Source organism: Xyrauchen texanus, chromosome 11 (assembly GCF_025860055.1).
Source record: "Xyrauchen texanus isolate HMW12.3.18 chromosome 11, RBS_HiC_50CHRs, whole genome shotgun sequence".
Lineage (NCBI taxonomy): Eukaryota > Metazoa > Chordata > Actinopteri > Cypriniformes > Catostomidae > Xyrauchen > Xyrauchen texanus.
In genome coordinates, this window is record NC_068286.1 from 28,688,140 (window position 1) to 28,953,081 (window position 264,942).

At 38.5% G+C, this 264,942-nt stretch overlaps 4 protein-coding genes across 10 annotated transcripts; 1 reads left to right on the plus strand and 3 right to left on the minus strand.

Moving 5' to 3' along the window:
* Positions 1-12,657: 12,657 nt before the first annotated feature.
* Positions 12,658-28,320, minus strand: LOC127651925 (ras-related protein Rap-2a-like). The gene is made up of 2 exons (XM_052137993.1): positions 27,479-28,320; positions 12,658-16,039 (listed from the first exon to the last, which is right to left on the minus strand). The coding sequence occupies exons 1-2, from the start codon at positions 27,790-27,792 to the stop codon at positions 15,802-15,804; spliced, it is 552 nt and encodes a 183-aa protein (XP_051993953.1). The 5' UTR covers positions 27,793-28,320; the 3' UTR covers positions 12,658-15,801.
* A 1,540-nt stretch (positions 28,321-29,860) lies between these two features.
* On the minus strand, positions 29,861-179,537 carry LOC127651421 (muscleblind-like protein 2a). Of its 7 annotated transcripts, none has more exons than XM_052137229.1 (10): positions 179,303-179,537; positions 141,906-142,626; positions 79,479-79,643; positions 73,310-73,510; positions 71,055-71,303; positions 63,437-63,484; positions 62,531-62,687; positions 60,119-60,154; positions 47,764-47,858; positions 29,861-33,833 (listed from the first exon to the last, which is right to left on the minus strand). In XM_052137229.1, exons 2-10 carry the CDS (start codon positions 142,077-142,079, stop codon positions 33,819-33,821), a joined length of 1,140 nt encoding a protein of 379 aa, XP_051993189.1. In that variant the 5' UTR covers positions 142,080-142,626; positions 179,303-179,537; the 3' UTR covers positions 29,861-33,818. The 7 variants fall into 7 exon arrangements, with proteins under 7 accessions (XP_051993189.1, XP_051993186.1, XP_051993187.1 ...); XM_052137226.1 differs by having other exon boundaries at positions 63,437-63,490; XM_052137227.1 differs by lacking the exon at positions 179,303-179,537 and adding an exon at positions 170,052-170,264 and having other exon boundaries at positions 63,437-63,490.
* Positions 174,506-176,897, minus strand: LOC127651420 (E3 SUMO-protein ligase ZBED1-like). Its single transcript, XM_052137225.1, has 2 exons — positions 175,681-176,897; positions 174,506-175,590 (listed from the first exon to the last, which is right to left on the minus strand). Exons 1-2 carry the CDS (start codon positions 176,650-176,652, stop codon positions 175,321-175,323), a joined length of 1,242 nt encoding a protein of 413 aa, XP_051993185.1. The 5' UTR covers positions 176,653-176,897; the 3' UTR covers positions 174,506-175,320.
* A 30,582-nt stretch (positions 179,538-210,119) lies between the features above and the next one.
* Positions 210,120-214,270, plus strand: LOC127651999 (2-oxoglutarate receptor 1-like). Its single transcript, XM_052138063.1, has 2 exons — positions 210,120-210,150; positions 211,790-214,270. The coding sequence occupies exon 2, from the start codon at positions 211,797-211,799 to the stop codon at positions 212,796-212,798; it is 1,002 nt and encodes a 333-aa protein (XP_051994023.1). The 5' UTR covers positions 210,120-210,150; positions 211,790-211,796; the 3' UTR covers positions 212,799-214,270.
* The last annotated feature ends 50,672 nt before the right edge of the window (positions 214,271-264,942 follow it).

Sequence of the window (264,942 nt, forward strand, 5' to 3'; positions counted from 1 at the left end):
TCTCGACAGACGCGTCCAACATGGGTTGGGGCGTGGTCTGCGAGGGCTCTCCGGTTTTCGGCCTATGGTCAGTTCAGGAAAAGCTCCTTCACATAAATTGTCTGGAAATGATAGCGGTCGAGTACGCGCTCGTGCGCTTTCTCCCGGTCATTCAGGGTCACCACGTCCTGGTCCGTTCTGACAACAGATCTGTGGTATCCTACCTAAACCGTCAGGGCGGTGTCAGATCCAGGAACCTCTTCCATCTGACGAAACGCATACTGAGTTGGTCCCAGTGCCACCTGCGCTCGCTGAGGGCGACGCACGTGCCAGGCCACCTGAACGACGGCCCGGACAGACTGTCCAGAGACAATATTCCCCCAGGGGAATGGTCCCTGCACGCTCAAACAGTCCAGACGTTATGGCACCTATTCGGCAGAGCAGAGATAGACCTCTTTGCGTCCAAAGAGAACTCTCACTGCCCAATCATTTTCTCGAAAAGCGAGGATGCGCTGGCCCAGGACTGGTCCAGACGCCCGCTTTACGCCTTCCCTCCCGTCTCGCTATTGCCACAGGTAATGCAGAGGATCAGGGAAACGCGTCACTCGGTGCTCCTCATAGCCCCGCGTTGGGAGAATCAGACATGGTTCCCGGAGCTTACGCAGCTGTCACTGACAGCGTCGTGGCCCATCCCAGTGAGAGCAGATCTCCTCTCTCAAGCTCGTGGCACAATCTGGCATCCCCACCCAGAGCGCTGGGCGCTGCATGCGTGGGTGATCAACGACTACCCGTCGCTCTGCCAGAAGGAGTAATAAACACCATCATACACACTAGAGCCCCTTCCACGAGAAGACTCTATGCATCAAAATGGTCTGTGTTCTCAAAATGGTGCACCGACAGAGACCTGGACCCGCGGACATGTGGGGTGTCGTCGCTGCTCGTATTCCTACAAGAGCTGCTGGATAAGGGCAGATCCCCATCCACGCTCAAAGTGTATGTGGCGGCCGTTGCGGCGTTTGCTGAACCCCTGCATGGCCAGTCATGGGGTAAAAATGAGCTGGTCATCCGCTTCCTCAGGGAAGCTAGAAGGATGAACCCCCCGCGCCCCCCATCGGTTCCTATCTGGGATCTTTCTATAGTTCTCGAAACTATGAAAGCCCCCCCTTTCGAACCACTTCAATCCGTGGATTTGAAATACCTTTCACTCAAAACCGTTTTTCTGACTGCCCTGTCATCAGTCAAACGTGTGGGAGACCTTCACGCGCTGTCTGTCAGCGCTGCGTGTCTTGAGTTTGGACCAAGTGACTCCAAGGTCATTTTAAAGCCTAGACACGGCTATGTTCCCAAGGTGATTGGTACTCTTTTCAGAGCACAGGTAATTTCCCTATCGGCGCTACCAACACCCGATAGCGAACGCGACGCCAATCTCCTTTGCCCGGTCAGAGCACTGAGATTGTATACTGCGCGCTCCGCCGCTTTCAGACGCTCTGAGCAGCTTTTTGTTTCGTTCGGAGGGCGCACCAAAGGTCTCGCCGCCTCGAAACAGACACTATCTAGATGGATAGTGGACACTATTGCTGCTGCATACACGTCAAAAGACCTGCCATGCCCGTTGGGCATTAGGGCTCACTCCACTAGAAGCATGGCATCCTCGTGGGCATGGTCCAGCGGGATTTCCATTCACGACATATGTGGCAGCGGGATGGACTTCCCCCTCCACCTTTGTCAGATTTTACAATATGGAAGTGCCCGCTCTGCAGGCAAAACTACTAGCGGTTTAATACGCTACAGCTCCCCTGGTGAGCTGCAATGATGGGTCACATTCCACACAGAACGGCACCGCCGCTCTGTCGTTCCCTTCCCACTATGTGCTTATGTATTACACAATCAATGACCCGCATTCTTGCCGGCCAAATATTATTTCCCCACTCATAAGGGCTCCCCGGGTCCCCCTTAATTCCCTGGGGCTCATACAGTGGATGCTTGGCGCGCACGGCGTTGACAATGGGTTCCCGTAGCGTAAGCTAGCTTACGCAATACGAGAGAACCTCTCGTAAGAGAACGTATCGGTTACCTAACGTAACCTCGGTTCTCTCTAGATGAGGGAACGAGTATTGCGTAGCCGGCCGTGCTTTCGCGCCACGGCGACTTTTCGCTTCAGTCAATGAAAACCAGGGTTCCAGCCTACGAACTACGCTTATATGCACTCTAGTCACGCCCATTTTGGCGGGCTTTGATGCAGTGAGCGCGCGGACGCCTCTCATTGGATGCGAGTTCGCCCAAGGTCGTCTATAGGCTGCAGCAGTTGCCGCAGAGCAACCTATGAGCTCGTTAGATAGCCCGCTCAAGGTCTGCAGCTGCCGCACTGCGTTGACAATGGATACAAAAATTAAGGATAATTTTTTGGCTTCAATATCTCAGAAAAGATGAATCTTTCCCGTAGCGTAAGCTAGCTTACGCAATACTCGTTCCCTCATCTAGAGAGAACCGAGGTTACGTTAGGTAACCGATACGTTTTCCCATAGCGTAAGCTACTTACGCAATACTCGTTCCCTCCTCTCAGGGAACCGAGGTTACGTTAGTAACCGAGTCGATCCTGATGTCTCTTATCTTGTTATGCATATTTGTTTAATGATTGTTTTTGCCACAACAGCCACCTTATCAGCAAAACACGAAATAGGAATTTTTTGTGAGAATTAGTTACAATTAGCAAGAGTGAGAGGTCATAACATTTCTGTCATTATCTTGAACAGACATATCAAGGTTTGTGAATTTAAGTTCCAAATTCTCTAAGATACCTTCATACCATCCGTCAAGCACACCCCTTTGTAGATGGCTCCGAACCCTCCTTCTCCCTCCTTGTCAATAATGTGGTTAACATGAAATTTCAACAATTCAGTGTCTTGCAGTGTGACATGCCATGCTTCGTTTACAACTATATTAAACAAACAGATTATTTATTAAGTCCTTGTTCCTTAATCTACTTTTTCATCAAGCCAGGAAAGACAATGACCAGAATGTTATGTAAAAACTGCTTTGGGAGTCGGTTGGGAGGGTTACTTTTGAAATGTATTCCACTACAGATTACAGAATACATGCTGTAAAATATAATTTGTAATGTATTCTGAATACTTTGGATTACTTCTTCAGCACTGGTAGATTTTTTCACTTGTTTTGACTATTAAAAACTCAAAACTAAAACTGGTACAGTAATACAAAATACACATGTTAAAAATACATTCTCTGAAAAAAACTAAATATGTTGTGTTGTTTCTAAATCAATATAAATCAAATTGATTTTGTTTTAAGGATTTTTAGATATTTTTACCTGAAAACAAAGCAAAAATTATATATATATAATTTTTTTTTTTACATATAAAACAAGTTCATTAAATGAAATTATAAACAGGTTTAGAAACAACGGCATTTTATCCCATCTAAAATAAACGAAGAGTTTCTTTTAATAAAATCATAAAACTGGAACTTTTGGACATTTAATTTATTCAAAGGAAGAGCGCAAACATTTTTAAACAAGAAAATCTGAAAAGCTGCAAGTGCAACAGGTAATTTCACAGTGTAGGGCTTTATTCAAATTTGTCCAATGGGATTGACTCGCCACGAGTGCTGTGCGAGAAGCTGCTCACTGCAGTGCAAATGCTTATACAGTTCAATTATTGTTTGTGTGTGTAAATCATGTTTGAATGTTATGAACCCTTTAGTTTTTTGCATGTTTTGGCCTCTCTCATTTCTCCCTAGAGTTTGAAAGTAAGAACATATAATTCCATTTAACATTTCCTTGCATTGTGAAACCGTTGGGAAGTCTGAATCCCAAAGTTTCACATACTTCTGCACACAAGGATACTTCATGTATTAAGTAAATAATTCAAATATATCCAAACTATTTGTGTTTTCTGTTAATCGTGCAATATTTGATCAGAAAATGTAGCGTAGATGAAGACATAATGAAATAAAATATGAAAAACAAACTTCCAAAGGGGTTCATAAACTCAGTTTAATTCAATCACTATATGTAATTTGCCAATATGTAGATTAATCAACAAATGATTAATATTCCCTAGCTCCACAGTTATAGGCTAATTTATTTTATTCTTGTGTATTGCTCTTTTTCCCCTTCTCTTTTTTGTCCTATTGTATAAATTGGCAAATTACATATATGGTAATTAAATTTTTTATGTAATTCATAAATTACATCGTTGTTAAATTCATAAACGAGTAAAACTATAGAAATTCTCTTTAGACCAGGGGGAGTAAAAACCTCTACAGGGGCACTGCACTGTATAAAACATTTTATCAAAGTTATTCTTTCTACATTTTAGATTTTGTCATCATAAAGTGCAGTCTAGACTGCAGACAAGCAGCACATTTTCACTGCTGCTAATGCACGTCAACATTAATCAGAAGGGATGCTCTGATAAAACATATGACAAGTTGCAAAAATACAGCATCTAGACAGCCTCTACCCATAGCAGCAGCACCATCTCCACCAGCAGCACCATCTCCAACACCAGCACCACCTCCTTCTCCAGCAGCACTGCCTTTATCACCAGCAGCACCACCTACATCCCCAGCAGCACCATCGTCGGTAGTAGGATTATGCATCCGGCAGCAAGTCAGGGTGACTTGCACACACTGTGGCATTCAAATAAATAAAAGGAACTTGCTGGCTCACATTAACAGAAAACACAGGCAAAGGGTAACTGAAATTTCCGTTAAACGGCACCTGTCATGCCAATGCCTTGATGCCAAAAATGGCATCTTTGCTGTTAATAAATCATTCTTTAAGCCTTGCTCTCCTATACTTGTTCAGAAAAAACATAGGGTGCAAGCCATAACCTAATCTGTGAACTGGATGAATGCAAGACAAATGCTGAATTTGCAGTCAGGAGTAGAATTCTTCCTTATGAGTGCATGCATCTAAAGTCTTTGCTCTTCTGCCCTCGAATGAACACCGCATTCATCATTTTGGAGGAGGAGGTTCTGTCAGAAATGGATACTGCGATGACTTTTGGGAACGCAAGGAAGCAAAGTATATTAAAATATATCACACCGCAGCAGCATAGCAGCATGTGATTCTAAAAAGAATTCCTAGCACTGCCCATGTGCCAAAGCAAGACAGACATGTCTCCATAAAACAATTGCTAAGTGTCTATCTATGCAAACTGACTGGAACTAACTATGCAGTAAACTGTTTTAATGCAAACCACCTTCCAGGCAATCAGAATCCAGTATTTAGACTGACCATGGTATAATAAAATATGATCAACTTTGTTTTCTGCTTACATGTGACTGCTCCAGAAGATATATTGTTGTATAAGAATTAAATGTGTTGTGTTATTGTTGTATCATAGAAAATTAGCAAATAAAATTTCACCTGGCCTTTGGACTATGTCCTTACTGAGAGACTGAGATACTGTGAGGTACAGCTTTTAACTTCTTTGCATGTAAACCATTATTATCAGCAGTGGAATGTCATCATATAATACATTCAGAGTACACTATATACTATGTACAATATGGTCTTATTCCACTCTTAATTAACAGGGTGCACCACTTCAGCTTGGAGGGACTAACTGTGGGATATTCATGTTGGTGGTAAGTGGTAATTGCTATACAATTGTCTCTGTGTGTGCTAAACCCTGCATTTGTTAATATAACATCAGAGTTTTGATTTTGTAATTCAGTATGCCCTGCATGTGACCCTTGGGAAGCCCTTTGATTTTTCAGCAGTGAGTTTTTATTTGTTCAGCAAAAATGTTTGAAACACAATTAACATTTTATGCTTAAGATTTTCAATTGCCATCTTTTATCAGTCTGACATGCGTGTAATCAGGAGGTGGTGGTGCCATCAGTTACTACAGGCATTTCCGCTGGCAAGGTATGATACTGATAACGTCTCAGTTACTGACGTAACCTCCGTTCCCTGATGGAGGGAACGAGACGTTGTGTCGGTGAGTTGACACTAGGGGTCGCTCCTGCGGAGCCCAGACATCTCTGATATTGAGAAAAGGCCAATGAAAATTGGCGTGTGGAATTTGCATGGCACTTCCCCGGACATACGGGATATAAAAGGAGTGATGCTGCAAACACACATCACTGAGGAGCTGAGCCAAAGACCCGGCCTTTTCAGCGGTTGGTTCAGTGTTGTGGCCGGAGGGACACATCGTCTCGTTCCCTCATCAGGAAATGGAGGTTACGTTAGTAACCGAGTCATTCCCTATCTGTCACTCACTCGACGTTGAGACACGGGGGGTGGGTTTAGGTGGAATGCAACACACGGTCTTACCGGTTAGGAGCGGAAGCACATCGTGCGGAGCGGCGTGGTGGTAGATCCTACCCAAGGGGGGAGGAGTTACTACAAGCCCTCTACCCAAGGAAGATGCGGTTTACCGGCAGGGAAACCATTTTGCAGAATATACATCAGACGGGGTTTCCTAGGGGGACAACCAGCACATGTGGAGCACTTACTTCAGTATGGGGGCTGTTGACGCCTGTACTGGGGCGGCAGCGAGTCTCTCTGAAGACTCGCCGGCCGCTAGGCTAGGGAGGAAGAACGTCCAGGGTTCACACTTCTTGCAAACGCAACTGGGGAAAGAACACATGTCTTCGCCTCAAAGGAGGGGAAAGGCGCTATGCACAAGCGATACACCTGACGTACCTGTTTGTGTCACCTGATAACACACGGGACAAAACTGGCTCAACCCTGAGGTTATAGAACCTTGCAAAGGTGTTAGGTGTTGCCCAGCCCGCGGCTCTACATATGTCTACTAGAGAGGGACAAGGCCCAAGAGGCTGCAACACCCCTAGTAGAGTGGGCTCGTAGGCCAGCAGGGGGTGGCACGTGCTGGCCGTGGTATGCCATAGTGATGGCATCGACGACCAAGTGGGCGATCCTCTGTTTGGAGACAGCGCTTCCCTTCCGCTGTCCACCGAAGCAGACAAAGAGCTGCTCGGAGCTTCTAAAGCTCTGTGTGCGATCCAAATAGATGCGAAGAGCATGCACCGGACACAGCAGCACCAAGGCTGGGTCTGCCTCCTCCTGGGGCAGCGCTTGCAGATTCACCACCTGATCCCTGAAAGGGGTCGTGGGAACCTTGGGCACGTAGCCCTGTCGGGGTCTCAGGATGACGTGAGAGTACGCCAAACCGAACTCTAGGCACAGTTCGCTGACAGAGAACGCCTTCATGTCCCCTACCCTCTTGATGGAGGTGAGCGCCGTCAGGAGGGCAGTCTTCAGAGAGAGTGCCTTTAGCTCTGCACTATCCAGCGGTCTGATATTTCTGAATATCCATATACACAGGGATAAATATTTTAATCGGTCAACCTGGGTATTGTCATCTGTCCTACATCTTGTATCACTCTGTGATCTCAGTAAAAAAGCTAATAAAATTATTTAACTCAATTCAATGTTTCATGTCCATTTACTGTCTAATTTGGCACATAGTGAAATAAGCGGGATAATGAGCAGTCAAGACAGCCATCTTCAGAATATAAACACCAACAGAACTGGGGCAAACACCATGCAAACCGGAGGTGGGATTCAGCTGTTTCTGGAGACTCAGTGATCTCTTTCTTCTCACATAATTCCAATGCAAATCATTATTTCATATCCATTTATTTGGTAGGTTGCCGTGTAATAAGCGGGATAATGTATAGGTAGTTGGCCATTGACACTAAATAAACCACTTCAGGATGATCATTTCACATCGAGATCCTGATCACCCTGGCAGGGTTTATTTTGCGATAACAAATGGCTAAATGTACGTTTAAATTTACACTTGAATTTTAGTTTGTTCCTCTAACTAATCTAACATATGACTGAAGAAGACTTGAAATATAGCACATAAGATGTATGGGCTACTTTAATGATGATTTTATGGTGCTCTATTGCCATTTCTGTTACTATCATTATGTGGTAAAAAATGGCCAGTGTTTCCTTAAAAATGTGGATTTGGAACGACATAAGGATCAGTAAATGGAGAAATATTTTTCATTTTTGGGTGAATGTTTTTTATTTTTAATTACTCTATTTTGTTGATTACCTTACCTGTAACAGGTGGTGGTAGATGTTTTCCCCCCTCTCACAGCCACACGAGGGCAGCAGGCATCTGTTGGCGTCTGTATTGGTTATCTCCTGTTTGCCTCCTTCTTCTGTTTGCCAGTTTTTAGTCTCAATAAAAAATACAGAAACTACACAAGCAGCGTGAGTTTAATACTTTATTTAATATAAGACAAGAATATGACAGGAAAATGTACATTTTAAAAGCATGAAAGCTCCAGTCCCCATTCAGTATAATTGCACTGAAAAAAGTGAGCAGTACACCATTCAGAATTTCTGCTTTTGTGTCTCACAGAAAACTGAGAGCACTCTATTACCTTTTCTTCTGTCACTTAAGGATATGGATTAACAGCCTCAGTCACCATTCACTTTCACTGCATCATTTTTACAATGAAAGTGAATGGTGACTGAGACTGAACATTCTGCTTTTGTGTTCCCCAGAATAAAGTCACATGGATTTGGAACAACATGAGGGTGAGTAAATGATGGCAGAAGTTTCATTTTTGGGTGAACTATTCCTTGAAGTATTGGTTTTATTTAAAGAAAGATATTAGATTACACAGAGGTTACCTGTTATGCCTAGATAACTGATATTAAGACACTATTTATTTATTAGACAAGTACAAACAAATATCATTCTTGCATCCTTGACTTCATCCCTCCACCGTGAGGCAGTTACCGTATCAACATCCCTGATTAACTGACCTAGGCTGTGTTTCACAAAAACATTGTAAGACTAAGTAGATCATAGAAACCACTGGTGCCAGTGGACCCTACAATCAACTTATGCTTGCAATGCTACTGGGAAACACAGCCCAGCTCTTTCATATACCATCCCAATCCAGTCTACAAACAATTACAGTGACCCAATAATGTCCTACAAATGACTAAAGTCCAAACAATTCTAATCAAATACATCCTTTGCCCTTTCAAAGCTCATGAGAATTCAAGACAACATCACATTCCTGGTCTCATTGGGAATGATTCTTCAATGCATGTTATTCCTTTTTTTGAAAAGGTTTTGGAACATTGAGTTGAACGGTTCTGTGCACGGTGAGTAAGAGTTACAGTAGCATTTCCACTTGAACACAGTTTGGGATGGCATGCAAGATTAAAAACCATTGGCTGCCCTGAATTATTTTTTTTTCTCCCAATTTGGAATGCCCAATTCCCACTGCTTAGTAGGTCCTCGTGGTGGCGCGGTTACTCACCTCAATCTGGGTGGCGGAGGACAGGCCTCAGTTGCCTCCACTTCTGAGACCGTCAATCTGCGCATCGTGCTACTCTCCGCGATCCACGCACAACTTACCACGCACCCCATTGAGAGTGAGAACCCCTAATCATGACCACGAGAAGGTTACCCCATGTGACTCTACCCTCCTTAGCAACCAGGCCAATTTGGTTGCTTAGGAGACCTGGCTGGAGTCACTCAGCACACCCTGGATTTGAACTCGCGACTCCAGGGGTGGGAGTCAGCATCAATACTCGCTGAGGTACCCAGGCCCCCTGCGGCCCTGAATTCTTGAAAGACACTAATTTATCGCCACCTACTGGCATGTAGGCATGGAGAGGCTGAGCTCCAAAAAGGGGAGGGAGCTCCAAACTGCTGGATTTGGATTCAAAAGATTCGAGTCACCAGGATGAAGCAAAATCTTTCAACTGTGCTGGTGGAATTCCTGTAGTGTGGCGACTCACGATTGGTCACTTGTTCAGTCAGCCCATTCAAATCCTGATTTCGCAGCACCACAGTGGAAAAAGTAACCGTAACTGGGTCAATGAGCCTGGATCAGTACAGAACGTCACTGTTCCGCAATGAGAACCGATCGGCCCAATGGTGGAAAAGAATAATTTTTGTGTTTTGCTGTTGTTGTTCCTATAGGAAAAACCTTGAGCACATGTAGCCAAATATGTGGATAAATCAAATCTTCCCCATAAAACCTCTGGGAACATCATATACCTTTCATTACAAATCCAAATTTACCATAAACAGAGATGCCAGTAACATGTTATGCAATCATCCTGTTTCCATGACACCGTGTGATGTACAGTATCCTCCGTAAATCTCTGTAGACCTGCTTTTCATATATTGTTCCATAATTCTTAAGTCTTGATGGTCTATGAAAGTGGTTGTAGTGGGCAGTGTGAATTTTACTGTCAAACGTCTCATGCATTTGACAAGTTAACACTGCATTCACTTTGCATTCCACAAATGTAACATTAAAGTGAAGGTATTTTATTCTGCAGAAATTCATCATCTATACTGTTAAAAGTCAAATATGTGAAATATATATGTATTTCCTTCCTACAATGCAGCAGATTTTCATGCACCCATCAAATATGTCTTAATAATTTATTGGCTAAAATAACAAGGTGAATTTTATATAATTTCAACATTTTGGTTTGAGTGCCATTTTACAATAATGCTATACTTCTAACATGTAAATCCGGCAAAATTAAAACATTTGTATTGATTCACCTATTGAACACAGAAAAACAAAACATATATACAAAGAATCAACAATTAACCCCCAGAATGGTCTTTAAGACCAAGCCTATACAATCTAGAGAGGGTCCATTTGAATCAATGTAAAATGTTGAATTGCATAAGTCGCACCCTTGCGTCTCTAGATGCAGACTTGATGTTTTTTTAGAATCCTAGTCCACACTCCCTCCTCCAATACCAAGTTTAAATCTTTCTCCCATAATCTCTTATGAGAATTTAAAGCTCCATCACCCAGACTCTGAATTAGCAGGGAGTGATACACTGATGCCTCATGACCTTTTCCAAAAGCAGTAATCACCACTCCCAGAGTATCTGCCGCTTTTTGGGGGTGTTTGCTACTAAAATAGTACAGAGCAGGTAACGGAGCTGTAAATATCTAAAGAACTAAGATCTGGGAATCCCAAAATGTTGAACCAAATTTTCTCAACAGGATCTCAACACTCCACTCTCATATAGGTCACCGAGTGTAGTAACCCCCCTCACAATACACTTTGACCAGCAGAAAGGGGACTTATTAATAATCAATTTGGGGTTCAGCCATAAGCTTGAGGCAACGTTTAAATAAATGTCTGAATTAAACACTCTGGACACTTTTGTCCATACCGAGTACAAATGCAAGATAACAGGGTTTAACTTAACTTCTCCGGTTAGTTTGATAGAAAGACTTTGCAATGGTGAAATAGGGGCAAGATCTTCCAGTTCAATACAAAACCAGGGAGGGGAGACAGTGGCAACCAATGAGCCAAATGTCTGAGACCGAACGCATAATAATAAAACAAAATCTTGGGTAGGCCTAGCCCACCTTTGCCAATCAACTTACAGCTTACTGAAATGTAAACTGGGACGTTTACCATTCCAAATGATGGACTTCGCTATGCTATCAAATTGCTTGAAATAAGGGAGGGAGAAATCTATAAGGAGAGATTGTAGCAGGTAATTCATTTTAATAATGTTAACCTTCCCAATCATAGATAAATGTAATGAAGCCCAACTGCATGCCCACATCGCTCGAAAACCTTTTTATTAATGGTCAAAATTAACTCACACAAATTGGCTGGGAATAAAATACCCAAATACTTAATGCCCTGTTTGGACCACTGAAAGGCACCTGGCTGAAAAGCCGTTATTGAGCAGTACGCTGTCAGAGCCAAAGCTTCGGATTTAGACCAATTGACATTGTATCCTGAGAACTTAGAAAAGGAATTCATAATTTTGTGGAAGCAAGGCATAGATCTAGAAGGGTCAGAGACGAATAAAATATATAATATATAATATATAAAACTTATGCACCACACCTCCTGCCATCACCCCTGGAAAATCATCCTCCTATTTCTTGCTAATGATTCCAGGGCAAGATAGAACAATAATGGGGAAAGAGGGCAACCGTGCCGGGTGCCCCTATCCAGAGTAAAATAATCTGAAATTAATCCATTTGTTTGTACTGCCACTACCGGGTAATTTCCCAATCCCATAAAAGTATTCATGAACCTGTATCTGAAACAGGCAATTTATTAAGGATTATTTAGTGTTTTTTAATTGACATCGATTGACAATGATTTTTGGAAGGAAAACTACAGCATAAAATCAATGGATTTGATTCATTTTGTGAGAAAAGTCAAAAGTTCCTATTTCCAAGCTCAGGCACTTACACTATATTAAATATAACTTGACTATATAAATAAATAAGATATATGCATTTTTATTTAATAAAATTCCATCAAACTGAATTAATCTTTTTAAACATTTTTGTTTAATGTGTGTATGAGTTGAATTTAGTTAAACAGTACACAATTCAATTTGATCTGACATTTGACTTTTTTTGAGTGCACACAAGAGATTTAAACAAGATATTTAACAGGAAGCTATATAGCTATAAGCTATATAGCCACTATATAGCAATAAGTTTAGGTATTTTTTAAACATCTTGTGCAATTTTTAAGTTATCAAATCATTTTTGCAAGCAGAACAAAATTGCTTAGCATGAGACAAACCAACTAATACCACAATACCTAAATTTGTTCTGTGCTTACCAAAATTTGAAACACTGTCCCCATGACAAATGTCTTGAAATAACAGTAAACATGTAGGTCTTTTATGTGGTAACCATTGTATTCAATAAGTTGAATTTTGTGATTTTAATTTTTTTCATTATTTATCATCAATACACATAGGACTGTGTAAAGAATGTAGGTGAGATCAATTCAAAACTTCATGTAAATCTGTGAATTAAATGTCTTTATTTAGTCGTGTCAAATGAAACCATATTCACAATACATGTACTGTGTGAAAGCGGGTAAATGTTCACTTAAAAAAATATAAGATCAATGATGAAAGTTAAAAAAGGCAATCCCGAAGTTTGCATGGTAAGGCAGATTCACCCAGAAATGATCATCCGGAGAAGTGTTTGTGTAATTCTTTGTGTCTATTCTGTTTAATCCATTTCGACTGCTGTAATATTCACAAACAATAATGTTCTAGCCATGCATATGATTGCTAAATTAACAAACAGTAGGTATGGCATCTGTTATAGAAACTACACACAACCATCTTGTATTGTTTTTCTATACAGGTTTTGTACAATTTTACATTTCTGGATTACCGGTAGTTATTGTGAACCACAGGATATTATGGATCACGTACAGTACAAGACGGTTTGAATAAGAATTGCTCTGTGATACCAACTGACTAAATCACCAAAAGACATTATAGATTAAGAAAACATCATCTTATAATATAATAAACAGAAAAATCTAACAAAAAAAGAAATCTTAATAAACTTTAACAACAGATTTGGTAGCCTGTAACTCCTGAGAAAGGTATGATAAAATAAATGTGCTTTTTGTTTTTATTTTTGTTATTTTGCCAAAAGCGGATGCATAAAAAGGGACCTTCCTAGTGTTAACAAGGTGCCCTGTACAAACCGATTATACTAACACTATATTTGTGTTTCTCATTGTGTGTCTGTACAACATTCATGAGACTAACTGAATTGAGAATATTTACGTTCCAAAACAAATCCTATCTTATATAGGCTTCAAAAGTTAATTGGCACTTTCCACAAACAGGGTACCAAAGAGGACTTGAAATATTACAAAATGAAGTTTTACAAACTTTTCCCAAAAATGTCAACTTATTTAATTTGTATAAATGAAAAAGTAAAACAAATTAAATAAAAAATGACTATAAAGGGTAATAAAAGTAGGGATTTTGGCATGTACTTATTGATTGATAGCTTTTTTGAAAAATTTGAAATAACTATGGAAACAAGGTTGAACGGTTGAGCTTGACAAATACATTGAACACTACAATTTGAAGGAATGGAATGACATTGTTTGCTTGTTTTCCCGCCTTGATGTAGAAAGAGTCCAAATGATGTTACTTCATGAAAAAAAATTGGTTAAAAGTATTGGATATCAAATCAACAGTTTGCCAGAAATATGACACTGTTGTGATTTTAAATCATTGTATAGAGTCGAGAAGGCCAAGACCTCTGAGGTGGGAAAGTGTAAATTCAACATTTTAAGACATTGGTGCAGACATTTAAGGATTCTTATGTTAATTTTATGTTAGATTATACTTTATCTAACATATTTAATTGCTCTGCCTCTATTGAACATGGAATTCATGTCTTTATTGCTTTAAAAACGTAATAGGACACCAATTTGTAGCATATTCGTGGAAAGTACCAAAACATGATTCATTATCTGTAACAATATATAAAGAGGTGCTAATTTAAAAATCACAATATAATCAGCTGAATATTCGCAGCAATTTCAGAAATCAGAACGGACACAACATTAAAAAGCAAAGTGCTTCCATCATTCTTTTTGGCTTCCCAAAGTTCCCAAAAAAACACAAATTTAAACCTCTGATGTCTGCAATGGACACTTGCACACAAATCGATCCACTCATGAACATTTTAAACATCACATCTGATAGTACCTGTGAGGAAACTTCACCTTTGGTGTGGATCCCATGACTGTGGATACTTGGAGATTCAAAGTGAATGGCAGTTTTAAGGAATATTTTGGGTTCAATAAAAGATGAGCACAATCGACAACATTTATCTTGTATTGAACCCGGAATATACTTTTAAGACATCAGGTTTTATATGTGCAAAAAAAAGTGACAAAATAAACGCAATCAAGTATGAATCTCCTGCGAAACATTTCAAACGATCTCATTGAGCGTGAAAACATGGGGAAAAAGAAAATATTATAGTATGGTGCATTTCAGTAACACTTTGACCTTTTTTAAAATCTTTGTGTTTAATTAGGGCACATACACACTGAAGAAAACAGAGCGTTTGATGGATAAGTATGTGCAAGATCCGTTTGAGCCGCATCTATTTTAAATCAAGGCAGAATACAATTATTGGATTTCCAAAAGCACAAATAGAGCCGCCTCTTTGAGACTCTCATTGATTTTGAGAAATGTCTCATTGGCTCGTTGATGCTTGCTTCCTATATTTGTCATTATATGCCAGTTTCTACAAAGTTACCAGTTAATTTGTGCCAAAATGATGTGGTGTTTGATTAGAAGCCCAGCCATGGATGTTAGCCTTCCAATCAAACTCACAGTATTTTGGTGCCTATTTATCTGTCAGTTGGTAGAAACTAACCAGATTAGGTAGATGCCAACATGGATAAGTTCTGTGACATACCCTCACCCTGGAAAACCAAGAACAAAACCTTGGCAGGTAAAAAGGTAAAAATTAGAGGGATATTTAGAAACATACAAATATTTTCTATATGTGATGTTAATAATTCTGTAGCATTTGCTGGGCCTACTAAGTGCATGGTAATTCTAATTAAATTAATATTTGTTTACTCTTGTACGATAAACAATTTTGATGTTGTGTTGGGTCGCCACTTAATGTCCACTGTACAAAAATTGGATCCTGAAGCAAAGCCAGTTGAAACTACAACTCTAACCTGTATAAGCCCTTAAGGCTAGGGTATATTTCATTTTTCCACGTGCTGTTCCACCTTGCACATGGTTATGCACTTCAATGCTTGCACAATCTGACTGCTTTACGGTAAAAAATGTGCGTCACGCAACCAGCACACGCAAAACCGAAGTATACCTTGGCCTTTATTGTTTGCAGCCCATGTGAACGGATGCTCCTCACCACTTATTTCTCCTTGGGAACAGAATTTATAAAGATCTTGAACAATGATCTTTATTCCCATGTTTTACTCCTTTGGAAACCCAGTAAAGCCATGTTTCTGATTGCTTTGAGTTATTGTATATTGCATGACGAGCAGCAAGGATCTTCTTTATCTGGCTGTGAGGCATAGTCCATCTGCCGGACAATCTCCGAGAAGAGTTCGTCCACCATAGTCTTACTCTTGGCTGACGTCTCCATAAAAGGACAGCCCCATTCTTCAGCTAAAGCTTGACCTTCACTTGATGAAACTTCACGCTCGTTGTCCAGGTCCACCTTGTTTCCCACGAGTATCACGGGCACACGTTCATACCTGTGAACAAATATGATACAAACGTTTTTTAATGAATATTATTCATAAATTATTCATTATGAACTTAAAAAAACAGAAATGAATTACACAGCGGCTTAAAGTTCTTATAATTTTTTTTTAAGTGGCTCCTGACACATATAGCGGCAGTTCCGAGGTTAAATGTCCACTGTGTGCCATTAAAAACAAGTTACATATTCTCAGAAATAGATTAGGTTTTTAAAGTTAATGGTCTGTTGAGGTTTACATCAACAAAAACGACCTCCCTACCCTAAACCTTAAACCTAAATGATAGTGTCATAAAAAGCTAATTTGAGGTTAAAAACACAATTGCTGAAAAACCACTTCATTTTGTATTGCTTCTATGACACATTCCACTCATGTGTCAACTCTCATACTCCTCAGGATTCATATCCCAGTCCTTTGCATCACAAGTGCAACACTCATTCAGTTGAGCTACAGCGTAATTTGATCACATTTAAACAAGCTTGTAAATGTAGTTGGTTGTGTAATGCAAAGATTAACCATCTCATCAAGTCATGTACTATATTTAAAGTGTTAAGATGTCATAAAATAGCATTGTGTGAGGAACAGGGTGAAAAGTATGTGTTTACGAACTGATAATAATCTGTTTTGCTCGTGATTTGAGTGAAAGGGAATAGTAGTTGTAGCACCTCTAGTGTTCATTAGCGATACGTACAATGAGCCATGTAAAAAATATTTAGCAAAAATGTACGTATAGTAACATGTATTTATTAGACAAGGCAGGGTTTTTCTAACTCCAAACAGGTTTGTAATTGAATCCATTAAATGATAACTAATGAATAATTAGTTCTAGATTAAACTGTTCAATGTGTTTTCTTTACCAAGCCATTTATCGAACCACCATCGTATACCTCTGGCTAAAATCGATAAAGCCTGCACATATTTATTAGTCACTTTCCCAATGGCGATAGAGGTCCTGGACATCTAATAAGAGGCAGAAGAATCATCTACTGGTGTGAATTATTCCCTGCACATATTCTGAGTCAGAGGTATTGATCTGTCAGCCACTCGTGAAAAACGAGCCACTTAAAGAGAATTCTCTGTCCAGGGTGGTGATATGGGCACTCGGCCCATCGGAGCACGCCCAGTCCAGACCAGCCAAGAGTCATGGGCTCTTAGTGATTGTAGCCGCTTTTAAAGAATAATTGAAAGAGGAATATTTTATTGCTCCGATGTTGCTCTTTCATGGCTCAAGAAAATGTATGGAGTTTTCAGTTATTTTTCTTTGAAGGATAAACTTTGTCTCAGATATTTCCCCTTAAAACCTTGGGAGAAATTAAAACAGACCCAAATGAGTCAATTGTTGACATATAGTAAGAGTAAAATGAATGTGGACAGAATGTGGTCAGATCATTTGCTCTTGAATGAATTTGATGATAAATGTTTAAGTTCATATTGAGATCTTTGACTTTTGATAGCAGAAATCTGCACCATGCCATCAGGGGCAAAAGGAGTCTATCTCCATTGACAGCCATACAGAAATAGCTGTGTAGTCTGTATGACAATACATACTTTTTGGAAGCAGCATATAAACTGTTTTGTCAGATTGAAAACAAATGTCTTATTTCTTTGTAAATAGTTAATATACTATACATATATTATCTTTTCTTATATTTGATGCACAGTCATGTTTTGTTTATGTGAAAAATAAAATGTTGAACTTTGAAGGTATGTTTGATGCATACTAAGTATTGAGATTAAAAACACAATTGCTGAAGCAACCACATCATGTATGACTCAGGCCAGCAATCCTGAGCCATACAACCCAACAATGAAGTCTCTATGACATTCTGATCAACAGATACCCATCTAAGCGATTTTGAATGGAAGTCAAAGGGATTTGGTTGCTAGGGTGCTCTAAATGGTTGCTAGGTCATGGCTAAGTAGTTTCCATGATGATACTTGTAAACTGATTGCTTAACCAAGTAAAACAAGCCAACTCTCATGTCTCTAGGACATTCTGATCCGAAGATATCACACTCAGCCATTTTGAATGGAAGTCAATGGGGCTTGTTGCTAGGGTGCTAAATGGTTTCTAGGTCATGGCTAGCCAGTGACCAGAGTGGTTCTCATTGGCTGCTTAATAACCTGTCTCAAAAGAGCCAATCCCCAACTGTCTACGACATTCTATTTTGAAAATATCCTTCTGAGCCATTTTTAATGGAAGTCAATGGGGGTGGTTGCTAGGGTGCCGTAAATGGTTGCTAGGGCGTGGCTACACCATTTCAAAGATGGTACTTAAAGACTGATTGGTAGCCTGAGTGAAATGAGCCTGCCCCATGTCTCTATGACATTCTGATTGGGCAATATGATCCCACAAATTTCAACCAATTGTTTTCATGGGCAAGACTCTTGCCATGGTATGGCTATGGGGCATTTTTTGGCCAGTTTTACCCTCCTGGGATACATCTTACCCATCAGTTCATGTAATTCCCCAAAACTGCTTGCTAGGCCATATGAAATGTCTCTTTGAAATTGAAATGAGATATGATCGCAATGCAAAGTACATTTTTTGCCCCGCAGGGGTGCACTGTACCCCCATCCCTTAGAAAAGTCATAGTACAGATGTTGTAAATAGGCACTTAAGGTATGTTTGCATACGGCACATAATGTACATACTGCATATTGCTATTGAAGTGTGATTGAGCTGACAAATGTAAATGTTAAAAGAAAACGTTTCTGAGATGATAATAGAGCGCAACAGTGACAACTGACCCTTTAGTTGTCTTGGTTCTAGAAGTATTTTTCCCATTGGGATTTTATCAAATCCTTCATAAAAGAGAACTAAGCCATGAACCAAACCAATCAATTCTGACGTGAATTACAAATAACATTATAACCTTTGATTTGAAGCAAAAAACATTTTAAAAATCATACAAAAAAGACAAATGTATAAGACTGTGTACTAAACGTCTTTAATGAGGGAATGAACAACAATCCCATGAAGCATTGCACATTAAGTAAACTAATAAAAAAAAAATGGAAATATAAAAAAATTATAGATTTTAAGTTTATTGCAAAATATTCAGATATCTACAAATATCTAAGTAGTTTAAGAGTGTAGAGTGCCTTTATTGCTTCATTCGCAGTGCGTCATGGGAGTTGGTGGACTTGCTTTGTTTGCTGCAATTCTCTGATTGGTGGATCTCTCTTTAGGATCATGGGTAGTGTAATTCTTCACCAGAAATTCTGAAATAACATCGACTGATGGCTACAACAGAAGCAAATACCATTGATTAATAACCTCAAAGCTCACAGTAGGTCTGTAAATAGGTACTAATGCCAATCTGAACACAGCCGTTGCCATTATTTATGACACAACACAGACAATAACATATATTGATGTATTATCATCAACTGTAGCTTCAGTAACAGAATATCACCAGCCTCATCTAATATCCTATGTCACATAAACGAAAGAGATGTTATCGCAGTGTGTGTGCTCAGCGTGGGGAGAGAGAGGTGTGAATGGTGAGTGGGAGGTAAACGGCACACAGATGAAATGTCCTCTACTGGTGTTGAGGGGGAGACAAGCTATTTATAGCCAGACTGACAAGAAGGAATTCTGAGACTCATGAGCCCAACAGAGTCTAAGGAGAGCAGCCTCTTTGTGGCAGTCTGGGACCAATTTTGTTTTATATCTACAAACATAGGAAAGTCAAATCACACATGCAATCTCTTTAATATTTCAAATGCTGTTCCTAGAGTGCAATAAGATTAAATGGAGAGCAAACTGAAGAAGTCTCTTGCTTCTCAGATTCAGTATGGTTACATACACAGTTATACTCGAGCTACAGCAGTGTTTTGCGTAGTCAAACTACAGTCTTAAAAGAATACCTGACACATTGCATAATCGAATACATGTAGGAAGGACGTCAAATACGCATCAAATACCTCTTTCAGAGCATCCACAAATGCAGAGGCCTGCGGTGGTATACATGCAGGATGAAGACAAGCTACAATAACATAATCTAGCACTGTTTGTCTGATTTTGCAAAAATGTAAGACTTCAGTCCGACTAAAGGGTTTACGTGACATTTAAAAAAAAATAATGACTCTTTTAAGTCCAACTGAAATTAAAGTTTAAAAGTGCATGTTAACGTACTGATGGTGAACCGTTGGGTAAAACGACAGACACAAGCCAATTTTTTGACATTTTCCAAAACATCCTCCCATGCATTATCATCTTAATGCCTTATTAAAATAATTTAGAATGACGACAAGATACAGCAGTATTGTATAAGTGAAAGCAATTTCCCAAGTAATTGTCAAATGAAGCGCAAGCCTTTTGTCTCAAAACACCTATTAGAAATGATTCAAGCATGAATGTTTGCTTTAAATGTAGAGACTGCATGTTATGCTGAAATTCTTCTGATGTACCGTTGAGCTACACACAAACGAAACACTATGAACCTGACAAGCTGCATTTACCAATTTAAGCTGTGTGCATTATGTGATAACAGATCAATAGCTAATTTTTCTATTATGCTTTTTAGTGCATGTATTGCTTATTGCATGTCACGTTCAAACCTGCTGTGTTGGCCTAAAAACATTTGCTAGAGAATATTATATCAATACACTTTTGAAAGGTAAAGTTTTCCACCAGTTTCTCAGGGGCAGCTATAGTGCAATGTTAATTGCCTAAATTGCCTTCATTAGGAACTATCTTAATTAGTGGAGCATTAATGGACAAAATAACTGGCCATATTGTGTCAATAATCTACATTACTCTGTGCGAACCTCTTGTTTGTATAACAGCACTCTTGCTGTTGTGATATTAAACATCATTTGATTAATTAAACGCTGCCATTATCACTAGAAAATGTGCACAAACATTTTAATTAGGGCTGTCAATTGATTCAAATTTTTAATCAAATTAATTACATGGTGTCCCGATTAATTAATCACGATTAATCACATTTACAAATATTTGCTGAGAAAGCCCCTCATATAACAATAACTCAATATATAATGATTATACATATTTATATCAATATATAATTATACATAGTTATCTTTAAATGTTTAAAATATATATATATATATATATATATATATATATATATATATATATATATATATATACAAATATTCAGATAATTCAAATGTTTTACATTCCTGTAGCAGAAGAGTTAATCATTGATAAGACAATACAAAAAGCGGCTTTAGAATACAATGTATTGTTTACTACCATATTATTGGTCATATGTCAATCAATGGCATACAGTTCACAGCAATCCATTTCACAAGTGAATTTGTCAATCAGTTGGAGATTTATTATGAGGGCTTGTTTAAGGGCCCGTCAAATTACAGCTACGTCAGACATCTCGGGTACGTGTTGTGTCATAAACATAAAATGTTTAGGTCACTGTGTCAAGTTAAATATAGTTTAATTCTCAATCTTTAAACACATCTTGAGATCCCTTAGATCACATTTGCGCTCCTTCGAGTGTTTTGAACGCAATAACATAACGCATGTTTGTGTTGTTCAGTCTACTGAAGTGTTGTTTTCTTCACTGTATAAACCGCGTGTTGCTCATACAGCTGAAATTTCACTTACTGCCCTCTGGAGTAAACAGGTGGTACTACAAGCTTGCATTTCTCGGGAATATTCCTTATTATGATCCGTGGACATGCGATTAATTGCGTAATTTTTTTTAACACATTATTTTTTGTAAAATTAATTGCACTGAGTCAGACTTACAACCCCCGACGGTCAGAACGCCCCTCCACAATCTCGGCGACTCATGGGGACACTCCTCCGCCCCTGGCAGCGGCCCTACCGCTCCAAGCGGTCGGGGAGACACTTCCCTCCTCCCCTCGTGGACGCCGGTCTTCCTTCGACCCCTCCGCATTTCTGGGGGATGGCAGGGCTCTCCTCCGCCCCTGGCAGCATCTCCATCGTTCCAGGCGGTCGGGGAGTCCAGTTCCCACTCGCCTCGCGGACTGAGGCCATTCACCTCGTCCGGGCGGTCGGTCTACTCCCTCCCCCGGTGGATGGCAGCAGCGCTCCCCTGGGTGGACGGCAGTGTCGAGGACTCTGCGACGGGCATCCCTCCTCCTTACCGGGCTTTGGCACCAGTGTAACGTAGTTAAATGGAAAGGAGGAGGCAAGAACTGGCTTGTCAATATAAATAATATTTTAATAATAAACTTAAACAAAAGACAAAACACACACATGACGGACATGTCCGTAAACTATCTCTCTCTCGTCGCACCACCATCTGCCATCAGCCTTAATCCCTCTCAGAGGCTTAATTAGCCTGATAAGGGACCAGGTGTGTATAATCACAAACCGGCCCCGCCCTCCGCCCTGCCACATGCTCCCTCAAGTGTTTTGAACGCAAGAACGTAACGCATGCTTGTGTTGTTCAGCCTACTGAAGTGTTGTTTTCTTCACTGTATAAACTGCACATTGCTCATACAGCTGAAGTTTCACTTACTGCCCTCTGGAGTAAACAGGTGGTACTACAAGCTTGCATTTCTCAGGAATCTTCCTTATTACGGTCATTTTAACGCGTTATTTTTTTGTAAAATGAATCACACTGAATTAACACGTTAAATCGACAGACCTAATAAATACATATCCATATAGTGCTACTGAGTGCGTTTCACAAACATCCACAGAACATGGGTTCTGGTCCAGTGGGAACCAGGAAGTAATCGTGTTCATGTAAACAATGATGGGCGTGATTTAGAGTTTAGGTTTAGGGTTGGGATTTGGATTAAGAGGTAGAGTTAATGAAATATGCATTCCTGTTGAATGTATTCATATTTTAAAACTACTTTTTAAAAATACTTTTGGCGCCACCTTGTGGAAATTTGACCCAGAAACTGGAGCTCACACATACTCATATGTTCCACAATACTTTCTGCCAAGGGGCTGTGCTTTGAATTTCAGTGAGCACAAGCCAATTTCAAAACTTTCAAACTACTGTTGCCGAATTGACAGTGTGATCAGTCTGGTTGGATTGCAGGTGTTTTCGCTCTGGTCGATTAAATCGATTCAGGTTTTTGCGCTGGAATACAGTGCACAAAAGTGCCACAACTGTTTAGTGAAGTCGCCCCAGGATGTAATTTGTAAGAAATGCAATCAGTCACATTCTTTGGGACGTACATCCCATTGATTTAACTGTTTGTCTGTCAAAAAGTGACGGTTGTACTGCCTTGTCCAATGCTTTGAAAGGCCTCATCGACGCAGTTGCCCAGTAACGATTCAACCCCCCCGAGCTATTGAAAACAAAAACAGATGTGAGGTCTCCAGAGACCCAGCTGACAGCAAGGCATGCTGGGAGGCTTTTGGCTGTAAATGCTGGTAGGGACTGCACATTGATTCAGAATGCAACAAAGAATCCTTGTTGTTCGTGAAATGGAAGATAAAGGGACATTTTGCAAACTTTCCCAAAATAAAAGACCAGTCAGAAATTAAAGGAAGTTTCTGGGATCAATACGAGTTACGCATTGACAGCATTTGTGGCATAATGTTGATTGGAACAAAATTATTTATTATAACATTATTTAGACTCGTTCCAGCTTTTCTTTAAAATGAGCAAGAGATTACAGTGAGGCAATTCTGTTCTCCACACAACACTATAGTATGGCTTTAGAAGAAAATTAAGTGTATGTCTCATATGAACAACTATAATGCTACTTTTATTTATTTATTTATTTTTTTTGCTATCTATGTATGAAAAAGTCCTGCTTGAACATTCAGCTAGACATTTCTTGTTGTGTTGCATGGAAGAAAGGAAGTCATTCAGGTTACGAATGACATTAAAGTGGATGATGCCAAAAATTCTACTTCAAAAAGACAAAAATGTGCAAAACTTTATGCAACTGAAGTTTGACAATAGTTCCTGACTTGAAAATACAGGAGTTACATCAAAGGTTAGGTAAAGTAAAAAGTCATCAACTTCGTAATCAGCCTCAGTGTATGGAAAAAGTGGAAATAATCCCTTCAATGTGAAACACAAATGAAGACAGATGATTTCATGTTAATAAGCCACAACTTTACTCCTGGCCATGGCAGTGCAGTGGAGCATACACCAAATTGGACGAGGTTAAAAAGCATGTGTGCAGAGCTAGGATATGAGAATATTTGATACAACTCTAGACCCCATTTTATGCACCCATTTACGTCTCTAAAGGTCCAACCTGATCTCATGAAAATGATGTGACTGTGGTGACATTTTTGCAATATGATATTAAGTGGGTCATCATTGCACAATCATGGCAGTTCTGAAGTTAAATGTCCTCTGTGTAATGCTAAAAGCCAGTTAAATGTTCTCTCAAACAGAGGAGGTTTTTAAGGTTAATGCTGTATCAACTTTTAAATCAACAAAAACCTACACTAAACTTAAACCTAAACCTTACCAATAGTTTCAGAAAAAAAGCAAATGTGACATGAAAGATGCATTTTTTTTTATTGGAAAACAAGACAAAACTTTAAATAAGAAAATCATTTTTTGCAGTGTTGGCTATTTTAAACACCTAGCTAAACTAAATACAACAGTCATTTGCCCAGTGGTTTTTACCATAATTCATTAAAGTGAATTTAACATTAGATATAAAGCAGATGACTGCACTCTTGGCTCCACCCTCATTTCCTCTTTCCCAGGGTCTTACTGCCAAAAGTCAAATGTGCCTTAGGGTTACTGTGAGCTAATGCAGTTTTGATGTTTCCTTGGCTTACAACATCCCAATCTCATTTATATTTCCGTGAGTTAGCAAATCTCAACATTTTTACTGCCGTTACTGTATGCTGTCTCAGCGTGTATTTGCCCCCTCAACAGATTAACAACCCCTACCAGAGGATATATTTTTGCAAGTTCTGGCATAAAACATTGTCAATTTCTGCAGCATTTTGGTTCACTGGAGCCAGTAAAAAAGGGTAGCTGAACAAATTAGAATGTTTTCCTGAGCAAGTTTAGTTAAGCAAGTTTTTATTGGAATTTATCACTCCCTCCTTTGGGGGACTATATTGGAATCGATTTTTTGCTCTATTATTATTTCCAACAATAAGAATATCATGTTTACATTCAGCTCAGATTTATGAAGCACTATATTTGCTGGAAAATTGTTAAATAATAATTACAAGAGTGATTCAGAGGAATCAATTTAAAGAACAAATCTTCTAGTAGTTACATTTATAACACTGTATGATGTACAAGTACAAAAATAGCTAATACTATATAAACTAATCTGAACCAAATCAAAAGCAGCCCAAATGCAGGTTATTTACAAAATATGAATGTTACATTTCTGCTTAGCATGAAAGAGTTTTAAACTATGGACAATTAAACTGTGTCTTTCAATTGGACATTTTTAGGGAATTATGAATTGGAATATCATGATGTGATAAACTGTTTTTCATTACTGTGGCAAGTTGGCCGATTATTCAATGTTTACCCGAGCACTCCAAAAAAATGTGTAACCCATTTTTAAGATTTACACATTTCAATTTCATAACAAAATTCAATGTGTAATGTTTAACTAAATGTAGTTAATAAAACTGAAATATTTATTTTTTAAATATTTTATTTTAATAAATATTACTCAATTACACTGATGGAATTTTCTTATGAAACTGAAATGCATAAATCTTAAAATTATAATTTTTTGAATACATAGTATTAGCTTATGTGACAAAAAGGCAAACCACTTTAAATGGTATTAATGGCAAAAGATAATGTGGGGCAAACAAAAACAAAAGGAAGACCTTCAAATAAGCTTTTCGTAATAATTCAAGCATATAATTTTTTTATGCTATAGAGGAACTTTGTTTGGTTTACCTCTATATTCCATTAGTAATGTGGGTTACATTTATAAAAGCAACATGTTCAAACCCTTTTTTAAGTTGATATGCAGAAGACACAATGTCAGGATTTTGTGAAGGGAAGAGAGAGTGAGTAAGGATCCAAATGCAGAACTTTAATTATAAACAAATTAAGGGGATACAACAATGAAGGAATAATACAAAAAAGGAGGTAACAAAACTCTACGGCATCATGCTGGCAACTAACACACTACATACAAACAAGAACCGAAACAGGAACAAAGAACAAGAGGGTATATGTACACATGGGCTAACAAGATGAGGAACACCTGGGAGTCAATTAGGGCAATGGACAGGAACACAGACATAACAGAAAAAGATACAAAACTTCAAAATAATAGTCCGTGGGGGAAAACATAAGAATGACGTGACACACAAACAATGCACCATCTGTTTCAAGGCCTAAGGTTAAATTACGGAAAGATTATAATAGAAGCTACTTGCATTTGAGAAATTAATAACAACACACTAAAGATGGTGCATTATATTATTCTATACCCTCATTTATATATTACACTCAGTAACAGTTCAAGGTCAGGCAAGGAGGAGGCAGGAACCGGCTGAACGGTAAACACAGTTTTAATGTCAACCTTATTTTAAAACAAACATAAACAAACACAGACACACATGCAATGTGGCCACGTGCATCTCTCTCTCTCGAACTGGCGTCTCCGGCTCCTCTTTATCTTGCTCTCCCGCTGATCAGCTAATTCAGCACCACACGGTCCGGTCACGCCCTCCTCCTCGACACAGTGTTTAAATTGTGCTCCAAAGAATACCATGGTATTGTTATAATAGTGTACTCCCATGGTAAAATGATGGTCACAGATGGTTTTATCATGGTACTAAATGATTACCATATAATATACCCTGATATTTCCATAGTAAAGTCCATAGTAGTTTCCATTTCAAAATTATTTCAAGGTATACCATGATGGTAGAGTCACACCATGCTAAAATGATGGTACCAGATGGTATTGGCAAAGTACTTTGACATATACAATGTTACTGAGTTATTACTATATTAATATACCATGGTTTTTAAATGGTGCTCCAAATTTTCCCACGGTACTTTGTTGTATTCCACGGTACTGAATGATTACCATAAAATATACCCTGGTATTTCTAGTAACTCAAAAGTATTTCAAGGTATACCATGATGGTACAGTTAAAACAATGAAAAATGATGGTAACAGATGGTTTCAGTGGTCCTTTGATGTATTCCATGGCATTGAATTATTGGCATATAATATACCCCGGTATTTCCAACTAAACTCAAAAGTATTTCAAAGTATACCATGGGTTTACCATGATGGTAGAGTCATACAATGGTATTAGATGGTATTGCCAAGGTACTTGATATATATACAATGTCACTGAATGATTACCATATGAATGTACCATGGTATTTAAATGGTAATCCAAAGAATACCATTGTATTGTCATAATAGCGTCCTCCCATGGTAAAATGATGGTCTCAGATGCGTTTACCATGATACTTTGATGTATACCATATGCCATAGTATTACCATCACGGTAGAGGATAATTCTGGTCTCCTTACCTCTTCACCCTGATGATCTGATCTCTCATGGGCTTAATATCTTGGAAGCTCTGCTGGTTTACCAGACTGTACACCAGGATGAAACCCTGGCCATTCTTGATGTAGAGATCTCGCATGGACGCGAACTGCTCTGTACCGGCCGTGTCCAAGATCTCCAGCACCGACGGAGACGAATCCACCTCGATCTCCTTGCGGTAGAAGTCCTCTATGGTCGGGTCGTACTTCTCGATGAAGGTGCCGGTCACGAATTGCACCGTGATCGCGGACTTTCCGACCCCTCCGCTGCCGAGCACCACCACCTTGTATTCGCGCATCGCGCACCGAGCCGCAACCGACGTGACGCGCGTCTGACTGAGCCAGCAACTACCAGCGTCCGATCCGAGCAAATGCAACGGGGAACTTGCATTGAATATCGCAGGAGTCGAGCAGACACTGAGCCATAGCTGGCTGTACTACTGCAACGCTCACCATAGAGACAATTAACAAAGGAGCACAAACAGCCACAGCATGGACTTCATGGCAAAACATCCTCCGAGGCATCTCATATGTCCAAATCACATCTATAACCCAACATCAACATGTAAAATGTTGACTCTGCATGCATTTTAGGTTACAATAAATCATTGGCTCCCATAAAACAAAACATACATTGCATGTTGCATCCACTCCAAACGTTATTCAGGTGATATTTTGAGATTTAAAAATGTAGGAGCATCTCAGAATAGAAGATTTTGCGCATTATTTGCTCAATTCTGCATTTACTATCGCCGCATACACATCTTTCAGTATCCCCGAACGCCATTCTCTCGGGTGGAGACATACTGAACACTCATCAACTAACTCCTCACTCTAACGTAAGTGTTTTCCTTGATAAATGACGCTCGAAACGTCCAATAGGCTTTGGGGATCGCGTTACGCCACGCCCATGTCTCAATGAGGCAGTCGTGACTGTGGTGGGCGAGACTTCCGCGTTTCACTTCGTTGTGATTGGCTACATAGCGAGGAGCTCGATCAATCAAAGCAGGAGCTAAGAAGAAGCGTGTCAATAAATAATGGCTGGGGATGCTGTTCCTATGGCAACAGCGCGTCGCCTGCATCAGAACCTGAAATAGAAAGCAACAGGGATGTGGCCATTGTGTTGCACTGATGGAGATACAGATTGCAAGTCTAAGTCAACCACGAGGCCCTAAAATGTATATTAACACCCAAGTCACGCTTAAAAATGTCAGAACAGTATAGCAATAGATGACAAAATATCAAAAGCTGGTGCATTTGGTCTTTTTGCTCAATTACTTTTAATCAGCTGGTGTCAAGGTGATTTTAGTGGATATTATATGTCAAAGTGGAGTTCAGCATATTAAATACGGACCTGCTCCATTAACGTTTGACCACCAGTGTCCAAATCCTTCCTTTTTAAAAGTATATCTATCACTTTGTTGTTTAAGCTTGCTTAAAAATTGTGCTTGTGCTATCTTTCTTTAAAATAAATGACATTTGGCTTGATATTTTGTTATATTGTTTTATATACATTTCAAGGTTGGTGCAGTCACATATAATGGAATATGGTTTGTCCAATTCATACCTCTAGAAAAATAATCCATCTTCACTTGTCATAATAAGGGCCTACAGCTTTCATTAGAAAGCAACAGTAGACGTAGACTTGGCTCAAAGAACATTTATATCAGTAGTTCATCACTATGACTATTATGCATCAGCAGTTCATTTGTTATAAATAAAAGGTTTGTATAAGATATCCAAATTAGTATAATACATCAAAATTAATGTCAACATATTGAAAGTAATGTTACAAAAAACATCATGCTTAAGTGCTTCCTCTATGGCTTGCTAAGAACTAGTAGGGTAAAATGGTGCTAAAGGCCCTTCTTAAGGAAAATTTGCTTCAAAAGTGACTTACTTTTTACTACTTTTACTTAATACACAGCTTCATGGTTGGAATCAATACTGCATATTTATCAAACTGTTTGAATATGATCTGTACAATTGATAATATTGAAAATATTATATAGACACAGCGAGTGCGGAGGCTTCATGCTCTTCTCTGCGGCATCCATGCACAACTCACTATGCGCCCCGCCGAGAGTGAACCACATTATAGCGACCATGAGGAGGTTACCCCATGTGATTCTACCCTCCCTAGCAACCGGGCCAATTTGGTTGCTTAGGAGACCTGGCTGGAGTCACTCAGCACGCCCTGGATTCGAACTCGAGACTCCAGGGGTGGTAGTCAGCATCATTACTCGCAGAGCTACACAGGCCCCCATAAATAATGATGATTAAATTACATTAAAATCAAGATAGTTGCAATATGTAAAAATAAATTAAATACAATACAAAAAAATAATGGACACACGCATATCCTTTTTATTATTTATTTGTTTGTCTCAATAGATTTTAGATTTACACTAATTTTCTGGAACAAAAAACATTTGACTATATGACATAAAATAGCACATAATATATATGCACAAAAAAAAAAAAAAAAAACAAACATTTAAAATGGTTACATGAAAACTAATATTATCCAAAGAGGGCTTGGTTTATAATTGTCTTATCATATTGTCTTTGTGACTGTGTGCCTCGTGTATATGTTGATGGACTACTGCATTACTGATGGGAGTCTATAGCAGCACAACGTAAATATCCAGAATCTTGAGAACGCTTCGGTATGGCATGAAAGAACCACAGTGTTGCATCTCAACCAGTAAAGGGCGTTGAAAAGCATTCAACTTCATCAAGCCTTTTGGCCACTCTGTGAAAATGCTTAGAAATAATAAAACTCTTTAATTCCTTTGTTACAGGTATAGAATATTCATATACAAATGGATGCGAGAAGTAAATTCAGTAGACCCGCTGACACTCTAGTACATATTAAGAGCTCTGAAACATAAAAGCATAATAACAATGGACTAAAGGTAAGGCAAAGTGTTTGGATACGCTGTCTGCTCAGTATATGAACTGATTAGAAAGTGCTTTGTCACCATCAGTCAACGTTTTTACCTGCATTTTGATTCTTTTGCGGTATACAAAATCCCAAAATAAGGACAAACGTTACTTCCATCAAATGTGCAGTTTTTTTTTTTCTCTATAGTGTAGATAGAAACATTCAATATATTTATTTTTGTTTGTTTTATATTAAATGGAAAACAACTTCTTAACTTGATATAAAATACCATGCAAGATGCTTACTGAATATTCAGATCTCCGGTTTAACTAAAACGATAAAAGAACCGTTATTGATTTGTTGTTAAACATACCATACCATATTCATTGTGTATCAAGTTTAAAATGAACATCCTTGAGTCACATTAAATAAAAAGTGCAACTGTTAACTTGATTAAATTGTTGAACAAACCAAGACAACATTTATAAATAATATAAAAATGATCATCACAAGTTGAGATCCTTTACATCAATCTATAATGGGGAGGGGGATGGGTTTACTGAATTATAATAATATTGGTGGACTGTTTCTTAAGTTACATCACACTACTTTTTTTTTTTCTTCTTCTTTTTTACTGGTGAGTAATTACTACTATATCATAAATGTTACACCTATAAAGAGGCCTTAAAATGCTACTGAAAAGTTATTTGTGAAATAATCTCGACATAAAATAGGAAATGTTCTGATATCTGTTTTACAATCTAATGTTGTACAGTGCTTTAGGGGAAAAAATTTACAAAAGAAAAAAAATCAACTTAACAATTACATCATTTACAAAAATACCAAAATTTAGTATTAGCAACTTTTGATTGCAACAGCAACAACTTAATATTATTATGAAATAACTATCATTCTATGTTTTAATTATTATTCTTTAAACATTTTTTTTTTGTTCATTTTCTTTTTTGTGTGGCAAAACATTACCTATACGATAAACATTTTTACATAACACAAGCAATTCTATAGCCTCGCTTTCACTACAATGCAATATCCTGTCGTGTTGAAACATGAAATGGCTCAATCTGATTGGCTGACTTTATGGTGGAGTCCGTCATAGTTAAGGACAACTGCATGTAGCATAGGCTTGGCTTAATAAATTACATTCATTTTTAAAATAGGTTACACCATTGTTCGTGACTAGTATTTAACAAAACAATAAAATTAATGACAATAAAATATAAATTTAAATCACTTTGCACATCAAAAATTACATTAAAACTGTAACTTTTGCACAAAAAAAAAAAAAACGTACAAAGAAAACAATGGAGAAAAAATATATAACGCTAATTAATAATAATAATAAAAAAAGAAAAATGCTAAGACCAGTGCCATATTCCTGCAAAACAAAATATGTCTCTTTGTGGATTGTCTGTGTTAATCGAACACCATGAAAATACATGATGGTTCTGATTGGATTGGAAAAACACTCATACTGAACGTGGCCATGCGGGCTCACGCCAATGCTTAAAGACACTCACCCGTGAAATATGAGTGAGGATAAGAAAGTGGTGTGTGATTTATTCATACAGATGCGATTCCAGATAATAAAAAAAAAACTCAAAATAATCCAAATAAAACACATCAAATTAAAACAATGGATTTGGTTATGGTACGAAAATGACAAACTACTTTGTTAATGGATAGTCCTGACTTATCATTATAAATCAAAGTAGGTTTGTTAAGAAACAACCACATTGACAATAATTTGCCAAACATAAAACGTCACGTTACAGACATTTAGCTTGTCTTGACAAAATTCCTTTACTCAGTTACATTTCCAATGTAAACTACTTCGAAAAACCATGGTAAAACTAACATAGTACAACAAAATAAACATTCTACCTACACCATTTTGATCCAATTTCTAGCAAGATCAATTGATATCAATATTTTGATACCATATAATGAAACAGACCATGATGCGCATTGAAATGCGTTTAAGTTTTTTGTTTTCTTTTCAAATTGGCCAAGATATTTTTGGGAGCTTTGCTTTTTTTCACTAAAGAGTACTCTTATAACCCCACCCCACATAAAGTCTTTTCAAGATGTTTGCTGTGTAAAATATATATTTTAGGCACTTCTACTGTTTATCAAATAAAACAGGATTATCAGTTAGAGTGTACTGCCGTCACAGTCAGCCCTCCATTCAGAACGCGTAGAGTCTAAGATCGTCTACTGCAACATCTTATTTTGTGCGCCCCCTCGTCCTCTAATTATCTCAAACCACAGCTTTAGAATGAAACTATGAACAGGCCCAGACAGAAGTCCATTCTCCATCCCATTTCGGACTCAACCAAATGAGGCTAGTCCGTGCATGTGTATGAGTGTGTACGAGTTTGTTTACAGCAACTCTCCAGTTTATTTTAAGCCCTTGGCACGGAACAGAAGCCACAGTCGACTTCCTGATGGACGCATCAAAATCATTCAATGCAAAATCATCGAATGGAATTAGTAAAACAAAGTCCTTCACAGACAGGTGGGCACATGGTTTGCCAAATTCACACTTCTGACAATTATTTTTTGAGATCGTTTGGCATTTTGCGCTTCGTCTTTGTTGTAAACCTTTCTTTACAACAACCTTTCTTGACTGAAGAGTCACAATTAATTTCTTCTCGATTCATTGTTGTTTTCACTCAGTGAGCCATTCCAAACACAAAAAGTCCAGGAAGTAGAATCCGTGATGCATTCGAGGTCCGAGGGAGCGCATTTGGACCAGTAGACAATCAATAAATCAATCAATCAACTTGCAGACATTATTTTGTCTGCCCCATGACATTCGTTTTTGTTTTGTTTTCAAATGAAAGCAATCCCTCTTTCCCACGTCTTGCGTGGGTGGGGATATTTAAGACATACATTGCAGGAGAATTCCTCCAATTTCAAGACAATCAAGCACTTATAATCAAGCTCTATTTCCAATAGTGCAAACAAAATGTGTTTTCTTATTTCGTCTTTTTCCCAGCTGAGGGTATACATTGTGCATTTGTTTTCATTCAAAACAAATATGGGAGAAAAATACACATTATCTTACGTGTGACCGATCATTTGATAAATTCTCAGATATACCTCTATGAAACGTGCTGTACATTAATATATATACAGTATATATATTTTTTCATCTTGTATTTTTATATCTTTTGTTTGTAATCTATTCAGAAAGCAGTTGTGTCATTTACAAGTCACTTTTCTGGGCATAACAGGTATATCGTGTGTATATAGTAGCACACCAGCACTCCACGTGTACTGTAGTTGATTGGTAATTGTATACTCATTAGCATGCAGGTTGGTGTAGTTCTATAGGGGAGGGCAGGTTGTATTTACACTGGGATCTTTTTGGGTTTCTCAAAGCAGCTTCCTGGCACCCCATTCCTCTTCTGTGATTTACTTCAAGATAATCTGTGGAAAAAAAACAGAACGAAATATGGCAATTAGTAATGACCCATTTAGAGGTCACGTTTGCTTCTTAAGTACTGATTTTTATAAGCTATGTGATGTTTAAATGGTGTAACACTGTGTCTTTGTTGAGATATGGATGCAAGTGATGCTAGTACAACATGAGAGAGAAATCTGCATGCCAATTACTGAAATATGAATGTTAATGCAGTGATTATTTATGAGGATCAAACTCATAGTCTGTAACTGGTAGCACAGCAACTATTATGCAGTGTAGTAGTTCCAGAGAAAAATGTTTTGCAGGCAATCAGAAAGGAGGTGCAATGATGGATTGAAAGTAGATGTCTTGTTTGCATGTTTCAGTAAATAAATAAATATTCATGTTTTACGAGTTCACTGGTTCATATATTCATATAATGGAGTGGCTTGAGCACAAGACTGCACTTGAGCTCTGAACACCCCCCAACTATCTGATTAAAGCAATAATTAGAAAGACAATATTCAAAATAATAATTGGTATAAGTTTTACGAATTATAAATGTGGGGAAGCAGCCATTTATATGTACATATCTTTAGAATATGATAGGCATGCCTAGATGAACAAGCTGTTCATGAAGTGAAGTTTGAAACTTCATTAAATAATCAAATAATTTGTGTAAATTAGGGCTACTGATTTAACTGTTAATTTAGTGTGACTATTTCTATAAAAATAATGCACTATGCCATTTAACACAATTAATAACGCCTCCTTACCCGTATGTAAATTACATAATAAAATATGTCTACACTACGTCACACGTGATGCATTCATGGTGTTCTGAAAGAAGCACAACAGAATGCAGGGATCTCGAGATACGATTTTTAAACTTTCAACTACTTAGTGTCCTAAAACTGCAGAGTTTATGCTAAAAACTAGCTAGACACTCAAAAAGTATTTCCATAGAAAAATAGAGCATATCTTGAAAACAGGAAAGATTGACAAACTGAATTGAAAAATGGATTGCTGTCCATTGTAGGCTTAAGTTCAAGTTATACTGTATATATATATATATATATATATATATATATATATATATATATATATATATATATATATATATATATATCTGTATACAAAATATAAAACATTTTATATTGTCTAATCAATGCCTTACTTGTCTGCCACAGTAGTGGAATATATTAAATCTAAAATCTGAATTATATATACTGTCTATATTCTTTCTCATCAAATATTGAATTTGATGTTGATATTAATAAACTGCCATGTCATACAATTTGATTACAAAATTTCTATTGACAGCTATAATATAAATCAAACTTAATAATAATTTAGGAATGGAATACTAGCGTACTGTTTGCTGCATACTTTGTAATACATACTGCACAGTACCTTCTTTTTTGTTGTTGTTGAACAGTACTCAGTATGCAACAATATACATATTAAAAATTGTCTTTTGAAATCCATAACTCACAGCTAATGTTACTTCTGGTTTATTCATTACACTGGAAACGGAAGGTCAAGGTGCTTACTGTGTGTTTTGTATGTTTACGATTGGCAAATGCAATAGGTCTTGATCATTTATTATTTTTGCTCAGTTATGTTACAGTACTTTTCAGGGGTGGAAATTGGCAAGGCCTTGGGTCACAAAACAATATTTTGATTCCTTGTAGAGATACGTTCTCTGCAGATCTGTGCAACCTCGCATCGTTGACATTTACGATACAGAACCATTTAATTATTCTGCACTTTGAAAATACTAGAAAACATAAAGCCCCTTGAAATACATAGAATAACGATTGAAATATCAGAGTATGATATCATGAAGAATTTTGTTATGTTACAATGGTAGCTAGCCTTGTTTTCCATTTCACACTAAACAACGGAACATTTAACAAAACTTTTAAGATTTACATGGACTCAAAACATATATGAATTATTTAAGTAGCCCAAGCCAAAAACAATATAAAATCTTAGTGTAAGGTTCTTCAACACAGGGTCCTTGACCCCCAGGGAGTCCACAATGGTATTTGCAAGGGGTCTGCAAATTATTGTTTGATCCACCATTTGCATTTGTAATAGTCACGCACTCACACTTGAGTGACAGTGAGAGAGGAGTATGAATTTTAGTCTATCGACATGTTGAAGTCTTTGCAGCTGCATGCCAAACCTTAAAGTGTGACTAAACAGCACGCAGCCCGGACAAAACCTTCACGTGCCCATGCTCATCACAAGCTGCTCAATGCATGATATACATCAGGTTTAGCAGTGCTGCAGTTGAGGGTCGCGTGAGTTAACGCGTCTGCTTTGCGTTGGTCACACTGTGCGGTTGAGCAGATGACAGATTACAATTTATTTTCTTATTAGTTGCATTTTGCTTTCAGAACAATGGTTTACTTGCCTGATGTCAATGAATAGTTACCGCTGAGATTATCAAGCTGGCATACGTAGTCCTTAATGTTCCACACACACAAGACAGTGACTCTCAAATCAACATAATTCAAGGTGCAATCAGTCATTGTTATCCTCATTACAAATTTTTACTCAATGAAATGAACAGTCATTTTGAAATATATGTATATATGTGGTCACTCACAAGAGATGAAGACTCCATTTTAGTACCCTTATAAAAGTTGTTTTAATCTGCTTGGACAGGGTATGTCTGTATGTCTTTCTGATTCTTTCTAATTTTTTTTGGAGGAGGTCTGGCACAGGGATTAACAAGGAAAATTTTAATTGTCACTTCATGCCAAAAATGTTGCAGACACAAGCTGGTTGGCTGGTTTTAGCTTGTCGGTTAGCAGGTTTCAGAGGGGGTTTTAACACTTTTTAGCTGGTCAGTCTGGGAGACTAGCTAAGACCATCCTGACCACCCAAGACCACGCTGACCAGATAAGACTACACTGACCAGCTAAGACCAGCCTGACCAACTAATAGCACCCTGACCAGCCTCAGCCTGACCAGCTAAAAAAGTGTTAAATGACTTTGCACATCAAAAATTACATTAAAACTGTAAAAAAAAAAAAAACTTACAAGGAAAACAATGGAGAAAAAATATATAACGCTAATTAATAATAATAAAAAAAAAATTTAAAATGCTAAGACCAGTGCCATATTCCTGCAAAAAAAGTGTTCAAAGACCAACTATGACCAAGCTGGGCAACCAGCTAAAACCAGCCAAACAGCTTATGCTGGGTTTAGCTGGTCTTTTCAATAGGGCAGCAATTAATGATTATTTCAATGGTTTTGCAATGTAAACATCATGAAGTATGTACATACAATAATATGGTAGCCTACCATACACATTTTTATAGGCATAACATTTTATCCTGGCTCCGTCTCTCTACCCACCAAGGGGTACTTGGCCTGAAAATGGTTGAAGACCCCTGGCTTAGTGTAATCAAGGAACAAGCAGTCTGGCACCCAAGCTTTACTTTCGTCACCAAAACTTCTTGGAAAAAGTGTCAAATCAGTATGAAACAATGTCAGCATTGAGAGCACAGCTCTGAGGCGTGGAGACAGGGAGGCGATTGAAAGTTTGATAGCGGTGTAACAGAGTGCTGCACCATGGCATGATGGGAAAGCAATGCCAGAGAGGGAACACATGCAGGTTACACAGAGCCCAATGAGAGTTTGGACAATGACTGTAATTTAATGGCAAAGTAAAGGGCAGTAAATCTACTGTAATATCTTGTTAAAACATGATACTTTATGTGATGTAAATCAGGTTTAGTTACAATAAATAAGAAATATGTGCATGTTATGAGAAGTATGGTATAATACAATGTATGTCTGACTACTGTGCTTAAAGACCCAATGAAACGGCTTGACGAATGCAGCTTTCATTCCTGTGTTGCCGTATTAAAAAATGCAAAAATCAAGGTGACATAAAAGCACTTACATTAGTTCTTCTGATAAAACTTGTGTATTATTTGAGCTGTGAAGTTGTTTAAATCATTGTTTTTGTGGTCATTTTATGGTTTGACTGCGTATGGTGTTACATCTTTATGGCAACTATATTGTAAAATTGGATATAACTTGACACAGAAAAAGTTAGTGATTTTATCACACTAAAATCATGTTAACCTGGAGTTTGTTTGTCTTGTGGCTATACCTTTGAAAAAATGTGTTCTTTAACATTCAAAAATTAGCCCCATTCACTTCCATTGTAAGCGCCTCACGTCACCTAAATTTTAGCTTTTTTTTTTTTTTAAGAAATGGAGATGCTGGGGCCTGGGTAGCTCAGCGAATATTGACGATGAATACTACCCCTGGAGTCACTAGTTTGAATCCAGGGTGTGCTGAGTACAGCCAGGTCTCCTAAGCAACCAAATTGGCCCAGTTGCTAGGGAGGGTATAGTCACATGGGGTAACCTCCTCGTGGTCACATTAGTGGTTCTCACTCTTAATGGGGCACATGGAAAGTTGTGCGTGGAATGCGAAGTGTAGCATGAGCCTCCACATGCTGGGAGTGACAGTGGTGTCATGCACAATGCGCCACATGATAAGATGCGCGGATTGACGATCTCAGAAGTGGAGGCAACTGAGAATTGTCCTCCGCCACCTGGATTGAGGTGAGTAACCGTGCCACCACGAGGGCCTACTACATAATGGGAATTGTGCATTCCAAATTGGGCAGAAAATGGGATACAAAAACAAAAAAAAAAGAAAGAAATGGGGGGGCAATTCAAAATACATTTTGTGGTAATCAATATTATGCCACAAATGCTGTCGATTGAGCTTAACTTGTATTGAACACAGAATATTCCTTTCATTCCTAGGTGCATTATATTGGATGAATGGTACATGTATGCCAGTGAGCACAAGTTTTAAGTTTAATTTTCATGGAGGAGAGAGATTATACATTTATATATTTCAACCTGAAAGCTACAAACCTGTGATTTCATGTGGTCTTTAATAATTTTTTTAAAGAGTTATTGAAAAAAGCTATTTGAAATAAAAAGTAATTGTGCAAATAAACATTATAAATGCACATAAGTAAAAAGAGGCCTAAAATATTTTCCTACTCTTTCTATATTGTTTGCTGCAGCCACACCATTTCTGTCCAGAAGGGGGTGCTCCTGCCCTACATTTAGGCACAGATACAAACATCCTGCAACCATGATAAGCTTGTCTCAACATATGAACTATTCACCCTCTGGCTTGTCAGACCCAATAGGTAAGAGAGCACAGGTTAGGGACTAAGAGCACTGAGTACTGTCATAAACATTTGAAATAGTTAAAGTTCAGTTGATATCACTGTGAACTGCGTGAATATGCTTATGGCAAGAGTCGCCACCTCAAAGCTGCATTTATTGTGCCAGTCAAGGGTTTGTTTATGCCTCCTGCGGCCTGAATTTCACTCTCTCTCACTGCATAATTAAACCTTTGTGTGTGAGATTACACAAGCAGTGATGACTCAGTGGCCAGCGGTGGCTCTTGTCTGTCTGGCTCTGAGAATGACGAAAGCACACACGCCAACAGCTCTGAAAACATATATTACAGTGTGTCGAAGGCAGAACAAACATAATGAGTCTAAAGAGTGCAAGTTGATTTGGAGAGATCTGCTCAATCAATGTAAATGTAAATATTGATGTATTTTGTCAACAAAAATTCACTGATGACAAATATTTGCAATTTTTCATAAAAAAAATAAAAATAAATCCTTTTCAGTTGATGTCACCAAAGTCACTAAATTTCATGTCCACACCAATATATTTAGTTTGAAAATGCCTTAATTTAGCTGATTATGCTCAAAATAGAGCATTTCAAAAACGCTCTCCATTACTGCATACCAGGGTTATTATAGTTTTGGATTTATATTTAGGTTTTAATCTCTATTTTATATTCAATTTGTCATTTCAATTTAGTTTAGTTTTCACACTTTGTCTGTTAGTTTTAGTTTAGTTTTTGTTGTCTCACTGTTTTCTAGTTTCAATTTAGTTTTTTTGTCTGCAAAAGCTCAAGCATTTACTGGTATCCTTTAAAATGTCTAGCATCATTCAGTTTCTCAGGACAGTCTTGGGTTGCCTCTATCTAGTGGCACTTTCTTGTTTAATTAAGGTAGATTGTGAATGCTTGATGGGTAAAGTAGGACAGTTAAGCTTTGTTTGTTTTCCCATTGTATCCACATGTACTGTTTCCTTAAATGGTTAAAAATTCTTACTAAACTAATCTTTCGGAAGTAAACAATTGACTTTTGAGGTTTAAAATAGATGATTTACATCAGTATTTGTGGTAGAGCTCATTTCATGACAACCGTTGGGAAAAGCAATGGTAAATAAATTTGAGGTGAATACAGTATTTTTAAGGTTATAAAATAGCCAAGTTTGAGTTAATGTTGTAAATGTTACATATAATGATTTAAAATTTATATAAAGATAATATAAAAATGCATTTCAAATAATTTGTAGATATTTTCTATTGAATAATTTTTTCCTCTGTCCCACTTTACCAACAATGCCTGAAAAAAACTGGGATTTTGTCAAAAGAGGGTCTCCAAAGGTTCTTCTTGCCATAATTGAGTATTTCTTTATTTTTGCTTTTGACTGATGTCAAAAACTTCCTAAACTTTCTATAAAGGTATAATGTCAGGTTATGTGGCATTTGTAATATAATTAGAAAATCATTTTCAAAAGTGTCCAACTTTGCCCATATTCACCCTACGGTGTATAAAAAACTAAAACAAAAATTTATTTAAGATTGTTTTTATTTGTTTTGTAGTTATGAAAATGTATTTTAGTTTAGTTTCAGAAATTGTTTCAGTTTATATTTTTAAGTAAACAAAAATGTTTTCATTTAGTTAGGGCCCAAGCACTGAAAGTACAGAGACCCTTTTGTTCCTCTAAGGATTATTATTATTATTATTATTAGGGCCCAAGCACTGAAAGTGCGGAGGCACTTTTGTTCTTCTAAGGATTAGGATTATTATTATAATTATTTTTCAAAACCATGTCCTTGTTTAAGCACAATTCACCACTGTAACCCTACAATAATCATTTTATTTAGAGCTGTTGGGTCAGATTTGGTGTGAAATCACATGCTTGAGTCATTCATCCTCACGTGTTGATGTCATGTCCGTAAACTCAGAATAAAAGGTCCAAATGTGTTGTGTGAGTGTCGCCTGAGGGAAAGCTATGGCAGTAGCAGTGGCAGGACATCAATCTCCTAATGGATGTTTGGCGTTATTTGTATGTTGTAGCTTATATTGGTTGTCATGCTTTAATGAATCGGACAACACTAATGTTTTTATCAATCGTGACATGTTTTGAAGTTTAGTTTTGTTACTGTAACATATTTACTAATTTCCATGACTTCTGAGTATTTTATATCAACGAGGTTCCCTAAGTGTGTATCTCTAAGTGTGCACAAACTGTTGTCACTTTTCATTGCCATTTTATCAGATAGTCTGTTTAAACAGAATGGACATTGGACAAATTGCATATAAAAGCCACTATGAATGTATGAACATCTCAAGTACCGATTTCATAGCACAGTTATGTACATTCTTTTTTTTTTTAGCATGTAACCATCTCTCTATTATATCTTTACTTTCAAAGAATCGATTAAAGAAACAGTTTATAGTTGTAACTGTTATATTGTATGATATAATTATGTTTAATAAAGTTTATTTCATCCCCATTATTATTGAATCCTCATTTTGTGATTTTATATTACGGTCTTATTTTGTGCAGTGCATAGCCCTACTGTTGTAGTATTATGGTTCAATAGAACTGTCCAGTGAGGCTGAAGATTGTAATATAAAATGAAAGCTGCAAGCATTGATGAATGGGCCCTCGTACCCTGGTGCACGTTGGGGCTGCTGTGCCAGGGGAACAGCATAATTTTTTTTTAGCACTTTTTATGTTATAATGTATTTTATTCTTCAGGTCATGTATTTGTATGTAATTTTGAGAGGACAGGAGAGTTAAGAAGGTAAAGGATTTTATTTCACAACAAAGTTTTATCAAAGATACGGAAATAACATCAGAATAATGATACTGACATATAGCCTGACAGAATCTTATATCACAGCAGATATTTAAACAAGACAACGCATTTTTCTCAGGCAGTTTAGTAGGCCTACTTCAGCTGCGTTAATATTTCTTGAGGTAAGACACTTATTACTTCACAACATATACGACTTTTATAACTATACATCAGCAGGTGGCGTTATGACTATAACTTAATATTGGCATGTAGGTGTATTCAGGCCAGGACTGTTATGAAACATGTAAAATTTGGGGCAGATTGGACATTTTATGTATGAGTTATAACAACTTCCTTTCATGGTGAAACATCTAAAATTGTCGGACCGCCATGACCACACCGTGCAGTGAAAACTCAAAAGCTTTACAATTTAGCATTGCCAAGGCCTTTAGGGTAGACTGACCAAATATGATGTCGATCTGATAAAATCTCTAGGAAGAGTTTGTTAAAGTACGAGGCCTGGAAAAGGCAAAAACTGAGCAAAAATTTGAGAAAAATAAAAATGTCTGAATTCTTGTTGAGTTTAGAGCATGGGTCCAAGACACTTATTTGTATAAGTCATGTTACACATGTGTACAGCGTTTCGTACATGTAGATGAAACGTAGCGTGAGGCGCACAATGTTGAAATTTTGTAGGTGGCGCTATTGAGCAATTTTGCTACATCTCATTATGAAAACCATATCGGATGTAAATTTTCCCCACTTATGCCACGTGTCCAAAGTTTTGTGAGTTTTCGAGTATGTTTAAAGTATGTTTTCGAGATCCGTTTAAAAATGCAGTTAACTTTGGAAAAAATTATACGGAATAATAATAATCGGAGCAGATACAATAGGGTCCTTGCACCTCTGTGCTCGGGCCCTAAACAAGTGTTTTTAATTGAACCCATATCATCAATACCACAAGTTTTACATATGAAATTGATATGTGTCGTACAATACAACCATTAATGTGTAGTGGCCAAAACACTTGAATAATCATCTTAAAATATTTATTAAAGAGTTTTGTTTATCTTCCTCAAAGCATGTAATATCTCGGTTATAAATGTTTAAACAAATAACATATCAAGATGAAAATAGCACATCATGACTCCAGCTCTGCAGTTGAAAATCTCAGAGGTATCAAAGGCTAAGGAGGTAACCTCAAACCATGAGATTAATTTGCCAGAAGAGCATTGCCGAATCACAACTCACATAACATGTTCCTACACAAATTGCTTGCAGTATTAGGTTTCAACCACAGATGCTGCTAGAGTGCCCAAAGATCCATAGTGCAGCTATAAACCTCTCATTCACTCTAGAACAGTGTTTTGTTTTCCTCCACCATGGAGTGTTTCTAATAAGCTGTCCATTACGACATTCTTTAGAAAACGATTAAATTAAGAAACTGAAAACAGATTAGTGTAAATGTGGCCTCAATGCATTACTTTTGATACTTTTAAGCATCTTTTTCACACTAGAATGCCATTTTCCTTCTTAGATATTGGAATTGGCATTACCACTAAGTTCGAAAAACAATTACGTTAAAGGGATAGTTCACCCAATATTCTCTCATGATTTACTCACCCTCCTGGCAACCAAGATGTATATGAGTTTCTTTCTTCTGCAGAAAACAAATTAAGATTTTTAGGAGAATATTTCAGCTCTGTAGGTGGCAAAAGTTTGAAGCACCAAAATCCATATAAAGGGAGCATAAAAATAACCCATAAGACTCCAGTGGTTAAATTCATGTGTTCAGACATGATATGACAGGTGTGGGTGAGAAACAGATCAATATTTAAGTCATTTGCTTATCAAACATTCTCCTCCCTGCCCAGTAGGGGGAGATATTCATGAAGAATGTGAATCACCAAAAACAGGAGGAGAACATGAAGGTGAAGGAAAAAGGACTTAAATAGTATAACATATTTTTTCAGAAGATATGGATTTAACCACCAGAGTCAACTGGAGTACTTTTATTTTGCCCTTATGTGGATTTTGTAGCTTCAAAATTTTGGCACCCATTCACTTGCATTTTATGGACCGAGGGTCCAAAATGAACAGTTCCAATTGCGAGAAATAATCGCCATTGCCGAGTATATTAAATTGTGTTACCCACCAGATGGCCGGTAACTTTTTTATAAATTGACACAATGCATGGATGTGATAACGAATTTTCTGTTTTATAAGAGAGATTAGCTTTTTCTCAAGGTGCGTTCTTTTGTGTTCTTATGTTCTTGTGGACTTGTTCTATGTCATCATCCACTGCCGAAGTTTGATTCCAATCCTCAAGAACGAAAGTACCAAGGATGCAGGAAATTACCAGGATGTGTCCTTAATTTCGAAGATGCATCGGATGGTGACTTGTGGGAAAGAACTCAGTACTACTGTAGAAGACGAAGTACATTTATCGTTTTGTTTTTTCCCCTCAAGATTTTTCCGCTGTAAGCTTGCAAAAGTCTGACGGCTTGTGAGAGTCGTTATACTCCGTCAACATTTGTTGTTTTTTTTGGCCATAATTTTAATGTAGTAATAAATACTTGGAGAAAACAAGTACATACACTTTATTCTTTTAACGTGTCACTAGTCCTGCAAAACCTCACCGGTGTGATGATATTAATGGTGTAACTGGTACAATAATGCAAGTAGTTATCCCACTGGATTCAAATGTGCCGTGACGGTTAATTGCGCAACAGAAAGATTGCAGCACATCTCAAAGCTCACAAAAGAAGTGTTCTGCGTCCTCCTGTCCTTCCGAGTTTATTCTTCCAAGGTAGCTTGACAAGACTGGTCTTCATAAGAATGCAAGTACGTTTTCTGCATTCTTAGAATTGTGAAACACCCATAGTCAGACCTTTGCTGTTTCTATTTATCTGATGTAAGTGAATCAAATTATAGTATACAGTACAAGTCATCTACTGAAGAAGAGATCTGTGATTGGTTAACTGTTCTGTCATTATAAGCAGTCAGCGCAGTGATTGGTAAGATGTTCTGTATCACGGTTCTAATAACATTTACCTGAGAAGTTTGCTTTGCTTCGAGGGGTGTATTACAGAAAAATTCCTGTCTTAAGTCTTAACTTAAGATCTGATCATTTAAGTTAGGATTTCTCCAAAATTCATAGTACAGAAGCAAATCCTAACTGTAGTTAAGATTAGATAATGCACTTTTATTTATCTGTTATAGATTCTTCATAAATGAGATCCTAACTGAAATTAACATGGTAACAAAGCGAATAAGATAGGATTCCATAGTTAGAATGTTTCGGCAATATGCCCCCTGAAGAATAAGTTTTGCTTGGGAAGTCAAAACTTTCCCCTTCTTTTTTTGTTTATCGCTGTTTATGCGAGAGGTGGCGTTTCACTGACAATGGATCACAGAGAGACTTGCTTTTATTTTACACTGCGACTGACACAATGGCCTGCTCTATATGCCGAAAATACGCAAAGGAGAAATCTAATTTGTTTGTTTGAGGGACAAATAAATTAAACTCGCAAGCATTAAAGAACACCTCATTTGGGGCCTCATTTATAAGACGTACAATAGCGGCCACAAGTTTGGAATAACAACAAGGAAATTGGTACTTTAATTCAACAAAGTGGCATTCAACTGATAACAAAATATAGTCAGCACCATCACTATTTGAAAAAAATAATTTTTTATAAAATCTAGACAGGCCCCATTTCTAGTAGCCATCACTCCAACACTTTTTCCTTGAGTAATCATGCTAAATTGCTAATTTGGTATGTTATATTTTAAATTTGGGATGGTAAAAAAAATTGCCAAACTTTCACCTTTTTAACCTTTAGTTTTAATTTTGTATTTTCTTATATTTCCATATATACTTATTTTTTCTGAACAATTATAGGCAGACCCCATGAACTGCTGTGGACCGCCTGTGAACAGCCCTGATATAGAATGTTCAATAAATCTGCTTTTGTTTTCTATTTGGAGGCTGCTTTCCTTCAGGATGTGCTGTACTTCATACTCCTGATGGGGCTGCTAAAGAGTCTTCTGTATGGCCAGAAACCCTTAGGAAACAGGTTAAATTTCATGTGATTAGACTGCAAATAACCCTAAATGTCCCAGTTCCTTCATCCAGAGTGTATGCAGGCCCTCTAAAACAACAGGAAAAGGCAGATCAGTAACAGGAAGGCTGCATTTAAGAACGACGGATGCAGGAGAGCCCTTGAAGTCGCATTATTTGACCCCTACTGAACAATACTAAAGACAGGGAGTGGCCCGAATGAGCATGATAGGAAGTGATAAGATTTTGGGATTTTTTTTTTTGTATATCAAAACATGATTTTTAAACTAGCTTTTGTTCATGATCTTGAAGCAGTAATAATAAAAACAAACGTGGTTTCAAGATAAAAATGTAATGTTTTTACTTGTGGATTTATATTGAGGTCTTAAAGTAATAGTTCGCTGAAAACCGAAAATTATCGAAGTTATTTATTCACCATCATCTTGTTCCCAACCTGTGTGACTGATGACGAAATCTGCGCTGCGAACTACACGTTAAACTGTTGTTAATCATGTAAACTAAACTATGGACAAAAATGTTAGTTGATGAAGAGTTTTTCGAGGAGAAAGAAATCAATCATTAAGATAATCATTACGGAAAAAATAATACTGCATTAATCAGAATGCATACCTTGCTGTTTCCTTAAAAAAGTGCTAAATGTAACGCAATTTCCGAAACTGTCTAAATGTGAGGAATTTACAACAGAGTAACTTTAAAATGTAGCTAATACTTCAATGCATTATATGTTATTATTTTAGGAGCTCAAGTTTTCAGTACAGTTTTCATTTTGTTTTAAATTAAAAATATGAATGTTTCACGTTTGATACATGTTTAAATAATTTTAAGTATTTTAAATATTCGGTCTGTTACAGTTTGATACAAGTTTTTGTCATTTTGCACATTATCGTCAACTAAAATATGTTATTTTCATCAATTAAAATGACTTTTTCAGTCAAAAATGCACGTGGAAAATGTACATTTGCGTATTGGCCATTAGACTATAGCAAATGAGTCATACAAACTACTTTAAACATTTTAGAGCTTGATATTCTCAGTTCAATTAAATTTTATCATATGGAAAAGAGCAGCCAGGATATTCTTCATAATTGTTCTTTTAGCATAACACTAAAGAAAGTAATACAGGTTAGGAACAACATTTTTGCATCAACAATTCTTTTAATTTGCCCCAAAAATTTAAATCAGTATGAAGGTGTTGAAATGTGAACTGAATCTCCACAACAGATGTTAATGTGTGTCTGTGACTGGCACATTGGTCCGCTATTGTGAATCGGACATATAAATTGTCGGCTCTCAGAGGGTCGAGTACATCACACAGATTCCAGCTGCAGCCTTCCACCACAGAATGAACCGTACTGAGGCACAGGGTGACATTTTTAGACCCTTTCTAGAAAGGCCACAACACAATGTACTTTTTGGTTCTGCCCTGCGCTAACTGCCACGCTGACATATTGACAGTTTCCTTGATCGGGACTCACCTTTGTCCTGCTTTCCTAAGCCAATCCAAAGATGGAAAAAAAGGACATTTTATTATATGTGCAAGGTCTAAAATGAGAGTGTGAACTGTGTGAGGAGTTTGTCTATTTTTAGCTGACACCGGATGTGTTTTTTATAAACATATGTAGATGAGGAAGGATATATTGACATCAAAATAAAGCAATGACATGCAGAACAAAACAAGAAAATAATGCAACACAACACAACTACTATTTGCCAATGTGCAAGCTCTGAATAAGCACCAGTCGCTCCGATAAATGCTGGAAATTGCTTTGATCTGATACATAAGTGGCAAAGAACAATTTACGCCACTGCTTACACCACCACGTGAAATGAGGGATCACAATGAAGACTGCTGATTAATTTGTGAAAAAGTGCTTGTTCAGAGCTTAGGGATTCATGAAAGAAAGCTTTTAAAAGGAGCAAACCTGATTTGCTGGTGCTGTTGTTGCGTAGGGGACACTTGTGGCAGGAGTTGTTGCTGCAGAGACAGTAGCAGGCGTAGCACTGTACATCATGGGTACTTTTTCAGGAAGGGAACCATGGAAGCAATGAACAGGTAGGTGGAGCATTATGGCAACAGGTGTTTGGTTGGTTGGTAGGGTTTTTGTTGTTGTTTGTTTGATTTTCGGTTTGTTTTTACATTGTGTATATAATAGAGCAGCGAGCCATCATTAGACCAGCAGATGGCATGCAATCACGATGCAAAGCAAGAGAAGCATGGGGGGGAAAAAACAGAGGAAAAAAGCTCATTACAGACACCTTAAGAAAAAATATCACCATAATCAATTGTACCCAGAGAAGTCTGGCACGAGTGGTTAGAGGCAAACGCGTGATTGATTACACGATGCGTTAGTCAATCTCGCCCAGATTGTGCAAGACTTGAAATATTGATTTTACGATCTACATCAAACTACAAACAATGAAAGCAGGACATAGGGACTTTTGTGTGGTCAAGACACCGATAATTTTTTTGTAAAGAACAGTATTTCTCTAGGAAACTGATAAAATTTCCCAATCAACAGTACAAAACACAAGACAATTCCAATACTTAAAATCTTGTATGCTTGGATCTGGAAATGACTTTAAAAAACAACAACAATAGCAATAATTCATGCTATTGTAAATAATTGATAATGAACAATAGATATGTATAAAAGTACACTTTAAAAACACTGAATGGAATAATAATAATAATAAGGCACGCTGCTATAAATGACTTAATAAAATAAAACATATGTACTTGTATGCTTTTGTAAATAATTACAAAATAATACAATATATATTGAATTTTATTAATGTCAATAAAATACTACTACTAATAATAGTGTATCTAGAAGTAACAAATTAATAAATTGAATATACTGTAAATAATCTATAAATTTATTATTATTATTTTTACACTTTTAAAAAAATGTATAAAATTGAAAAAAAAAATTAAATAAAAATTATATATATATATATATATATATATATATATATATATATATATATATATATATATATATATATTATTTTTTAGGCAGCCAAAAGTTTGGAATAATGTACAGATTTTGCTGTTTCAGAAGGAAATTGGTACTTTAATTCACCAAAGTGACATTTGGCTGATCACAAACTGTATTCAGGCACCATCACAGCACCATCACTATTTGAAAAAAGTAATTTCTGAACACCTCATCCTTGAGTAATCATGCTAAATTGCTAATTTGGTACTAGGAAATCACTTGCCAATATATTAAACACAGCTGAAAGCTATTTGGTTCATTAAATGAAGCTTAACATTGTCTTTGTGTTTGTTTTTGAGTTGTGTTTTTTTTATTAAAAAAAACAACAAAAAAAAAAACAGCATTATCTAGAATCTCGTCAGTCAATCATTGTTTTGAGGAATGAAAGGCATACAATGATTGAAATTGACAAAAACTGAAGATTTCATACAAAGGACAACTGGCTCTAACAAGGACAGAAAGAGATGTGGAAGGCCAAATGCACAATTAAACAAGAGGATAAGTACATCAGAGTCTCTAGTTTGAGAAATAGATACCTCACATGACCTCAACTGACAGCTTCATTGAATTCTACTTGCTCAACACCAGTTTCATGTACAACAGTAAAGAGAAGACTCAGGGGTGCAGGTCTTATTGGAAGAATTGCAAAGAAAAAGCCACTTTTGAAACAGAAATCAAAAAGAAAAGGTTACAGTGGGCAAAGAAACAAACATTGGACAACAGATAATTGGAAAAGCGTGTTATGGATTTTAACCCCATCGAGATTTTGTGGGATCAGCTAGACTGTAAGGTGTGTGAGAAATGCCCGACAAGACAGCCACATCTATGGAAAGTGCAACAGGAAATGTGAGGTGAAATGCCACCTGAGTATCTGGACAAACTGACAGCTTGAATGCCAAGGATCTGCAAAGTTGCCATTGCTGCATGCGGAAGATTTTTTTATGAGAACTCTTTGAAGTAGTTCTCTATTTTTCAAATGTATTAATGCCCTGACTATACATTGTGATCAGTTGAATGCCACTTTAGTGAATAAAACTACCAATTTCTTTCCATAAGAGCAAAATCTGTTTTTGGCCACCAGTGTATATATATTTCAAATTTCAATTTGATACATTATTTATACAAATTATTTTGTAATTAATTTTATTTATTGTTTATTATAAGTGTAATAATAATAATAATAATAATAATAATGTACTGTTAAGGGTATAACAGTTCAGGGGAATTTTTTTACTGCCAAATCCAAAGTAAAAATATTCTGTTTGATAACAGACACTTCAAGAGATTTGCCATCACTACAAATAACCATGGTTGTACTACAGTAACAATAGTTTAAACATTATATTTGTAGTAAAATCATAGTAACCACAAAATGAACATGGTTACTGTCATAGTTACAATAATATAATACAGGGGTCAGCAACCTTTTTGACATGCAGTGTAATTTATGATTTTCCTGGCCAATGGCTGTACCGATGCCTGTTTTGAAAACTTTAATTTTTTTACCATCGCTGTTGTAATTGACTGCATTAAGACAGGATACTTAAATGACGCAGGGGCTTCTCTCTTTTGTTGCTTGTTTTCTCCACATGCCATTTTGTGAACAAACGCATACAGAACAGTGATGTGATCAACTGATTTAACATACTAACAGTTAACAGGACTTCTCTCTGTAGAAAGTTGACCCACGTGAAACACAGGCAGAGTGAGTCCATCTACAGAGCCATACAGGTGCATTAGCGGAGGTTACAACTAGGGATGCACCGAAATTTCGGCCGGCGCAAATTTTCGGCCGAAAATGGCACTTTCGGTTTTTGGCCGAAAGAGAAAAAAGGCTGAAAATATGCGCTGAAAATATATACCTCCTCGCCCCGCCCCGCCCCTCAGTGCTCAGATTTCACTCTGGATCGATCTAGCCCTTATCACGGCGCTACCAAATAAAGGCCGATCATGTCAGCGGTGTGGAAATTCTTCAAAGTTTCTGATAAGGACATCAAATTTGCGATCTGGAATGTTTGTTCAGCAGAAATGTCAAGAGATATATATACAGAGTATAGCTAGAGATTCTTCAGGAAAGCGCCCGGATCCACAGCAGTGCCACAACTAGCGCAGCTACACCACAACTTGAGACGTATCTTGCTGAACTACCCATTGCCAGAAGCGACAATCCCCTTGACTACTGGCGCATAAACAGCTTTCCATTGCTTGCGCGGATTGCACGCAGGTATTTATCTGCCCAAGCACCAGCACAGAGAGTGAGAGACTGTTCAGTGCAGCATCTCATGTTCTTGATGAGCTTTCTGACAGGAGAGACTGTCAGAAAGTTTAGCAACTTTTGTTCTTGAAGAGAAACCTGTCACTTGTACTTAAATAGAAAGCGGTCCAATTTGATGTGTATAGCAATTACATTACACTTGTTCTTCACTTGAGGATACATCTGTCGTTGACAGTTGAGGTTGGATTTAGTTCAATTACTGCTGTTTTGCACTGTCGTTTTGCACAATAATTTTCACTTAAAGTGTACATACGTTTACATAAACAGAATAGAGCACTGATCTATATATATAATTATATATTATAGTTATATATAGATCAGTGGAATAGAGGCCCTCTGCCATTCGGTGTTTTGCCTTTTTGTTTTAATTAAAATTACTGTTGCATATTTTAAAACGTTTTGAAAGATGCTAGCTAAGTTCATTACTTGACTGTTGTTTTGCATATAATAGTTTTCTAAAACTTTACATTATTTGGATAATTGTTAATAAAATCTGTAAAATTAGATATTTACTGAACTGAATGAAGAGTTATATTTAATATAGTTTTTGTCCAATTTTGGTGTGTTACTTCGTGTGATTTATTTTATTGGTTTGTAGTTTTTCAATTCCGATTCATTAAATTCATGAAATTAATGAAAAAGTATAATATTAATACAATTATACACAAAAAAAATAGGTAAAAAAAAAGTACATTTCGGTTTTCGGCCAAGTGCATCCTGGATTTTCGGTTTCGGCCCAGAATTTTAATTTCGGTGCATCCCTAGTTACAACTGCGCATGTCTATTAGGCGCTGTTTCTTCGCCAAACTGTATGATCCAGATGCGTTTTCACTTTTTCACTTAGGGGTGTACTCACTTTTATTGCCAGCGGATTAGACATTAATGGCTGTGTGTTGAGTAATTTTGAGGGGACAGCAAATTTACACTGTTATACAAGCTGTACACTCATTAATTTACATTGCAGCAAAGTAACATTTCTTTAGTGTTGTCACATGAAAAGATATAATCAAATATTTACAAAAATGTGAGGGGTGTACTCACTTTTGTGAGATATATATATATATATATATATATATATATATATATATATATATATATATATATATATATATATATAAATACATACACTGGCGGTCAAAAGTTTGGAATAATGTACAGATTTTGCTCTTATGGAAATAAATTGGCACTTTTAGTCACCAAAGTGGTATTCAACTGATCACAATATATAGTCAGGACATTAATAACATGAAAAAGTATAATTACAATTTGATTTTTTCTTTTCAGAACTTCTTAAACTACTTCAAAGAGATCTCATCAAAAAATACTCCACATGCAGCAAAGACAGCTTTGCAAATCCTTGGCACTAGCTGTTAGTTTGTCCAGATATTCAGGTGACATTTCACCCCACATTTCCTGTAGCACTTGCCATAGATGTCTTGTCGGGACTCAATGGGGTTAAGATACATAACACTCTTTTTCAATTATCTGTTGTCCAATGTCTGTGTTTCTTTGCCCTCAAAAGTGGCTTTTTCTTTGCAATTCTTCCCATAATGCCTAAAACCCTGAGTCTTCTCTTTACTGTTGTACGTGAAACTGGTGTTAAGCGGGTAGAATTCAATGAAGCTGTCAGTTGAGGACATGTGAGGCATCTATTTATCAAACGTCTAAGTTATGTATGTAACCTCCGTTCCCCGATGGAAGGAACGAGACGTTGTGTCAGAGAAGCGACACTAGGGGTCTCTCTTGAGCGCCGATATCCACCTCTGATCTATGAAAAAAGGCCAATGAGAGTTGGCAGCCGGTATTTGCATGTCCCGCCCCCGGACATACGGGTATTTAAGCGGCGCAAATACGGGAGTTCATTCAGGATTTTTCTGAGGAGCCGGAAATGGTCCGGCCACAACAGTGGCTCGGCTCAGCGACGTGGCGGGGAAGACACAACGTCTCGTTCCCTCCATCGGGGAACGGAGGTTACATACGTAACCTAGACGTTCCCCTTCTGTCGCTCTCTCCACGTTGTGTCAGAGAAGCGACACTAGGGGTCCACTTATAAAAGTGCCATGCGCTGAGCCATGTACGTGAACTGCTGATACAGGAGCGAGCAGCTATTCTTACGTGCAGGACGACCATCTGTATCAGACTGCACGTACCCTTCCCCAATGCCCCATTCAAGCCATCAGAATCCTTTTCGTTACCCTGAAGGGGGGAACAAGGTGATGGCCGCCAACCTGGGAACGGGCCAAGCCTGGCTGGGCCTCTTATCTCTCTATGTTTCTCGCATAGAGCAACTACGGCCGGGGCCCTTACACGCATTGAGGGAAGGGGGTCTTAGCCCTTCTTTCAGGGGGAGAAGACCCGGCAGGGGAGGCAAAGAGTGGCGAATGCAACACATGGCCTGTTAGGACCTATGTGGAAAAAGTTGGTGCCTAAGGGAGACACGGGGGTCCTGTCCCCTCGTCAGGGCTAGGCAGGAGTCAACCAGCGACCCGAAGATGGGGTCTCCTGGGAACAGAGGCGCACTATTTTACCTCGGCTGAGGGAAAGGGCGCTAGGCGCAAGCGAGTAGAATTAAGCGGGTAGAATTCAATGAAGCTGTCAGTTGAGGACATGTGAGGCGTCTATTTATCAAACGTCTAGGTTATGTATGTAACCTCCGTTCCCCGATGGAAGGAACGAGACGTTGTGTCAGAGAAGCGACACTAGGGGTCTCTCTTGAGCGCCGATATCCACCTCTGATCTATGAAAAAAGGCCAATGAGAGTTGGCAGCCGGTATTTGCATGTCCCGCCCCCGGACATACGGGTATTTAAGTGGCGCAAATACGGGAGTTCATTCAGGATTTTTCTGAGGAGCCGGAAATGGTCCGGCCACAACAGTGGCTCGGCTCAGCGACGTGGCGGGGAAGACACAACGTCTCGTTCCCTCCATCGGGGAATGGAGGTTACATACGTAACCTAGACGTTCCCCTTCTGTCGCTCTCTCCACGTTGTGTCAGAGAAGCGACACTAGGGGTCCACTTATAAAAGTGCCATGCGCTGAGCCGTGTACGTGAACTGCTGATACAGGAGCGAGCAGCTATTCTTACGTGCAGGACGAACAACTGTATCAGACTGCACGTACCCTTCCCCAATGCCCCATTCAAGCCATCAGAATCCTTTTCGTTACCCTGGAGGGGGGAACAAGGTGATGGCCGCCAACCTGGGAATGGGCCAAGCCTGGCTGGGCCTCTTATCTCTCTATGTTTCTCGCATAGAGCAACTACGGCCGGGGCCCTTACACGCATTGAGGGAAGGGGGTCTTAGCCCTTCTTTCAGGGGGAGAAGACCCGGCAGGGGAGGCAAAGAGTGGCGAATGCAACACATGGCCTGTTAGGACCTATGTGGAAAAAGTTGGTGCCTAAGGGAGACACGGGGGTCCTGTCCCCTCGTCAGGGCTAGGCAGGAGTCAACCAGCGACCCGAAGATGGGGTCTCCTGGGAACGGAGGCACACTATTTTACCTCGGCTGAGGGAAAGGGCGCTAGGTGCAAGCGATTCACCCGGTCAGAACGTCAGCGTGTTACCGAGTTCTACGGGCTCGGACCTGAGAAAACACGGGACGATACTGACTCAACACGGAGATTGTAAAACCTCGAGAATGTGTTAGGTGTTGCCCACCCTGCTGCTCTGCAGATGTCTGCTAGGGAGGTGCCCCTGGCCAGTGCCCATGAGGACGCAACACCCCTAGTGGAGTGAGCTCGGACCCGCAAGGGGGGGGCACGGCCTGGGTGTGATAAGCCAATGAAATGGCGTCGACAACCCAGTGGGTAAGCCTCTGTTTGGAGACAGCGTTCCCTTTCCGCTGTCCCCCGAAGCAGACAAAGAGCTGCTCAGAGCGTCTAGTGCTCTGCGTGCGGTCAAGATAGATACGCAAAGCATGTACTGGACACAGCAACGCAAGGGTTGGGTCTGCCTCCTCCCGGGGCAGCGCTTGCAGGTTCACTACCTGATCTCTGAAGGGTGTGGTAGGAACCTTGGGCACATAGCCCGGTCGCGGTCTTAGGATCACGTATGTGTCTGCCAGACCGAACTCCAGGCAAGTGTCGCTAACAGAGAACGCTTGCAGGTCCCTGACCCTCTTGATGGAGGTGAGCGTGATCAGCAGGGCGGTCTTGAGAGAGAGGGCCCTGAGTCCAGCTGAGTCTAGCAGCTCGAAGGGGGGTCTCTGGAGGCCCGAGAGGATGACCGAGAGATCCCAGGAGGGAAACAGGTTAGGCAGGGTGGGAGTCAGCCTCCGGGCACCTTTTAGGAACCTGACAATTAAATCGTGCTTACCAAGAAACTTGCCGTCTACCGTGTCGTGGTGAGCCACGATGGCGGCGACATACACCTTGAGGGTGGAGGGGGACATCCTCCTCTCCAGCCTCTCCTGTAGAAACACAAGCACTGACCTAACCGCACACTTCTGTGGGTCTTCGGCTCGGGAAGAACACCAGTCTGCGAACAGATGCCACTTTAGGGTGTAAAGATGCCTGGTAGAGGGGGCTCTGGCTTGGTTGATCGTATCTATGACGGTCCATGGTAGGCCGGCTAGATCTTCCGCATTCCGTCCAGGGGCCAGACATGGGGATTCCAGAGGTCTGGGTGCGGGTGCCAGAGCGTGCCCCGTCCCTGAGAAAGAAGGTCCTTCCTCAGGGGAATTCGCCAGGGAGGGGCTGTCGTGAGGAGCGTGAGGTCCGAGAACCAAGTCCGGGTGGGCCAGTAGGGGCCCACCAGAATGACTTGCTCTTCGTCCTCCCTGACCTTGCTGGGGAAATGCGTACTTGCGCAGCCCCACGGGCCAGCTGTGTGCCAACGCATCTGCCCCGAGGGTAGCCTCTGTCCGGGCATACCAGAGCGGGCAGTAGGAGGTTTCTTGGGAGGCAAACAGGTCTACCTGAGCCTTGCCGAACCGGTCCCAAATCAGCTGGACTGACTGGGGGTGGAGCCTCCACTCTCCGCCAGGCAAACTTTGTCTTGACAGCGCGTCCGCAATCACATTGAGGTTGCCGGGGATGTGAGTGGCGCGCAGTGACTTGAGTCGCTGCTGACTCCAAAGGAGGAGACGACGGGCAAGCTGTGACATGTGGAGGGAGCGTACTCCGCCTTGGCGATTTATGTAGGCTACGACCATGGTGCTGTCTGTCCTGACTAGGACGTGCTTGCCCCGAATTAACGGAAGAAACTTCCTCAGGGCAAGGAAAACAGCCAGCAGCACTAGGCAGTTGATGTGCCAACGCAGCGGGCCTCGGTTCCACCAGCCTGTGGCTGCGCGCTCGTTGCACACGGCGCCCCAACCCAATTTGGAGGCGTCGGTTGTAACCAGAACGCGTCGGGACACCTGCTGCAAGGTTACTTCTGCCCGTAGAAAGCAGAGGTCTGTCCAGGGTTTGAAGGTTTGGCGGCAGGCAGTAACTTTCACGTTGTGAGTGCCGCGGCGTCATGCTCGTCTCAGGACTCGAGTCTGGAGCCCAAGCTGAAGTGGTCTCATATGCATCAACCCCAGCGGCGCGGCCGCCGCGGAGGATGCCATATGCCCCAGGAGCTGTTGGAATCGTTTTAGAGGGACCACGGCACCTGGCTTGAAGGAAGCGAGGCATTTCAGCACTGACTGAGCACGCTCGTTGGAGAGACGTGCTTTCATTGAGACTGAGTCTAACTCCAAACCGAAAAAAGAGATGCTCTGGACCGGGGTGAGCTTGCTCTTTTCCCAGTTGACCTGAAGCCCCAAACGGCTGAGGTGGCCGAGCACCTGGTCTCTGTGCGTGCATAGTAACTATCGGGAGTGGGCCAGTATGAGCCAGTCGTCGAGGTAATTGAGTATGTGTATGCCGGCTTCTCGGAGCAGGGCAAGAGCTGCCTCTGCGACTTTCGTGAAGACGTGAGGGGACAGAGACAGGCCGAAGGGGAGGACTTTGTACTGATACGCCTGGCCGTCGAACGCGAACCGTAGGAAGGGTCGATGTTGAGGGCGAATTGAGACGTGGAAGTACGCGTCCTTCAGGTCTACCGCTGCAAACCAATCTAGATGTCGGACGCCAGATAGAATTTGTTTCTGGGTGAGCATTTTGAACGGGAGTTTGGACAAGGTCCGACTGAAAACTCGCAGGCCCAAGATCGGTCGTAAGCCGCCACCTTTCTTGGGTACAACAAAGTAAGGGCTGTAGAAACCCTTCTTCGTTTCTGTTGGAGGGACAGGCTCTATCGCGTCCTTGATTAGAAGGGAGGCGATTTCTTCGCGCAGGGAGTGGGCATGTTCGCCGTGTACTGCGGAAAAATGAACGCCCACGAAGGGGGGCGGAGACCTGGCAAACTGAATTGCGTAACCGAGTCGAATGGTCCGGTGCAGCCAGCGTGACGGGCTGGGCAGTGAAAGCCACGCCTCTAAGCTCCGTGCTAGGGGCACCAAGGGGACGAGTATTTTGGACGTACCCGGCGGGGCTTTGCAGCGGTGCGGAACAGGTAATGTGCCGTCGGGAGGCACTGTAGCGTCCCGAGACTCTGGTGCTGAGAATAAACTCAAAGCACTTACCTTGCTCCGCGCACCCGGCGGGGGGCGGGTTCGTGACTGAGGAGGAGGTCTGATGCTGGCGTCCTCTGGACTCGTCTGAACCGGCCGAGCGCCTGCGCTGCGCAGTGACCTTCATCGCTCTCAGGGCGAGGTCAGTCGCTGAGCGCAGTTCCTGCAGCGTGTCAGGATCAGGGCCACCCCCGTGCATGTTGCGTAGTGCCTTGGCTTGGTGGACCTGCAGGAGAGCCATGGCATGCAGGGCGGAAGCGGCGCATCCGGTGGCGCTGTAGGCCTTCGCGGTCAGCGAGGATGTTGCTCTACAGGTCCGGGAAGGGAGTACAGGGCAGCCCCGCCAGGTGGTAGGGCTTCCGGGGCATAGATGGAGCGCAACTGCCCAATCCACCTGGGGAATCGCCGTGTACCCGTGGTGCGCTCTCCACGAAGACGTCAACTCATCATGCACCTCCGGGAAAAACGGGACCGGGGGGGGGGGGTGCGAGGCTGTGAGCGGCGCCCAGACCCCCAGGAACCAGTCGTCTAGCCGTGATGGCTGTGGGGAGGATGGAAGGTTCCAGTCCAAGCCCACGCTGTTGGCTGCCCGGGAAAGCATGTCGGTCATCTGTGCGTACCTGGCGAAGCTGCACCCGCTGCCATCCCCAAATCGCCTCCATCGCCAGCCGCATCGTCCTCAATCCCGTGGGAAGGAGCAACGCGGGGGGCGGCTGGAGTGGCTTGCTTACAACCGTAACGTCGCGACCGCAACGTTGTCATGGTCATGTTCTCGCAGTGAACGTGAACATGAACCATCCACAAACGCAGCCTCGGTGTGATCGCTACCCAGACACACGAGACAACGCCTGTGGCCGTCTGAAGCGGAGAGCACTCTACCGCATCCAGAAACAATACAGGGGCGGAAAGGCATCTTTATAAATACGCGTCCTTAAAAGGACGTTCAACGCTGCTGTGTTTTGCTCTTTTAGAGGAAATTACTCTTTTAAATAAAATCACTCTTTTATGAAAAAAGGACTCGTGAGAGTTCTTTTTTATGATCTGCACTGTCGAAGCGCCCAGGGGCAGGAATGCACAGCCGTGCAAACAGGAGAAAGCCGCTGTTGTGCGCCGTGGAATCCAACGGCATGCAGCAGAGGAATGACAGGAACTCGGTGTGTAACATTGCAGACACGACCCTCGGCTCCGAAGAAATTTTCTGAATGAACTCCCGTATTTGCGCCGCTTAAATACCCGTGTGTCCGGGGGCGAGACATGCAAATACCGGCTGCCTAGATCAGAGGTGGATATCGGCGCACAAGAGAGACCCCTAGTGTCGCTTCTCTGACACAACGTGGAGAGAGCGACAGAAGGGGAACTAGAGACTCTGATGTACTTATCCTCTTGTTTAGTTGTACATCTGGCCTTCCACATCACTTTCTGTCCTTGTTAGAGCCAGTTGTCCTTTGTCTTTGAAGACAGTTTTGTATGAAATCTTCAGTTTTTTGACAATTTCTAGCATTGTATAACCTTCATTCCTCAAAACAATGATTGACTGATAAGTTTCTAGAGAAAGCTGTTTCTTTTTTGGTAATTTTTGACCTAATAGTGACCTTAAGCCAGCCTATTGCATACTGTGGCAACTCAAAAACAAACACAAAGACAATGTTAAGCTTCATATAAAGAACCAAATAGCTTTCAGCAGTGTTTGATATAATGGCAAGTGATTTTCTAGTACCAAATTAGCAATTTAGCATGATTACTCAAGGATAAGGTGTTGGAGTGATGGCTGCTGGAAATGGAGCCTTTCTAGATTTGATCAAAAATGACTTTTTTAAAATAATGATGCTGCTGTTTTTTACATCAGTAATGTCCTGAAAATACTTTGTGATCAGTTGAATGCCACTTGGATTTAAGTACCAATTTTCTTCAGAAACAGCTAAATCAGTACATTATTCCAAACTTTTGGCTGCCAGTGTGTGTGTGTGTGTGTGTGTGTGTGTGTGTGTGTGTGTGTGTGTGTGTGTGTGTGTGTGTGTGTGTATATATATATATATATATATATATATACAAATACATACATATATGCATACGCTCACACAAATAAATAAAATTACACTTTAAAACACTGGTGAAATAATAATAATAAGAATAATGTGTCACTGTAAATAATTCACAAGTAATACATTTATTGTAAATTGCAAAATCCCAAAGAAATAATGTAATACATTTTTAATATTCCAAACAAACAGAACACTCTTGCAGGTGAACAGAAGTAAAATTAAGGGTTTGGGTCGGGTGCATGATGATGTAAACTAAAGGATTCCAGGTGTGATTGAGTAATTTATCTGAGATGACATTCAAAACTCAGCTTCAAATCACCTGTAAGAGTGGCTAGATCTCTATGTGATGAGGGCAGAACACACAGTGAGATGTAGAGACAGACTGACAGACTGACAGTAAGACAGACAGAATAAGGAGGAACCTACCAATGCTGCTAGCAGGTGCCATGCAAAAAACTGACCCTGTGAGCATGCAGTGAAGAGTGGAGAGGTTAATCGGGAGAAAAAACATATTAGATATAGAGGCAGAAATACAGTATTAAGCATGCCATAAAATATAAATTAGGCTTGACATTATAGATCGCTCACACCACCATGTCGTCATTTCCATAAAAAACTTGGTGTATTCCAGGAAGTTAAACTGGATCAATATTCGCAAGGAAGGACAGGAGCTTAGTGTTGTGATATTAGAGCACAGCGGAAAGAGAGTAGAAGAGCAACAAAGGCAGGAGGAAGACAGATCAGCCACACAGATATAGTCATGCGGTGAGAGAACCAACACTCCTACAGTTAAAATAGACCAAGCACTGTTGTAAACAATTGAAAGCCGTGTAAGAGGACGAAACGGGGGCATAAGAGCACAGCTAAAAGGAAATACAACCGTGTGGGTGTGTGATGACAGAATACACCTACGAAGGATTAGACAACCGGACATGCTGTGCAACCCTACATATAGAGATGTTTCATAGAATTAAAAAAAAAATTATTATCATTGTTATAAAAATAATGCAGCGTGTGCACCTGCAGGCAAAGAATAATTTTGTGGAATACTATTATTATATTATTAAACTTTTGTCCAACTGTATTGGACAGTGTTTAATGTAAATGTTGCAAATAGTGGTAGACTGTTATATCAGCCAACCCAATTGAACACCTGATTTAGTAATTTTAAGATTATTGGTATTGGCAAAATCAGCCTTTGTGATTATGGATTATAAATATTTTTTTGTTTTAAAATAACGAATTTCAAGTAAATATTGCATTAACTTTTCCTGTAGTTTCTGCAAAATGTTTTCTGCTAGACCGATATGTCAATCCAATAAGACTTGGAATAATTGACCAACAACTGGCCATTTAAAATGTATATATGAAAAATAGAGTAACTTTAAACTTTCTGTTTTTAATCATTTCAAAGTTAAATTTAAGCAGATTAATCTGTCCATAGATAGAGTCGGCAAGGAGGCCCCACCCACTCATGGGGGAAAGCAAAGTGCTGTTTCCATAGTTACTCATACATTCCTATGAGGATATCTGTGAGAAAAATCTGATAGATTTGGCTATTTTAACAAAAAAGCTGTTGTGTACTTAAAACAATGTCAAATAACCGGGAATTTTTTTTTTATTGCCCGCCAACTGACACTGCGGCTGCTGTTGTGCCATAAAGTAGATTCTTAGCAGCGCCAGGTCACCCCAACACAGAAGTCACGTTAATATTTTGTCATTTGATTGGCTTCTTAAAACATTTTAATTTTTACATTGTAATATAATTGATGATTAATGAAAAGACTGTACACATAAAATAGCTCATATTTCAGATTTCACAACAACTTGTGTACTAAACCCCATGTACTAAACACTTCGCCAAACCAAATTTACTGAAAAATCCATCTCCTTAGAAAAAGCATGATAAACAATAAGCAGCGCTATATTCCGATCATGTCCAGTTTTCTCATGTATCTTGCTTTCTGGTGTTAACTCATCATTATGTCTCTGCTGGAACTGCTGTTGTGATGATCTGATAATCGATTTAGTCTTGAATCCGCTCTGATGTTTCCCAAATACATTAAACTGCAAATCCAGCAAATCTATGGTCGACTGAAGCCACAGTGATCTTCTTAAGGCTTATATTTCTGTTAGTTGACGGGAAATAAAAAGTTTTTTGGCAAATGTTGTTTAAAGTGCAAAAAACTACACAAAAGCTATTCTTCATACTTTTTTTTTAGTTAAAATAGCCAAATATGGATAATAAAGATTCTCTGTTTTCAAAGATTTAAAAGTAAATTATGAGTACATACTTTTTGTGGTTGATCAATCGAACAGCCAAGACAATAATTAATCGATCAACAAGCCATTTAGAAGCCTTTTGCAGGCCAAGATTATATATGAATGATGAACATTTACAGTTTTCAAACATTTTAGAGGTAAATTTTAGCAAATTATCTGCCATTTTAAGACTATGGGCATCAGAAAATTCTAAATTTTCAAAAGGTAAAACATCCTTTATGTATTCAAATATTGTAAATTACATTTGAAATAAAAATTGCATAAATTAAGTGTTCCAGTAACTTCAGTAATTAAAAAAAAAAACAATATCAAGATTCACTGTAGCAAAAATCACTTAAATAATGCGTTCATGTTTTTCAAACAAACAAACTATCAAAGCTATGCATTAGTATTCAGTGCTGACTTGTTGCATGCAAGAGGAACAAATGGCTTTTTAGAAGCCTTGGTTATGGCGATACACTGGGTTTACAGGAGGGAAACAGGGTGTGACGTTTAGAGGGGGACCCAGAGATTAATATAAAGCTGTGTTGGCACTGTTTTTAGGTGTGTTTTTACCTGTGGGAAAGAATGCGGTGGTGGGCTGCTGTAGTTGTGCGTTGGCCAGAGCCTGCTGGTAATGCAAGACACTGGGATTGAAGAACGTACTGGCCCCGTTACTCTTCTCTAGTGCTGGTCTCTTTGGTAGAGGCTGCAGGACTCCATGTGGAAACGCCTGAGGGTGACAATATATGACAAGATAGATTTGCGAGTTAAGCAATACTCAAGGATTTTAGCACACGTATGCATTCAACTAACAATACACTTAAACTAAACAAATATCAATGCACCCACTGCAAAAAATATATATATTTAATCTGTATCTTTGTCTTGTTTTACAGTAAAAATATCTTAACATCCTTAAAACAATATCAATTTATGTGACAAACAAAATTGTGTTAGATAAAAAGACCTGTTTTCAGTGAAAATATCTTGAATTAAGCTTATTTCTCTCACCCCTTTGGCAAAATTATTTCCCAAAAAAACATAATTCAAGATATATTCTCATGTATTGCATCCTGTTGTACGGATATTGTGATATTTTGACTGAAAAACAATATCAAAAGCTTGATTAAGAAAACACATTTTAGCAGTGCATCAGTGACTCAAGAGTGATGAAAAGCTACATCGCTCTGATTTAACACAAGAACGATGACATCAATAAAATAGTTAGCAAGACGCTTACATCACAGTTCAAAATGCAACTTCATAGTTTAAGCCACACTCGGCTTCGATAAAGCTACCTTACTTGGAATAATGACACAGAAATTGCTCATTATTGACTGATGGTAATTTACATACTTTTACTTGTGACTTCAACTGTTTTACTACAACACAAAGAAGCCAAATTAAATTGAGAGTTAAGAGTCGCTACAGTACACTAAAAAGCTACATGCAAAGCAAAAAGGTGAAAGGTTATAGTACCAGATCTACAGTTGCCTCGAGGGGTCGCTTCATTGCTTTGGCAGTCGACTGATTCTTTTAATAGCAGGCAGCGAGCACATGATGGCAGTGGGCCAATGGGATTCAAGCGTATTAACATACAGGTAACAGCAAGCAGAGGTGCATCATGGGGACAGCATTGCATAGTGGATAGGTGAGAAGGAAAAAAAAACAAAAACAAAAATAATCTGAATGCAGTATACCACATACAAAACAATAGACATGCACATACACAAAAAAATTTGTTTCAAGGAAACATATCGCTACTTTCTGAATTAGTACAAAAGCAAAAAGCATCTTTTTGTAAAGATTTCCACCATTTACGAATTAAAGTACTACTAATAAGTACACACCAATGGGATTGTAGATATTAGTTATGAAAGCTCTTTGGATTGTCTTTAGCATTAAATCAATTGTGAACAAATACTGCATAGGGTATTAGATAAAACACACTGACCACCAAAATATCCACACTCTTGAAATTCGGTTTTGCCAGCGTGCGAAAGATTTGTGTGTGTGTGTGTGTGTGTGTGCGTGGCAAATTAAAATTTAACGATGGCGTGGCCAATTCTTTTTGCAGAGCAAAATGTAAGGTAGGTTTACATTTTGCCTGACAGACAGCAAATGTCCTTGATGTACTCGTTTAACAGTTCTGCTGTCAACATCGATTGCCGTCCAGGCCACGGGAAACAGAAAAAAAGCTTTAATAGCATAGTTCAGTCAGACTCCTCATTGCTGATGCAACATTAGCTTCGATGTCCGAGTAGGGCTGACATCACACTGTCTATCCAGTGGTGGCTTGATTACTAATTAAGACATGGGGGGATGCTGACTTTGAATAGGGTGCCAAACACAGAAGTCACAATTTTCAACACACATTGGGAAATTTTAACACGCAGAGCCAAAATGCTATGACATTAACCACCACTTACCGAAAAAGAAAATAGGCGAAAGAAGCTAAACGAGGTGAGATTGTCTATGACAAATGCCTTCCATAAAATGTCTTTCTGTCACAATGTGTTGCATTTATTTTACTTGCTCAAAGCAGACCTGACTTAATAGATATAAATTGTAAAGGTCATTAAAGAAAAAGAAAATAATTGATTTATCACAGATTGTGGAGCTCTGTATATTTTTGGGAACCTTCCATATATGCTTCATTAGGTTTAAGTTTTTGTCTCCATGACTTATAGTTATACTTTGGTATCGGTTGTTGCCCAAATGAAAACTACATGCTAATTACTTTATCTAATATCTAAGAAATTTATTTTGGGTATCATTATGTAAAATAAGATACAAAAATATTATAATTATTATTATTATATTCATTGTTAGTTTACGGGCATATCAGAATGTTAATAAATTTCAATATTTTTTTTTACATATAAATATATGTAAAATGCCATGCAAATGTATGGTTGTAAGATATGGATTTGATGAAATATTATATATTTTGTTAAGTAAACATGATGCTTGAAATGACAAAGACACAGAGGGCCATGCAGAAATGCTTTAAATCAGAATATTTATACAAAAAGTGAAATGTTGCATAAGAAGGTAAAAATGTATATATATTTTCATTGTCACAGATGACAGCAAATGAGGTTGTAATGGGAAAGATAATGCAAAGCATCGAGAAAAATCGCAAACATTTTTGACTAAACATCTATGCCTAGACTATAACTCTGTTCGAAAACCTAGTGAGCTACCTTGCTAACGTCTCCATAGGCATCCTACCTTAAATGGAACCTCACAAGCGACTGATTTGGAATGCTGTACATATACAGAAATTCCACACGAATAGCGCATCTTGCGTGAAATGCACAGGAAACATGACTCGTAATCAATTTCCATCGAGTTTGGTGTTGGAATGTTGCTAAGCTAATGAAAACAAGTATAAGAAAACAACAAAAATTTGGGGTAAAAGAGAATCACATTTTATTTAATTTATTTTATCAATACTTTAAAAAAATTGAAATATGAGTATATTTATAATCAACATTTACATTTTATCCACTATCTTGGATAATTGTTTTACTATTATTATTTTTTATAAAGCTTGTCAAAATGCATTCTGGGTTAAGAATTTGGCCAAAACAAGGTATCTTACAAGGTATCATATTTCATAATAATGCTGCCAAACTTTCGTAACAACCTTCATGTTAGAGGTGCCGCTATGATGCCTTAAAATGCAGTCTAGTTAGGCAGTTTATACGTTTTGTAACAGAGCTTATTTAGGTGTACTTTTAATAATAGGATGGCAAAAAACAGGATGCATTTTAATTTTGTCTTCTGAAAGCATTCCTGTAAGCAAGAGTTTCATGTTTTGCTCCCCACCACAAACAAAGAGAAGCATTCAAATAAAAATACAGAGTTATGAGTGTTGAATGGTCCTTCGGGGACAAGTCGACTGCCCAAAGAAAGAATAGGGGCAGGCTAGCCCAGTTGGGGGTTACAATTATGTATACAGAATTACATAAATGTCCACTGAAAAATATATAAAAAAATAACCATAAGGAAACAGACACTATGTATCTATAGCATGTCTTCTCTTTCTGTCTTTAAAACTCTTTATCTGAGGTCACATTTGGGTCAAGCTTAGGGTTTGATTGCTTCAGCATTCCTAAGTTTTTTTTTTTTTCATATATACTGTATACAGTATATATATATATATATATATAGTTGGTGAGCCAATACTGTCCTAGAGTCAACTCTGACCCAGATGCCACAGTGGAAAAAACAGCAAAATAAAGGCCAAGCAGGTGAGTACCATGACAGCAAATGTAGCAAACTTAAATTCACACCTTGGCCGTTCAAAAGCACAAGAGTTACGAGAAGTGGTAAATTGGGGTAAAGCTTGCTGCAAATATCATGTTTACAATGCGAGTTAGTGCTGTGACAAAAGCAGAACGCTTCTGCTAACTTGCACGACAAAACTGTCATCACAGCAAGCGAGCGACACAATTTAACTAGATTCAATTAACGAAGACACTGCAAGCTTCCGATGTAAAGTTTGTTGCATTGCATTACAGTTAGAATTAACCTAGTGGTCTACACTGCAATTGTTACCACACAACGAATATTGAGAGCTTGCAGTGTTAACAGTTGTGATTACAACAGGAGCAAACTAGTTTAATTTTGTCGCGTAACTTGCAGTACACACAAAATTAAATTGTTCTCATAATAATAAACAAAGCTTTGTACACCGTGTGTACATGTGTGCAATGTAAAGTTTTGTCGCATTGCTTATTTGCTGTGTAGACGACATTGCTGATTATAACAGGAGCGATCTAGTTAACTTGTGATACAGAACTTGCAGTGTACACAAAATTAGATGGCCACAACTTTAATAAACAAAGCTACACTATATGTCCGAAATATAGAGTTTTGATCACTTGCATCGTCAGCTTTGTTGATTATAAAAGAAGTGTTCAATTTTTATAATAATTAAATATTTAATAATAATAATTATAAGTAATGCAAGAAATCTAGTTTTCTTACGTCACCTCACTCTCAGTGTAATTTTATTTGCGATGTGTCACATTGCTTGCTTGCAGTCTACACAACTTTATTGATTAAATTGGAATCAACCTAGTTCCCTATCTGTCTCTCACTCGCCTTTGTGTCGATGTAGTGACACTAGGGGTCACACTTGGGAGCCCGAGACCCCTCTGATCTTTGATAAAAGGCCAATGGGAATTGGCGAGTGATATTTGCATGCCACTCACCAGAACATATAAAGGAGCTGGCGTTCAAACCGCTCATTCAGATTTTCTCTTCGGAGCCGAGCGGTAGACGTTCACTGAGCTGAATTCCCACGGCTTTCCATTCACCTCTGCTGGATCTGACGATGCATTTCAGCGGCTTATCCCCCATCTGCACTGGTGCACTGTAGAGATCGTCCCTGGGTGCTTCGGCAGAACTCTAAAAGAGTATATTCTTAAAGAGTATAATCCTAAAAGAGTACATTCTAAAAGAGCAGCACACAAGGAAATGTCTTTTTAAAGACGAATCCTTTTAAAGATGCCTTTCTGTTTGTGTGTTATTCCTGGTTGCGGTCATTATCTCTCGACTTCTGGCAGCCACGATCGTTGTCTTTAGTGTCTGGGCACTGCCCACGCGGAGACATCATTCGTGGATGGGTCATTTTCTCACTGCGAGAGCATGACCCTGGCAACATTTCAGCTGCGGCTTGCCTTCGTAAGAAAGCAAGCCACCCCAGCAGCTCCCCGCCTGCACAGCTAGCACTGACGCCGATATGGGGACCTCAATGGGACCACATCAGCTGGGCATTCCCCCACAGACCTCCACTTCACCCTCAGGTGGTCCAGCTGATCTTGAGTTGATTCAGGCAGGTATAGGTAGACCTGTTCATCTCCCTAGATTCCTCCCACTGCCCGCTTTGGTACACCTTGACCGAGGCACCGCTTGGTATAGATGCGCTGGCACACAGCTGGCCCCCTGGACAGCGCAAAACCTGTGCAAGGTCAGGGAGGATGAGGAGCAGGCCGTCCTAGCAGCACCCAACCGGCCCACCCAGACTTGGTTCTCGGACCTCACCCTCCTCGCGTCAGCCCCTCGGAAAGCACAACCTGATCATCAGGTTCCTAAGGAGGCGCCAGGAGGTTGAATCCCTCCAAACCGCACCCCGTTCCCTCAGGGGACCTCTCTGTAGTCCTGCAAGGCCTACGAGGGGCCCTCTTCGAGCCCTTGGATTCAGCTGAGCTTAAGTTGTTTCCAAGCAGAGGATCGCCCTCTGGATCATTGACGCCATAGCTATGGCATACCACACTCAGCACGTGCCGCCTCCTGCAGAGCTACGAGCCCATTCTACCAGGAGTGTGGCGGCCACCTGGGCCCTGACCAGTGGCGCCTCTCTAACAGACATTTGCAGAGCAGCGGGCTGGGCAACACCTTTGTGAGGTTCTACAATCTCCGGGATGAGCCAGTTTCATCCCGTGTCTTAGCAGGAACAAACAGGTAAGTCCGGGACAGTCTGCTGGGTGTATCACTTGCGTATAGCGCCTTTCACCTCCACTGAGCTGAAGACATGCACTCTTGACTCCCAGTAGTGTTCACAAAATGTGTTCCCTGGACGACTTCCTCCTAGCCCTGTGGCAGACGAGTTTATGGAGAAACTTGCTGCCGGCTCAGTACATGTGCTATCTAAGCCCTGTACTGGGGTAGGTGCTCCGCATGTGCTGGTTTCTTGTAGGTAACCCCTTGCGATGTATATCTTTCACTGAAACGTTTCCCTGTTGGTAAACTGTGTCTTCCTTGGGCAGAGGCCCCTCTGTCCCGGTCACCCTGTTTGTAGAGTTTCCTCCCCATTGGGTAGGACCTACCATGGGACTTCTCAACATGACATACTTCAAACTATGCTCGGCAAGACCATGTGATGTATCTCCACTCAAAATGCCCCCCCCCCCCCTTTGGGTGGGGTGTGGTCTCCGCAGTGTCTTCCCCTTGGGAGTGACACCTCCCTGACATGGTTACTGGTGGTCCCAGTCGGTTGAAAATTTGTCACTCTTTTTGGGGAGAAAAAGAAAACAAGAGGAAAAAGGCCCAGCCTGCCCCTATTCTTTCTTTGGGCAGTCGACTTGTCCCCGAAGGACCATTCGACACACATAACAGTGTCAGGGGAGGTTATGTGTCAGCCTGGTAAGCTGGCTACGAGGCACACAGTAGTCGGCCCGTCTCGCAACGCCAGTTCACGTAACACAGTCCAGCTAGTTGTGGCGTTTTTGTAGGGCACATCTTGTGTCAATTCATCGACACATTGTCGAGTGAGTGACAGATAGGGAATGTCCTGGTTACTTCCATAACCTTCGTTCCCTGATGGAGGGAACGAGACATTGTGTCCCTCCTGCCACAATGCTGGACAACCCGCTGAAATGGCCGGGACCTTCTCTCTCGGCTCCTCAGCACAAAACCTGAATGAGCAGTCCGCACGCCAGCTCCTTTATACCCATATGTGCGGGGGAGTGGCATGCAAATACCACTCGCCAATTCCAATTGGCCATTTATCAAAGATCAGAAGGTGTCTCGGGCTCCCAAGAGTGACCCCTAGTGTCACTTCATCGACACACGTCTCGTTCCCTCCATCAGGGAATGGAGGTTACGGAAGTAACCAGGACGTTTTCCTGCGTCACATCACTTTTAGTGTAGTTTTGTTTGCATAGTGTTGCTCACTTGTAGTTTGGACAGCTCCATTGATTATTACACAAGCAATCAAGTTTTCTCACGTTGCACCACACTCAGTGTATTTTTTCATTTGTTTTTTTGCAATTAATTTCATGATTCAAGTTGATTATAATGGAAACTATTATTCACTTATTGGGTAAACAGCTTTATTTGTTATAAATAAGGAGTTTTCTTGCGTAGTGACATTTCTTTATGTTGCGTTAGATTGCTCACTTACAGTGTAGAAACGGCATTAGAACTGACAAACAACAGCAGCTTGGCATGCCGCCAAAAATACAGTCGCACTTGGGTAATAGCTGAACCTGTGCGTTCACATGAGTTTGGTATGAAAATGTGATCCATCTCCTTAATTTAATCTCGATTGATTTGAGGAGAATAGGCCTCCCATTGGGCAGGGTAATAGGGGAGAAAGCCACCCTGTGACCTTGTGCATTCAAGGGTGTGAGCAATAAGCTTTTAAGCCCTTATGCTTATTATATTAATATCCTTTTTCTAATAACGATAGCATCAATATAACACTACATGGATGAAAAAGGGGAAAATGTTTATCACATTGCTGTCTTCTCAAACAGCCCATCTCTTTGTCTCCCTTCTCACCCTGTTTATTAGGACTAAAATCCTCTGGGGACGAGATAAGGGAGCTGACACAGATTTGGCATGCAGCTCCGCCCAGATTCGTGAGATGGGTCATGGCTATATAAAAATAAAGCAGTGCTCCACATTTAATGTGCTAACATCAACAGATATCTCAAATAAAAAATGTGTTGTCAATTGATTTTTATCATTTAGAAAGCTGGAAAATGTTTCACAATTATAAGCACTGCCTCAGTAAAGATAAAATATGTTGTGACAATGTGGTAAATTACATTTTGTTGTCAATGGAATACTGCCAGTAAGGCAAAGTGTTGTAGATTAGAATAGACCTTAATGTTTTGAGCAACATACGTTTATTTTCTGCTTCGTAGAGTCAGCCCCTACGTTCCATCTAACGTTCCATTGTACGTACATAACACTTAAACATAAGTCAACATGAAATGACATTCGCAAGCCACTTTATTTTGCATAATGTGACACTTTCCAAGTGAAACTAATATTGAATGAGATGAGAACCAGGATGTGGAGGATGAACCTCCAAAGCCTTTCCACATAACCCAATAATAACGCTTCTTTTTCAAATCTATCTTTATTATCGATGCTATTAAAGCAATACCTAAGTAACTTATTTGACTATTGTTAGACAAATCTAGACTAGTTTACTAATTAATCGTTCACAATCAGAGCTCAATTTCATGTTGACTTTAATGTTGGTTTTCTGAATCAACCGCATGTCTATACAGATAATATATGCAGTTTGAAAGTGCCTTATTTGTTATTGTACATGTTGCTATTGACTCACCATGGCTGCCGCTTGCACTGCGACGGCCGTCTGATTGGCCTGATGCTGCGCCACTTTGATCTTTGCCTGCAGGTGCGCGGGAGGGTGGAAGTACTTGCACTTCTCGCGTGAGCAGCGGCTCTTGATGTAGTCCATGCACACGGTGACTGTATTGTCGCTTGTGTCGATCATGGGGCTGTCGCTGGGGTGGGCGAAGCGACAGTCGGTCTCGCCGCGTGCGCAGTTACCTCGCTGAAACTCGCGACACACCTGGTCATGGATGTTTGCACGTGTGTGGATTCAAACAAACACAGAGAAAACAGAACAGAAATACGCAAACAGAGAGGTGAGTAATTGAGTTTCAAAGCTTTCCAAAACATACACGCACACGTTTGGTAAATAAACATATACAGAGCAGAATATTAACAAAGGCAGCAACAGAGATGACACAGTCTCTCACGGTGTAGGAGGGCCTCTGAGGAATTGAACCTCTCATTATCACAGAGATCACTCAGTTGCTAAGTGATAGCACATTTAGTGATACACACTCATACAACCTACAAGCTGTTATTGTTTAAACTGCACTGATTATTTTCTTGCAAAGCAGCATAGACATCCATCATGATTCTTGTTCTCACACTTTCAGCTCCACCTGGTCTCTGGTGGTTAGCTGGTCTCCCAGCCTGACCCTTGCTGGTTTTATAATAGTTTTGTCTGGTTTAGCTGGCAGATCAGACTGGGCGGCCAGCTAAACCAGCACACCACCTTTTAAAGATTTAAAATATTTTTGGAGCACAGACTCCCTTAAAATTTGTTTAGTTCTTTTTGTGCTAATTTTGGCTTTTGTGTATTTTTGAAGAAAGTGAAAGTTAAAATTTTAAAATCTCCCATTGACGTTGACATCATTATAATGTTTGGCATTTAAAATGTAAACCACTGATCAGGGTCCGAAATTAATGGGGGCTCAGGGCAGAAATGCCACCAAAATTGACAAACATATCCCAGAAATTCAAAATGTGCAGGCAGACAATGCCCCCCTGATATATATATATATTTTTAATTTGTATAATATGATATAGTTCTTATTGTTCTAATCTAGGTATAGCTATCAGATCAATATAAATTATATATTCATATTACAATATAATAATATTTATCATGCTACTTTTTAATAGAATTTATTCAAGGCTGTCAATTTAAAGTGTTAATTAAGACCAATTAATTATATAAAAAATAACTAGTTAAAAAAAACTAACACAATTAATCAAGCCCACTGACATGTTTGTAAATTCTGTAATAAAAGTATGGATTTTCCTACAATACGATCAATTAAAGCTTGAAGTACATCTGTTATTTTAATCGATTGACAAGTCTAAATGTAATATAAGTTATTACAGACACACTGTGTCTACATCATATATTTAATTAAAAAATGCCCTCTCAAAGGTAAAACATGCCATTGGAAATCAAATTCAGGGGTAAATGTCGCCCTTCAATAGAAAGGTACATTTCTGACAATTTACAAAATTGTGTTCACAATTTCTTTCTTACATCTATTTGTATTCTGATTTGTGATTGTTTTTTCCTTTCATTTATCCAACAAATTATATTGGATCTTATGATCAACCATCTCTTCTTCACTCTTTAGTTGAGTTTGGAATTTTTCTAACTCACATTTTACTTTTTTACATTTATTTTTCGCTGCCTTGCAAGTACAAACTGTACACTGAGACATCTCTGTTTCAGAAAGCATTTAATTTGTTGACACCTAAGGCCAAAAAAAAAAAGTACTTTACACAAGCGCTTGGCCAATGTGCTGTCTGGTTAAACATGCTTAATGTGCATTCTTGCGTTACTGTGATGGTAGTTAACCTCAAGGGGGTGATAAAGTTACCTTCAAAAGCTTGTGCCAATAAACTGGATGTGTTGCAATAAATATATTGACTTTAATTTACTTGCTCAGCAATATTCTCTTCAAACTCTTGCTCCGCCATTACTGTGGTTGACTTGAAAGAAAAAACTCAGAGCAGAAATGGGCAGTTCTCACTAATATCCGCTATAGCACCACTTGTGGCAACGCTGAGAATGGAACTCGTACTTATGTTGTGTTATGAACTGCGGTCTGAAACATTCTGTAATGCAACTATGCTGGAAATTATGCCTGTGTCGCTAGAATCGTCATTGTTCACATTCTTGCATAGTGTCTCTTTTGGCCTTAAAGCTGCATGATATTTTTTCAGACACAAACGTTAATTTGTAGCGGCGTATCACATTACCTCAAGCTTGTCTGTGCGCAGTAGTTTCTGTGTTGAGGAGGAGCTCTGAATGCTGATCGGTGGGCTGCTGGGCATGATGACGGGGGTGCTGGGGAGCATTTCTGTTGGGACCAGACCCATGCTGTGACTCATGGGAGTCAGATATGGCGCATAACTCATACCATGGTTCGAGCACAGACCTTGACTGATGGAAAATGTAGGCTGTGAAAGATAATAAGGAATAATTAATATGGTTTTATTTAATCAGTATAATTTCTTATACAAACACAATAGATTCACACACACACACACACACACACACACACACACACACACACACACACACACACACACACATGTTGGTCTACCTATCATTATGAGGACTTTCCATAGACATAATGACTTTTATACTGTACAAACTATAGATTCTATCCTCTAAACCTAACACAACCCCTAAACCTAACCCTCACAGAAAACCTTCTGCATTTTTACATTTTCAATAAAACATTGTTTAGTATGATTTTTAAGCGATTTGAATTATGGGGACACTAGAAATGTCCTCATAAATCACATTTATAGCATAATACCCTTGTAATTACTAATTTGTAACTTACAAAATTGTCCTCGTAAATCACAAAAACGCACACACACACACACACTTTCCATAGACATAAAGGTTTTTATACTGTACAAACTTTATATTCTATCCCATAACTTTCAGCATTTTTACATTTTCCAAAAACATAATTTAGTATGATTTATAAGCTGTTTTCCTCATGGGGACCGACAAATTGTCCCCACAACGTCAACTTATGGCATTTTTAGAATGCTGGACTTCTGGAAAGTAAAACATTTTTCATTCTCTCACTAGTTTTTTAAATGTATCTACTGACAATGTCCAACAGTGTGTGTACATGCATCACAGAAGATTTATGGCATTTCTGTAACTTTCTCTGAAAGTCATAGTTTCCAGCATATCTCAAAAAACAGAATTCTATGGTGGAAATGAAGCTGACAGAAATAAAAATGTTCTCCACAATTTGGCATGTCCAATTCCCATTGCGCTCCAAGTCCTTGTGGTGGCATAGTGACTCGCCTCAATCTGGGCGGCAGAGGACAAATCTCAGTTGCCTCCGCGTCTGACACCGTCAATCTGCGCATCTTATCACGTGGCTTGTTGTTGTGTGTGTGGAGGCCCACACTATTCTCTGCTGTATCCACGTACAACTCACCCCACCGAGAGTGAGAACCACACATTATAGCGACAACGTGGAGGTTTCCCCATGTGACTCTACCCTCCCTAGCAATCAGGCCAATTTGGTTGCTTAGGAGACCTGGCTGGAGTCACTCAGCGTGCCCTGGATTCGAACTCGTGACTCCAGGGGTGGTTGTCAGCATCTTTACTTCTTGAGCTACCCAGGCCCACATATTATTATCTATCCTAAATACACAATTAAATAATATTTTCACACTTTTTGAATAATTTGGTAAAATTACAGACTGATCGGAAATGACGCCCAATAAAATTATTCTGCTCACAATTGATAATTACCTTGATTTTTCTTTGTTTTCTTTAAACATCATCATATTTCATATTTCATATTTCGTTTAAATGCACCTAAGAAAACTGTTTATTCCAGGGTGTTTGTTGAAAGCAGCATTCTGAAACGTCATGTAAACAAGAACACGGATTTCCTTACGCCGTTTAAGGGATTAAGAGAAAGCCGTTTAACACACCTAGGTTTCTCACAAAGAACGCGGCTTATTTTGGTCGTGTAAACGCATAAGCAGTGTTCTAACCATTTTTAAAATAAGCACATGTTTGTAAACATAGGATGGAGCCCAACAATATGTCAAAACAGTGGAAAGAATAAAACATTTCTGAAAGCACATTGGGAAAATCACATAAACTGTAAACTACACCAATTTATACACACCAATGTAAAATATTGACCCCGCACGTTCGTGAATATGCCCTCATACATTGGAGGAATCCCGGAGTTTTACATAAGAGGGTAACCCCACTATTGCAATATTACAACTACACAAACTTTTGAAAACACATTTTTTTTCAATTATTAGGGGCAACATTTTTGATATAGCAAAAATGACACAACGCTGAATTTGTTTACAAATAATAATTTTCACAGTAAATGGTTTGTTTATTTCACGTTTAGTATAGATTTGAACAATTTCAAACATTTAATAATTTGCATAGTTTAATATTGAAAGTCTGGGAAAAGACTAAAACAGTCAAATCTGCTATATTCAAAAAAGGCATTTGAAAAGTTCTAAAAATAAATAATGAAGGCCTGGTACCAGGTCAGTTTTAATGAGACCTTCATATAACAAAAGGGGGAAAAAGTTTAAATCTGTAAATAAGTTATGAATTAAAAGTTAAATAAATACCTATTCACATGAAGGGTTTGATTTTAGATCCCCACACCGGTCTAAAAATTAGGGAGTGAAGGGGTTACTATTTGAATATCATTTTAATCTTACAAGTTATATATCATCTTTTATCATCCTCATTTATTTTTATAATATTTTTTTATTTTATTTATAATTTTTTTTATCCCCTTTTCTCCCAATTTGGAATGCCCAATTCCCACTACTTAGTAGGTCCTCATGATGGCATAGTGACTCACCTCAATCCAAGTGATGGAGGACCAGTCTCAGTTGCCTCCGCTTCTGAAACAGTCAATCCGTGCATCTTATCACGTGGCTTGCTGTGCAAGATACCGCGGAGGCTCACAGCACAGGAGACTAATGCTACTCTCCGCGATCCATAGACAACTTACCATGTGCCACATTGAGAGCGAGAACCCCTAATCAGGACCACGAGGAGGTTACCCCATGGAACTCTACCCTCCCTAGCAACCAGGCCAATTTGGTTGCTTAGGAGCAGGGGCGGATCTACCGGGGTGGCATAATGCCACCCTAAAAGAATACCTTGCCACCCCTGCTGCCACCCCAGTTGGCAACAAAGAATTAAAAGTTATGGCCAATTTGACAATTTACGAGCGCGAATCTCCAATGTCCGACTGCACTGAATGCAGCACGAGATGGCGCCTGTTTATTTCCACAGTGTATTTATGCTCACTTTAGTACAGCTCAGTCCATAGATCTTCATGTGTAAGTTTTTCTTTGTATTGTTTCTTCTTGTACAAATGCTGCGTGCGTTTGCTTCCCCTCTCACACATCTCCCTGTCATCACCTGTGTCTTACCTTAATGCCTTTCCGGTAATAATGCCCTTACTTAAATCATACTTCTATCTCCTATTAAGTGAGATCACATTGTATGGTCACTTATTCCTAATATGAACTGTTTCACATGAAACCTCAAATGCAAGACATTGATTGCATGAGATTAAGTTTGTAAATGGCAGCCTGTGCCCTTTTTTAGTGTGAACATACTATTTCTCATCAAACTGTGATAAACGTGATTAAATTAAGTATAAGTCTGCCATATGTTGCCACCACTCAAAAATTCCTGCCCCCCTCTCGCCACCCCATAAATATTTTTCTAGATCCGCCCCGGCTTAGGAGACCTGGCTGGAGTCACTCAACACAGCCTGGATTTGAACTCGCAACTCCAGGGGTGGTAGTCAGTGTCAATACTCGCTGAGCTAACCAGGCCCCCTATTTTTATAATATTATTTGATCATTATAATATATTATTTGTGTCATCTGAGAGGGTGACTGAGATTCTGGCCCCATGCCAGGAATACAATAACAGTGATTATTTATTATTTATCCTAGAGGATATGCATTTATATTGTACTGCATTTATTCACAAAAATACGTATCCATTATAATTATTACATAATTAATCAACTATTCTATAACCATTTGATTCTATGTTAATCCAATCATTATTAATTGAATGGGAACGAGAGAGATTTTAGTTATGATTTTATTATTATCATTCATGTTTTTATATCGTTTGTAAAAGTAACCATTGTATACAACATATCGATCTCATATAATCATCGAGTTGAAACTTTGAGTTTCTTTATGATTTTATTGTCACATTGTGTGACTATGTGCTGCATCTGGCCTTGTATGCTTTGTGTTTCTTTCTTCTTATTTTGTCTTGCTTTTCACAGATATAGAGGCGCCACATTCCATCGAGATTAACGAGAAAGCCTTCTGTACAAAGTACCCAGACCTATAGACAGGAAGAGACCATCTGAACAATACATATAATGCACCAAACTTTCCGTAAATAAAGTCGCTCATGAATATAAGTTGCACTGGGTCAAAATAACATTGTTGGCAGGCACTAGGACCTGGGAGAAGCCGCCCGACTTCCCTTCACCAGTTCAGATGTCAAATGCGCTCCGTGAAGATTCCAGTACCTCAGAATTTATACATCGCATCATAGTGTTTTTGGGCTTGTTTCAACCAGGAGAATTTGCTAAGTAATCACATCTACCAGTTTCTCATATTCTTTTTATGTTTCATGAAATAAACGCGACAAGTAAGCCACATCTGTTTATAACATCTGTAAATTTATGCTGTGCACAAATAAACAGCTTTCAGTCTGTGAGTTAAACAATATGCCTGTTGTTTTTTATTCATTCATTAACGTCAGTGACTGTGGATATTTATGATATTTACAACCCTATTTGCTATGTATTAAGTAACCAATTCACTCAATAATGTTATAAATGACCACATTTAAACTGGTCACATAAAGTACTTTGCAAAGGCAAAATATTCTGAATTGGCTTTAAAATACTTTAAAATACTTCTGCCTTCTTTATGACTGATGTTTTCATCTGTTTTGGTGTGCTTGTGACTGACCAGCCGACATTAGTTATGTATAAATTATGTATATAAGTCGCTTCGGAATAAAAGTCGCAGGGCCTTTCAGATGATGAATTTTTTTTTGAAAATGCAGCAAACATGTAAACATTACTTTTTTCATATGAAAACCACTGCACTGCAGTTTACGATAACTATCACTGTTTAATCACAAATAAAATATAGGTCTATATTTCTTACATGTATAAAAACATGTTACTAATAAAAAAACTATATGCCTGACAGACCCAGCAGAAATAAATCAACAACTTATTTTTGCATTTAGATTTATTTTAACTTGCAAAATGAAAAAGTAAATGACAACAACAACAAGATAAGTGAGTACGACTGTTCTACAAAGCAAACTTGATTTGCTGAAAAACAATCAGTGAGCAATTGTTAATTGCAGGGGTCGACAACATTTTTGACATGGAGTGCCATTTTTGATTTTCCTGGTCAATGGCTGTGCTGACGCAGAGGGGTAATCACTAGGATGCAAGCAAAAGCGAGAGAGGAGCAGGCTATTTTATGTTTTTCGCACCTGCATTCCAATCTACATCTTCATGTAATCCTTCTGTATGATCACACAGTGTGTTTCCATCAAATGAAACACTATTAATGTATGACAAGACTCACGCTGCACTTGCAAGCCATTCGTGCATCACAAGCCGATTCACTATTTAGCCCTTTTCGGTGAATCGCATCTGCAAAATCCTAAAACTTTATTTCCAGATTTAATTTCTATTTTGAATAATTTATATTTTGCCAAGTGTGTTTTTTTGAATCTCACAATGTGGGTTTATGTTTTCTCTTTTAATCGTTTAATGTAGAATTTTGAGTGTGAATATTGTTTAAGGAGGGTGTACCTGTATGCTTGGTTGGAAATCTCAAGGGATAATGGTGTTTTCCTTATTACATGACGTGTAGTTCTGAAAGCAAAAAGAAACAAATGAAACATGGAATGTAGGCCATCATCCACGCAGACAGACCGGAGTAAAGTGGGCGGGTTTACTCACGCGATTAACCGAACATGAAGCGCTGCCGGCTTGTGATGCGCTAATGGCTTGCACGCGCAGCATGAGTCTCATCACATTTGTACTTTTTGTTTAGCCTCCCATTCAGCTCATGAAAACACACTGTGTGATCACGAGGAAGATTACATCAAGATGTAGACTGGAATGCAGGTGCGGAATTATATAAAATAAAATAGTCTACTTCTCTATCACCATTGCTGGCATGCCAGTGATTACCTCTCTGTGTGCACGCGTGCCATAGGTTGCCAACCCCAGGTTTATTGCATTTGGTTGCTAACTGCAAGGATAGTGGGCCAAGCCACATTTAATACTAAACACAACAAAAACGATCAGTCCAAGACTCTCACCACTGGTTGCATGGTGGTGCCGGGGATCATGAACTGCATCTGTTGCGCCAGCATCGCCGCTGCGGTTTTCTGCTGGATCAGGTTGTTGCGTCCATTGATTTCCAGCTGTGTCTTCAGATGTGCTGGTGGATGAAGATACTTACAGTTTTCTCTTGTACACCGACCCTACAGCAAGAAAACAAACAAACAAGATCTCATTAATATCTCAATCGTTTCTCCAAGACCGCTCCTAAGATCAATATTCCAAAAGTTATGAACTTTTGGAATCAATATTATGAACTCACAGAATTCTTCAAAGAGAAAATCCCCATTTATTTCATTTGACAGATGACAGTCCAACCTACACGGACCACGCAATGTCATGTCAGTGAAGAGAACTGCTTCTTCTGATACTGCAATATTAATTAAGCAGGCCAACGTTAGAAGTCGCCCATATTCTGCTCATGGTCAAGTGTGTGTTTGCATTGAAGCTTCACTGCAGGATATCAGTAACACATGGAGTCTAAACTGATACTGAGATGTGAGAATTAATGGAGGAGGGGTTAAAAATGCAGTGGTTGCACATACTGCAGACATGTAGAGACACAGAGAGAGAATCACTGCCTTTTCAGATGCTGCGGCACTCAACATGTGCTCTACGGCATCAGCTGCTACCTGGAGGTGTGAGATTGTCACGGTAACCTTGTCCAGAACTATCACACTTAATGGAATAACGTGGCTAATAGCAGGAAAATGTATTCTAAATGGCACAAATGTCCTCAATGTCTACGCAAAAAGTTCACATTAAAATGGTCAAATAAATAAACCTTCTGGTACATTACATTAGACGTTTGGGACAACAGCTGTTACTTTAAAGGTCAGCTGCCAATTACTTTTATTGCATATTTTTCTATTTAATAACAGTGAAAGGTCACTGAAACTAACTTTCTGACTAAAATTTTCTCATTCATACAGGTCTGGAATGCAGAATTGTCATTTTTGGGTGAACTATCCCATTAACCTTTCTGGTATTTAGCCTATTAAAAGCATATAACAGATCCTTTGTTTAAAATAAAATTATATTCAAAATATTATAAAATAATATTAAAATAAATGTGTGTGTGTGTGTGTGTGTGTGTGTGTGTGTGTATATATATATATATATATATATATATATATATATATATATATATATATATACACACACACATACACACAAATATAAAGAATCATTATATTACAATATTAATAATTTAATATGTTTTTATTATAGGCCTTCATTATAAAAAATATTAATTTTGATATATAAACTTAAACAAATAATAATGTTTTCTTTACAAATAATAATACAAAATAATATACTGTAGGGCTGCATGTTAATAAAGTAGTTGTTTCTGAATATCTGTTTTTCTTGTGTTTGTTTATTTATTTTAAGTTTATGCATTTTACAAATAGCAAAATGTATGTGGATTTAACCCAGATTTGTGTCTTTGTTGGACCCAAATTTGTGCCCCATTCAGTGAATCAAACAGCAGATATGTAACCTATATGTTTCAAGAAAGTCACAGTTCCCTTGAAAATATCTTTGGAGACATTAAATGGAATTTGCGTGGTTAGCTTGCTTGTTTGCAGTGGTTTATGAATACAGTGATAAGAGAGCAAGTTGTCCAGGTAGTGGGAGCAGGTCCCCTACTAAGATTACAACAGAGAACAATCTTATGATGCACTATAAATAATGTGAAACAATCACCTCAAAGCAGTAGAACGTTAAAGACTGCTGAATAAGCTCAATGCACTCTATGCTCTCCACATGAGCGTTGCATCACCAAACAAATGCATAAGCCAGAATATCTGACTTTTGGCATTTTTTGCGTTCATTACTGTGGTTGACTATTGTTTTTTGATCAAACAACAATACAGATACAAAATAAATGTTTTCTAATCATTTAATAGCTTTGTGTTTTTGACAGAGTGAAGGATGGTATGGCAGAAATGACTGTGACAGTAAAAATGCATCAGCCAGGAGAGATTCTATTATACAGATTCTATTGTGTTTCTTTGCCGTTATACATCGATCAGCCACAACATTAAAACCACCAACCTATTATTGTGTAGGTCCCCTCATATTGCCAAAACAGTGCCAACCAGCATCTCAGAATAGCATTCTGAGATGCTATTCTTCTGACCACAAATGTACAGATCAGCTGTCTGAGTTACCACAGACTTAATAATAATAATATGTTTATTTTATATAGCACCTTTCTTAAACCCAAGGTCGCTTTACATGACAGCAAACATAAAATACAACAAATGGGCAGATAACATATACACCCCCCCCCAAAAAGACAAAAATTCTTAACAAGAAGCTGAGAGATAACACTGAGATAAGAGATGAGTTTTTAGATGTAATTTAAAGGAGAAGGTGGTGAGTTCCAGAAGGGGATGTGAGAGAGCATTCCAAAGCCGAGGAACAATAGTCATAAATTAACTGCCTCCCATTGAAGTCAACCTGAACTGTGGGACAAACAGGAAATGCCATACCACGTTACCCATCCAACCAATGTCTTAAATCATGGAGGCATTAAGATAATGAGGGTGGTGGGAATGGTGCTGATGAGCTATAACTACCATAAATCTGAATGTCATCCACATAACAGTGGAATCTAAGGCATGGTTCCTTATAATTTCAACAAGTGGAAATATAAATTACAAAAAGAAGGGGGCACAGCACTGACCATTGTGGGACTCCTCTTAAAACAGAAGCAATTTATGATTTGTAATTCTGTATTGAGACAAACTGCTGCCTACCTTGTAAATAGGATACCAGGGTTTCCCGCAGCACTTTGAAACTAAGGTGGCCGCCTAAGCAACACACGCCTGCCGCCTTAACTACGTCGTCAAAAAAATATATATGAGCGATATTCGCCGTGTTATTCTGTCCTGTTTTCTCCCTTTCCATCTTTAAATATGTGATAAGCCTTCGTGTTCGCTTCAGTCTTGTTATCAGCGCGTTCTTCCGCAGCGGCGCCGAGCGTGTGTGTGTGTGTGTTCATCTGAACCTCATTGGTCTGTCACTGCTCGTCAATGTCAGAATATTTGAGATGACCAATCAAATCAACGTAGGCGGGCTTTATGTTCACAGCGCGAATTTTAGTAGAGCGACTCGACAGTAAAGGAGCGACTCGACGCTAATCTAAACTTCATTCACTTTCCATGTATAGATCAAGACAGACTTGCGGAACAGACTGCAGGGGAACAGTCTGACAGCCTGCATGAAAATATGCATAAATGGTCCACCAAGGAGGATAGCCTGTAGCGAGCTAGGTGTCAGCTCTGCCATAAGCAGTGATTGTAATAAGCTTTGCACATTTTGACGGACTATTAGATGTAATGTTATTACCTTGACAAACTAATACATCATTAAAAAGATATGACTCAAGTTTCAGTATTTGTCTTAATTTGTGTCAGGAGTTATGCAATTCCAAATACAACCCCCCCCACCACCTTAACTAACACATTTTCTGCTGGAAACCCTGGGATACTGACCAACGATAAGCAGTGCCGGGAATGCCTTTTGCAAAAAAACAAGTAAGAAGGTTTTTATGGGAGACAGCGTCAAAAGCTGAGCTAAGATCAAGTAGAAGAAGAATGTTGAGTGAACCTGTGTCTGCAGTAATGTAAAGGTAATTTACTACCCTTAATAGAGCTGTTTCCGTGCTGTGTAGTGTGCGAAATCCTGACTGAAAGGGCTAGAAAAAATTGTTAGACTTCAGGTGTTCCTGAATTTGAGAAGCAACTACTCTCTCAAGAATCTTGGACACAAATGGAAGGTTGGAAATAGGCCTATAATTCTCCAATAGACATGGGTCAGCACCAGGTTTCTTGAGCATAGGGGAGACAGCAGTTATTTTTAAAGCTAATGAAACAATCCCAGAAGCAAGTGATGTATTAATCAGGTGAGAGATAGGAGTAGTGATAGCATGAAGAGAACATTTAAGGAGAGAAGTTGGTGCAGGGTCAAGTTGGCACGTTGACGATTGTGATTTATTAATCAACTCAGCAACATAAGATGGGATGGTATGGGAAAATGTAGTCAGTCTGGTGACCGGGTGGATATGGAAAAATTCTAAATACTTAAAATGGATGCAGATTGTGTCAGTTTTGTTTTTCAAAAACTAGTTAAATTATTCACATAGCTCAACAGATGCAGGTGGAGACAGTGATGGACAGTGATAGAAAACGTTTTTGATAACAGTTTTACTGATAATGGAAGAAAATAGCTGCCCATGCTGTGTTAAGAGAAGCATTGTATTGGACAAGATGATCAGAGAGAGCCACAGAATAAACAGTCAAACCAGTTTTCTTGACAAGCTGTTCCAGATGTCACCCCATTGCTTTCATTGCCTGCAATTCAGGAGTATACCAAGAATAAGAGGAAGGAACTCTTGACAGGTGCATAGCCATCTAAGATGGAGGAAATTGTTGCATTGTATTGAGAAAGTATTTGATCAGGGCAGGAAAGGTTTATAGTAGAGATGCACCGATTGCAATTTTCTTGGCCGATTTCGATTTCCGATTTTTTGCAAGTATGACCTGCCGATACCGATTTTTTCCTCTTCCGATTTTCTTTCTAAGAAATATTATTGACCACATATACAAACAAAATCTACCTTTCTTCAATGCTAAATGTTATTTTCATAATAAAATAAATTATTAAACATTACAATTTCCCCCAAACTGCACTAAGTTACAGGATCTTCTCTCACTTAAACAACTCTCAAAATAAAGTGCTCTGTGACTAGAAAGAGGTAGAAATAACAATTAACTGCAAATGAATTGCTTTATATAACAGATGTAATTTTCCACTATTTTTTTTATCTTTATTACTCGTCTAACAAAACAATTCCAAAGATCTGAAAAACTGAAGTATCCAATACGCTCAACTTACATTAGATGTCCAAATATCAGTTGTAAAACTGAGCACTGCTTCGGGAACGAACGGCTTGCATACCTGTCAACACTCACGTTTTTCCCGGGAGTCTCCCGTTTTGTTATTTCTCCCAAAAAAACTCTTATATTCAAATTATTCCAAGGTGGTCCAGTTGCCAGATCTTGAATGAAATGCATCCTACTCACACAGTCGACACATCATACACATTACAAATCATTTATGACCACAATCTGGCAACCTACAACCCATTTGCGCTGTTGATATCTGCGCAGGTAGTAGACGCAGGATGTTAAATCAAGCATCACTGGTAGAGGGGTGGAGAAGACTCAGCTGGTGCTCCGGTGAAAAAAACTAAATATACATGTACATTTAACAACAGCTGGATGGAAGAATTGAATTTCATATCCCGAAGCCATATCGACAATGCCCACGCCTTTTGCAATGTGTGTCGCACTGATTTTAATATCGGACATGGTGGGAAAAATTACGTTAAATCACAACGGCACAATTTCTATAGTATTTAGCCTGCCTCTGCCATCCAGCACCCCACTTCCCCTCTCCCGGATTTGTGTACCCAAATGTTGACAGATAACAGGCTGCGTGTGTTACATGACACGAGATTAAACAACTCGGGCAACGCGACGTCGGAAAGTACCTCCTACTCTGTATCGAGGAAATTTATCAGATTTCTGAACCCTCTGTCCTCAACTATGGAGAACAGCTGGTCATCCAGGGCCATGAATTCCATCATTTTCCTCGTAATTGCTTTGGTATTTTCGCTGCTCATACCAAGGAATGATAGGAGAGGCTACTGACTTGTGACTGGCTCTGAGCTCTGGCTAACTTTAGCCGCTTTCACTTTTTAGCTTCTTTTTTAAAATGGGCATTTTCAGCTGGGTGATGGTGTTTTAAATGTCTAATTAGGTTTGTTGTTCCGAAAGTTATTGTGGTGGTTTCCCCCACATTTCGAACTTTATGTATTGTTCACTCACACAGTGAAGATCTCCCACCCCAATGACATGTTTACATGCAGCTGTGACGTTATTGCCTGTGCCGCTGGCAACAAAACGGAGCGGCTTGGAATCGGTAAGACGTGAGACTGACCGGCCGGTTACCGGTCCGGGCCGAGCATGCGGAAAATCGTCTAATTCCGGTCCCTGGCCGGTCGATCGGTGCATCTCTATTTTTATAGAAGATGTGAGTACAGAATTACAGATAGAAAGATGACTGTAATTTCTCTGTTTTTGCTTCAAGACTTAAAAAGACAACAGTTGAAACTACATTCAATGAGCTTATAATCAATAAAAACATCCAAAGTTTCGAACACAGAAAGATTGTTAATCCCAGAGGAACATACCAAATCCAAAGTGTGGCCATGACAGTGAGTAAGAAAATGTACATGCTCCCAACATTATCAATGTTTTAGGTGATGCACAGTCTAGAGTAAGCAATTCACTGAGGTCAGAAAGAAATCTTGGGTGTCTATTGGGTGGTCTATAGATTAGAATTAAAAGCAAAGAGGAAGAGTTAACATTTTCCTCAGAAGAAGAACAGGACTCTGATGAAAGTTTGCATTTTGTAGTGACATGATCTAGCCGAGGATACAATTTCAGATGAGTAAGTCATTTAGTTTTACTTACATTTGTTGATATGCTATTTTATATAAACATGTACATATTTTACTAGTGGGACTGTTTCCAGACTTGCCAGCAAGGATTCAGAGTATTGAAATTTGAAATATGTCCCAATAGGCAAGTTTTAGTTACATTTAATTGTTTCGGCTAAAGTAGGTATTTTTATTGTATGCTGTATGATATAAATATGATAAAAATGACATCAAAATAATATGAATGTTTAGATTATATTTTAACTAGTGTTTATGCTGCCTCATTATCATCAACAAAGCTTGTGCTTGCAAATATCTGTTCAGGTGTAAATGAGCAAAATGCACTTTAAATATGCCCATATTAGAAAGTAAGCATATTATAATGATTTCTGAAGAATCATGAGACACTGAAGGCTGCAGTAATGATGCTGAAAATTCAGCTTTGATCACAAATGCATTTTACAATATATTCAAATAGAAAACTGTTCTTTCTTTTAAATTGTAAGAATGGTTCACAATATCATGTTTTTACTGTATTTTGGATCAAATAAATGCAGTCTTTGTGAGCAGAAGAAACTTCTTTTAAACGGTAGTGTAGGTCTAAACTTAAGTAAAGTCTTTATGTAAAGAATGTGTATAGTCAGATTACTTCTTTTAACTTAAAACTTGATTTTGATCATTAAGTCTCCTCACATTCATTCTCTTTCTGTCACATTCCTCATTGATAGACCCAGGGGAGGGATCTTTTGTCTCCTCAGGTGTGAATCACATTATTATTCATTATAGTTCACACCTCCTCGCATATGAACATTCTAACACTAAAAGTGTCTTACAAAAGTTCAATTACTATAGTGTTTTGTATGAATGAGTGATCAGGATGATTTTCACATCATTTTGTAGCAAAAACTCTAGGCTACAGATCCAGCTCTAGATCCAGTTCTCAAAAGTCTTGTGGACAAGTGTTTAGTATGTGTTATATGGCCTTATTTCAATGACTTAAAAACCATGCATAAATGTTATTTTCTCAAAAATACAAACATGTACATACATGTTGCTCACATATTATTGTAGCCAGTTTGTGCTGAATACAGTGTTATCAGACTTTAGCCATTAATATGTTTTTAAGCAACTGAAAAAAGCACAAATGTCAAGACATGTCAAAACTTCTTCAGGGTCCAAAACACCCTCAGACCCCAGAGGGTTAACAGAAGCTCCTGACCTCCATGATTTTATAAACTGCACTGCTGCGACATGATTGGCTGATTAGATAATCTCATGGATGATTGTTAGTGCCAGGCGGGCTGGTTTGAGACTGGTTCCTGGGATTTTCACACAAAACAGTCACTAGAATTAACTCATAATGGTGCCAAAAAAAACTAAGTACTTCCAGTGAGTGGTAGTTCTGCGGACGGAAATGGCGTGTTGATGAGAGAGGTCGACAGAGAATGTTTAGACTGGTTCGAACTGACGAAGTCTATGGTAACTCAGATAACTGCTATGTATAACTGTGGTGAGCAGCTGGCACTGTTTTGGCAGCACGAGGGGGACCTACACAATATTAGGCAGGTGGCTTTAATGTTGTGGCTAATCGGTTAATAAAAATCTAGCAATTAAAACGAACCAAATTCAACTCTGCAAACTGCTGGCACTTTCACTGTACACAGCTTCACTACTAGTGATTTATTTTGTATGTGCTGTACCGATTGTTTCCGAAGTTGTTACAGAGTAACAGTAGGTTGTCTATTGTTCACGTCCATCAAGTTCCAAATAAAAAGACAATATAGGCTAATCAAATGAGATGGATGGTTATCCAATAATAAGCATTACCCGAAGGTTATTTAATATTAGTGGCTGACCGATTTATCACAGATATATTGGCGTATATGTTTTCCAAAATGCGCAGATGTGAAACCTTTTTAGTTTTTCCAGAACATATAATGCTGAAAACAATGCTTGGGGTGACTTAGAATTGGTGTCATATTATAGTTTGCCCAGCAAAGAGCACTCTGACTGCATTCAGAACTGAGCTGATGGTAGTTCTGCAGACAGTGCGTAGTTAAGCGGTGTCTTCATGCTAACTAGTTTGTGAAATACATACCTTGTCAATATAACTAATATAACGTTAACCCTGTCCCTGACAACCATGTCACTCATGTTTATCTCATCTGTTTGCTATGTTAGCCAGCTATAGTTTGTCAGTGCAATCAGTTACGTAGTGGATTGAAAGGTAAGCATCAGAGCATCTTTTTGTAGCTCAGCAGATAATGGTTGAGTGTTGATTTCATGCTACATTGTTAACAGTTGGTGAGACGCAATGTTGGAAAATAAACAACGTCCATCTTTTACTCTCTATGACAATGAGCTTATAGCTAAATAGCTAACCACGTAGCTACTTTCATACCTTGCCAGCTGAGTGGAAACTAATGTGTGAACATGTATTCGCCCTACTATTTTGTAAAGGAATTTTACAAAGTTTGATAAAAATTACAGTCATTGCATTTACAAAATGTAATATTTAAAAGTCTGGTTTTCCACCGTTGAAAGTTTCCCCTGAACTTGTTTAGCAGAAAACGGTGTAACACCACTGCCGCTGTTAATCTCTTGACTCGGCAGGTGTAAATTCTTCTTGTTTTATAACCTGCCCCTAATTGTCTGGCTGTATCAAAAACAGTACTTAACAGTACCCCTGATATTTATTTAGCTATTTATTTTATTTGTATTTATTCTTTATTTAAATGGTCATCCAGGACAGCCTTTAGCAGATGTTGGAATTAACAATTTTGCAAAAGGGATACAATAAAGGGCCAACTATTTGATTTATTTTTCTCCATATGGGGCAACACCTTGAAACTCACCAGGGGTAATCCGAAAAGTTTCCAATTGAGCAATCCACAACAGATGAAATGAGGGACTTAGATATATATATAAAAATATATATTTTCTAGACTAAAGCTTGTATAGTCCCTACCAGATGGTAAGAAAACATATCCACCCCATATCTTCCCAGATTTTTCAGCTTTATCTGGGGAAAGATGCATTTCTTGAAGAAACAATATATCATGTTTCTTACATTTAAGAAGAGAAATAACTTTCCTTCTTTTTATGGGGTGCCCCAACCCATTCGCATTCTACGTGGACAATCGAGACCACTCATATTAACATTTGACATTTTGAAAAAATGGATTGTGTGTCAAAAACAAGATTATAAAAAACACATTTCAGCATTAGTGCGAACTTCCCCCCAATCCAAACAAACAGAAAAAAGAAAAACATGCACATTAACCCCATGTACGACAGTGCAAACTGGCGTCCATCCCTCTAAACCCAAACAGTCCATGTACGCCTACGAGACCCCCACCAAAACTCGGATTGCTCAAGTCCGGGGCTTCTATACAAATTTTGTGAGACAGAAATACATAGAAGAAAATCTATAGAACAAACGCCAGCCAATAGGCAGAATAAACACAAAGAATGTGTAGATTCATCCATGTACTGTCCCGAAGGTGTGTTCCTCCCCAAAACAAGCTCCAGCCTCTAGCAGAACCAACACACACACACACACACACACACACACACACACACACACACACACACACACACACACACACACACACACACACAATAAATAAAAAACAATCAGTTTCCTCAGGCAGTCAAATGAATGTTCAGTGAGCCGGCTGTTTCATAAGTGCAGCAGATGACCTAATCCTTCCAATGTCCTGCAAAAAATTATTCAACAAAACAAACTCCATCCAGTAGGAGGCATAATCACAAAGAACGAGCATATTCATCCCCAGCTGTCCCAAAGGAGTGTTATTTAACAAAACTCCAGCCGCTGTAACGCTTGGTGCCCAAGGGATCAAGAGGAGACGCAGGAGTAGAAACTTTAAATCCTTTAATCATAATAACAGGAGTGGAACATACGCTGGAGTGGAACATACGCTGGAGTGGAACATACGCTGGAGTGGAACATACGCTGGAGTGGAACATACGCTGGAGTGGAACATACGCTGGAGTGGAACATACGCTGGAGTGGAACATACGCTGGAGTGACATCAAGCATAACAATTCATGGACTGACAACTACTGACAAAACTAGAGGGTATATATACACTTGGAACTTAATGAGGGAATGACATACAGGTGGGGATAACGAGGGAGTGATCAGGGCAGTGACTTCTGGGAAACGTAGTGCAAGAGAGAACTTCAAAATAAGAGCCCTTGAATGTGGTGAAGACAGAGTGTGAAGGTCGCTAGGCGGAACCAGCTCAAAAAGAAACAAAAAAGGTTCCCAGCTTCTTCTGACAGTTAAGTGAATGTTCAGTGAGTCAAGCTCACTTGGGAGTAATGTGAGATTCACACCAAGGCTTCCTCATTCCCTTGACTTTATAAAGGACAATGATTGTTGGGGACAAGTAAATACTTTGCGGCATCCTTAGCATCTATTCACAATCTATCTGGGAACTTCAGTGTAAAAGCTTTCCTCCATCGATGCAAAAGTTTCTTGAAGGAGTGTTATTCCACAAAACAAACTCCAGACATTAGGCGGAACCGTCACAAAAAGAAGCTTCCTCGGACAGTCAAGTGAATGATCAGTGACTCAAGTTCACTTGGGAACTTATTAATATCCCTGATGAAAACAGCGGTTTTTGCCTTCAAACCAAAAGCTTAGATGTGTCAAATCCAATCAGTCTGGGCCAAAGGAAGATCTCTCGCCTCCTATGATGAATTGATGGATGGCAAGGATTTGCAGGGCTATGCAGACCGTTCTATTGAAATGTGACCGATCACGGAAAGTAGGGACACAAGTCGGTTTTGGGGCATTTTGAGTTATTCACAGATTCTGAAAGTGTAGTCTCCAAGCTTTCCAACGATTTGTAACACATGGAAATCTGACAATATTTGGAGAAGTTGTGGCCATTTGAAGGTAGGCACTCAAAAAAGCTAAAAGGGGAGAAAACGGCCTCAAAAGATTGTGCAGTTCTCACCTCTCTCTGCTGCTGGGAGTGACAATAGGGCTCATTTACATCTCATTTAGATAAGCCATACCCCTGTAAAGCTCCCCCTGTAAACATGGACTAAACATGAGATAACGTGATGCGTGTTCTTAGAATGAACAAAAAGCGACAAACTTTGATGTTTATGGAAACTCACCCCATAAGAAACAGAAAAGTATTCTTGCAGATCTCGTTGCCTCCAATGAAATAAGTCGTTCGGGCACACTTTCTCTTTGTCGGGGTCTTCTTTGTGGATGTAACCATCTCCGAAGTTTGCACTGTGCCTCTGTTTGCCTCTAAATGTCCAATAATTCGCATGACGCCAGTCCGATACATTCTTCCTCGTCTTCATCTTCGGCTCAGTTGTAGATTAGGGATATTATTCAGTCTTATCATGCCACTTTCATCGTCGCTCAGATCGTCTTCAGAATCAGTGAACGCTTGTTCATAAGCATCCGGCTTGTCGAAGAAGTACTTCAAAACATTTTCAGTTGTAACGGCCACGGTTCAGCTCGTCTGCGACATTCTTTGCGGCGTCCATCTTCATTGAATTTTGATATCAGATAGAGCCGGCTAGAGCTGCATAATAAGTAGCCACGCTGTTAGGGGCGAGGGCAAAAGCGCCGCGGCTATTCAGTACGGAAATACACACAGACAATGACACGCCCCTACTGCATGCTAGAATCTCCGAAAAACAAGCCGATTTCAACCTCAAAATGTACGCTTTTAAATATACCAATACTGTTATCTCAAACATGGAGAGGCTTCTTCATGATCTCAACTAACAGATTCTGCAAAAAAGCGGAAATCACCAATTTTGGAAAAAAACACTTGTTTCTCATTTTGCTCACAAGTTGTGCTGCCGACTTGTGTCACTGGTTTCCGTGACGGGTCACAAATATGTACGAGACGTTCTGATTCAATAATGAGGGTGGGAGTCTATTTTTACAGCCACATGCCACAGGAAGCTCTGCCTATAGGCTGTATCAAATGACCAATGCTTGTCATGCTACACAATACTGCTTCACTGCAATTACAGAAGGCACCAGATTTAGATATCTGAGATGCGATAATCAGCTCAAACATTACAGAAGGAAGAAAAGATTTGAGCCACACTCAATAAGAGGTGCTAGGTTCATTGCAGGCTTCCACATTGTCTGCTTGTTGAGTGCTGCTCACGAGAAGCAGATCAAAGCATGCTGATATACACCAGGCTATTGTTTCAGTCTTGGTTGATGATCCGTCAAGTTTAATTTTCTGCATTTGCACATCTTAAAAGAAAAGATTGGTTTGCAAACACCTCATCTTAAAATACTCTGAATTTGTACTGAATCAATTTCTGGATCTAGCCTGTGGGGTGAATCTCACTGTTTGACACTTGACACTTGCCAGTGTTGTCTCAAATTGCCAGATTTCTTTAGAAATAAATTTTTACATTGACATTTATGCATTTGGCAGACGCTTTTATCCAAGGCGACTTACAATGCACTTATTACAGGGACAATCCCCCCGGAGCAACCTGGAGTTAAGTGCATTGCTCAAGGACACAATGGTGGTGGCTGTGGGGATCGAACCGACAACCTTCTGCTTAACAGTTTAGTGCTTTAGCCCACTACACCACCACCACTTAATAACTTTGAGGGATGGGACGATATATCGAAGTTCAATATATCATGAAACAAAAAAATTACAAACCATATTGAGATAAAACTCGATATTTCGAAATTTGCAACACTGTATTCTGTTCATGTGATCATAAATGAAGCGACTCGTCAAACATCATAATCTCTCTATCATTTGATTTTACCCCTGCTGCAGTTTTTTCGTACTGGAATACCTGGAAAATCAACTTGTTTTTTTGAGAAGTGCTTGAGATTAAAACGGACCATTTTTTTCCATATTATATTTGTCCAAAGATGAAATCCCGAACTCCACTTTCATTGAATAATGTGTTTTCTAATATCCTCTATCTTAAAAAAGTTAAAAGAAATATGAATGTATGTGCTAAAAAACCGAGACTTCTCTGTTCTCTGTTAATAAATAAACCGCAACAGCTGTGCGAGTCTGTGAGATACACGTTAAACTTTTAAAGTGACAGTAAATTGTACACTATGTATTTCTAACATTTACATCTCATATCATTATACAATAATATTAATTGATAGAAAGTAGAATTTCTATATTTTTGAAAAGTTAAAATGTGATTATAATAATCAAGACAAACACATTATAACCCCCCCACCACAATAATACACTTTCACATACTTTTTCAGTACAAGGTTTGTTCAGTTCTATTGCTTGTTCTGCACCTGATCAGCCTCAATGTAGCCAACTATTTATGAAGGCTAATTTGGTTGTGATCTTTACTTTTAGTAAAAAAATTACATGACATACTCTTATTATTGAAACTTTGAGCATTTATATTGTGTATTAAATAACTTTATTTTGAAGAGAAGTTATAATGTGCATTTTGGCCACACGGTTTGTTTTCAAAAACTGTCAAAATCCATTGAGTTCAAGGGACTACTATGCAAGACCACAAAAAATTGTTGGCACATGATAACGTGATACTACATCTCTAAACTGAAAAACAAGCAAATCTTTAAATTAAAAGTTGTGTACCCTTCTCTATGACATTGCTGTATGCTCAAGGGATGGATGTGAGTGATCTAGCCAAAGAGTGGCATTTCCAGCATGGCATTTACAGTGGTAACGCCATCTTTCAGCGCTACCACATGGCACTTAAATAAATAGGCCTGTTTACAAGGGTATGTCACAGAGAGAGAGAGAGCAACATCAAAGAGGCTTAAAAGGATGAGCTCTTGGGAATGCTGATGAACACAGTCTTCTGACTTGAGTGTCCTTGTCATCATGTTGGGACTTTCGTTGGTCTGATCCATACCTGTATGCCAATACAGGCATTCCAGCCAAATTCAAACCACTAATGCAACATTTACGCATACTGTGCAAGCAGAAGTGACACAAAAGTCAACATGAAATCAAACTGAACCCTAATACAAGTTCCTGTTAATTATTGCAGTGAACAATTAATAGGTGCACATCATTCCAAAGAAAAGCCAAACCTAATGGCTTGCTCCACCTCTGAAACAGCTTTTCTTTTTGGCGGATTTCATCATGCCACTTTCCTTCAACCACCTGTCATATTTAGAGTACTTTTTATGATCCCACTGGACAAAATTAAGTCCCACCCTAATTTTTTTTTTCTGATTGAATATCCTTTTTCACTCTGAAATGTCACATTACTAAAGTAAATGATCTGTGAATGCCCTTTCATGTTGATTTTATAGTAATTTTTGAAGTCACCCAAACAAGCACCACAGCTTCAACTTGTGAAGAGATGTGCTACCACTCATAACTCCAATGACACTGCACTAGTTTTAGTGCATTTTGTGAAATCTTTCACTCAAAAATCAATTATGAGCACCACTATGGTATCAGGTAACTAAAGATCTTTTAGACAAATTAACTCTTACTTTAACACTTACTTTGAAAGACCTCTTTGAACCCATAAAAGCACTCACCCTTTTAAAACTGCAGCTACAACTTCTGATTCGAAACTAAGAATGACTACCCACAATTGACAGTAAATGTTCCATATACAGGTGAAACTCGAAAAATTAGAATATCGTGCAAAAGTTCATTAATTTCAGTAATTCAACTTAAAAGGTGAAACTAATATATTATATAGACTCATTACAAGCAAAGTAAGATATTTCAAGCCTTTATTTGATATAATTTTTATGATTATGGCTTACAGCTTATGAAAACCCCAAATTCAGAATCTCAGAAAATTAGAATATTGTGAAAAGGTTCAGTATTGTAGGCTCAAAGTGTCACACTCTAATCAGCTAATTAATCCAAAACACCTGCAAAGGGTTCCTGAGCCTTTAAATGGTCTCTCAGTCTGGTTCAGTTGAATTCACAATCATGGGGAAGACTGCTGACCTGACAGTTGTGCAGAAAACCATCATTGACACCCTCCACAAGGAGGGAAAGCCTCAAAAGGTAATTGCAAAAGAAGTTGGATGTTCTCAAATTGCTGTATCAAAGCACATTAATAGAAAGTTAAGTGGAAGGGAAAAGTGTGGAAGAAAAAGGTGCACAAGCAGCAGGGATGACCGTAGTCTGGAGAGGATTGTCAGGAAAAGGCCATTCAAATGTGTGGGGGAGCTTCACAAGGAGTGGACTGAGGCTTCAAATGTCGTATTCCTCTTGTCAAGCCGCTCCTGAACAACAAACAACGTCAGAAGCATCTTACCTGGGCTAAAGAAAAAAAGAACTGGTCTGTTGCTCAGTGGTCCAAAGTCCTCTTTTCTGATGAGAGCAAATTTTGCATCTCATTTGGAAACCAAGGTCCCAGAGTCTGGAGGAAGAATGGAGAGGCACACAATCCAAGATGCTTGAAGTCAAGTGTGAAGTTTCCACAGTCTGTGTTGGTTTGGGGAGCCATGTCATCGGCTGGTGTTGGTCCACTGTGCTTTATTAAGTCCAGAGTCAACGCAGCCGTCTACCGGGACATTTTAGAGCACTTCATGCTTCCTTCAGCAGACAAGCTTTATGGAGATGCTGACTTCATTTTCCAGCAGGACTTGGCACCTGCCCACACTGCCAAAAGTACCAAAACCTGGTTCAATGACCATGGTATTACTGTGCTTGACTGGCCAGCAAACTCGCCTGACCTGAACCCCATAGAGAATCTATGGGGCATTGCCAAGAGAAATATGAGAGACATGAGACCAAACAATGCAGAAGAGCTGAAGGCCGCTATTGAAGCATCTTGGTCTTCCATAACACCTCAGCAGTGCCACAGGCTGATAGCATCCATGCCACGCCGCATTGAGGCAGTAACTAATGCAAAAGGGGCCCAAACCAAGTACTGAGTACATATGCATGATTATACTTTTCAGAGGGCATTTCTGACATTTAAAATCCTTATTTTATTGATTTCATGTAATATTCTAATTTTCTGAGATTCTGAATTTGGGGTTTTCATAAGCTGTAAGCCATAATCATAAAAATTATATCAAATAAAGGCTTGAAATGTCTTACTTTGCTTGTAATGAGTCTATATAATATATTAGTTTCACCTTTTAAGTTGAATTACTGAAATGAATGAACTTTTGCACGATATTCAAATTTTTCGAGTTTCACCTGTAGTCTCTAATGAATCCCAATGGGAATTGGAAACAATGTTACTAACTTCATGGCAAGATTAGGATTAAAACCACTTAACCCAATTATTTTTTCAACTCAAGCCAAGTAATTCCCAATTCCCATGTAAACGTAACTTATTTTCAATAAAATGAGCATTTCGTTGAACATGCTAATTAGGGAATAACTAAGGCCAAGCAAAAGCTAGCTCAATTATGGAGGCAGAATTAAATTAGTTCAAGATCTAATAACAGATTTACGCAGATTATCCCTACAGAATAAAAATCCAGAACATCCTCAGTTATTTTTGTTCAAACAGAATAAATTCTAGGGAACATCTTTTCTGTCATTTTTTCAAACTTTCAAATGTTTACAGTTGAAGTCAGAAGTTCACATACACCTTAGCCAAATACATTTAATCACAAATCCTGACATTTAATCACATAAATCATTTCCTGTCTTAGATCAGATAGGGTCACTACATTTAGGGCTGGGCGATATGGCCAAAATTGTTATCATGATAATCTTTTTCGTATTGTTCAATATCAATATTTATCACAATATACATTTACACTTTTTTTTATTTCAAAGTTGACGGAAGAAAAGAAGAAAAAATAAATTCTAAACAGTCAAAATAGTCTCTACAAAACTGCACAAGGGGTCCAGAGACAGCCAAAGCAGTGGGGTCTGCAGGATCTTTTACCAATTTTACTGTCTTTTACCGTTTATCAATTGAAAATGAATGTTAAAAGCTCATCTGTTTGTTCTGAAACAAAGTGACAGCAGTCCAGTATTTGTTGGAATATTTTTATATTAAAATGAAATATTTTTTATATTTTTTTAGATTCAGATACACAAGTATGGGGCATAGAAGCCCTTGTGACTGTGGAATGATGCTGAATGTGGGTTCAGGGGTGTCCCGAGAGAAATATTTTTTAAAAACATTTGTATATTTTCATTAAAGTGAGAGACTAGTCCACCAACTAATAATTTTAATCTTTCCTTATCCATTCCAGACATCTAATTAATTTTCACAAAATTAGAACAGAAATCGATTTGATTATTCAATTTGTTTATTATTAAAGGCTTGTAACATGCTGATTAATAAAGATACATTTAGAAGGGAAAAAATGGTATGGTCTAAAAGGTGCTTTGAAACCACATTAACTCATGCGGCGCTTCATGTCTACACACATGCAGGGAAAAGAGGCAATGCGTGCGGAGCGGGACAGGGTAAAAATGATGCATGTTTGTTGCTAGAGAACAATATTCAAGATTACAGCGCAGAAAGATCAGAGCTGTTGTCCACATCACTGTTGTTCTGTCGTGCTCTTCACTAGAGAAGATGAGAGGGCACAACCGTTGTCATTAAGTCTTGCGGTGCGGATGGAATCAATCCGGTGTCCAACATAACCTAATTGTTAGCCAGGCGGCTAGCATTAGCGAGTTCATCCAGTCTGACCCTACGTTACCACTGGCGTGTTGTGAGCGAATCTGGGAGTGTTTTCAATTCATTCCTTTGAAAGCCGAGCGTCATGCTCGCAAGGTGGATTGTAGGATTAGCAGCGGTGTGGAGCAAGCTCTCTCCTAGCGCTGTGAGTGCTTTTGAGCGGATTTCGTCCGCCCCAGTGGAAACGCAGTCTGAGAAAGCCTGCTTGTGTTTTAGCGACACACAGTAAATATCGAAAATTCCTCAAAAGTTTATCGTGGATTTTCTTTATCGTGATATATATCGATATCGTTTAATCGTCCAGACCTAACTACATTATTTTAAGAATGTGAAATATCAGAATAATAATAGAGAGAATTATTTATTCAGCTTTTATTTATTTCATCACATTACCAGTGGGTCAGAAGTTTACATACACTTTGTTAATATTTGGTTGCATTAGAGCTGTTGGAAAAAACTTTCAGCAATGCATCGCGATTCATACTCAAACGATTCTAAATCGATTCTGAAAAGAATCAGAATCGATTCTGAGTTCAGTTTAAATCCCGGCAGAGCAGTGGTGCGTGCCAATGACAGATGTGGAAACAAAGACGTGAGTTAAGTGCATACTCTAAAGTCAAGTGTACAAACACGACTGTTAGCAGACCAGCTGTATCAAACACATGACCATTTGTGCCCGAATGAAACACGATCCCGAAATTCTTTCACAAACCTACGCACATAGCAACGGGAGAGTTTATTTGTGATAACAAGCCAAAAAACAACATGAAAGATGAGCTTGCACGGACAATTGCACTGATTTGCACACAACGGGGGAAAACAAACAAGAAAATAATGACAAGGCAGCGGTTCGGTAGATGTTGGTGATGTTTTCGTTTAATTCTTATTTTCTCTCCCCGATGCCTTTCTTTACTCTTGCGCACTGTCCATTTCATTGGCTTTTATCATTGCCGATCACTCATAAAGGTTTTATCTTCTACTCGCAGAGCAAACAGATAGAACAGTGCATACGGGACTCTTGATACATTTCTGAAGCAACAACTGCGCTGTTTAAACCGCTTTACTATCACCTGTGCAGGTGAGGAGAGCAGAAGCTGACAGCTGCACTCAAAAAAGCAGATATATCTCTCATCTTTACAATGCTTAAACAAAAACAAAAATAATAATATAATCTGTTGAAGTAATAGTATTCAGTGTGTTTTGATAGAGAACCAATATTTTTTTGTGTGCTTTTAAGAGATTTTTAGTAAGGTTCTAAAGAATGTTCAAGAATGTAAAAGGCCAGTTTATGTAATGTGACTCTTCTGATTTTTTAAAACAGCTGTTAAATAAAAAGCTGAAAGGGAAAAAATAGAGAGTATAGAAAGAAAGAAGAAACAAGACAAGATGCATTGTGAATAGTTTTATAACTGAATCGTTACCCTTTGAATCATAATTGAATCAAATCTTGAGGCCAGTGAAGATTCACAACTCTAGGTAGCATTACTTTTAAATTGTTTAACTTGTGTCAAACATTTTGACTAGCCTTCCACAAGCTTCTCACAACAAGTTGCTGGAATTTTGGCCCTCCAAAATTCAGATAGAATTGTTTTAACTGAGTCAGGTTTGTAGGATTCCTTGATCACACACGCTTTTTCTGTTCTGTCCACAAAGTTTCTTTCAAACTGAGGTCAGGGCTTTGTGATGTCCACTCCTATACCTTGACTTTGTTGTCCTTAAACTATTTTGCCACAACTTTGGAGGTATGCTTGTGGTCATAGTCCATTTGGAAGAACGAGCTTTAACTTCCTGGCTGATGTCTTGAGATGTTGCTTCAATATATCCACCCTCCTGCAGTAAAGCACCCCCACAACATGATGCTGCCACCCCCATGCTTCATAGTTGGGATAGTGTTCTTCAGCTTGCAAGCCTAACCCTTTTTCTTTCAAACACAACAATGGTCATTACGGCTGAACAGTTCAATTTTTGTTTCATTAGACCAGAGGACATTTCTCCAAAAAGTAAGATCTTTGCTCCCATGTGCACTTGCAAACTGTAGTCTGACAGTAGTCGGCAGTCTTTTTTTCTGTGGTCTCAGCTGATTTCTTTTGATTTTCCATTGATGTCAAGCAAAAAGGCACAGAGTTTGATTACTTGTGTCATGCAAAAGTAGATGTCCTAAATGACTTGTCAAAACTATAGTTTGCTAATATGAAATCTGTGGAGTGGTTTAATTGTATGTAAACTTCTGATTTCAACTGTATGAGGAACCTGAATTCGCCATAATTTTTTATTACTCGACCAATCAAACACATTAGAGCCCAACAGTCATCATGTAGTAGAAATCCCATGTTTTCTCCATAGGGGGATAGATTTTTAACTATATTTTTTTAACCTTTAAAGACTAATTAAAATTGTGTTTAATAGCAGAATATGTGGTGAAGAATTACTCATATCCATAATCATGAAGAGAAAATATTCACCAGAGAATCACGGAAAACAAACCACGGCAAAAGAGCTCTGCACCGTCCGCCAACTTCCATGAAGCATATTGAACGAAGCAACCGAGTGGCTAAACTCTTTTAATACATGTATATTTGTATATATGTTAATATTTTTGCAATACAACTAATTTAATTTGTTTCACTACTTAGAATCAATAACTTCAAAGGAATATTTTTATATTTTTGGGATTGTCTTGTAACACATTTAGCTTCAAATCAAAGTCAAAGCTGGTTGATTTTGTTCACAGCTTAGATCTCTTTATGAAGGATTTTATGAAATGGCTAAAAAGAGGCTGGGCACTGTTACTGAATTAATGCAAAATAACTGGTTTGCAATCACAGCCTCACTCCTCTACTTTGATTTGGTTTCCTTGATGTTCAAGGCTTACAGTCTAAAGTAATCCAACAGTGCATGTGGGTGGGAAACAAACACAGGGGCCACTTTCAGAGAAGATGGATAACTGAGCCTCAGTTGTGGCACACACCACCCAAACACCCATTTGCATTTCTGTCTCAATGGGCCTCTATTCCAGTGCCGGGCACAGTCAGCGAGCTGCATTACTGCTCATGAGGGTGGCACTCGAAACATCAGAGAAGTGCTGATGGCTTAGCAAAGTCTTTAAAGCTAATTCAAATATCAACATTAAGCTTGTTAAATTACATTTTGCACAAACAAATGCTTAAAATGTCTTTGATTTGAATGATCTGAAATACCTTTTGTGGTCATCATTAGCTGATTGAATGCAAGTAAATTAATTATTACAGGTTAAGCTCAATCAATAGCACTTGTGGCATAATGTTGATTAACGCAAAAAAATATTTTAAATCACCCCTCCTTACAATCGAAGTGAATAGGACCAATTTTTGGAGGCTTTAAAGGCAGAAATGTGAAGCTCATAATTTATTATAAGCACTTACATTAATTCTTCTGTTAAAAAATGTGTATTGTTTTAATAGTCATTTTAGTGTTTTATGGTTTACCACATTATACTGTCATGGCAAAGAATTTTCAAAACAGGATATAAATTTACACAGAAAAGGTTACTAACTGATTTTATCATACAAAAATGATGTTAACATCCAAATTGTTTATGTCTTGTTGCTATACTTTTGAAACGGTGAGTATTTTAAAGTTTACAGATTGGCCCCATTCACTTCCATTGTAAGTGCCTCACTGTAATCCAAATATTTGCATTTTGAAAGAAAAAGAGGGATGAATCGAAGTTCATTTTTGTGGTAATCAACTTTATGCCACAAATACCGTCAGTGGAGCTTTACTTGTATGGAACCCAAAATATTCCTTTAATGTTTTAAGTAGAGATGCACCGATTGCAATTTTCTTGGCTGATTCCGATTTCCGATTTTTTGCAAGTGTGACCTGCCGATACCGATTTTTTCCGATTTTCTTTCTGAGAACTATTATTGACCGCATACACAAACAAAATCTACCTTTCTTCAATGCAACATTTTATTTTCATAATAAAATAAATTATTAAACATTACAATTTCCCCCAAACTGCACTAAGTTACAGGATCTTCTCTCACTTAAACAACTCTCAAAATAAAGTGCTCTGTGACTGGAAAGAGGTAGAAATAACAATTAACTGCAAATAAGTTGCTTTATTTAACAGATGTCATTTTCCACTCTTTTTATAAATGGACCTTTTTCTCTTTATTACTCGTCTAACAAAACATTTCCAAAGGTCTGAAAAACTGAAATGTCCAATACGCTCAACTTACGTTAGATGCCCAAATATCAGTTGTAAAACTGAGCACTGCTTCGGGAACGGCTTGTAACCATACCTGTCAACACTCCCGTTTTTCCCGGGAGTCTCCCGTTTTGTTATTTCTCCCAAAAAAACTCCCGTAATTTGTATGGCCCAAACCACGTTATGTGAATAATCACATCAATATATTATTCCAAGGTGGTCCAGTTGCCAGATCTTGAATGAAACGCATCTTACTCACACAATCGACACATCATACACATTACAAATCATTTATGACCTCAACCTGGCAACCTACAACCCATTTGCGCTGTTGATATCTGCACAGGTAGTAGACGCGGGATGTTAAATCAAGCATCGCTGGTAGAGGGGTGGAGAAGACTCAGCTGGTGCTCCGAATGAAAAAAAAAATATATATATATATATATATACATGTACATTTAACAACAGCTGGATGGAAGAATTTAATTTCATATCCCGAAGCCATATCGACAATGCCCACGCCTTTTGCAATGTGTGTCGCACTGATTTTAATATCGGACACGGTGGGAAAAATTACGTTACTCAGCACATTAAATCACAATGGCACAATTTCTATAGTATTTAGCCTGCCTCTGCCATCCAGCACCCCACTTCCCCTCTCCTGGATTTGTGTACCCAAATGTTGACAGATAACAGTCTGCGTGTGACATGACACAAGATTAAACAACTTGGGCAACGCGACGTCGGAAAGTACCTCCTACTCTGTATCGAGGAAATTTATCAGATTTCTGAACCCTCTGTCCTCAACTATGGAGAACAGCTGGTCATCCAGGGCCATGAATTCCATAATTTTCCTCGTAAATGCTTTGGTCTTTTCGCTGCTCATTCCAAGGAATGATAGGAGAGGCTGCTGACTTGTGGCTGGCTCTGAGCTCTGGCTAGCTTTAGCCGCTTTCCCTTTTTAGCTTCTTTTTTAAAATGGGCATTTTCAGCTGGGTGATGGCGTTTTAAATGTCTAATTAGGTTTGTTGTTCCAAAAGTTATTGTGGTGGTTTCCCCACGGTTTACTTTGGCCTTACAATTATTACACATTTCGAACTTTATGTATTCTTCACTCACAGTGAAGATTTTCCACGCCAATGACATGTTTACGTGCAGCTGTGACGTTATTGCCTGCGCCGCTGGCAACAAAACGGACCGGCTTGGAATCGGAAAGACATGAGGCTGACCGGACGGTCACCGGTCTGGCCGAGCATGCAAAAAATCGGCAAATTCCGGTCCCTGGATCGGTGCATCTCTAGTTTTAAGCTATCCTAACCACAAAAACAAGGGTAGTATCATTGTCACTGTCAGCCTGAAATATACATCTGTTAGTTTACGTTTGTGAAGAGCAGCAGCGGTAAAATAACACCTTTAGCAGCACTTCATTGAGTCAAGCTTATCTCACATACAATCATTCTCAGACAGCTAACATTGACAATGACAGTATTTTCAAGTCTCTCCATATCCCACAACTCAGAAATGGGCATATGATGAAGTCCTGACACCAAGAGGGTGTTTTGTGTCCATGGGCAGTTCTGGGTGGCTGGCCTTCCACAGGCATGAATGAATTCCAGTTTGTTTGCTTGAGCAGTCAAAGAAAGACAGACTAATTGATCTAACCTGAAACCAGATACAAGAAAGTTGACGGTCCAAAAGTAGACGAGAAGTGCAAAAATTCTTCTGACATCCTTTACGGCTGAACGATTCTCACTGGTTTCCTCTTCCGGATTTCTGAACCATGTGACCCAGCTCCATTTCCCACTGAACACGAGACCGCACTCATCCTATGGAATATGACCTTCACAACCTTAAGTGCTGCTCACTGACATTACTTCTGCTGTACAATGAGGTGCTCTGTGAGTAATGTATAGTGCAGAATTTGAGCTAAAGTAGGAATTGAAACACTAAACTAATTCTTTAGTCTTACCCAGCCAACTGGCTTATAGGTTAAGCCAATCAAGCTGTCTTGATTTATATCATATCATATCAACATCATTTACTGTATGTCCGTTTTTATATAGAACTATTTATCGGCTGGAAATGTTCTCAGTTTTAAAGACCCATTGACAGCTTACAGGTCTATTTGAGATTCAAAACAGATATTTTCAGTTTTGGGTCATACATGTTTGAAGTTAGTATTGCTACAGTTATTTGCAGGCATGAGAAGTGAGAGTTTATTAGGCTCAATGAAGGATCTGGCTGATGTGGTTGATTCCAGATCACTGCTCTCACAAAGTGGGTTTCAATGTTGTGGAAAAAGCAATTCCGAATAATGAGCCAAGACACACTTGCATAAGTATTGCCTGATGCTGGTTCCATTAATATTACTAACGCACAGATAAGTAAGTAAATCTTACATCCATCCAATATGCTTGCGTAATTGTCTGCAGCAATGTTATAAAGTCCTATAGTCTTCATTTAAACCAATAATAATTTAAATAAGCTTTAAAAAACCTAATGCCATTGTAGATTTATTTATTCGTTTATTTAACAGGGACATGAAGAAACATTGTTACAATTTCAAGCAACCGATGCTCCACATACAGGCTTCAAGCCAAAGGCTAATTTGCAGCCCCAGTCCCTGGTTAGGCTTTTTAACAGCAATAAAATCATAATCACACAAAAAAACTGTCACGCAAAGAGACTGTGCACGACCATCAGTGTTCACAAACCTGCTTTTGTTTGAACCACTTTTTAAGATTTATTTGAAAAATGTTCAGCCCTTTTTGCATTTTCAGTTCTGCTGGTAGGCTGTTCGAAAGCAGTGTACCTTGAACTGAAAATGTGAATTGAGCAAATTTAGTTTTTCTCCTCGGTACTGTGCAATTCTGATAAGTTGTACCTCTTGTAGTGATCCTCTTACTACTCTGTTTTGATATAAATTGGCATATGATATCTGGAGCAAGAATATTTACCCATTTAAAAACAATTTTAATGAGAGACAAATGTATAAAATGTTCAAAGCTAAGCAAACTATGTTTTCAATAAGTGTTATCTCAGCTTGTTTTATGATGTAAGATAAAAACATGATATGAAATTCTTCATTAAATGGACCTGCTGCTTTAAAAAAAAAAAAAAAAAAAAGAGTAAATTTGATATTTACTGTAGATTTTATATCATTTGTTGGCAAAATCAAGCAACATTTTGAAATTATTTTACTGCATTTTTTTTATGTAGTCATTAAGTTTCCTAAAGAACAAGAATATGAAAGTGGTAAAGCAGATTTGTTAAAATAGCATCTCTGATTAAACCTCAATAGTAAACATGCTTTTGAACTGTTCAGTGAATAGGTTCAATAATGCAAAGATTCAACCAATTAAATTATTTGTTTACATCATCCCCTAATGTTCAAGAAAGTCCCTGCATTATATTTTACGTGCTTCAAAATGGTTTAGTAGGCTATGTAGGTACATCTTGCTGTTCATTGCTGCTATATTTGGGCTTGGTATCACCCAGCTACCTCACAATACAATACGTGTTGTGATACAATTGTCGCGATTCAATATACCATAACACATCACAATTTCATGATTCAATCAATTCCAATTCACAAGCCCTTGATTTGATTACAAATAATTTGGTTATATTTCAGTTATCATATTCATTATGATTACATTTAAAAGATATTCTCTCTCAGCTAAAGCTATTAATTAATTATAGATGGGACCTTCTAACTTAAAATATAACAAAAATATAAATGTTAAAAAAATATATTTTATTATTAGTTTTACACTGCGATGGACTGGCGACCTGTCCAGGGTGTCCCCCGCCTTTCGCCCAATGTTAGCTGGGATAGGCTCCAGCCCCCCGCGACCCTGTACACAGGATAAGCGGTTGACGATGGATGGATGGATGGATTAGTTTTACATCATTTTGGTAAAATCTGAGCACTTTAGAAAAGTATAAATTCCATATATTCCACTGATGAATATGATGTCTTGAAATGTTATATATTATTTTGCATATACAGACAGTACTGTGCAAAAGTGTGTATATGTCTGTATAGCACATAAGATGCTTCACAAAAACATTTGTCTTAAGATTTTCAGCTTTAGTGTGTCAATAGGAAATATAAATTTTAGGAAATATAAACATTTATTTTGCAAATAGAATAGAATAACAGGGAGCCCTGCAGATGTCATGGCCCCCACAGAGCACCCCCCACTGAATATTGAGTCAGTCTGGGATTACATAAAGAGACAGAATATTTAGAAGAATTGTGGCAAATTATCCACGAATCTTGGAACATCCTATCTGGCAACAACCTTGAAAAACTGTATCCAGGTGTACCTAGGACAATTGGTGCTGTTTTGAAGGCAAAGGTGGTCACACCAAATATTGATTTAGCTTTTTTATGTTTACTCAACTTTATATGGCGTTAATTGATAAATGAAAACTATTTATGGCATTATTTTTGAAGACAGCCTCACTATGCAAAATTTTTCCCACATGCCTAAAACTTTTGTACAGTACTGTATATACAGTATATAGTTACAAGTTTTTTAAGTACAAGTAATTACACTGATATGCAGAACAAATGCTAAAACGGTACTGTCTCTTTAAGAATAGCAGCAGTTTAGTAAGAGTCTCAGAGAAGTGTTTTGATTGAGTGAATATTAACAAGTGTGAAGTCATTACCGCATCTGTGCTATGTGTCATTAAAATTAAAATTTAGAATTAGAATTTGTTTGGACACTTTCCCCATGGACACATTATTCCCTGGTTATTGGACATTTAATGTTGTTTATTATTTAAAATAAAGCCTCTCCGAGGCCTGTCTCTTGCTCATCCCGCCACACTATAGAAATAAAATATGATTATAATTTATTATTACTTGAGTTTATTTAATGAAAAATAGTAACATATTTAAAAAATTTTAAACTAGAATTTTTCTTGTATTTTACTTCTTGCATTAAACAATAAGAATCCCAAAAATGATTTTTTTTTTTTAAATGATTAAATATCAAAATTGTTCCACTGATAAAACTGATGAGAAATTTTACCATTTTAAAACATTTTGTGCCAAATAGCAAATCTTACAGGCAGCGGTCGACCGATATTGGTTTTTCAAAGGCCGATGCCAATACCAATATCTAGAGAGCAAGACAGCCTATATCAATGCCTTTAAACGTAATACAATTTAACAACAGCTAATCAGATGTAAACAAAATTTCTTAAGTGGAACAAACACTTATTTTATGCAATACACAAATTTGAATAAAATTTTTAAGAAAAAAAAAACTTGAAAACAAAAAGTCTTTTGACAATTCTATTGGTAGATTTTGGAACTGACACAAGGAAAAGTTAACTCTTCTGTTTAAAGGATCGCTAATAGACTCATCTATTACTAGTTACAGGCAAGACATTCAAGTATATTGAATATCTAGATTGAATTTGTTTAGCAAAAATGGCCCAGCCCTAAAAAAAATAAATGTAAAAAAAATTATTTTTAAAAAAGAGTTCAATAAACAATGCAATATAATGAACACATAATGACCCTCACTCTTATTAACATAATATATTCAAAGCTGGTTCTGCTGCTGGTAATTTTGTCATAGAACAGTGTCTAAAATATTTTTTTTCTTTTCTTCACCTCTTAATTAAAACATCATTGTGATTAATTATGTTGATCATGACAAATGCAAAACCTGGTTGAGAAAATCTCTGATGTATATGACACATTCTCATCAAGGGTGGATGTGTGTCCAGAGGTGTGAATCTGACCCATGAGCAGCAGGACTTTAATAATGTAAAGCTGATCTGAAACAGCAGTTTGTCGATCTAATTGTCTCATGTGATGAAATGTTGAGTGTCCGCTTAATTTTGACTTACAGAAAATAAAGGCGGCATAAACTAACATTACTTTGTGAATGTTTATAAATGAAAACAGGTAGGCCTGTCGTGATTATTAAATAATTGTCTGATGGCGGTTATTTGCTCTAACCACGGTTATTTGAGATAACTACAATTATTATGCACTTCAAATTCCATTTCCAATTTAATGCCCAAATAAGGGAATTTTAAGCAAATATATAAATTCCAGTTTGTGTGTCACAGTTGAACTCCGAGCATCACTGAGTTGGATGTCAACCAGAGCAGCTGCTGTCAGGAAGAGCGTGTGCTTCTCAAGCATGCACCATCAGCAGAGAGAACAAAGATAAACTTTGATACCGAATGCAAAATGCTCCGTTTTCACTTTATTTTAATGATCATGTAATGGCAAATGTTCCTGGTCAAACAGGTTCATACACACAGTGTTAATGACATTCAGTGACACAGAGGAGGAGACACACGCTTCCTCTATCTCTATGGAATGATAAAATGATGGAACAAAACCTCAAAGGTTTTGCTTCATGAGAATTAAGGACTCGTGGGTTTAATCAAATCAAAGAACATTAAAATTATGTTTGATAGAGAAGGAATTATTTTACTATTGCTTAATAAAATATATTGTGTAAATATAATAGAGAATATATTTTGTATAATTTGTTTAATAACATTTTTTATATATATATTTATAAAGGTTCAGTTTTTAAATAAAAAAAAAAGCCCTAAAAGAGACAATTAATCATCATAGCCCTTAAACAGACATCAACATTTTTTTTTTAGATGTCTCTTCAACAATAAATGGTGGTGTTCCGCAAAAATCACTGTTAGGGCCAATATTGTTTTCTCTTTATATGTTACCACTTGGCAAAATACAACATTCATTTTTATTCCTTTGCAGATGACCTACAGTTGAAGAAGAGAGAGATGAAAAACAAAAAACTCTTACTCGCCAGTTCTCCGATACGCCGCAACTTGTTCCTCGGCCACTCCTCCACCCTCTATCGGCCGACAGCCGCACCTCTCCGGGCGGATCAGAGGCAGTCCTCCAGCCCCTGGCGGACGAAACGCCCCGCTGCATTCTCGGGGAACAGAAGGGGTCTCCCCCGCCCCTGGCAGCGGTTCTCCCGGTCGGCATATTTAATTTTCGTGTTTTTCAATTGGATATAGGATTCAGGGTTTGTTGGTGCATCAAAGTTGTGTTGGAATGAGCGCATTTATGAGTCGAGTGCACATAAATGCCCCCACAAAGTCAAATTTACCAGTGGAAAACTCTGGATTTACTTTTCCAAGTTGGGACCATGTCTATAAAAACAGTATTAAAGAATTTAACCGATATTGGTAATAATTCAGTTTAATGAACAGTTTAGTTAATTTGCATATTTTGCACGGTGAATGAAAAATAGAGATAAAATATAGATGCAAGCAGAGATGAAGGGCCCAAGCACTCTGTGAATCTTCACTGGCCTCACAATCACGATGCATCTTGTCCTCCAATTTCTTTTCTATTTTCAGTTTCTTCCAAATTAATTTTTTACCCTCAATTTTTTCCCTTTGAGCTTTTTATTTAACAGCTGTTTTAAAAAATCACTAGCAAGAGTCACTGGCTTTTTACATTCAATATGAGCTGTGAACAAAACATGGAATATTCACAAGATTAAATAAACTGTTCTATAGTTTAGTAGAGTATCACAATTGTTCCGTATGTTTCTTCAGAACCTTACAAAAAAATCTGTTAAAAGCACATGAAAAAAAAAATATTGGCTCTCTAACAAAACACACTGAATACTATAAACAAGGGCTGCAACTAACGATTATTTTGATAATCGATTAATCTAACGATTATTAGAATGATTATTCAACTATTCCCGGCTTAAAAAGTTGTATTAAACGTGATTACTAAGAATAGAGGAAAAAAATCATCTTTTAAAAATACCTCTAAATGACATTCACTTAAATTTTACATTAAGTTTAATCCAGTAAAGAAAATCACTTTAAAAAAAAATATTGTTATCAAGTGTTTTTGTCTTGTTTTCCATTTAAAATAGTCTAAAAATCCTTAAAACAAGATAAATATACTGGAGCAGCATATAAGATATTTAGACTTGCTTTAAGAGGATTGTGGCAGGGTGGAGGGCGGGGCCGGGTCGTGATACTAGACACCCAGTCCCGTATTAGGCTAATTATGCCTCTGTGAGGTTTAGAGGCTGACTGCAGAGGGCTGTGCGGGAGAGAGAAATCGTTAGTGGACATGTCCGTCATGTGTGTGTTTGTGTTGTCTTTTAAGTTTATCATTAAACCTATTATTTATATTGAAAAGCAGGTTCTCGCCTCCTCCTTTCCATTGAATACGTTACACTGGTGCCGAAGGAGGAGGGATATGCCGTAGTAGAGTTCTCGCCACTACAGTTCACCCCAACGGAGCAGCCGCGGCCATCTGCCGGGGGACGAGGAGCCCAGCCGCCTGAACGAGGACGATGGCCGCCGACCGCGAGGGGAGAAGGGGCTCCTAGCCGACAACTTGGAGCGGTCAGGGCCGCTGCCAGGGGCGCAGGAGCCGCCTACCGGCCGCTGAAACGCAGCGGGGTTTAAGACCGCCGACCGCGAGCGAGGAGGGGCTCACTGGCGACCGCCTGGAGCGAGAGGACCGCTGCCAGGGGCAGGGGAGACCCCTTCTGTTCCCCGAGAATGCGGCGGGGTGTTCCGTCCGCCAGGGGCTGGAGGACTGCCTCGGATCCGCCCGGCTGTCATCCGATAAAGGGTGGAGGAGTGGCCGAGGAAAAAGCTGCGGCGTATCGGAGAACTGGCGAGTAAGAGTTTTAATTTTTTTTCATCTCTCTCTCCTCTCTCACTGTCGCTCTGCGTTGGCCTTTATCCTCTTTTAAATTTTACAGTTTTTTGGGGGGTACTACACTGTTACACGAAGTACCCCTCATTTTAATTATTTCTGTTTCCCTCCCCTTGTCCCCTCCCTCGTCCAGGTAGATGGGGATGACCTGCCGGCAGACAGCTGAAGGCGCCCTCCCCAGGGAAAGGGGGTGTATGTCAGGCCGGGGGCTCCCCAGCCTGAGAGAACGAGGGAGGAATGTGGCAGGGCAGAGGGCGGGGCCGGGTCGTGATACTACACACCCGGTCCCGTATTAGGCTAATTATGCCTCTGTGAGGTTTAGAGGCTGACTGCAGAGGGCCGTGCGGGAGAGAGAGATCGTTAGCGGACATGTCCGTCATGTGTGTGTTTGTGTTGTCTTTTAAGTTTATCATTAAACCTATTATTTATATTGAAAAGCCGGTTCTCGCCTCCTCCTTTCCATTGAATACGTTACAAGGATATATCTTAAATATAAGTGTATTTTGTATATACGTGTATTTTTTTTCTCTTGGTTATACTTCTGCGAGTGCAGTAAAGACAAATGCTGCTTCTCAGGTGCATGCATCTTTTTTTAAAGGATTTTTAGATATTTTAAAATATTTGTATTTTTTATATTATATTCAACATTCTCAAATAACAAGTAAATGTACATTGTTTTAAATAAGTTTTAGATATTTTTATTGGAAAACAAAAACAAATCAAAAACATACTTTATTGCAGTGTATAATGGGGCGAAGGCTACTCTCACCTTTCTGTTCACTTCAATCCATCCTTAACTCACAAAAAACAAACTCTCTCTTATTAATAAAGAAGAAGAAGAATAGAATCCTTTATTTTGGTCACACATTATACACACAGTACACTGGGGTCAGAGTGCAGGGTCAGCCATGATACGGCACCCCTGGAGCAGATAGGGTTAAGGGCCTTGCTCAAGGGCCCAACAGTGGCATCTTGGTGGTGCTGGGGCTTGAAACACTGACCTTCTGGTCAGTAACCCTGAGCCTCAACCATTGAGCCACCACTGCCCCATGACTGTGTATTGCCAATTTTCTTCACGATAAGAAATGCACAGTGACATATTTTATGATTCAATAAGTTGCGAGCCATCGCGTTTTAATCTAGCTTTAGCAAGCGTGTACTCAAGGGATGAGCATCCCCACGACAGATTGTGCATCAGCAGGATGCAGTTTCAATCTCTCCCCCTTAGATAGGGACATTCGCGCAACTCATAGAAGAGGCGCTGACCGCACAGAGAAATGCCAGAGTCAGAGTTTGTTGTTAATTACATGATCTGCTTCCATATTATTTGAACTTTAATAAAGCTAACTTTAAACTGCATTTAAAGAGCTCTGACACCACTTATTCCACAACGAGAGTGCTTCTGTATTTACTTATTTCGTATTTTTGTATAATTCCCTTTTACTTTGTGATGCACATCACCTGAAGCTGTTTGGAAAGTTTAGAGTGCATCTGGACTGTAATCTGTGTAATTCGTCCTGCAATGCTGCTCTTGCGCGTCATCATTACATTTTAATGTGATCCATGGTACGTTAAATGAACATTTTTGTCGACAATGTTTTATTGTCGACGTTGTCGATAACGTCGACTAATCATTTCAGCCCTACTATAAATACTTCAACTGATTATATATATATAAAAAAATGTTTAAAGCATTAGGCCAATTAGCATTTAAATATTATTTCAAATTAAACTATGCCATGCCTATTCTTTTTAATTTTCAACTGGAAGTTGCTGGCCCAGGATGAGAGATATATCTTCTTCTATGTGAGTGCAGCTGTCAGCTTCTCCTCTCCTAACCAGCACAGGTGATATTGAAAGTGTTTAAATAGTGCAGTTGTTGCTTCAGAAATGTATCAAGCATCTCGTATGCCAACCCATATGCACTGTTCCTGTTTGCTCTGTGAGTAGAAGATCGCAAGACACCGTCGCAAATTCTATGATGGATTTCAAACCCTTATCATCAGATGTGCGCACTGTCCTGACAAGCGAGTGACCAGCAATAAGCAAAAGCCAATGAAATGTAGAGAGCACCAGAGTAGAGAAAGGCATCGGGAAAAAGAAAAAACAAGATTTAAATGAAAACTTCACCCATGTCTCCCAAACTGCTGCTTCATCATTATTATTAAAATTTGTATTTATTTTTTTGCTGTTTTTCCCCGTTCTGAGCAAATAAGTGCAATAATGGGGCAAGCTCGTCTTTCATGTTGTTTGTTGGCATGTTATTCCGAATAAACTCTCCCATTGCTTTGAGCGTGGGTTTGTGAAAGAATGTCTGGTTTGTAGTTTCATTTGGGCACGAATGGTCATGTGTTTAATAAACCTAGTCTGCAAACATTTGTGTTTGTGTGCTTGACTTTAGTGAATGCGCTTAATGCACGTCTTTGTTTCAATGGGCAAATTCCAAAAGGGGGATACCACACGAAGGGGTGTTTCAAACAAAAGTGAGCAATTCAAGCCCTACACAAAGGGCCCTTCCTCTTGTCCGATAGCAAAGGGTACATGCAATGGTCACTTCAAGGAAATAATTTTACCGTTTATGATCACGTTACCCTGGGTGGTGTTATTATCTTTATATATTTTAATGCAAGGTTGACGATCAGAACATATTACATGTTCAAACGCTTGGGCAAGATGCAATGTTTGAAGAAAAGTAACTATTACAAAAATCTTTTTATTTGCATTTGCAACAGCAATAAATAAGAAATTCTTATTGTTAGAACAGCTGCGCTGCATTGTCATGGTAACGTTTCAGTCAAAGATAAAGTTGAAGTGACGTATGTCTTTCATTACTCCCTTCATCAAGGGTGTTCCAAATGGCCATATATGAGACAAGAGTGCCCTGTTCCCTCCAGAGTTCCCACTTCAAGAGCTCAGCCCTTAGGAGGTAGTAGGGCCAAGGGATGCTCACTTTCATTTGAAAATCACCCTATACTTGTATCTGGCGCATGCCACTGCGCTGCAGCTTTTTAAAATGAACTCAGAAACGATTCTGATTCCTTCGAGAATCGATTCAGAATTGTTTGAGAAAGAATCGCGATGCCTCGCTGAAATAATTTTCCCCCAACCCCTACAACGCAAGGTGGACACATAGATTTGGCATTTGACATTATTCTAAACAATTTTGAAGCAATTTGGGTAAATATAAGAGGGCTATTTTAAAGCCTGTTGTAAGAGACACACTTCCTGCTGCCAGGTGGTGGCGCTATGACCATGACCCAAAATAGTCACATTCATATGATTAACTAAAAATACTTGAAAATTATTGTATTAAAAATACATCTCAAGTTTGATCTAAATCACACATTGCACACAGAAGAGATGAGACACTTCCTGTTTCCCTTTTTTGTGTGTGCCATTAATCTAATGCCAAGCCATGGCAACACCATTCAATATATCAAAGATCTGTTCACAGCATCTTCAATGTCTTGGCATAATGTGATGACAGTCTCATGAATCATCAAGGAGGAGTAAGTTAAGAGACTGCAACATTAAAAAAAATACAAAATGGCCGACTTGCTGTTGGACAGAGCTAATGACTATAATTATGAAAGTTGTCCGGCTTGATGAGAACTATATATGTACCAATTGTGGTGACTGTAGGTAAACAAGTAGGTGCTACATGCCCATTTCTGCTACAGAGCCCCCCTGCATCCCACGATGTGGTGTGCAAATCATTTGAATGCACATCACACTGAATTTAGGACTTCAGACCTCATAAGCAAGAACTGCCCAGGAGGACCTGAACGCTGCATTAATCCCTATCCCAAAGAGTGTTACAGTTTCTCAGTTCCCATTCATCTTCTCCAGTCTAATTGATTTTAACAATAAATTATAAGACCTACCGTAAGCTTTGAGGTTGTAAATCAATGGTATATGTTTCAGCTGAAGCCATCAGTCAGGGTAATTTCAGTTTAATTAAAAAAAATGATAGCAGAATTTTGTGTGAAGAACTCCACTACCCATGATCCTGTTGAGAAAGATCAAATCGGAGAGTCTTGGCAAACAAACCACAGCAAACAAGCTCTGCAGTGACCACCTACTCCAATGACGCACCTCGGATGATTGATTTGGTTACAGTAATGGCTTAGGTTTTATGAAGAATTTTATGAAATCACTGTGGAAAAAATAAATGGGAAAAATACTTTCGGAAACCAAGACAGTTGAAAAAATGGTCTACAGTGATGCTTTACCTAACTAACACCTCTAATTACTATTCACATGAGAACTAATATGCTGACCTCCTAGTCTAAAAGTCAATAGCCACATCAATGGATCTTCCAAAGCTTCCGGATGCATCATCCCCTTGCAAATAAGCAGGAATGCTGCCACTCTATAGGCTAAACAATATTCACAAAGCGGCCCTCCATTTGGGAGTCCAACAGTAACTTAAAGTTTACAGTCTAATTAGACAAAGCATCTGATTTCAAAGGCACTTGGCTCATTACAGCATCTTGGCCTCCCAACACCAGCTGTGGCCTCCTGGTATATGCATCCTGGTCTCTGGTGGTGGAAGCCATCACAGGGTGAACCGCAGAAAGGGAGCAGATCCATCATTGGAACATTTTGCTCCTCTATGGCACATTATGGTTTCTAAAGAAGGGGAATACAGAGGGATATCACTGGTGATGCAAAGTGATGGCAGATCTGATTGAAGGGAATATGTTTTGCTCAGTAGAGAGTTGGGAAAACTCCAGAAAATGTCCAAATTTTTGGCCCTATTTTGGCATACTAGGGATACTGCTTGGAAATTGCTATACTGTTTTGAGGTCCCGTAAATAATAGTCAAGCTGATGGTTTTAATATGCCATCTAATCAAAACCACACTGAGAGACTACAGGAATAATTTGCTCACAAGTTCATGGTCATCTTGAATAGAATGTAGACAGCGGCTGTTCAAAACACACTTAACCATTATATGTTATACACTGTAAATATTTTTGTTTTTGTTTTCACAGCATCTCCAAATACTGTTGCCCTAATGTCACGAAAACACTAAGATTTATTGTTAAGAGTAACCCCAAATATGTGCATTCTAGCACATTTACACAGAGGATATGTTAGGGTTTTTGTTAATTCTTTGTTTGTTGGTGAAAAAAGCATATAATCACATTTTCATGGAACAATGATACCGGTACTCCGGTACCAAGTCGGTACTCAATCAAAAAATTATTTACAATACCAGAATGTCTGGAGGTACCGGGGTACCGAGTACCGGGTCTACCCGGTACCCATGCAGAGTCAGGAACTTTCGAAAGCTCACAAGCAAAAGATGATGACAAGCAAAGCTGCTGTGGAGTCTCAACTTAATCTTGTCGAAAAGAAAAGTGGAAAAAGCCAGGTTTGGAAATTCATAGGTTAGGGAAACATCATAGATCAGCAAAAACCTATTTTGTAAACGCTGCTTTTACAATTTTCTGATGAAAGGAGGAAACACATCAAACTTAATAAAGCACATGAAAGATGACACCCAGATTAATTCAAGCAACTAAAGCAGGTGAGTTTAAAAGCATATTATCATTAGCATTAGGGCTGAAACGTGTAGTCGAAATTATCGACATCATCAAATACAAAATTGACGAGAAAAATGTTCATTGTTGAATAGTCGTTTGATCTAATTTAACGTAACATGAAATCACAATAAACTGTAACGATGACGCGTGAGAGCAGCAGTTCACGCCTGATGGAGGAAGAATTACATAGATCAGTCCAGATGCACATTTTATGTAGATCCCAAAGTATTAGGAAATATAAAAAAAGGACATTCAGAAGCATGTACCGTTGTGGAATAAGCGAAGGCAGAGCTCTTTAAAGGAAACATCCTGGTGTTACATCTTAAATGCAGTTATATTTAATGCGTTATAGCTTTATTAAAGTTCAAATAATACAGAAGCAGCTCATGTTAATAACCATAAACTCAGAAACTGGCATTTCTCTGTGTGGTCGGTGCCTCTTCTATAAGTTGCGCGAATGTCCCAATCTAAGGGGGAGAGACTGAAACTGCACCCGGCTGAGAGAGACTCTGCCTCGGGGATGCTAATCCCTCGAGCGTGGACTCTTAATGCAGCTCGATTACAACTTATTTAATCATAATATCTATCTATCTATCTATCTATCTATCTATCTATCTATCTATCTATCTATCTATCTATCTATCTATCTATCTATCTATGTCCATATGCATTTCTTATCATGAAGAAAAATGGCAAAATGCAGCTTTATTAATAAGAGAGTACTTTGCACATTAGTTTGGAAATTGTTTTTTATTAATTCTATTGTATGCTTGTTTATTTAGGTTTTGTTTTTTAGTACTTGGTAAAAATGTTAATTAAAAGTTGCAAAAGTTGAAGCAAATCTTATATAAGTGTTCAAAAATACTTTAAGCATACATTGTTCAGTTTTGTTATAATTAAAAAATTATATATTTAAATTAAAGTGTTGCTCATCGGCATATTTTTGTTCTTAGTTCTGCTGCTAATGTTTTGTAGACTTTGTTATTAAAAGAGTGTTGTTTAATAACCTGTTTTTGTGTTTTACTTTGGTACCGAAAATGGTATCGAGTACCGTGATATTTCACTGGTATTGGTACCAACTACTGAAATTTTGGTACCGTGATAACACTACAATGAAGAAATTCCTGATGTTTCTCAAAAGAGAAAAAGGATGGTTTTTCAAAATTTTGATTACTATAAATATAATTTTTAATTAACACATTCTAAAATCTCAGAATTATTTTCTGTGGTAATCAACAGTATGCCTACAATGAGGTCAATAGAGCTTAAAGGAATATTCCAGGTCAAGCTCAATCAACAGCATTTGTATCATATTGTTAATCATCACAATAAAACATTTCTTCATCACTCCTTTTCTTAAAAAAATCGAATAAAATAAAAAATACAATGAAATTACAATAAATTGTAATGGAAAAGAATGGGGCCAATTAAAAACAGAAATGTAAACCTTATAAGTTCTATTAAAGCACTTCCATTCATTCTTCTGTTAAAAATCTTTTATTTGAGCTGTAAATTAAGTTTTGATTGTCGCTTTTGTGGCGGACTACTAAATAACTGGGAATACATCGTTTGCAGAGCTATTTCATCATGGCAACAAAGTTTAACATTCGGATATAACTTCACACAGATAATTGTTGTTAACATGCTTTATTACGTCTTATTATTATTTATTGATTACGTCTTGTGGCTACACTTTTGAAACAGTTGTTATTTTAATGTTAATGGATTGTCTCCATTCAAATCCATTTTACGTGCCTCACTGTAATCCAATTTTTTTTTGCTTTTTTTAAGAAAGAAGAAATAAATATTTTTATGGTAATAAACATTATGCCACAAATGCTGTCGATTGAGACTTACTTGTATTGAAACTAGATGTGGAGATGGGGGCATGACCGAGCAACGTTTGTGGAGAGTGAAGCCAGGAGAAGAAGAGCGGTAAGGATTGACACCTGTGGGAAATTATCTCTAACAGCTGTTTTGTATTGCAGTGAGAGCTGGAGAGGGATATTAGGGCAGTCCAGACAGCCAAAGGAGAGAGAGAGAGCTGAGCTTGAAGCTGTGTGTGTTGTACTGAAAAGCAAAGAGTGTGTGTACGCTGAAAAGTGCTATTAATTACGTGGACTGTTCACCTGGCTCCCGCTTCCTTCTTCCCAACCGAGCAAGAGATCCTTCACACTAGACTATTCCTTTAATATGTTATAAGTGTATAGCGATTGAATAGGGTAATATTCTTCTTGTATATATGTGGATTATTGAATATTTATTTGTTTATTTATAATTTTTAGGTTTAGTAAGCATTACTACTTATTTATTTATTTTTTTATTTCTACTTTCCCTGGTCAAGTGTGTTTGACAAATAAAAAGGTCTGTGCAATAAGCTAGCGTATTATTGTCACAGACTGTCTCCCTCGTGTTTTCTAGGACTCTTATTTTGAAGCGTGTCCCCCGGACTACTTTTCCCATCATGCACTGCCCTCATCACTGCCATCTGTTCTCCCCTGTTTTCCATTCCCTCATTAGGCCTTGCATGTGTAAATACCCTCTAGTTTAGTTCCTTCTTTGTCAGTTCCCATTTGTTGTTTGACTGTCATAATTTTTATTAAATCCTGCACATAGATCCTACGTCTCCTGTCTCATCTCAGCAACCATTTGTTATTATTAGAAACAGTAACTGTACCCACTTGAAAGAATGCATACGCAGGAGCCAAGAGTTGTTTCAAGGTCTGTTTATAATATCGCAATAATCCATAACAAATTCCTGGCTCCTTGCAGATAGTTATGTAAAATAAATAACATTTCAGAAAGGCATGCAGGTGCACTGCAGCATTAACCAACCTCCGCTGACAGAGCAACAAGCAAAGGTAACCAGCTGCAGCTGACGCAACATCAACAAACGGCTACTGCACACTAAAGCAACTCGGACAAGGCAGTGTGACCAAAATCTTACAGCACAGTAATAGTAATTTTATATTAATAACAGTATTATCACTTTATATTTATTAATTGCTAGTAATTCAACGAATAAATGATTAATACTTTAATAAACATGTGGTAACTTCTATTTTAAAATGACCCTGTGAATTAAACACTTCACAAATTAATCTCATTTGATAATTTTCTATCTAAATGGAACTTGATAAACCAGATCAGAAAAATATCAGATTATTCATAACAAAATTTTTATGGATGAGCCACATTTAATTCAGTTGTAAAATAGTCAGGATATACACACCAGTGACCGCATATCAGTGTCATTTTATATTATTGTGACAATATATAATCAAAATATAGCTTTTTTTGCTGGATTTAAATGAGACATAAATTATTATTATTTAATCATTTTCTCTCTTTTTTACTTGATGAACGCAAACCAAAACATATGATTAATAATAACAATTGATTGACAAGTATGGCATTAGAATTTCAAAATATATTTATATACTTTTCTAAATGGTGTATATTAAAAAATATTTTTTAAGGATAATCAAGCTCATTTGCAAATGTTGTCTTTTTATTTGGAACTAGATGAATGCAAACCAAAACATCCTAAAAAAGGCCTACAATTCTTCTTAAAAAAGGATGGATATCTTTGGCATTAGACTTTCTAAATGTTTATGGTTGAGCAATATTCAAATCTGTTGACAAATAGACAGTATATACAGACCTGTGAATGCATTTCAGTTCACTTTATTAATGCGAAAAGTTGCGCCATTGCTCAGTACATTTAAAGAACATTTAAATACATTTAAATAACTTCAATTGCTAAACCCTTTAATAACAAGTTCTACCTCATCCTGCTCAATATTTTCAAATAAAATTCTCTCGCCACATGGTATACTGTCATACCAGCCAGTCCTAACTCAGACTTTTTCCTGTTTGGGAATCACGAGACACACCAGATCCTGCAATCATGTTGAAGCCCCCCCTCCCAGTCTGTCTAGTCATATGGACAAAATTAAGTCTGACGTGTTGCGGTGGGGGTTACGGGAGGCCCTGGTCAGGAATGAGAGGGCTGCAGAACTCATAAAAGTCACTCCCCTCCAGCGGCTCGGCGTTAAGCTCAAGTCAGCAGTTCATTGTTTTGTGAATGACCTGGGGATCGTCTCCCTGCTGCCCGGCACACATTCCGCAGCATATTTGCTCTGCTGAGGGTGCGGCTTGTTTTAGTAGATTACAATGCAAAAATGTTGAACAACCCATCTCAATCGAGGTGAGATAACTTAAAGAGTGTGACTTTGGAGCATCAGATACTACTTCTATGGGATGAAATATAGTGGGGTCCAAAAGTCTGAGACTATATTGAAAATATAGTAATTATTCATGTAAACATGAAAATAAAACAAAAAAATTTAATTTTGAAGAAACGTTATGACTCAAAATGGTTTTCCACTAAATTGTACACAATTTATTTTTTAATTTAGTCAATATTTCATCATGTCATTTTCATTAACTTCAAATGAAGTTAACTTGTGTTTTCACTTCATTGTTTGAACATATGTAAGTTGTCATTTTATGTTTATGTTTGTATAGCAGCTTCCTTGCAACACATCTGTAGGATGCTTTTGATTGAACATACTATGATTGGATTATGTGAATAAATTCCTGATTTATCTGCTCTTTTCTTAAAAAAAATAATAAAAAAAAACATTTTGTAAGTGCATTGTTAATTGTTTTATTTTTTTTCTCTTCATATTTTCATCAAAAGTATGAATTAAGTATGTATGTTACGTTCCTAAACGTTTTTGTTAGCTGAAATCCTCTGAAATAAATAATTTTATTGAGTATCCTCTGATCTTTTAAGTAATGAAATATAATAAATTTGACATTGCACTTTGTTTTTTATAATTATTGTTATATTTTAATTAATCTTTATTACATCTGTTGCTCTTTTCTTAATATATATATATATACACAAAATTTCATTCACCACTGGCATTTCTATCCCAATCAGAGATTGCACTACATATACACTAGTAAAATGTACCAAAAAAAATAAAAGAAAACCTTGCAAATGGTCTATTTTATTTGTCATTTCTTTTTTCAATTTCCTGAACTCATTTTAATTTGTTTATAAAAGTGCTATTTCATTTGTGTATGTATATTTGATATCTTGATATGATACATCCAATATTATGTCTTTTCATTGAAATAACAAAGACAATGCAGTAGCAACCATTATAACCTGGGGTGGGGGTCATGTCACTCTTAATAATATATTTTTAGGAAATTAAACACTGTATGTAACACTGTTTATATTTTTTAGGAAATTATACATGCTTAGTCTATATTTTTAAGCAGACGCCTCCGTTAACTGGTCGGTTCGGCTGTGAACAAAACCACCAGTGCAGAATCAGTACAGAGCAAGGGTATACAGCATCGCCTTTGCTTTTCAAGACTACATGGCAAATAATGTCAGGTTAATGAAGGTTACTTTTAAAACATGATTGTGTTGCTGATAATAAAATAAATTACATAACGTCATAACTTTGTATGGAGAGCGCATTTACTTATGTATTAAAAAGTGTAATTGTTTTCACCGTCAATTGCATGAGAGTGTGTACTCTCTCTCTCTCTCCCTGCGTTCACTGCGTATGTTTGTGTGAGAGTGCGTGCTGGTAAAAATGGCACTTTTAAATGTAAAGCCATAGAAACAAGGTTAGTTAAAATAAAAAAATGTAAGCGCTCAGTTTAAGTTGTGTTCTTTCTTGGATTTTTATTTGTCAAATGAAGGAATTATCCATCAATATTTAAAAAAATTGGTAAATAACGTAAATATTTTCATACGCAACCTCTACACTCTCTCAAAAACCCCCAAAAGTTTGCAAAACATTCTTTGGGAAACCCAGTATAAGTACAATTGTAATGGGATTACATGGATCACAGTGGTCATTTTTACACCATTTTTTTTAATTTGGTCATAATTCTTTTCTTTTAACTAAAATGTATTTTAAATGTTGTCAATATTTCATTAAGTAATTTTTATTAAATTTAGTAAATTTTAATAAAATGGCATATACTTTTAGTTGACAAAAATAACATTTTAGTTCATGAAAATGTGCAAAAATTACACGTATCAAACTGTAAACAGACAAAACTTAAACCAAGAACATTATTAAAAAATGTATAAAGATTTTTAAAAATGTATCAATGTAAACAATAAGAAAAAAGTCCTGAAAACCTGAGGTCCTGAAATAATAGTATTTAATAAATATACTGAAGAATTAGATAATTTTTAGATGTTACATGTGAATTCTTTATGCTTAATATTGCGTTACGTGTAGCATGTTTTAAGGAAACTCATATTCACAACGCAAGCTACGCATTCTAACTACCGCACAACTTAGTTCATGTTCACTTGTTCATTTACGTTTGGACATGTAAGTTGTAACTTAATGTAAATGTTGTTAGTATAGCTGATTAATCTCATATATAGGAATTTTTATCTGAACTATTTTTTTTCCAGTGATATTTTTATCAAAAGTATGTATTAGGGCTGTCACAATTATGGAATTTGGCTGACGATTATTCTTCAAGCAAATAATTGTGATTTATGCCGGTTAATTGTCTGTTTTAGGGCTTTCATGTTTATTTGTCATATACATTTTCATGTTGCTTCAGATCCATGTGTGCTTGATACCTTAAGAAGTTATTTTTAGATATTTAATTTCAAACATAGAAATTAAATAATAAAAAAGGAGTATACAAACTCCTTTTAAGGCTTTAAAAACTTATGAATGACATGAAAGATAATGTTTTATAGAGCTGCTCTGGTTAACGTCTACGGTGCAGCTCAGTGTTGCTCGGAGATCAACTGAATGACACACAAATGCACTGTTGATTGCATTTATACTGTATATTTGCTTAAAACTCCCTTTTTTGGAAATTCAAATGTTACGGGAATTTGAAGTGCACAATAATAACCTTGATCAGATGGTTATTTAATAATCGCAACAGGCCTAGTATGAATTAATACAAATCGTTTGATTATCGTCAATTCAGTATTGTTGCCAATATTGAAAAACCCTTTGTGAATTAACTTTTTTTCAGTAATTTCGTTGACGAAATTAACACTGATGGATAATTTGTCCACGCCAGCTCCAGCGCAAGCTGCCATTAAAAAGCAGAACAAAATGCTAAGAAATTCATGTCAACCTTTCAACTCAACTTTTCACTCCAACTGTTGTACTGATGATACCATTTGTGATGAAAAAATCATTCGAGAGGCAAGAGAGAGAGAGAGAATCAACAACAACAGGCTATTCAGTGTCAGGCACCATCACATGACTCTGTGATTTGTATATTATCCAGAAACACAGGAACGTCTCTCCTTCCCATCCCCCATACTTCTGCGCCCGCTTCCTGTCTCTCTGTCAATACTGTCACCCAACTGCATTTCAACCAGCTTCCAACAAACCAGGTTAGAGAGTACAAATGCATCACAGATGGATATAGTTTTGGGAAAGCTACTTTGAGTTACTTGCTAAACTGCAATCTACTAAAACTTTGAGCTACGCTTCATTTTGAAAAATACAATTGTTAGCTATGCTCATAGTTATCAACGAAAAGCAGCTAATTACACTAAAGCTATTTAAGGGAGCATAGTTTTTTAATTATTAAAACACTACATAATTTATTTACAAAATCAGAGCAGTTTATCCAACAAAAATAAGAAGGATCTCCATCAGTGAGACAACATTTAATAATAAAATAAAAATGTTACATACATACAATTTTATAAATTATATATATATATATATATATATATATATATATATATATATATATATATATATATTATAGTAAATTATAATATATTTTTATACCTTACTGTACATGCAGCTCCAGTTGACAAATATCTACCATTATATGGTACAAGTGATGTCAAAAGTACTGATACTTCCAAGTCGAAACTAAAATAAAAATAAATGTCATGATACCAGTGTTCCTGCAGTATCGGAGTACCAACTAAATTCGGCCCCAGTCTGACTGACACACGACTCAAAGTACTCTGTTACTCCTTTTAGACTGAAATGTTAAAATAAATGTAAAAATTAAATTGTTAAATGTCCTAGTGTGATTATTAAAAGGTAATATTTATTAATATTAGAAATATATATATATATATATATATATATATATATATATATATATATTTTTTTTTTAGATAGCCTATATATTATTTTCTCTCTCTCTCTCTCTCTCTCTCTCTCTCTCTCTCTCTCTCTCTCTCTCTCTCTCTCTCTCTATATATATATATATATAAGCATGTAAGCATTTGAGTCGTGTGTCAGTCAGACGGCATGCTGGGGCCGAATTTACCACCTTTGCTTTTAAAACAGCACCAATTTGCCTAGGTACACCTAGACACAGTTTTTCTTGGTTGTTGGCAGACAAGATGTTCCAAGCTTCTTGGAGAATTCGCCACAGTTCTTCTATCTATTTAGGCTGTCTCAGTTGCTATTTATGTAATCTCAGACTGACACGATGTTCAGTGGGGGGCTTTGTGGGGGCCATGGCATCTGTTGAAGGGCTCCCTGATCTTTAATTCTAATCTTTTCTATTTGCAAAAGTAATATTTGCGAGTGTAAAATTTATATATACTATTGACACTAAAGCTGAAGATATAAATTACCATTATAAGACAAATGCTTTTGTGAAACCTCTTACTTTTGCACAGTACTGTATAAATATATATATATATATATATATATATATATATATATATATATATATCACTGTATAAATACAGTACTGTTCCAAGAAGCTTGGAACGTCCTGTCTGCCAACAACTAAGAAAAATTGTGTCTAGGTGTATCTAGGCAAATTGGTGCTGTTTTAAAAGCAAAGGTGGTCACACCAAATATTGATTTAGCTTTTATATGTTTACTGGACTTTGTATGACATTAAGTGATAAATGAAAACTATTTATGTTGAAATTTGAACTTTAAGTGCCTAAAACTTTTCCACAGTACTGTGTGTGTGTGTATATATAATAAAAATATCATGCGGTTTAACAATCAAGTAAAAGGTATTAAAGTGCTTTCTTTGCACCCTAAATACATGAGTGTACACAACAATTTAAAAAAGGTATGTAGATTTTCAAGAATATCAAGAATTTCTCTCAGGGTTTCACCACCTAACCTGAACAAAATGTGCATGTGCACTAAAAATGTCAAAATATTGAATATATATTTTTTAAAACTTAACAGTCATTCTTGAGAGTCTATAGGGAGCCTCTCTGTTTTATGGTTTTTTGTGTTTTATGATTTGGTGGCCAAAATTATTCAAATTTTAATCTTATTTTAAAACACCTGTTTTACTGCTTGTTTGTTTTAAGAAATATTATTAAAAGATTATTCTGCACTACTTATGCCAACATTTATTTTTTCAAAAATATCAGCTTTAAATAAGATTTGCTTTTTTTTACTCCCCAGATGGTTATACCACATGCCATTTAAGCTTTACTTTAAAATATTAAAACGACTTTATATGCAGTTATTGAAAACATGTTTATCTAGAAGAGGTGTATTCAGGTTATTGTTATGTGTGAATTGCATTTTTTATGTAAGCCATTTTTGAATAATTGTATAGATCTGGACAAAAAATGAGCATCAAGTCATTGACCCATTAATTCATTAAAAATGTAAAAACTTGTTTGAATTGAATTGTGCAAATATTTTTTTTTTTTTTTTTGTGGTTCATTGAAAAGTACTGTCTGAACAAAAAACCATTCATTAAAATGAATTGCTTCCTGACGCTACTTTACAGAGAACATATAGATTTGCTATAGTTACAAAAACTCATAGTTCTATGATACACCGCTACATTTGGGAAATAATTTAATGTTAATCTACTTTCAACACTACTTTGAAAACAACAGAGTCGTGCTGTCATGCTACTGAAAATGTAGTCATATTAGTAGAGTCGCAAATTTTAGTTAGTTACTCTCCAATAGTTTTTGCGTTGGTCTGCATCAAAGTCATCACTTTGAAAATGGTGTCTAACTGTAGTCAAACTAGAATCTTGCTTACGTACTCTCTATAAAATGGAAACATAGTTAGTGGTCTTTACAAGTGTGTTAGTGGTCACAGCTCTTTCTGCTGGTCTGGATAAGGTGAGCAACACAATGCAGCTACACCTGCATTTTAAAAGGACAAACAGCAGAATCTCATGAATGCTGTGCAAATGCTGAGAGTAGCAGGACACTACCACGATGAAACAGTGAACGGTACAAATGAGGCCACTGACCATATTCATTATCTTTTAATGCAGAGCACATTATTGATTGGACAACAACTCATGCTTTTGTTCATTTTAGCAAGGTCAACGTAGTCTGTGGAGCTCACAAGTCACCACGGCACCTCAGGCAGCCTGAGTTTTCTCACAAGGGCGAGAGAATCTGATGATCGTCAACCCCCAGGGGCCGCAGACACAAACTCAATGGACTCCTGTGTTCTACATAGAACCCGTGTTGCAACAAACCATCCACAAGATACATCATAAAATTGGTTTTATAAATTTTTTGGTTCCTAGGAAGTAAGTGTTATTTCCTAATAGCTTATGCCTCAAAAGTATAGACAATGGATATTATTCCCCACAAACTGTGCTTATGTGACCAGGACAGTGTACCTATTTTCCAGAACATTCCAGATAGATATTTTCCAGTAATATAAATAGAATATAAATACAGGGGCCTTAAGCCCACCAGTCCAGTTTAGTTCCAGCTGCCTAAGTGGATACATAGCTGCATTTCTCTGAGATGGCATCAAGGGTCTGCAAGCATCCGACAGACGCATTTTGCTATGTCTGCGGCCAATTTATCAAGAGAAGAGGGAAAAGGTACTCCTTAGAAGCATCTACTAAGATTTCAAGTTTTGGAATACCCTTGAACATCTATTGTTGCTAGCTGGAGGTCCTATGACTGTGACTCACCATAGCCACATTAATGTCATAAGCGTTATTAAACATATGGCTGAGTTTGTCAAACACACCCAAATACACTACATCATCATATAATTTGATCCGTTCCCATGACAACACTTTTCATGATATCAAGAATCCCTTCACAATTTTACATCAGCAGTGTCTTGAGATTATTGTTAACAATTTTGAAGTGATTTGGGTAAATGTAAGAGAACTATTTCAAAGCCACGCTTCCTTTTTCAAGTTGGTGGCGCTATGAATGTGACCCACAGTAGCAATATTAAACACAAAGCTCAATTTTGATCTAAATCACACAATACATGCAGAAGATATAAGACACTTCCTGTTTCCATTTTCCCCCAGATATATTTTTTGAAAGGCAACACCATTCAATATATCAAAAATCCATTCGCAATTTAGAATCTTCAATGTCTTGGCATAATATTGCCTAAGTTTGTTGCCAGTCACATGAATCCCCAAGGAGGAGTATTTAAAAGTTCAGAGCCTGCGATTTTCAGCTTCCTGATGGGCAAGCTAATGACTGAATGAAAGTTGTTCGGCTTGATGAGAACTATATATGTACCAAAATTGGTGACCCTAGGTGAAAATGGGGGTGCTACAGAGACCCCATTACATGCCCATTTTAAAGGGGGCGTGCCGCACTTTCAGTAGTTGGGCACTAATAATCCATAGAAGAGCAATAGGGCCTGTGCACTTTCAGTTCTTGGGCCCTAATAAGGTTCTCTTTCACAACATTAATAAATGCATTACATATCATGAGCTAACAATCAACAATTGTACAGCTTTTATTAATCTTTTAATTGTTCAATGACGAACCATATTATATTTCTGTCCATGTGACCATAAATTAAATTACCCGTCTAACATCATAATCTCTTTATTGCTTGATTTTAACCCTACTGCACTTTTTTCTACACTTTTTACAGGGTTCACACAAGATCCTTGAAGTGCTAAAAGTACTTGAATTTAGCTTTTAGAAATGTAAGTATTGGAATACCTCAGTGTAATGTGTGTTCACCAAATATGAGATCCTGCACTCCCCTTTCATTGAATAATGTGCCTTTTAATGTCTTTTCTGTTCTTTACACTCAGATAAAAAAGTACAAATAAAAATGAATTTTGATCATAAATAGCGCGGATGTGCTAAAAAAAAGCTTTCTCTCTCATTAATAAATTAACCGAGTTAGTCTGTGAGATGCACATTGAACTCTTAAAGTCACAGTAACCTTTTTAGCAAGTGTTATTCAAATGACTATAACCTCAATGTTATTATTTATAAATTGTACACATTATTTCAAACATTGACAGCTCATATCGTTATTATATTTACAATTTCATTTGATTTCAAGATTAATTAAAAGAATGTAGAATTTTTATTTAAAAAAAGTTAAAATGTGATTATTTTATTATTTAAACTTTGAGCATTTACTGTATATTGTGTTGTAAATAACTTTACTTTGATAAGAATTTATAATGTTCATTTTGTGCAAACATTTAAAAAACAAATAAAACACAATTTTCTTCATCAGTGTTGGTTCGAATGCCAGGCTCTCTCGCCGTTTGACATGGTTGACTTCCTCCATAATTGCTTTTAAGTAAAAACTCAAAACTTAGTAGAAGTCAAATGGGCCACGTAATTTTTAAAGTCCGTGCCACGATAAAGAGAAACCGAGCTGAGTAGCGCAAGTGTCTGTGGAGCTCAATCTGGAAGCTTGCAGGACTTGCACGCGCTTTCATGATTCAGAGATATTGTGCGCAAAAATAATATGAAACACCGCTTAGTGTGTCTGATAAAAAGCATATTCAGAATGTGAGATTAATGTATTTGAATTTGTCAGTACCTGGAAAACCCTGTTTCTTCAATTCTCTCAGTCTTACAAAAAGCTTCACTGCCTTCCTCAATTTCTCCAACAGAATGTGTACCACGTACGTGTTACGTGAATAGAAAGAGGTGCACATTTCTTGCCACGTGGTGGTGGATTTGTGTAACATTGATACAGACAATAATTAAAAATGTATACCCGTTGCCAAATTTCTACCGGTTTATCAGGTCTACCGATATATCACCCACCTCTAGTTTATGTTAACTAGGGATGGGACGATATGTTATCTCACAATTCGGTTCGATATACGATGTAAGGTTCACAATTCAATATAATCTCAATTCGTTATAACACTTAAATGACAATCTATGACAGAAAACAGTTAAAACAATGAGTCATACGCAAACAATTATGTTTCATCTGTCATGCAGATTTTTTAAACTACACCTAATCACATTAATAAAATTCAGCTGGAATGATGTCAAACCATCTTTGCTTTCAGGTATTCAAATATTGTGAACAGAAGTGACTTTAACCATTAAGAGCCTAATGAAGATTTATAATAATAATAATAATAATAATAATAATACTAGTCAACAATATCAGACAGAAATGTAAAATGTAGCATTGTGGTAAGGTTGATTACCACTTTTTGAACATCACCAATTTTATTTTATTTTTTACTCTGAATATGTTTGTCAAGTTCCAAAATAAAGAAAAAATATATAAGAGGAAGTAGTTTACATTTATAAAGTAATTATTTAAATTACTACATTTAAAAAAAAAATAGGCATTACAATATGGTTATTTAATAAATAAACCAATTTTTAAAGATTTTTTTTGTTGATAAAAATGATACTATATTGTAATATATATTGTTACAGTGAAATAAAATTGTGATATCGTGATAAAAGATTTTTGTCATTTCGTCCAACCAAACATAAACTATAACATATATATTTGATTTTATATTTATATTATATTTTATATTATATTATATATATATATTATATTTATATTGTGCATGTTGAAATTAACATTAACCAAGATAAATAACTACTGAAAAAGTGTTCAACGTTATAGGCCTTTATCGCACTTCGCTTAGTAGCATAAAACAACTTCCACTGCAGTCTATTTCCAATTATTATGGACTACTTTATGTACAATTAATCTCAAATACTTAATCTAAACTGGCCTACCTCACCATACAATCATTAATCAGGGATGATGAAGTAAAGAAAAACAGTGTCATGTTGTTTTATTATTTTAAACAGGATATATGTGAACAAGTATGTTTTTTTTATTAGATGAATGCATGAATATATACAAACAAGAGTTCCTTTACACATTAAAGAGCATTAGTATGTAAATAAAACATAAAAATTAAAATGTTCCAGAGTCTACAACTGTATTATATTTACAAACAGGATATGAGCATGTTGCAATAATGAAAACAATGACATTAAAACACTTAAATGCTGTCTCTTCGGACTTGAGTTGAGCACTTTCATCCCCTGGAAGTAAGCTGAATAGCACGCACAGCTATTCATGAACTGGGAAAACTTTGTGCTGATAATCGCCTCACTCAGATACAATTACACATTAAAGTGGTAGATAACACATATGGTGAATCCAAAGAAACAATGAAACATCTGATGTTTACTGCCAAGTGCATCCAAATTGGCTACATTTATTTAGAAAAACTCGATGGGCAGAAGTTTGGTTACGCAACTATTCAAAGCCGGATGTGACTACATGCGGACTGTGATAAAGGTCTATTTCATGCTAACTAATGTAGCTAACTAATGTTATGAGTAGGCCTACAACCTAATTGTTAAGTGTTGCCCCTATTAAAAAGTATTACACTTATGAAAGCCACAAAAAAAGGTCAAAAGAAAACTGTTACATTTGTCGCAATATCCAAAAATGCTATTGAGATTAGAGAATTAATAATTACGTACATCCTATTAACCTGTTGATATGCAATCGCCCGCACGTGGTAGTTATGTCCCTCTGCTTGCATATATAATTTACCATCTATAAATGTAATTAATGTTAACAAATTAAACATCTTGTCAAAGGTCTAAGGGTTCAACATTGATATCCGATCTCTGTTTCACGATAGCAATACTCCAGAAACAGCAATTTAGTTATTTGTGCCAGGAGTACAAATGAAAAAATGCAATATCAAAACGGGACTTCATAAATTTGTTATGAAAATGTGATCGCCAGATTAATCCAGTTTGCCTCAGTTGTCCATATCAAGTGTTCATTGAAAAACATCCAATAGCACTTTTTGTCCATAAAAGTGATACATCTGAGAAATAATGATATATTCTCCATTGTTTACATGAGATCTTGCCTGAAAGAATTACCCTTCGTCATCGTTCTTCAACAAACAATGCAATCTGAGCAGCATTCATGTTGTAAAACTGTATATTATCTTATATATTAGAGTCTAGTAAACAAAATGAGCCAGTCTCCAAAGTCTATTTTTACAAATGGGGTGTAGTTTTATTCATAATAGCCAAGCAGTGCAGTCAGATTTTGTGTTGTCTTGAAAGGCAGAGCCTTAATTTTACTCTGTATACCGGCAGCGATTTTATAGAGAAAAAAGCTTGCAGGAACCTCGTTTTTTGTTAGATCATCTTCAAATTTGAAACATAACTTCTTTAGACTTGTGGCTTTGAGATCATCATTGTATTTCTGGATTGTCTAGGCACTTTTATTATTGTTTTTTTTTTAATTATAAAACATGTTCAGCACAAAATATTTCCATTACTATAAAATTCAGCTTCTCTAACTTTAAACAATAACAACATATATTAATTCTGGGAAACTTGGGAAATAAAGCCCAAAGTATCTTCTTTCAAAAGATACTACAACTATGTTCATACACCAAAGGGTCCAGTAAATACAACCATTTAATTTCAGGTATGTCATTTTCATGGTTTGTGCTCAAAAAGGGGATGCGTATCAACAGGTTAAAAGCGTACTTATGCGAGCAGAAATAAAAAAAAAAAACCTTGTTAAAATTGCCTTGATATACAAAAATTAAGACACTCTGCATACTTAAAAGACACAATCACAAACTGATCCTATCCAAAGGCAGTTGTTAATGCATTAGACAACTGACAGACACAGACTACCATAATAGACTGTCAGTCGATCGCAAATTACAGTCTAGGCCTTTGTTTGTTTGTTTGTATACTTTATTGTCCTTTTTCAGGAAATTTGTCTTGGACTCAAAGCTGCATTAATACACAACATACATACAACAAATGGACTCAAGGCTGCATAATATATATATATATATATAACAAATGCACACACAAACTATAGACCTACATTACTGCATCTTGCTATTTAACATATAAATTGATAGAGGAATAAAGGATTTTTTTGTAACGGTTACTCTTACACAGTGGGACTCTATACCGTCTCCCTGATGGCAGCAACTCATACATTGGAAATAAAACATGGCTGGTATCACCTACTATTGTCTGTGCATTTTTTAAAACCAACGATTCATAAATTGATTGAAGTGATGAGAATTCCCTTATACCCATAACCTTCATTGCAATTCTCACAAGACGTGCAAGCTGTGAAGCTTTATCTCAACTATTCCCCCTTTTTGAATAAAAGAAAAAGCTGATCATACAAAAAATACATTTGCAGAACTAGGGTAACATTACCAAAAATAAATGAAAGTTTGTACTGCAAAATTTTAAGCCTGAGCATGCCAGGGCACGGGTTAATATTAAGAAGGCTTGGCCTATTGAAATGCAGAAGGTAGTTAGTGCAGAAAAACAAAACAATACCATTTAGATTACTGAGGCAAATCCTTTTAAACCATCGCAAATCACCTTTAAGTCAATGATAAAATAACAAATGTTGGCACAGACACCTAAGAACCAATAATTCAAAGCATCTTAGGGCTGCACAATGAATCGAAAAACAAATTACGATTATAGCTGCCACGATTATGTAATCGTGAAAACGGATGATTACAGTATTCAATTTAATTCTGCTCCTGTTGCATCAATGGTTTCTATTTACAATATATTTTTGCAGCGGTTGAGTATTCCAACTAATAACTAACATGTCCATTGAGCAAAGAAATGGCAGTGGCCAATCAGAGCCACTTAAATTAGTCCTCAGTCCTATCAGTTATTACAACTGATCCTAATATGCAAGTTTTAAACCATCCGAATGCCCAGATGCTTGCTTTATGTTCCACCTCTGTTCGTGGTGGCACACGAAAATGAATACTGAAGAAACATCACCTGACACTCGAAAAGAAGCTATAGAACAAGACCGAAAAGCACTTTGCAACCATTTTGAATTAATTGCATACTGCAGCACTCACTTTGAACGTAGATACTAAATACACTGTAAATGAGCAACACGACAAAACGTCTCGGGTTACATGTGTAACCCTTGTTCCCTGAAAAAAGTGGAACGAGATGCTGCGCTGCTAAGCGCTACGGGGAACAACTCTAGCTGTGAACCGAGCTGAAATAGTGTGTGTATCACGTCAATGAACATTGACTGGAATTTATAGCCTCAGCTGATGTAATCATTAGATGCACCTGTGGCCAGGCTATAAATGGATACGTCACCAGGTGTCGTCAGATACTTCTATTTGAAGAGCAGCCCTGGGACGTCCCAGTGCGGCAAAGCAGCGCAGCATCTCGTTCCGCTTTTTTCAGGGAACAAGGGTTACACATGTAACCCGAGACATTCCCTTTACAAAAAGCTTCACTTTGATGCTGCGCTGCTAAGCGCTACGGGGAACGCAATACCCACGGCACCGCACTTGGGGCTGTCCGGACCCCTACGGTTGTGCTGTGTACTCACAAAAACACTCTGAGGTCTCAGACATGAGCTTGAGATGTCGACTCAAGGGCATAAGAGCCCGGAGTAGCATAAACATCTAAACCATTCAATTTTGATGAATGTGTGCGGAGAGGACCAACCTGCCGCATCACAAACTTGTTTAGGCATGGGCTGAGATGTCGCCTCAAGGGCATAAGAGCCCGGAGTAGCAAAGCATCTAACCCATAAAGTTTGATGAATGTGTGAAGAGAACCCTATCGCAACACAAACTTGTCATAAAAACTGATGAATGTGAGCGGAGAGGACCAGCCTGCCGCATCACAAACTTGTTCAGGCATGAGCTGAGATGTCGACTCAAGGGCATAAGAGCCCGGAGAAAACTTTGAGGCATCCTCAAAGAGGCAAAGAGGCAAATAATGAGGATGCCTCTTTGAGGGCACCCCGCCCACCAAGCCGTGGCAAACCGCAGTGGCCACATAGAACCTGGCAGTGGCGAGGCAAGTGCCCGCTGACAGTTCTTTCTACAGAAAATCCAGAACTGAAGCAAACTGGCAGTTAGCTGGTTCTGTAATAAGAACTTTAGTAGATGGAAACGCATGCAGGTGCATTTGTGCTATGAATGCGTTACTACGATCAGCCCCTCTATGGGGTTGCTGGGCGACTTGGGGAGAAGTAGAGGAGACATTGCGCTATCAACAGAGGTGAAGAGGTCCTCTTCTGCCCTGTAAAATCTACCCAGATCAGTTCCAAGTGGAGGAGCCCTAGCACTTGAAATGGTCTCGATAACCTCAAGAGAAAACCCTGTGAACCTCATTCGGTACCCTTAGGGGCCAGACATGAAAGGTTTCTAATTCGAGACCAAAGATGAGAAGGTCCTCCCTGTTCGGAATCGCCCAAGGCGAGCCGTCGAGGAGAGGAATTAACTCTGAGAAACATATCCTGTTCGGCCAGCGCAGCGCCATTAATAAGAGGCAAGACCGTTGTTGGTGAACAGTGCCAAGACTACCGGGAGTAGAGAAACCGGGGAAAGAAACGCATACAGACGCATTCTGGGTCATGTATGTGTCGTAACGTCCAGACCCAAGTGGGCTGGGTGATTTCAGGGAGAAGTAGAGGAGACATTGCGCTATTCATAGAGGCGAAGAGGTCCTCTTCTGCCCTAAGATCTCACCCAAACCTGTTCCAAGTGGAAAAAGCCTGGCATTTAAAAAGGTCTTGATAACCTCAGGAGAGAGCCCTGTGTCCCTCAGTTGGTACCGTTAGGGGCCAAACATGAAAGATTCCACAATTTGGGGCAGGGATGAAATATTGCCCTGTGCCTGAGATAGAAGATCCTTCCTGTTTGGAATCGCCCAAGGCGAGCCGTCGAGGGAAGAGATTTAGCTCCGAGAACCAAGCCCTGTTCGGCCAGCGCGGTGCTATCAGTAAGAGGCAAAAACCCTTGCAGGCGAACTCTGGGCAACTACTACCTTAGGGTGGAGTTCTTAACTCCCCCGTTGGTATTTTCTGTCTGGACCGTAAATCTGCTCCCATATACGGGCATCCAGGGATATAACTGACCTGAGTGACAGGAGCTTGCCCTGGGCTCTAAGGAGTACCCAACGTGTCAGAAATACAGCTGACAAGAACGTGGGTCTCCTTGATGATTTATGTAAGAGGCTACCGCTGTATTGTCCACCCGCACCAAGACATGGCAGCCTCAGGAGGAGGTATTTCAGGGCCAGAAATACAGCCATCAACCCGAGACAGTGACTGTGACAACCGAGCTGACGACCCTCCTATCCCCTTAAGCTGGACAACCACTTAAGGCCACTACCCTGCCCGTCAGGGAGGCGTCTGTCGTTAGCAGCCTGCAACAACAAGACGCACCTAGAGTGGGACCCAAGGCAGAAAACCGGGGTCTGAACCACATAGAAAGGGAACGAAGCCTGAGGCGCGTAACCCTATTTAGCCTAGGGGTTTTGGCCCTTGGAAGAAATCCCCTGGCTTTTGGCCACAACAAAAACGGTCTCATGAGCAGAAGGTCCAGAGGGATCACCGTGGACGCGTTCGCCCTGAGACCTGGAAATGGTTGATACTGATAACAGTGCAACCTTGACCTAGCCTGACTTTGCTCAGGGTGATCTGAATGGACTCAATACTAGCGGGAGACAGTTGTGCCCGCATTGTGATTGAACTCCATACGATGCCCCGATAGACAGTGTTCTGAGTGGGAGAGAGGACGCTTTTCTTGGCGTTGAGCCTCAACCCCAGAGAAACAGATGAGCTAAGATGATGTCCCTGTGCTGAACTGCCAGTTCCTGGAACTGCGCTAGGATCAGCCAGTCGTCTACATAATTCAGAATGCAGATGTCCCGGAGTCGCAAGGAGCCAACGCTACATCATGCATTGTGAATGTGCGGGTAAAAAGGGCTAGGCTGAGTGAAAGAACCTGACCCTGGAAGACTTCACCCCGGAAGTGAACCTCAGGAACATTCCATGTTGTGGCAGAACTTCTATATGAAGTATAGAAGTGCGTCATAAGATCGATGGTGACCAGCCAAACGAGCTGTAGGGCTTGAGACACGACTGTCTTGACAGGCATCATCTTGGACTTGAACACCCACGGGTTGTTCAAGCTTTAAGATCTAAGCCAGACGCCACCCCTCACCCTCCATGGGAAACGGGAAGTATTTAGTGTAATAACCTAACTCTCTCTCTGGAAGGGGAACACATACCATGGCCCCTTTAACCAGAAGATTGAGTTTTTTGTTTTTACAAAAAAAGAAATCCGGTTACTGGTAGTGAGAACACGCCGTTGAAACACGGAAAGCGGCGAGTGAATTAAATCCTGACGCCCTTATAAGACCCACAGAAAAGAATATATCTGGCAGAAGTTTCCACGCTGCCAGGATCTCTGAGATGGGTATTATATTTTAACACTTCCTGTTGAGGGGTTGTCGGTGTTTCAGCGTCCTGAATAAAATGCAGGAACAGCGAAAACACCCAATTTGACGGAAGCCTCTGCAACCCGAAACACCAAGAGGTGGCGGGAATGGAGGGGCTTCGAGGGGGTACCGGGAGGGGTGAAGTGAAGCACGCGCCCGTCCGAGGGAGCTACCCCTAATCTAGGCGCAAGACCATCAGGGTTTTCTCTTGGGTCTTGCTTCGGGGGCTGGCGAGGGCGGCGAGAATGTCTCCAATCCCTGGGAGGAGGAGCACAACTCGCCACACTTTGCTTTTGAGCCTCCCTTCAGTCAGGACCGAGGCGGGTCTGAGGCTTGCTCGTCAAGCGCAGAACAGGTCAGCCTGGTACGCCTGTAAAACAGCATAGTGTGCAGAGCAGCACCAGCCTGACCTGCTGCTTGATAAGCCCTTCCCACTAAAGTGGAGGTTGTCCTACAAGGCTTTGAGGGGAGAGAGGGCTTCTTAAGTGACGATGCCGAGCCCGGCGAGAGATAGCCCATAGCGTCTCTTCGACCGGCGGCATCACTGAATACCCCGTGCCTCAGCACACACAATAGTCGAATATAATGACGTCGAGGGTATGTGAACACGGGAAGAAAATATATATATATTTTTTTTTATTTATTTATTTTAATTTTTAGGGGTTCTCCATGAGCGATAAAGCTCTTCATGGAGGTTATCAAAGAAGGGAAGGGACCCATGAGGCGTTCCCTTTCTTCGACTGGAAGATAAAATCTATCCCCTAATTTGGAGCGTTTGGGGGTCTCTTTTTTGCGTGGCCAGTCCAATCTGGCAACCGCACGAGTAACAACATCGAGCAATTCCTCCATAGATTTTCTATCGCGGACGGAAAGCTCGGAGGTGGGAAGAGAATCGCGATCCACCTCATGATCCGAAGAAGCGTCAGAACGCGAGATCATTTGAAGGACCAGCTGGGTTTGGGGAGAAAGTGAGACAAAGGGAACAACCCGTCTCTTGCTCCTCAGCCAAATCCATGCAAGAGCCCCACGAACGATCTTTTTTTTTTTTTTTTGTGAGTGCTGACTCCCGGAAGCAAGCAGGCGAAGCACGACGCACTCTGCCTGTTAAAGCAAATCGCAGTGCTCGCACCGCCCTGCTGCAACGTGAGAGCAGCGTGCTCTTACCCCCAAACAAACAACAAAAACTGATGTGTGTCAGTCTTCAGCTATAGAGCGAGAAGAGGGAACACGCACCGTTTATGACTTTCAGTCATTCTCTCTTTTTTCTTTCTTTTTAGAAATATATATATATATAATATTTTCGAAACAGAAGAGAAAGAGAACAACGTTCACTGCACACTGCCTAACTGATTCTAACTTCTAACAGAGGAAAGAAAGTTTTGACAGGGTTTGTGAAACACACAGAAACAGAATCGAGTTTCTGATGACGTCACCTGGTGACGTATCCATTTATAGCCTGGCCACAGGTGCATCTAATGATTACATCAGCTGAGGCTATAAATTCCAGTCAATGTTCATTGACGTGATACACACACTATTTCAGCTCGGTTCACAGCTAGAGTTGTTCCCCGTAGCGCTTAGCAGCGCAGCATCAAAGTGTAGCTTTTTGTAAAGGGAACTAAAATGATTTATTATGATGATTAGACAGCTTGGTTTTTAATTAAATAATTTGCGAGAGTGCATAACTTTGTGCTGAGCGTTATATAGCTCACGTCGAAATGCAGATCTCAAACAGTTTAAACTTGCATTTTGTCGCATTGCTTGATTTCTGTGTACAATTTTGTTTTGTCATGTTAATAAGTAGGCAAATGTGAATTTGATTTGTACAAAATAGCAATAAAGTAATTCAGCTTAAATACATTTGTTTAGGAGGTGTAGCCAACATAAAGAATATGGCATGAATAACATTTCAGGAATCACCGTCATTGTTATTGCGTCTGTTCTAATATGCCTACTTTGCACGCAGCTGGTATTGGTAGATTAAACCGATCACAAATGACTGTTTTTAATTTCCAAATTGCAACCACTGAGGCCAAAAATGATCTAACGATGATCTAACATGAGCAATATCACCACTGAAGATCTAACAGGATGAATGGCATCCTGTCTTGCCACCAAAGGGCTTACTGAATGCAGAAACATGGTCGATTTAAATCGTCTGTTAATACGTTTGAATATTGAATATGCCATATTATTTACTGTACGTGGACTAAAAATAGAAGCAGTAATTTATAATTTTTTTATTCTATACCATAGATATCCATTAAAAATCATTTTTATTTGGCCTAACATTAACAAACTTTATTACAATATTTAATGCTTAAAAGAAACTGGAGTGCAGCTCCATTGAAATGGTGTACTCTGAAAAACCGCACATGCTTACTTTGTGATGTCACAGTAATGTAATATTTTAATTGACATTAATAATTGCAATTACAATATCAAGGGCAATAATTGCCAATTATGTTTTTTGCTATAATCGTGCAACCCTAATGCATCTTAAAAATATTTAGCTTCATGACACACTCTTCAGCACCAAGGCCAAGAAAACAAGCAAGGTTACCTCACAAGTTCACTGAATTTATATCACCCGTATGCCTTGTTGCCTCAAGGGCTTGTAACACGATCCTTTGACAGTGACCTACATAGTGACCTTGCCTAATTTGTGAGATAAACACCTGAGCTGTGTAAGCCTTTGATTATTTTTATAAAAGGCAGGGACTGCAGTGCACATGAAGGTAAGTGCAGTCTTAAGTCTATTATTCCCATATTATTCCCATTAGATAAATTACCTGCTCCAGTTTAACTGCGCATTTGTCAATGTCACCCGTGCACTGTTTCCAAGACACTATGCTGCATTAAAACATGCAGGCTGCTGTATTGTTCACCACATGACCAAAGATCACCTTTGTGGCATCAAAAACCACTTAAAATGTGTAATCTCTGTAATCTTTTTATTACAGAAATAATCCACCAGAGGTTGTGCATTTCAGTGATATTACTACAAGCACATCGCGCTCCACACCACACCAGAATCAACAGAAACAGTCTCTTGTGGTTTATTGCTTTTATAAAACTGTGGCAACAGCAATTTGATAAAGGTCAAAAATATTTAATAAATGTATTATTATTAATCACAACTAGATTGAAAAATGCACTGACCACTGATGTGGAATTTAGCATGTTGCTATGCTGTTATGTCATATACATAGTCGCTTAAAACTTAAAAGGGTTCTTGCTCATCCAAAAAAAGAACAGACTTTTGTGGGACCTCCAGCTACGCCGTATAAATGAAGGACGTGTCATGGTAACATTAGAGGCAGAGGTATAAAATCACCTGGATGAGAGATCCGCTCTGCCCTTTCAGTCTATAGGTCAGCTTTATTTGAAGTGTGCAGTATGCAGTGTGGCAGAGCTGACACATGCACTCTAATTTAAGAGTGCTGCACTAAACAAGCTATTTGCCAGCAGCACAAAAAGTAAAAAAAAAAGGAAATAGCAACAGAAACATATTACTATTACTTAGGGCTGGATGATAAAACGATATCGATACATATCATGGTAACGAAAATCCACGATAAGCTTTTGAGGAATTTTCTATATTTACTGCGTGTCGCAAAACACAAGCAGTTCGGCTTTCTCAGGCTGCGTTTCCACTGGGGCAGACGAAATCTGCTCAAAAGCGCTCACAGCGCTAGGAGAGAGCTTGCTCCACACCGCTGCTAATCCTTCGATTCACCTTGCGAGCATGACGCTCTGCTTTCATAGGAATTAATTGAAAACGCTCTCAGCTTCGCTCACAAAACATACTTCATTTGACAAAAATAACTATATTAAATGTTTTTTATTTAATTGTATTAGACACCCTTTTGATGATAAATTTAATTAAACTTTAAAATATGGAATTCAGAAAAAATTAAATAGAAAACTGAATTTGGAAAAAATAAATAAAACTTTCAGAAAGTCAGGTCCAATGCTTTCAAAAATCAAATTAGTTGTTTTTTAAGCATAGTTTCAAACAGATCTGACTATTTACATGTGCAAAAAATCCATCATAGATTTCTCTAGTGTTTAAAGGGTTAGTTCACACAAAAATGAAAATTCTCTCGTCATTCACTCACCCTCATGCCATCCCAGATGTGTATGACTTTCTTTAACCTACAAATGAAGATTTTTAGAAGAATATTTCAGCTCTGTAGGACCATAAGTGAAAGGGTGCCAAAACTTTGAAGCTCCAAAAGCCATGTAAAGGCAACATAAAAGTACTCCAGATGACTGGTGGTTAAATCCATATCTTCTGAAGCGATTTGATAAGTGTGGATGAGAAACAGATACATTTTTAAGTCCTTTTTAATTCACTTTCACCTTCTTCTGTTTTTGGTGAGTCACATTCTTCATGCATAGAGGAGAAATTATGATAAGAAATGACTTCAATATTGATCTGTTTCTCACCCACAGCTATCATACTATGTCTGAACAAATGGATTTAACCACTCTCTTTATGTGGATTTTGGTGCTTCAAAATTTTGTACATATGGACCTACAGAGTGGAGATATTTCTCTAAAAATCTTCATTTGTGTTCTGCAGAAGAAAGAAAGTCATACACATCTGGGATACTAGGAGGGTGAATTTTCATTTTTGGGTGAACTATACCTTTAAGTGCCCTTAATGGGCTTAATACCTTGGCAACCGTAAACAGCTTAAAGTTAGGTTAAAAAAACGATATTACATGGTGTAAAAATTTTTTTATTGTTATTATTTACTATTGAACATAGGTGTTTTTTTGCTTTTATAAAATGATGGCAACAGCAATATAATAAAATCACAAAAGGCTGTGCATTATAGTAATTTTATCAAAGTTAAAGGGACAGTTTTGTTTTTCACAAAAAAGGATGCAGCAAGAAATATTCATATTTACAATTCCGAGCACATGAATGAACAAGCAAATTTACCAGTGTATTTACCAGTGGGAAATTCGGAATTCAAGATCACACCCAAGTTGTAAAACTGGAAGGGAAGTGTTGACATAAAAGATGATGCAAAGCAATGTTTTTGCAAACTTATTTAAATTTCATGCTTTATGTGTGTTATACATGACCAATATTATACGACAGTTCATATTATGAACAAAACATTTAAAATAAAAAACTAAGCCCAAGCAAATTAAAGAACATATAGAGTGCAACCCAAGCACTACTTCCAATGCCCTTCTATTTGATTTGCAATGCTGATAAAAAAAACAAACCCCCGGAAATGTCACACTAGCTTTTAGCCTTACCTTCAGCGAGTCAAAGCAGGCAATCACCCTTCCATTCTCCACCTGGCAGCTCTTGGGTGGGTGTGCGAATTTGCATTCTTCATCACTACGCGAGCACGTTCCCCTCTGAAACTGTCGGCACACCTCGAGAGTGAGCCATTTTGTGTCTCGCATCGAACCAATGCTTAAAGCCATAGCAAAGCTGAGCTGAAACAGAATATGTAGGCTGCTTTGCTATAAGGTGTCAGGGATAGTTTTGATTTAGGCTCAAATAATTTAAAGACCATCAGATTCAAGTTGCGTGTTGTTATAGTTTGTTGGTGGGGACCTTTAAATAGAGTTGTCACATTCAAACCTCCTTTGGCTATAGCATGGGAGATGGCTGCTATCAGTGAAGCTGTCAATCTCTGCCAAGTTATTTATCAGTAATTTAGTCCCATGTGCAAAACACTGGTTTTTGCTTGTCCCATGCTCAAGGACATCTGCAGAACTGATGGCTTTGCCTTCAAATGTCCTTTATGGCAAGCCCAGTGTTGTGAATGTATAAAGAGTGTTGTTTCCTTGTGCTTTGGCAAGTCTGATATATTTAACTGTGGTCTCTAGCACTCAGTCTTTGCATGAAAAATATGTAGAGCCAGACACGTTGGAGGCCAAGCTAGTGTTGTTTACAGTGTAGGATTTGAGTGGTAAGCAGGTACAAGTAGGGACGTCATCAGAGAAGGCACTTTCTTCTGTCCAAGACCTAGGAAAATAAAATAAAGACAAAGTTTGACTTTAGTAAGACATTGTGTCAGCAGAAGCTTAGCACATAGATATGATTTGCAGTCCCAGCTTAACTTGCATTCACCTCAGAAAGGACAAACAGTCAACCAACATCATCCACCTATAAGATATAGCCTAAGGAACATTCTGGCATAAATTCAAACTGGAATGAAATTCCACATCACATGAGAACAGAGCATGTTTAGGGGAAAACAGTGGTATAAATGGACCAAAGAGTCGAGTTTGGTAAATCGGCAAAACAAAGAGACACAGTGACACCAAAAGAGATACATTCCCCTCCTCAAAATCATTCAAGACTCTCTGCCCTCTTTGAGTAAAGCCTAATGATTCTTTAGCCAATAGAAAATCTGAAGTGCCACAATATTCCTGGCAGCCATCCAACTGCCAGAAAATTAACGGATGCGTATTCCAGATGCGATTACGTCAGCGATGGGTGCCACAACACCTCGACCAAACTCAACCAGTTCAAATTAATCACTGTGCCAGCGAAGACAGTAAGACTGACAGACAAATAGATAGATAGAAATTTTATTTCACGTTAATTTGATGTGAATTTTACCCCATAGCATTCTGAAGAATTTGAAGATTTTTGAGAAAGCTTAAAACAAAAGCACCACTGCTAGACTCAACACTGAAATAATACACAGCCTCTGGCATGACTTCTGAACGTTTCACAAACCTTGCTGCTGAAATAGTGGTCTTTTCTTGGAGTGGTCTTTTCTTGGAACATCTGGAAATATTTTCTTTTGCAAACTACGGGACAGGAGGAGAGGGTATGGGTGGGGGTGACGCAGATGAAACAGGGCAGTAAAAATCTGCAGCTGCCATTTAAGTTTCCCGTTGCAGTGTAATGACGAACAGTGCCGAACAATAACTACTGTGTGCTACTAAAATGTATACTTGTTAAACCTTTGAATCATGTGTAATAAACTTTTAGTGCTGAGTTACAGGATTAATTGATATAAAAATTTCCCCATGATTTTTTTCAGAACCAGTGCTGTTGTGATGGCACCCGCAACGCCGGACCCTTATTAACGTGTGTTGTACGAAGAATATATTAAAACAAGGGTGTCAAACTCAATTTCAGCCTGGGCCACATCAGGGTTTATTTGTGCCCTCAAAGGGCCTGTTGAAAATGTAGAACCAGCACCTGCTTTGGTAGAACCCATGCAAATAATATTACATGTTATGCACATTTGACAGTACAGCATTGATTTTGAGGTTGGGATGCAGATTCAAATTATGATATTAACAACAGAATCATCTGTGGAAAAAAATAAACACGTAATTTGTATATGGCTAAATTTAATTCTGACAGTGTGACTAGGTTGGGTCTTCTTTACAGATTCTTTTCATCAGGTTCCTACTAATTAAACTAGTCGTGTCATTTCTGAAGGCAAACAAAACAACAAACACTTTCGTACAATCAGACAGCATTACAAGAGTACAGATTTTACACAGATGAAAAACTGATAGCTTGGTCCATAATTATGAAAATGCATCATAGTTCTTCCATAGTATTAACATTGATATTTGTAATAGTTAATGGTAACCATTGCTCCACACAACCATGGTTAGTAACTATGGTTTCTATATAAAGAACTATGGCATTTTTTGTAATGAATAAACAGCAGTCTAAATACATTTAGAAAGTTTTTCAGCCACAACTACCATAGACAATACAGTACAATTAGTGTTACTACAATAAATCCATGGTACATTTTTTAAGCATTGTGATCAGTGAATTGAAAAGCCTACTAATTTATGTTTTCTTTGTCAGTGCCGTTTAGAATGTAGGGGATGTTTGTTTTAAATGTTATTTTCATCACATAAGACATAAGAGTTTTGCAACAGACAATTCTGTACAACATTCAAACACGTTTTGCATTCTCTGCCGTGCATCTCACTGCTTCACAAGCTCATTTAAAACAGTCTGTGCGGTTGAGAACTGTCCGTGAATCACAGCACCTGCTCTGCCCTCGTGTCATCTGTTTCATTCCACTTTTTAAGTGAGAAAAATACACTCCAAAACATACAGTTGACAGGGAAGGCTCAATTATATTCACAAGGAAAGCACTAACAGATTGTTCAGTGAAACATTGTGATCCCCTGCCATCCTACGTTTCAGCTTAGCTCGCAGGGCACTTGAAATGAAGCGAGTTTGACACGTGTTGTTATACGGTAAGTGCGTATATTTGTGTGTGTATGTGCTGGGGTCTCTTTCACATAGTACAAAGCGCACAGCTGACTGGGGCTGGCAAGCGTTATGTTGCATCAAGAATATTAAATGAACCATTTGAAATACCAACAGCGGCAATCACAATTTAGCAGTGGCACAGCACCGCTGCAAAATGCATACATGGGAAACACTGCACTGACTGTTGTTTGATGTATTACACATGTAGGCTGTGTGAATTCCTAGGTATGTTCAGAACAGTACCATACTACTAATACTATTTTCCAGTTATACAGTGTTCAGAATGCACATTTCTGACATGCATGATATACCAGGGTGACTATAACATTTGCAAAAACGTGCAGTATAAAAACAGCCACAATACAATGCACCAGACTTGACCTTTAATTTCCATTGCAACAAATGATGCAATATCAACTACGATTATTAAAATCTCTTTTTAAACTCATTACTTGAACAGATTGCCAAAGCCAAACATTAAAATATTTTAGACATTTAAAAATTAGATTAAAATGCTAAATAACAATATTTACTGTATTTCCGAGATTACTGTAAACCACTCACTGAAAACGTGACAAAAATGCCTATTAATGTTTGAAAAATTATTGTTACAAACTGCATACCGTTTCGCATCCTATTTTAAAAAAGAAGCCACTTTACATTATATTCTGTGTAGATTGTGGAAGCAGCGTCACTAGATCTGCTCAGTGATGCTCCGTACAATGTTCTGCACTCTCATGAATGATCTCATTAAAAACAAAGCTGTCTAATCAGCATAATAAATAAAAATTTTACACCGCGTCTTTGCCTCGATTAGAAAGGGATTGTTTTAGTTTTGTTTTGTTGCTCATGTGCAGTATATTTAACTCCACATTCAAAGCGAGCGGTGCAATATGCAATAAATCCAAAATAATTTCTAAGCTTCTTTTCGAGTGTCAGGTGATGTTTCTTCACATTTTCGTGTGAAACGCGAACAGAGCTAGAACATCAAGCAAACATCTGGGCATTCGGATGGTTTAAAACTTGCGCATTAGGATCAGTTGTCATTTCAGAAAGGACGGAGGACTAATCTAAGCGGCTCTGATTGGCCATTGCCTTTTCATTGCTCAACGGACATGTTAGTTATTAGTTGTAACACTCAACTGCTGCAAAAACACGTTGTAAATAGAAACCATTGATGCAACAGAGATTACATAATTGTGGCAGCTATAATAGTGATACATTTACATTAGATGCAACATACAACATATTAAGAATTGTTTGTGGTGGTGGTGTAGTGGTCTAAAGCACATAACTGGTAATCTGGTAATCAGAAGGTCGCTGGTTCAGACCCCACAGCCACCACCATTGTGTCCTTGAGCAAGGCACTTAACTCCAGGTTGCTCCAGGGGGATTGTCCCTGTAATAAGGGCTCTGTAAGTCGCTTTGGATAAAAGCGTCTGCCAAATGCGTAAATGTAAATGTTTTCAGAGAATGTACCTTGAAGTGTATTTTGTAACTTCTGTCATTGCAGAAAAAAATAAATATACTTATATTCAAGACATATTCTCTGAAAGCAAATCTAAATATCTTATATGTTGTTATATAATATGTTGCTTCTTAGGTAAATGCCTGGGTAGCTCAGCAAGTAAAGACGCTGACTACCACATTCTCCACTACCCGGAATGAGGCGAGTCACTACGCCACCACGAGGACCAAGAAAAAAAAATATATATTTTCTCCAAGGTGTGTATCTTATCGTAAAGGAAAATATATATATATTTTTTTCTTCTGCATTATAGCTCCTAAATTAAATGTACATGTAAATGTAATGCACATGTAAACGTAAAGGAGTTTTAGATATTTATATTGTAAAACAAAAACAAATAAAAAATGTAGTTTGTTGCAGAGTATAATGGGGCAAATACTACCCTCTGTCACCTTTTTGTTCACTTCAATCCATCTTTAACTTACAAAAAAAGAAACCTCTCTCTTCTTAATAAAGCTGATATTGTCAATTTCCTTTACGATAAGATACACACCTTGGCACATATATTTTGATTCAATAAGTTGCGAGCCATCACGTTTTCATCTAGCGGCATCAAGCACCAAAGAGTGCATCAGCCGAAATGCATTTTTCATCTCTCCCCCTCGCCAAGGTGTTTCCTTTAAAGATGCTCTGACATGCAAGTTTTACTTAAGCAGGACGGCTTAACGCTATCACACGCATCAGGGAAGGCGTTCTTTTCCAACTCCTATCCTTACAGGGGGAAAAGACCCCACGGAGACCACTACTTGCCCAGGCTGAGGGGAGGTAAAGAGTGGCGAAATACATCACATGGGTTTTCAGGCCACACGTGGAAATAGCGTGTGGTAGATCCTACCTGATAATCAGATCGTGCTTCCCAAGGGACTTACTGTCCATTGCGCTGTGGTGAGCCAATATGGTGGCTACATAAACCTTCATGATGGAGGGGGGCAGCCTCCCCTCCAGCCTCTCCTGCAGAAATGAGAGCACTGACCTGACTGCGCATCTCTGCGGGTCTTCAGATCGGGAAGAACACCAATTTGCAAAAAGCGCCACTTAAGGGAAAAGAAGCTCCTTCCTCAGGGGAATTCACCAGTGAGGGGCTGTAGTGAGGAGAGTGAACCAAGTCCATGTGGGCCAGTAGGGGGCCACCCGAATGACTTGTTTCTCGTCCTCCCTGACCTTGTACAGCACCCGTGCAAGTAGGCTCACTGGGGGAAATGCGTACTTGCGCAGCCCCCGGGGCAAGCTGTGCGCCAGCACGTCTGTCCTGAGGGGGGCCTCTGCTAGGGAGTACCAGAGCGGGCAGTGGGAGTTCTCTTGGGAAGCGAACAGGTCTACCTTTGCTTTGCGGAACTGCTCCCAATCAGCTGGACCGCCTGGGGTGGAGCCTCCACTCTCTGCTGAGCGTGCCATGTCGCGAAAGCGCGTCCGCTGCCGTGTTGATGTTGCCCGGGATATGAATGCCACGCAATGACCAGAGTCACTGATGGCTCAAGGAGATGGCGGGCGAGTTGCGACATGTGAAGAGAATGCACACCGCCTTGGTGTTATATGTACGCTATCGTGGCAGTGCTGTCTGAGCGAATGAAGACATGCTTGTCCCAAAGTAGAGGGAGAAACCTCTGCAGGGCAAAGATTACAGCCAGCAACTCGGGGTGTGCCCATTGCACACGCCTCCCCAAGGTGGCTGTGAGCGGAGCCTGGACCTGAGGAACCAATCATCTAGTCATGAGGGCTGCGGGGAGGACAGAGGGTTCCAGTCCTCACCCAAGCATGTCGGCTATCTGGACATCAGCCTCAGACTGGGTGAGCCGACCCGAAGGTGGCAGTCCAGTTCAGTCGAGAGCCCGCTGCATCCCCAAATCGCCTCCATCACCTGCCGGGTTGTCCTCAATCCCGTGGGAAGAAGGAGTGACGCGGGGGGGCGGCTGGAGTGGCGTTCTTCTTTAAGAAGGAAAGCCGTAACCGCAACGTTACCATGGTCAAGTTTTTGCAGTGAGAACATGAACCATCCACAACACCGCCTTAGTGTGATCACGGCCCAGACACACGAGGCAGCATCTGTGAAAAACGACCGCATCCAGGAACTACACAGGGGCGGAAGGGCATCTTTAAAAGACGTGCCCTGAAAAGTTTGTTCAACGCCAGCAGTGTATTGCTCTTTTAGATAAAATAAACTATTTTAGGAAATATTCTCTTATAAATATGTCTTGCCTCCACAAAATTAGTTCTCAGGATACAGAGTTCTCAGGATACAGAGTTAATTGGTCTAAATCCGAAGCTTTGGCTCTGACAGCGTACTGCTGGGTAATGGCTATTCAGCCGGGCACCTTCCAGAATTTGGGTATTTTATTCCCAGCACATTTGTGTGATTTATTTTGAGTTCATTTTGACACTTTAATAAAAAGGTTTTCGAGCGATGTGGGCAGATGGGCTTCATTACATTTATCTATGATTGGGAAGGTTAATGTTATTAAAAATTATTTTATTCCAAAATTCAACTACATGCTACAATCTCTCCTTATTGATGTCCCCCTCTCTTATTTCAGGCAATCTGATAGCATAGTGAAAGTCCTTTATTTAGAATGGTAAATGTCCCAGTAAGTTGCATAGGCCGGTTAACAAAAAGTGGGCTGGGCTTACCCAAAATGTTGTTTTATTAATATGCATTCGGTCGCAGACACTTGGCTCATTGGTCGCTTTGACCTGAGAGAGCCCCTCTCAGGAACAGGAAGATCTTGCCCCTATTTGGCCATTGCAAAGCCTTTCTAACAAACTAACTGGAGAAATTAAGTTACACCCCATTATCTCGCATTTGCACTCGGTATGGACAAAAGTGTCCAGAGTGTTTAATTTGGACATTTATTTAAATGTAACCTCGAGCATATGGCTGAAAACAAAATTATGAATTAATAAATCCCGTTTCTGCTGGACAGACTGGATTGAGAAGGTGGTAAATACACTCAGTGACCTTTATGAGAGTGGAGTGTTGAGATACTTTGAAAATTTGGTTCAAAATTCCTAGATCTCATTTCTTTAGGTATTTACAGCTGCGCCACCTGCTCTGTACTACTTTTGGGAGTAGCACACACCCCCCTAAAGCAGCCAATACTCTTGCAGTGGTGATTACTGCTTTTGGAAAAAGTCAGGAGGCATCAGTGTATTACTCCCTGCTAATGCAGAGTCTGGGGGACAGAGCTTTGGCTTCTTTCTAGAGAACCTAAAGTTGGTATTGGAGGAGGGAGTGTGGGCTAGGATTCTAAAAAATGTCAAGTCTACATATAGAGATGCAAGGGTGTGACTTGTGCAATTTAAGATTTTACATCGATTCTATTGAACACCTTCTAGATTGTATAGGCTTGGTCTTAAAGACACACCCACCTGCTGGCGATGCCAATTAGAAGATGGGGACACAACCCATGTTTTTTGGTGGTGTGTTAAGATCCAAGAATTTTGGTTGAGTGTTCAGTGTTTTATGTGTGACGTATTGGGCACTCAAATTAAATTTTGCCCCAGGCGGTGGGGCGGTCATTAATATAGGGGATGAATACATAAAAGATGAGACTCGTAGTGACGGATTAATTGACAGCTGCTGTCAGACTCTATGTTATTATTATTCCTCAAACGGTCGCAAGACGACATGTACATGAATCTGGCGTGGTGAGCTGGAACCTGCTTACGTCACGAAGTACCGCAACAGCCAATAGGAAAATTCAACTGCAGTAGCCACCGTTCAACCTGAAGAGGGCAGCACTCAGACGTTTTTACACCATATATTGTAGAATTAAAACACTTTATACACAAATGTCAAAAAAATTACTTGAATCAATGACCAGTACTAATAAAGCCCCATGCTTAACAGATCATTAACTAAAAAAAGTTGGTTTAGGGTTTAGTTACCCTTTAAGAGCTAATGGTTAATAGTTGCAATATAGGCGAATAGTCCAATAATCGTTCTTATAATCATTAGATTAATCGATTATAAAAATAATCTTTAGTTGCAGCCTAAACTGTGAGCTGTGTTTCCTTCCTCTCCTCAATCAGGAGCAAGCTGCGATCGGTGCTCCTCTCGTGCGGCCTCATTAGAGTTTAATGTGATCTCATGTTAAGTTAAATTAGATCAAACAACTATTGAACAACGGAAATTTTGTCGACAAATTTTTGTTGTTGACGTTGTTGATAACATCGACTAATTGTTTCAGCCCTACTGTGTATACTTCATTTTTGTGAGTTCCGTATTGGCTTGAAGCCCAGTCGAGCGCGTTGTTTTTCAAAGTATACTCTTCTGACCACAAGCAAATATGAACATGTTCGATGCATGCCCACTACAGCTGCTTTGTGATACTCTTGTAGTACAGTCAATGGCAGGAGCAGACGATGCGCACAGATGAGGACAGTGTTGCAGGCCACACGGTCAGTCCGTGCGGACTGTGCCGATGACCAAATTTTCACAACACATGCTGTGCGTGGAGCGATATGCAACACGGACACCAAGAGTATACTTTGGACATAAACCAATATGACAAAGAACCATAGTCAAAAAAACTACCGTAATTTACGGACTATAAGCCGCAACTTTTTTGCCACGCATTGAACCTCGCGGCTTATACAATGACGCAGCTAATATATGGATTTTTCCCGCTTTCAAATTTTATAAAAAAATTTTTTAAAAAACTGTGACGTGCTCAGTTTTTTGGCGGCGTGAAGCTTTCATTAGACCAATGAAATTGCCGAAAGGGTTAAGGTCAAAACAACTTTTTTTGTTTACTGTTTAGATTAAATCGAGCACGCTCAAACTTCCCATCATTCTGATTACGGTAGTAATTTTGTCACCCTCACCATGGCAAAGACATGGAGAAACGCATATGATGCTGCTTTCAAGTTGAAGGCGATTGATCTGGCTGCTGCACGGGAGCTTGGTCTTAATGAGTCGATGATAAGGCGCTGGAAACAGCAGCGTGAGGAATTGAGTACTAAATCTGAGGCTATTCAACTCCGACACCGAAGGAGATGACTTCAGTGGTTTCATGTGCACAAGAGGAGGAAGATAGTGACCAATGACTTTCTTGGTAGGCTACTATTTACTGCAAATGTTTTATTACAAGCCGTGTGTGGCAGCAGGGGCGTGGTGAAGCGCCTGTCCGGGAGAGAAAAGCTGTAAGGGCGCTTACACCTGCGCTAAATTATGTCTAACACCGGTGTCTAATTTCAAGTGCCCTGCTTCACGTGTCCTTCTTGGGAAAACTGTCACACGGGCACCAGTGTGACAGTTTTCAGCAGGGCACTTGACGTTCCAGGTAAGGCTTTTAATGGCCACAGCCATGTTTACAATCAATTTTATAAAGTTTCTCAATTCTTCTATGCCCCAACTGACGTGTGTCACTTTCTCAGCTCTGTGGCTGCTGCCTTTTTATGCCGCTCTCCCCATGCTTACTGAAATTAGACACCGGTGTTAGACATAATTTAGCTCAGGTGTAAGCGCCCTTACCGCTTTTCTCTCCCGGACGGGCGCTTGACCACGCCCCCGCTGCCACACCGTGTTTCGTTAAAGCCTATTTATTTTTGTTACAAGCCGTGTTTCGTTAAAGCCTGAGTAAAGTTAATTTGTTTCAATGTACTGGTAGGCACCTGCGGCTTATAGACAGGTGCGGCTTATTTATGTTCAAAATAATATTTTATTTAAAAATCAGTGGGTGCGGCTTATATTCAGGTGCGCTCAATTGTCCGGAAATTACGGTAAGTTAGTCATGTCTTAGTCAGAAAAAGGTCTCTGACATCTGTAATTTAAGATTATTTTGCAAGGTATATATTGAGCCCCAAGCAAACACATTAGCAAAGCTTCCAACTTTAAAGGAGACCTATAACTCTAAGAAAAGAATGGAGAATTTCTGATTTGGATCATACACCCTGGCACCCGCTGTTCTATTCCAATTTTACCATTATAAAATTAAATGGCCTGCCATTCTCATTGCACACGAGTCTCTATGGCAAGATTTTATTTTATAGCTTTACCCCAGAGAGTCAACCATAAAAAATCAGATAGAAAACTTTGAAAGATGTGACCTCACGCAATTAATCCTCTTGTATTTTTAGAACCCAGAAACCCAATGGTCTAATTTATGAGGTGAATGACAGTTAAAGGGTGCTTCAGTAATACAATCCGTCAGCTTGCACAGGTGCTTAAAGCTTATAAACTCAAATAATAGGCCACCAAAGCTGTTAGATTTGCAGGCGTGTTTTTATTAGTTCTCTTTTCGCGGTGCAAATCATGCAAATAAAATTCTTCCTGCCGAATACAGTACTGTGCAAACGTTGTAGGCACTTGTGAAACATTTTGCATTATGAGGTTGTCTTAAAATAATAATGCCATAAAAAGTTTTAATTTATCAATTAACATCATACAAAGTAATTATAAAAAAAATCTAAATCAATATTTAGTGTGACCATCTTTGTCTTCAAAACAGCACCAATTCATGTAGGTCCACCTGGACAGTTTTTTTGGTTGCTGACAAAAAAGGATGATCCAAACTTCTTGGTGAATTCACCACAGTTCTTCTTACTATTTATTTTAGTCTCAATTGCTTCTGTCTCTTCATGTAATCCTAAACTGACTCAATGTTCAGTGGGGGGCTCTGTGGGGGCCATTCCATATATTTCCTATTGACACACTAAAGATAAAGATATAAATAACCATCTTAACCAGTTGATACGCACACTCTTTTTGAGCACAAACCATGAAAATGACATACCTGAACTTAAATGGTTGTATTTACTGAACCCTTTGGAGTATCGACACAGTTGTATCATCTTTTGAAAGAAGACAAATTCATATATGTTGTTATTTTTTTTAAGTTAGAGAAGCTGAAGTTTATAGTAATGGAAATATTTTGTGCTGAACATGTTTTTATAATCTAAAAAACAAACATAAATGTGCCAAGACAACCCATGTTCTCAAAGCCACAAGTCAAAAGAAGTTACGTTTCAAATTTGAAGAATATCTAACAAAAAATGTGGTTCCTGCAAGCTTTTTTCTCTGAAAATTCCTGCCGGAATACAGTAAAATTAAGGCTCCGGCATTCAAGACCGCACAAAATCTGACCACACTTCCTGGATATTATGAATAAAACCATGCCTCATTTTTTAAAATAGACTTTGGAGACAGGCTCATTTTGTTTACAGGACTCTAATATATAAGATCATATACAGTTTTACAACATGAATGCTGCTCAGATTTCATAGTTTGTTGAAGAACGATGACAAAGGGTAATTCTTTCAGACGAGATCGCATGTAAACAATCGAGAATATAACAATATTTCTCAAATGTATCACTTTTATGGACAAAAAGTGCTATTGGATGTTTTTCAATGAATGCTTGACATGGACAATTGACCAAAAGTGTGGCTAACTGGATTAATCTGGAAATCGCAATTTCATAACAAAGGTATGAAGTCTCGTTTTGATATTGCATGTTTTCATTTGTACACTAAATTGCTGTTTATGGAGTATAGGTATCGTTAAAGAGAGATCGGATATCGATGTTGAACCCTTAGACCTTTGAAAAGATGTATAATTTGTTAACATTAATTACATTTATAGAGGGTAAATTATATATTAAATGTAAACAGAGTGACGTCATTCCCAAGTGCGGTGAAATTGCTTATCAACAGGTTAAGAATGTTTTTGTAAAAAATCTTTTTGTCCCTGAAGGGGTTGTGGGAACCTTGGGCACATAGCCCAGCCGGGGTCTCAGGATAATGTAAGAATCTGCCGGACCGAACTCTAGGCAAGTGTCGCTGACAGAAAACGCTTGCAGGTCCCCAACCCTCTTGATGGAGGTGAGAGCAATCAGGAGGTCCATCTTCAAGGAGAGGGCTTTCAGCTCGACTAACTCAAACGGGGCTCTTCAAATGCCCAGGAGGATCACTGAGAGATCCCATGACGGGAAGAGGCGTGGCCTAGGAGGGCACCTCTGAGGAACCTGATGATCAGGTCATGCTTCCTCAAGGACTTACCATCCACCGCGTCATGGTGGGCTGCTATGGCGCCCACATATACCTTCAAGGTGGAGGGGGAAAGCCACGCATCCAGCCTCTCCTGCAGGAACAAATGCACTGACCCGACTGTGCATCTCTGGGGGTCTTAGGCTCAGGAAGAACACCACCTCGTGAACAAATGCCACTTCAGGGCATAAAGCTGCCTCATAGAGGGAGCTCTGGCCTGAGTGATCGTGTCTACCACTGGTGGTAGGCCACTTAGGTCTTCCGTGTCCCGTCCAAGGGCCAGACGTGGAGGTGCCAGATGGTGCCCCATCCCTGAGAGAGGAGATAAGGGGAATTACACAGCTCTTCCTCCTAAGGGGAATCTGCCAGGGAGGTGCTGACGTGAGGAGCGTGAGGTCCGAGAACCAAGTCTGGCTGGGCCAAAATGGGGCCACGAGGGTGACTTGTTCCTCATCCTCCCTGACCTTGCACAAGATCTGTGCAAGTAGGCTCACTGGGGGGAATGTGTATTTGCGCAGCCCCCGGGGGCAAGCTGTGTGCCAGCATGTCTGTACCGAGGGGGGCTACCGTCAGGGAATACCAGAGTGGGCAGTTAGAGGATTCCCAGGAAGAGACTGCTTTAAATTTAGGGCTGTTGATTTGATGTGTTAATTCAGTGTGATACATTTTATAAAAAATAACGCATTAAAAAAATGTACGCAATTAATCGCAATGCCCCCGGACCATAATAAGGAAGATTCCTGAGAAATGCAAGCTTGTAGTACCTCCTGTTTACCCCAGAGGGCAGTAAGTGAAACTTCAGCTGTGTGGTAATACGCAGTTTATACAGTGAAGAAAACAACCATCAAGCAGCAGTACAACACAAACATGCGTTAAGTTCTTGTGTTCAAAACACTTGATGGAGTGCAAATCTGAACTAAAATCTCAAGCTGTGTTCTAAGTATTAAACTATATTTAACTTGACATAGTCGGGAACTTAACTAAATCATTTATGTTTATGATGCAACGTTGTACATTGACATGTCCTTAAACAAGCACTCATAATAAATCTCAAACTGATTGACAAATTCACTTGTGAAATGGATTGCTGTGAACTATATGACAATGATTGGCTTAGGTTCAATAATATGGTAGTAAACAATGCATTGTATTCTAAAGCCGCTTTTGTATTGTCTTATCAATTATTAACTCTTCTGCCACAAGAATGTAATGCATTTTAATTACCCGTATATACCCGAATATAAGACGACACTGAATAAAATACGACCCCCCCCAAAATAAGTCTTTTCCAGACTTATTTTGGGGGAAAAAATAGATTTTTGTGGAAAAAATCTGGTTTTCAACAGAAAATAATTTTATTTGAAAATTCTAGTGATAATTCATTGGAAAAAACATTTTAACACCATTCATTAAATATTTGGATTAATTTGTCACAAAATAAAGTGCACTCTGTCAATGAGATCAGAAATGAATGAATGAGCGACAAAAATGAATAACCTTTTCACAAAAATGCAATAATTATGTAGGCCTATGTATGTATGTAATTGTCGTACTGTGAAGATAAATAGAAAATAACCATCTGCTTTTAATCAAAAACATCTGACATTAAAGTCTTGAAACAAACCAAACTGTGGGGTTGCAATAAGAACAGCAGTGCAAATGGGCCTTTATGCTGCACATTAAACTAGGCCTATTCCTCACAGAGATCCCCTGCCTCGCTATGCTCACTCTCGCTGTCATCACTATCATGATGCTTCACGAGCCCCTCCCACAGAATGTCATCCTCGCTCCCATCAAGGGCATTTGATATGCAGCATTTCTTAAATCCATGAATGATGCTCTCCTGGCTTATGGCATCCCATGCTTGGAGGATCCAAGTACAGAGCAGATGCACTGCTGGCTTCTTAAGTTTTCCAGTAGGCGTCAGTGAGTGATCGCCTGACAGGAGCCACTCAGTGTACCTCTTGCGCAGATTATCCTTGAATGGCTTGTTGACGACTATATCCAATACCTGTAGCTACGCTTGTCATCCCCCCCGGTATGATCACTAGATCGCCGTTCATTTTCCGCAACTGAGTTTTGACGGGCTCCATCAAGTGTCCGTGGAATGCATCCAAAACGAGCATATTTCTCTTCTTATGAAGCGCACCGCGGCGCCTGCCCCACACTACCTTGAGCCAGTCCACTACCAGGTCAGTGTCCATCCAGCCCTTTTCCTGGGCACGTACGATAATGCTAGCTGGCATCGTCTCCTTTGGCATAGTCTTGTGTTTCAAAATCACATATGGGGGGAGTTTGGTCCCATCAGCGAGACACGCCAACATTACAGTGATTCGGTTTTTTCATTTCCAGTAGATCGCACAATAACTGATTTGTCCCCTTTCTTGGCAACAGTGACAGATGTTGGCATGACAAAAAACACTGGTGTTTGGTCAGCATTCCCTATCTGATCTAGGGGGTATGAGTGAGTTTTCCTCAGTTTAAGCACATATCGCTGAAAAGATAGCAACTTCTCCTCGAAGTCTGAGGGCAGGTGCTGGGCCAGACTTGTTCTACGACGCAGTGTCAGCCCTTTGCGCCGCATCATTCGTGTACACCACCCAGTGCTAGCTTTGAATTCATTTGTCGGTATATTCAGCTCCTTTGCTATCTCCAGAGCCCTTTGCCGAATGACATCTCTTGTGACTGGCATCGCATCCCGACGTTTTTCTATCACATATTCATAGATTCTATCATCAAGTTCTGCAAACTTGCCACTTTGAGGTCCACGGAAAGCTTTCCTTTGGCTGTTGGTATTTTTTAGTCGTTCTTTTTGTGCTCGCCACCTTCGAACGTTGCATTCTGTGACTCCAAATTTTTTGGCAGCTTTGCAATTATTAGATGATTTCGCCTCATTCACGACCATAAGTTTAAAGTTGCCGTCATAACTGTTTCGAACGTGTTGGTTTATTTGACCAACTTTTGAAGCGCGTTTCTCAAGATGATCTCTTGATCTCTCCATGGCGGCACTTTACTGTTTATTTAATTCATAACACTGTCACTAATTAGCCTATCGTGTTGGCACCCTCTACTGTTTCCCCCTGCTTTCTCCCTTTCCCCCCGTGATTTTGTCTATATCGCGAATATAAGACGACCCCCCATTTTTCAGCCTATTTTTAGGACAAAAACCTTGTCTTATATTCGGGTATATACGGTATCTGAATATTTTGTATTTATATATATATATATATATATATATATATATATATATATATATATATATATATATATATTTAAGATAACTATGTTTAATTATTTCATCATTATATATTGAATTATTGTTATATGAGGGCTTTCTCAGCATATATTTGCATATGTGATCAAATGTGATTAATCACGATAAATTAATCGAGACACCATGTAATTAATTCGATTACAAATTTTATTCGATTGACAGCCCTATTTAAATTAGCTATTTTTTCACATACATTTTTTCTCCATACGCCATAATGAAAAAGCAAAAAACTGATTTTTGATAACTTTGCAAATTTATTAAAAAGGAAAAACTGAAATATCACATTGTCGTAAGTATTAAGACCCTTAACTCAGTACATAGTTGAAGCACCTTTGGCAGCAATTATTGATGTCTTTTTGGGTATGATGTAGGGCTGAAATGACAATTGGACATTATCGACAACATCGACAATAAAACATTTAGTTTTATCTCATTTAACGTAACATGAGATAATATGAAACTTATCATGGCGCACGAGAGCATCACTGCAACTCACGCCAGACTGAGGAGAGGAAGAATTACACAGCTCTTCATCCCTATGCACTCTAAACTTTCCAAAAAGCTTCGGGTGATGTAGATCGCAAAGTATGAGGGAATTATACAAAAATACATAATAAGTAAATACAGAAGCACTCTAGTTGTGGAATAAGCGTAGCCAGAGCTGCCACTCTTCTAAAGCAAAACTTGTGTGTCGAGCATCTTTAAAGGAACACCCCGGAGTTATATCTTTAATGCAGCTATATTTAATGTGTTATAGTTTTATTAAAGTTCAAATAATAAGGAAGCAGGTCATGTAAATAATGAAACTGGCCAACTCTGAAAATTGGCTTTTCTCTGTGCTGCAGCACCTCATCTATGAGTTGAGCAAAGTGTTCTGATCTAAGGGGGAGAGACTGAAACTGCACACTCTGTTGCGGGGATGCTCGTCCCTCAAGCGTGCGTGCTTGCTGCTGCTTAATTATAACATGATGGCTCACAACTTATTGAATCATAATATATGTGTCACTGAGCATTTCTTATTGTGAAGAAAATTTGCAATATGTAGATTTATTAATAAGAGAGTGTTTTTTGTGAGTTAAAGATGGATTGTGAACAAAAACTTGAGAGGGTAGACTTTGCCCCATTATACACTGCAACAAAATAAGTTTTTGGTTTGATTTTGTTTTGGCTTGTTATCCAATATAAATATCTATAACTCCTTTATAAAAATCTTTTTTTTTTGGACACCTGGAATTTTCTGCCATACTTCTCTGCAGATCCTCTCAAGTTCTGTCAGGTTGGATTTGCACCATCGGTGGACAGCCATTTTCAGGTCTATCAAAAGATGTTCGATTGGTTTCAAGTCCGGGCTCTAACTGGACCACTCAAGGACATTCACAGAGTTGTCTCTAAGCCACTATTGTGTTGTCTTGGCTGTGTGTTTAGGGTCATTCTCCTGTTGGAAGGTGACTCTTCGGCTCAGTCTGAGGTTCAGAGCTCTCTGGACCAGGTTTTCATTAAGGATATGTCTGTATTTTGCTGCGTTCAGATTTCCTTCAACCCTGACCAGTCTTCCAGTCCCTGCCGCTGAAAAACACCCCCACAGCATGATGCTGCCACCACCATGCTTCACATTTGGGATGGTATTGCGCAGGTGCCTGGATTAATCCAGATTCATTTTTGCAAATTCCAAGCAGGCTTTCATGTGTCTTGTACTGACGAGAGCCCAGATCGGTGGAGTGTATCAGTGATGATTTGCCATCTGCAAGTTTCTCCCATTTCCATATATGATCTCTGGAGCTTAACCAGAGTGACCATCGATTTCTTGGTCACTTCTCTTACCAAGGCCCTTCTCCCCTGATTGCTAGGTTTGGCTGGGTGGACAGCTCCAGGACAAGTCCTGGTTGTGTGAAACTTCTTCCATTTAAGAATAATGGATGCCACTGTGCTCTTGGGATCCTTCAGTGCAGCCGAAATATTTTGTAACCTTCCCCAGATCTGTGCCTTGACACAATCTTGTCTCTGAGCTCTGCAGGCAGTTCTTTTGACCTCATGGCTTGGTTTTTGCTCTGATATACATTTTCAGCTGTGAGACCTTATATAGACAGGTGTGTGCCTTTGCAAATCATGTCCAATCAATTGAATATGCCACAGGTGGTCTCCAATCAAAGTGTTGAAACATTTCAAAGAAGATCCAGAGAAATGGGATGCACCTGAGCTAAATTTCAAGTGTCATAGCAACGTATCTGAAAACTTATGTGATATTTAAGTTTTTCTTTTTAATAAATATGCCAAGTTAGCAAAAATCAGTTTTTTGCTTTGTCATTATGGGGTATGGAGGGTAGATTAATGTGAATTTTTATTTTTTTATAGGTTTAATTTAAAATGGAAGATTCATGCAATGTTGGTGCACTCCCTTGTCATTTATTTATGTTCTCCATTTGAATTCAGAGGTTTTCAAATTATTTTGCCTATTATTGTTGTTGTTGTAATTATTATATAAAACAAACTTGGTATGTGATTATTATTGTATATAACATTTTCTCTGTTTAACATTTTCTCTGTAAAATAAATGTGAAATAAACAATTAATTAAATTAATAAAAAGAAATTGGTTCTGCATATCGGTTATTGGAACATACAAATATATGATAAGTAAACATAAAAATAATCGTTATCGTATTGGTTTTAAAAAATCTAAATGATGAGTCGCAATTTCAACGATCCCAATATAAATTCTTAAAATTCCAGGATTTACCTTTTACTTTTACTTTAAAGTTTACTTCATTTTTGGTTGTGTTTGTTTATAACATCTGTTAAATAAATAGCAATTAAACTGCATATTTTCGGCCCTGTTTTTACTTTTTCGTAATGTACCAAGTTAGGTGGTTCTCTGCATAATTTACAGCACTGACAAAGAGAATTTCTTTCATATGTAAGCAAAATTTTCATTTTAACCAAAATTAATCAAATCAAAAATCAGAATAGAATCAAATCAAAACATTAAGCCAGTATGGAAATCCAGCCCTATTTTCCACTACATAAATTCAGAAAATGCCCTGAACATTCCATCTGGGCCCGAGTAAATTCCATAAACTTATCAGGGTGACAAAAGAGCATTTCAAACAGGGTCCTTTGTAACAATAAAAGTGGTTCCAGACCTAGTGGGTGAATGTAGAGTAATCCTCCATGGCATCAGAGCAGGTCTTCAGGATTTGGGTTGCCAAAGCCAGCTGGCATTACATAATATTGGTCATCTCTTTGCACAAGAGGTGTATCCTAGCTGGTGAGGCATTTTCACCATTTTCTACCAACTTCTAATTTTAATCCACTGTCTCCCAATGACCTAGCATTTAAGATTTAGGGTTGGTTTTCATTGCTAAAGCTTTCAAAAAATGATATGACTACATCAAATCACTCAAAAAGAAAGTCAATGTGCTAGCTTTTTTATAAGTTAAATAATGTGCATATGTACATTGTAAATCTTTTTTCTGTGTGATATTTTCAAGATTCTAGTTCATAAGTGATTACTTAAAATCTCTTATTTTTTTCATACTATGTTTCTTGTGCTATATATTTATTTTTTGAGTATTTACTTGTGCTTTGTTTTGCTAATTCTGTAAAACGATGTTGGGTTTTAGAAAGGCGCTATACAAATAAAACTTTATTATTTATATTACCTGTGTCACAAAAAAAATTAGGCCACATTATCTACAGATGGGAATCAGCTAAACAAACAAAATACCACAACTTAACCTAACAGCATCCAGCAAACTTATAATTTATGCATGTTTGTTAATAACTACTTTGCAGAGTAGTTAACGGAATGTTCTGTGTTGAATAAAAGTTAAGCTCACTTGACAGCATTTGTGGCATGTTGATTACCACAAAACAAAGGTAAACATTTGGTTATAGTAATGGATCGGATATACTAGCAAGCACTGAGTCGGCCGATGGAGGAGTGTGATAAGGAGGAGGGTGGGGGAATCAGGCTAATGAGGGGGATAAAGACGAGCCGGAGGCGCCAGTTCGAGAGAGAGAGAGACACATGCCACGCTGTGTGCGTTTATGTTTGTTTTATGTTGTTTTAAGTTCAGTAACGTCTTTTAAGTTATGTTGACTGTTCTGCTAGTTTCCGCCGGTTCCTGCCTCCACCTTGCCCATCCTGAACCTGTTAGCATCTTGACATTCAGTTGCATACAGAGTCGTGTTTGATGCATGTACACGACTGCTTTGTGATATTATTATATTAAATTTAATGACAGGTGCGTGCACCAACAATGCACAGAGATGAGGACTGTCCACATGTCAAGAAAATCGGAATGGCAGGTAGACAGTCTGTGCAGACTGTGCTGATGATTAAATTTGTGTCACCCATACTGTGCATTCCGATCAGCAACGTGGACAATCAAAGTATTCTTTGGCCGTTAGGCACTTACAATAGAAGTGAACTGGGCCAGTAAATAAATGCCTGGTTTTATTCCACTTAAATCATTCTAAAACACAGAGGCTAATGTTTACATCATATATGTGCTCAAAACGTGTGTATTTGAGCATTTATTCAATCCATCAATTGGCATATTACATTTCAGTAATTATAAATGCAACCCTCACTACCTATATTTGCACATTTTCTAAATAAAATATAAGGGATGCTTATGCAGTTCGCCTCAATGATGCTAAGGTGTTTTGGTTTTGTTGCTAACTAGCCAAAGAGAGCCTCAAAGTCTCAACGATATTCTGGATATTCTCTAGATATGGCACAGTTCTCTTCCTCAATGAAGTAATTTTATCCTTTTCAGTTGTCCTTTAACAGCACTGACATAAATGTTAATACAGCTTTAAACTCATATACAGGGGATGGAAAACTAAGCTGATGGTAGCACCGCAGCCCTTATTTAACATGGTCAGCAAAAACGGGTGTGTCATATGATAATAGCCTTAATGTAAAACTGAATCTCGGTGACCTAAGTTATTATCTTCATAACACCAAGGCTGCTTTTATCCCCAGATCACCGTCTCTAGTTATTTATAGCATCATGGACGGCTGCCATGGCTGGCTGGTGCCGTGCTCATGTCCTCAGGCTGTTTGAAACTGATGAGCAATTTAATTAAGAAGATAATTTAGGCACAGATATGATCTACTTAGCCACTAACAGACATTTGCTAAAAACAAATTTTACTATCTGACAATTAAAGCAGGTTTGCCACAGGAAAGATCCAGCATGGGAACGATTCTAGCTCCAATTCAGATTCCAACAAACGATTTCAGTTCTATTATAAATTCATTAGTAATTCTGATAAAGAATGAGAAAATCTTTTGGAGAAAAACATCTTGTAGTATTCACCACTCTCAGAATTGTCTAGTCAAATTATGAGATAATTTCAGATTTCAACAACATTAATAGCAAATCGCTCAAATTCATACAATTCTTGAAAAGCAAACAGGTTACCAGTTCACATGTATAGTATCTAGGAACTTTAATGTTTTTATTTAGTTTTTAAACCCATTCTTCTGTTTTAGAGAGATTTCGTATGTCTGCGAAGTGGCATATATTCCAAGAAAACATGTAAAAAGATGTATTAAATGAATAAGAAGATTAAGAACCAATTCTTGATTCACAACTTAAGGAAAGAGTACACTATCGATTATTTTGATAATCGAGTAATCTAACAATTTTTCTGATGATTAATCAAGTAATCAGAAAAAAATAAAAATATTACTCGGACTGCATAAAGTTATCGAGGTGAAGTCATGTTTAGCTAAAATGCATTAATTAACAAGTATTTTACGATTGAATAAAAACAACAAAACAATTGTGCAAACAATATATAAAGCCAAAAGACACCCAAAGCAAATCTGTTATATAAAAAGATGTATATTCAAGCTGACAGAGATTATTTTCCAGGTGTGCTAATATCGATAAACTAGTTCAACATGATCTACCCATTTTAGTTTAGAACTCAAATATGGGAAAACAAAATAAAATCTTTTATCTATTCAGAAACAAAGCCTGCCCAGTGCCCACCAATCTTGTTTATTGAGAAGTTATATATGTAGTTAAATTATTTTATAGAGATATAAAAGCCATTTTATTTTATTTTTAACTATCACTTGCATGTGAAACAAAATGCAATATTCACAGTATTCACGTGAGATAAATTTTTTAACTTTTGCATTGAGCTGCAGCAGGTGTTGGAATTGTTGCGCATGTGCTACATGCAGATCGCAAAAGCTTGTCGCTTGCCACGTACCGTGTAAAATGCTGTGACGAGGAGGAGGGCAGGGCCGGGCCATCAGGATACATGCCCGGCCCTGAATCGGGCTAATCAGCCGGAAGGGTGTGAAAGATGACCCGGAGGGACCAGTTCGAGAAAAAGAGAGCCACATGCCACGCTGTGTGTGTTTATGTTTGTTTTATATTATTTTAGGTTCAGTAACATCAATAAAGTTATGTTGACTCTTCTGCCGGTTCCCACCTCCTTGCCTGAACCTGTTACAAATGCCCTTTAGCATCTGGACATTCAGTTGCATAACACAATAATTTCACATACGGAGATAGCATTTCTCCCTCAGGTAAGTCAGAGTTTAATTTTGTGTCTGTGGGGCACGAGACACCCAGCTGTAACTTTTACAGAAGACTCACATTGAGCTTTGACTGACAGTATACAGACAGACCTGCGTTTTTTTTAGTAAATACATTTCTCTGTAGTTCCACACTGAGTTTTACCTGTAATAATGGCCATAAATTAGTCGAGTATTGCAATATATTTTTTAAACAATCATCACGAAATCTAATTTAAACGAGGAGAGAGATTGCATTTCATTAAAATGGTAATTAATAAAAAAATAACAGAACTCAAATGATAATTTGATGAAAATGACCTTAGATTGTCTGGATTCAGTCAGATTTATTGAACAGAATGTGTTTGTGCATCCGTAACTGCATGTGTAACTTTAATCAAGTCCGACGGACATCTTTTTCATGACATTATTTTACGTTGCTTCATAAAAGCCTATATTGCAAAATGACAGTGTAGATAAATAGGTTTAGAGTGCATTCCAATGTGTTTTTTGCTGAGTTCAGCACGTCCTGGGCAGCGATGAAGGGCTCAACTTCTCTCACACATCTGGACATGAAGCACCGCAATTGCATGCAGACAAGCTTAGCGGTGTGTGTGTCCGGAAGGTCTGTGAAAACTGAATGTCATCTTTTCAAGTGCTATTGCTTTGCTGAAGTGATGTTTTTAAGGTCCTGCATTGTTTTCAAATAAAAAGTGAAGCGCTGTCACTCAGCTGGCACCTCTTGTCATTGTGTTCGCACCCTCGTCAATGGACTGTGTAACTTCCGCCTTATTTTCAATTTGTTGGTTCAGCAATTTTGTAATTGAGACATTTTTGGAATCGAGTAATCAAATTAAACTGAGTAATCGTGACAGGTCTAGATTGAATGCAATCATTACAATACAATAACTTTAAATTGTTGTCCCATTTGAAAACAAATATTGCAACAAACTTATGTTTAAATATTCTCAATATTCTGCGACACACATTTTCTTGACATAACACAAATAGCTTAAAAAATGTTGGCACAAATTCTTGGTTCTTTTTATAAGTGAGCAACATGGCAACCCCACTCAAATGGGCACATAATAAAGGCTCATTTGTTAATGAAGAAAAACCTAATTACTAGTGCTGGGTTCGAGTCCACCTTAGTCGAGTCCAAGTCAAGTCCAAGTCAAGTCCAAGTCCGAGTCTGTAAACAATCGAGTCCGAGTACAAAAGGGGCCAAGTCGGACTCAAGACAGAGTCCATAACAGGCAGAGTCGATTCCGAGTAAATCTGTTCATGAATCTGAATTAACATTGTACTCTGTTGCCTTTCATATGTATATACATTATGTATATATATATATATATTATGATTAGTATCCTGCTGAACAGTCTTCAAAGTAGTTTCAGAATAAAAGCATATGCTTTAAGTGTATAAAGACAAAACACAATTAACACAATAAACACAATTCTTTTTGTGCTCTGTTGACATTTCAATTATTTGTTGCTTTTTTACATGCAAATGAGTCAACACAGTAGTGATTAGCACTCGCTGAGAAGTTACGTCTCACGTCTGCAAATGCTATATCCAAAAGCACTGGAAAAGCCCACTGACAATATTAGGGCCATGTCGTCACAGACATGATTTTCAAGTTAATTTGCGGTAAACCACACAATGCAGGGCAGTTCTGCGTGCTGCTCGTGTACCTAAATCCCTGATGCGTCCATGTGCGTCTCGCAGCAGATGCAGCCCGCATAAGATATACAAAAGAATAATAATTTATATTTGCTTGAGCGGCAGCTGCGTTGGTCTGCAATCAGCCTGAAATCTTTAAATACCAACCAAAGAAAATATTAAACTTTAACTGCAAAAACAGAGAATAATAGTTTTGAGTTATAAATTTAACAGAATTGTCCTTCAAAAGTGTCAGAGATATAGGCAAATAAAAGACATGCATAAGCTACCCAGTGGTTTACAATAAAAATAAAATAAAAACATAAAAAATTAATCTCTTCACAAAACATTTCACTGTTCAAAATATCCTAATATTTTATTGTGTATGGTTGAATGTTGTGAATGGTGGACAAATGCTGTAAAATAATGTATTTTAAGCAGCTCGTCAATGCTTTGAAAATAGTCAATCAAAAATAAATAGGTGCTGTTTATCTGTTTAGAGTTGCTGTCTGCTTTAGCATTTAAAAAGTTACAGATGATTAATCAAGCTATTATGGACCAGTTCAAGCTAACAACACTGAGTGGACCACACACTATTGAGCACAAATGGATGTTGCTAGTCAAGGATGAGAGATATATCTGCTTCTTTGAGTGCAGCTGTCAGCTTCTCTCCTCACCTGCACAGGTGATAGTTGTAACGTTAGTGTAGAAGCAGGAGCAGGCAGACAGGTGGATGAGATCCAAAAGCAGTTTTATTAAGGCTATGACAAAATAAACAAACACAGGAGCAAATCAAAGGGTCCACAATGGGAAAAAACTAACTGAGGAAGAGGAACATGAACAAAGAACAAAGGCGAGGGTAAGCAAACTAAGGTGGAAAAACATGAACAGAGAACGAAGGCGAAGGTCACGAGCACAGACATGGGCGACGAACAGAGAACGTCAACGCACGACAACGGGAAGGGAAAACAGCGGGGTTTAAATAAAGAGACACGGTAATGACAAAATGACAGACAGGTGCGGACAATAACACGCAGACAGGGCCGGAAACGACAGGAACAAGGGAAGTGTAGTTTTCACAGAGACAGTGAAACACGGGCGGACAACACGGAAGACATGACAGGGAGCGTGAACGGTAAAACAGAAAACACGGGCGGACAACAAGGGAGCGTGACATGGAAAGTGACTAGTGACGGGTGAAACAGAAAACACGGGGCGGAGAACACGAAACACGGTGCAGACGACACGAAACATGGTGCGGATGACGCGAAACACAGTGCAGGTGACACGAAACATGGTGTGGGTGACAAGAAACCGTGACAATAGTAAAGCGGTTTAAACAGCGCAGTTGTTGCTTCAGAAATGTATCAAGAGTCCCATATGCACTGTTCTATCTGTTTGCTCTGCGAGTAGAAGATAAAACCTTTATGAGTGACTGGCAATGACGAAATCCAATGAAATGGAGAGCGCTCAAGAGTAGAGAAAGGCATGGGGGGCGAGGGGAGAAAAAATTAATTAAATGAAAACATCACCAACATCTACCGAACCGCTGCCTTGTCGGCGATATGGCCAAAATTGTTATCACGATAATCTATATTCATATTGTTCGATATCGAATGTACACATTGCACATTCTTTTTTTATTTCAAAGTTGACGGAAGAAAAGAAGAAAAAATTAATTCTAAACAGTCAAAATAGTCTCTACAAAACTGCACAGGGGGTCAAGAGATGGCCAAAGCAGTGGGGTCTGCAGGATCTTTGACCAAAATATAAAAATATTTTATAGTTTATCAATTGAAAATTAATCTTAAAAGATCATCTGTTTGTTCTGAAGCATATTGACAGCAGTCCAGTATTTGTTACAATATTTTTACATTAAAATTAAATGTTTTTTATATTTCTTTAGATTCAGATACACAAATATGGGGCATAGAAGCCCTTGTGAATGATGCTGAATGTGGGTTCAGGGGTGACCCGAGAGAAAATTTAAAAACATTTATTTATTTTTTTTAAACATTTGTATATTTTCATTAAAGTGAGAGACTAGTCTAACAACTAGTAATTTTAGTCTTTCCTTATCCATTCCAGACATCTAATTAGTTTTAGATTATTATTAGTTTTCACAAAATTATAACAGAAATCGATTTGTTTATTATTAAACATGCTGATTAATAAAGATACATTTAGAAGGGAAAAACGTTATGGTCTAAAAGGTGCTTTGAAACCACGTTAACTCATGCGGCCCATCATGTCTACACACATGCAGGGAAAAGAGGCAATGTTTGGTGCTAGAGAACAATATTCAAGATTACAGCACAGAAAGATCAGAGCTGTTGTCCACATCACTGTTATTCTGTCGTGCTCTTCAATAGAGGCGTTGAGAGAGTGCAACCGTTGTCATGAAGTCTTGCGGTGCGGATGGAATCAATCCTAATCGTTAGCAAGGCAGCTAGCATTACCAAGTTCATCAAGTCTGACACTACGTTACCACTGGCACGTTGTGAGCGAAGCTGACAGCGTTTTCAATTAATTCCTATTAAAGCCGAGCGTCATGCACGCAAGGTGATAGGATTGGCAGCGGTGTGGTGCAAGCTCTCTCCAAGTGCTTTGATTGGATTTCGTCCTCCCCAGTGGAAACGCAGCCTGAGAAAGCCGAACTGCTTGTGTTTTAGTGACATGCAGTAAATATCGAAAATTCCTCTAAATCTTATCGTGGATTTTCTTTATCATGATATATATATCGATATCGTTTTATCGCCCAGCCCAACTCGTCATTATTTTCTTCTGTGTTTTCCCCGTTGTGTGCAAATCAGTGCAATTATCGGTGCGAGCTCATCTTTCATGTTGTATGTTGGCTTCTTATCTTGAATAAACTCTCCCGTTGCTATGTGCGTGGGTTTGTGAAAGAATTTCAGGATCATAGTTTTATTCGGGCACAAACGGTCATGTGTTTGATTCAGCTGGTCTGCAAACAGTCGTGTTTGTGCACTTGACTTTAGAGTATGCACTTAACTCGCGTCTTTGTTTCCACATCTGTCTTTGGAGCACACCACTGCTCTGCCGTGATTTAAACTGAACTTTGATTCTTTTGAGAATCGATTCAGAATAGTTTGAGTATGAATCGTGATGCATTGCTGAAACAATTTTTTCAAACAGCTCTAAGATACATTATGCCAAAAATACTTAATATCCAATATTAATACTATTTTTATATATTTTTATTTCTAAATGCTGTTTTTAGTAAACAGTGAAGTTCTTGATTTTAAGTTTTTAACCATGATGAATCGGCAAAGCAAGCACCGTCTTGGCTGCACAAACGCCACATGCAATTTTACCAGTTGTCAGGTCCCGTGTCATGTGAAACTGCCTTGTTTAGTTTCTATTACATTGGATACATACCCGTCTTTATGTTTTTGTCGTGCCAACCGCCTCGGTAGTCAATGTTATACATTTGTCTCTGTAATAACATTCAAGCATATAGTTTGGCTGATGAGTGTGCCTGTGCACGAGTATGTGTGTGTGTGCTTGTGTTTGCTTAAACAGTGAATCAACTCTGGCTACGTCCATGACTAATAATACAGCTGCATTCAGATAGAGATGTTCATCCATTTCTGTTTTTTAATTTTATTTTATTGCATCACAAATGTCATGGAAAAATCTTTGTTCTTGCTCCTAACACGTTTGCTAAATGTTTGAGACAAACGCAGCCTTTTCCTGCCACGACACATATCCTGATCTATTACATTCTGCAAATTTCTGGTTAGAGCATGGGTCGGATATATGAAAGATGCTGGTTTCACTACATTTGCATAAAACCATTGCTAATAGCAAACTGGACCATAACCTGCAGAAAGTCATTACCACTGAAGAATTCTCAGAAAAGCTGATTAATTTAAATTGTCTCAACTGCAATAAGAAACAGCTGCCAAAGACAACTTCTTACAAAGCCAAATTATTCAGTCATTTGATTTGTGTCTGAATCCACACCAATCCATTGCTCTAGCTATAGAGATACAAAAACCAAAGTCTTTTAGAGAAGAAACCGGAAAGACAAGGGATATAGGATGTACATGGGATAAAGACACGGTAACTTACTGACATATCTCCACCTCTCAGATTCCTCCTCCACACCCCTATCTGCATGCACCATATTGCAGGAAAACAGAGCTTAAAGGGAAAAACTGCCACTCCTCCCACCTGGAATAAAAGAGCCTTCTTCTTCACGTTTCACTCTCTCCTTCTTAGTTTATGCAAGGAGGCACCTGGTGTGGCAATCGGACTCATTTCTTTCATCCTCTCTGGATATAAGGACCACGTGAACTCTTGTCATTCCCTTTGCAAGCAGACGGCACATGCCGAAACAGGGATTTTCTCTCAACAACAGCGCAAAGCACCAGCGTATCTGCTTGCTGCTAAACTATCTACATTTCCAGCCATTTCACCCCCCTCCCCTCCCCTCTCTCTCTCCTGCAACAAACCCCTTCCTACTCTTCCTGGCAAGGGACCACCCATCCACGATCTAGCCAATCACATTCTGCATTCCCTCTCTGAGGCTCTGTTGTTGGCCGAGTTTCCCTGAACTGGCAGGCTGAACTCAGAGCTTCCTATGACAGCCCACTGAATGTTGATCTTAAAGGTATTTCCCCAATTTTATGCTTGGCAACAGAGAATTTATAGTTTTTCCAAAGCATATACCACGGTTGAGATAAATTACTGTTAAATCTATCAGTGACATTTTTTTAATTAGGGCTGTCAATTGATTACATTTTTTTAAATAATTACCTACATGATCAACTGATTGATTCATTAAATTACATTTCAAATGTTCAAGTGTATCTATATTTGCAGGTAAATGAAAATACTTTCAAGACATATACAGTACTAGTCTGTTGCAGACCAGTTCAACATTGAATAGACATTAAACAAGCAATATATTGACTTCTGAAGCCAATTTTTGTAATTTACACGTCACTGAACACGAACCTATCACTTGCAAATCTTTTTTTGCAATCGAGTTTGCTACTCTGTCTGAGGCAGACTTGTGGGACTTCACACAGGAAGCATTCTGTATTTTGTCTGCACAATTTTTTTGATTGTCATCTATGTACATTTGCGTCAGAATGCTGACTTTGGTTATAGCATTGCTTGAGTCACTTCTAGTTATTTTTTATTGCCAGAATCCCGTCCCATGATTGGTGCATTTTTAAAATGCCTTAAGTTAAAAATAGCTCAACTGTTAAAAATACATCTTGACCCCTAAAACAGAATCACAATTATTGCTTTGACAATTAATCGTCAGTCATATTTCATAATCGTGACAGTCCTTGTTGGAATGTTACTTATTATGGAATTTATATTTGGGAAACATGATTAAATGTGTAATTGTTTATCATATTATTTGTATTTTATTATTATTGTTCTAAATTAAAACATTCAATTTACAGTCTTTGTTTATATTTAAGGAATGCACAATTAATCAAGTAAATAATAGAGAATACAATTACAGTGGCCACATTCAACTAATCGCAAAAAGTGTCAAGTATAACTTTCTATTTACAATTTCTTTTGCTTTTTTTTGCCACTTTTGAGCATTGTAACTAATCACAGAAAGTCAGTTGCTTGTTTCTGTGTATAATTTATAAAAAAAAAAAAAAATGTAATAACAGTTTTGTTTTCCTGATGTATAAGACATAAAGTATGCCATAAACATGAACAGATCTTAGCTTGTTTTAGATGCGTAGCCTAAATAATACAGCATGCAGTTGTTCCACCCAAAGTAAGTATTTTAATGTACATTCTATTAATCTAAATAATCACATTTACAATATCAAGGGCAAAAGCTATTTTATATAAACAGTAAGCAACTAGAAACTTACAATTGCCACATTTATGAAATATTACGGTTCAATAGCTCAACTGACTAACTTGTATTGAAACCAAAATATTCCTTAACACAGTTTTGGAGTATAGTTTAGCAGTATATCTGCCCTCAAGGCAGTGTTTTTGTATGGTCACGCTGAAGAAAGAAAGACTGAATTTTCTCGCATTAATTTTTTCTAACACCTCCTTTAAACGGAGCAGCACTCTGCTCTGCCTGCCTCCAAGGTCTCTGCATCCCCTGACAACCCATTGCTATGACAATGAGCATCATTACCGTAGGGCGATGAGGACACTCTCCTCCTGTCGTCGTGACAGGAAGCCTCTCTCTGCATCACGTGAGGGATGATGCAGTGGGGTAGAAGTGATGAGTCAGGCCCTGCTTCACAGTGTTTCCATTGAAATCAATAGAACAGCTGTAGCCTCCTGCTTTGAGGGGCTTTCGTTCCAGCAAGCACACTGCAATTATGTGACAGCCAGAGTAGTTTTACAAAAGCAATGTTGAACGATGCTAACACAGTGCACTGCTTAAATGTCAACGAGGCGAGACACGCTGTCTCTAAAGCTACTGCCAATTAACCCTGACAACCCCGACAGTCAACTTGACCTGATTAAACTAAACAGTTTTACAGGTTTGCTGTAGTTTTTTCAATATGGGAATATAAAGGAATATTCGGAACTCAATACAGATTGAGTGTTTGTGGCATAATGTTAATTACCACAACAATAAAGCCTTAGACAGCCATAAAAACTATGATTTAAACAACTTAACAGCTCAAATAAACAAGTTTTAACAGAGAATTAATGTAAGTACTTTTACAATTTCTAAGCTTCACATTTCTGCGGTTAAACTCTCCAAAAAACGCCACATTCAATTCCATTGTAAGTGCCTCACTGTAACCTAAATTGTTGAGTCTTCTGTTTTTTTGTGGTAATCAACATAATACCACCAATTCTGTTGATTGAGCTTAACTTGTATAAAACCCAGAATATTCCTTTAACAAACATACAGAAATTAAGTTGGTATACCAACTGAAGTAGTCTTCCACAATAATTAAATGCATTATTTACATAAGGAAATTATTTGAATTTGTTGTCAATACTTATGCTACAAAAATGAATTACAGTTTAAGGTTCAACATAATTTACTATCTCTGGTAAATCATTTAACTTATGACATCATATCTGAAATAAAACAACAAGCCAAATGCATGGAACCTGATTCTTTTCTTTAGAGAGAATGTTACGCAGATCTAATCTTTTACAGATTTGGATATGAAGCCTAAATATTTTATATACCAGTTTTTGCTTTTCCTCATTTAAATGGTGAGCTCTGAGTAATGCCACTATTATATTACATATAGTAATTCGAAGCTCTCGTGGAGCACAGGTTTATTATAACTTTATCAAATGTGTCATATTGTTAATGTTCTACAGAAATGTAAACCACCTCTGAGCTTCCCGACTAGGGCTGCACGATTTTGGAAAAAAGTCATATTGCGATTATTGAGATTAATAATTCGATATAATAAACAAATGGTATCATGAGTCAACTTGCTTGGTTATCAAGGAAAATGCACAAATATAGTACTGATAATGCTGAAATGTGTATTTTTCCAACTCAAACATACAAACTAGCAACAACTATAAATGCACAGTGTTTTCAAATTAAAATATTTTTACAAAATTAAATAATATCTTTGCATTACTGCAAACTTGTTATTTTCTCAATATTACGCCTAAATAAAATAGAACAATAAATAAGAACATACAACGAAAATAAGATTGTCCAAACAGGGACATTTAAGCAGGATGTAACATGTACTTTGTATAAACTCTTTTGAAAAGGAAACTGGATATAAAAGTGTGGTTTACTCAATCAAACCACTAAAAACTTATATATATATATATATATATATATATATATATATATATATATATATGTATGTATACACAAAGAAAAAAGACAAAGATCCCCCATTTAGCCTTAACAGACTGTAGGGGCAAGTGCTGTTAGTGAGCACCTATGAAGGCCGGAACGGTACACAAGAGGGTAGGTGGCCAGCACCACGCCCGACGCCTTTGTCTCCCCAGTGGCGATGTTTACACACCGCACCAGGTACTCATTTTAGGCTGAGTCGACCTAGGGGAGGCCCGGGACGGTTCAGATAATCGTCACTGGTGTTGGCCATAGGGTTGTGCCGATGGACGATATCATCGTCCATCGTGATGGCTGATCAACATCACGATGTAGAGCCACCATCGTGATGCCACGCCCCCTTTTGCGAGTCTTGCTAGTGTGACTCACTAATCCTAGTCTCTTCTATAGTTAACCTAAAAACTTTGCAGGGATTGCTCTGTAAATTAAATTGAGAATATAACTAATGCATATATGCTATTTTAAATACTGTAGTATATGCCAGAGACGTGACGTGTTAGAAAATACCGTGTCAGGCAGGCTACACAAATGATCTTGACATTGTTAGCTTCTTGTCTTTTTTTTACACGTCTTACACTGTACATTTAGATTAAAATATTTTATGTTGTAGGCTACAAGAAAATAGCCTTTATTAATTCATTATTAGTAGTTGTAGTGCTCATTGTCACATAGCTCTATACACTGAAGCGGCTGTTTAAGATAAACCCAGACCAGCGAACGTCAAATCACTTTTGTCTGGTTAATACATAATGTCAAATCAAATGAAAGAAACAAGGTGAATATGAATAACACACATTTATTAAAACATAGAAGAACAACAGAACAAGAAAACAGGAACAACACTCGGCATTAACATTTCACTTATAATTAGAAGCACAATTAACTTCAGCACAGGCTACAAAATAAATTATGTTATTGAAATATTGTAAAGTGGTCATGAACTACACAAATGAACATTTAAAAAATAATATGCAAAATCGAATAGCTCCGCAACGGATGGCGAAAAATGTTTAAAGAAGTCTAGAAGCCATAGACCATGTTTACATTTCGATGTTTCTGGCCAGAAATACCAACATATTTACTTTATCTGGTTTTAATAAGCTGCGGATTGGAGTAACTACACTACCCGCTGTGCTGAAGACCCACTCTGATGGAGTACTGGTAGCACATATGCACAGATATTTCCGTGCTAATCTTGCCATGAACGGAAACCTTTTGTCGTTCGTTTTCCACCAAGTCAGCGGGTCCTCTTCCCCATCAATGGCCATTTCCTGCAGGTACATGGTCATTTCTGCCTCGACCTTTTGCTCATCAGTGAGCGTGGCTGTGGCTGCTCTCTTCGCTAGAAGGCTGCCCAAAGACGACTTTTTTTTCTTAGGCGCGGTGGCGGCGCCGGCATCTCCCTCTTCTCCAGCATCATGTGAGGGACCTGGTGTTGGACTTGGAAGCGACAGAGCAATCTCTCTCACAATCTCATCCATCATTTGCAATTTTGTGGAATGAAGTTCGGGAGGTTTCATATGTTCCCCTCGGTACCTGGGGTCAAGCAGTGTTGCTTTACGCATCATCTTCTGGATGGTTTCATCACCATATCTGCCTTTCATCTGCTCCAGGATGACACGCTTCAGGTCGGCTGTCAGTTTGGAATCATTATCTGACTCCTCCAGCACACATTCTAAATGGGCCAACATCGGCAGCAGTGAGGACACCGTTACGTAATTTTCTCCAGAGAGAATGTCTGTGAAGTCCGCTACTGGCTTCAGCGCATTGTTGACAGATTCCAGAACACTTATGTCTTGCCATGTCAGCTGGGGGAGTGGGCGGCGGCTTTTGTCTAGAGCAAACACGTTTGATGGCTTGCTCCTGCTCCAGCATTCTCTCCACCATTTGCTGTTTTGAGCCCCATCGTGTTGCACAGTCCTGTCAGTAAAGACACAGTAAATAATAAAATACATATTAAATAATTAAAATAATAATTCGTTCGTTGTTAGATAACTGTTCTAAAATTACCATGATCAATGCGTGCTCAGGGAGTTTCATTTCCACTTGTGCTTTCTGCAGCTCACGTCGCCTTAGCCAGCTGTGTGAAAACGCAGTGTTGACTGCCCGGCAAACCCCGAAAGCTCGGTCTGTGCTGGCCCTCTGTTGCGCAAGCGAGTTGTTTATGGCCAGGTTCAAGTTGTGCCCAAAGCAACTTAACCATGGCCATTTCAACTGCCGGATGGCTGCAACAATATTCGCCCCATTGTCGGTAGTTATGCAGGCAATTTGTTTCTCCTGTAGTTTCCAGTCATTAATTGCCTCGCTCAGTGCTTCTTCTAAATTATCTGCTGTATGGCTTTCGGGCATGAAGCTAGTTTGTAAGCATTTGGACTGCAGTGTCCACTCTTTATTCAAATAATGCACTGTCACTGACATGTAGGGCATCATATTGCAGCTTGACCACATGTCCGTTGTCAGGGCCAAATATTCTACATCACCAAGCTCTTTCGTGATGTTACTTCTGACCTCGTTGAAAAGGTTTGGAATAGCCGTCTTGGTGAAATATTTCCGACCTGGCAGCTCGTATTGTTTATCAAATGTATGCAGCATGACCTTGAACAACGACTTCTCCACTGTATTGAATGACAGCATTTCTTTGGCCAGGAAGCGAGCTACCGCATCTGTCAACTGCCTCCACCTGTCACTGTTGGTTTTATATGTGCTATTTGCAAAAGCCCCAGTTATCGTCTGCTGACCCTGGCTAGTTTGTTTGCTAGGCCCAGCACGTGCAGGCAAGGTGGCATATTCTGCTGGATGGCGCACACGCAAGTGGTCATGAAGATTGGTCGTCTGCCCATCTTTTGCGCGGATCACACATGAGCAGATCTTGCACAAAACTTCGGACGGGTCCCTTGGCTGTCCACTCTCATCAGGTCTAAATCCAAAAAATTGCCATATAGGCGAAGTAGTACCCTTTTTAGCAACCAACACCAATGCCATTGTATCAACTCTACGTGGAAGGTAGCTACTTTTTTTTCTTACGTGCAATAGGCCTATATTAAAAAGCCCGGATGAGTACTAATTAGTTGGGCTAGTAAAATAACAAAATTATAGTTTTTCAGTAGAAAAAAAATATCTATGTAAAGAGATATATTAAAATAAAAAGTGCTTAAAAGTGCACAACTCTTCTTAAGTGGAAGAAATATTTTTCCCCCTTACGTGCAACCTATTGGAAAGCGTGGATGAGTCAGTTGGGATAGTAAAATAACTGAAATTATAGTTTTTATGTGGAAAATAGTATTTATGTAAAGAGATATATTAAAATAAAAAGTGCACAACTCTTAAGTGAAAGCTAAAAAAAAAAATGCTTCACGTGTCGTGCAACCTACTGATAAAGCGCCGACGAGTCATTAGTTGGGTTAGTAAAATAACGAAATTATAATTTTTCATATAATTTTTGAAAATTATTACAATATTTAATGGATGAACATGGCATGCAAGGGGTGGTAGGTGAATGACTGGCAATGCAATTAGGCAGAAATCTTTAAAGCTCTCCATGGGTCTGCTTATGAATAATCACTAGTGTCTGTATTTATCTGAATCATTTTGGATAAAAGCATCTTCTAAAATAACAAATAAACTGTAAAGAGGTGATTCATATCAGTAAGCATTAAGCAACATATCCCTGATTGGTCAATCAATGTAACACTCAGGATTGGATGCTTATTTGCATCGCTTCAGACATTTGCAATTCCTGAATCCAACTTCCACTATATTTACATGCAAAAAATATTACAGACAACCTTGTATTTATACAAAATACAGCAGTAAAGTGGCTATTACACCATCCTTTAATGCAAAACTAAACAATTCGCACTTCTAAAGCCCAACTAATTACCCCCCATTGGACGGCCTCACTAAACAAGAATCATTAACCACCTGGATGTGCAGACTATCAGACCACAGTTTAATTCACTAAAACGACATATAAAGTTGCAATACCTGCTGTGAGAGCAAATAAAAATGAGATCATGGAATTAGATTCCTATTTGAGTCCAACTTGCATTACGCTTATTGAGATTTAGAAAAGCACCTTTGATACTGCATCCTCTTCAGCAGTTTCTTAGCTATCTCAAATGTCATGTCTATGTCTCAGCTGAGAACCTCCAGTAACAAAAAATAACAGAAAGATTTGTATGCACATCGTAACATAGTAAAAGCTTTCTGGACATTTAACATTCTAATACTATGGACATTTACCATTGTAGTACCATGAAAATAATACAATAATCCGTATCAAAGTACCATGGTACCGTCACAGTGTGTTTTTGCAAGTCACATCATGTCTACATTGAGAGAGCACCAGGAACGCGATGATTCTGTAACGCCCCTGAACGCGCGTGAACGCATAGACAGCATAGTTGATTACTGTTCCAGTTGTGTGGCGTAGCTTGCGTTTAGTTTAAACACGTGATCGCGCGCGCTTTGCTTTGACGTGTTAGTGATTATAGTGAAAATAGTGAGTCAAAAGTTGGTTGTTACGTACCTCACGCGCTCGGCGCGCGCACATCGGGTGTGGCGCTGGTTTTGGAATCGGTTTAGTGACGGGACTAGTTGGGCGAAACATTAGCATTTCAATCTTTACAACAAGACAGCGACTATTCTCAATAATCACCTGAAATGAAAATATAACAAGACTAGTATTTCTGTTACCAACTGACGTGACGAAATTGTCTTAACGGAGCGATGACGCGCTTCGTCTTTTTCTCTAATTTAAATTAAGACAAACTCTTCCTCAAGTCGTTTTCTGACATAAATTATCGTGCAAGCTGCACACCATTTCAATTCCTTACGTGAAAGAAATAATATCGATTTCTGACACATCGCTGGTGATTTAGAAACTGCCGTGATTTAATAGGTTAAATTCTCACGGAGCGATGACGCGTGAAAGGACTATTATCAACAAACGCAAGTCTGAGGAATAAGCTGTTAGCGAATATTTTGTCTGTTTTATGATATTACAATCCATATTAATAAATGCTCTTTCTATATATATATATATATATATATATATATATATATATATATATATATATATATATATATATATATATATATATATATATATAGATATATATATATATATTTTTTTTACAACAAAGACTAACTCTTCCAAAAGTAGTTATTTGATCGAGCAGGAGTTTTTTATTCTCTCCGGACTAATCGGCAGGTTACAATTCTCACGCGAAGAAAATATACATATTTGAGCGATATTACAGCATCTGACCATTTATACTAAATGTGATTTTCGACGGCCCTCGTGCGTGCTCGCGGGCATTTCATATGTTAACTTCTCGCAGGCGGCGTTATCGTGCTTGAGCTCACTTTCGTTTTCACGCGATTTTTTTCGCAATGCAATTATTCCTCGCTCTGTAAAAAAGGATACAGCGCAACGTTTACTAAACCCATGTCGACATCACTGAGCGACGAACCCAACGACAGCTAAACGCGCTCTTGCTATTTAATGACAAACATTGTAGTGACGTCTAAATATCTATAAACGGTGCACTTTTCAGCAACGCGTTCTCACGTTGTCAATTCGTTTTCAATATGAAAAAAAGCACGAAACCTGGCAGTGCCCACTGCTTACCTGGTCACCGTGACATGCCGCTGCTGTTTCTTGACCACAAATCACGCGACAGCACAAGAGCTCGATGGAAAATGCCGTAATGGACTCGTTAAGTCAAGGCAATTAAGGCTTGATATTCAACCGAAGTGAACATTCTCGTCGGGACACGAGAAACATAGTTTGTCATGCAACCGGTTGAGATTTTGATGCCTAACTGAAGTTAGTTTACCAAGAAGCTGGTCGTGCAACAAGCTGCCCTGACAGCTCGTGGGAGGAGTACCCAAGTCATGTGACAGGGGCGGAGGGGAGGATAAGATGTTATTTTTAAACTTAAATATACACTAAATGTAATCTTTAATCTATTTGATTATTTTATATATTTTGAGGAATTTAAAAAGCTGTTAATATGTAGTCTACATATTATAACCAAATATGTCGTTATGACAATGGTGTTAACGTCCCCCTATTTACAGTGTGAGATGTTATGGTCCCAATGAATGTCAGGAGCCCTGGGAAGGGCAATGATCTGCTTGTTGCCGTGGAAACAACAGTGAATCTCCCGCGGGTACAATGGATGTAGGCTACTGTAGTGCTGTTACAGTAAATCAACAAGCTGAAGGTCTGCTGTTCATCTTAGTTACGAGTTTGATGGTTACGATTAGATTCAGATGGCTTAACACGCAACAGTTGCATGTCAAGTTTGTATTGAGGCGGGCACTGGAAAGTTATTAAAGCTCAAATGAAGACTGAATATGTCTAATAGAAACGCGTAAAAAACATGATTATAGTAATAAAACAAAAATGAATGTTTGAACTTAATGCTAAAATGTTAAACTTAATCTTACTTTGAGTTTAGAACTGCATAAAGCAATAAAAATAACAAATTCTCTCCCTCCACTTCACAATTACTTTCTTCTGTTATATATATATATATATATAACTATTAATGCTCCAAATCATGCTTTGGGACTCTGCTGTTGTCTGGTTCGGTTTAGATATGGGGTTTGGGTAAGAGCATAAAATTAAGAAGCACATTCTGACATGGGGAATTTCCTCTAACTTCTTATCTACAGTTCCTACGAATTCATAAGCCATCTTGTACAAATTTGTACAACTTCTCAAGAGATCATACTGCTGATATCTACTTAAATTTGTAAGTGCATTACATTACATTTGTTTTTCTCAATGCATTTACAGTATATTTCATATCTTCCATTTTTTATAGCCTACACTCAATGAGCAGTTTATTAGGGGCACCGGTACACCTACTTATTCATGTGATTATCTAATCAGCCAATCATGTGGCAGCAGTGCAATGCATAAAATCATGTAGATAGGGGTCAGGAGCTTCAGTTAATGTTCACATCAACCATCAGAATGGGGGGAAAATATGATCTCAGAGATTTGGACCGTGGCATGATTGTTGCAAGATGGGCTGGTTTGAATATTTCTGTATCTGCAGATCTCCTGAGATTTTCAGACACAACAGTCTCAAGAGTTTACTCAGAATTGTGTCAAAAACAAATATATAAAGTGCTCAGTGAGTGTATTAGCTATTGTTTCCTAAGCATTTACACATGATATATGCATATCAATAAATAACATGTACAATATACAATACCAACAAAATATGCATATTTTATATGACAACCAAACAAACACAGATATGGCTAATTCATTTTTTACAAGTTAATTTGTTTTCATAAAATTTACCTGAATGCCAGTACATTTTTTACAGTGTAGTCGAAGGCTCATTTCTCAAGTATTTTATGACCTCTAATACGAAGACCAGAAATGTGTGATAGAAAAGTAATATCAATTAGAATAATACTCTTATAAAAACATTTGAAACGTGTATTTAAACAAATGCATTTATTTATACTTTCAGCTAATTGAGCTATAAAAGATATAATTCATATGAATGCAATAAACAAGGCCAATAACATTTTATTAGTAATAATAATATTCATTTTAGATAATGCAAGTTTAAAATGATCCAACCCTTTAACATTTTTTGTGGTTGGAGGGGAGCTATTTCTACCCGATTTGATTACTTTTAATGATTGGTGAAACCCAATGTAGTCCGGTTTGTAATAATACATACATCCTTTGACTTGAATAAAACCATTTAGTTTAGATGTATTTTAGAATATTTTTAGGATTAAACCATTTACAGGACAAAAAAAGAGTGTGTTATAAATGGCAGGTTCATATGAGCACAATAAAGATAACTAATAACTTAATAATGAACATGGTGACTGCAGATTACAAGTTGCCTTGTGTGCTGTTTTGCATGCACTGTTGAAAAGCAAAAGACTACAAATAGATGCAAGCTAGGCAAAGATAATACCTCGTGCATAATAAAATGACTTGTTACAATGAAGCGATTGCTTATGGAGCATCCAAACCTTTCAGTATCATTTTCTTTTTATTTGTTCTACCAGTTTTCCCTTTTGCAATTAGTCTTTTTCTACTTTGAAATACAGGCACATTGTTGTAGTTTCATCTTTGTACAATTATCTCACTTTGATTGGGATAACGTATGATTCCAAGTATACAAGGTGTGAGAGAGCAAGACTTTCTAATGTTGATGACTGAAAAAGTAATCTATATTTTAGTGGGGAAAACTAAAACAATAATGATTAATATTTCATTAAGACATTTCAACCAAGAATTGTACTTTATTAGCAATAAAGTGAACCCTTAATCAAGACTATCTGCATTGAAGTAAATTATGTTCTAACATTATTCTCAAGGGAACTCATTAGGTTGGCAGATCATCAATTGACTAACCTTTTACATTGATTGAATGGCAACTTTAAATAAATAAATGACTCAGTGGAAAAGACACTGGCTACCACCCCTGGAGTTTACTAGTTCGCTAGTTCGAATCCAAAGGCATGCTGAGTGACTCCAGCCAGGTCTCCTAAGCAACCAAATTGGAGCGGTTGCTAGGTATGGTAGAGTCACATGGGGTAATCTCCTTTTGGTCGATGTAATGTGGTTTGTTCTCGGTGGGGTACGTGGTGAGTTGACAGTGGATGCCGTGGTGGATGGCGTGAAGCCTCTATACGCCCTATGTGTGGGTTGATGGTTTCAAACGAAGAGGCAGCTGGGATTCGTCTTTCGCCACCCGGATTGAGGCTCGTCACTACACGACCATAAGGACTTAAAAGTGCATTGGGAATTGGGCATTCATAAATGGCCATTTAAAATGCAGCACATTTGAACCTCACTGCAAATATGTTATTTTTTTCTAACTGAAAGAAAGTCGTTTCAGAGGTGCAGCAAGTGATTTTTTTTCTTTTTCATAAAAGATTAAAAAGACCATGTATTTCTATTGGAAAAAACAAGCACGGATGAAACATTCACAAGAGGAACATGTATTAAAGTAAATACAGTATGGTCTGTTTTGATGTTATGTTGATTTTAAGGTAACTTTAAGGTTTACTTTTAACAGATGTAGATGTAAAATGTAGTAGGCAATGTAGTATTTAGTTTCTTAATATAGAGGAATCATACTTTATTTTATAGTTTAAACTGTGGGTTGGATAACAATAAGCAGTGTCTTCTCAGATGGATGGATCTTAAATTAATGTTGGTCTTCATATCCCCAATATTTCATAACATCCGAGAAATTAGCACATTATGTCACTGCGTTGGCCTTAAATATGTCATTGCTTATTTTAAACTTAAGCAACAACAGCACTACAATGCCGAGAAATATCTCGATCAGCATTCCCCAAAACCATAACTGCTGAGTGAGACATCCTTCCTAACCATTAAGAGCATTCATAAGACATCCACAAACATAATGTTATGATGAGCTGGAAGGCAGACGAGGGGCGAGGATCTAGTTGCAGGTTCTTTATTGAAAGAAACAAAAACACGGAAAAACGTACGAAGGTTTAACAGACAGGATAGACATCAAAGGGCACGGAAACATGCATCCAAAAACATTGACGATCGACAAGGGAATGGAGAACAAACAGGGTTTATATACACTGGAGACATGATGAAGACAAACTACAATCAGGTGAGCACAATGACACAGGGCTGGCAGTGATGAGGGCCGAGGATCATGGGAAGTGTAGTTCCTGACAAAGACAAGTGAGACCCAGGGCAGACAACAAGGGAATCGTGACATAACCCCCCCTCAAAGGAGCGGCTTCCAGACGCTCCTCAAAACAAAACAAAAAAAAAACAAAAAAAGGGAATACCCAAAAAAAAAAAAATGAAAATCGTCCAAGGAGTGAGGGGAGGGGGGGGGCAGGCCAAAGAGGGGACAAGGGGCAAACAGACAGACCAAGGAAGCACAAGGGGCAAACAGACAGACCAAGGGAGCACAAGGGGCAAACAGACAGACCAAGGGAGCACAAGGGGCAAACAGACAGACCAAGGGAGCACAAGAGGCAAACAGACAGACCAAGGGAGCACAAGGGGCAAACAGACAGACCAAAGTGGCACAAGACAGGCAGTCCAAGGGGGCACAGAGAGCAGACAGGCCATCCAAGGAGACACAGAGAGCAGACAGGCAGTCCAAAGAGGCACAGAGAGCAGACAGGCAGTCCAAGGAGGTACGGGGGGCAGACAGGCAGTCCAAGGAGGCACGGGGGGCAGACAGGCAGTCCAAGGAGGCACGGGGGGCAGACAGGCAGTCCACGGAGGCACGAGGGTAGGTTCAGGAGGCCTGGGAGGCGGCCACAGGATGGGGACAGGTTCAGGAGGCCTGGGAGGCGACCACAGGACAGGGACAGGAAGCCTGGGAGGTGGCCGTAGGACGGGGACAGGTTCAGGAGGCCTGGGAGCTGGCCACAGGGCAAAGACAGGTTCAGGAGGCCTGGAAGGCGGCCACAGGGCAAGGACAGGTTCAGGAGGCCGAACCGTGGGAGGTGGAGTCGTTGCAGGTGGAGGCGTGGAAGTAGGCGCCGTAGGAGGCTCTAGAGGCAGAGACCTGGAAGGCTCTGGAAGCGGAGCCGATGGAGGTGGCACCGTAGGAGGCTCTAGAGGCGGAGGTCTGGAAGGCTCTGGAGGCGGAGCCGATGGAGGTGGCACCGTGGGATGCTCTAGAGGCGGAGCCGATGGAGGTGGCACCGTAGGAGGCTCTAGAGGCGGAGGTCTGGAAGGTTCTGGAGGTGGAGCCGAGGGAGGTGGCGCCGTAGGACGCTCCAGAAGCGAAGCCCTGGAAGGCTCGAGAGGCTTGAGAGGCGGAGCCAAGGGAGGCTCAGGGGGCAGAGGCTCAGGGGGCGGAGCCGCAGGAGGCTCTGGGGGCGGAGCTCTGGAAAGCTCGGGAGGCGGAGCTCTGGAAAGCTCGGGAGGCGGAGCTCTGGAAAGCTCGGGAGGCGGAGCTCTGGAAAGCTCGGGAGGCGGAGCTCTGGAAAGCTCGAAAGGCGGAGCTCTGGGAAACTCGAAAGGCGGAGCTCTCGGGAGGCGGAGCTCTGGGAAGCTCGGGAGGCGGAGCTCTGGGAAGCTCGGGAGGTACTGGCTCTTGGACGGTCGAGGCTACAGGCGCTGGCTCAGGGACGGTCGAGGCCACAGGCGCTGGCTCAGGGACATCGGAGGCCGATGTTTTTGTTTCTTTATTGAAAGAAACAAAAACACGGAAAAACATACGAAGGTTTAACAGACAGGATAGACATCAAAGGGCACGGAAACAAGCATCCAAAAACATCGACGATCGACAAGGGAATGGAGAACAAACAGGGTTTATATACACTGGAGACATGATGAAGACAAACTACAATCAGGTGAGCACAATGACACAGGGCTGGCAGTGATGAGGGCGGAGGATCATGGGAAGTGTAGTTCCTGACAAAGACAAGTGAGACCCAGGGCAGACAACAAGGGAATCGTGACACATAAACATCATCACCGCGAGCTCCTCTGGGAATAGTAAGCATAAACAATGCAGTTTATGTAGCTGTGTCTTTGAGACAACACAACATGATCTACTTAGTATTCATAGATATTCATACGTAAAGTATTGGTTGTAGCACTTGTGCATTGTTGTATGTTTGGATATACAGTACACTAAAATGTACAATATCAATATAAAATACGTTTCTAAAACATAGAATTATTTTAATATTTAATTCTTGGAATTTATAAGTGGATTTTATATTAAAAAATATATTATTTAAATGTTAATTAATAAAAAATTATATATATTTTTTTTTTTACCAACATCACATTTATTCACTGCAATTAAAGGATGTGGTTTAATTAAGTTCGGTGTGATTTATAAATATCTGGTAATAATGCTTACACACACACAAATCAGTCAATGAGTGAATAATAAATAATGTATTATTTATGAATAAATTAGCTACTAAAAAGGTATTTCTTTTAAAGTCCCTCTATGGGATTTGTCTGAAAATTAGAATTGGGTGCTACGAAACTTGTAAAGAAAATGTCCTGGTTATATTTATACCCAAATCAATTAAAAATATATATTAAATTACACTTTGCATAAAGAAAATTAAGTCTACATTTAGGACCATTAAGATTTTTAGCATTGCAACATTATTTTCAGGAAACTTAAGCAAATGTAACCCCCCAAATTTCATTACCACGTAATGTTTTACTGGTGCAATTCTCATTGTTTTCAATGATGATTCTCATTATCACAACACTTTTTCTTTCTCTTTTTTTTACTGTTTTAAAGTGATTTTTAAATAACAATCAGTGGAACCTGTAAATTATAATTTTTTCCATGTTGTGGTTATTAGAATATCATAATGACCATCTTTTTCCGCTTTGCAGTAATGACAATTGGGGGCTAAATTGTGCATAACTGTCATGAAAGTAATGTCACAATGAAGAAATCTTAATTGCCCTAAAAACAGGCTTCATTTTCTAAATGATAAATATAAATATAAATTCTTAATTGATTATTTTGATTTTCTACTAAAATAGGACTAAAAAGGACTCTTGACAGGTTTTGTGAAAATCACCCATCTATAGTGGTATCGACAAAACTAGTCTTTGGAGAATTTGTAAAGATGTTTGTTTTAGATTCTTCAGTATGTTGATATTGTATATTATAAATGCATAAAACTGTGAATATACACTTTTATTGCAAATACAAATGCAATCACCCTGGACAACACTAGTGCTTGAAAGATGTCTCGGTGAAACATTCCTTCCGTTTGACCTAACGGTGGAAGGGAGTTGTTGAATGCAGCCATAATGGCCTAAGTGTGGTCTCGCAACGCCATGTGAAATCGCATTGTTCAAGGAGGTGCGGAGAGAATAACTGTGGTCTATTATGTTGACTAAATGTATAAATAGACCTCCAGAGAGGACAGCTCATTCCAGACTTTTGCATCATCTCCATTTTGGCAAACTGCATAAGACACTCCACCTTAAATAATCAACAAGACCCTAAATAATATTCTTTCGCCCTAGTAAATTTCAAAGCGCACAGACAACCAAAAGTTAAAATAAATATCCATTACATAGTGGCAGATTTAAACAGCCATTTTGGGTATTGTTTTGATGTGAGTCAAAGGTTCACTGCCGGTGAGATGTAAAGAGGGGATGCTGGTTAAGCTCCTCTGTTGAAAGGTCAGCATCCATGGCTTTGAGCTTCAAATGGTGACCACCCCACCCCCTAACACCACCACAACGATTCAAATAAATTTGACAATTTGTGTGTGAAATTAAATCTTCAGCTATCTGTTAATGCTCTCTAAAAGCCCCCTGATATGCACTACTTTTGGCAAGGTACGGCGTCATAGTCGCAGCTGGTCACAGCCACAAGCTAGCTACAGTATGTGTATTTAAATCATAAAAGTAAATATACATTTGAAAATGAAAGATGCAATGGATAAAAATTAAAAATGTCTTTAACCATGCAAATATTGCACATTTATTGATGGTGTTTTGCTAAAGCAAGCATCGCTATACTATTGCTCAAACAATTAAAATTTGGTGCATTACATGTTCCGCACAATTTGTGTAATGGACATGTTACTTAGCATTTTTACCTTGCAGACAATAAAATGGGTGATAAAAAAGGGCAGATGCTATTGTCACGATCCCCTGTTGTCTGCCCCGTGTTGCACTACAATTCCCATGATTCCCGGCCCTCATCACTCTGTCATTGTTCGCACCTGATTGTCATTTGTGATCATCCTGTCTGTGTATTTAAACCCTGTTTGTTTCTCCATTCCTCTGTCGATTGTTGAATGTTTCACTGTTTTGATGTTTTAGATGTTCCGATGTTTGCTCTGTTGCCTGTCTTGCAGTGTTTTCATCCTGTCGTGTTCATCCAGTTCCGGGTACCCTCGATGTTTTCCTGTTTTAGTTTTGTTTTCCCCTGTGGATGTTTCATTTGTTCCTGTTTGTTTTGTGTTCTCCGTTAATTAATAAAACCCGCATTTAGATCTCCACTCCTCATCTGCCCTCGTCTGCATTCTTAACAGAACGACCGACCCATTATGGATCTAGCGGTTCTTCGAGCAAACTGTCATTTGCTGAACCTGAGGCAAGAAAACCGTCTGGTGGAGGACCATGTCCGTGATTTTCTCGAGCTAGCGAGTGCCATGGACTTCCCAGACTCCTCCCTGGTGGTTTGCTTCCGGGACAACCTGACCAGTTAACTCAAGGAGCGGTTGCCACCGGCGACGCGTGGCTGGACGCTCCGCGATTTCGTGTAGGAGACTCTGCTGGCATGCGGCCCGCCGTTCACTGTGGGCGTTGTTGAGGAGGACCCTGCCCCTCCTCCCACAGTGGTGACCCTCCAGTCATCCATGGCTCGTCCTTTCACGCCTGCACCACCTGCCAGCAAGCCAACCCCCACGCCTGCCTTGGTCAACGAGCCAGCGCTGCCAACTTCGTCCGCCCAGAGGAGGAGGAGAAGAAAGGCTTCCGCTCCCCAGCTCACGCCTGCCACGGTCTGCGAGCCAGAGCCCACGCCTGCCACGGTCTGCGAGCCAGAGCCCACGCCTGCCACGGTCTGCGAGCCAGAGCCCACGCCTGCCACGGTCTGCGAGCCTGAGCCCACGCCAGCCATTGCCAGTCTTGTCCGCCCGGAGGAGGAGGAGAAAAGGAAAGGCCTCTGCTCTCCAGCCTCCACCTACCACGGCCAACCATCCAATGCCTGCAGCCCCGAACGTTGGTGAGTCAGTGCCGGTAGCCTCGAACGTCAGTGAGCCAGTGTCTGCAGCCTCGACCGTCCCAGAGCCAGCGCCTGCAGCCTCGACCGTCCCAGAGCCAGCGCCTGTAGCCTCGACCGTCCCAGAGCCAGCGCCTGTAGCCTCGACCGTCCCAGAGCCAGCGCCTGTAGCCTCGACCGTCCCAGAGCCAGCGCCTGTAGCCTCGACCGTCCCAGAGCCAGCGCCTGTAGCCTCGACCGTCCCAGAGCCAGCGCCTGTAGCCTCGACCGTCCCAGAGCCAGCGCCTGTAGCCTCGACCGTCCCAGAGCCAGCGCCTGTAGCCTCGACCGTCCCAGAGCCAGGACCTGTAGCCTCGACCGTCCCAGAGCCAGCGCATCTCGAGCCACCCGAGCCTCCCAGGGCTCCACCTCGAGCCTTCCACGGCTCTGCCTCCCAGGGCTCCGCCCCTCGAGCTTCCCATGGCTTCAATTCCTGAGCCTTCCAGGGCTCCACCTCCCGAGCCTCCCAGGCCTCCGCCTCCAGTGCCTTCCAGGGCTCCGTCTCTAGAACCTCCTACGGCTCCGCCTCCAGAGCCCTCCAGGGCCCCGTCTCTAGAGCCTCCTACGGTGACACCTCCCTTGGCTCCGCCTCCCGAGCCTTCCACGGCTCCGCCACCCGAGCCTTCCTCGGCTCTGCCTCCGGAGCCTCTCTCAGCTCTGCCTCCTGAGCCTCCCTCAGCTCCGCCTCCTGAGCCTCCAGAGCCTTCCATGGTTCCGCCTCCCACGGCTCCATCTCCTGAGCCTCCCTCGGCTCTGCCTCCAGAGCCTTCCATGGTTCCGCCACCCAATCCTTCCTCGGCTCCGCCTCCTGAGCCTCCCTCAGCCCCGCCTCCTGAGCCTCCAGAGCTTCCCTCAGCTCCGTCTCCAGAGCCTCCCTCGGCTCCACCTCCTGGCCCTGTGGCCACACTGCAAAAAATGATTTTCTTGACAAGTATTTTTGTCTTGTATTCCTGTCAAATTATCTAAACTTTCTTAAAACACGATTTATTTACTTGTCAAGCAAAATGGGATAAGATATTAAGTCTTGTTTTAAGATAAATCTGACTAAATTTAGTGAACTTTAGACTCAAAACAAGAAAAAAATCTGCCAATGTGGTAAGCAAAATAAACTTAATTTAAAAGGAAAACAAGTTTATTTTTGCTTATCCCATTGGCAGATTTTTTTCTTGTTTTGAGTCTAAAGTTCACTAAATTAGTTAGATTTATCTTAAAACAAGACTTAATATCTTATCCCATTTTGCTTGACAAGTAAATAAATCGTGTTTTAAGAAAGTTTAGATAATTTGACAGGAATACAAGACAAAAATACTTGTCTAGAAAATCATTTTTTGCAGTGCAGCTCCCAGGCCACCTGACCCAGTCCCCGTCTTGTGCTCCCCGTGGGCTGCCTGTCTGCTCCCTGTGGCCCCTTGGACTGTCTGTTTGCCCCCTGTGCCCCCTTGGACTGTCTGTTTGCCCCTTGTGCCCCCTTGGACTGTCTGTTTGCCCCTTGTGCTCCCTTGGACTGTCTGTTTGCCCCTTGTGCCCTCTTTGGTCTGCTCCTTGGACGTTTTTTGTTTTTTTGGGTATTCTTTTTTTTTTCTTAGGAGCGTCTGGAAGCTGGGGTTATGTCACGATCCCCTGTTGTCTGCCCCGTGTTGCACTACAATTCCCATGATTCCCGGCCCTCATCACTCTGTCATTGTTCGCACCTGATTGTCATTTGTGATCATCCTGTGTCTGTGTATTTAAACCCTGTTTGTTTCTCCATTCCTCTGTCGATTGTTGAATGTTTCACTGTTTTGATATTTTAGATGTTCCGATGTTTGCTCCATTGCCTGTCTTGCCATGTTTTCATCCTGTCGTGTTCATCCAGAAAACATCGGGTACCCTCGATGTTTTCCTGTTTTAGTTTTGTTTTCCCCCCGTGGATGTTTCATTTGTTCCTGTGTGTTTTGTGTTCTCCGTTAATTAATAAAACCTGCATTTAGATCCCCACTCCTCGTCTGCATTCTTAACAGCTATTTGCACCCTGGTGCAAATAATGGTATATGCTATTACACCCCAGTGCAAATAGTAGCAGATATTATTTGCAAATAATGGTAAATACTATTTGCTCCCGTATTTAAATAGTAACATACAGAATGGGCATCATTGCAGTGTGTTTATTGTGTTTATTTATATTCCCACAGACACATTACATTAACCTCTATCCCTAAACCTAACCTTAAGCATACCTTAGAAAAAATAACTTTGGTTTTACTAAAGTAACCTTGGTTTCACCATGGTATGTTTTGTAAATTTACAGTGACCACAAAATTAACCATGTTTACTATATTATCACAATATTACATATAGTAACACCATGGTTAATTGCATTAAAACTATGGTTTCTGCCAAAAAAAAACACATCGTTACTACAATATTAGTAATACAGTGATGCGATCTACACACAATCGATACCGAACCGCGGGATCAAATGCGAACGACAGACAGCACCTCTGGATCAAACCCTTCTCTGCACTCCTCGACATTCACTGTGACCAAGTCACTGCTTGAAATCAACATTTATATTAATTTTATCAATTATTTTAAGTAGTATTCAAGGAAATATTAAGAGAGAAAACAGAAAATCGGATGTGAAAAAGAGTGGGACAAAACAGATTCGAACCAGGGTCTCTAGGACAACACTACACATTACTACACCATCTTTACACCCCACGCCACTGCAACGACACCAGCTGTTCAGTTTGTCGTATATTTCTGTGTTTTCACCAAACTATTGGAGTGCAGCTTCACTGTGTGGCAGGTGCAATTTACACCGGGGTGCAAATAGACACTCAGTAAAAGAAAATCCAATAAATTTACATTGAAGGAGAGACCTGAGCCATATCTAGAGACCAGACAATTATAAGGAGGATATTTCATTTTAATAATTTGTACAGAAAAATAATGCATGCTACATAAAAAAAAAAAAAAAAAAATGTAATTGGTTAACTTAACATCTATGTTGAAAAAATATATTTTGTTTTAAATATGCATCAAGTTTTTTTTAGAAGTAAAAAGTACGATTTATCTTCAACGGGGAAAACATACTGTATGTTTAACAAGACAATACATGTACATTTACAGTAAACTATTGTAGAGTTAAAATTACAGTAAAAACAAATATTGGAAAGTTATATTGAAATATTTATGTTTCTTCTTATTTTTGATATCAGTTATCTACAATAAAGTGTTTTGTGTTATGATTTTTTATTGTTATGTTTAGTTAATGTGTTTTATGCATTGTTTTAGTGATACATATTTATTGTCCATTGCTCCTTGAAGAAATTTAAGTCTTCATGTTCAATTTAATGTTAGGTTAGTCATTAGTGAACCGTAAATTATACTGGCACCAAAATGACATCCAGTAATGTATTTTTTACAGTGAATTTCAGGCAAACACAGCATCCAGTTTTTACCATATATTTAACAGGATTTTTTTTACAGTACAACTACAATGCGCTAATGTGCTAATAACCACTGAGAACACTTTTACAACCGCATCGCAACGGCCAGGAAATTGTTCAGAACACCCTATCAATCAGGCAGTAATATAAATAGTAGTATAAATACAGGAGCCTTAAGCCCACCAGTCCAGTTTAGTTCCAGCTTCCTAAGTGGATACACATCTGCATTTTTCTGAGATGGCATCAAGAGGCTGCAAGCATCTGGCAGACACATTTTGCTATGTCTGCGGCCAATTAATCAAGATAAGAGCGAAAAAGTACTCAGTGGAAGCATTTGCTAAGATGTGTGAGGCCTACAATGCATATTTAGGCATGCCTGTCAGGGATCAAAACAAACCCTGGAAACCTCATTTCACCTGTGAGTACTGCAAAAAAAAAAAAAAAAACTCTGGAATGTAAGATGAACAATTGTTGCTCGGAATTTTTTGTTATAAAATTTGTAAATTTTTTAAATTGTAAAAGTTGTTAATTTTAAAATGTTTTACAATTTTCAATGTTATTGGAAAATATATCATATATGACAAATGTTGCAAGAATCTCTTTCACATTAGTCATGGGTGAAATAAATAAAAAATTTTGGGATGGCACAGAGTGGAAAAGAGAGCCATGAAGTTCGCTATCCCAAGAATTTTGCAGCAACCCACTGACCACTCAAGCAACTGCTACTTCTGCATGGTGGACCCTTCCAAAAGTCAGATTGGAAAGAATGCACCTGATATCACATATCCAGACCTTCCTTCATCCATTGACCCGGTGCCACACTGCCATGAGCTCCCAGTACCCACTCCTCCGAAGAGAGAGCAGCAAGTCAGAGAGCGAGGAAGACTTGTAGATCCAGATGACAATTTTGGAGGTGTTGCTGAGGAGAGAAACCCATACTACCCCAACCAAAAATACTTCAACGACTTGATTAGAGATCTTGGTCTCACCAAGTCCAATGCCGAACTTTTGACATCTAGGCTCAAGCAGTGGAACTTGTTGGATGAAAATGTGCAAGTCACAGATCAGAGGAAGCATCACCAACCTTTTTCCAGCTTCTTCACCCATCAAGATGGGCTCCGCTTCTGCTACAATGTGACCAGTCTATTCAAGGCATTTGGAATCTCCTGTAACCAGAATGAGTGGCGCCTCTTCATTGACAGCTCATCCAGGAGCCTCAAAGCCGTGCTGCTCCATAATGGTAACAAGTACCCGTCTCTTCCCCTGACTCACTCGGTGCACCTCAATGAGGATTACAACAGCATCAAGACTTGCTGGATGCCTTGAAGTATGATGAGTACATTTGGGGGCTGATTCGTGAAAGTGATTTACAGTATAATCGTAAATAAAAAAAAACTACTCACTTCTATATCTTTTGTAGTCATTTTTGTATTACTTTAGTATAAATAAATGTTCATTTGGTTTCATATGTTGTTTTTTTCTGACTTTATGTGAACAAAAAGACACAAATTCACCCATTTTCTAAATTTCAAAATATCACTATCCTGGTCACAATAGCAAAGTTTGTGGGGAATAATAGTCATTTTCTATACTTTTGAGGCATAAGCAATTAGGAAATAACACTTACTACCCAGGAACAAAAATTGTGTTACATAGTGTAATTAATAAAACTGTCTACACTGTAGGTGTGTGATGTCGGAAATGCGGTAGCAATTAATTATTATTGTTTTGATCCTTTCAGAAGACTGTTAACAAAGGGTACATACATACAGTAATGCCACGTTTCCTTCAGAGTACCCACTTCAAGGGCTATGCACTTCGGATTGAGTATAGGGCATAGGGAGGATCACTTGCAAATGGAATCTGCCCCCGATCTGCTATTGTAACAGTTTCGCCTGACACTCCCAGCACTTACACTCCACGTTCCCTCTCTCCAGAGTACTAATCACCCGCACCTGAAACCTGTTCCCACATCAATCTGCCACACACAATATAAGCTCCACTCTCCATTCACTCTTTGTCTGGTCTCACACGTTGAACATAGACTCACTTACCTGCTTCAACTCCTAGACGTTTCTTGGTTTTCATCCAGAGCTCCACGCTCCTTCATTCCAGCAACGTTCTACGAGATTCTCTTCTCCAACGCTCCGGCGTGTTCAAAGCTCCTAACTCCAGTGCTCCATCATCAAGTTCCCACGATCTCCTATCCGAGCTCCTCGCTCCTTCATCCCAGCTACTTTCTACGAAGTTCTCCTCTCCAACACTCAGGGGTGTTCAAGCTCCTCACTTCATCGCTCCTTCATCAAGTTCCCGTGATCTCCACTCCATTGCACTGCGGTGTGCACTCTGATTCACCAGCTCCCCTTTATCCTTCAATAAACTACACCTCCGGGTTTAACACTATCTTCGAGTCTGTGGTTCTGTTACACCTATAGCGTGCGCTCTTAAAGTTTCTTTAATCTGCCCGCTTTTCAGCCGGGCGCCTGTCAATGGCCCGGACAAGGCGTTAAGTATTTGGGTATTTTATTACCAGCTAAATTCATGTGATTTATTCAAAGTTAATTTTTATCCTTTAATAAAAAACATTTCTGAGCGATGTGGGCAGGTGGGCCTCATTATTTATCTATGATTGGGAAGGTTAATGTTATAAAAATGAATTGTATTCCAAAATGTAACTACCTTTTACAGTCTCTCCCCATTGAAGTTCCCCTCTTTTATTTTAAACAATTTGATAGTATAGCTAAATCCTTTATCTGGAATGGGAGTTAGGTGGGTTGGGTACCCCAAGATTTTGTTTTACTATTATGCTTTTGGTCTCAGACATTTGGCGCATTGGTCGCTTCTGCCTGAAAGAGCTCCTCCCTGGCTCTTTATTGAACAAGAGTTATCTCACACATGCAGTTATTGTAGACAAAAGTTTCCTGTGTACTCAATTCAGACATTTACCTGAACATTGCCGCAAGAATTTGGTTAAACCCTAAATTGTGTATTAACAAGTCCCCCTTTTGCTGGACAGAATGGATTGAGAAGGGAGTTGCAATGCTGGGTGATCTGAATGAAAATGGAGCATTGAGATCCTATGAAAATATTATACATTGGTTTGGGATTCCCAGATCTCAATAGTTCAGGTACCTACAGCTGCGCCATCTACTCTGTACCACCTTTGGGTGTAGTACGCAGCCCCCTAAAGTGACAGACACTCTTGAGATGGTGCTTGCTGCTTTTAGAAAAGATCATGAAGCTCAGCGTACTATTCCTGGCTAATTCAGAGTCTAGGGGATGGGTTTTTAAGATCTCTTAAAATGTTATGAGAGAGAGACTTGAATTTAGTACTAGAAGATGGAGAATGGTGTAGGATTTTAAAAATAAAGTCTATATCTAGGGATGCAAGGGTGTGCCTCATTCAATTTAAGATACCACGTTGTTTTTATTGGACCCCCTCTAGACTGTATAGACTTGGCCTTAAAGTCACACCTACTTGCTGGCGATGCCAGTTGGATGATGGTGACATGGCCCATGTTTTTTGGTCCTGTGTTGAGGTTCAAGAGTTTTGGTCGAGGGTACAGAGTTTTGTCTGTGAGGTCTTGGGCATTCAGATTTTATTCTGCTCCAGACTTTGTATTTTGGGTGTTGGGGCAGGTATTAATATAATAAATAAACACATAAAAAAATTGTGTCCTTACTTGCATGATGATCGGCAGGCAGGTGATTCACAGGGGATGGAAGTCACCGGGTGCATAGAGTTAGGCAAAGTGTCGGCTTTTGAGGAGTTATCTTATAGGCTACTGGGCAGGGTGGGTGATTATGGCAGGAAGTTGGGCACTTTTTGGCCTTCATGTGGAGTAGTGAAGAGAGACCACTGGATAATTCTGTAAATAATATGTGGTATCTTTTTTTATCTCGGTTGGTTAATTTCTTTGTCTTTTTATGTCATAGAGTATTTTCTTTTAACTGCATGTTTATATGTGATGTATATTGGGTGATGGGAGGGGGGGGGTGATGTCATATATGGATAAAAGTTGATTCTGTGTTTTCATGTGTTGTCTGTGTTAACTTTTGGAAATCTTCCACATTTTGGAATCAATAAACATTGTTAATGACAAAAAAAAAAACGTTATTTTTGTCCCCCGTAGTTTTCCAAGCTAAACCAATAGCGAGTCCAAATGGTGGAGTTTTATACAGTATTCTTTGTGTTTTCTATTATTTTAGCCAATCACAGGTGAGATTCATGAGCAGAAACAACCCTTACATAATAGACCGTTAGTCAGACAGTCTAATCAACATGGTTATTTAAAGAAATGTTTTACAGTTAGTTATTGAGTAAATCTACTTAAAATGATTAGGTAAACTGAAGATCTTATTTTCTTGACTAAACCCCCCCCACACACACACACACAAACTTTTTTTCTGTGTAATCTACCCTACATAATCTCTCATGGCATAATGTGACTCGAGAGCATCCAAGAGAAAAATGGCAACGCTTCATTATAACTGCACTGTTGACATGAACATCTCCAAGGAGTTGATGCTGAAACCCTGACAGCCAGCCGAGAGATGTCAGGAAATCAAATGGTATTCATTAAACAATGATACAAATGTTATTAATTGTTATTATTTTTGCTTAATGGCAAAATTCTGTATAGGCTAAAATATAAATAAAGAGTACATTTTAAAATGTATCTGTATGTTTTGCTTCTCTATATTTTATTATGTTAATTTAATCAAGTAATGATGTGAAAAAAAGTAATTTAATGCATTCATCATGAAATAAAACATTGCAGGAACGAAGGAAGCAGTAAACTGGCATCTCTCACCCACTCGTTCAGTTGCGCTCTCACTCTCTCCTGCACACGCTCCCTCTCCCACGTCATCCCCACAGTGGATTATGGTCAATTAACCGTCATCAAGTTTACATCGAATGTACACTCGAAATTAGAGTGAAGAGATGTGTCCAAAACGACACACTATACACTTAAATTCAGTGCATGAATTTTCAAAGTGTAGCATCGTCCCAAATAGAACACAACTTTTTTTTATTACACGGAAGCATTTAACAGTTGATGGAAGTGATATTTCAAACCCAAGCGCTGTGTTGCCACTAGCTTTAGTGTGCTATCCAGCCTCAATTCAACACTTATCTCAATAAAATACAGCACATATTCATACAGCATGGTGTGATGTTAAAGCATTTAACTAACTTTTGTTTCTTACTAGTTGTCATATTCTCCATTATTTACTATTGTTTTGCCAGATCACCATCGCTGCCAGTAACTCAGCCCCTTCCATTATGTACGGCAAGCCACGTGCGCTGAATGCATGAAGTGTCCAACATTCCACACTCAACAAATTTTAAATTCTCATTTTTTTTGGCATTTTCAGTAAATATACTACTCACTTAGTGCAGAAGTGTGCGGTTTGGGATGCACCTAAGCTCTCTGCGGAGGAAGGGACCAAGATGGCACCCTAAGCACTTGCTCTAAGGAGAACAGCTGAAATTAAATTGTTACTTCAAGTGAAATGACCATCTACTGTAAATATTACAACTTGTACAACTGTGTTGGTTATTATTACTTCAGAAAACACTTGATTTACTAAATGGCAACTTCTGACCGGAAAAGAGATAGAGACCAGATAAAATCGAAATCAAAGACAACAGGCAAGTTGTCTTAGATTTCAACAAGTGCATAGCAGAGCTAGAACTATGCATAGCAGAGCTAGAAAGTTATTCACATAGATGGAATCTCCGTCTATTCTGTGTTATTTTCATATGTCAAGCTAGCCTGCCATTAGAGAAGACCAGACTCCCCAATCTCATTGACCCAATGCATCACCAGGGCAAGAAGAAGGGAAAGGAGCCTTCCAAAGTCGATAAACCCAGAGGAATAATTTTTCAGGTCACGTCGAGAGTGATTTGTGATTCTGTCATTTAGCTACAAAGGAAAACAAAAGTAATGGCCTGCGATTTACAGAAGATCTTTCGAAGACAGACAGGGCACAGCATCTCCAACTGTGGAGAAGCACATATCCAGGGGAAATCTGCTTACTTTGTTGGTGGACGTGCCTTTGTAGCCGGGACTGAAATTATCCCACCATGATGGATGAGCAAATGTAGCCTATTTGCTTTCTCATAGCCCTCGTTTGTATTGGATGTTTTTGGTGAGTATACTAACACTGGATTTGTGGACATATTGGATCTTAAATGAAGACCTTTTGCCTTCAAGTTTTTATAAATTTGTTTCTAGCAAGGACAAAATATTTGGTAAATATTGGTTTCAATTAACTAACAGCCCATGTGTGGTTCTCCTTTTCACTTTTTCTTGTGGTTTTGCTTACTTTTGTGAATCAATTTTTGCTACTTTTGTTTTGTCATTGTCTATAGTTAGACTAAATGCCAGGGGTTAAGACAAAATGTAAAACATAAAGCTTTATTGTTATATGCTAAACAGCATAGGACTCATTTAGTTTTTTTCAAGAATCTTATTTGATTGCTGATGAAGTGCGTTTTTGGAAGGTGCAGTAGGGTAGCGACATCCGGTTTGCACACTTTATATTATATTAGTACTTTATATTCATCAAACTTTTGTGAACATTCTGCAACTGTATTTTTGCATCTGGGTGTAATCTTAGGACTATTGACCCGATGCAAAAGGAGCTCTGTGATTGTTACGGATGTGTGCAGCAGGAGAAGGCAGACGGGAAGTGCGGATCCAATAATAGGAAAAGACACAAACACTGGAACAAAGTAAAGATCCACGAGGCCTAACAAAGGGCAATGGAACCTCAAACAAATGAACAGACAGCAGAAAACACGAGCAGGGACCATTGAACTTACACATACAATGATCGACGAGGGAAAGGAAAACAAACAGGGTTTAAATACACGAGGTGATGGAACTAAACGATAAACAGTGAGTGCTGGAAGGTGGTGAGGGCAAGGAAAGATGGGAAGTGTAGTCTTAATCTGGTTTTATGAAGAAAAAAGATATTTCTAATAATATAAGACTAGTCTTAGATTTACTGGACTATTCATATCTAAGTGATGATGATGGATTCTATTCCTAGAACTCTATATAGCCTTCAATTCGGTGGAAAATGTTTTTGTTTTCAAGTCATTACAAAGATCTGGGTTTGGGAACTTTTTCTGTAAAGCTGCACAAATGCTGTATAGGAATGCAAACTGTTCTGTTAGACTTAAATGTGGTTCATCCTCAAGATCTTATTTAAAACGTGGTATTAGACAAGGATGTCCCATCTCCTCTTACCTGTTTTTGCTCTGTACTCAACTTATGAATGTTTATGTTAAATGAAGCCACTGAAAAGGCATACAGCATGTTGGTAAATATTGCTTTTTTAAATCACTATCATTGAGGAAAAACTGGACAACATGCATTAACTATATTTAAATGCATTTTTATTTCATTTAACATTTTGAATGTACCTGGCTACAATAGCTGATAGGATGAATTTAAAATTATGACTTTAAATAAATTGTATGTCATTCTTTAAAAAAATAATTCAAAATGGGGCCCTGAGTTAGTTTGTTGCTTGGGGCCTCAGAAATCGTAAACCCGCCCCTGCTTGTGCCTTTGTCTTTATATAACTGACTGCCTCAAAACAAAGTTTGTGATGTTGTGATTCACCTCTGAGCTGGTTGGTTTGGTTCATGGCTCACAACTCTTTAATGAAGGATTTTATTTTAAGTCTATGGAAGAAATGAATGGGGAAAATACTTCCAGAAGCCAGACGGCTGAAAAAATGGGCAGTCACTGTTGCGCTCTATTCAGACACAAAATGGCAGACACCCGAAATAGTGCACTGTATAGTGGATAGGAACAGTTTCAGACACAATTTTTTTTTTTAATTCAGCCTATTTAAGATTTAAGCATTTCAATTTCATAACAAAATTCCATCAAATTGAATTGTGTATTTTTTTTTAACAAAATTAAATGAATAAAACTTAAAATATTTAGTTTATAAATTCCAAAAAATTCTTTACTTAATTTGATGAAATTTTTTTATGAAAGTGAAATACATAAATCTTCAATTTTTTGAGTGTATGACTTGTGCTTAAATGTTTTATCCTATTTTTATGATTTATGCAATTTAATTTCATTACAAAATTCCATCAAATTGAATTTGTAATTTTTAACAAAATGAAAGGAAAAAAATTTATTTAGTTATATAAATTCTATTTTGTTAAAGATTAATTCATTCAATTTGATGAAATTTTGTTATGAAACGGAAACGCAAAAAAATCCATCAAATTGAATTGAGTAAACTTTAAATAAAATAAAATGAATAAAACCAAATTAAATTGAAATTTGTTAATCTTAAAACTAGGCCAAAATATGTTTTACGTGTATATTCCATGTCTTCCGATTGCTTTTACGGATGAACAAATAAAAATTTGAGTTATAATTAACTGAAAAAATTCTCCTCCTCCAAAGCTCTGAAATTTCATTTGGGTTCAGATTAAAAGCGTTGTTGTCATCAATGTCAAAATGACGGTTCAAAAATAGATTTTCATGATTTTCAGTAAATAATTATTTAAATTTCATTCCGTTACTCTCACGAAGCTTACGTATGATGTATGGCCTTTTTGGAGCTTGTCACTCATGGTAACTTTGAAGTGTCATTTCAAAAAAGCTGTGAAAAGATTCTGTAAACATTTCTCCTTTCATGTTCCATGAAAAATGGGAAATGATACAGCTCTGTCACAACATGAGGGTGAGAAAATAATGGCAGAAATGTCATTTTTATTGGTTTAAGGAGGGGAGGTGTGACTGGGCCGTGAGGATGCCCAATCAGCAGTACCCTCTGCCCCAGCCTGGATACCTTTTTCCCCTACGGGGTAGTTTATGTTTGTTTTCCCCTCATAGGAGTTTTGGTTTGTATTTTACCATTTTTCTTGTATAAAATAATCCCTTTATTTTTTCACTCTGCGTTTGGGTGCTGAGCCTCTTATTCCCTACACTCTGATCCTGACAAAACTATGTAAATCTAGTAAGAGAAAAAAGGATGAAATTAGTAAAGCAGGGAAATATTAAGAAAAAGTGAGAGACAGAAGGAGGGGGAGCAAATATCAGCTCTGGTAATGTGTTCTGACAATTAAATCAGTCGATTAGATTGATTGAGAGCACTCCACCTGTGCATTTAACCCCTCTCTTTCTCATCCCCTGAGCATTACACCCGTCCATTTGCTGATGGATGGATGGATTTCCCGCCACTGTCTATGACCTGTCTGAAACGGATTAAGACTTAACAGCAGACGATGCAATGCTACAAAATTTTTGAGAACTCTGTGGTGGGAATTATAGAATAACACTTTATATCAGTAGTTCTCAACTGGTGGGTCATGACCCAAAAATGTGTTGCATGTCTTTTTTGTTGTTTTTTTGACAGCAGGGAAAAACAATACAAAACGCAAATAATGACATGCAACTAGCTATATACAGTATTTGTGCATAGTTGTGAATTTTATGAGAAACGCTTAAAGAGTTCATTTTGAGAACTCTAACTTAATCACAGACCTGTAGAAACTTCTGAGATGCATGAAACTTAAGAGACAAAAGTATCAATTTGAGCTCTATTTAATCTCATCGCTGTCTACTGTAGGTCTGAGAAATAACATAATAAATATGATAATAAATAGATCTTGATGTAATTTTTCAGTCTTTTTCTTTAGTGCATATATTGCAGAAAACATTATGTGATCGAAAACAATAGCTGATGAAGTTTTGAAGTCCTTATTCCAAGACCCTACAGCTACTGTAAGTTTGTGTTTGTGTGTATGCATGCATAGAGATGAAATTATATGCAGGATATGAGAATGTGACTTTAAAGTCTGGCCAGTGCAGTCTCAGTACTGTGTCTTGAGGCACACCATCTGTGTGAAATATTAATGCAGCAACTGCAGGCCAAATGATCACCATCAAATGAGAGAGGCAGACCAATGCATAAACACATGAGAGACTATACCAGCCACAACATCCTGCCTAATATTTATTTATTTATATATTTATAAAACCAAAAAACATCCAGTGAGTGGCAGTCCCGTGTATGGAAATACCTTGATGAGAGAGGACAACAGAGAATGGCCAGACTAGTTCGAACTGACAGAGTCTACGATAACTCAGATAACCACTCTGTACAATTGTGGTGAGATGAATATCATTTCAGAATGCTATTCTGAGATACGGGTTGGCGCTGATTTGGTGGCACGAGGGGGACCTACACAATATTACGCAAGTGATTTTAATGTTGTGGCTGGTCGGTGTAAATCCATATACTGGATATCTGCATACATAATATATGCATTCATGCATATCAAGTGTAATGCCTTTGATTTTCATAATTGAGCTGCATTCAGATGGAAATTATAAATTGTAATTTTTTTGTTGTTGTTGTATTATTGTCTATAATTAAACTATCTCCAAGGACAGACAGACAGACAGACAGACAGGCAGACAGACAGACATAGAGATAGCTAGACAGACAGGCGGACGGACGGACGGACGGACGAACGGACGGACGGACGGACGGACGGACGGACGGACGGACAGACAGACAGACAGAGAGATAGATAGATAGATAGATAGATAGATAGATAGATAGATAGATAGATAGATAGATAGATAGATAGATAGATAGATGATGCTATGGTAATTGTCATCATTAATATTTCATAGATGAATTAGTTAAAATTTGTGTCCAAACAAACACACACTAATTAACAGAAGAAGTAATAATATACAGGACATGGGTGCATTTGTTCTTGTTTAGACAGAAGCAAACAGACAGCAATCATGTGAGCTTGATAAATATGTTCTGTCCACAGGGATTCAACAGTACAATTTCTATGAAACCAACAGTGTGAGTGGGTGTATAATAGTGTACGTGTGTATGTGTGACTGTGCATGGATGTGTAATAGTAGGTGTATGTCTGTGTATGACATACAAATTAAGTGTTGTTCTGTATAGCTTCAGTGTGCATAATGTACAGTGAGTGACTGACCCTTATGAGAACAAGCGAGAGTGACATTCAGACAGTGAAGACATACAAATACTCAGTTATATAGAGATGGTTAGAACAACTGCAGAAGATATTTTTCTGTGGTAGGCAACAGCGAGGGCGTAAGAATGAAAAAGAGAGAGAGAGACTTACTGAAATGGGGAGGAAAGCCAATGGCAAGACAACCCACGCAACACCTACACCCCCCACCAAAAACACTCACATTCATACGCACAGACCATGAATATCGACACATTGAAAGAGCTATGCATAAGTATGCACTCATATTCTCCAACACAAAGACCAGAAAGATAGATTAAATTATGCAAAAGCAGACGCAAATACTTGGCTAACGTGTAGCAATCTCACGTTGTGAATACTTAGCAAGTGTTCTTTACATTAATCTGGTGGTGACAAACCTAAGGACTCAAGGGGGCGATGGAGTTCCCTTTACATTTTTGTGCCATAAAATTAACAGTTTAAGATCTGATCTCATAAAAAAATTGTGACTGTGGCAACATAAATTATATCAAGTGGCTACACATTTAGTGGCAGTTCCGAGGTTAAAAGTCCACTGTGTTGTGCTAAAAGCGAGAAAAAAGTTCTCCCAAATGGATGAGGTTTTTACATTTTATGCTCTATCAGTTTTAAATAATAATAATAATAATAAAAAAAACAACCTCCCTACCCTATGCCTTAAACATAAACCCAACTGATAGTGTCAGTAAAAAGCAAATGTGAGATGAAAAACACAATTCCTGAAACAACCACATCATTTTGTGGTGCTTTATTGCCAATTTCTGCTCTATCAAAAAAGCAATTTAGATCCCATGTATTTAAACAAGCAATTTATTGAAAACATGGGGAATGCAATTTTATGAGCAGAACTGTATGTATTCAGATGGAAACAAGCATATTCTTTGTATATGTTTTTAACAAATTAAATGTATAACAAGGTCACAGTCCCCAGTACAGTTTATCATCTTATCATTGTTTGTGCAATTCAGGGCACAAAAAGGCCAGTTCGACAACAGGTCGGCACATACCATTTGTGGGCAGAATGGCACAGCAAGATGATGATACAGTGTGTTGTCATGCCAAAATACTGTACGTGCTGTTTACCGCAAGCGTCGTCCCTTTTGGAGTCCCCACCTTCTGTCTGAGTGTGAAAATCTAAAAGAATCTAAGCAGGCGACCTACAGCGTGCTCAAGGGCCCCTCCTGAGCAGTGTAAATCATTGATTTACAGTGGGGTTCTGTGCTGGAGACTGGACCATGGTGATACTGAGCTCAGTTGAGTCAGAGGCATTGACCTGCTCCAGTGAAGTCACTTTTCCCTGCAGCCGCCATATTTGTGACCATCAGAGGGAGGATACAATTGCGGTGAATGGAAAAAGACCCGTGAAACGATATGAAGAAAAACATAATTCAAATGTATTTTGATCCATGCCAAGTCCCAGGAAAAGTTCATACAGGTCTGAAGACAGCACAAATATTGCCAAATTGAACTTTTGCAGATATTTAAAGATATTTTATCCCAGATTCATCTCTGTATGCCGGCGAGTCTGATGTGTTACCGGGTGAGTACAAACACCCACCAGTACATCACTGTTAACATCTCAGAAGTTACAAATGTTTTGTGTTGTTTTCTGCTCTAATTTGGTCACAGTATTAAAAGTGCCTGTGATGATCCCGGCTGTATGAATGTAGGAGCTGCTTCTAACTCCTGAAGAAGATTTTTGTTTCATCTCACGGTGCAGCACAATGAAGGTATATGGAATATTGGTAGGGTGGCCAGACGTCCCGTTTTACCTGGGACAGTCCCGAATTTAAACACTTTTTCTAGTGTCCCAACTTATTCTAAAAAAAGTTGTCTCTCATATTTTCCCTCTCCTAAAATTTCTCTATTATCTAAGTGGCTTTTTCTGTCATGTGAGTATACTAATCAAAGTTAGCCAAGGATATGGCTTGTAAACCAATAAAATCACACCGTGTTATATGAAATACATGACTAGATTAAACTATCCAATCATAGTCCCCTATCAACAGACATCCAGTTAGTAAACATATCATATCATACTCACTTTTGTGCAGTTGGAATATCAGAAATTACTGCAGCATTGCTCCAGCTCTTGAAAGAATACTACACATTTTCAATGTTCTGCGTGCATATTTTCTTTCTCAAGAAAAATGCATAACTTTTCTAAGAGACATTTTTAGCGATCTTTGAACTAAACTTTGGATTGTCTTCACACTCAAGCAAACAGCCACTTTTAACCATGCACTGGAGATAGTAGAGCAAGACCACATATCAGCCACAGAAGTGGCTCTGCACATTCATTATCAGAGAAAGGTCTTGCAGGCCAGGCTGGAGGAATCATTCCATTCAAGCCCTGCTTGAAGCTGGTGACATGCAAGCTGATTATTTATTTTGTACAGTGAGAAACTTTTATTCAGCATCGGTGGATTACCTCCAACATTGGACCTGCTCATTGGAGAACACAGAAAAACTTGAGTGGGCTTGCATGAAAAACACTGTCACTCATCGCATCACTGAGTGGAACACAGACGTTTTTTGTGAGCTGGAGAGCAAGACCATCAACTTCTGAGTCTTAGCCAAGGTCTTGGAGTTTGTTTTATGCCTGCCTGGGACATCTGCATCTATGGAACGTGTGTTCTCATTAATGAACGCAACATGGACACTGGATAAATCTCGACTCAGTGTAACAGTCATGAAGGCAGTGCTTTCGTACATGTTAACTGTGGACTGAACTGCTCTGCAAGCGCACACTGAAAAAAATCGATGCCAGCAAAAAGTACAAGGTAAAAGGTGACAACAGTTGCTGATACGGATGCACCCTCTACTTTGCATTGATCTGCAACTAAGTAAGGATAAGTAAATTTTATTTTTGCTGGGAGGGGGTTGTCCTGTTTTCCACAAGCAGGAATCTGGTCATCCTAAATATTCGACACAAACATGGCAGCCCAGTCATACATTAACGTTACATGAAACAGGTCAACAGATCGTCTAATACACCGTCACCACACAGATACCAATTCTACCCGCTTGCCCTTCAGACTGGGCTGTTTTTGAATGCGCTCTCATTTTGTAGTCACCTAAAATAGGCCATCGGATCCTATTTTAGTCAAACCAAACAGTCTTTCATGCTCAGATTTCATGCAGCTAAATCACACCAGTGAAACCTTGATTTACAGTGCTAAACTTGGACATATTGTGCTTTTGTTTGTGTACAGTATATGCATTAGGTAGCTATTAATCCATCAATTAAAGTGAAAGATCTTTTTTGATTTTCAATATATATTTTTATAAATTAGGATCCGCAAAGATTGTACAATTGTATCTATCTGTCTGTTCTGTCTTTTTTTCTTTCTTTCTATAGTATTTGTCTATCTGTCTGTTTGACTTCTTTCTTTTTTTTATTTCGTTGTGTTTTATAGTTTACAGTACGTGTGAATATTCTTCCCTCTAGTGGTTAAACAAGAGCACTTTCCCAACAATGCTACTGAATTATAATAAATGCTGTACAAGTCCAGTCCATAATTTCACACTTTGCTTCTGCATGTCATATTTAGTATCAACAATTAAAATGCATACTGTCTTTTGATTTAATTATACTAAAATGTCTCGTTTGAATCATTCAGTAGGGGTGCCCAATTTCCCTATCTAAATCCATGTGATTGTAATCAATAACTGGAGAACCACTGAGATTTCAAATTCAAACATTCCAATAAATATAAAAATATATTTAATGACACATTTGTGGAAATAGAATCAAGTAGTAGAGCCTGTATATTTATTTACATATTTTACTATTCTTAATTGTATTATATATAATGTATTTTTATGATATTATATAATATTTATATATCTAATTTATAGTTAAAATATTTTTATTCTTATTAAATTTAGTTTTGCATTCACATCTATGTCACAAACGCCATACAGTTCCATCAGTAACAGGGGTGTAAATCGGACATTTCATTAGGATACGATCTTATAACGATATGTTATATCAACAAAAACAAAAAATGCTTGATGGGTGACATGATGTTCAGGGTACACAAGCAAATATGCTGTTGTCAGCGCTTTTAGAGCGGTTCAGGTTAGAAGCCTCCGGAGTCGGGACAGGGGAGTTTTTTTAAGTCCGGTTTGTAATTTATGAAAAAAAAAAAAAAGAAGAAGAAAAAAACACGTTTGGGATATAGGCCATCCAAACTTGTTTCACGCATGCGCTCTCACTCACACATACGCGCGAATGGATGAGTTAGGGGCTGTTCACACCAAGCGTATTTTTGCCTGCGTCTGCTCTGTTTTTCATTGTTTTCCTATGTAAATGCGCTGTATGAACGTCCATACATGCTGCACCGCGTCTTGCGGTACATTTTTGTCTTGCTGGCACATTTTTAGACACTGCGTCAAGTTAAGAGCTTCAGGTTTCAAAAATGCATGCCGATAAACCTGCGTTCTGTTTCAGTCGTTGCGCTGCGTCTAAGATTTTTTTTTTATATTTTTTTTAGCACACGTGCCACACATATGTAACGTTCTGAACAAGTTCAAGTTGCAAATAGGGAACTGTTACAATGTTTAACATTATTCCAGATTGTTCTGCAACAAAGTTTCAGCGCTTGATAAACGGCAACGAGGTTTTCCCCTTCTGCTCTAGTGTGCTGAGGGAGCTGCAGTGCTTTGTATGTTTATTGTTACAATACAAACTTTACCTACGATCAGAGGCGTTTCCAGCATTGAAGGACATCCAGGACTTAGCCCAGACCATTTTATGCAAATACAGGGATCCCTCGAAGTGGTTTTTTTTTTTTTTTTTTACAGTAACACTTTACTTTCAGTCAAAGTACATATTAATTGTGTGAGACTTTAGTAGAACATAATATGAACTGTTGTGTATTGGTATATTAAGTCAACAAAACAACTGTCCTAGAGAGTTCAGTCAATCTCTTTTCACCTGCTCCTGTTGCTGTCCCTTCTCATCAAGTGTTGCTGTCTTTTTCTCTTTCCTTCCATCAGAAAGCTACCAGAGAGACAAAAGGTGTTAAACATTAGTTTAACATTATGTACACATACACACACACACACACACACACACACACACACACACACACACACACACACACACACACACATTCAACATACACTATTCATCTCTTGCTGTCTATCTGGTGTCCTTCTCATTACTTGTTATATTTCACTCTCTCATCACTTGCTGTTCTCTCTCTCTCTCTCTCTCTCTCTCTCTCTCTCTCTCTCTCTCTCTCTCTCTCTCTCTCTCTCTCGTACTATCCTCGACTAACTCCTCCCTGAATCATCTGTGATGCAAAAGAACAGATACAGCACATAACTTATTGCAAATCAGCTTCAAACAACTAATTCATCAAGTGCTACATATTTCAAATTGTAGACCAATAGCATAGGCCCTATATGAAAATGAAAATGTTGGCATATTTTTTTTAATATATGTTGCATATATGTATGGATGTTATTAGTATTAAAAAAATTATGAACATTTATTTTCAGCAAAGTGTAAAGCATATATTGCCATTTTTGGATTCGTAGCCTACTGAATTAAGCAATTCCAATTCTAATCAAATTTTTCTATACACCTAATGGGGATTTTAAATGCATGTTAGGGATTCTAAGTAGACACTTGTTTGATTTTTTTGTCTCATTCGCAGCACGCAGGTTGAAGATTAAACACTAGCTTTGATGTATGTGTGCTGTCTGCAGTCCCGCCAAAAGTTTAGACAAGGATTTTGATAGTGCAAACAAAACGTGAAGGAGACGAGGGAGACTCTTACACTGTTTCTCTGGAGATGATACAACGGCAGCTGTTCATTTGGATATGTTGCGACCGCTTCAGGCTTTTCAAGCATTTGTTTTGCCGTTGACAAACATTTTATTTTTTTGCTGAATGTTTGCGGAAATTATAAAAAATGGCAAGCAACCGCAAATAATGAGGAGATTGGTTGAACTTGCTAGAATTCTCCTGGAGGGACTGTATATGTAACAAACGACCACGGATTACAAGATTATACTAGACACCTATAATTTGTATGCAGTAAATTTAATCATACAAACAAAGTCATGGTAGTCAGGTTTACCCTGTTGGTAAAATGAGTATTAACAATTTAACAAGATTGAGCTCATTTGAACTTGTCATAGGTTTAACGTTAGTACCTTTGATTAGCTTTTGTTTGGTTCTTTGTTTGTTGCATCTCAAACCATTATATTATTGTTATTTCACAAGTATGCTGAGTCTAAGTAAACTGTGCAAATATTAAGCTATTAAATAGCTGATTCTTGCTACACTCAGATTGGTCTACACTCTGAAAATTGTTAACTCTGTTAACTCTCAAAACTATAATTACTAAAACTGAAACTAAAATATATTAAAACGAAATAGAAATGTGTTTACAAAATAAAAACTGAACTAAAACTAACAAAAGCAAATGAAGTTAACTTAAACTAAACTGAAATTTATAGCAAATATGAAAACTATATAAAATAAAAACTGATTTGAAAATGCAAAACTATAATAACCTTGGTTAGAGGGCATTCTTTTTTAATTTTATAATTTTTTTAAAATAAAATAAAAATCATGCTCTTCTGCTGGAAAAACGATAAGCAGAGTTGGGAGAAAAATATACTTTGAAAAATAAATTTACTAAGTAAAGAAACGTTTCTAAATAATTAGAGTATGGTTTAAAATGAAAACAGAAATGTTTCCTTTTTTTTAAGTAACGTTATTTTTTAAGGTTAATTTGCACTCATTTAATTCTTATTTTTATTTTTTTTTTTTCCATTAATTGTTTAATTGAACTTATATCAAAATGTAGTCATGACAGTTTGCCTGAAAGAACACAACACATTCAGATGTCTTATGCACAATTTAGGCCTACACGTGGTCCGGAGCAGGTGTAAATTTTGTTCGTAACATCTAACGTTTTGAAAATACGAAAACTATAATGAATCCGAGAATTTACATAAGAACGGCTTTACGAACGATTTACACAAAAATCTGTTCTGATCATGTTTCATGAATGAAGCCCATTGATATTACTGGTAATTATATCACGAGACAGAGTGCAAATAAGATTCTCAAAAATGAAATAGAGTTTCCTGTAGCAGGAACTCTCTGTTGTGTGGGAGGGTTTGGATGTTTTAAATTGCTGCTAGATCACCTATATAATCCTTTTGTCAGAGGAGCTAGACATTAGAGGTTGAAGCAGCAAACATTGTAAGTAGTTACTTTTATACGAGACTTTCAACTTAAAAATTGATTTTAAAACATGTATTTTGTGTTATTTTAAAAAGAAAATATATGCATTGTAGATTATGAGGAAATTGGCTATTGATGTTCCTTCTCTTTTATGCCAAGTACTTGTGAAGCCTGGTGTTAAAATAGATTCTTAAAAAACATTATTATTATTTTAATAATAATAATAATAAAAATCAGCTTCACATTGAGAGTAACAGATCAAAAACTTGTTGAAATTTACTGGTTAGAATAATTTTCCAGGTTCAATACAGGATAAGCTCAAGGGTCAGGACTTGTGGCATAATGTTGATTACCACAGAAAAATATTTTTGACTTGTAGATGCAAGAATAGTGGTTACGGTGCGGAGCTTACAGTGGAAGTGAATGGGACCAATCTGTAAACATTAAAATACTCACCGTTTCAAAAGTAGAGCCACAGACAATAAACAATATACATTTTAACATGATTTTAGTGTATTAAAATTACTTACTAACCTTTTCTGTGTAAAGGTTTAGCCAATTTTACTACTTTGTTGTTATTAGAATGTCATAAACCCTAAATCCCTAAAAAGGCTGTAAAAATTATGATTTAAACAACTTCATAGCTCAAATAATACACAACTATTAACAGAATAATACATTTAATTACATTTATACAATTATAAGCTTCACATACAGTATACACAGATCAGCCACAACATTATAACCACATTCTGAGATGCTATTCTTCTAACCACAATTGTACAGTGTGGTTATCTGTGTTACCGTAGACTTTGTCAGTTCAAACCAGACTGGTCATTCTCTGTTGACCTCTCTCACCAACAAGACATTTCTGTTCACGGAACTGCCGCTCACTGGATATTTTTTGGTTTTGTCACCAATCGGATTAAATTCTAGAGAATGTTGTGCGTGAAAATCCCAGGAGATCAGCAGTTACAGAAATACTCAGACCAGCCCATCTGGCACCAATGATACCAGTGTTGTCATATTTTACTTCTGATTTGAAATATGTAATTTAATCGTATGCTTGGCAAGCATTTTTTTAGATTTCGTGTTCCCCCAGTCAAGTTGATAGGAGCAGCACTGTCATGACTGGAAATAGCCTCCCGGAAGCATTCCAAAGATTGTTGACAGTGGACTGACATGCCAGAAAGTCTTTGCTTGTACTGAACCTGGAATATCCCTTTACACAGAGATTGTGTGTTGTTGAATTATTATTATTATTATTTTAATTGCTTGATAACATAAATTGCAAACAAAGCCGATCCGAGATATTTAAAACAAGTAGAAAACGACAACAACTAATTTTCAGTAAAAATAACTAATCCTTAAAACAGCAAATTGTTTCTGTCTGACTTTCAGCATAAACTTTATCATATATCAACATATAGATTTATGATTAAAACAAGAAAAAACAACACAGAAAATAAAAGTCTTAATATCTTCAGTTTTGCTTCTCCGGTAAAGTATCTTGTAATGTTTGGATATACCGGAAAACAATACATACAAACAACTAAGAAATTAACTTTTTCAGTGGATCAGTGAAATTGATCTGTTATTCTTTGCATGCTTGATCTTTAACAATATTTCATATTTATTCTTCCTTTCCTTCTGCAAGAAAAACCATGTCGAACAACATCTACTACGGTAACAGCTCAAGTGACAACTGCACCAACGTGGATAGTCTCATGAAACGCTACTACCTGCCTTTCACATACAGCACCATCTTTATCATTGGTGTAGTCGGTAATGTGACCGCTCTGTTTGTCTACGTGTTTAAAGTACGTCCCTGGAAAAGCAGTACTATCATCATGGTGAACCTGGTCATCACTGATCTACTCTTCATGATCAGCATGCCCTTCCTGGCTTACTACTACTCCCATGATGACTCGTGGACGCTTGGCATCCTCATGTGTCGCTTTACTCGCTTTATGTTCCATTTCAACCTCTATGGCAGCATCCTGTTCCTCACTTGCCTGGCCATCTTCCGGTACGTGGCCATCGTGCATCCAATGCATCAGCTCAACATGAAGAAAAAGCGTTGGGGCGTGCTGGCCTGTGTGCTGGTTTGGGCCGTGGCGTTGGCCGAGATAAGTCCGATTTTTAACTTATTCGACATGGTGACCCAAAACAACAAGACCTACTGCCTGGATCTCGCAAGCAACAGGATAGAAGTGGTCTGGTTGTATAGTTGGATGTTGACTGTCCTAGGGTATCTGCTTCCCCTAGTCGTGGTCTGCTTGTGTTACTGCCGCATCATGAAAGAGTTAACCAAGGGTCCTCACACTGGAAGTAGGACACGTGTACGAGCGAGAAAACTCATTGTGTTGATACTGACGTGCTTCACAGTGTGCTTCTTCCCCTTTCATGTGCTGCGAGCATGGAGAATTTACACACGAACCACTCCGGAAGTTGACTGCATGTTAGACCACTGGGTGCATGCTGCATATGTGATATCAAGACCCATCGCCGTTCTTAACATCGTTTTAAACCTGCCGCTTTACACGTTGTCAGGGGATGGCTTTAGGCAGGCCTTCATGGATCTCTTCAGATGTAAACAACTCATGGCAAAGACTAAAGAGATAATGAATGTGGCTGTAATCAGCAAGCCAACATCCAAAACATAAATTGTGATGTGAGCAACTGAGACTTAAATCAGAGTTTAGATCAGAATTTATCAAATCAATTGTTCTGATTCTATATTCTGATTGGAAGAACCATGTTTGTGTGAGATGTCTGATAAATGCACAACTGTGACCACATATTCTATATTAATATACCAAGGTGATGCGCTGCTTGGCAACATATGAACTACTGTATATTACATGGCAGACGAATTATTAATTTAGATTATTATCATTAATTAAAATAAACTTCTTACAGGAATAGTTCACCCAAAGTGAAAATTCTCTCATCATGCCATCCCTGATGTGTGACTTTCTTTCTTCTGCAGAACACAAATGAAGATTTTTAGAAAATATCTAATCTCTGTAGGTCCATATTACTGTTGCTGCCATCTGATATTATGCAAAAACAACACTAAAGCGTTCAGTTCTAAGTCCAGTGACTGCTATGGTAGAGTTGGTATCAGATGGTAATACCATGGTACTTTTATACAGTACATACATGATATAGGCCTATATTTCCCCCAAAACATGGTAATGCATTGGAACTGTTTGTAAGGCTACTTTAATTGCATTAGTTTAGTGGATTGATGCTCTTTTGTTTGGAAACAAAAACATTTATCAAATCAGTTGTTCTGATTCTATATTCTGATTGGATGAACCATGTTTGTGTGAGATAGCTGATAAATGCACAACTGTGACCACAAAAGATGCTCTTTTGTTTGGAAACTGTCTTTACCTGCAGTACACAGTTGTTGACAAGTTGCACATGCAGGTGTTGAACTTAATGAATGCCTTCTTAGTCACTGCCTAATGGATTGAAGAGTCTCAATTCATCGAGCTATGTTTGCTCCAAAACTAACCAGTCCGTGAGATAGCTGTTTGAATAATTCAGACTAAATTGTGAACCGTTTGTCCAACTCATTAAAAAAGAATTGACTCATGAGTAGTTTGCAAATCGGCATCGAAAGTTCTGATCAAATCAGCCAACAGAAATATTGTACACACAACATAATTGCTGAAATATTGTAAGGGGAAAAAAAAAATAATTGCAGTACACAACAATTTCCCTCGTCAGACAAGGATCTTTTTTCTTTTTACAGAGGCAGAGCAGAATTTTACCATGGCTCATGGCCCTGCTAAAAATTGAATCAGTCAAGTCTTAGTCTGTCTTACATAACCTGACTGAATTGGCTTATTGTTCTTGTAGCTGCCTGAATGGAATCAAACTTGTTTGTCAAATTCATCAGAAAAAGAAAAAAAAAAAACACCTATTGAATAGCAGCATTCTATAACACCAACTTCCTTTTAATCCTAATATGTATATGCATGGTTGCATTGTTAAGTTTAACAGTAAAGGAAGAGGAAATGAGAAAAATGTTCTATGTGAAGTCTTTTAGTGTATTTATTATGGTAAGAGATTTTTGACACACTTCACACATTTTGACTGTCAGTTATCTCATATGCATATCAAATGTTTAGTACAAGTTATAGTGATATGAGTTTACAAACTATATAAGTTTGAAATTTACCTTAACATATCAGTCAAAAGTTTGGACACACTTTATTATTATTTCACACATTTTAGAATAATGGTAGTCATCAAAGCTATTTTTAGGTTTTGGAATTATAAAATTTAAATTTTAGCTTCATTCATTAAAGATGATTTAAAGATCAGAAATTTTCCTTTTTTTCCTTCACTATGCGGTTAACTTATTTATTATATTTAGGCACATTCCATTTGTCTACAAAACAAATTACAAGCATTTAAGCCTTTCTTTACAAAAAGTGTAATACTGTACATAAAAATGAAGTTCCTCAACAATGTCACCTTGTATTAAATATCTCAGGTGGTGCAGATCAGATTTCTTTCATTGTTCCAACATGAGCAAACACCCCGAACTAACCAGTGATTATATATGAGAAGGAAGAAAAGGCTTCTACACATTATAGAAGCTAAATGTCCATGTTCCAGTGTTGTGTTCTTGATGATTAAACCAAAAAACAAAATAATCATTTTTATTTGTATAGCTCTTTTCACAACACACATCATTTCAAAGCAGCTTTACAGAAATTCATACATTACAGAAAAATAAACTGTAATATTTATAAAGTCTTAAGAGTCATCATTGTGTAGTTTGATTAAATATGATTGTAAATTGTGTATAAACATAAATAATTAAATAAAAATTGCATTCAGAACCCCAGTGAGCAAGCCAAAGGCGAATGTAGCAAGGAACACAAAACTCCATAAGATGTTGGTTAATGGAGAAAAATAACCTTGGGAGAAACCAGGCTCACTGTGGGAGTCAGTTTCCCTCTTGTTAAACAGTATGAATATAATGCCAATATTAGTTATGTGCAGTACAAGTTATGGTTTAAAATTGTTTAGCCATTGTTTAAACAAAGATTTTGTATGAACTGTAAGATTAATGACTAATGTCTTCCTGGATTAACTGCAGAAGTTCACATAGATGCATTGTCATTTGTTAGTTGGCTGATGAAGGCATTTGTTGGCAATTAATCGATAGTCTGCATATTCCATTTTAAGAGTGGAGTCCATCATTATACCAAGGTGATGCAGGCAGAGATCATTGAGGTGAATCACAGTTCAACCGGCAGATCATTTCAGTGAGGTCTATACTAAGTCCAAGGTTCAGCGAATGGCATATTAAGTACACCATGTCTTATCATTGGAGTTGGCATCAGTTCATCCTCTGAAGTCCATCGTAATAGACTGAAGTGATGTCTGGCTGGCACCGGCTACATTTAGTCATCACTCAGACACGTAGCAGTGGAGTGGAGCTGGATCTAGCCGGGATATGAATCCCGAGGTTGATACAGGGAAACAAATATTAGTATAGATGCCATTCTGTAACGTCTAATATGGGGCTAATATGATTATATTTCTTGTTTTAGTCAGCACTCTGGCTGCTGCATTTTGAACCAATTGAAGTTTATTGAACTTGCCGGAGATCCTCCCAGTAATGCATTACAATAATCAAGTCTTGAATGAATTTGTTTCTTGGCATCAGCAACCGAGAGCATGTGTCGTAACATGGCAATATTTCTGAGGTAGAAGAATGCTGTTCTACAAACATTGGAAATTAGATTTTCAAAGGACAGATTGGTATCAAATATAACACCTAAGTTTTTCGCTACAGAAGACGATGTAATGGTACAGCCATCGAGAGTCAAATTATATTTTAGTGGCTTTTGGTCTAATAATTAGTTGAGCCAATAAAATAAGAGGTTCTGAGATTACAGGGAATACCTCTTTTAAGAGCTTAGTTGGTATTGGATCTAACATACATCTTGTGGCTTTTAATGTTTTGCTAATTTTGGTAGCTCTTCATGACATATGACAGCGAAGGATTGAAGTTGATTGTGAGGAAAATTATGAGACACTGTTTTCTGAGGTACTGTGACAGATGATTGCATAATTCAAATTTGATTTCTGATGACTTAAATTCTATCAGTAAAAAATCATGAATTACTCTTGAACTGTAACTGTATATCTGGTTCAGTTAAGGCTTTATTCCTAACCAATTTAGCCACAGTACAGAATAAACACCTAGGATTGTTGTGGTTATTTTCTATGAGTTTGCTAAAATATGCTGACCTGGCAGCTATTAGTGCCTGTCGATAGCTACAGACACTGTCCTTCTATGCACCGCAAAATACCTCTAATTTTGTATTCTTCCACTTATGCTCCATTTTCCGAGCTGCTCTCTTGAGAGCATGAGTGTGATCATTGTACCATGGTTCTGGGCTTTTTTCTTTAATTTAAAATAAAAAGGGGGGCGACACTATCAAGAGAGCTAGAGAAGACTGTATTTATATTTTCTGTTATTACATAAATTTGGTCTAGACTTTTTGGCTTACTTAGTATACAAAGGTTTCCCAAATAGTTTTGCTTCCAGGGAACTGTATGAGAATTTTATTTAAAATAAAGTATATTACCATTCCAGGCATACACATAGCATATATGCATGAGATGTTGTTTTTCCAGGTCTGCGGTATATTTTACAAATAAAAACGTTTTAACATTGTCAAGTTTTAGTCCGAGTAGTACATTCCTGGGTCTCTTTGGGTTCGGGCACAAATTATTTGACCCGTGAAGACCTCTACTGTCAAGGGTTGAGTCAGAGGCAGGGACCCAAACGCAGAGTAAAAACAAAAAGGATTTAATAATACAAAAATAAATAAAGGCAAATTAAAAATTACCCCGAAGTGGAAAACCCAGGCTCTGGGCAAAAATAACAAAAATGGGCTGGACTGGAAAACGGGGCAAAACAAAGGATCGACAGGAACCAACAGGAGCTGGAAAGAACGCACCAACATGGACATGGAACAAGCCCAGGACAAACTGGCACCGGACAGCACACATGAGTAGACTAAAATAAGAACAGAAATCAAATGGGTTAACAAGGGGACAGGTGAGGCAAATTAACTAATAATAGGCAAACAAGGAGGCGGGGTATTACACTATAAGACTATACAGAAACAAAAAAAATCCACGTTCTCTCACAAGACACAAACACCGAATGGCATGAGTGCACATGGGCAAGATAATAATATACGCTCATACCAACCGACAGATAAGATAAGAGAATGTGTAACGCCAAACATAGCAATGCCACACATTCTAAACTAGACAGAGCGTGAGCATACATCGCAAAGCAAACTCCACGTGATGCACACAACAGGCGACAAACAAGACAAGACACCTGGGCGAGAGTTCAGACAGACACAAGCCCGACACCTCAGACCAAAGTGACTAAACCTCAGCACTGCATGAAGACACCTCGGAATCGGGCATGCAGCGCAATGCAAAGTGTGTCCGTGGTCACGAGAGATAGACATAAACGATTGACATGAGTGTATGCCGCCAAGATGACATAAGCGCAATTCACTCATGCCAATAACAGACTGAACATGGAGCATGAGTGTCCAGATCCTGAAACCGAACCAGACTGGGAAGTCAAGATCAAGACACATGCTCCGGACATGAAACAACACCGACCGAAAAGCACACTGCAGGGAAACCACAACCGAAGACTAAGACAGAAACAAGACAGACATAGAACAATGATGTCATGATCCTGTCACACAAAAACTCAGACTGACAGAGTGACAGGATCATGAAAAATTCCACACATAAAACACTTGACTTTAGACAACTTGGAACATAACAAATAGACCTTATTAACAGCAGCGCCATGTTTAATTTATGATGGAAATGAAAATGAGGCTGTGTGGGATGGCAGACTCTTCAGTGGGTTGTGCTGTTGTTTAAAATGTTTTGGATAATTTCACTGACAAAACATTGAAAAAAAAAAACATCTTTCCAAAATAAATTTTCAGAAAACAGAAATTGTGGAAATTGAGATGTGATCTAGCAGGTACAGTGCCCTCACATCCGTATTTCCATACACGTCAAAAATGGCGTTACTGTGAGCCTTAATCCATCCGTGGTATAAAGGACCAACCCAGTGGAGCATTTCATTGCTCGGAATCAGAGAATGTCAAGGATCCAGTTACAGATTGAAGTGTTGGGAATTTCCAAGCTTTTTGGAAATTACTGAATGAATGCGGAATGAATGATTTCACTGAACTTTCAGGGTTGTTTATTGGTTTTCAGAAAAACAAGGGATATAAACATAGTTATTATGCTTACTTCCACAAAAACAACAACAACAAACAAATAACAGCAGTCAGAAAATTATGAGCTGTCCATCATTTCCAATAAACCCAAGAAATAAACAACAGTAGTCAGAAATAGATGACAACAATGGTTTGAGCTGTCCATCATATCTCTCATGCTACACTCAACACATATTTATTACCTCCCCAACCCATCTTGGATATCAGGAATGATTGAAAAATGAATCTCTGAAAATATACTGGAAGAATAGAAGCAAAAGTTTTCTGAAACAATAGCATCTCTTTTAGGGATAGAAAGTAAGGGTACAGAGGGACAGATTCCAAACAATGCAGGGAGAGTGTTTGGTTTAATTCTCTCCCCAGTTATGTCTGACATGGTTTTAAAAAGTCCAATTAGTTCAATATTAGTACAATATAAGTCCAATAGTCACATAAAGAAGGTAAAATCCAAAGCATGTGGATCAGGTTTGCAGGGGATTGGTGACATCTATCACATGCCACAGAACACATTTGCCAATCTAGCCTTAGTATAATAAGTGTGGTGCACAGTTTTACGCTGGACAAGGGCATGTCTGGCACAAATGAGGATTTATTTCCAAAGCTTATATGATAACATCTCCACCAAATATTCCTGCCAGAGGGCCCTAATAGAATCTAATGACTTTGAATGAAGAAGATAAATGTGGTTATATATATATGAAATTAAGCCCTTCAGTGTGACAAAAAAAAATCTATGAAGACTGAACAACAAACCAACAAAACTGTAAACTTGTAAATATCTGGAAAATAATTTGTTTGGGAAGAAAAACATTATCAGTAAGCTGTTGAAAAGATTCAAAAGTATCTTGAAATGAGTCTTGAAAAAGAGTCTTGAAACTATTTAATGCCCAGATTAGACCAAGTTAGAAAAGTACTATCTGAAAGGGAGGGAAGAAAGACATGATTAACACAACTTGGGGACCATCATATTCCAGATAAGCTCCAATATCATAGTCTAAATTACAAAAAAAGTTCCAGGAAAGAAAAATAGGAATGCATTGAAACAAATTAGAAAAACGTGGGGCAATAGTCATCTTTACGATAATGATTGCATTGCTTCAAGCAAGAGAGATAGAGATTAAGAAGAGACCAATGTTCAAAATACTCCTAGTTTGGGACAGCAAAGAGGCCAGATTTTCCTTGTACAGATCTTGAACTTTATGTGCGACTTTGATTCCAGAATGAGGCAAACTATTAGAGGCCATTTTATAGGGCAGGCTGTGCAATAGAATTTCTTTGCAGCTGTGCTTTTGTAAAATTTTACTTATAACCAGAAATTTGACCAAATGATTGAAGAGTGGCCAGGGCAGCAGGGACAGAAACAGATAGATTAGAAATGTATAGAATTAAGTCATCTGTATACAGAGAGATCATTAGTTCAACATTGTTTCTGAATATACCTGTGATATGAGGATTACATTGAAGGGCAATGGAAAGGGGTTCAATGGGTAACTTAAGGGATAACCCTGTCTTCTAGAACGATATAAACGAAAATACTCAGATTGAATATTGTTTGTTTTGACTGCCCATCCGCAAATGTAATATACGTACATACAGGCGTATGCAAAAGTTTAGGCACCCCTGACAATTTCCATGATTTTCATTTATAAATAATTGGGTGTTTGGATCAGCAATTTCATTTTGATCTATCAAATAACTGAAGGACACAGTAATATTTCAGTAGTGAAATGAGGTTTTATGCCGCCCTTAGTCACAACGCGAAGGCTGAGGTTCTTTTCTCACAGATGTTTAATGTATTCATCGGCAGACACCAACACCGACATCAATACAGACACTGTCATCAATACCTACATCAACACCGACATCAACACCAACACTGTAGAACTGAATAAAAAACGTATATGAAAGAAAACATCAGTAACACATTGAGTTACATAAAAACACACACAGGACTTTAGGCTCAAATAAACAGAAAATAAATCTACATACCACTTTTGCTTGCTTGTGAGCTAAGAGAGGGGTTTGTATCTTGAGGTTACTTAATTGGATGGCTTAAGCTTGAAGAGAAAAAAAAAAACACCTTACTTAGCAATGATAACATCATTCCATCTCTTCATGCAAACGATAAAACAGGAAGTGACTTCTCCAGAATGCAGGATGGGAATAAAATATAACCAAAAACTTTTAGAAAGAATAAATCGCTCAAATAAATGACAGTTGAGTGTAAAAATCACAATAAGTATTATAAAATAGTCAAAATATAAAAACAAACAAATTAAACTAATCAAAAGTTACTGAAATAAACGAGTGTTTAAGCACACACATGCCATCTAGTGGACATAAACATTATAGACTGCAATTTGTGACTGCAATTACACTCCCACTACAATTACATTCCCACCATCACACAATGTGTGATTCTTAATAGAAGTTATGAATACTTAAGTGACTCAACAGGAACTTGTACACATTAAGCATATATAATTGAACTACTCTTATCAAGCTTAACCCTTTAATCAGCTTCAAGTAATAACACTGTTTTGTGTATGGGTCTTTCTAGATAGACTGGCTTACTTGTTCGTGCACCCTTGCTATCTAGCCTTGTATCACTAACAAGAAGTTTAAGTTTTCTGACACTGCCATCAGTTCCTGGGAAGACTTCAACCACTTTGGCTAGCTTCCACTGATTTCATGGTGCCAAGTCATCTTGGAGCAGAACAATATTTTTGTCTTGGCGTTTCGTCTGCTCTTATTCCATTTACTTCTCTGTTGCACACTTAACTCTCTTCCATCTCTTCAGAAGATAGAGATCTTCTCTTACAAACTCTCCAGGAGGTGGTGCAATGATAGTGGATTTCATTGTTAATATATGATTTGGCGTTAATGGCTCTGGTCCCATAGGATCATTGATATGTTCTGAGGTTAATGGTCGACTATTCACGATCGCCATTACTTAATAAATGAATGTTCTTAAGGATGAACTGTCCAGTCTCATGGAAGACTGATTTAGAATAGATGTCAGTACACTTCTCACAGTCTGAATTTGTCTCTCCCAGACACCACCCATGTGACTAGAAGCAGGCTGATTCATGTCGAAGCTACAACCTAACTCTTTCACACGTTCTTGTTCTATTCCCTTCATCATTTCCAGGAACTCTCTTTTTGCACCAACAAAGCTGGTACATTGGTCACTATGTAGTTGACTTAAGTTGCCACGAATAGAAATAAAGCAACATAGTGCGTTAAGGAAAGCATCAGTACTAAGATCATCTAGTACTTCAAGATGAACAGCTCTCGAACACATGCAGGTAAACAGAAGTCTGTATCTCTTCAGCTCTTTCCTTCCTTCCTTAACGTAAAATGGTCCAAAGCAATCCATACCACTGTAGGTAAATGGAGGAGTAGTTTCCATCCTTTCTGATGGTAAATCAGCCATCTTTTGTCCCTGATTGCACTTTCTTACCTTCCTACACTTAACACATTTGTAAATGAGAGATGATACTTCACTACTACATCCCAAAATCCATAAACCATTAGAGCGGATTTCATTAATGGTTATACCATGACCTTGATGATGCACCTTCTCATGGAAGTGCTTTATGAGAAGATGAGATACATGATGCCCTTTTGGAAGAATGACCGGGTGCTTGACATGGGGGTGAAGTTCTGCCTGTGTCAATCTTCCTCCCACCAGTAGGATATCATGATCATCGACAAACGGACTCAACTTGTATAACTTGTTGAATTAATTGAATTGACTGATTTGAATTAATTTCTTTTCCTTGTTTTAGAGACTTGATTTCGTCACTGAACACTTCTTTTTGAGCTATCCGAATTATGAATTGTTCAGCATCTTTCTTTTCTTCAATCGTTGTGGATTCACTGGATCTTTCTACGAGACCTTTTGCACGCCTTGCACAACGTTTAAGTCTCGCTATGGCTTTCACTACCCTCTTCAATCTGAAAGCCTTTGTAGACGATCTGACAGAGATCTTTCTTCCTTTACCCTAGTCGTAAGAACCTGTGCCCTTTTGAGCTCTGGATCTCCATCATCAACCTCTCCCACCTTAATGTCTTCTTTAGGGAGTTATTTTTGCCATAGGAAACTTGGACCAGTGAACCAGTTCGACACTATGAGTTCCCTTGTTGTGAGCCCACGAGAAGCATGGTCAGCTGGGTTTTGTTCTGAAGCAACATATCTCCATTGACTAGGCTTAGTGCTTGACCTTATCTGCTGAATTCGATTGGCTACTGTGGCAGCGGGGGCGTGGTCACACCTGAGCTAAATTATGTCTAACACCTGTCTCTAATTGCAGTAGCGTGAGGAGAGCGGATAAAAAGCCAGCAGCCACAGAGCATGGGGAGAGAGCCTGACACAAAGCAAAGAATAGTTGTGTGTGATACAAGTAAAATTAACTGTAATAATAAAGCTTACCCCTTAAGCGGACATCTGTTTCCGTCCCTTCCTTGGTCCACTTCACAGCTACAAATACATGGAACCATCTTGCATCATTGTTAATGTAACCGAGAACAACCTTGGAGTCAGTCCAATAGTATTCACAGATATTATCCAATTCTAGTTCTCTTTTAAGTAGATCACCAATTCGTGTGGCTACAACTGCAGCTGAGAGCTCCAGTCTTGGGATTGTTGTTACCTTTGTTGGGGCAACTCTTGCTTTACCCATAACAAGAGTGCAGTAGACTTCCCCAGACTTAGTCAAAGTTCTGAGGTATGAACATACTCCATAGCCTGACACGCTGGCATCAGAAAAATGGTGCAGCTCATATTGATGGACATCTTTAAATGTTGATGGCACATAGCATCGCGGTATCTTTACAGAAGACAGGTTAAGGAGGTCTCGCAGCCAAGCTTCCCAATGCGGACTTAGGTTATCAGGAAGTGGTTCGTCCCAACCTATCCCATCTTGACACATCCTTTGAAAGGTCTTTTTCCCAACTAGAATGAAGGGAGCAATGAATCCAAGAGGATCAAAAATGGAAGCAACCTTAGACAGAACTCCTCTTCTAGTGAAAGGATTTTCCTTTACTAGTACTCTGAAATGGAACTTGTCTGAAGCTACACACCATTGGACTCCGAGTGCCCTTTCTATTTTAGGTTCTCCTAGGGCCAAATCAAAGTAAGTTGCACCTTCAGCATATTCCTCCTTTGGGATTGTGGCAATCACCTTCTTGCTGTTGGTGATGAATTTGTGCAAGCGGAGCTTCCCAGTATTGCAGAGATCCCTGGCTTCTTTCACAAGCTGGATAGCTTCTGCTTCCGTATCCACATCTGTCAAACCATCATCAACATAAAAGTTACGTTGTATGAACTTCACCGTAGCTTGATTAAATTTGCCTTCACCTTGTGCAGCAAGGTACTTGAGCCCGAAGTCTGCACATCCAGGCGAGGAGGCAGCTCCTAAAAGATGAACCTTCATCCGAAAAACTGATGGTGAGGCTTCCATGTTGCCTTCTTCCCACCACAGGAACCTAGTCTCGATCCTTTGGAGCAACATGAAACTGGTGAAACATATGCTCCACATCACACATGATGGCTACCTGCCCTTTCCGGAAATGACATAAGACCCCAACAAGGGTATTTGTGAGGTCAGGCCCAGTTAGTAAATGTTCATTCAGAGAAGTATTCTGAAATCTTGCAGAACAATCAAAGACAACACGAATCTTGCCTGGATTTTGCGGGTTGTAAACCCCATGGTAAGGAATGTACCATGCTGGTTGATTGCTTTTCTCAATCTCTGGGACCGTTTCAGCGTCACCTCTTGCTATTATGTCCTACATGAAAGCCAGGTAGTCCTTGTGGTATTGCTCATCTTTCTTTAGACGTTTCTCTAGGGATTTGAGTCGATGTTCTGCACAAGCTTTTTTGTTTGGCAAATTCAGTCTCTCGTCTTTAAAAGGCAATGGCATTTCACAGTGACCATCTTGCTTTTGTCTAATGCCTTTGTTTAACTTTGCCAAAAAACCTAGGTCTTCCTGTGACATAGAGACTTCTTCACTATTCTTTTCAACAAAGTCTGACTCAAAAACCTTCAGTATATCTGCTGGAGTGATCATTTCCTTAACTTTGTTCCTACACACAAAGTAGAATTCAGACTTGAGTTTGTGAAATGGTTCAACAGCTGGTAGAACTTGTTTCATGATAATCCTATGACTCACACCGATTTCATCTTCGTAGTCACTTTCGTAATTGTTATATCTGATGATGCTCCAACCCAACACAGATCTTGGTGCAAATGGTTGATCTTCGTTACCACTGAGAACATCTCTGGGGAGTAAGGCTTGAGGACAGTTATAGCCTATTAGCAAACCTACTTCACAGTCAAGTTCTGGAGACATTTCATCTGCCAGATGTTCTAGATGAGGCCAGTTCTTTGCAGTTTCACATGTGGGTATATGAGATCTATTGACAGGTATATAGTCTCTGGTATAAGTCATTGGAAGTTTGAGTTTCACTTCTGACTTAATGCCTCTTGTAGTCCATTCAATTTGTGACTGGACACAACCTTCATTTTGGAAGTTATTGTAGATATCTTGAGTTTGACTGGTTCTTTTTAGTATCAAGTGATTCAGCTGTGTCCTTTAAGATTAAGGTAGTGTTGCTCTGAGTATCAAGCAAGGCGTACACTAGAATCTCTTTCTTTGGTTCAGCTATTGTTGAGACATATACTGGAATGATTGATGATGTATGAGTGTCCCTCCTTTCTTGAACTACTCTACTGGAAGTCACTGACTTGGACTCTTGTATCTTCTGTGATTCAATTGTTCTTTCTGCAGATCCTTGATTGACCTCTGACTGAGCTTGATTGGTTCGAACTCTTTGTCCTGAGTATTTATTATTGCGATATTGATGTAGACACGTTGGGTGACGCTTTTCACATTTGTCACACTCACTTTTAGAGGTGCAGCTTTTGGAGTTATGGCCAGTCTTAAGACAGCCAAAGCACAACTTCTCCGACTGTACAAACTTCACTCTTTCTTCAATTGGTCTTTCCATAAACTTGTGACACTTATGAAGAGTATGGCCGTATCTCTTACAAAAGGCACACATAATGCTAGTCCTTTCGCTAGAATTAGTGGTGAATGTCTTGGCACTTGAGTTGCGATTCCGTTAAAACTTACAATAGCCTTTATCAGTTTGCTTAAATCTGTCTTGTTCTGTTGGCTTTATTGCTTGCAGCGAAGTGATGGGGTTGCATGCAATTCTGGCTTCTTTGTTGAGAAATTCTACAAAGAATTTGAAATCAGGGAATCTTTTGCATTCATTTTGGAACTTGGTGACTGCTCTGTTCCAGCATGAACTCAACCACTCTGGTAATTTGGCTGATATCCTTTGATTCTCAACACAGTTATTTAGAGCTTGTAAACCTTGAACATAAGGCATGGCTGATTCAACACTGCTCAGGAAATCTACAAATTCATGGAGATCATTGCTGTCTTTGGTAGCAATCTTATGCCATGACTGTATTTTGTCACGATATGACTTGCCAACTACGAACGGATTTCCAAATCTGTCATCAATTATGTTACAGGCAGCAATGTAAGCAGTTTCTGTTCCGACCAGGAAGTGTCCTTCTATTGCTCTCTTGGAAGGGCCACTTACATGCTTGCATAAAAAGAAGAGCTTTTCTTGGGATGGCAAGTTCTTGCGATCAATTAATGTCTGGAAAGACAGCTTCCAGTCATTATACTTCAGAGGGTCTCCTAAGAAAACAGCAGGTTCTGGAATTGGAATCCTATTGGCCGTAATTGCTTCAGCGAGTGCTTTCACAAGGTCATTAGAAGCTTCATTGGAAGTAGCAAATGTAGCTGTTTGAGAGGTATGAGCTTGAGTGATTGGAACACTTAAAGGAGCAGTTACTTGAGTGAGCATGAATGGCTGAGAGAGAGAAATAGAAACGTTTGGTTGAGAAACATAACCTTCTTCTTGTCCTTGTTGAAGAGGAGCAGCAGAACACTGTTCTCCCTAATCACTTTTGATGCTTTCAGCATAAACCTTTAGCCTTGCTTGTGCTGCATTGTACCTTTTCAGTTCCTCTAATCGTTCCACTTCTTTTTTCTTCTCTTCCAACTTCATTTTCCTAATGGTACTTTCTGAGATAAATTGAACTCTTTTTCTGGCATTCTCTGCTTCTATTTCCCTTTCTTGAGCTTCTTTTTCGGCTATCAACCTTTCATCCTCTGCCTCGAGTTTTCTAATTTCCTCTTCATATTGATGTTGTGTCTTCATTATTTTAATCACCTCTTGTGTGGACGCCACTTCAGCTGCTGCTTCTTGTTTTTTCAGCAGGGAATTTTGGGAAGACTGACTATACATCTTGGAAACAGACTTTGACATACTGGAAGTTGCTGAGATAATGCTTGACACAGTGGTTTCAAACACTGAATCTGTATCAGGCCAGGGTACGTTTTCAGGGTCTTCATTGAGCCTTTTCATTTGCAGTGCTAGTAATCGCAAGGCAAGTGTCATTTTCCTCCGAATTTCAGGTTCAGGGCTTGTGATGCTTCTTATGTCACCATAAATATGGTCAACTTCAGACTGAGTGGCATTAATGGTGCTCACAACTTCAAAAATCAATTCTGCATCATCATTGTTCTTAATGGCTCTTTTCAAACCATTGATATGATACTTCCATCTTTTATACTTCATTTCAAAATCCTTCTTTAGATCATTTAATTTTGCATCTTGCAGTGATTTACCTCTTTCGGTGAGCGTGCGTGTACGCTGGCTTCTTCTAATGTCTGGGAACTGTATGTTATCTGCCACCTGAGGTTGTTGTACTTGTGCAGCCACATTAACTTGGTCACCTGAATTGGCTTGCTGTAGTGGGATGGCCTGCTCTACATTGCCAACTTCTTGTGCAGTAGGGTCTGCATGGCTGACTTCTTTAGTGGACAGCACTGTATTTTCACTTGTATCTGACATGTTAAATCTGTAATGTACTATATATTCAAAAGATAATTTAAAGTTCAAGTTTAGGCAATTATTTTAGCTAGACTTATGTAACCCAACCATGTAAATTACAATAAACTATAGAACTGTCAATTAGCAAGAATATAAATACTACCTTGTAAAATGTAAATATCAACACACTTGAAATTATAAATATGCACACAAAAACATTTAAAGGGGTCATGACATGAGAAACCAAATTTGCCTTGATCTTTTGGTATATAAGAGGTCTTTGTATCATTAAAACATCCTGCAAGTTTAATATTTTAAGACGTCCTCCCCATTCTAAACGAATCATTTATTTAATCAAGCTCAAAATACAGCTCGTACTGGATTCATGGTTAGAAGTGACGTGACGGTTAGAAGTGACGTACCAGCGTTTGCATATGACCGCCTCCAGCACAAGATAACTACGCTTTAAGTGCAAGACAACTACGCTCATTTCGTATCGCCGTGCGCCTCACAAGTGTTCAGTCGATGGACAGCGAGCTCTGACAGAGACTACTTGTGCACAGGAAAATTACGATGCCACACAGATGTGCTGTTCCTGGCTGTGGTCAAACAAAACCTCTGAATAAGCTGCCGAAAGATCCAGACGTCAGGGAAAAATGGATGCAGTTTATTTTTTGCGGACGTCCCAGTCACGGCAGTGTTAACTTAAGCGTTTGTTCTGTACATTTTAAGGATGACTGTTTTGAGAACAAATCTCAATATGATGCTGGCTTTGCCAGAAAACTGTTGCTCAAAGATAAGTCCGTGCCGACTATTCTGGGAACAACGACGACGCAAACTGTAAGTAATCTATTTTAAACTTTAAACTACTTTTTAAAGCGCAATTTCATTCATTATGAATAATCAGTGTTTTTACTTAGTTTACTTGCATATTGTTCTGGCTGGGGGCGTCAATAATTGATACATAGGCACTGACGTTAGCCAATCATAACAGTGGGCGTTAACACTGAAGTCTTAAATGGAAAACGCCCCCAAAACAGACTGTTTGAATCAGAGGATGAGAAACAGGGTGGGAAAAGGTCATAAATCACTAGATTTTAAAAGTTTTTCTTATAAAAAAAATATATTAATACTATAATTGCACCTAAGGGAACATAGTAATACAATAAAAAAACCCATGTCATGACCCCTTTAAATGTGACACACAGAAAATGTAAACTTTAGCCAATCTTAACAAGACCTAATGTACATTTGCTTATCTATTTAGTCTTTGTAGTTTCTTAATTAGCTGCCCAATACCAGGGAAATGTCCACTTCTATCTTCAGAATAAACATGATGGAAATACCAGCGCAATAGAAACTTCAGCGGCAGTTCACAAGACCTTGCGCGAATTCCAAGACACTAACTTAAAAGTGCTTGCTTGTTCAGCCTTTACTTGCACACTGGCTGCTTCAGTCATTCAATTGCGATCGTTTCAAACATTGTACTTCCCTTAGCAAACATGTGGCATCTCTTGCTGGATGACTTCCATGTGCAGCTTTACCATCTGATGCTCTTGGCCTTCACCGACGCAGTAAGCTGCCCTTAGTCACAACACGAAGGCTGAGGTTCTTTTCTCACAGATGTTTAATGCATTCATCGACACCAACACCGACATCAATACAGACACTGACATCAACACCGACATCAACACCGTAGAACTGAATAAAAAACGTATATAGAGACAGAGCGTATTTAGGCCACGCCCACACCGGGGGGGAAAACAATCCAACCGTCTCCATTGACTTTGCATTGCGAGAGGCTGCCGCCTTGTCATTTATGACTTATAACAAAAAACAAAATGTCTAAAAGCTGCTGTGCGACAAGGTGTACAGCAAACAAGCTAAATAACCCAGAATTGTTTTTTTTAATAAGCTGTCGACCCCAGCTTGTTTCAGGACATAAAATCAATTGAGACAGAGCGCAACTAGTTCTCGAACTACTCTGAGAACTACGCCCACTGGAACGAGACATGATATTGTAAAAAAAAAAAAAAAAAACAACCTTTAACCATGCCGATTGCTTATTTCACCACCCTATGTGAACCTGAGAGGAGGAGATATATTGAGAAGTTAAATTTTATTGTCAGGATCCCACAATTTACCCACTCTTCCTGCTGATGCTTCACGTCTTATTGCCTGTATCCACTTTTGTCTCCTTAAAGGCTGGGTTTTACAGTTCGGAAGTTTACAAAAATGTATTTCTGGGTTTCTCCCTTGTTTGCTGTACACCTTGTAACACAGCAGCTTTTAGGCATTTTTCTGTCTTTTGTTATATGACATAAATGACAAGGAGGCAGCCTCTCGCAATGCAAAGTCAATGGAGACGGTTGGATTGTTTTCCCCCCAGGTGGGCGTGGTCTTCAGATTATGACGCGTTGCGCTCTGTCTCTATGAAAGAAAACATCAGTAACACATTGAGTTACATAAAAACACACATATGACTTTAGGCTCAAATAAACAGAAAATAAATCTACATACCACTTTTGCCTGCTTGTGAGCTAAGAGAGGGGTTTGTATCTCGAGCTTACTTAATTGGATGGCTTAAGCTTGTAGAGAAAAAAAAAAAACACCTTATTTCTTAGCGATGATAACATCGTTCCATTTCTTCATGCAAACAATAAAACAGGAAGTGACTTGTCCAGAATGCAGGATGGGAATAAAATATAACCAAAAACTTTTAGAAAGAATAAATCGCTCAAATAAATGACAGTTGAGTGTAAAAATCACAATAAGTATTATAAAAGTCAAAATATAAAAACAAACAAATTAAACTAATCAAAAGTTACTGAAATAAACATGTGTTTAAGCACACACATGCTATCTAGTGGACATAAACATTATAGACACAGAAAGCTTTGTGACAGCAATTACAGGTTTATTGGATGAACAGAAAATGTGCAATATGCATCAAAACGAAATTAGAAATATCACATCAATATTTAGTTGAGCCTCCTTTAGCAGAAATAACAGCCTCTAGACGCTTCTTATAGCCTGTAATGAGTGTCTGGATTCTGGATGAAGGTATTTTGGACCATTCCTCCTTGCAAAACATCTCCAGTTCAGTTAGCTTTGATGGTTGCAGAGCATGAACAGCCCGCTTCAAATCACCCCACAGATTTTCAATGATATTCATAATCATAATGGGATGGCCATTCCAGAACATTGTACTTGTTCCTCTGCATAAATGCCGGAGTAGATTTTGAGCACGTGTTTTTGGTCGTTGTCTTGTTGAAATATTCAGCCCCGGCGTAACGTAAACTTTGTGACTGATTCCTCTACATTATTCTCTAGTATCTGCTAATATTGAGTGGAATCCATGCGACCCTCAACTTTAACAAGATTCCCAGTATAGGTACTGGCCACACAGCCCCACATCATGATGTAACGTCCACCAAATTTTACTGTGGGTAGCAAGTGTTTGTCTTGGAACGCTGTGGTCTTTTGCCGCCATGCATAACGCCCCTTGTTATGACCAAATAACTCCATCTTTCTTTCATCATTCCACAGCACCTTCTTCCAAAATGAAGCTGGCTTTTCCAAATGTGCGTTTGCATACCTCAAGCGACTCTGTTTGTGGCGTGTGCAGAAAAGGCTTCTTCCGCATCACTCTCCCGTACAGCTTCTCCTTGTGCAATGTGCGGTGAATTGTTGAACGATGCACAGTGACACCATCTGCAGCAAGATGATGTTGTAGGTCTTTGGTCAAAAACAGCCCACAGACCACCTCCATTCTCACCATCCTTCACCTTTGCCTCTTCGATATTTTACTTGGCCTGCCACTTCTGGCCTTAACAAGAACTGTGTCTGTGGTCTTCCATTTCCTCACCATGTTCCTCACAGTGGACACTGACAGCTTAAATCTTTGCGATAGCTTTTTGTAGCCTTCCCCTAAACCATAATGTTGAACAATTTTTGTTTTCAGGTTATTTTGAGAGTTGTTTTGAGGCCCCCATGTTGCCACTCTTCAGAGGAGAGTGAAAGAAAACAACAACTTGCAATTGGACACCTTAAATACCTTTTCTCATGATTGGATGCACCTGTTTATGAAGTTCAAGTCTTAATGAGCTCACCAAACAAATTGTGTGTTCCAATTAATCAGTGCTAGGTAGATACAGGTATTCAAATCAACAAAATAACAAGGGTGCCCAAATTTATGCACCTGTCTAATTTAATTTTTATGCATATTGCACATTTTCTGTTCATCCAATAAACCTCATTTCACTACTGAAATATTACTGTGTCCTTCAGTTTTTTGATAGATCAAAATGAAATTGCTGATCCAAACACCCAATTATTTATAAATGAAAATCATGGAAATTGTCAGGGGTGCCTAAACTTTTGCATACGCCTGTATATTACATTTCCATATATGAAATATATGGTCATGTGAAGCAAAAACATATATGTCATATACGTAAATGCTATATATGAAACCTATTTCAAATATGACATATATGTCACGGCCATACAAATATGTATGTTTAAGTATTTACATTTACATTTATTCATTTGGCAGACACTTTTATCCAAAGCGAAGGAAAACATAAGCGAATCATCTTAAGGAGACAGTGGTACGAAAAGTCCCATACTAAAAAGTTTCACTATCATTAGAATAGTATACAAAACAGATTTAAGTACAACAAAAATTTTATTTAAAAAATAAAATGTTTTGTGACGTTTTTGGAGAGTAAGTCAGCTTCATGGATTGAGTTGGGAAGGTCATTCCACCAACGTGGTATGATAAAACTGAATGTCCGGGAAAGTGTTTTGGTAGCTCTTTGTTTTGGTACGATAAGGCGACGTTCCTTAGCCGACCGCATGCTTCTGGTGGGAACGTAGCTCTGCATAAATGTTTTTAGGTATGCTGGAGCAGACCCAGTGACTGTTTTGTATGCCAGCATCAGGGCCTTGAATTTAGTACGTGCATGAACCGGCAGCCAGTGGAGAGAGACAAAGAGTGGTGTAACATGTGCTCTCTTTGGTTCATTAAAGATCAGACGTGCTGCTGCATTCTGGATCATTTGCAGAGGTCTAATAGCACATGCAGGAAGGCCTGCAATGAGAGAGTTACAGTAGTCCAGTCTAGTTATGACAAGTGACTGAACGAGCAGTTGTGTGGCATGTACAGAGAGGAAAGGTGTTATCTTCCTGATATTGTAGAGTGTAAATCTACATGATCTTGGATCTTTGAGATGTGGTCTGTGAAATTTAGCTCATCATCAATTTTTACCCCTAGATTTCTGACTGTTTTGGAAGGCGACACTGTAGTTGGGCCCAGCTGCACGGTGATGTTGTGTTCAACAGCAGGGTTGGCTGGAAAGACAAGGAGTACGGTCTTGGCTGGGTTGAGTTGCAGGTGGTGTTCCTTCATCCAGGCTGAGATGTCTGCCAGACAGGCAGCGATTCGAACGGTCACTGTGGTGTCGTTGGGCTAGAAAGACAAGTAGAGTTGCATGTCATCAGCGTAGCAGTGGTAAGAGAAACCATGTGACTGGATGATGGGTCCTAATGATGTTGTGTATATGGAGAAGAGAAGTGGCCCAAGCACTGATCCCTGAGGTACCCCAGTAAGTAACCGATGTGGCTTGGATACCTCCCCTCTCCAGGCTACCTCGAAGGACCTATCTGAGAAATAGGAGTTGAACCAGCCAAGCACAGTTCCGGTGATGCCCAGTTTAGAGAGGGTGGAGAGTAGGATCTGATGGTTGACTGTGCCAAATCCAGCAGAATCAGAACGGATGATCTGGATTCAGCTTTCGCCTGTCTCAGCGACTCCATGACAGACAGCAGAGCAGTGGAGTGTCCACTTTTGAAGTCTGACTGATTGTCATCCAGCAGCTTGTTCTGTAAAAGATATCTGATTGAAAACTGCCCTTTCAAGTGTTTTTGCCATGAATGGGATGAGAGAGACTGGTCTGTATTGTTCTATCTGTATGTATACTAAATTTCTTAACATATATGGCATGTATAGAATTATTTATATACATAATATATATGTCTTTGGATAAATGTGTAATATATAAATTACACATATATGCATAACTTATATATATATATATATATATATATATATATATATATATATATATATATATATATATATATATATGTGTGTGTGTGTGTGTGTGTTTTGGATATATATGTGGGATATATAACTGTAATTTATGTAAAATATGGTGTGAACATATAATTTTTATATATATCACTTATATGTATGTAACATGTTTTTGCTTTGATGAGGATGTAAATGATACAAATATATTAAACATATGGTGTATATACATTTAACATATTCACTTATCTATGTTACATATATTATTTTTTTAATCCAGGTTTTTTCAAATGACATGCCTTAAGCCTTAAATGTTAAATGTTGCAGATAGCTAGAAAGAAGTACTATATCTGCATTTAAACATTACATTTTATTTTCTTTATTTAAAAGGAAAAATAATCACATTATCTGCACAACCAGCTATGTAAGTACACTATTAAACAAAACACTGACAATAAAACAAATGAAAAAAATAAATAAATAAATAAATAAAAAAATAACAAAAACAAAACAATAGAAAAACAGAAAGAAAAAAAAATCCCCCAAAAGGATCTAGCTTTCTACAGCCTTTTTTGATGCCCGCAGTTCTGGTTTATTTCCACCCCCAATTGGCCCCTGGTGGTACCAGGAAATCTCTGGATCACCAGATCTGTAAAAAATCAGAAAGACTGCATTTCAGTTTTTATAATATATTTAATAATAAGGACAAATTAGATTATGACATCATCCATTCTAGCAGAGCTTAGTGAAAAAGAATAGATTTAAAAGGGCCAAAAATGACTGTTATAAATAAATCTGAATGGTTGCACATTATTTCAGAATGTGATCAACATTTTAAAGCAAAAATTTACTTTGGTAGAGTGTTGGGTTGTAGAGTTACCTGGATATGATCTGAGTCCACATGGTGGTGAAATATCCTTAATAAACTTAAGGCATGCAACCCAACACTCTACCAAATTTCAATTTTGCTATAAAGTTTGAATTGCAATGACATCTTAAAGGGTGTATAGAACTAATTAGCAAAAATCAGACAAGAAGAAAAAGGTAAGTTAGAATGCACAGTGTGCTACTTTGCAATAGACAATTACAATTATACTGAAATTTTGGTGTTTTTCAGATTTTTGAAAGGGTATGCTGAAATCTACACCAGGCCCTACCCAGGTGTAAGTCTGGTCACACTGATCCGCCAAAGATGAAACTGATAAATACTGATGGTAGTGAAATGATCTTATGCTTGTTTTACAGTCATATTTGGTTTAACACAACTTTAACAAATGAGGCCCATTGAATCATTACACTGTCATGATAAATAATCGACATTGTTGCCAACATACAGCCACCTTAGCACAAAGCTGTGCTTTGGTGACATCAACACAAGAACAATAAGGCATATATTAAGTAACATACTTCCTCGTTAAAGCATCAACGTCAATGCTGTCCAGGGCCTCTTTTGTCTCACCTGCCTTTTTGGATTTGCCACCAAAGAAACAGTGACATTTTCAACAAAATCAAAATTAACTCCCATTCTATACAACCATGTAGTTTCCCTTTTCCATCTAAAATCTTTGACAGTCAGTTTGAGTAAATTCCAAGTAGCTTCAGTAAAATGGTGATAATGTAAATAATCAAATCAACTCAATTTAATTACAGAGCACATTTAAATCAATAGATGCTGACCAAAGAGGAAATGGAATTCGAATAAGTAAATATAACAAATAAATATAAACTTAATCAGAGTACATGATAGGTAGAATAAAACCCTCAAGCTCATTTAAACATTTGATAAAACTGCACTGTCAGCTCAAAGCGGGACTCAAGTCAAAAGCTGAAGTAAAAAGATGAGTCTTAAAATGGGATTAAAAAAAAAACAATTCAATAAAAAATTGAAGGAGAAGATCTATTCATGAGAGGCAGGTTGTTCCACAGTCAGTGACCAAAAGTGGAAAATGCTAGTTCATGCTTACATTTACACTGGCCCGTTGGATGTGGAGCAGTAATTTGCCAGAGGATCTAGGGGCCTGGATGTGGAATAGGGGCTGAGGACACCAAAAAGGTAGCCTGGTGCAAATCCACTAAGCTTTTAGGGAAGAATAAAGAAACTTAATCCAGGAGATGTATTTTCCCCCAAATCTAAACTTTTCCAGCGTGTGGAACAAATCACTCCACTTTGTCAAAAGCTTTCTCAGCATCCATCGTAATCAAGGCCTCCTCTGTGTCAGTGAGAGAAACATTGTAAATTGTATTACAAATCTGAAGTTTCTTGGAGGGCTCAAGGCAAATCCCCCTATTTTTTCCCAAAAGCATTGTAGTTAGTACATATGTGCTTGGTTCTGTCTAAAGCTCACTTGAATTTATTTTAGATAATTAGACATCCAAATAGGCAAAAAATACAAAAAAGGCCTGCACACTATAATAATGAGACAAAACAAGAACACTCACTGTGAGATAAAACCACAGCTTTACTGGAAAACAGCAAACGTTTAGGTCACGAGTGACCTTCCTCAATGCCTAATAACAATGCATCTTTAAACAAGAGGACACATGATAACCAAAATTGCATGATCACAAGATAAACCACTCCAAAATACAAAGTGAATAAAGAAGTAACAATAAAGCATTACATAAACAAACATCAGTATATAAATAATTGAATAAACCAAATACCACCTATCTAAACCGAATATCAAATACAAAAACATACAAATTAGTAATTAAATCAAAGTAGTGTCCCATGGTCATATGCAGCATTTGGAAAATACTAAATAACAAAGTTACAACTTGCCATTTAATTATACAGAGTCACAACATGATCTGTAAACAAAATCAATACAACATCTGAAAACATCCAAATACACAATACAAAAAGTCTGTCCACAGAAACTTAGATGAGAATCTATATAGAGGAATAGAAAACATTATATGTTATAAAAAATGTATACCCTGATATAGAAACAGATCTAATTACATGTATTGCTCTGACCAAAATAGTAAAGTAACATCTTCAGAGGAAGCATGACAATTGAAGTTCTTCATTTAATCCTTTAGGATGTACACAAACTAAGGCTGTCAATCGATTAAAAATTTTAATCAAAGTAATTACATGGTGTCCCGATTAATCGCGATTAATCGCATATACAAATATTTGCTGAGAAAGCCCCTCATTTAACAATAATTCAATATATAATGATGAAATAATGATAGTTATCTTTAAATATTTAAAATGTATATATATATATATATATATATATATATATATATAAAATTAGCTTTAAATACGCGTTATTTTTTTGTAAAATTAATCGCACTGAATTAACGTGTTAAATCGACAGCCCTAACACAAACCATATAGTGGATTCACTGTCATTGTCTTGACAGTCTTTTTTGCATGTGTAACCCCCCTAATCAAGGCTTGAAATAAAGGCTTGCATTTCACCTGTCAATCAGACACGCCTGGAAGTTGCGCTCGTCACTATAGCAACAATAATAGGCAGTGGCCGTGTTTTCTCCTATTAATCATTGGCTGGTAGAAAGAAAATGAAAGAAACAAAACTGTTGCGCTCTATTTGAGATGAAATTAAGGGGTCCCCCGGTAGGAAAGCTCCGCAAAAACTACTTGAGGGGTGATATGTTGTTCTGTGTTCACGAGCGAATCTGCTGTTGTCAGCGCTCTCAGAGCGATTCACGTTAGAAGACGCCGGGTTCGTGTCAGTTGTTCAAGTAGGACTTTTGGCTTCGGGTTTGTAATTTATGAAAAGTTAACATATGCAGGCATTCAGAACTTGTTTCGCTCACATGCTCTCACTCACAGATATGCTCGAAGGAAAGAGTTAGGGGCCGTTTGCACAGAGCGTGTTTTTGAGTTCATCTGCTCTGTTTCCACATTGTTTTCCTAAAATGCTAACGAATGTCCTTGATTGCTGCACAGCTTCTCGCTGTTTCCCGTAGGACCGGCACATTTCAAGACATAGTGTCAAGATAAAAAGTGTCACAAAGATTTTACATTCTGAACATGTTCACATTGCAAAGAGTTGACTGTTACAATGTTTAAAATTATTCCAGATTTTTCTGCACCAAGCAAAGTTTCAGCATTTGATAAAAGGCAATGTTTTTTGTTTTTTTCTGAGGGGCCACAGTGCCTTGTATGTATACTGTTGCAATACTGTTACTTATATTACCTACCACACTAACATAAATATAAATATCTAAAGCCTTTTGCAAAATGGTGAACAATATACTGCTGGATCAGAATATAAGCCCCAGGTGAAAGTAGATAGAAATATTGCTATTGTATACAACAAATCCTCAAAGTAACAATAATAATATTGTATCATATTATAATGACAAACTGGACAACAATAAATAAATGTTGGTTTATAATAATAATAACAACAATATAAAATATAAAACAATATAAAAAATAACAACTGAATTCCCAAATTTTATTGAGTGAAGTTCCCGGTTCATTAAAAAAAAATAATAAAAAATGGGTTTGGAAAAACATATGTTGGTAAATATTGCTTATTTTTCACTGTATTGTGGAAATACATTCATAATCTTTAACTAGGTTTTTTTTTCATTATACATGTTTAATGTACTTGGCTTTAATGGCTGATCTGATAAATATAAAATTAAGATTTGAAATATATTTTATGTAATTTATTTAAGCAACATTTCTTTTAAAAATGTTGATAAAAATCAACAACATTTTCAGTTATAAATATCCTGATGGTATACATCCTAACAACCCTACTCCTAATGCACTGTTTGAATGAAGAAGTTCAAAAGTTCCCTATAATGATAGCGAATTATAACAACATGGAATAAATAAATGCTCCCTTTTGTACTGAGATTTCAATCACTAGTGAATACAACAAGAGCCAGCGAAAGAGAACAAAGAGGGAAGTTTTTTACTATTTAATGAAGAATTGTTTTTCGAGTAGTTGAGAGTGCATGATAATATATACATTTATTTAGTTTATCCATGGAAGTATTGTTTGATTCATTTTTGGGACATTCCAGAATTCAAGGACAATGTTGGTATCAATACTCTTCAAAGTTTTACTTGTTTAATTCACATTTTTTGCTATGTATTGGCCAGTAAATACAACCATTTACATTCAGGAAAATGTCATTTTCATGGTTTGTGCTCAAATTGGGGGTGTGTATCAACAGGTTAAGGAAAGAGGTAATAAACCTTCAGAAAACTGTATTCATCCAGCTTAGGCTTCAAATATAAATTTTAAACCTTTTTAGAATACTGATGAGGGTGCAACCCTGTTACTTAAAAATTGTAACAGGGTTGCACACTCACGCTAATATTAGCAATTTCTAAAGGAAAGATACTAATTAGGGAATGAAATGTCAATGTGAAGATCATTACAGTCAGATTTATGAGATAAAAAAAGAAAACTTTGAAATAAATACTCTTTAATATTGATAATGTTAGTAACAGGGTGGAGCTGTTTAGATAGACAAAGGAAAGCAATGCTGAAAAGAGGATACAAATATTGAAAAAGGAAGAATGAAATTACTTTTCTTATGGCCATGCTGTTAGCAAATTTCTTCATGTTGTAATTACCTGTTTGCATGTGACCTATTGTTTTTCCATTTCCTATATCAGGCTAGAATGTTTTCAGTATCAGGGTTGAGCACATGATGTGGGACACAACTTAAATGCAATATTTAAAAAAATAATTTTACACAATTAAAAGACAATTTTATCAAACACGTCATACAAAAAGAAAAAAAAGAGAGAGAGAACAAAATGACACTCATTCTAACTTTTATATTTGACATGTAATTTGGTCATTAACAAATGGGACAAGGACAAAGCTATTTTTGGGGGTATACTTTAATCTGAATGACATTTTTTAAATGATTATTTTTTTTTTTATTTACAGTTGAAGTCAGAAGTTTACATACACCTTATCCAAATACATTTAAGTTCAGTTTTTCACAATTCTTGACATTTAATTGTAGAAAACACTCCCTGCCTTAGGTCAGGTTATTTCCTTTTAAGAATGTGAAATATCAGAATAATTCCCAGAGGGTTAGAAGTTTACATACACTTTGTCAGTATTTGATATCATTGCCTTTAAATTGTTTAACTTGGCTCAAATGCTTTGGGTAGCCTTCCACAAGCTTCTCACAATAAGTTGCTGTAATTTTGGCACATTCTTCAAGACAGAACTGGTTTAACTGAGTCAGGTTTGTAGGCCTCCTTGCTCGCACATGCTTTTTCAGTTCTGCCCACAAATTTTCTATCAGACTGAGGTCAGGGCTTTGTGATATATTGACATTTTGCCACAACTTTGATGAGTGGTGGTGGCGTAGTGGGCTAAAGCACATAACTGGTAATCAGAAGGTCGCTGGTTCAATCCCCACAGCCACCAACATTGTGTCCTTGAGCAAGGCACTTAACTCCAGGTTGCTCCAGGGGAATTGTCCCTTTAATAAATGCACTGTAAGTCGCTTTGGATAAAAGCGTCTGCCAAATGCATAAATGTAAATGTAAACTTTGGAGGTATGCTTGGGGTCATTGTCCATTTGGAAGACCCATTTGTGACCGAGCTTTAACTTCCTGGCTGATTTCTTGATATGCTGCTTCAATATATCCACATAATTTCCCTTCCTCATGATGCCATCTATTTTGGGAAGTGCAACAGTCCCTCCTGCAGCAAAGCACCCCCACAACATGATACTGCCACCCCAATGCTTTTTGGTTGGGATGGTGTTCATTGGCTTGCAAGCCTCACCCTTTTTCCTCCAAAAATAATGATTGTCATTATGGCCAAACAGTTCCATTTTTATTTCATTAGACCAGAGGACATTTCACCAAAAAGTAAGATCTTGTAAAAGTAAGACCCTATGTGCACTTGCAAACTCTAGTCTGGCTTTTTATGTCAGATTTGGAGCAGTGGCTTTTTCCTTGCTGAGTAGCCTTTCAGGTTATGTGGATATAGGACTCATTTTACTGTGGATATAGATACTTGTCTGCACTCCAGCATCTTTACAAGGTCCTTTGCTGTTGTTCTGGGGTTGAATAAAGTCATTACAAAAATGGCAAGAAGTTATTTCTGAAGAAAAACAGATGATTGATTTGAAATTTGGTAATCAAATAATTTCATTTAGATTAAGTGTGGCTGAAGTGTCCAAATATTTTTGAGGCCACTGGTAGAAATTTCTGCAATTCTCACAATGTCAAGCAATTAAGCAATGGTACATGTAAAATGCTATACTTAATCTGAAATTACTTTAAACAACATTTTATCTGTACAATTACTGAATAATGTTTACACATGCTGTTTTGGATTTCATATTATTTGAGAGATATAAAAAGAGATGTAAAATCATTTATATACATACATTTAAACCTTTTAGCACACAACACTCTGAACACTTTAAAACAAACATTTTAAATAATGACCTAAAATATACTAGCTTCACAGTCATGACAGAAACTGAGACAACAGGTCATGTTAGAACCTTTGCATCACAGGTTTAATGGTCTAACAGATAGACCATTAAAAAAAAAACCCCAATTTAAAACTTGTAAAAACGTACCAATGTCTTTAAAAACCAGGCATTAAAGTTTAATTTAATGAACGATGCAATGCAGTTTCCATGAGAATTTATGAGGGATAAAACCGTTCTCACCTCCGTCTCCATCAGTAACGTCATCCAACCCGCACAAACCTCAGTTCCAGCCCACAGCTTTCTATAAACAGAAAACTTTTCAAAGGAATAGACCTTATTCACAGCAGCGCCATCTTTGGAATGTACAGCAGTTTAAAGTATTTTTGGATCGATCCATGGACAAAACATTGAAAATTGTAATTCTAAGAACATTCAGTAGACAAAAAACTCCAGACAGCATGAGTTGTGGAAAATCAGATTTGATCAAGGAGCTTTTTTCAGCTTTATACCATGAGTGTTATTGAAGAGGTGGTAAGTTTATCCCTCACAGCCTCGTTGTTGTCACAGTTTGTCTACACAGTGTTCAAGGACTCTTATTTTGAAGTTTTCTTCTGCACTACGTTTCCCAGTATCAATTGCCCTAATCACTTCATATGTTCATCCTTATCCCCACATGTATGCCATTCCCTCATTAGTTTCCATGTGTATATAAACCCTCTAGTTTTGTTCATGATTTGTCAGTCCTTGAAGTGTAATGTCTGAAGTGTTAATTGAGTTTATTGAAGTGTTAAGTTGTTTAACTAGTTTGTAATGTTCAGTATATTTTTGTTTCTTTCCACTCCAGCGATTGTAATTAAAGGTTTGAAAGATTCTACTCCTGCGTCTCCCCTCTTCCACTCCTTGGACACCAAACGTTACAGTTGTCATACCCATTCAATATCAAAGATGCACTAGCGAGAATAAGGACAATATGTGCAAGTTGGAGCAATGATGGTTCAATGATTTGGTGAATTTTTGTTTTAATCACTTACAGTCCAGAAAAGGTACTATATGGCATTACCATAGAGCAATAATGGTATGGTAATACAATACTTTTCCATGCCATGGTGCTGAATGGTACTGGCACCATGATATTTAAAAATTTTTGAGGAACTGTAACCCAGATGCTGTATACAATGAATTCACAATGGAAATGGAGAAGATGCACATCAGTTCTTTGAAAATGTCTACTTTAGCATTATAAGATACAATGGGACTAAAAGGCACCCCTGCAATGGGTTTTTTTTACACCAAATATTATCCTTTCACCTATTGGACAGTTAATGAACAATTTTTGATTTAATGATCTTAAAACTGAAAATAATTAATTATTCTTTTGTCTAAAAAGAAATGTTAATTTCAGGGATTTTCATTTGATACAAAAATTTTACAGCATTTTAAAAAATATAAAAAATTGATTCAAAAATCAACCTTTAGACATTACATGCAAATATCTCATAGAACAGGAACATTTAGCAGTGTATAGTGTCAAACAGGTGTTTATAGGAAAGTGCTGTGGTACTTTTGGTTACTATTTAGTGTTTTGGGAGAAAAACTCCACGAAGCCTTTAGCCATTGTACCCTACAGATTTTTTTTTTTTAAATAGCATACATGTATAGAGCTATATGGAATTCTTTTTTTTTTTTTGTGAACTATGAAGCTGAAACACTTCAGTGTACAGTTCTACTTTGTTTCAACAAAATAGTTATCCTTGCAAAATAAAATTTAGTTTGAAGTCAAATTATGCCCATTATGCCCCCCCCCTTCCCACCGCAACCAACAGCAGCACGTGCTGAATCGGAGCTCAGGAACAAATAGCAAAAGATCTGCTGCTCTCATGTGGCTGTAAGAAGAAAAAAATATTCTCTACCACCAGCCGAAGTTAAGTAGTCATAAATGAGAGTATATAAATTTTTTTTTTTTTTTTAAAGAATATCCTGGGGCCAGATTTGGGGAAATGATCTTAAGAAAAAATTAAGAAAGTTCTCAGGATAAATTATAAGAACGTTCATAAGTGCAATTCTAGAACAATTCTTCAGGAGGTTCTCAAATATTTTCTTAAGAACATCTTTTTTCTTAAGAATAAAGATGTTCATGGGGTTGCCATATCTAATAGCCTACAACAAATTCAGTACTTCAACACTGGTAAATTGTAACGTTAATTTATCTATTAACCTATCTATTTTAAGTAGCAAGTTGTCAGGGCTGCTGCCAGGGGCAGGGGAAGACCCCTATCAGCCGCTAAACGCAGCGGGGTCAAGTGAGGACCGCCGACCGCGAGCGGGGATGGGCTCCCGTCTGACTGCCTGGAGCAGGAGAACCGCTGCCCTTCTGTTCCCTGAGAACGTGGACTGCCTCCGATCCACCCTGGCTGTCGTCTGTTTGAGGGTGGAGGAGTGGTCGAGGTCCAAGCTACGGCGTATTGAAGAACCGTAAATGTTAGTTTTTTCTCTCTCTCTCTCTCTCTCTCACTGCCGCTCCGCGTTGGTATTTTCCCTCTGATTAAAATTTGAAAAAAAAAAAATTGTTGTTGGGGGCACTACACTGTTACAGGAAGTACCCCCTATTTTAATCATAATTGTTTCCCTCCCCTGTCCCCTCCCAGATTCAGGAAGGCAGGGATGACCTGCCAGCAGACATGGCGTAAGGCACGCCTTCCCCCAGGGAAAGAGCGCGGGGCCGGGTCGTGATTCTACACACCCGGTCTCTTATCAGGCTAATCAAGCTTCAGAACGGGATAAAGGCCGACTGCGGACAGTGGTGTGACAGAGAGAGAGAGCGTTTACGGACAGCTGTCCATCATATACAGGTGAAACTCGAAAAATTAGAATATCGTGCAAAAGTTCATTAATTTCAGTAATTCAACTTAAAAGGTGAAACTAATATATTATATAGACTCATTACAAGCAAAGTAAGATATTTCAAGCCTTTATTTGATAGAATTTTGATGATTATGGCTTACAGCTTATGAAAACCCCAAATTCAGAATCTCAGAAAATTAGAATATTACATGAAATCAATAAAAAAAGGATTTTAAATACAGAAATGTCGGCCCTCTGAAAAGTATAATCATGCATATGTACTCAGTACTTGGTTTGGGCCCCTTTTGCATTAATTACTGCCTCAATGCGGCGTGGCATGGATGCTATCAGCCTGTGGCACTGCTGAGGTGTTATGGAAGACCAAGATGCTTCAATAGCGGCCTTCAGCTCTTCTGCATTGTTTGGTCTCATGTCTCTCATCTTTCTCTTGGCAGTGCCCCATAGATTCTCTATGGGGTTCAGGTCAGGCGAGTTTGCTGGCCAATCAAGCACAGTAATACCATGGTCATTGAACCAGGTTTTGGTACTTTTGGCAGTGTGGGCAGGTGCCAAGTCCTGCTTGAAAATGAAGTCAGCATCTCCATAAAGCTTGTCTGCTGAAGGAAGCATGAAGTGCTCTAAAATGTCCCGGTAGACGGCTGCGTTGACTCTGGACTTAATAAAGCACAGTGGACCAACACCAGCCGATGACATGGCTCCCCAAACCAACACAGACTGTGGAAACTTCACACTGGACTTCAAGCATCTTGGATTGTGTGCCTCTCCATTCTTCCTCCAGACTCTGGGACCTTGGTTTCCAAATGAGATGCAAAATTTGCTCTCATCAGAAAAGAGGACTTTGGACCACTGAGCAACAGACCAGTTCTTTTTTTCTTTAGCCCAGGTAAGATGTTTGACATTTGAAGCCCATGTCCAGGACCCGTCTGTGTGTGGTGGCTCTTGATGCAGTAACTCCAGCCTCAGTCCACTCCTTGTGAAGCTCCCCACACATTTGAATGGCCTTTTCCTGACAATCCTCTCCAGGCTACGGTCATCCCTGCTGCTTGTGCACCTTTTTCTTCCACACTTTCCCTTCCACTTAACTTTCTATTAATGTGCTTTGATACAGCACTTTGAGAACATCCAACTTCTTTTGCAATTACCTTTTGAGGCTTTCCCTCCTTGTGGAGGGTGTCAATGATGGTTTTCTGCACAACTGTCAGGTCAGCAGTCTTCCCCATGATTGTGAATTCAACTGAACCAGACTGAGAGACCATTTAAAGGCTCAGGAACCCTTTGCAGGTGTTTAGCTGATTAGAGTTTGACACTTTGAGCCTACAATACTGAACCTTTTCACAATATTCTAATTTTCTGAGATTCTGAATTTGGGGTTTTCATAAGCTGTAAGCCATAATCATCAAAATTCTATCAAATAAAGGCTTGACATATCTTACTTTGCTTGTAATGAGTCTATATAATATATTAGTTTCACCTTTTAAGTTGAATTACTGAAATTAATGAACTTTTGCACGATATTCTAATTTTTTGAGTTTCACCTGTAAGTGTGTTTCTGTCTTTTGGTTTTAGTTCTTCATTAAAATATTATTTATATTGTTAAGCCGGTTCTCGACGACTCCTTTCCATTAATACCTTTACAAGCACATCGCAATACGTTTTTTGAATGTAAAGTGTGTGAGATGTGTTATTAACCATCAAAGGAGAATTTACTTGCTGCTAACCATTTGATAACTTTTAAATTGACATGGAGGAAAAGAAAAGAAACAAAATCTACAAGAGCTGGATATTCTTGAGGAAATTACAGCAAGGAAAAGTTCTCATTAGGAAGCTTGATAATAATATCTTGTCGGAAAGTACAAGGTGGGTATGGGAAAAGGTGGTGGAGGCGGTCTCTGCTGTGCCAAACTCCGATTGGGATGTGGAGAGTAAAAGAAAGTCTGAGCTCACAAAGGTTATAATTATTGTTTCTATGAAGTGCATCCACATTAGCATGAATGGTCACCACATTAAGAAGCTTAAAAACAGTATTTATTTTTTGAATTTGGTGATAATATTTACATGGTTTACAAGCTGAAAATAGAAATGTAATTAAACTCAAAATGTTTTTTGGTTTAAAATCACATTTCTACGTAAACGGCCCATTGAGACTTGAGGCTCAACATGAAAAACACAGTAAATTCATTAAACATCTTACCTTTTAGTATTTAAGACAACTGTGATGTTATCCGAACTTTAAGATGTTAAGGCTGCTTAAGTTTTTCCTTAAGAACCACCTTAAGAAAAAAGATAAGAACTTTCTAAGAAGTTTTTTTGGGAATACAAATTATTTGTAACTTTTTTCTTGAGTTAGAAATCAAGAAGAAAATGGTAGTTAATAATACATTTCTTAATAACGTTTTGTGAATCTGGCTCCTGGTCTTGCAAAGAATCATCCATGTAATAATTTCAGTGTATACTTTCCTGTTTGCACATAACAATAAAGCTTTGAATACATTCTTAATTTTAAGTCTCCTTACATAACAATGTGAGTGATTGTATACTGGTCACTCAGTTTGAGTGCAAATTAGTGCGTATCAGGCCCTTTTTACTTGTCAATTAAAAGGTGGTTCCAAATATTGTATGACTGTCCAGGAATTAAGTAAATGAGATAACATTAGATAAAGCACGACATATAAAAACAAATCACTGTAAAAACAATAATTGTTGAGCAAAGTAAAAAAAAAAAAGTTATATACACACACACACACACACACACACACACACACACACACACACACACACACACACACACACACACACACACACACACACAGTTCAATGGTTCCCTCAATGAACTGTAGCTCCCCAGTTCCGGAGAACCGTAAATGTTAGGGTTTTTTTCCTCTCTCTCTGCAGCCATGCAGACCAATTTGATGCGGTGTGCGCCGTATGGTCTGAGCACTGACAGGCTGACCCCCTCACCCCTTCAACCTCTGCAGCAATGCTGGCAGCACTCATACGTCTATTTCCCAAAGACAACCTCTGGATAAGACGCTGAGCACGTGCACTCAACTTCTTTGGTCGACCATGGCGAGGCCTGTTCTGAGTGGAACCTAAACCGGTGTATGGTCTTGGCCACCATGCTGCAGCTCAGTGTCAGGCTCTTGGCAATCTTCTTATAGCCTAGGCCATCTTTATTTAGAGCAACAATTCTTTTTTTCAGATCCTCAGAGAGTTCTTTGCTATGAGGTGCCCTGTTGAACTTCCATTGACCAGTATGAGGGAGTGTGAGAGCGATGACACCAAATTTAACACACCTGCTCCCCATTCACACCGGAGACCTTGTAACACTAACAAGTCACATGACACCGGGGAGGTAAAATGGCTAATTGGGCCCAATTTGGACATTTTCACTCAGGGGTGCACTCACTTTCGTTGCCAGTGGTTTAGACATTAATGGCTGTGTGTTGAGTTATTTTGAGGGGACAGCAAATTTACACTGTTATACAAGCTGTACACTCACTACTTTACATTGTAGCAAAATGTCACAAACACAGTGAACCAAATCTACAATATAAGACTAACAAACTCACTGCAACGTTTATATTAATCTAGTTTTCAATTAAATTAAATTCAAACAGCAGTACAGTAAACTTGGCAGATTGGCATGTACCATGGTAATACCATGTTTTTTGGACATGTACCATGATAAAATAATGGTATTCTTTGTAGTACCTTAGAAAACCATATACATATGATAATAAGTGAAAATGGTTATCATATATTATTATATACAGTACTGGTCAAAAGTCTTGAAACACTTTATTATAATTTCCCCTACCACATTTTAGAATAAAAGTAAAGTCATCAAAACTATGAATAAAATAAATGGAACTATGGGAATTATGTTGTGACTAAACAAAATACAAAATAAATCAAAACAGTGTTATATATGGGCTGAAATATGTGCCACCAGAAACTGAATTTGAACCATTTATATTTGAATTTGAATGGCTAAACTTGAATAATTGCATTGAAAAACTGAATTTGAATCACATAATTTGAAATTGTATTGTTTAATTAAAACTGAATTTATTCAAAAACTGAATCTGAATTGTATCATTTGAAATTGAATTTATTCGTTTGGAACTGAAGTCCAATAAAATTTGATCCTCACTGAAAATTAAACTCTCTATATATCTTCACATTCACTTCTCACAATTCAGATTCAGTTCTCAAATTCAATTTCAAGTTACTGAGACAGACATCCGGGTAGTTGGAGGATGAAGGAAGAGCAATCGAGCGCAGATCGATAGATAGCGTTCATTGGCGCACAGGACTCCTCTTGGGCCAATCAGCACCAATGTTTTGGAGCACAGTACGTTACCCGCCATGAAACAAAGAAGAAGTGCTTGCCTGACTTGCGTGACCACCACCACCATGGATTCGGCTGGGACAAATACGGTAATGATTTTTTTTTTACGATCTAACGATCTTTTGTTTAACTGTTGTTAATGTTATAGCTATTTTGTAGAAACAGGGAAATTAAATCTTTCTCCGACGTTGCAAACACAGTAGCTATAATCCCACGTTTTTATGGTAGCCTACTAGCTCTTGTAACAACATTTTTGCCTGGTGTTTATTATTTCTAAGCGTTTGCCTCTTCCTCCGGTGAAAATGTTGTTGCAAACGTAGCTAGTGTTAGCCGCCGCCAAGTAGACTGGTCATGTCTTCAGTGTGATTTTTTTCCCGATAACTTCTCCTCGTGGTTGTCATTGTCAGAGTAACGTTACTGCTTACTGAGAGGGAGAGAGAGAGAGAGTAGTAAGCGTGTAAGTTATGTGTCGCTGTGTTTGGCAGGTGCTAGCATAATGTAAGGCCATAAACTTCAGGGCAATTACACCATAGCACTAGCCCTATTCATTTGAATTGAATGCATAAGTTAGTTAATTCCGTTTGACTAGAACACAAAAATAGCACATTTACACTTCGAAAGAAAGCGATACAGCTTCCTGCACAACAGAGCAGTGCAAGTGGCTGATGCCATCACATGTAAAAAGGTAAGGTGACACTGTATTTTTTGGACACTGTAACTGTAGGCTAAATTATGATGTTAAATTAATGTTTATATTGTGCCCCTTTGGTTACTTAATCAGGCAGATTGCTTGTCTTCATCTAGCCTGCATTTCATCTTCTTTTAGGGGATTTTCATTATATTCCATCATACCTAATGTTGGGGATTATTAAATTATTTCTATTCTATATTCTGCCTTAACATGTGTAGCTTGTGACAATGTGGTCAGTCACAATTTCCCTGTTGGACAAAGAGAAGCTAAGACAGCAAAGACCCACATAAACACAGTTTGGCATCTCAATCCTGTGATGATAGCCTTACCTGTTTTGCTCACAGCCATAGGATAAACGCCAGATTTATACTGCATATAGATATGTTATGGTTATGGACCACAGAAATGTGGACTTAATGATCTTCTTTGTGTTAACTTATTTTCAGATTCCTGCTGCTCCAGTAGCTCTGATCGACTTCTCCTCTGCTAAAGCCAAAAAAAAAAAGCTTGACCGTTCTATTGATGGCAGGACAACTGAAAACCAGGTTGGGAAATCACTTTCATGCCCAAGAGTGAAGAGAGGGTCAGAAACATATGCTAGTTTTTTGAGACTTTAAGCAAAAACTGTCCAAGGAGTGCAGCACTGATGGCTAGGGAGCCTTACTACAAAGAATTCATCCCCAAATCTAGTATGCTTCCTAAAACTGTTCTTGAATACAGAACACCAGAGACTCTGCAGCTACCCCCAAAGAGCTTGGAGAGCTATGCCAGGTATTCCAGCTAGAAGAGCTCATCATGTCCCAGGTCCAGGCTGTAGAGAGGGCAACTCGAAGTCAGAGTGCAAGCAGGATTTGGTTTAGGCAAAGAGCTGGACGCATAACTGCTTCCAAGCTGAAACAAGCTATTAAGACCAACCCACATCAACCATCCAAGAGCTTGATCAAGGCCATATGCTACCCAGAAGCATATAGGTTCACCACAGCCGCTACAAGGTATTTAGGGTTTGAATTAGGGTAAGGCAGAGGTAAGGCCTCGTGTAAACAGTGTTTATGTCCAGAAAAAGAAACACTGACAACAGAGGGTATAATTTGGATAAAAAGAAGCTTGTCTATTAAGTAAATGTATCTTACTGGTGGAATATTAAATGAAATGTATAGTAACACATTGCTTTGGTGCACGTTAGTTATTAGTTATAGGGTTATAAGACTATGGTTATGCAGGAGTAGAACTAAGTATAGGGGTTAGGGAAATGGCATTTAAATCACTGAACTGGCTCTACACATCCAATACTAAGTAATCATTTCCTTTTCATGTTTTGCATGTGTACTGTGTACAGTTATGGATGCAAACATGAAGCACAAGCCAGCGGAGTCTATGAGAAGCTGATGGGTCGGGAGCATGCAGGCTTCTCCTGTATGGACAGTGGTCTCTGGCTGAACCCCAAGTGGCCATACATGGGGTCCTCCCCTGATGGGATTGTTGCTTGTGACTGTCACGGAACTGGCATCTGCAAGATTAAGGTAATATTACAGTCTCTGTTGTAGTAAAGTCCCTAAATCTCGAGACTGAGTCGTGTCTCAAGTCCTAAACTGAGCAAAAAGGCAGAAAATATATTTGTTAATCTATTGTTCACGTGTCCTTCTCTCTGTGATTTTAGTGTCCACACTCTCACCAAGATGAAGCCAATCTGCGCTTGTGTGCTGGGGAAAAGGGCTTCTGCCTCATCAATGATGGGGATAATGTCATGCTGGACCGGACTCATGACTACTACTACCAAGTTCAGGGACAGCTTCACATTGTAGACGCTGAGTACTGTGATTTTGTTGTGTGGAACCACAATGACATTTTTGTTGAAAGGATTTTGCCCGATCTTGAACTTTGGGATGATGTTAGGCTTTTTTAGAAACGGTATACTTCCAGAAATACTGGGACAGCAAGTTACAAACTCACATGTGTAATGTAATGAAAGGATCCAGGCACTCTTGAAAGTGGGCTGTGTGATATTGCTGTTATATCAATACGGTTGTATGAGACAAGATTACATTTTGACTATTGTTATGAGTGTGGTCTTTGTGAGTTCTGGCTGTTGTATAATTTAAATGAAAAGATTAAATGCCATTGAGAAGACAGAATTATACATGGTGGTTTATTTACAAGATTAGATTTTTCAACAATTGTTATAATAACAAGAACATGGTGTGCAATAACAGATTAGAATCCATTTCATTACATATAATACATATAGCCAGTACAATTGGACTAGTGGATAAAAGTATTACACTTGTTGAAAACATATTAACAGACTGATATGTGTCGGGGCTCAGGTACTACTACTCCATGTCCTCTTACTTATCATCATCAGAGCCAAGAAGCAGGGATCAGGTATTGGACACTACATGTGTGAGGGCTCAGGTACTGGACTGACTGATTATTATCCCTCTCCCTCCTCCTTACTCCAATGGGACAATAGACTCCGAAAGATTAGACAAGCGCTAGGGCAACCTAAAAAGCCCCAATCAAGTCCATATTAGACTACCGGTAACTTAATAAGCATTACTAAGTAAATGAGCATTTAATGACAACCTAATGCTATATAAACACAGACACAAAAAACACGTTGGCTAGCTAACATACCTCCGACGAAGTGGTCGCTGCAGACACGGGCATTAACAGATTCTGCTCCTCCCGACCGCAGGCGTACGTTAAAAATCAACTTTTTACGGCGTTGTTCTGTGAGCTTTTACATTTCTCACCTTTATGAGTGACAATCTTCGGTACTCTATAAAAACCCTTTCCCTTTTCTCGATTAGAACGATTGGAGCAGCCGTAAACTACACAAAACATTGGCATTTTGCCAGACGGCAGATCCTCAGCTATTTCACTTCCTGCCCTCCATCTGAATTGCGCGCTCTCGCGATGCAGCAGCGTGACGTCACGTGAAACCAACCTATGAACGCTATCTATCGATCTGCGCTCCATTGCTCTTCCTTCATCCTCCAACTACCCGGATGTCTGTCTCAGTAACTTGAAATTGAATTTGAGAACTGAATCTGAATTGTGAGAAGTGAATGTGAAGATATATAGAGAGTTTAATTTTCAGTGAGGATCAAATTTTATTGGACTTCAGTTCCAAACGAATAAATTCAATTTCAAATGATACAATTCAGATTCAGTTTTTGAATAAATTCAATTTTAATTAAACAATACAATTTCAAATTATGTGATTCAAATTCAGTTTTTCAATGCAATTATTCAAGTTTAGCCATTCAAATTCAAATATAAATGGTTCAAATTCAGTTTCTGGTGGCACATATTTCAGCCCATAGTTATATTTTAGCATCTTCAAAGTTCTTGACATTTTCTCAACCAACTTCTTGAGGTATCACCCTGGGATGCTTTTTAAACAGTATTGAAGGAGTTCCCATCTATGTGGGGAACTTATTGACTGCTTTTCTTTATTATTTAGTCCAAGTCATCAATTTTTATTACATTTTAGTTTTATAATGAAATAAATTAATATGGTGGCACAATTATCTATCAAATTATCACTTGGGTCCTCTTTAAAAGAACCAAACTAAGACACCTTTAATTATTAGCTCTGCAAATTGTATTTAGAGGCAACATTCAAGAAATTCAATCATAGATCATAGTAGATTAGTTGTATTATCAACATAAAAATACAATTGATCATGGTTTCATCAATTTACAGCCTCGGATTACTTCCGTTTATTGAAAACAATAGTAATATATTCATATCGTAATCTCTTAACTGTCTCGCGCCATTCCAATATGGTCCGGTTAAACTCTCGAGTCTTCATTCGCACAGAACACTGAATATTTGTGTAGCGCCCCCTAGCGTGTCCTGCTATTATTGTGGAGTGCGCTCCCCGAATTCCTATTTTGCAAGAGATCTCCCTCTCTAAATTAATTAATGCTCTAATGTAATTCCCTAATATCTATTTGTTAGCAGTTACTTTAATGTCAGACTTTAATTTAATGTAAAGTGGCAATAGTGTCTTTAACCAAATTAAAGTTAAACACTAATTGTATGCAGCTATCTCAAATCCTTGGTTAAATAGGCTTTTAAAGTTACATTAATATTGCACCCTTTATAAATGACTATCAACACTTTAAGGCAATAAGCATCAAGGTAAAAGTCACTTATATTAGTCAGAATTAATAAACACTGTCACTTTAAACCAGGATATTGTAAACTCAAGGATATTATCTTACATTAGTTATCAAAATGATCAATATCTTAAACCCAATGTAATGCAAAAACTACCACAGAAATACGTTTGAACTATTTACTAGAAAAAATATATATAGTATGTACATATAGTTCAAATATCAACAATGCAATTCAAATAAAACACAATTAAATTCCCAAAATCAAAGCTAAACCGCCAAATATAACTAAATGGCCACTCAATGAAATAAAATGAATATCCCAACAGTCAGAGGAGGATAAGATGCAGGCCTGTAGTGTTGCTTGGGTTAAACACAACGGTCGCTTCGCGCCGTGGCGCACAAAAAAAAAAAAAACAACTCACAGCTGTGGTAGTGCTGATCGGCGCGTCGTCCTTTAAGCCGCGGGGTGCTCGCTTTGCCGGCAATGGAAACCGTCGTCCGACAGCTATGCAGAGAATGGTTCTGGAGATAAGTGTTTTTTCAGACAATGCACAACAGGGCAACCGAGCAGGATACTCGCGGGCAAAGTCCTCGTAGTTAGTTAGATCGTGCTGACTAGCCGTCCACTCTTTTCTCCTCGTGGAAAACTCTAACCGAGTTCTTCAAAACCATAAACTTTCACACTGTAAACTAAGCAAATGTCTGCAACTCACTTTTCGTGCAATATACAATTACATTTACTCACACACACGCTTTAAATTGGTGTTTTACCAACTTCTAACGTGAAATTCACAGCACACTCCTCAATCATATCTCTCTCTTTCTTTCTTTTTCCGTCCTCCGCGTTTTTTCTCTTCCACCCTCCCCTGACCTCTCCCCTCACTCCTGATTGGATCTTTCTTTCGGGTACATGAATTTTAACTGACTTAATATTTAACACACATAAATATTTTTTAAAACATTTTTAACAACATGAACTGTACATCTTAGAGAAAATAAACAAAATAAAAATAATCATTTTAGAAAACACTTCACATTCCCATAGGGCTACATCTGTACTTATTTTTTTGTTTGTTTTGTGAGGAGTTTAAATAGTTTCATCAGAAACTCTGTCATCTCCTGAGAAACAGAAAACACGGCTCGTTGCGTATCTTCTCTGAGCGTCATCATAACTGGTGTACTGTAGCCTGTCATGGCCAAACATATTTGGAATAATGCAAATGGTAAAATCAAGTGAACCACGAGTACGTTATTAGCGAACCAAACCGCAGACTGCAAGCGAACCATACTCAGACCACCTCACGAGCTGGTCTCTGTTTGGATCGCTTTAATTTGTCTGAGATAGTTTAGAGTGTGGTAAAAAATCCCGCAAACTGCAGACAGACCCCTGAAACGGACCAAGTGTGAAAATGCCCTTGCACTGAAGAAGGGACTCACTCAAGCCATATCTAATACCAGAATGTCATAGACTTGGGGTTTGACTCTTTTGACCTGAGCCAGTAAGCACCAACACAGGCATGCTAAAAACCATTTAAAAGACCATAACATCTGCATAGCAACACGCTAAAAATCAGCAAGAACACCATACACCATCAGCCAGCAACCACATACTGTTTCAATGCTCCAGTAACCATCCAGATCACCCTAAAAACTGCATAGCAATGAACTAAAAAACACTTAATATCTTAATAACTGCATAGCAAAATACTAAAAATGACCCAGATCACCCTAGGAACCACATGATGCCCTGGTAACCATCAACAATAAATAAATAAGTCAAATCATAACACGCTGCGTAGACACTACTTAACATACTGTTTCTAAGGTAATGGTGAGATATCAGCTGAATGTGCCTTTGTACTTTCAGAATCAGAATGAGCTTTATTGCAAAGTATGCTTACACACACAGTGCAATGTATTGAAGAAAAGATAGGATATGTTAAAGAATATAAATGAAATATGGATATAAGTAGGAATGGATGGAATGAATATTGCACAAGTTGTATTGACAAAAGGAAAGTATTCTGGGGTAGTTTTAACTGTTCATGAGGAGAGGGAAAAACTGTTCCTGTGCCTGGCTGATCTGGTGCTCAGTGCTCTGTAGCGCCGGCCAGAGGGCAAAAGTTTGAAAGGAAGTGTGCTGGGTGAATGGCGTCAAATGTGATTTTACCAGACTTTTTCATCACTCTGGTTGTGTATAGTTCTAGCAGGGTGGGTAGGGGTGCACCAATAATCCTCTCAGCAGTCTTTTGTATTCTTCTGATGTCTGACTTGCTAGCTGAACCAAACCAGACAGTTATAGAAGTGCAAAGGACAGACTCAATGAATGCTGAGTAGAACTTTATTAGCAGCACCTGTGGAAGATTGAATTTCCTCAGCTGGCGAAGGAAGAACAACCTCTGCTGGGCTTTTTTCACAATGAGAGTCAATGTGGGTCTGCTGCCACTGTGCTGTTCAGAATGGTGAGCGGGGTCAGTGTTGGGGTGTGTAGGGCCTTGCCCCAGTCAAAATGGCAGCGGAGACAGCATGGCCCTTTGTTCTATGATCAAAGATGAGACATTGAACTCGGTTTCTCAGAATGCTTTACAGCCGGATGGGAAGTCCCGCCCATGGACCCAATCTCAAACATCATTGGTCAAAAGCGGCCTATGACTGATGACGTCATCTTCTCCACAAAACCAGCGGACAGATTTGATTTTGCTCTCTCTACCTACAGCTGCACAAGCCTGCGGTCTAAAGAGACACATATCTATACATACAAGGGAATTTCCCTCCTTCTGGACAAAGAGAGACCACGTTTATGGGCTGAAATATGTGCCACCAGAAACTGAATTTGAACCATTTATATTTGAATTTGAATGGCTAAACTTGAATAATTGCATTGAAAAACTGAATTTGAATCACATAATTTGAAATTGTATTGTTTAATTAAAATTGAATTTATTCAAAAACTGAATCTGAATTGTATCATTTGAAATTGAATTTATTCGTTTGGAACTGAAGTCCAATAAAATTTGATCCTCACTGAAAATTAAACTCTCTATATATCTTCACATTCACTTCTCACAATTCAGATTCAGTTCTCAAATTCAATTTCAAGTTACTGAGACAGACATCCGGGTAGTTGGAGGATGAAGGAAGAGCAATGGAGCGCAGATCGATAGATAGCGTTCATAGGTTGGTTTCACGTGACGTCACGCTGCTGCATCGCGAGCGCGCAATTCAGATGGAGGGCAGGAAGTGAAATAGCTGAGGATCTGCCGTCTGGCAAAATGCCAATGTTTTGTGTAGTTTACGGCTGCTCCAATCGTTCTAATCGAGAAAAGGGAAAGGGTTTTTATAGAGTACCGAAGATTGTCACTCATAAAGGTGAGAAATGTAAAAGCTCACAGAACAACGCCGTAAAAAGTTGATTTTTAATGTACGCTCTGCGGTCGGGAGGAGCAGAGTCTGTTAATGCCCGTGTCTGCAGCGACCACTTCGTCGGAGGTATGTTAGCTAGCCAACGTGTTTTTTGTGTCTCTGTTTATATAGCATTAGGTTGTCATTAAATGCTCATTTACTTAGTAATGCTTATTAAGTTACCGGTAGTCTAATATGGACTTGATTGGGGCTTTTTAGGTTGCCCTAAGCTTGTCTAATCTTTCGGAGTCTATTGTCCCATTGGAGTAAGGAGGAGGGAGAGGGATAATAATCAGTCAGTCCAGTACCTGAGCCCTCACACATGTAGTGTCCAATACCTGATCCCTGCTTCTTGGCTCTGATGATGATAAGTAAGAGGACATGGAGTAGTAGTACCTGAGCCCCGACACATATCAGTCTGTTAATATGTTTTCAACAAGTGTAATACTTTTATCCACTAGTCCAATTGTACTGGCTATATGTATTATATGTAATGAAATGGATTCTAATCTGTTATTGCACACCATGTTCTTGTTATTATAACAATTGTTGAAAAATCTAATCTTGTAAATAAACCACCATGTATAATTCTGTCTTCTCAATGGCATTTAATCTTTTCATTTAAATTATACAACAGCCAGAACTCACAAAGACCACACTCATAACAATAGTCAAAATGTAATCTTGTCTCATACAACCGTATTGATATAACAGCAATATCACACAGCCCACTTTCAAGAGTGCCTGGATCCTTTCATTACATTACACATGTGAGTTTGTAACTTGCTGTCCCAGTATTTCTGGAAGTATGCCGTTTCTAAAAAAGCCTAACATCATCCTAAAGTTCAAGATCGGGCAAAATCCTTTCAACAAAAATGTCATTGTGGTTCCACACAACAAAATCACAGTACTCAGCGTCTACAATGTGAAGCTGTCCCTGAACTTGGTAGTAGTAGTCATGAGTCCGGTCCAGCATGACATTATCCCCATCATTGATGAGGCAGAAGCCCTTTTCCCCAGCACACAAGCGCAGATTGGCTTCATCTTGGTGAGAGTGTGGACACTAAAATCACAGAGAGAAGGACACGTGAACAATAGATTAACAAATATATTTTCTGCCTTTTTGCTCAGTTTAGGACTTGAGACACGACTCAGTCTCGAGATTTAGGGACTTTACTACAACAGAGACTGTAATATTACCTTAATCTTGCAGATGACAGTTCCGTGACAGTCACAAGCAACAATCCCATCAGGGAGGACCCCATGTATGGCCACTTGGGGTTCAGCCAGAGACCACTGTCCATACAGGAGAAGCCTGCATGCTCCCGACCCATCAGCTTCTCATAGACTCCGCTGGCTTGTGCTTCATGTTTGCATCCATAACTGTACACAGTACACATGCAAAACATGAAAAGGAAATGATTACTTAGTATTGGATGTGTAGAGCCAGTTCAGTGATTTAAATGCCATTTCCCTAACCCCTATACTTAGTTCTACTCCTGCATAACCATAGTCTTATAACCCTATAACTAACGTGCACCAAAGCAATGTTTTACTATACATTTCATTTAATATTCCACCAGTAAGATACATTTACTTAATAGACAAGCTTCTTTTTTATCCAAATTATACCCTCTGTTGTCAGTGTTTCTTTTTCTGGACATACACACTGTTTACACAAGGCCTTACCTCTGCCTTACCCTAATTCAAACCCTAAATACATTGTAGCGGCTGTGGTGAACCTATATGCTTCTGGGTAGCATATGGCCTTGATCAAGCTCTTGGATGGTTGCTGGGGTTGGTCTTAATAGCTTGTTTCAGCTTGGAAGCAGTTATGCGTCCAGCTCTTTGCCTAAACCAAATCCTGCTTGCACTCTGACTTCGAGTTGCCCTCTCTACAGCCTGGACCTGGGACATGATGAGCTCTTCTAGCTGGAATACCTGGCATAGCTCTCCAAGCTCTTTGGGGGTAGCTGCAGAGTCTCTGGTGTTCTGTATTCAAGAACAGTTTTAGGAAGCATACTAGATTTGGGGATGAATTCTTTGTAGTAAGGCTCCCTAGCCATCAGTGCTACACTCCTTGGACAGTTTTTGCTTAAAGTCTCAAAAAAACTAGCATATGTTTCTGACACTCTCTTCACTCTTGGGCATGAAATTGATTTCCCAACCTGGTTTTCAGTTGTCCTGCCATCAATAGAACGGTCAAGCTTTTTTTTTTTGGCTTTAGCAGAGAAGTCGATCAGAGCTACTGGAGCAGCAGGAATCTGAAAATAAGTTAACACAAAGAAGATCATTAAGTCCACATTTCTGTGGTCCATAACCATAACATATCTATATGCAGTATAAATCTGGCGTATATCCTATGGCTGTGAGCAAAACAGGTAAGGCTATCATCACAGGATTGAGATGCCAAACTGTGTTTATGTGGGTCTTTGCTGTCTTAGCTTCTCTTTGTCCAACAGGGAAATTGTGACTGACCACATTGTCACAAGCTACACATGTTAAGGCAGAATATAGAATAGAAATAATTTAATAAAACCCCAACATTAGGTATGACGGAATATAATGAAAATCCCCTAAAAGAAGATGAAATGTAGGCTAGATGAAGACAAGCAATCTGCCTGATTAAGTAACCAAAGGGGCACAATATAAACATTAATTTAACATCATAATTTAGCCTACAGTTACAGTGTCCAAAAAATACAGTGTCACCTTACCTTTTTACATGTGATGGCATCAGCCACTTGCACTGCTCTGTTGTGCAGGAAGCTGTATCGCTTTCTTTCAAAGTGTAAATGTGCTATTTTTGTGTTCTAGTCAAACGGAATTAACTAACTTATGCATTCAATTCAAATGAATAGGGCTAGTGCTATGGTGTAATTGCCCTGAAGTTTATGGCCTTACATTATGCTAGCACCTGCCAAACACAGCGACACATAACTTACACGCTTACTACTCTCTCTCTCCCTCTCAGTAACGTTACTCTGACAATGACAACCACGAGGAGAAGTTATCGGAAAAAAATCACACTGAAGACATGACCAGTCTACTTGGCGGCGGCTAACACTAGCTACGTTTGCAACAACATTTTCACCGGAGGAAGAGGCAAACGCTTAGAAATAATAAACACCAGGCAAAAATGTTGTTACAAGAGCTAGTAGGCTACCATAAAAGCGTGGGATTATAGCTACTGTTTGCAACGCCGGAGAAAGATTTAATTTCCCTGTTTCTACAAAATAGCTATAACATTAACAACAGTTAAACAAAAGATCGTTAGATCGTAAAAAAAAAAAAATTAATTACCGTATTTGTCCCAGCCGAATCCATGGTGGTGGTGGTCACGCAAGTCAGGCAAGCACTTCTTCTTTGTTTCATGGCGGGTAACGTACTGTGCTCCAAAACATTGGTGCTGATTGGCCCAAGAGGAGTCCTGTGCGCCTATGAACGCTATCTATCGATCTGCGCTCGATTGCTCTTCCTTCATCCTCCAACTACCCGGATGTCTGTCTCAGTAACTTGAAATTGAATTTGAGAACTGAATCTGAATTGTGAGAAGTGAATGTGAAGATATATAGAGAGTTTAATTTTCAGTGAGGATCAAATTTTATTGGACTTCAGTTCCAAACGAATAAATTCAATTTCAAATGATACAATTCAGATTCAGTTTTTGAATAAATTCAATTTTAATTAAACAATACAATTTCAAATTATGTGATTCAAATTCAGTTTTTCAATGCAATTATTCAAGTTTAGCCATTCAAATTCAAATATAAATGGTTCAAATTCAGTTTCTGGTGGCACATATTTCAGCCCATACACGTTTTTCTAACCTCACCATTTGGCCATGGTAGAGTAAGATTAAATTAGCTTTGTTCCAGTCTATAAGTAGTATACTTATTACAACCAGTTCATTTAAATTTCACTGCGAGACAACAGTGAATTTATTTTGAAAATGGAATAGGCGACCAGCTTCCCTTCTCAATAGTTTTCTATCAACGTTGACTACCTCCTGCATTTCTCTCCATCACCGGACACGAGAAATAACGCAGAGACACGTCTTTTCGCTGACGAGCGCAAGACAAAGGACCGAATCCAGATAGTTTTCTCCTGACCGCTCAACACAACAGGAATTCAAACGGACAACCCTGCTGATATCGCACAGGATTTCCCAAGTAAGGCTTGATATCTGGGCAGATTTAGGTTAGGAACTGTGACTTTTCTTATAAACTAAATCATATATTTGATGCTGAATGTTTGATGTTTTGTTTACAATTGTATGTTAACTACGATCGCTGACTGATGTTTTGATTTGTGAGATCGTCATTTTTGGGGAAATTTTATTTTATTGAGTGATCTGAACTAACGATTCAATCGCGCTGTTACCTGCGTGTATCCTCTGTTAAATTGCCCCTGTTTGTTCGCTCTCTCTCATACACACTGAAATTCACGGAGCGAGCAGCACTGCGGTTTATGTCCGAGTCAGGATGGTGTTTTCAAATTTTCCCACCTGTTTCGTTCAGGTCCTTTGTGTGTCTGCTCATTACAAACCACACAAGGTATTATCTCCGTTGCTCTGGATCTGATCCAGCCATCTTTCTTTCCTTACACGTTGAAAGAATCGTTGGCTCCGCCCTTTACGATCTAATCCTCCATTGTGAACTAGTTTCCATTTTGAATTCAGTTCGCATTTTGAGCCTAGTTCTCAATGTTGAAACCGATCCTCCATTTTGAAACTAGTTCCCCACGTGGAGTTTAATCCACCATTTTGTGTCTTTGTTATCAAATCTAGACACACACACAAACACACACACACATACACACACTAGCCTATAGCTCCACAATTTAGTTAGGATTTCCATGTTATGTTTTTGTGTTATATTCATTTAGTATTGGCGGTGTTCAGTGCTGTTTGATTATAATAAATCTTCTTATATTATAATAAGAAGTACTCCTAGTTGTTTGCTTGAATATTTGTGTTGAAGCCAGCCTCTGCCACGTCAAGAACTCCAGTATTACTTCAGTATCGTAACTTGTTGTTGTTAGAAGCCAACTGTAACCAGATTACTGTTGGATTCGTATGGCAATAATTTTTGACTAATAATCAAAATAATCAAAAAGGGAAGAAGCTAATCAAAATACTCATTCTCAAGGGTAGAATTTTCATTTAGAATTCAAACACTTACTATAATTTTTCTCTTGTCAAAGAGTGGTGCCCCGAGGACAGAATTTAACTAGTTAAATCCCATTATTTAATTGTATTTAATTATTAATTAATAAACATTAATTATTAGTTATATCTGATAGTACAACTAATCTAAACAACCTGTGCACCCTACAGGTGTTCCTCCAAAAGTCCGCTATCATCTCCACTGTTTTAAGCGTGTTGAGCTCGCTGTTGTTTTGACTGCACCAGACAGTGTCGTGTTCATTTTTGAGGGGAGGAAGTCAAGTTTTCAAGGTAAAAATTGTATTTATTAACAAGAAAGAATAAGTACAAAAATAATTTGCCCAGCTGGGGATCTTGTCTGATTCGCCCGTCAGCTCAGCGCAAAAGACCCCGTTTTTCCTGTGTTCACTTCTTTTCTACATTTCTGACCCAGGGTTTATTCCTTTGTTCTCTTTTTTACTAATTTTGATTGGCTTATTTTTGCTGCAGTGGGATTACTGGTTTTGCCTTCTATTGGTTTGTTCTTATCAGTTCCCTGTCTAAAGAATTTCCAATGTAGAAACTGTTTCTAGGTTCCGCCCATCTCGTGTCAGAAATGCAGCTGCAGTTTATCACATCTTCACATTCAATTATCCTTCTAGCGTTTTTGGTTTTAACATATATTTTCTAGTTAGTTACACACATCATTCATCATTTGTTAGCAGGCGTACATTGTTTAAGATTTGTCACACACATATATACTGATTAAGATTGTAACACACAACAACAGCCAGCTGTTCAACTTTCCTCCCCCTTCCCTTCCCCAACAATCATTGGCGTAATAAGCTGTAGGGATGAAAAAAAAAGATCAACAGTGCTTGTTGACATGTTGAACTTTAATTTTAATGTTTTCTGCACATACCTTGATAATGTGTTAATTTATAGAGAAACGCTCCAACATTGTTTACATTTAGCCTGCTTCATCTCTGATCTGTGCAGCTCTTCTTTTATGATTTGTATAAGAAGTGACATACAGTGGCAAGTGCCCTGTAGTGGTGGGTGACTATATAGACTGCCTTATCAACATGATTGCATGATTACTGAACTCATTTGTCCAAAAATGTATTAAATCAATGATCGATAAGCTTAATTTATCAAATGATTAACAACAATGAATTGATTTTCGATTAATCATTAACATCCCTAATAGCAATGCACTAAAACAACTCAAAACTCCTTAGCAACCGCATAGCAATGCACAAAATCTATTTCGAACATCCTCCTCCCTCATATGGTACCCTTCCTGCAGGCTCATCCCGATATGACCCTCCAGCATGACAATGCCACCAGCCATACTGCTCGTTCTGTGCATGATTTCCTGCAAGAACTGCTGTCTCTGCTGTCTAGTGTCTACCATTCAAAAGTATTGTGTGAAATTGAGTAAATATAGTGCTAAATAAGAGTTTATTATTTTAATTTTTTTTAGCAATTTTATGTTTATGTTAATTACTTATTATTAAATTGTGTGATATATCGGCCTATTGGCCACCCTGCCCTCTGGATATCGGCATTGGCAATTAAAAAACACATATTGGTAGTTTTAATGCATTGCAATGCAGTTTCTATGGTGCTTTTGATGGTTATCAGATCATTGCTATGTGGTTGCTATCCTAGGGTGGTATGGGTGATTTTAGGAATGCTGCTATGCAGTTAACGACCGTTCCACAGATGCATTTCATTCATTGTTTATGGTTCATTGAACAAGCATGGAAAACATTGTTTTAACACATTACAATAAAGATCTGTAAAGTTATTTTGATTTTTTCAAAATTATCTTTAAAATACAGTGTCCTGAAAAAGGAAGTTCCTTTTTTTTGCTGAGTTTAGATTGGCTCTTTTACCTGTAAGGTGGGAATTCCTATCACCTTTTAGATACAAACATTGCCTTTCAATAAACTTGAGAACACGCATGCGCATTTGTGTTTTTTAGTATAACCCAAGACATTTCTCGTGCGTACGTGTTACAGTTTCCGGTGTGTGTATAGCTCTTTTCCGATTGCGTCATTGCCATCATTCATTTACTCAAAGATACTGAGAGCATGGATGCACATGAATTTATAGAGATATATTTTAAACTTGGCCTTCAATACAAAGACAATACTGTCTATGACATTTGTAATACTGTCATGGCTGAAACACGCTTTGATCTTCCAAAGGACACTAAAAATGCTAAGAATTTAAAATGCACATTAACTTAAACATAACAACTATTTTAAAATTCTCATTCTTGATGAAAATAGTCATGTTTATGCACAAAATTGGATCAAAAATGCAAAATGCATATTTCCGAGATGAAAACTTGCCACTTGCTAAATTGAACATGCCACATAATGAGGTCATATGACAACAAAATAGCATACCACTGTATGAAAAGTTTATCATTGCGAAATGTGTTCAGTTTCACTTTTTATTTTTAAAGGCCCAGTAAATGAAACCCGAAGCCGACCTGTAGGCAAGCGAGACCGTGTGTCCCGACCCTACCCGGCCCGAATGATCCCATCAGATTTTAAGCCTGAACCCGACCTGAACCCGCTTAATTTCTTCTCATAGCTAGTAGGCTACTGTTACAATAGGCTGTATTTTATGCAAGCATATCGCAACATTCGTAACACTACTGAAACAATAAACATACTCAGTACACTTGAGCAGAAGGGGAAAAAAGCATTGATTTACCGTTTATGCGTTGAAACGTCACACGTTGGCTGAGTGCAGAACAAAATGGAATAAAATAAACAATGCAACAGTCCCCTATGCAGCCTGAACTTCTTCAGAATGTTGAATCTTTGTGACACATGCGCTAAAAACAATCAGACAGCACAAAAAATGAAACAGATATTTCAAATAATTTGTTTTTAATTGACATGGTGTTTAAAATATTCCTGTCCTGCATAAGACGCTGATAAAGAAAAAGAAGAAGAAGCGAGACGCGGTGCTAATGTCAAAGACATTCGACCAGCATGTGTTTAAATAATGGGAAATTATCTGAGGGTTGTCCCCCCCTAAAATATAATTAAAATATTTGTATTGTAAATAATATAATGATATATTCTTAAAATAATTGTTTAAGAAATAAAATAATACAAATGCAAACGGGGCAACAACAAAAAAAACCTTGGTGGCCCCTTCAAAAATTGCTCTTGAGAATTGTTATGTTTATTGCCCCCCAACATTTTGATGAAATTTTCGCCCCTGGGTTGTGTGATGAAATTATGCCCTTCGCAGCAGACTGACTTACAATGAGAAGAGGACCTGTTTGAACACATGCATTTCTAGCCAGCATTGTCTGAGTTATTAGAGTGTGAAAATATTTTCATATAAACTGTACACATGCATACCAGTCTTTTATGCATGCTAAAATCTGAGCACAAAACCTGTCAAGAACAGTCCAGGTCACATTTCACCAA

Coding starts and splice junctions, on each gene's coding strand:
- LOC127651420 (XM_052137225.1), bottom strand. CDS start 176,652: ATGGCATTGGTGTTGGTTGCTAAAAAGGGTACTACTTCGCCTATATGG. Junction 175,591..175,680: donor CTGAGCACGCATTGATCATG/GTAATTTTAGAA, acceptor CTTTACTGACAG/GACTGTGCAACACGATGGGG.
- LOC127651999 (XM_052138063.1), top strand. CDS start 211,797: ATGTCGAACAACATCTACTACGGTAACAGCTCAAGTGACAACTGCACC.
- LOC127651421 (XM_052137226.1), bottom strand. CDS start 142,079: ATGGCTTTAAGCATTGGTTCGATGCGAGACACAAAATGGCTCACTCTC. Junction 62,688..63,436: donor TCGAGGCAACTGTAGATCTG/GTACTATAACCT, acceptor TGTCACCCTCAG/GCGTTTCCACATGGAGTCCT. Junction 47,859..60,118: donor GGCACCTGCTAGCAGCATTG/GTAGGTTCCTCC, acceptor TTCCTGAAAAAG/TACCCATGATGTACAGTGCT.
- LOC127651925 (XM_052137993.1), bottom strand. CDS start 27,792: ATGCGCGAATACAAGGTGGTGGTGCTCGGCAGCGGAGGGGTCGGAAAG. Junction 16,040..27,478: donor CAGATCATCAGGGTGAAGAG/GTAAGGAGACCA, acceptor ATTTGTTCACAG/GTATGAACGTGTGCCCGTGA.